This window comes from Ptychodera flava, chromosome 7 (assembly GCF_041260155.1).
Source record: "Ptychodera flava strain L36383 chromosome 7, AS_Pfla_20210202, whole genome shotgun sequence".
NCBI lineage: Eukaryota > Metazoa > Hemichordata > Enteropneusta > Ptychoderidae > Ptychodera > Ptychodera flava.
Genome location: NC_091934.1, coordinates 42,607,486 through 42,895,843, shown reverse-complemented (window position 1 = coordinate 42,895,843; position 288,358 = coordinate 42,607,486). Strand labels below are relative to the sequence as shown.

At 37.8% G+C, this 288,358-nt stretch overlaps 8 protein-coding genes, 4 long non-coding RNA genes and 1 other non-coding gene across 26 annotated transcripts in view; 6 read left to right on the top strand and 7 right to left on the bottom strand.

Moving 5' to 3' along the window:
* LOC139137614 (uncharacterized) overlaps nucleotides 1-32,385 on the top strand; it is a 58,936-nt gene extending 26,551 nt beyond the window's left edge. The window contains exons 2-3 of the long non-coding RNA XR_011553417.1: nucleotides 8,372-8,445; nucleotides 27,004-32,385. This is a non-coding gene — a long non-coding RNA (uncharacterized lncRNA). The remainder of the gene's footprint in view (nucleotides 1-8,371; nucleotides 8,446-27,003) is intronic.
* A 4,801-nt stretch (nucleotides 32,386-37,186) lies between these two features.
* Nucleotides 37,187-56,968, top strand: LOC139137613 (uncharacterized). Its single transcript, XR_011553416.1, has 2 exons — nucleotides 37,187-37,497; nucleotides 55,718-56,968. It is a non-coding gene; the product is annotated as an uncharacterized lncRNA (long non-coding RNA).
* Nucleotides 56,969-68,793: 11,825 nt separating this feature from the next.
* Nucleotides 68,794-81,480, bottom strand: LOC139137611 (DNA damage-binding protein 2-like). 2 transcript variants are annotated; one of them, XM_070705807.1, is made up of 10 exons: nucleotides 81,276-81,480; nucleotides 80,710-80,847; nucleotides 79,959-80,150; nucleotides 76,740-76,885; nucleotides 75,297-75,396; nucleotides 72,974-73,151; nucleotides 72,379-72,521; nucleotides 71,860-72,024; nucleotides 71,365-71,410; nucleotides 68,794-70,760 (listed from the first exon to the last, which is right to left on the bottom strand). In XM_070705807.1, exons 1-10 carry the CDS (start codon nucleotides 81,435-81,437, stop codon nucleotides 70,567-70,569), a joined length of 1,464 nt encoding a protein of 487 aa, XP_070561908.1. In that variant the 5' UTR covers nucleotides 81,438-81,480; the 3' UTR covers nucleotides 68,794-70,566. The 2 variants fall into 2 exon arrangements, with proteins under 2 accessions (XP_070561908.1, XP_070561907.1); XM_070705806.1 differs by lacking the exon at nucleotides 76,740-76,885 and adding an exon at nucleotides 75,973-76,118 and having other exon boundaries at nucleotides 68,930-70,760.
* Nucleotides 81,481-86,114: 4,634 nt separating this feature from the next.
* Nucleotides 86,115-88,215, top strand: LOC139137610 (uncharacterized). Its single transcript, XR_011553415.1, has 2 exons — nucleotides 86,115-86,313; nucleotides 87,800-88,215. It is a non-coding gene; the product is annotated as an uncharacterized lncRNA (long non-coding RNA).
* A 3,301-nt stretch (nucleotides 88,216-91,516) lies between these two features.
* On the bottom strand, nucleotides 91,517-94,547 carry LOC139137609 (uncharacterized). The gene is made up of 3 exons (XR_011553414.1): nucleotides 94,406-94,547; nucleotides 92,901-93,108; nucleotides 91,517-91,935 (listed from the first exon to the last, which is right to left on the bottom strand). It is a non-coding gene; the product is annotated as an uncharacterized lncRNA (long non-coding RNA).
* A 25,304-nt stretch (nucleotides 94,548-119,851) lies between these two features.
* On the bottom strand, nucleotides 119,852-129,491 carry LOC139137607 (DNA damage-binding protein 2-like). 5 transcript variants are annotated; one of them, XM_070705804.1, is made up of 11 exons: nucleotides 129,271-129,491; nucleotides 127,493-127,671; nucleotides 126,926-127,063; nucleotides 126,080-126,271; nucleotides 125,615-125,760; nucleotides 124,246-124,345; nucleotides 123,627-123,804; nucleotides 123,030-123,172; nucleotides 122,508-122,672; nucleotides 122,013-122,058; nucleotides 119,852-121,408 (listed from the first exon to the last, which is right to left on the bottom strand). In XM_070705804.1, the coding sequence occupies exons 2-11, from the start codon at nucleotides 127,652-127,654 to the stop codon at nucleotides 121,215-121,217; spliced, it is 1,464 nt and encodes a 487-aa protein (XP_070561905.1). In that variant the 5' UTR covers nucleotides 127,655-127,671; nucleotides 129,271-129,491; the 3' UTR covers nucleotides 119,852-121,214. The 5 variants fall into 5 exon arrangements, with proteins under 5 accessions (XP_070561905.1, XP_070561903.1, XP_070561904.1 ...); XM_070705802.1 differs by lacking the exon at nucleotides 125,615-125,760 and adding an exon at nucleotides 124,934-125,079 and having other exon boundaries at nucleotides 119,857-121,408; nucleotides 127,493-127,674; nucleotides 129,275-129,474; XM_070705803.1 differs by lacking the exon at nucleotides 125,615-125,760 and adding an exon at nucleotides 124,934-125,079 and having other exon boundaries at nucleotides 119,857-121,408; nucleotides 129,275-129,474.
* A 168-nt stretch (nucleotides 129,492-129,659) lies between these two features.
* LOC139137608 (triosephosphate isomerase-like) lies at nucleotides 129,660-141,247 on the top strand. Its single transcript, XM_070705805.1, has 7 exons — nucleotides 129,660-129,897; nucleotides 135,044-135,167; nucleotides 135,405-135,489; nucleotides 137,267-137,399; nucleotides 137,907-137,992; nucleotides 139,011-139,098; nucleotides 139,289-141,247. The coding sequence occupies exons 1-7, from the start codon at nucleotides 129,783-129,785 to the stop codon at nucleotides 139,405-139,407; spliced, it is 750 nt and encodes a 249-aa protein (XP_070561906.1). The 5' UTR covers nucleotides 129,660-129,782; the 3' UTR covers nucleotides 139,408-141,247.
* A 1,394-nt stretch (nucleotides 141,248-142,641) lies between these two features.
* LOC139136515 (solute carrier family 35 member F6-like) lies at nucleotides 142,642-152,729 on the bottom strand. Its single transcript, XM_070704240.1, is given in 7 exon segments — nucleotides 142,642-147,444; nucleotides 148,312-148,422; nucleotides 149,092-149,304; nucleotides 150,051-150,200; nucleotides 150,203-150,221; nucleotides 150,748-150,829; nucleotides 152,502-152,729. Coding segments are annotated over 7 exon segments (1,164 nt in total). The 5' UTR covers nucleotides 152,579-152,729; the 3' UTR covers nucleotides 142,642-146,932.
* A 275-nt stretch (nucleotides 152,730-153,004) lies between these two features.
* Nucleotides 153,005-153,076, top strand: Trnap-agg (transfer RNA proline (anticodon AGG)). Its single transcript has one exon. It is a non-coding gene; the product is annotated as a tRNA-Pro (tRNA).
* A 3,434-nt stretch (nucleotides 153,077-156,510) lies between these two features.
* On the bottom strand, nucleotides 156,511-171,618 carry LOC139137606 (protein RER1-like). 3 transcript variants are annotated; one of them, XM_070705796.1, is made up of 7 exons: nucleotides 171,524-171,618; nucleotides 169,989-170,079; nucleotides 164,714-164,818; nucleotides 164,152-164,251; nucleotides 163,503-163,584; nucleotides 161,789-161,924; nucleotides 156,511-158,521 (listed from the first exon to the last, which is right to left on the bottom strand). In XM_070705796.1, exons 2-7 carry the CDS (start codon nucleotides 170,049-170,051, stop codon nucleotides 158,432-158,434), a joined length of 576 nt encoding a protein of 191 aa, XP_070561897.1. In that variant the 5' UTR covers nucleotides 170,052-170,079; nucleotides 171,524-171,618; the 3' UTR covers nucleotides 156,511-158,431. The 3 variants fall into 3 exon arrangements, with proteins under 3 accessions (XP_070561897.1, XP_070561898.1, XP_070561899.1); XM_070705797.1 differs by having other exon boundaries at nucleotides 171,450-171,541; XM_070705798.1 differs by lacking the exon at nucleotides 171,524-171,618 and adding an exon at nucleotides 171,198-171,468.
* A 103-nt stretch (nucleotides 171,619-171,721) lies between these two features.
* On the top strand, nucleotides 171,722-196,585 carry LOC139137605 (alpha-enolase-like). Its single transcript, XM_070705795.1, has 14 exons — nucleotides 171,722-171,825; nucleotides 174,041-174,160; nucleotides 177,043-177,138; nucleotides 177,743-177,801; nucleotides 178,495-178,564; nucleotides 179,526-179,659; nucleotides 179,909-179,984; nucleotides 183,195-183,284; nucleotides 184,504-184,560; nucleotides 185,872-186,017; nucleotides 186,925-186,979; nucleotides 187,708-187,909; nucleotides 194,391-194,558; nucleotides 195,491-196,585. Exons 2-14 carry the CDS (start codon nucleotides 174,076-174,078, stop codon nucleotides 195,555-195,557), a joined length of 1,305 nt encoding a protein of 434 aa, XP_070561896.1. The 5' UTR covers nucleotides 171,722-171,825; nucleotides 174,041-174,075; the 3' UTR covers nucleotides 195,558-196,585.
* Nucleotides 196,586-199,746: 3,161 nt separating this feature from the next.
* Nucleotides 199,747-260,378, bottom strand: LOC139137596 (uncharacterized). Its single transcript, XM_070705785.1, has 6 exons — nucleotides 260,178-260,378; nucleotides 226,378-226,483; nucleotides 221,143-222,523; nucleotides 210,650-210,737; nucleotides 208,676-208,745; nucleotides 199,747-204,241 (listed from the first exon to the last, which is right to left on the bottom strand). The coding sequence occupies exons 3-6, from the start codon at nucleotides 222,500-222,502 to the stop codon at nucleotides 202,958-202,960; spliced, it is 2,802 nt and encodes a 933-aa protein (XP_070561886.1). The 5' UTR covers nucleotides 222,503-222,523; nucleotides 226,378-226,483; nucleotides 260,178-260,378; the 3' UTR covers nucleotides 199,747-202,957.
* Nucleotides 260,379-278,245: 17,867 nt separating this feature from the next.
* The window catches only part of LOC139137594 (neuronal acetylcholine receptor subunit alpha-10-like), a 244,689-nt gene continuing 234,576 nt past the window's right edge, over nucleotides 278,246-288,358 (bottom strand). For all 7 annotated transcript variants that reach the window (XM_070705780.1, XM_070705781.1, XM_070705783.1 and 4 more), the window contains 4 exons: nucleotides 285,990-286,034; nucleotides 282,158-282,267; nucleotides 281,054-281,601; nucleotides 278,246-279,880 (listed from right to left, as the gene is read on the bottom strand). In XM_070705780.1, the coding sequence (XP_070561881.1) occupies nucleotides 279,219-279,880; nucleotides 281,054-281,601; nucleotides 282,158-282,267; nucleotides 285,990-286,034 (1,365 nt within the window). In that variant the 3' untranslated portion in view covers nucleotides 278,246-279,218. The remainder of the gene's footprint in view (nucleotides 279,881-281,053; nucleotides 281,602-282,157; nucleotides 282,268-285,989; nucleotides 286,035-288,358) is intronic.

The following is a 288,358-nucleotide window of genomic DNA, read 5'->3' as shown; positions in this document are numbered from 1 at the left end:
TGTTACGTGCAGAGAAAACGAACAAAAGGTGAACTCAGCAGTTAACGTTTAAACAAAATTTATTACGAAATAAAAACTAATTGCTAAGTTAGGGATAGAATACAAGCTTTAAAAGTGTACAGACTACTTATCTCAGCTGGGACGGCAAAGCTCCAGTCTCAGAGTTGTAACAGTCAGTTGGATGAATGAACAGTCCTTTGGCTTGCAGGCTTGAAGTTGCACAAAGTCCACAGTATAAATCCAGCGTTGGCAGAGAAGGTCTTGAAAAGTCTTGAGAATGACTACTGCTGGAGTTTAGTAACACACAAGAGACACGATCCCAAAAGTCTGACTGGAAGCAGTGCACGTCCCTTTTATAAAGGCATATAAGAACAATCTAGAACTTTTATTGACATGCTAATTACTGTTCTAAAATTATCTCCCTTACACAACTAATCAACTTTCCAGAACATTCCAAACATGACTAATTGAATTCAAGGTTGTGAGGTCATCAAGGGCAGTGACCTTGGGAATGTTCTAGACTAATTGAACTCAGGTCATGATGATGTGGGGGAAATGACCTACATAACAGTATGTATGTATTTATCTATGTATCTATGTATGTATCTATGTATGTATCTATGTATCTATTTAATGATATATGTGTGCATGTACGTTTGCATTTTGTGCGCTTTGCTTCATTCTTTAACATTAAGGATAATACGAATGCTACGTTGTGCATTTATATTTATTTCGTGGTACGTTTTGCGCACGGTTGAGTTTTGTGACTGTGTATGATATACGTGTTGACCGAACGCTTGAATTATTTTCTGAGGACAAGTGCATTTGTCCGAAGACGGGTTGGCGGTTCATCTCCCGCCATTATTCAAATACATTCCAATTTCCGGTATGTGATCACCACAGGCTCTCAGTTTACAAACTATATTATAATGCATATACATGAACAAAAATGAACACGCGAATGCGAGAAAATATCATTGTACGGTATTCGTGCATGATTATCAATCGAAGCAATATGAGCCCCAAAATGCACCGACAACGAAAAAGTCCAATTCCAGTCGGTATACGTGGTATTTACTCTTAAGCAGTGTGATTCTGTCACCCTTTCATTGGTATAAAACAACGTTTTATACTATTCGATCATGAATACGCTTGCAATTCGTTCGCTTTTGTTAATTTCTTTGTCCATCAAACCTTGACGGGCGATATGAAGAATAGTTCAGGTCAAGATTCGGTCAGAAATGCATATATATACTACGTCATTAACAATCTTGTATTAAAACAACGGAGTGCGACACTTTTGATAATATAGGCAGGTGAACAATAAAAATACACAGTGAAGTTTGAGAACCGGCAACATGCATTACCTTATTCTTCATACAAAACAAGATACAGGGCAAGTTTGTGTCAGGCATAATATAGAGCAGTTTAAAACGCGCCACATGCGGATTCCGTGTTGCTCTTCGTTACGTCACGTGGAGAGAAATTAGATACGTCTTGTGGCCACAGAATCGACAAACGTGACGTCAGAGGGTATTTTTGAGAAGTCAATTTCCTAGGGAAATAGTTTTTGACCAAATTTGGAAAAGTGTCCGGTCACATTACCGAAGCGTTGTCTGCAGTTTTGAAAGAATGGCGGGTGATGAGGGCCCGGGATGAAAGACGAGCAAGATTTTCCGTTCCGACAGCGTGGGAACTTGAACAGCTCATCGACGAAAAAGATTCAAGCGCAACCACGGATGTTGCTAGGTATGCTTAGAATATTTTTTTAGAAAAAAGAGGTACTATTACCGCCGGGGAGAAATCGCCAAGTAAACTTGTCACGATGGAGTGTTGCGATGTATAATATAAAAACACATGAAAAAACATTTCATAATACAACATTAGCTTGTGGCGTGATATAGAACACCTATAATCAGGTCTTCATTTGGGCTAAAGCGTCCGTTTATTATCCATCGTGGCCGTGTGTTACCAGAAATACATCGCTATACCCTCCTACGGCATCGGGGGATGGCGATGTGTTTCTGGTAACACACGGCCCCTCGGGGTAATAAACGGACGCTTCAGCCTTCATGACCAGATAATAGCTGTTTAATAACGACACTCCGATGTGATATGAAGCTCGGGCAATGCTTGACTGCTTTTCACAGCACCCTGCAAGTACCTCAGTAATCTCCCCACTAACAAAGCTATTTGAATGCAACGACGCACATCTGTAACTAATTATCCTTAATTTCAGTAATCGATTTCGCAAGTCGAGAGGATTAGTCTCTCAACTCCTTCCTTCTTTTATCGCTCACTTTTTGAAAGGAGGAGGAGGCCATCTTCAGTATTATCGTCACCCATGAGATATACATCACTTACAGGTGTATTAAGCAATTTACTATGAATAAGAGGTTTGGCTGACAATGCAGGCGACGTTAAATAGGAAGCATTCAGCCTTCTGCTTTATCTTCATGGTGTTATTTAGCAATTCACTCGTGAATCTAGGTTATACCATGTTCTGTCTTTAAAAAATACAGTCATACTATGGTGAGACATAGATAAGCCATTGCAGTTAGACTTCACGTTTAAGACAGATGTGTTTGTAATGCTACTACACCATACCAAGACCGTCAATTTGATAATGTAACATAACATATGAAGTTCCTTGACGAGGAAGTGCACGTGTCTTTCGAAACACCTGACATTGTGTTTGGGTTCTTCGAGTTTACACCTAACTCTTGTATTGTTGGGACTGATATTTTAATATGTACAGCGATTATTGTTTTACTAACTGGTTTCAATGTGTGGGACAATTGAACATTTAAACGTGTTCACAAAACTAAATTGTAAGGCTATGTCTCGAGAATACAAGGTCTTTTTTCTCATGATTATTCACTCCGTCTTAAGGTGCCTTTACAATCAACTAAGAAAAATGCACCCCTAGGATAAAGTTAGATATTATACCGATGGGTTGTCGTAATGCAAGTATGTTACAGTCATGTCATTTTGAATGATTGCTTCTTCAATCCAAAGAATGGGGAATACAAAGTACTTAATATTCACAATGGTCGTTATTTTTTCAAAACTTTGAACTTGATTAGGTCATCCAATTTCTGATTTAAAAGCAGGAAAATTTGTTTTGAAATCACCATTTCAAATCAGCTTAGTTTTTATCGTCCTGTTATGCACCATAAATCACTGAAATGTAAAAACTCCTTATTATCATAAGCTTTCAAGTATTCCTATGTGTACAATGTAACAGAAAATCTCGCAAGTATTTCTAAGATTCATTTCTCAATAATATTGATGAGCTTATTAAGGTAAAAACTTTTATGTTGATAGGTGTTCAGTTGTAAGGGACAATCTGCGAAATCACCATAAGTTCAAGGTCGTATACCTGATCAGGGATTACGAAGTTCTTCTAGCCCTATATAGGTATAGGACTGGCGTATGGGCTGACGTCATAGGAGTAAAATGGAACAGGCAATTGCTGCTAGTAGCTGGAACAGATGATGATTTTTTCACTCTATGTTTTTAATGTCAAGTATAGCATCTCGCTCTGCTCACGAAGCATACTGAGAAACATTATTTAGCTTGTCAATTTATTTAGCATGTACATGTTTAAACTGAAATGTGATGTATACAGGAACAGTGCATTTTACACGTATACACGCTGTATTGACAAGCTAAATAGTTGGTTTTTCAATATGCTTTGGGAGCAGAACACGAAATTGCAATTGATATACAATACATTAACAGTGAATAAATCATCAAAAGTTACTGCTACTGACTCTCTAAATGAATAACATGAGAGGATCACTAAGTTCTCTTTTGGTGTCTTTTATACAAGACTATTGGTCGCATTCCTTTCTTTACCTATTTTACACTTTCAGCAAAATATTAAGGAAATAGCGTAATCAAAAGCAGTGTTGGTACATACGTTTCGGTTTTACACGCATCGTCTATTATTTAGACATGACTAGACTTCTTTCTCTGAAGGCTGACTTTAATAACTTAATGATATTTCCGGCAATAACCGCAAAATATTTCACGGACAATTGCTTGTTACCTACATTGTGAAGGGACACAACAGACAAACCACTACAACTTTCACGGCCTATTTAGCACAAGAACAAGTTTTGATGGATTCTGGTGTTAGTCAGGGAGGTTCTTTGAGTGTGCTGACATCGAAGTATGATTGAGTAGACTGACATTGTAAGGAATGACTTGAATGGTGCTTGCCTTTGCTGGCTAGCAGGAACTATTGCAGCTTGATGTCTATAGCCTTAGAGAGGGTTAATATCCAGATTCTAATGTAAAGTGCGGATCTTTAGTTTTCTATTTACACTAAATACCACTAGTCCTATGCACTCTTTACACATAACGCCATTTTAGCATCAGTTAAATTGGATCAATACAGCATCAGAGAGATTATTTACAAACGCATATGCATGCTACATAGGACGGTCTTAAATGTCAAAATGTTGCGCACTGTCACGTGACTTACGGGACGGGCATGATAAAAGATAAAGTGAAATATTATTGTGAATTAGACAGTCCATTTCCAGACTGTACTTCAAAGCCCCCTGGTGGTTTTTTTCAGTCATTTTCCGCTGTGTTGTCAACAGGTTGTATCATATTCGACCACTTACATGCATGAATACATTCTAAAGAAACACGAAAATTCAGCCGTAAAACCCTTGTAATCTCCTATTTTATTACTTTCCCGAAATACATTTTCATCCACGGTTCTCTTGAAAAGTATCCTTTACCAAAATATAAACAATTTATGTCACTGTGTTTGTCAAGATAATGGTATTTTTATGTATTCATCTGAAAGGGAAATGGGCTATGAGGCAAACATGATCATGTTAAGACGATTTTTGTAATATCATACAATTGTCTTAGATAAAAGTCGCATATTTAAGCCTGACTTAAAGTTATTTAAGACTTTTTCCACTCTCAAATTACAGACATGGAACCTAACTAGTATAAAAACTTACAGGGATCGTTTTTCTTCGCTTAACAATACCCATGGAATATTCAACTTCAAAGACTTGTGTCCATCTGTCCTGTAATGAAACAGCGATTCCCATGTAAATGATTTCCAGATGTTCAAGAAACATATTTATGTATGATCAGGAAGACCCTGTTTGTGTTACGCCCAGCTTAACAATCATCGGAAAGAGGACGGAAATCTGGTCATAACTCCGAGGCTAGTTTATACCTGATTTTTCACCCTCCCTCCTCTCTTTGAATCATAACGCAGAAAACAAAACCATGTTCCAAGGTTACTGGGCGTCTGCCACTGATCTCAGGATTATGTGTATCTTTCATGCATGTTGTAATATAGGCACAGCCAGTTTTTATCATTTACACCACACTAAGATATAGATATTCTCTCTCTCTCTCTCTCTCTCTCTCTCTCTCTCTCTCTCTCTCTCTCTCTCTCTCTCTCTCTCTCTCTCTCTCTCTCAGCTTTGAAAAACATTGTCTATGACTCACGTAATTCGACACAATAGACCAGTTCAAAATGGGAATCAATGTAATCTAGCATACTTAAGTTATACAAAAGAATATTCAAAATGTCGAGAAAGCCTGCTCTCCATCATGTCAAAATTGCCCACTCATTTTTTTTCTGTATGCTGATCTTGAATACTCAGAACTCAATTTCAATCGATTTTACTATTAATTTCTCGGACAAGAGTGATGGTTATCGATTATCGTCGGATGATTATTTGAATTATAAATTTAGAATGCTTGAAATTTTACAAAACAGAATCACGTCATTACAAATTCGCAACAAACAGGCCATGGAATGATTTTGAATCTGGTTAAAACGAAATACAAGCATATTTCACACATAAATTGAATAGTACTGTGGTCGGATTAACATGCTTAACATACTGCTTGTTGCAATTTTATGTTTGAAAAGCGGACCATCTGTCACTGTTGTCACATGCCAAAGCAATCATATACATCACGATTTTTGTTGGATAGCACCCTTTATTTGACATGTGAACAAGGAGATAAAAGTGTTGATTGACATCCTATACAATCGTAGATAGCATTATGCCCCTGGCTATAGATATAAATATGTACGTGTTAAAAGACCGCAGCTTCCGTGAATGTGTATTCAGGCAAAGAGTGCACCAACACAATATTTTAAGTGCCCATATTTCAATAGTTGGTTTGCTTATTCGAACGGATTCAAAAAATAGATACTTACATGTACCAAAGTGTACCGTCAACCTTATTAGATTACGACCGTAGAGTATACAACTTTGGACTAAATGGTGTTTTTGTTCTGGTAATCGCGTGCCATCTGCATTGAACATGTACAATTTAAAGGCACACATTAGCCAATTTATTCTATCCTTTTCGCATATATTTTTCTCGAGATATTTTGAGAGTCAGTCTTGATAATGTCAAGTTCCACAGTCATATCGTCACATTGGCAAGATAAATAAATAAGGCAAAAAGTCAACAAAGTTGGGTATTTTAAATCTGTTTGATCACATTGAAAAGCTCTACCATTTGACAGAAACGTATAAACCGATAGACCGCAACTTTGCAGAGTCGTGTTCCCCTTCACATCTCATTTGTCTAGTATTGAAAACTAAAAAGTTATGCAAATTTTAATAGATGATTCCGTTTCAAGATGTGAATTAATTATCTATGCTCTTCAGCTTGCGAAATAGTAAACGACGAGTGGTCGCATGTATCGTTAGGCCCAAGTTTTATGATTATTTGACTTAATCAAACCCCCTTTTATGCACGTAAGTGAGGTTCTACGATGTAGATGTAGCAACTCTTGATTTTTTTAATTATATAAGTACATTCACAAGAGTATGACATTTTACAGCATATTAACACTATATGATAATGTTGTCCTAAAATCTCGCTCATTCCAATCAGTGACCTGTCTTCTTTTGTGACGTATAAAGACTCCGTTCAAATCCGGTCAAATCATGCTGCGTTTGTTGATCGACACAGATGTGATATGCTGTATTGCATACACAAAAACTGCACAAATACCAGTCAAGGATTAAAAAGGAAGGTCATAAAAAAACATCCATAACGCATGAGTTCAGTTTATTCAATTCATAATCTAAACATTGTGGCTCACTTCTGAAGGCAGCGGATCATGCACAACGCTGATTTGTATGTACATACAACTATATTTTAGCTTTTAGCTACATTATAAAGTGTTCTATCTATTTCTTTTGACGTTTTCATGTTGGTAAGACTTTCCTTATAATAGTTCGAAAGACGAAAATAATTTCAATTGCCACTACGTTAATCTTGACCAAATGATTTAAATTACCATTTGATTAAAAAATTTTGTTTTTCCGTTTCCTTCTGTCACAATTGAATTCTCGGATATATATATATATATATATATATATATATATATATATATATATATATATATATATATAAATTATATATATGGTATATATATATATATGGTATATATATATATATATATATATATATATATATATATATATATATATATATATATATATATATATATATATATATATATATATTTCCACAGCCTGTCCTCGATTATGATGTTGTCATGTCAGTGATTCGTACGTATAAAATATGCGAGGTTGTATCTTAGCCTTACTTTGAACCATCCTTCAGTGTGCAGCAACGACAAAGCATACCAAGTGATACGTATCAAGCTTGATAAAGCTAACACATTGGACACATAGTGGTTTTTCTAGTTTGGTATCCAGTGTAACAGCACGAGAGTTATAATGATTTCTGGAAGTAAGTCTAATTAAAAGAATTTATTGACATATCACACCTCAGGTAACACAAAATACAGACATTTTTTTATAAGACGTAAATATGCAGGCTTCTGCAAAAACAAGCACCCTGTACTTCTATGTGTGCAATTAACAAAGATCTCTAGTTTGCGTTCTCGGGCAAAATCTGATATTAGGTCTGAACCTAAGGTTTATGTAATATGCCATGTAGGGTAACCCCTGAGTGAGCGCTCTTCATGTTAATATATTTTCTAATAATATACTATTGACTTGGAAGCTCATGTATATAACAGGTATATCTAAGAGCAATATAAATGACAGTGGAATCCATTTGCATTTCAGTGAGCACAATGTTTGGACGCACAATTCACAATGCATATATCGTCATATTATAACAAACATGTGATGACATCCGTGTCCTTCATCAGAGTGACAGAACGACCTGTGTACGCCCTTGAACGTTCTATGTGTAAACTTCGCGGGTCATCGCTAAAAAATGATCACCGACAAACCAAGACGAACAGACAGAATTATCTGTGTACGTTGGTTACTGCAACCTTTCATCAAGCTAACAAATGTATGGTAACATTTTTTGTTTGTAGGAAATGACTGTTTGTCGAGCAGGTCGTAAGACTAAAATCTGCAAGGACTTTGAGTGATGTCGGTGTTCTTTAAGGTAGGTCATTCCTCTATACTTGAAATTCTTGCACTGATGTTAAGCGAATGAAATATTACAGGCAAACTGAGAATATGTGATTTTCCTTCAATGTAATCTTTGAATTGCATCAACCCCATTTGCGTTGCGGATGCTTTCCAATTCCCATGAAAGCTCTTCCACTGGCTTCTCAAATCGATGAATGGCAGAGAAGATTGAAAAGATTCGCAAATATTCCAACAATACATCTAGTTCCGGAATCGTGATCGAACGACAATTTTACTCCACGCGTAGCATGCTATTTAGTATCTTATCACGCGTTGAATCTGCCACTGCATGGTGCCGTACGCATCATACACTCCCTTGTACTGGAGTTAATAAAGATAGCACCGTGCGATGGCTTATATTCTAAAACAACTGAATATTCTGGATCACTAACCCTGTGGACACACTTTGTAGCTATTTATTTCTAAGTCACTACTCTGTGGCAAATGACATGCCACCAAAAGCGGCATCTGATGTGCGGGAGAGAAAGGGCGAAAGGAAGAGAAACGGACAGAAAGACAGACAGAGCTAAACAAATAAACAACAAACAACCATATAGAGCGACAAACAGACAGAGAAAACACAATCAAACGGACAGAGACAAACAGACTGGGATAATTTCTTTGATAGGAAGCGATAATTAGAAAAAAAAACACATTTTGATGCCTCATTAATTAAAAATATGCCTATCCATTGTAAATAAGCAAAAAGGTAAAGATTTAGCCCTACGGCAGTTGGATCCAGCAACAGAGACGGACTCGGCTTAATTGCTACGTTGCTCCCTATACAGCAGCCTTGCTCACACATTGCAAAGAGCATTTTACTGAGATCAGTATACCTACTTTTCAACTGCTTTACAAATGTTGAATTTATAGCGTTCGATTTATACTATTTTGAGAACACTGAATTGAATTAGCGAGAGAAGGACATCAGTAAACACGTGAAAATAAATGCTGTATTTACTGTTCCAGGAGGCAAAGTATCTGCCGGCTTCAATAGAAATCTGTATGTCTGGTTTTAGTCTGTGTACTTTGCATTAGAGCACAAATTTATCAGGATGTTGGAAAGCCTTTTTAAGTCCCCAGGTGTGTATGGTAGAAACACTGTGCGAGATAATTCCCATAGGAAAGGAAGTCTTGTATTATCATATATACAACCGATTTAAGGTAATAAAATTGCGTTAAATAATAATTTTCGGAAACGATTATTTCCACATCATTTCAGAGCTTCTTTCAAAACTGTCTCCTCTTCAGCTGAATGACGTTCTTCCCTCGCCGCATCGTAGACAGGAAGGTCAAAGGTGAAGAGAGCTATTACACGCGATGCGTATACAAACTTCCGATGCTATCTACATAGATTATATTGACATTTTCTCCTATATCAAATACATGCATTCATGTGATCGATCAGTGTCAATACAGTACCTATTTTTGCAGCTGCAAAGGGATTAAAACTGCATATATTAGACACAGTTCACCAATCGTATTACTTTAAATTTATAAATCTATCATAAATTTAATGCATGGTGTGATTGCTCCATACCGAACTCTATACACATATGTACATCATTGAGAAAGACAAGTGATAACGTTAATGTTTATGCAGCAGTTTACCGCTCTGGATTAAAGGAAACTAAAAGATTATAGAAATGAGCAATTTCATGACGATTTTAAAATAACATTTTCTTTACATTCTTGTACCGAATGAAATCCTTTACTGATCAAGCCAAAACACACTGAAAATAATAAATACATTAAATTTAGAATTTGAGAAATTTGTTACGATAGACAATTGTTACAATTGATTGTCTATCGTAATAATTTTTCAAATTTACAGTAAAGCGTGTTGCTCTTGTGGGCGTTAATTAAAACCGAAAACGCCAGCCATTTGTTTAAGTAGAATTCTTTCCGTTCATTTTATTGAAAAAACAATCTTACGTGCGAAGTTGAATCCTACTGATCGCAAACCAAATATTTCCTCATCAAGGTAGAGGGTTGTTCAATGGTAAGACAAATACAGCATAAGACAGAGTGTCGGATCGTGATGTATTTTGTCATGCAAAGCTTTAAGCCTATCCACATCATAGCATTCCCCACATTTTATCATTTTGGTTAAGGTAGAACGCGCCTCGGGGACAGATAGTCGGACTCTCAAACTTCTACAATTCTGATCTACCTCTTGTTGGGGGTTATTTTAAAGCTCTTGGAGAAAGGAAAACTTTAACTGTATCAGTTTTTTGAAAATTCAAAATTTAATTTTCCCCATAGAGTTAACACAGAAATCACGGCCATTTTGAATTTCAAATGTTTAGGTAGTTCCAAACTTTGCGTGTTGACCCCGATTTTTCTTGTTGTATTGTCGATTTGGTAACAGAATGGTTGAAGGTTTTATTGAGGAAAGTTAGAGCAAAAGTTTTGTCTTTCACTTTCGAAGTGCATAACAACTTAAACCTATCTACATCATCAGTTGAGTTTGTTAACTTATTATACAAACTGGGTAAATACTACTGAAGTGACGGCAATGTCGACATGATTCTCGCTTCAGATGGTGAGCTACGGTGCATGTTACGTCGCTAATCCTCTCACTTCTTTTGTGGACTGTAACCACCTTCATTTTTAAACCAGTTAAGGGATACTTAGGTCTGCTAATTCAAGTCATGTTTTATTGAACTCCCCTTAGGAATGGCTGAACCCCTGATTTTGAGCAGCTGGTCATATCGTACTGAGGATTAGCTCAAATTGCCTCATCCAAGAGACAACTATTTAACTATTCACGAAATGATAATGTTACAATAAATTATAACTCTTCTTAACTTTTGCCCCTAAAAGTTTTACTCTTGAGACCAAAGAATCGGCAATGACAATTTATACAATATTGGAAAGACAGTCAGTCATGAAAGCTAAAAGCCAGGGTCTTGCCACTACTTATACGTTGCACATACGATGTAATCTTTATGTCCTTGCTGTTCCACATACTTATTCGAGAGACTAGAAGTCTTAAATGTACAACTGTATTCAATTGCACACGTTTTGATAAATTTGCATGCGTAGCGGAATCTATGGCAACTGCATGAACATAAGTCATTCTTGTCGTTTGATGTTGTCATCTTAGACATCTTCGCGTACGTCACTCTTGATGTGCGAGTGTGTCGCAACAAAGGTTGAAGTCTGCACTTGCGTCATTTACGAATTTAAAATTGATGGACGAGTATACCCAGGAGCTCTTTGTTGTAAATTTTCACACAATCATTTCGGACTATTAGCTCAAGTTTTACAGACGAAATAAATCATCGAAGCTTTACAAAACTGCTGTTCAAAAAGATGGCATTTTCACGAATGGCAGCTTTACTTTCAATGCTGAGAACGGGTAGCGGTATAAGTCGAGAGATCAGTAGGTGAATGCTAAATGTCCGCTGGGTGTAGTAAAGAGTGCAGACTTGCAATCCGTCACCTTCGTGTCGTGTCACTGATCGATTACTTGGTGTTTGGAGTGCCACTGATCGCCCCTCTGACCGAGTTTAACATTTATCAACCTATCACACTATACCTCCTGTCTCTGTACTTTCAAAGAAAATTAGTTCAGTGCAAATGTCCCGTATATTCCTCCTAATTTAAAGGGAAACAGTCGTCAGAACTGCGCCTGTGCGAGTTTCTTGTTTACAAACAATGTATTTCGTGCACGATATATAGATGCACCTCATCATCATAGCTGCAACATTTAAATTATACGATGATAGATTATGACAGACATGTTTTAACTTTCATCAATCACCATCGTACCTTGGATACAGTGTTTATCCCGTACGACCTTTGAGAGCAGTTCCGACGACTGTATCCCTTTAACTATTGGACTTTTCTTATGTATGAAAAGTATCTCACAGCGCAGAGAAGTACCATTTAATTCTTCTGATCAAGATACAGCATACGAATTATTAAAACGATATATACGTTGGAAATGATCTTGATTTAGTATAGAATGATGAACATAGTGCTATTTTAGGGCTGACTATCACATACGCGGTTGGCTTTCAGCAGCGTGAAAAAGCCACGTAATTCTTTTCTTTCATACCACACATAATAGCTTGTCTCGTACTTGATTACGCTATGCCAAAGATCAGGAAATCGTTCACAAAGTATCTAAATTATGTATTTATGATTTATGAAGACCATATATTCAAAAGTTGATGATAAAAACGAAAGCATCGTTTGTGTTTGTGTAGTTTCTATCAATCACTTGAACTCGTGCCACACGAATGCTATTTTTGGAAAAAAGTGGTAAATATTACATTGTGTGTCTTAAGACATACGTCAGCAACTTAACGTCATAAGTGATAGTGCATCCCTAGGGTAATTTTCCATTGTGTGATATTTATGAATTTATTTCAGAATGCTATTGGGCTGGTTAAATATACATGTTGTTAGGCTCTCTGAAAAGGGTCTGTCCTAGAAGATCGAGGGAAACGGGGCCATGTTAGTCATCGACGTGATATTAGTCGTGTTAAATTGCGCTCCTCACGTTAAGTGACGAAAAAAAACCAGAAACTCGATCTTCCCGTATTTTCAATATACGTCACTGCCTGGTAACAGAGAACGCATTACTTTGTCGACTGCGGGGAAAACAAAAAGCTCTAAATTAAATTTAACCTTGATGCTGTGGCTTCCAGTGCACAGGCTTGGGAAATCGTACAGCGGTGGTATTGCGGCGCGCATGCACTTCACGTTTAATGTAACAGGAAATTGACCAAGTACAAGACGAACCTCGCCGCCTTCATGAAGAGAACACAGAATAATAAATAAGAAAGGGTGATACCCTAGGAAATTACCTCAGCAAATATTTACAGAAATGAGTCCTAGGGATTCACATAAGTTGTATTAGTAACCTTTAGAAAACAGAATCTAGCGCTCATTTTCCGTTCTCTTCTTGTTCTTTTTTGCTTACAACACTGAATTTAGCAGCTAATTACCTTTAAACGGCTCCCAACGATTACAAGAAATGTCTTATTTAACACAGGGTTCTTGGATATATTAAGTAACCTTTAAGATCTTCAGAAGAATTAAGGGAGCACTTTTGTTTTGCTGGAGTAAATCACGCTACAAATGGCGTACGATTAAGGCAGTGCAGTGGAAGGAACATATATTTCTAACGGACGGATGCTTCTGGTGTCTTTTTCTGTCATTCTGAGCCAGCCATAGTCATTTTGTGTGATACACTTACACGCCCACGCAGGTGAGATTCCTTGACAATGTTTCTCTCCTCCTAGTGAATATCAACCACGGTATTGAAAGTTTTCCTCGGTAATTGCGAAGTAGAATAATCAGTGCGGGCAAATACGACAAAATCATTTCATTGTTTCTATACAAATCGCCAAACTTTTGTGAAATGGCTTAACAAGATTAAAGGTATTTAATTTCAAAATCTGCACTGGAAACTTTTAAAACCAGGAAAACATGTGTTGATGTTATATCGCTTCGCTAAGAAACTGGGGTTATATGTCTCGCTACGTGTCAAAATCAAGTGTATATGACGCAGGTTATTACATAATTTTTGAGTATCTGATAATCTTTCCTATGCAATACATTTTGTACCTTTAAAGGATACTGTCTCCTGTTCCAATTTTGCCACAGTTACCATGGAAAGAGAAAATCTAACCGATCACAGATTTTAAGCGGATGGCCGCTTTTTAAAAACAGAGCCCTCATATGGGCATTTGAATACCAAGGAACGCCCCTTTGACCATATATGGGCATATTTAGATTACAGGTGACTGTATGCCTTTACATGTAAGTACTGGATGATTAGTTTTTATCGCACATGTACTTTTATGTATAACCGCTGAAAACCATTTGCTCCGTGTTAAAATCGCGATTGTATTTACAAGCACAAGCAATGTGGGAAGTTTTGTAACTCATATGTACAAATGGAAAGGGGCTGACAAATATATTTACATATATTCATGTCTCTACAGATAATGAGACAGACTAAATATCAGCTGTATTTTCGATTAGTCATTTTTTTCAAATGAGTACATGAGAATAAAGATTGTTATTATCAGAATTGTTTTATTTAATAAATTTGTGTTACTCCGTTGAGTCCAGTTGTACAAATATTTAAATATTCACGTTTTCAATCTTGTATGAAAAGGATATAGTGTTTGGCAATTTTACGATCCTAATATTTGATATCTGATGTCACAAATGCACGGTGTAACCATTTGTAAAGCGGGTCAATCATTCGGAAATAATCGTGAAACCACGCAAGGTAAACCACTTTGTACAAAAAGTTCCCACAATCAATCAATCAATCAATTAATCGATAAGATACTTATAATTATCATTGTGTATTCGTACTTTCAGATGTGTGGTTTAATGGAGGTTCTATTCTCCCTTATCTCATAACAACCTACACGTCCCATTTCAAATTCATCCCTTAGGCGTACATTATGATCATGGACATGCCCAGTAGGAGGTTGACCTTGATTTTCCGTTGCCTGCATTTGATAACGTTGGTTTTGATAGTATATGGTGATTTATATCCCAAATGGTGTTTTTATACATTTTCCTTCTCGAAGAATAAAAGCATGCGCACATCCCTTGTCGCAAAAATATCGTCTGTGAAACAGAGCACCTTAAGGAACACAAACATGTAGAGATGCGATATGAACTATAGCCAGGCTTTTTGTTAATTGATTAACTTCCAAAATGATGAGTTTTTTTATCTCTTAAGGCATAAGACGATCTGTACCAGATAGATTAGACGCATGCGCATAATGTAAGCGTATACTCCTGGACCAACAGGAAAAAGTTAGGTGCCTACGGTTTTTGCATTCTTGTCATCAAAACCGAAATGTGATTGAATCAAATCCGTGATCGTGAAGTCGCATCAAGTATGTAACCGATATTTCAATACATTGTGATAGTATAAGATAGTTTTTTTTCTCAAAGGTTTCACTGTCGTATCAGCCAAAGAACGGCAGTTACATTTAGCTTGTTTGCCTTTCATAGGAAGGCAAAGCTATTGGTTGAGTAAACATAACAGGATATGAGTAATGCAACACAGCCAAAATCACAAGCCCAGAAAAGACATGCTCTTCCAGTTGCCCGTTCGATCCAAATTTAAGCAGGAAGACATTGTACACCTCACATGTAACTGTCTTAAGTTTCAAGAGATGAAATTTATAGCTCACGATTTGCACGAGTGTCACTTAAATGGTTCCAGCATGTAAAATATTTGCCTATTATCATTTAGTCGATGACGTAATGTGCACATAATTATGGATAGAGCTTATAATTATTTGATAAGATGGTACATGGTACATGTCAAGATCTTGACGCATCTTAATTTTTAATCAACATGACTTTGAAGAAAAAGCGGGATCATTTTAGATTAAGATGAAGGCATGTATTGTTGAATACAGGCTGTTACTTTAAGAACCCAGTGACGAGTAATGGGAACTATTTTTGACTCATTTTTATCCTGTCGAGAACGCATCAATGAAGTCTTGCAATTGCCCAGTAGCTGTACGGAACATGTCCGTTGTGAACAATGACGGTAAAAGGCCATTTCGTACGACTTCCAGGTCTTTCGATGAATGAATAGCTCTTTACGAATGTTTAATCCAAAAATAGCCTCTTCAGTGGACGTCGTGTGTATATCTGAAATGAGACCTATACGGTGTATTGTTGTAGGAAAGACATCGGAATTAACCTGCAGTGTATGAGTAGCAACGTGAGTTAAAACAATCATGAACGACTTCTTTCATTTTTCAGTTTCTTATCAGATTCAATCAACGTTAGTACTATAAAATATTCACTTTTCCTTCATTTAAGGTAGTATGCGCCACGAAAGTATAAGACTTAACTTTCGCTCAAATTTTCCTCAACGAATCTTTCAATCATTCACTTTCAAAGTCAAGAATAAAAATTGGGGTCGCCGTGCAAATTTTGGTACTAGAGAAACAAATTACCCAAGATTTACCGGTATTTGAAACTCAAAATGGCCGGCATTTTTGTGTTAACTCTATGAAAAAATTTTGAAACATTAAGACTGTAGAAAGTTTTCTTACACCAAGAGCTTTAAAATAAACCCCCACAAGTGGTAGATCAGAAAAGAATTGTAAAAGTTAGAGAGTCGAAATATCTGTCCCGGAGGCGCGTTCTGCTAAACGTAGTAAAAGAAAAATATTCACAACGGAATCAAATTACCATTTATCCTCCATTGTCAAGTTTAACATGTCTAAATCAACAGCTGCACAGCAACCGTTTAGTCCCTTTAGGCTCCATTAATATTCAAATATTTCAGCCAGAGAAACGTCGTTTGTACTGTGCAGGAAATGATACTTGACGTTAGGAATCTATACTCTCTACCAATATCAGAGTCACTTGCAGTTATAAATAGAATACTACAGTTAAGTGATTATGTTTCAGATTAGTCATTCAGTGGTATGGCATTCCAGAATTAATTGTTTATCAAGTCACGATTGGGCTTGGCATTCGGAGTTAATGGACTGACCTTCCTGTCGACGACAACGAAACAATATTTTCTTGCCCTGATCAAATATTTCATTATTTGTAGTACTTTGGCGAGTTATCTTTAAGCAACAGCTGATAGCAAACTGTGTAAAACATGTCAGCGGTGTAAGCTTATTTGTGTTTGGAAATGTATATCTACGAAGTTTTGTCTTTCAACAAAGTAGTGGCAAGAAAATCCTAAGCCTTATCCAACCTTACACTAGCTAGCTAATCCAACCTTACACTAGCTAGCTAATCCAACCTTACACTAGCTAGCTAATCCAACCTTACACTAGCTAGCTAATCCAACCTTACACTAGCTAGCTAATCCAACCTTACACTAGCTAGCTAATCCAACCTTACACTAGCTAGCTAATCCAACCTTACACTAGCTAGCTAATCCAACCTTACACTAGCTAGCTAATCCAACCTTACACTAGCTAGCTAATCCAACCTTACACTAGCTAGCTAATCCAACCTTACACTAGCTAGCTAATCCAACCTTACACTAGCTAGCTAATCCAACCTTACACTAGCTAGCTAATCCAACCTTACACTAGCTAGCTAATCCAACCTTACACTAGCTAGCTAATCCAACCTTACACTAGCTAGCTAATCCACCTCAAATATAATAATAATTGGTTCTTATATAGTGCACGTATCCACAAGTTCATGTCCTCAAGGCCCTTTATAACTATTATTGCCCCTGGTTAGTGGACCTAATTTTGATACAAATGATACCACTCAACTCCCTTGGGAGCAAACAACAGCTCACATGTGCAGCCAATCAGCACAGCAGAGCTAGACGCACACATTACAACCACTGTCCTACCAGGTACCCATCACTCCTGCGTAGGGAGAAAGCAATGAGGAATAAAGTGCCTTGCTCAAGGACACAACACCATGGCCATGCCGGGGCTCGAACTCGCCACTGGCCCATGATGCCTCTTAAAATAAAATATAAGATTATTCATATTCCTATTTAACTGAAAATCTGTTCAAAGTACTCGCTTAATATATTACTCAGCTTATATTTTCTAGTATTTTCTTGCCATTCAATCTCATATTATTCATTTTAAATCCTGTTTCGCTATTTCCATTCTTGCAGGTCCAACTCCACCCAAAAACATCAAAAGTGTTATGCTACGATGTGATTTCAATGGGTTAATTAACATGCACGTACTGCGAGATTTGCCAGTTTTAAGTCGTTCACCACCATCATGTCAAAAATTTTAAAGAACTGTATTATTTTGGTTTGACTTTCATTTGTTAATTTGTTGATGCTGAGTAACTTTGCGGTACGAGTCAGTGTCTTCGATATGAAGATTTTATACGGGCGCCATCACTCTTTATTTGACGAATGAATAATGCATCAAGCGGTCTCAGCAAGGCTCGTGTCATCCGAAAATGAACACCTGTAAAATTTAAAATTACATGATTTCCCCTCATCTACTCCTAAAGAAATGCGTCATTATCAGAAACAACGTAGATACTTACTTGCACGCCACTGATTACTCCAATCTACTCATCAATGTGCAATCTTTTCCTTGTCCCGATAAGTTTACACTCGGCCTAAATCCATGTGTAATTAGAAAGGACAAAAGTCAGCATGAACTTTGACCCATACATCAATCATACTACATACTTCAAACACAGTATGCAATAACGCTCTAAATTTACACGCCAAGGGGCTATAATTCGACACGTACTACATGCAAACAGTAACTGATCAGTGTATGTATTAAAAGGGGTTCAATATGCTAGCACTATTCGCGTACAAGTATTTACATGATACAGTAGATTGTAGTGGTTGACCAACCAGGAAATAGTGGGAAAATGCCAAGGGGGTCCATTTGATGACTGTATTACGGTGGGGTTAAGGTCACAGATTGGTTTTGAGTAGTAACATGGTAATCCCAGGAAATTGACACTGCATTTAATAACTTGAAATCTACTACATACTTAGGCCACTATGCGAGTGTTTTCTCGAATGTAAGTAAATGTGTACTTTACATGTGCAAAGTTAATCAGTTTGATGACGTATGCACGATTTCTACGTCTTAAATGGTTTTATTTAACGTTGACTTCTGCTGTAAATATTCCCACGTGCCTTCCATAGATACAGTCAATGTCAACAAGCACTAATGCCAGACTGTTGCTTGCACTGTCGCTTGAATACATGTTTCTTGCGGTGTGTTTAAGGCAGACTCACTTTTACAGTTACAGTACCAATGATTTTGACGATGAGATACAGCTGGATATTGATACACTACCTAATTAGGTTTGTCAGTTTGCTTTCCAATTTACCCTTTAGTGGTCAACTTTTACAACTTTACGCCAACATCAGACAGACTAAAACAGCAGGTGACGCAGCAAGATGTCTGTAAACTAATTTACTATGTAGTATGTTTATATCTTTACAGCAGCTATCAGTTTCAATGTGGACACACACAGAGAATGGTTGCCTTTTTTTTACAAGCAGTTCCAATTCACGGAGAGGTGGTAAAAGAACGAGGTTACTGCAAATTTAGACTCAGAGGACAGTGTTCTTTGTAGTTGAATATCAATAAAGTTCATGACTTCAAAAATAATAGTGATGTGTAAAATGAACAAACTTTACTTTGGTTATCAACAAATGAATGACACCACATTTCTTTCAGATCGATTTGTGTTGTGAGTTTTAGATTTTGTTTGAAGTCATGAACTTAATGATATTCAACTACAAAGAACACTGTCCTCCGGGTCAAAATTTGCAGTAACCTCGTTCTTTTACCACCTCTCCGTGAATGTGAACTGCTTGTAAAACTTTGCAACCAGTCTCTCTGTGTGTCACCATTGAAACTGATAGCTGCTGTAAAGAATATAAACATACTACATTGTAAATCAGTTTACAGACATCTTGCTGCGTCACCTGCTGTTTTAGTCTGTCTGATGTTGGCGCAAAGTTGTAAAAGTTGACCACTAAAAGGGTAAATTGGAAAGCAAACTGACAACCTAATTAGGTAGTGTATCAATATCCAGCTGTACTCATCGTCAAAATCATTGGTACTGTAACTGTAACAAGTCTTTACTGATACGGGTTACGTTTCCACAGGATAGCGAATATACAAACAACAAAATATTTAAACTGGAATGACCTCTGCGAAGGTCAGACTCAATAGTACCTAACAGATGAACCAGAATTTCCTTATCATCGAAAATTTTAAAAAATTTCAAAAAACCTATGTAAGATTCGTAAATTGATTGCAACATTTTGTTTACGATAGAAATCAATATTTAATGGTCTAGTTGTTCGGTTTTATTTGCTTTACTTGCTGTGGTTCAATAAAACTATCTAACGTACTTGATATCGGTTCATAAATCTATATATACATAACTTCGTTTTCGAGGTTTCGCATTAATTATCATAAATTATCATCTATAGGTAAAATTATCGCAAGGTACAAAAATAGCCTTGTCATTATTATAAAGGGTAGCTTTGACAATCCGATAAAACATGGAAACCGTTCATCTTGAGAACAGCTTCTTTGTAAAACGATGGTTTGCTCGGAGCATGGTTCATAACAAACATTTAATTCTGACAAGCAGTACTTGTGTCTGTTTTTGTGCCATCGTACACCTATCTAAGGCTGTATAACGAAGTTGAGATATGAATGCATGTATTGCAGCGAGTAATGCTTATTGTGTATATGTTAACTTTTTAGGAAACTCTTATGAACATTGTTGTACATTTTGTTTGCCGATGACCAGTTTCTTCCAAATGCATGATTGTCAAGATCTGTCTACCTCTGCGTGCGTAATGATGTGATTCGTCAATGGCGGCAGCAGATCTAATGTAGCGCCAACATTTTGTCTCCTATGACGTTTGCTCTGCAAAGAAAACATTAAACGTGATTCCGTGCCGTCTTAGATATAAACACAGAGCCGTAGTTCATTCTCTAATGCATTGGAAAAGCATGTTTAATGAGGCAAAACAAATACTAATGTATGTGCAATCTGCTCACCAAGTAAAATATAAGGTGACACAAAAACAAATGGTATAATCAATTACTTGATCGGGCAAAGCTGTGTTCCATTAACACTGCAACAACGCTCTTCCTCTAATTTTCTTTTCAGTCTGCCCGACTCACCCTTTCTTGCATCCCCTGCTGTCTCTCTCTCTTATCTTTCTCTCTCTCTCTCTCTCTCTCTCTCTCTCTCTCTCTCTCTCTCTCTCTCTCTCTCTCTCTCATTCTTCTTTGTCTGCGGAACAAGTTACAAGTATGTTTTCAAACACCTAAAAGCCATTGAGCACGGTAAACATTCGTCGAGAAATTTTTCTAGCCTCTCTGACGCGATGTATACATGTCACTAAACGAGCAACAAAGCTGACCTAGATATTCGCTGTGAAAACTGACAGCAGTCAATAAGCCCCTCGATGGAAACGACCATTACGATCATTAAATATCTGTCGACATCAGATACAATGGTTGTGTTGTCGATCAAGCTTCATCTGAATGAAGCATTTTCCCAGAACAGCTACTGACAACTGCGCAACAAAAAGGTATTTTAATGACAGAGCGAAGTCGTTAGAAGTGGCATTCTGCCGCTCAAAATTGAAATTGGTTGGCTTTCTGTTTAGCCCTGAGAGACATCTCCCAAGCCGCTTGTGTGAATAAAACAACAACTTTTTTAAGTGACGCCGAGCAAGATGCACTCCATAGATTTGAAAGACAGAGAAACATGGCGAAATTGTATTTTGTTAACATCATAGGGGTTCCTGAAAATCCTAACACTAGCCTTCAGGTCAACAAATTACTAGCTTCTGCTTTACCCCTTGGCGTTCGTGAGATGTGAATAGTCACTTGAATCATTCAAACTGTCATCCTAGACATCAATTTTCCACAACATTGAGCCTTTCAGTCCGATGATTTGTCCTTATTGTACTCGCAAACTGAAAGGCGTTCTATTTCGTGATGTTGAGGTAATGGGGAAACCCTACATTAGGATACAATGGAAAGTTAAAGTTTTACGTGAGGTGGACCAAATGTTCTGATGCTAATCAACAAATTCATCGTTTGACGACGGTCGAGAAACCGCGCAAACAGTCATATATCTTCACCGTATTTCACGGGGGATTGTGAACATCCACTGTGTATTGCCTAAATTTATGAATACTTTTCGAAATCCTAGGACTCAAATTAGAAACGTCATATAGAATCAGCAATGCCATTGGTGACTTTTAAAGGTATACAGTCACCTGCAATCTAAATATGCCATATATGGTCACAGGAGCGTTCCCTGATATTCAAAAAGCCCATGTGAGGGCGCTGTTTTTAAAAGCGGCCACCCGCTTAAAGTCTGTGATTGGTTAGATTTTCTCTTTCTGTAGTAACTGAGGCAAATTTGGAACAGGTGACAGTATACCTTTAAAGGTACAAAATGTATGGCAAAGGAAAGATTTTCAGATACTCAAAAATTATGTAATAACCTGCGTCATATACACTTGATTTTGACACGTAGCGCGACATATAACCCCAGTTTCTTGGCGAGGCGATATAACATCAACACATGTTTTCCTGGTATTTAAAAGTTCCCTGTGCAGATTTTGAAATTAAGCGACCGTTGGTGTACGGAAATTCAGCTCCGAGTATTTACGAATAGGTAGCGTGCATACACCGCTTTGACAATTGAAATAAAGCAAAAGACAAAAGTTACAACACTGCCTTGGCAAGGCACCAAATATATATTCTAATAATGCCATTTTACAAACAAAATTTCACAAATTTTACACTTCTATTTTTTATGTTCTGATCATTCAATTTTTCCGGCGCCGAATTTTCCTGTTATCTTGTTTCAACATTTATCTATCCGTTTTATCACTGGGATATTAATATTTTTGACGGATACGGATGATAAAGTAGATCCACATGAGTGACGTAGAGGTAATAGGTAGTGATGGTGCACATATATGTGTATGTTTTCACCTATGAATATTGTTTGCTGAATAAGCCATATGCTCATTTCGTGTCGTGATTCGGCAGAACACGTCATTTGGCGAGAAAATAGATACGTCTAGTCCAACTAACTCTAAAATTACGTCAGACAGCATTTTTAAGGACTGTTCCTCAAGGGAAATTGTCTTTGAAAAAGTGCCCCGGTCACATAACCATACTTGGTGTTGTCTACAGCTTTGAAAGACAACGGGCGGTAACCAGTGCGACGTTCGCCCTGGCAACGTTTTCGACTTAAACAGCAAGGTTTTCCATTACAACAGCATAGGAGCTTGAATAACTCATTGGCAACAGAGATTTAAGTGCAGGCGAGGACATTATTCGGCATGGTAAGGAAATTTGTGCATTTTGTTGTGAAGATATTGACAGTTTTATCACCGCTCTGCAGAACTCGCCCAGTAAACTTCTCATATTATTTGCATGGACATCAAAGCACAACTACAACAGTAACGTGAAAAAAATCATACTGCATGTTGAGCATGTGGAGTGTTATAAACATCAATAACTTGGCCTGCATTCAGCATAGTGATGTTGGTAGCGCACGCTCCTCAGGGCATAGACAGTGGTTCGGCTCCTATGTCTGAGTTCGGGATATATATATATATATATATATATATATATATATATATATATATATATATATATATATATATATATAATATATATATATATATATATATATATATGTACCTCATAGCAAAGTAATATGGGTGTTAGACCTATATGTCTGCGCTCAAGCATGCAATGTGTGAATGACAAATATAATTCATTGCATATATATGCATTGCACACATGCATCCTGACGAGTAGGCGACACATGGATAATAGTCTCAAAGGTAAAACATGGAGCCGCGAGTCCAACACATACAGAACTCTACAAACATTCAATGTTCTAATGTACATACTTCAAAGTCATCTTTAATAATTGATGGTGATGGCCGCATCACTTAAAACTACTTAAGTTAAATTGACACTTTCGCCGCTGTTTCAGTTTATTGCCTCTCTTACTAACATTCAAAATACAACTGGAAGCAACCACGGGCCGTTTCCACTTTTCAGGCAACTGTCGATTGCCCAACAGACGTCTCAGGGCTTTCTGATCATTTTTTGTAACTATCAGACGTGATGTCGTTTGATCACAAATTTACTTGCTCGGAGTTAGCGGCACTAATATGACGTGTGATGAGACGCCGTACATAGTTATTGCCAATGTGATGTATTGCTTTAGACAGAGCATTCCAGATTCTAGGCCATACACTCAAAACAATGAATGTTATTTTAAAAGCGTCACTGTACTATATTTCTCTGTACAGCTCACATCACATCGTTTTGCATAAAGATATTGAAAACACTGTGTTAACACATCTGTTCATTTTGACTGCTTCTTCAGATTGCAATGATGAAATATTCTATTGATTATGTTAAAAAAACAAATTGATACCCGTTTTGTGCTTTTTAAGGTTTCCGTAACATCGCGTGCTTTTTTAATCTCAAAAAAGTCAAACAAGATAATTACATTTCAACCAATTTATTTTACAAACTATCCAGAGTAGAGTTAGCACTTGTTTACTTTAGGAACAGCCGCCTTTTCCAGCATTAATGTATTCTTTTGTATCTTATTCTCATAGTTAAAGGACCCACCATTACTATTTGTAAGAGCGAGCTGGTTTATCACATTTTGAAATCGATTTTTAACTAAATTATTGAAATAACAAAAATTGATATTTCCGTTTACGTCAACGTTGACGTCACGCTGCATATCTTAACTATCAGCAACACGAAGCAGAAAGGTTTCGTGCGGACCAGAACGTGTCTGAAATATCACTTTCTTTCCCTTGTACATACATAGATACGTAGATACATACATAGATGCGTAGATACATACGTACACAGACACACAGGCACAGGCACATATATACACCAGCACGCGCACACACACACACACACACACACACACACATATATATATATATAGAGAGAGAGAGAGAGAGAGAGAGAGAGAGAGAGAGAGGAGAGAGAGAGAGGAGAGAGAGAGAGAGAAACACGCAACACACTCGACCTCGACTTTGTCAGGTATCATAGTATGTAAATATATATGTATAAATATGCAAATTTGACTGTTTTGACGGGTACGCTTTGTTTTTATTTCGGGGTATCTTTTGTTTAACTGTGATCTGAGACTGTTCATGAGGTTAAATTTGCCGGCTATGATTTGCAGGGAAAATAATAAACGTGTCAATCTGCTTAATCTGTCAAATAATTAATATCGTAATATCAATTACTTTGAAAAACAATTTCATTGGATGAACACGATTTGATGCAAAGGATGATCGTTTTCACCTGACGTTTGCTGGCTTTGTCAATATGTTGAATTGCAGACAGATGTGTTTCAAACTGCTGCAACAGCGTGTCTGAGTTCAAGGCTAAATGGTCACAAACGAGTTATTGCTGTTATTGATCGGTCTTCGGTCAAATGTCGCGAACAACACCGCGACTGATCGTGCTTATTTGAGTGTATACCTCGTTGTTTGAGGGTGCCGTACACAAAACATGTTTTGTCTTCAAGAGCAATTGGAAAAATAGAATAACATTAATATTCCCTGTGCAACTGTGTAAAAATTCACGTACATAAGAATGCGCACAATGGCTTGTGAACTTTGTTAACATAATGTTATGATTTTTCTCAATTTTTGTGACAATCTGTCACCACAATAAATCGATTAATCGCCGTTGATATGACACAATTTCTGTGCTTTTGTCTTGTGATCGATAGCATCAAACCAGATGTGCTACTTTCCACAGGAACCTTCGCATAGAGAGTGTGAATTGAACCATATATTTCTTTTTAATCCCGATCGCTGAATTCGAGTGGCAGAACTGTTATCTGTCATGCACGCTAATCAGTATTGGGTCATCTCCTTGGCAACGAAAGTTTCAGTCGCTCTATCTGTCAAGATAACAGAATCTGCTGTACTGTTGTTGTTGTTGTTGTTGTTGTTGTTGTTGTTGTTGTTGTCGTTGTTGTAATAGCGCACGAAAGACAATTTGTTATCATTCTTGTGTTCCAGGGTTTTTGTCTCTATGGCTACCACTCATGCCTCTGCTACACAGAAAACGCGCATTTTTATGCGCTTCTATTGAGGGCGCTGTCTGCCGTAGCAAATATGAATTCAATGCTGTAAATCGTAAAATTCTGTAAATTATACTTGTAGCTCGGCCTGTGAAACTATTGTGTATACAAATTGCGATGTAAATATAATCACCACCTGTAGGAGTTTGCCATTTTCAGGTCAAAATGGCCGCCAGTCTGAGGTCAACGTGCTCAGTTCAAATTTACGTAAGAGTTTAGGAAACGCTGTTTATTGCTAACATTATCAAACAGGTATTCTTTCATCGACCGACATGAGTCTCCAATGACCCTCACTGGGTGATTTCTTCGCCTGTTGGAGCCCCTTGGCCTCCACTAAATGAACCAAGAATGCAGAATACCGGCATTTGATTTGATATTCAGAGTACACTAACTTCCTTCATTTGTATACAAACATACATGTGCTACAGGGCCTGTGAAAGATGTGTATACGTGATAAATCGAGTTTTATTTTCCGAAAAATTGGGAGACGTGTGGCTAAATTGTGCATGCACTTCTACAAGAAAGAGAAAACACTAAGTCGAGCAAAATTTATGAAGTTTTTCATAATTTCGTGGTCCATTGAATAATCGTAAAATACATGAAGATGCATAAAAAGTATATGTACATCAACAGATATCGGTATATTTAACCCTTTCACCACCATGGTTTAGCCCAAACACATTGTTATCAATAGTCAATGTGGACCTGTTTACAGGGAATTGGGGGTGAACAGGTTAAATGTGGGACGTTGGCTTGGTCTTTGGTCCTCTGTGCCTTTTTTTCGATGACAGTTAGTGCAAGGCGATTGGATCTATTCTATATTATTGATGTTATATAAAAAAGTCTTTATTCTCTTTTTTCGCTTCCTTGACAAAAATTATCTAAAATCTTATTCGCTTTACAGATTGAATGGTTGCTTTCACAAGATTCCATCGACGTTATGATAGTGCTGTTTGCGCTGCTAGCCTCAATATCGATAACAGCAGTTGACGCGGCCATGAATTGTCCAGACCACTGCACATGCGCTGTTGACGCTCCTTTTCATGCTGTGAACTGTTCGATGGTAAACACGACTGTTGACAACGGAGAGGAGAAAAACATTACTGAACAACTGGAGAGAAGTAACGTCTCTGATGTTAAGTCATTTCCGCCTGTACTAAAAACAACCAACACCTACATTGATCTGTCTTCGACCCGTTGGAACTTTATCGACGGTGAAATAGACGAACAACTGGATAAAAACGTCAGGATCTTTATCAATGTCACCAGGGCAACAGCGTTAACGCTTGACGTCGAGTGGATCGCGCGGAATAGAAAAGACCTCAGTGTAGTTATGCAGGACGTCAAAGCTTTCGAGCTATCATATCATATAGCGGGTAGTGAGAATGTCAAACGGCAGCTGCTTTCACCAGTGCCGATCAAAGACACCAGAACCGGCGACGCAAAGGCCGGAATATTTCCGCAGACGACCAAAACGTACACTATCGAAAACCTTCATCCTCGTTCCAAATTTTATATCTGCCTGACCGCGAGGATGGTGGACGGTAAACACTCAAAACAGTATTGCAAAATCGCGCACACGGACAGAGGTGACATTGAAACCATATCGAACGGTGAGATAGACCTGAAAATACAGATTGGAGTAGCTCTGGGATGTATCTTTGGTGTATTTTTACTGTCCTGCGTCTCTATGTGCGTGTGGATCTCTAAGCAACGATGCAATAGTGCCAATCAACATCCTCACACACAGTATACCAGAACGCCTGTACACCAAGTGTAAGCATCCGGAAAATGCACATTTATAAAGACATTCTCAAATTTGACCAATTTGAGGACTGAACATTAGCAATGTACAACCCCCTGATTTGATCATGATAACGGAGCATAAACGGTTATGGTTATTGTCAGAGACCGTGCATAATAAAACATCCACATAACAAACAAACAAACAAACAAACACTCTCTGCGTTAAGGATACAGAGGGGTTGACTCCGATTTCGATTGTATGCAAATGACTGTATGCCAAGGTGACACTATGGAAAAACCATGTTTATACAGGATCGTCAATCACATTTCGAAGTTTTTTCCAAATATTTATTGCTTAAAACCTGTCGGCAGTTTAAACATCCGACAACCAATTTCAGCATTTATTTACTCTTGGGGTGCTTAAATTTCATTGTTGAATTCGAACATTTCCACGCTTTATTTTAGGGGATTGCTTAAACGCCTTGAATTCCGTTTTCAATATGCACGTTGATAATCTATAGTCCCTTAGAATATATAGGAGGATCTATGTTCAGAACAAGGTGGTGCGGAATGGGTTGTCATGCTGTACCGATGAGGGCGTCATTTTGAGGGCCCGACTCGCACGGTATCTCGAAAAATATACGAACACCGACATCTCAATATGCAGTTATGTTCATAGAAAATTTTATGTTGATCTAAAAAGGCGCTTAATTCACACTACGTATGCAGATTCAGGATATTTTAATTACGCTAAATGTTCATGGTGCATTAAGAAGTCCTTGGAGACTCGTCGCGCTGACGCTTTTAATCAACAACTACAGTTAGTCGTAATTTGTTGCGTGTAGTTATTTAATTTGCAGTTGATTAAATCACTGCACATCGTTCCCTTGAGGGCGTAGATCATCAGTCGTGCATGTCCCAAATTTTCTGACTACAAGTAATTATTTCACCCGCAGGCGCTAGGCCATTTGCAGTTTCTTCTCGTAATCAGAGTGACGCGTGACCGCAAGTTTGATTTTAAAGGAGACGCCGAAGTTGCCAAGTTTACCCAAACCTTTTCACATCCATGGTTCAGTCCAAATCCATTGTTATCAATGGTGATTGTGGACTTGTTTACAAGGAATCAGGGTGATCAGATTATTGAAAATATCCAACAATCATGCAGCAATGAAGGGAGACTATATCTGAATAAACGACAAGAGGAGTTTCTATGTACGTTGCTATTTCTCTCTGACTCGATCAGTTGTTTTCACCGTAGAGAAGCTATCTCAGCTGAAGAAGTTACCCAGATCAAAGTAATTCATTTGCATTGCGAAAGATAAGAAAAGTACCAGAGCTCGAAGGCGAACTGCTGTTGTAGACGCCCTGATGCAGATATTGCGTGGTCTGATACCGCGAACATGCTAAAGTGACGAAAAAATACATTTGACAGACGTCTTCAGAACAGAAGTATAAGAAAGCTTTTTCATCCACTTTTAATTTTCATTTCGCTGTAAATGAATATACATGCTGCTCAATCCACTCACGTTATGTTGTACGTTCGGACTGAACAACACGAATGATAGAGAGGGGGCGCCCTTCAAGGTGTCTACTGTACCTTGCTGCAAATTCATACGAACAGTTTCAGAAAGTAACTTAGGCACAAGGCATGTCACGAATTCCGTTGTAAAGAAGATAGTATAATACAGACACTGGAAAAACTGTCATCACGGGTTGCACAATACAATAACATTTACCAGTAACTCCTGGAAATGACAAATAATTATCAAAATATCTACAATTCTTTCAGTATTATTGTAACTATTAGACACCGTTCACTATCTAATTCTAGGATGGTCAAAAGGTATTAACAATAAGATTTCGATTTGTACATAAGGTTTACTATGCAGTTTTACACTTAGGATTGCTAACGGTTTCACTTTATGATACCAAGATTGTCATATAGTTCTTCCAAGTAATGATATCAAGAGAAATGTGCGCCATCAGGAGGTGGTGGCTTGATAATTTAATAGTTCTATTTGTAGGTTGTGAGATTACATAGTATGTAGCAATTTGAAATTCACAAGAATTTTCTGTACAAATATAAATAGCTATTTACAATCGCAATAGCTGATGCCTGCCGGTATAGGTGGTTTGCCAACTGTTCGAAAAAGACAGGAGCAAAGTTGAAGCTAAAGATAGTGAGGTAACATTACCATGGTGTATGTTTTGACGCCGTTGAGATTGCAATATTGGAGTTTACGACGGTGATGGTGTTGCTAGTGTGAATACAATCCCTGAATTGTCGCCCAGGAAATCGTTTGAAAGGCTTATTTTGTATCGACAATTTTCAGTGTCCACATCTTATTAACTTTAAAGGACACTCCGTAGTGATAGGTTAAATTTAGGTGTTGCTGAAGACTGAGTTGAAACAAAAAGGTTTTCTTTTAGATCATTCAACATAAAAAATGATGGTGATTGCAATTTTTGCCAAACAAGCGCCCTCATACCAAAGCCGCTCGAAACATTTCGAACTTTGAATAATGATTCTTCCAAACTGGGAGTGGTCCGGAAAGCAGAAATTAGCGATTTATCGACAAAAGCCTGGTCTTTTAAGAAGGCAGTCGATCGATTTAGAAATGTACCCCCCCCCCCCCCATCTCGGCGATGTTTTTGCTGCACGGAATAACCGATGACTTCAATTACTTTGTGCGGATTTTAAAAATATGGGGGACAATATCTTTCGTAGTTTGTTTAATATCATGCGACAACAAGTGTCGATGGAACCACTCACCGAAAACCGCACAATTTATGCTGACTGGATTGTTCAAGTTAGATGTCTTCTCCTTAACTTTTGTCAGCATGTTAGATTAATACAGATTGCGGAATTCAAATTTGAAATGTTTCGAGCGCCTGTGTTGAGACTTAGTTGTGTGGAAACATTAGGTGAATATAGAGTTGCAAGAGAACATGCAAATTAAAGTAACGACATGCTTAAATCGAAACTATCTGCAGAGTTTGATAAAGTCGCTCCGTTTAATAGGTGAGATAAGTTGAGAACGGTATTTTTTAAAATTTTGTCAGGTTACTCTTTGTAACCTGACTGTAAAAATGGAAGTCACAGCTATTTTGAAAATTTAAACATATTTAGCGTTGAGGGTATCTATAAAGTCGAAATGGTCGGGTTATCATCGAAAATACCAATGTTTTGTTTCTATTCACTGTCGTATCATGGCAATCTTTCATTGACAAAAATAATAGTTTTCTCCATTAAGAGATTTTTCAGTGAAAGAGATATTGGGAGTATGTAGAAAAATTGTACAATTTATACTAAAAATCAGCAATATGGTCGGCATTCATTGGTATTCAGCCCTCGATTGCATCGTTAGCGTCATTCGGGCGTAAACTTTATATCAATTATAAGCACGGTCCGTGATGGAGGCGCGGGGCCGTCACGGTGGTGTCGGCTAATGGTTCACGCTGCGGTATGACACCTGCGTTGATGCAATCATCGCTGTCGGCCCTCTGGAGATGTTGAATTTTTCTCTGTCAAGAATTTCCTGACAAACTTTAGACCCTTTGTCTTGATCAAATTCTTAACTCTAACAAGACGTGTAAACCAATCGTGTTAGTAAATATTTCATAAATTATTGTAGACATTTACAGCAAAAGATAACAGTAAGTTTTTTTTGCGATAAAAGAGGCAAATCTGGGCGGAACAGGGAATTCTGAAATTGCGTAACTCGGGGAACTGGTAAAAAGCGTACAAGGTCAGTCTTGTACATATAACGTGTACTTTTCTTTTGCGTCAATTTTATCGTTGAAGTCTTTATTGTTAAAATTCATGTACTTCAATCGCTAGATATATCACATTTAAATAAAATCGATGACCTGTACTCTTGTCTCTTCTAACATAGTATAAATACCTCTCTCTACAATAGCATTACACATTCACACATTTGTTTCATTGTACAGTGCTTCAGGTTTAGAAAATTTATTATACTGGACCGCAACAATGAGGTCGTTCTTACGAGGACAAAATTAGACGCGTTACCACGTTTTCTGACTGTATCAACAATGAAACAGTACACACTAAATGCAAAAAATACAGTTATTTTGAGAAGGTAATAATTTTATTCAGCTATCTCAACATTGTGAGCACTTTGAGTGTGTGTGCTTTTCGCTTGACTCAAATCTGACTGTCTGAACGTAATTTTCTACTCTATTTCCCGCCTTGTTTTCTATTTCAATGCACTTTTTATTTGATATAAGTCCATGTTTGATTTCAAATTTAGATAACCGAATTACTGTTTCACGGAACTGAATGTCAGGCACAAAATTAATTGCAAGACACTGTGGCAATTGCATATAGATATTTTCATCAAGTAAAATGGAAACTTTTCTGACTTCTATAAGATGTTATAAGCAATTAATCTATTCAGGGTCATATTTTGATCGTAACCATGGCAATGACCCTTGTTGGGAATGTCTTCCCCGTGTATTACATAAAGTCAACTTATTGCTTGATCAATAAAATTCCTGTCGATTATTACGTTTAATACATATTTGCGTCTGTGTCTTACTTTAATGAATGTGCGAAATGAGTCAGTGTAGCATGGCTCATCAGTTTCACAAATCAACATGAAAGTTGGAATCCAGTTGCTTCAAAAAGCAATGGGAGGGCCCTTGAAAGTATCACACCACAAGTTTTCAGATATCTGACCTACGTGGCAGGCCGTCTGCTTTTCATACACCTCTACCTTGCAGTTGGCCAGTTCATGGGAAGGAAAGACCGTTTACATAAAGTTGAACAATTCTGTTACCTGGATGAATTTTAATTGCGACTTTACATGTAAAAGCTTTTCTGTTTGCTTCTCTGTGTGTGTATATGTGTGTGTGTCGTTTCACTGGTGCAACTCATATTTGCTCAATATGCATTTTGCATCGTACTTCATTTGCATACATCATACTTTCTGTGTTCTTGTTGTTTCAGACTGCAAAACGTCGCCGCCAACTCAGTATTACTCGGTATTACGACTGATCGGGAAAATTAACGTATCAGAACTAATCTGGTAACCGCCAAATATTCAGCTACCATCGTTGAATTATTCTTACCACTTTGTGAGAAAAATCACATTCAAAGTTTGCACTTGTACGTTCGTTGTAAAGATTACTGCATTCGTCCTTCATAATGTTTCAAAAGCACCCGCTAATCCTGTACATAATAACTTTACCCTCGAAAGTCGGGGTCTTTCGAAATTTGCCTTCAATTTAGCCATGAATCGAAATTCATAATCTCTGATACTTCACGATTAGACAGGCCAATAACAATCTTCATCGTTGCACTGTGTAATTTATGAAAGACGTTTTGGATAAGGACGTGGGTTTTTGTGTAACTATCATCATAATCGATTTCATTTCAAATGCGCTTCAGTGGACGATAAAAAAAATTAGAACTCTGTTTAGTTTTCATGGAATGTCGATAAACCTGGTCTGACTAGTGACCACAACAGACATAGTACGGTTATGAGTGACTCCTCGAATTCACAGTCTTACATGGCAGTGACTCGGAAAACAGATCATCAATTTTCGTATTCTCGGGCGCTTACTTAATCTTATCAAAAATTGAAGTCGTGAAAAAAACATGGACGCCAAACATAAAAAACATCCGATGGGAATGGGACTAATTTCTACCTGGATTGTGTGACACAATCTTATCCACTTCACTGGCAGCTTAGTTCAAAAAAACTGACAGTATTGGGATATTGTGCATCACTCATAAAATATTTTCCTTCTCCCGCAGGGTTCTCTACGGCGTCGCATCGTTCTTTCATATCTGATACAGAACTCATTTTTCGCAAGGTTCAGGGTTTCGCTGCTTAGAAAGCATTTATCCTGGAAATCCCCTTGGCCATGACGTGGTGTGTCTGATGATGCCATTCCACACCTATAAATCACTCATTTTTCAAACACTCAGGAATATTTACTATTGTTTCAGATATGAAAGAACGATGCGACGCCGAAAGAACCCCTGCGGAGAGAGGAAAATATGTTATGAAGTGATGCACAATATCCAATACTGTCAGTTTTTTTGAACTCAGAGGCACGTGAAGTGGATTAGATTGTGTCACACAATCCAGGTAGAAATTAGCAATGGGAGGGCCATTGTAGGTATCTCACCACAAGTTTCAGATATCTGACCTACGTGGCAGGCCGTCTGCTTCATATCTGATACAGAACTCATTTTTGCTAGGTTCAGGGTTTCGCTGCTTAGAAAGCATTTATCCTGGAAATCCCTTTGGCCATGACGTGGTGTGTCTGATGATGCCATTCCACACCTATAAATCACTCATTTTTCAAACACTCAGGAAATTGTTACTCCAATGCTGTTAATAAACTTTAAATGTATCAGCGATGAAGGTATAAACTAATGTTTCTGTACAACACGATTGGAACTTATTTGGGATAGTTGGATAGTGAAGTAATGTCTGTTTAATCTGCAAATGTAATCTCATCTGCTTTTCTTTTTACATTACACACTTGTTTTTATGAGTACTTTGTAATATTCAATATTCAACTATAGGGCACCGAACACTTTTGAGAAATTTGAAAAAAACATGAACATTCAGCCATAGGGCACCGAACACTTTTGAGAAATTTGAAAAAATATGAAAATCCAATTATCTCAAATTAGTTCCAATCGTGTTGTTCGTTTTTGTTTCTGTTGGGAAGATTAAATGACATTTGACGCACCGTACAAATATGACAACTCTTGAGCTAACAATCAAAGTAAGCGTAGGGTCTGAAACTGTTTATCATTCAAATTATTCTGCGGAAAAACCTAGAGACTGACAACACTCACATCATATCCTGATACTTGGTAATGTTAAAGTAAGGGGCCAATGGAACAGCGCCTGCGCGACTTTCTTGTATACAAACAATCTATTTCATGCACGAAACGTAGCTTCGACATTTGAATTTCAAGATTCACATATGACAGACATGTTTTAACTTTCACCAATCGCCAGCATACCTTGGATACAGTGTTTCCATTGGACGTATGGGTCCCACACGATTCCCTCCCTTTAACCTTATTACTATTCATCTCAATGGAACGGAGGGACTTTAGAGTGACTTGTCATTCGCCTTTGGGAATACTTGTTTTGTTTGCAAAGACGTACTTTGGAATCTTCTTCAAAGTATTGACTCTATGAACACGCCGAGTTGGTTTCAACTACGTTGTATTTATTTCTTGGTAGACTAGCTTACACTAACCATCGCCCAAGATACACCTTCTCATGTGTCTGTACGTGGTACAGGAAGATAGAGCTAGCGATATTGTCCGAGAATGGATTTTTAAATTATACCTTAAAGGCCTGGCTTCGACCGTAATATAGATCTAAATTGAAAAAAATGTCTAATCATAAAATCTAAAAAAATCTCGGTACAGTTGACACAAAATTGGTAATGGTATCTCTATTAAGTTACCCCATAAAATAAAGTGTTATTTAGCAATAAATATGGCGTTCAAATTTTAAAAGCTTTCATTCAAGTAAACACCATGATATAGCTGCTCTTTGTCGAGCACACATCTGGTGTGTATTGTGAAAGGAATTAAATAGGGACGGCGCGAGCACATGGTTGAATACTGGAAATAAATGCATCATATGGTATTAGCTCATTACTTGGGACGAAACATAAGTCGGTTTCAAAATTGCGCCACGAAAAGAAGTATTATTTATCAAATTTTAACACCACCTACAAATAGAACGGTACGGTCCCAAACATATAATGAGTGTTTCTAAGAATCCTTTCACTTCTGTCTGAAGATTGCAGGATGCATGAAACTTAAGTAACAGATATTATTACTCTGTACTTGAAGTAATCCGTGTTTTTATTATTATTATTATTATTCCAAAAATAAAGTGTTATTTAGCAATACCCTACATGGGTCATTTTTTCAAGCCCCAAAGATTTGTTGTGCGGAGACACTCAGATGTAGTTGCGTGTTTTTCAATTTAGTTTCTACATTAAATTTCCACGTTACACAACACTGGGGAACCTGTCATATTTCAGTTTCTTGATATATATATATATATATATATATATATATATATATATATATATATATATATATATATATATATATATATATTATATATATATAAGCGAATAGATGTGATGTCTTCGCTGGAACTAAAATGATCGAGCAGGCCAGTGTGGATATACCAGCATAAATTATAAAATATGTTTCATGATAAGTAAATTACGTCTCGTGCATATGTTAGTGTCAAAAGAATTAAATATCATCTCGAATGTAAGTATATATTAACACAATTTATGATTTGACATTGATACGAATATTGGCCTTAAGCTTAGTACCGTTGTCGTTAACAGAAACGGTAACAAATTTCTCCGTTTTAGAGCAATGGTTTTACACATGGGAAAGTATCAAAACGGTCCTCATTGTACGCTATAACAATGTTAGCATTCATCACAAAAGACAGCAAGCCTCGGTACTCGAGATTATGAGAAACAAGGGTGGTAGAATTTGACCGGACTATGCTCGGGGCATGGAGGTAACAGAGTAAGAAAAATAAGATCTCAATGCCTGGTTTTTGTTGTTTGGGATTATCTCACGAGGAAGTACAGCCGGTCCAGATTTACTGGCAATGGGCAGCGGCTCGGAAGGCTATATCTTATTGATAGATTATCATTATTGACAGCACCCTAAGGTGTCTGCGACAGTTATCCTCTACCTGATTGGCTATTTGAAAAATAATTCAATAAGAACGAGGATTTCCAGCAAACTCATTGGCTAAAGTGAAAAGCTTCTGAGACGCTGCATATTAATAGCTCAAGCTGGTCAGAGTGTTGGTCGGGCTGCATAATAGTATGATAATGACCCTTTGACTGCAAAAGTTTATGTATGATGCCTGTCAGACCCCAGGGAGGTCACTTGGCATGATGCCAGACGTATTGTGGGACAAAGGACAACGATGAGCACATTAATCACAAAATCCTCACAGCACATGCACTTAATGACTTACATGACACAACACGGTATCGACAAACTGCTACATATGGCAACCCATTTCGATGATCAAATACTGTTCTATTTTTATCACGACACCGTAATTCATTGACAAAGGACACACTAAAAAACCTGTATAATCAAACCACCTTGAGAGCTATACTGGCATGGGAATAACGACGGCTGATGTCAACTGGATCAAGACCCGTCGAGTATGATCTACAGAACAATTTACAGTCCGTACAAGCTGAGGTTATGCCATTGCTAAATCTTGCTGAAATACGAATACTCATTTTAGATATGCGTATATACCGTGTTTACAGTTCAGGGATACATTGCCGCCAGTAGGTTTTTGTTCATTTCTATTTTAAGTTCTCCTTTATTTATTTGTTCACATTACCCTGTTGTGTATTCGTCAGGTTGGTGCACACTCTCCAGCGTATAAGCTGTAACATGCTCAACTATTGACATCCATTAATGTGAACATCTACCTGATGCGTCGACGCATGCGTAAATAGTTCAGTTTTGACTAATAAAGATCGTACGAACGAATTTAGGAATGCACCACTGTGGTCATAACTGTTATCAGCCTTTGTCAGCGGAGGAATTCTCCTGGTGAATCACATCCCTAGCAAACAGGTAAGAATGTCATTAATATCGTTCAAATATCTGCTGTACGCTATTTGGTATCTCAGTGATCTAATACACTGTTTGTACGTACGAAAGAGTTACTGAGGCCAGGTCAGCCGTATGATCTTCATAAAAGGTAGGAATATTCCACAGTAAATGATAGGTTTATCGATACCAGTGAATTTTGCGACGTCATGCCCTCAGATTATTACTACTGATAATGTGTCCGATTGATAATTATTGTGGCCTAAGATGTTTTCTATGTCTACAAATTCACTGGCGTGGCCAAAACTGTCAAATGGTCGCAAAAATGTATCCGACCCACAATGGACTCAAGCAAACTTTGTACAAAATCATGTACTCGGCTTCATCTCGACATTATGTCGTGCAAAGTTTGCTTTCATTCGATGGGCCGGGAGGGTTATGATTGCTTGTATAATTTGAAATTTGCGATAAGTGCAGCGCGTTTTTTTTTCAATTCAAATATAGGAAATGTCTGCTGTGTGGAATTCGTGATGAGCTTTGTGGGCAAGCGACTTGTCGTTGCTAGAAAATTTAAAATGCAAAATACACGCGGTTAACACGGCGTCAACACAGTACAAATATATTGTGTACTTTTGAATCACTGTAGTTTATGTAAGTGTCAAAACCTGTGGAGCCCTCTTCCCCCACGTGGTTATGTAAACAAGATCACGATTAGTAGAAAGAATATTGGTAATAAAACAAATAATGGTCTCAAAATTTCAGCGCCAGTCAATACAAGTCATTGTATTAAGCCATAGATTGAACGTACATCGGAGTACACTGTAATTATAATTCCACACACAGACACAGCATTTGTCGGTAACATAAGATTGTGTCACCCTTGATAATGCTAAAATTTGTGGAAAATAAAATAGATTTAATTACCAGAACTTGTCAACCGTCAGTCGCTTTTATTGCGACTGCTGAACCAACAGTTGTCACGCTAAAACCATATTGTCATACCGTCAAGAATTATTACTGGTAAATGGACAACAGGAAAAAAAATCGCTGTATTTTGTCCTATTTGAGTGCTTTTTGTATGTTGAGCACCTGTATCTGTAAGTGAACACTGAAGATACATTCTCTTTCTTGCTGAAAATAAAAACAAGGGGTCACGGTGCAAAGCTGAGAATGAGAGAAATAATTCCTTAGATTTTACCGATATTTTAATTCAAAATGGCCCCATACCTTTGTTACGAAATGGGGGAAAAATGTGAATTTTGGATTTTCACAAAAGAAAAACGAGATAGCTTAAAATTAATTTACCCTTAGGCTTCAAAGTGAGTCAATACACGCAGCAACTAGGAAAGTATCGTAAAAAATTCGAGTTTCTAAAAATGTGACCCCAATATAGACGATATGGACCCCGATTTGTGACGAAAATATTGACCTTAGGGCATGCGGAATAAATTTATTGTTCCTCGAAATCGACGCTTCTACTTTTAGCAAATTACTGAGGATTCTTTCAATTTAGGCAAATATATACCTCCGCGTTGTCCGTTTAGGCTCAGTCTTGAGTTGAAGCGTCCGTGGGACTTCGAATGAGACTTTTCAATGGATTCAGAGCAGAACTACGTACCTGCAGCAAGTTACATGTGACTCTGTGTTTATAAAAACAGATTGGCATCAGTATGTATACGTTGTGTTATGGTTTGTTTAGCCAAAGTGCTGTCCTAATTAACTTAAGTCTCTACGATCAACTCCATAAGTAATTTAGCAATTCCCTTGTGTGTTCTATCCAGACACTCAAATGAGTCGGTTCTTTTTATCTACAATGTTATCTACAAAACTTGTGTGCAACGTACACAAAGTAAACGTAATGTATATGAGATCGTCCAGTCACCATGTTTTTGTTGTATATAGCGTTAGTATTTGTACAACAGGAGTCGACGTTTAGCAGTAATAGCTCTGTTTTGTGAAGTTTAGTACAACAAGAGTATTAATTGGACTACCAGCATTTGAAGTGACTACCGCCAAGTAGTTCCAAAGACATTGCTCAGCGGTAGTCCGGAAGATAACATTCAGAAGTTGTCCTTCTGCAGCAAATTCAACACGAAGTTTGTCATATTCAATGGGTTTTCTGCTGCGGTTTTCAGGCTTTCATCTATCGGTGAATGAAAAAGGAAAAAGCTGAAATCTTGGACCGCGCCTTGCGGATTTGAGGCTGTTAAGGATACAATACCCAAGCAATTGTTTTAATTTGAGGACCTTTTTAGTTGTGTATATTTTTAGTTTTATTGTTTTCTCCTAGGAGTGTGCGGAAATATTCAGAGTAAGTCCTATCAACACTGCCTGCATATGTAATGCCTCTAATATTGTGGACAGTTTGTAAAATCTGGGCTGAAAGTTATCAGTAACAATGTAACCGGTGGGAGATTTTCCTGGTTGGTAAATAAATTAAAATTAATTTCTCTCTCTACCTCTGTAGCTTTGCCAAAATTATCCTAGGAACAATAATGGTTTTCTTTCTGGCCTAAGTTTGTGACTTTGCTACTTTCAGGTACATACAAAGGGATGTTTGAGACTCACTTTCGTAAAGATATGCCTGGAACTGTTATTCGTATGTATGTCATCAACTTTTCAAATTGAAATATTCGGATAAGAAGATCTCTGAACGCCTATGATGCGATGGGAAAGGAAATCATGATGGTTTATTGTAACCTGATAAACCCAATAAAATTTGTGTTTTTGTTACATGTTAGGGAATGTCGCTGATCAAACCTCGCACACGTATTACCTGCACACAGGCAAGTCGCTTGTTGCCATGTTTACAGGAAAAGACTGCTCCGTTTCAGTAAAGGTGACGTGAAACTGAGACGGTTATTTGTCCGTACCACAAGAACCATTACATACTGTTTCACACGATGTTAATTTTCATATTTTAAGGATGCTTGACAGATGCACCAAATGCTATTGGGAAGAAAATTTTATTAAAAGTTGGAAAATTTGAACGAAAACGTGAATGTAAGCCAGATTAACTAATGCAGTGTCATTGTCACTACGGTTTTGGCGGCTCACTATTTGTATTTTGTCCGGTGAGACAGTGATCGGCTATAAGACAAGAATTACTTTCAGTCATACAATTTCAATAATATGCATAGCGTCTCTTATTTCAATCTTTTACGAGATATATTTTACAATGTTTTTTCAAGAAAGGGAGTCTTAACTGTGATTTAATGAACCGAATCAACGATAACTACGCATCTTTGTGACCTAATGACGTCATTAATATCTAATTTATTTCTCTGATTTGTTCCTGACCAAGGAATTTGAATCACTTACTCGGCTTAGTTTCCATGAACCCCAAAAAAACACTTCTTCGACGAGAAAAGAAAGTTGTGTAATTTTGTCTGCATGTAAATATGGAATTAAAATTATTTCGTCTTTTCCAGTTGGGTCGTTTCAAGTCACTTTGGGGAACGTATGGTTTGGCATCACGTTGTTTTCATGTCTGACTATCATGACGTCATGCACAATAGCATCTCCGCCTATGAGGTAGTACGTGCATCCAAATTGAAAGACTTCAAGTTTTGGTCAAACTTGCTGTGAGGATATTTTAAACCATTCTCTTTCGAAATCAAGAATAAAAATCAGGGGTCACAGTGCAAAATTTGGTACGAGATAAACAAACTATACCCAATGTTTACTGCGCTTCACATTCAAAATGGCCACCATCCCTCTGTTAATCTATGGGGGAAATTTATTAAATTAAAATTAAACTGTTAAAAAAATTATCTTCACTACAAGAGCTTCAAATTAGCCCACAAGTGGTCGGCTAAGACAGAATTGTAATTGTTTAAGAGTTCGAATACGTCCCTGTGGTGCATGCAACCTGAACAGATAAAGTAATCCATAGTAATGTAAGATTTATTCAGTCATATACTGGGGAGGGAGTTCCATACATTTTAATATGATTTGTTTTACCAGAGCACTGTGCCTCAACTTCCTGTGGCCAATATCAGCAAAAATCATGAAGATCAGCTTCGTTTTGTTTCTTTAGAGTATGGATCATTTTGAGATGTATAAAACTACTAGTATAATAAATGTATATAATATAAATGAGTTACTACCTCCAGTTGTAAACAGAATCCTGGCCACTAAAAATTTATTGAATCCCCCGTGGTATGCAATTTGTGATTCATCAACAATGATAAGATGTGATACGGAAGATAACATCAAACCCGTGCTCCATGACAGGGAATTGATCATACCCAGGCTTACAGTATTTCCTATAAAGGGACGGCTGTCAAAATCTTCAGGCGCCACAGCCCGACGTTAACTCTCCCTGCAAGGAATCTGTAGTGACTGTCACAGTGTTTGATATGAGTGAGGGCTTACGGATGTGAATTATGACTTTGATGTCCCGGATATTTGTTGATCTTTAGATGCAACCCAACGTGATGGGGATTTGTTTCTACTAGTAAAACTTGCCCTAACTGTATGGAAATACGAATATTATATCAACACCCCCCCCCCCTCCCCGTACTCCCTATAATCTATACAATCAGGTCAGGACAGATGCAAAATTTAGGGACCCAGCACCTTTAAACGGCCTTGGAAAATGTTAAATAGCACCGAAACTATTGAAAACTCGAGACTGTATCATATTGCTTTATCTGGCACGAATTAAGTGTAATTGATTACAATTTATGAATTTGTAACCAATTTGATATAAAAACATATGCAGGCTGTACAATACATACATGTATTATGCTGTCGTACTGTAGAGTATTTCCATGTGTGACACATGTCATCTATGTACGTTTCTGTGTGTATATTTCAGCTTTTACCAGCACAAAGGTCGCAAAACTACGGGGCTACCTGTCTCATCACTTTAACATTAAAGTGCGTATGTAGATTCCCAAAAGCGTTAAAAGTTGACGCATGTGCAGATTGATTTTCCTGATCATTGAAGCAAAGCTGATGCAAACTCGACATTAATAGGACATGAGCGATCACCAGTCAATTCAAGCAGGTTAGTTCTATGATCAACCTTTGCAGTACGGCCTATACGTGAGATCTGATATCGATTCGATGGCTTGGATGATATCACTGGCTTTAAGAAGGGGACAGTTATAAATCACGATCATTCATGAACGGTGACTCGGTGACTCAGTGTCATGATCAGAGTTCACCACCAAGGTAAGTGACTTTGTAAAAATCAGTGATGCTCTGGGCACTAAAGTCAGAGTAACTATATAATCACCACTGACTGATGCGAACATCTTGAACTCTTTCACCAGCATGATTTTCAGGGAATTTGAATTGGACAGGTTAAATGAAAACGACAACTCTAAAAGAGGGATTTGGTTAGTACATTGAGTAATAGAATATCTCACTTCTGTAGCTTTTGTGGTCTGATAAAGGTACAGTGCAACAAACATGATCATTGACGACGTCGACTGGCAAAATCTGCGAACAGCGCATGCACATTGAGGTCCAAGGTAATAAATCTCGTTTTGATCAAACCACAGTCCCGACTCGGAGGCCCTGGACTGCGATCAAACAATTACTAAGCCAAATCAGAAGTATACATATAAATTCGCGTGAATAACTCAGGATTAGTAGACCCGCTAAAATGATGATTTAATTTTTCCTCAACACAGTTTAAACACAATTAAAAATTTGAAAATGTAATTTATGCGGTCAGTCCGTTCAATGAAGTAATTTAGCTGAGTACGACGGATCTTGAACGGATGGATGTACGTACATCTGTTATCACTGCGCGTAACGTTTGGTTTTTGACAATTGTTTGTCAAATCCCAGTGATTGAACATGATACTCCGCTATGCGCTAGATAAATGTGAGGCGGCTGACAACGGACACGTCAACCCATGAAAAAAATGACTGCCAAGTCATCGCAGAACGCCAAATGTAATAATTATTGAAGAAAATGATATTATTATTGGCTAATGGGAAGGTTGAAATAAATAATGTGAGTGACATGTATTACGGTTAACATTTCAGGTAAATGCATTTATGGATCATGAGAAACAGTGGCACCTAGTTTTTGTCCGATCTGTACTGGATGTACAAAAATTAACATCACTATGCCGGTTTTTGTATAGGGATTATTTATTTCAGGGACAAAACAGCTGGTTAGAGAAGACTCTAATTAAAAAGTTTTAAAATATTTGAATGGTAACATACAATAGATACTTTCACTACACAAATGTTTTATATTGGCTAGGAAAAAGACGACCGGGCATCACAGTTCTTTGCATGTCGAGAAATATGTGGTGCACCATAATTTTTATCTTCACACCACAATGGCAATGTGTAGCTAATATTACACCACGAGACACCTCCTTTAGGCATTGTCCATTACCCACGATGCATTTGGCCTTTTGCTTCTTTGTCCATTCTGCAAGTACATCTGATGAAGGAGACTGTTGTCTCCGAAAGCTAATGTCATACTAAAAAAGTTGATCTACAGTGTGCTACCCTCAACAATATTCACAAGATTTAGTCAAGATCAACACGGCTCTATTGAAACTTTACCACGAGAATAGATAAAGCTACAAATCCGAGCAGAGACATGAGTGAAGGTACGTTGTGCCCAGCAACTTTAAGGGCTTGACACGTCCACATAGCACTTGTAAGAGTGAGACGTATTTAAATTGGGACATCACTCGAGAGGTGAAAAATAAACACGATCACCATAAATATTGAAATGACTTTTCCGTGTTGTAAATCATAGTCCTCCAAATCTCGTTTGTGGATTAGAATCCTGACTCTTCCAGTTCACGTGATCACATCTATGGATTATAAGAGATTCTCTTTCTGATATTCAAGATTCATATCCGTGCACCGCAATGCAACTTGGGTTCGTTTCACACAGATACCTGCCATTTCTAAAGCCAAGAACTCTGATCTTCGGCGATGTGTGTTCCCGCTTTATCAATGCAATGCTGTCACATTGTATGATTTATCCTCGTCATATGATGGAAAAGTTGCAGAGTTCAAAGTTCAACCATAATATGTGACTCGTAATAGAGATTTTTTTTAAAGAAAAAATCAAATGAAAATATGATTTGTCTTATTAAAGATAGAATGCGCCTCGTAAACGAATATCGAGACTTTCAGATGTTGAACTACTTGGCTGGTATGCTGTTTGTATCTTCACTGCTTTGTCATTTGCTAAATTCCAAAATTCAATTTTTCGACATAGAATTAGCTTAAGGATAAAAGCCGTTTTGAATTTCAGATATCTATTTGTAAGTTTAAAGTAATTTGTTTCTCTCGTACTTATATTTGCACCGTGACCCAGTGTTCTCGATTTTTACCATTACTACATTGTCGATCTTTTTGACATCCATCAACTACTCCTCTCTGTTGGATTGTATCTAGAGCCCAGTGAAAAAAGGAAGACGTACAAATTTATTGTTGCTAGTTGTGTCATTAGAAAATGAATGAATAAAACGAATATGTCCTTTCAGAGACTCACATTAAATAACCACAACATCCTCATCATTAACTCGCATTTCACTCTTCATTTTCGCATAGAATGATTAGCCTGGCTTTTCCAAGCCCTGTAAAAATGATGATCCCATAATTAGCATGTATATCAGTCTTCTTTGACGTAGTGCTTTTGAATCATTGGATCTAGTTTCAGCATTACCCTGGACTTACACTTTGACCCCTTACGTCAATCTAATAGGGTTGTTGGTCATTTTAGCTTATCAACTTCACTTCATATTTTTGTACCTTTCGACCCTTCGATAATATTAAGGAAGTTGGGGTCCGACATATACTTAGGGACCGTTCAGTTTTTACGGCCGGGGGGCCCCGGCATAATCCAGGAGGGGTCATCGTAATTTTGGAATCCGCAAAGTGGGGGAATCATCCCTTTTTCACTGGTAGGAAAGGGGGGTCACCACATTTTCAAAAACATAATACCTACAATAAAGTTCACTTTATGCCATGGCCATGATCGACCCTCTTTACCGCGGGCCACCTTCCGCGGCCCACTACAATAAATTGACTTTATGTAATGGCCCGTGACCCTCTTAACGGGCAGACGCCTTTGGTGCCCCACTCCAATTAGGTTTAATTCATGCAATGGCCATGATCGACCCTCTTTACCGGCGGGCCGCCTTCGGCGCCCACTACAATAAATAGGTTTACTTCATGCAATGGCCATGATCGACGTGTGGCCCATGACCCTCTTTTACCGGCAGGCCCAGACTTTGCAAACCCACTACAATAAGCAGCGGGCTGCCTTCGGCGGCCAACTCATATTACAGTAGTATCTGGTTAAGTGCCTATCTCATCTTTGAAAGACCATTTACATGCTCGCGACCCTGAATGGTAGCACTGAGATAAAAAGGGGAATTTGCATAACAGTGTGATGGACATAAGTTGTCTATGGAAATGAAGTTATAAATTGCCTTACAGTTGTCCTAATTAACAGACATTTGCATGGATGTGGCTGAGAAGTTTGTGCACTGGCATCTCTGCTACACGGATAAAGTGCGCCGCGTACCGGAGTTCAAATCCAAACCGTGCGGGTAAATTTGACATATGGGTTTTGGTTATTTTTCAGCCATGGGGGGGGGGGGGGTCATCAAATTTTTTCGTCTGACAAAGGGGGGGTCATCTTTTTTTCACAAAAAATGCAGGGGTCTATATTTTTTTGAAAACCGGCGACAAGATTTTGCCGCCCCCCCCCCAGGCCGTAAAAACTGAACGGTCCCTTACTATTTGAGCGAAAAATATTCGCAGACTTTTGAATAACGTGTATCATCACCATTTCTAGATAAGGAGTATTACAAGATTATTCGCAGTCACTTTTACTTAGCAAAAATGCTGAACTGTACATAAATGTGAAGGGTGTGTATTGTAATATCGAACAAGTGGTTTTGTGAAAATCTATAGCTTAGATACAATTCAATTCTACGATCGTTATGTAAACTGTCCTTATACAATTGACGTATTTGATAGGATATTTCATATACAGCAAACAAACGAATAGAGTTAATTATGCAGACAGATGTAACATATAGAAAAACATAAATGTTAGATAGATTAGAAGAAGACATATAACGATTGTAATTCCCTATTATTACATGACTGGAAGCTTTCAGAAAAAAAGCTGAAAAAATATTATTGTTTTTACAGAATTTTTAAGAACTTCATGAGCACTAATTATTATACCGTGAAGGGCCCCAGTTGAAGTTCAACTGTCAGTCTCGATTCGCTGAGCTATGTAGATATTTTACGTATTTGTCATAGACTCCCCATACTGTCACGGTTAAGTGTAATGATGTTCACTTCTGCACGCCCCGGAAATTAAAAGATTAATTCAGAAAGAATAAGCCAAATACATTAAGCCCCCTTTATTACAAGCGGTTGTTTTCAAGCATAAGTGTCGGTTTTCACTGTCATCGTAGAAAATAGGATTTATTGACACGTCTCGTATTCTTTCATGGTTTTTATTAACTGTCCTATCCCCAAGGTCTGTTTACTCCATTGGCTCGCAAAGATGTCGCTGCGGGCAACGAGATTGTAATTGCTGTCGACAACTGAAAATGATTTGCTCAAGGCTCAATAAATACCTAACCTTGAGTTACCACCGTTTGTATGTGGAATGTTGAACAAGGGACTCTCATATGAGAAACCTTCGGGAAACAATAGAGTGGAATGATGTTATTGAACCACCCTACAAGCATATGGCCTTCTAACGACGCCATCTACGGAAATGATGACAAAAATCTTGTGGGTTGCAAGCTCTTGCCTCTCCGCAACGAATATATTTTGAAAGCGATGATCAGAGAGTTGCCATGCTGGTGTTAATACACCGCCAGGGTCAGTGATTTAGTGTTTTTTACATCTACATAGATAAAAACTGTGAAACCTTGCTCATTAAATAATATCATTTAGCTGCACAAATATAACACAATAATAGGATTGAATGTGTAATGTTGATTTTTTTCCTTTGTCATGTTCCGTCATTTGCCATTTTCGTCGGTGTTTACTTTATATCAAGCTAATGTGAAATGATTTTCCATCAAAACATTAATATTTCGTACCTCAGAATGGGTGCAACATCGGTCAAAAATAAAAATCGGCTGTCCCCTCACTGGAATCGCGATTTATAACTTTAAGGAATATGTAAACCATCGCATTTCGTCGAATATTTTACTACGGGGTGAAATGATTTGATGACAAAATGTTGCAATGTTGCCTGAAAATATTCGTAGATACAGTGGTACCAGCAAAAAGGAATTTGTTTTCCATTTTTCATCATTACGTAACATTCATGGTATTTTATGAACGAATTGTCTGTTGTCCATCTGTATGCTCGGCAACCTGTAAAACCCACTGCTTGTCAAGTACACTATAATGACGTGTAAATCAACGTCACGATGTCAGGAAAGTCGCTGACAGAGTTTCTGAAATCACGCAGACGTCACAACATGCGTGTTTACTGAGAACAGCAAAACATAAACTAGACCCCTCGACATGTGACGTAGATGGCTTGAGGCTGCTTCGTACGTTGGCAAAAGGCAGGCACGTAATAACGCAGCAATATATTTAATCCGAAGCACTTCAAAATGAATACACAATAGTTTTTGCATAGTCCGCTGTCAGACCCATGGGCTCGTTTAGCTTTAATGCAATATTTCAAAATTTTAGTTCTTGAATATTTCACTTGAAAGACATTCAATCTTTCGATAATATAATGTTATTAAATTATCACGCAGGTAGATTGATTTAGTAATACTTAATTATGATTTAGTAATACCCATGGCCACTTTACTGTTGATCTAGCCTACTTGATGAAATCATAAATTCTGCTTGTATAAAGACAAAACAGACCATGCCAAAGGTTGTAAATGAGAGTTTATAATCGACACTTTTAATGTGTTAAAAATGGAGACACAAGATACTACTTCTATTCATTAAAGCTATGTGATAATTAGTTTTTTGAGACAACACACTTTTATGAGATCACTGCTGTAGCATCACCCAAACTTGCGTGTCTCATATGTCTGGGGCAATAGACCTTTTCCCGGTTATCCCACAATGCATTGCGGTGACTTTATCAAACACCGAATATAAGCTCAAAACAGCGAAAACATGCAGATTTGTTTTGTACAACGGATTGTTATAGAAGAATGACACAAATTTGCAATACCAAATAATGCCCCGTGTATAATCTAACCATCAGCGACGAAAATATGAGTCAGGGTGTAATCTGCCATAGAGTTCTATGAGTAACGTACCCTGCGTGTACCCTACGGCTAAAAAGTTCTATGCGTAACGTTCGCTTTGTATACCCTGGCGCGCACTGCATCATGGAACCGGTAAAAGAACTATTGAAATAAACAAGACTTGTACACGGACTAGTGCACGGTAATGTTACATTGTATCTCAATCTAGAACACAGGGTGTCAATCGTAAACTCTCATTTACAACCCCAGATAGAGCTAGTTTTGCTTTTGTACAAACAGAATTTATGACTGCATCAAGAGGGCTTAATCAACAGTAAAGAGGCCACGGGTGTATGTTTTAGTAAAACTCAATTATGATTTAGTAATACTTAATTATGTTAATGAACATGTTACGGTTTTATGACTGCGATAAATGTACAAGTAGTTTACCGTGTATCGCCATACCGATGACTGTGTAACATGTTGCACTTTATATCACGGGCCATATATTATTTGCCATTTGTCTATAATACTTGTTTTTAATTATTTCCATTTCCGTAGCCCCGGTCATCGACATCGCAATGATTGTTCACGTAAAGACAAGGTCACGAAGAAATAAACCATCGAATTTTGATTAATTTTCTATAAGCTACGCGGACAACATCGTACATGTTCAGAAACTGCCGCAACATCAGTAAAATAATTTGATATCATTGTCCTCTAAATTAGTAGACCAACTTGATCACATGACTACACTCATTATAATGGAATGTGTTCACGGATTCCTGCTTTAAGCCACTTGAAGTCAGTAAGAAAGTTAGTATTTCACCAGTTCTAACTTTTGTGGTACATTGCATCACCTTGTTCTGTTTATAACGTGTAGATTCTTGATTTACTCCGAAAATCGTGTCGAAATGCCTGGTTTATATTGCCAACACAGTCTGATATAGTATTTATGTCCGGTTTTATTGTTACAATGGAATTCCAGTCGGGACTGCAATTTTCGGTACCTTAAATGCAATTTTGCTATCTCAATGAATCATGAAGGTGTCAGACGGTCGACCATATTTTCAATATGGTGGATTTCTACAAGTAGAACACACAAGATTACCGTAGAATCAAAAGTGTAGTTTTAGGTTATACGGGAATTTAAAGCCAGAAATACCTAAAAAAGATGAAAAGATGAATGAGGTTTCAAAAAACAAACAGAATATTTTTGCCATGACAGCAATTACATTTGTGTTTGTGTTGAAAGTACTTGTGAGATCACTATCTCAAACTCTTGTTGTGGTGAGAAGTCGATCTTTTACCCACAATGCATTTCAGTACCATCTAGTTTGCCCCTCTCCCCCCCCCCTCCCCTACAAAGACAAAAAGCTATTTAAGGTAGCGATAACTCATTCATCATCAATTTTATTGCATTGTCAGTGTAAGGAAATACATTGTATTTCAACGTGCTTTAGGAAGAAGTCGAGGAATATGAACTTGAGACCAAAAATTGAAAACAACGCCACAAGTTGCAGCTGTTGTTCCAACAGAGAGAAAAAACAGGCCGTAAAGGAATAAACTATTCACCTCCTGTGTTTTGCGGTTATCCTAACACATTTATGCTACAATTTGCGAAAATTTGCAGGCAAAACCCTGAAATTAAGACTAATGGAGACTGATGCATGGCCGTCATAAGACGGGTTTTCACCAGTTATATGATGATTATGCAATTACATAGGACCCTCCGAGGAGCTTGACAGAGGCCTTGAATCCAAATATTGTATTTCGCAGTATACTGAATTCTAGTTTAGTGTATTACAATAAACACTTTATAAGATTCAATTTGTCACCTAATATCTGTATTACAACAGAGTAGACTTATAAATAATATATGGTAACTTGATTCCAGGTTTCTAAAAGGGTATATATAGATCGGAAATTATCTTGTTAAGGAATAAGTCCATATCCGTGACAAACAATCGAGATGACAGATCAGAATTCAGTCACACACAGAGTACAGTGTTACAACGGAATCCACAAAGGTATGGTCAGATTAAGGAAATATGTTCCTTGAAAATTTAAGAATCCAATTCTTTTTCCTCGAGTCATATGTTTAATTTTCGGTTCAACAAAATGATCAGAGAATCATAAAATTGAAAACAATAATAAATGTACTTCTCAAGAAAGTCCATAACTGGGACATCAATTACGTGTGCACGAAGCGCATATCCAAATTTAGCAGCCTTCGATCAGTTATTCGTAATGCAGAGGTTTGGATCAGAATTATAGGCTTTTTAAATTGATCTCATTTACGGTATGCGCGTCAGAATCATCCGCTATAGTGATTAGGTAAAGACAGGAGCCATGAAATTTTAATGGAACGAAAAGCATTACGACGAATTACTGTCAATATCGATAACTATTCTACTAAAGTTATGATTTATTAATATTACTTATTTTCAGGAATCTGACATATTCTTTTCAACAATTCAATAAAACGTGATTGTATATACATGTAACTTTATATATATTTGCCTGAATACATGGGTTTATGTGCCCGAGAGCAGGTGACAATTTGCCCGACGCCAGGAGGGCAAATCGTCTCCTGCTGCGAAGGCAAATAAACTCATGTATTCAGGCAATAATATTATTATTACATTCCTCTTTACAGTTCATGCTACATGACATTTAGTTACATGCAGGGCATTTTCAAACAATGTTACCATTATCGACCACCATCAACAAAATTTTAACGAAAGTTAAAGGCAGAGCCTCCCTTTAAAAGGACGCGAAGTTATGGCGGCGTTCATTGTGTAAGTGGACACCAAACAGGCAACACGCGGGCACACGCTCCAGAAAATGCTACTTTTTAGTTTTCCCCCGCCGCAAAAACGCAGACAGACTGCCAAGCGGTCAGCGCGAAGTTGCTGCCGATCGAACTCTGTGGTTATATTCAAAGTCTAACGCGACTGGAAGACAATTTTTTAGGAAATTCGAGCGTTTGTGGTGGGGAATCAATGACCATTGGCGATTTAAACCGACTGTCAATCAAACGCTTGTATAAACTCTGTTTGCAGGATTAGCAAAAGGTGACAAAAAGATTGAGATCAGTTTGTGTAATTAATGTTATAGAAATCAAACATTTTACTGGCCAGGTATTTGACTGGGAGGAGAACTCCACTAATGCGAGAATCTGGGATTGAAAAGTGCAGCTTTAAAAATAACAGTGCGCGCATGGATATTTTACATTTAGCGTTAAGCGTCTACTTTGACGTCGAAAATGTCAAAGGGCGCCGGCTTCACTGGACTGGGTAACCATGGAAACCGGTCAGTACATCGTTCACCGGCCCGCTAACTCCCCGGATGTTCCTATTCAATCAATGCATTGACTTAAATCGCATCGAGGCATGTAATAAAGTACAAACGTGCAACCAGATAGTGATTTTAAGGTAGAACGCACCTCAGAGACAGAAATTCGGGCTTTCAAATCACATCAATTCTCTTCTCGGATCTACCACTTGTGGTGGTTCATTTTAAAGCTGTTTCAAATATTCTAAAATTAAGGTGGCGAATTTCTTAAGCAAATAGCGATTATTTTGTTGTTTTTGTTTTGTTGTTGTTTTTTGAATAAAGATATGTTTTATTTTTTAATATTTATAGTACAGCGTCTCAGACAGAAGATCGTTTGCAACGCCAGTTGTTATGTTTATGGACTACTGACAGTCTCCCGTTGTGAACCCTTATCTTGAAGCAACTGATTAGGGAACGAGTTATGAAATCTGATATTCCTTACAAACCTAAAGATGCCCAATTTTTTCGGAAATGTAAAAACAAATATTCTCTTGGTTTTGTGGGTTTAGAAGAACCTGAGTCACTTTGTTGATGGTACATACCGTGATGCTTTTCTAACTCAGCTTCATGAAATATTCAGTGCACACTTTAATGTTCCGTGCATAGGCGCATTAAATTCACTCACTGTAAACATTATAATTTCAAGCTTTCCTGGGGAAACAAAAGCTTGCCAAACAGATGAATTAGGCCAACAAGGTTTTACATTTGTTTTTCAAAGTGTTATACGTTTTATTTTGTAGAATTTTGTAAGGCTACATGGTGTTTTTGTAAGTGTTTTAGGGAAACTGAAAGCCTGAACATGAATAGTAATCAATAACTTAATAGAAAAATAGGCTCATGTGTTCTCTAATAAATATTCTTTTCGTATTTCTAAATGTTTCCCGGGTGACGGTATATATCCTTTCTTTCTCAACAATTACGTTCATAAATCTATTCAACATGCTTGATACGGTCAAAGTATTGATTTTGAATTCACAAGGAAAACAAGCTATATCGGACAAGACTATGCATAATGCCAAGCTATTTTGCGACACGGTGTTTTAAAATTCACTGTCATTCAAGCTATTTGATAAACACATTTATTTATCTATTTGTTTGTTTATTTTATTGATACATTTATGTTTGGTCATTGTTTGCTTGTTTATTTATTGGCCTTAAAAAGTCATTTAAAGACAAGTAGGCATTGTTCTCGACAAAGTTCAATATTTTCATAACCGGTGCGTCTTCCCTAACACCGATTTCATCGCCGATAAATCCTGGTTTGGCGATGTACTCCTCTGATTATGTAATGTGCGATTTCCTTTCTGCGAACCGGAGTTTGTTTCTGGTCTATCACCTGAAAATTGCACACCGTGTTTTGTTTTTCCTTCTTGGTGTTTTCGACAGTCTGCACACCAGAGTGCCCCCCCCCAAAAGAACTGCTAACACACCGACAACCTGAATGGTTCATAAAACTGTGTATCATTAAAATTAAGATAGTATGCGCCTCGAAATTGAAAATCTTAAACTTTTCTTCAAACTTTCCTCACGGAAACTTTCAACCATTCTCTTTCAAAACCAAGAATACAAATTGGGGTCACCTTGCAAATGTTGGTAATATGGAAACAAATTACCTCATTTCTTCCGATATTTGAAATTCAAAATGGTCGCCATCCCTGTGTTCACTCTATTGGGAAAAAAACCTAATTTCCATTTTCACAAAAATAAGCCAGTAAAACCTTTAGTTACTCATGGATCTTCAAAACGAGCCCCACAACTGTTAGACCAAGAAAGAATTGCAAACTTTTGAAACTCCCGATGTCTGTCCCCGAAGCGTATTCTATCGTAAGAGACTATGCGTTGAGCTGCCTTCCCTTCATGCCTACAATATGAGAATGATAATTCTCTCGCAATTATTAAAACCCTTCCTGATATATATTGAAGTGGTTGGAGAAAGACTCATATAAGCGCAACATTTTCCAATTGTTAAGGACTAGGAACAAAGCTCTGATTTGTTTTGGTCTTATAGTTTTATGCAAAAATCAATGTTGACAAAAGATAACTGGTGTGATGTAAATTTCTTCTTGCATGGATTCAAATTTACTGGAAATATGTATAATAATTTGATCGTTTATGAACTCTTTGAAGGATAAAGGATCAAAGGTGAGCTGTAAGGCCAAATTTTGAGTCACGCTGTAATTTCACGGAAATGTCATTGACAATGACCATACACAAACTAGAAATCTCCCAATTAAAAGAAATGATGCCCTGGTGAGACTTGAGAGCAATGAATGTTTTATGAGATACTATAGAAATTAAACCATCGGAGAATAGATGTCAAAGTCGTCTATTGTTAACGAACAAATTAGATCAACGTGCTCTCTCTCTCTCTCTCTCTCTCTCTCTCTCTCTCTCTCTCTCTCTCTCTCTTTCTCTCTCTCTCTTTCTCTCTCTCTCTCTCTCTCTCTCTCTCTTCTCTCTCTCTCTCTAAGCCTTAATATTTCATCCTTACGACCATGCAATTAAAACCCTGAACATCAAGCTATCGTCCTATGATTTCGACTGACACTGAGTCGAGGGACGGGAGATAGACAGATTAATTAATGTATACTTAACACCTGCCCAACAAATTTACCGAGTTAACCTCGGGAATTTCAATTCAAAATATCACTCGCTATGCCATGGAAAGCCAATTGGATTTCTCATTTAAGGTTCATCGCACTTATCCGGTCATATTCCCTACATTGTATCCAATCCATTACTCGTTTGATTAGGTAGAATGCGCCTAAACAGATATACAGACCCGCCAACGTTTACACTACATTACTGAGCTATCAATGTTGAGGGTTCGTTTCAACTTACAGATTATCTTGTTTTGTCGCGATACATTAACTGGGAAACCAAGTTAATAATGACAAAACTAGTGCACTCCCAGCAGAAGCCCCATTAGTAATTGTATTGGGTTTCACCTACAGAATACATTGCACTATCACAGTCAAGTAGGAAGGCATTACATAAACCTGTACTAACCAACTGACACTTTTTGGCCATTGTCGAACATACAACAATGGTTTTTATTTTATTGGAGGATGTTCTAAGTTAATTTAGCGTAAGGGCTCGTTTAAGGTTGTAGCCTATCCATTGATAATCGGTTATTGTATCATACCAGTATATTGATGTCGCAAATACAGCGATCTGATCGGTCGAGACGTGAAAAGACAGTGGTATAAGCGCGATATGGTTTGAAGACGAGCGAGCTCTCAGTTCGAGAAATTTCACGCCAGAATATAGATCTATAGCATGAATGCATATAGTAGTAGTAAACGAATTCAGCAATAGGTATAGCATATATTAGCAATAAAACCAACTAAGCAATGGCTAAAGCAATCGGGCTTTACCAGTTCACTCCATGTTTATGCACTTGCTAGAACTCGTGCACTGTACGTCGAGAGTTGGTCAACATCTCGTTTTATTGCTTAAATAAATGGTATTCAAGTTACTTTAGTCGTGTTATATCATTTGTTCTACATCCTACGAAACGCTTATTTTCTTCCCGTTGTAGATTTCAAATGGTCCAGCAACAGAGGCACCGACTATACAATTTACAAAGCTTATATTCCATGTATTTTGAATTTTTGTCATTTTTACATTTTGATAGTTCATTCTGCATGAGTACCAACTATATCGACATATAATCAATTATCTATGAACTTTTTTATAATTTCTTACAGATTCCAGATGAAATGAAAATACCATTCATTCCGGTCGTAACATTCCTTCACTTGTTTTCTGTCTCACTAATTGGAGTTTCAAGTTTACCGTCATGTCCAGAGACGTGTGAATGCAAGACAACTGACAAGGGTAAAATGCTTGTCCACTGCAGATACAATACTGACGCTGCTTATTTGACTGATGAAACTCAAGTGTCACAGACAGGTCGCGATGACATCATGGACGCTATAACACATGTGCACCCTAAAGTTGTGCTTCCAACTACCGACTATGAGGGATATCTCGTGAACTATCTCATTGATTGGGCAAGTACCGAAACGGCGTTGGACGGACCGATTATGACGATCGAAGAAAATGAAGTCACAAGTGAGAGTGCTACTTTGGTGGTTTCAGTTGTTGCAAACAATAAAATACCAGGACACAGTTTTCTATATATACTGTTTAAATATCACGTCGCCGGAAGTACGAATGTGATCAAAGACGCCACCAGACTTGAACTGCCTCATGCGCACTCGATCGGAGATCACGTGACAATTAAACACCCCCTGGGTAACCTACACCCAGACTCCCGCTTCATTGTCTGTGCCACAGTGTTTGTGTCAGGTCCCCCAAAACAAGTGAGCAGGCAACGTTGCATTAACTTCAGCACTCGCCCGGGTCAGGAGGAGACGGTGACATCGGTTCATGATAAACACAACCACGCAATTTCAATGAAGATTGAATCGGCTACCATCGTCGGAATTATTGTCATAGCAACATTATACATGGCATACATGATGTCTGAAAAGATTTTTTGTGAACAGAAAAAACGGAATATAGAAGTTTATTTTGTATAAAGGGCATGCTATAAGTCATATATGTACAGGCACAAACGCACACACACATATATAATGATATTATTACAATAAATGTTCTTGAGCGTTTCTTTTTGGGGAGGGGGTATTTTGGTGCATTGCTCCCCCCTTTACTACATATGTCAAATACACGCACACATATGTACATACACACACTTACAAACCTTTTTATTCATTATGAGTGTATTTTTTTTCCTTCATCTTTGACTGCATGTTGTTGAGTCGGTCATTTATGTAGTGATGGTTCTATTTTTCCAAGATGTTTCCAGGCTCACTTTTTTCTCAGTTTTTAAACAACTTTCACGATCTGTTCCGTTCATTTAAGTTTTTACTCTGATGACGTAGGTCTGAGCCCACGAAATGTCGAATAATAAATTAAGTTGGAAGTGGACAACATTCGGTCCAGTATTAGGTGCTGCTCGATATTCTTATAACTTATACAATATTTGATCTTAGACTACCTTCCTAGTTTTAAGGTCTCACTACTTTGTGTTGGCGTCAGGGTGTTGTTCAGGTGGTCTCAAACTAGTTCCTCAGTTTGAAAACGATAAAGCACATATATTCATCAGTTTTATTTCATGAAAACGTTGCAATCTACAATGACGTTTGAAATTATCAATGTTGATAAATGCGAATTGTTAAATAAACGTTCTGAGTGAATATTTAATTTTCGGAACTAAAGCAGGCATTCTCTGTCAATCTTCTAAACTACGGCGGTACATTCAAGCACACATACGTTGCAGTTAACAGGCTAAGCTAACCAAATAATCCATCCGATGAATGCAAAATTGCACAGGGGACTGTTGGTGTGATATGCATATTGGTAGGGGAAAGTGTTACCAAGGAAATGTTATCTGAAATTACTCCTGAAATTATTTATAGTAGAACATGTTAATGGAGCATTTTCTTTGTCAATTGCTATTCAAACCCAATGTTGACTTTCGAGATTTTCCCGAAGAAACGAGAACTGTTCGTAGTTATCATTGCATGCTTTATATGATCAAGAATGAATGAAGAAAGTTGGTTTGTTTTTTAATAGTCTGGCTTCACACACGGCGAAACAAGGCAACACTTAATGATATCTGCTTATCCCAAAATAGAAAAGGTCTGTTCTTTTTTTACAGAACGTATTAACATATCGTCCATTCTTCCCTTGAAAGCTGCGACAGATTTGGGTTATAATGAAGTCTATCAAAAACCGAGCACAGATGATTTGAAGGACTGAAAAGTTTATCTTGCTGAGCTATATCTTAACAGTGGTGCCATGCTTGGACAAAACTTTGCTATGCAAGTGTTAGGAAATTAGCTTTGAATTTCATTACCGTAAAGTTAGGGTACTCTGATCGATTCTTCTATACACGGTCCCTCCACAACGGACCGTGTTCTATACTTATCAGCAAACACAGAGCTTTATTTTTGTAGAAGTGGTTGCGCCCTCTGTCGGTGCACTACCCAGATTCATCGTTTCCTACTAAGGGTAACGTGTTTCGGTTTTTTCTTGTTATTAAGTATGATTGTCAAGGGTTTTCGAAACTTTAATTTTACTTGCTTTCAGTGACCTTTGATGGTGTCAGCATAATGACCAGGTATAGAAACACGAACACTATACTTTGAATTATAACAGTTTAATAAAGAATGCAATCTGGGACGGTTGCAAGATTACATTTTGACCATAAGGGTAGCTTCACTGATCTACTCTATATAACACGGTTTTTTGCGGATTGTACGTGGTAAGTTTTTGAGCAGCATGGCTGCGTTCCTGAGCATCTCACTGTTGCATTTAGGTAAAATTTCCAAAATGGTGACCTCACATTTCAGGTTTGTCCCTGCTACAAGTAATGCAACTCAAGTAAGACCTTAAATATAATATACTAGTCTAAGAATACTCTATGTAGCGTATAAAGAAAAGTAATAACGTTTTGTTCGATAATTTATCTTGTAACAATATCATTGTGCAAGTTTATTGCTCTACTTAATATGTCGAACAACAAGTGCAGCATTCATTTATTTTCAATTGCACTACTTCCGTAAATTGCCACAATAACTCGCAACAATTCCCCAAAGTTCCATATCACATGCATCTGTATAGATGAAAGAAACCTTCGTTCATCATAGATGAACCGCAAGTTGAAACGAATATCAGAACATATAGAACAACTTTGAGAAGAAAGGAATGCGATTAGCTAAGTGCTAAAGTCTTTTGTCGATGATTTCCACCAATTTAGAAAATCTTCTTATGAAGTGTACAACTGCAGCGTAACGGAACTTCGACATAGTTTCAAGTTCATTGGCGCGACCTGTTTCCCCCGCTGAAGCTATGCTGTTCGTCGTCGTCGGTCCCAGGTCGGAAGTCGTGTGCTGTTTTCGTCGGCGGTGTCGTTCAACTCCCCGGAGACTGTCAAAGACATCGCCGCACTCTCTACAGAAGAACGGCGACATGTGAGTACGCTTGCAGTGGGTCTTCATAATGCATTCAGTGCCCCTTGTAACGAAGCGACACTTTGGGAACGGGCAACAGAATTGGCCCTTGGAGTCACGTCGTTTTATGGTGCAGTACACTTGCAAGCCGGCCACGTCCGCTAAGTCGCTCACTCTGACACAGTAATAAGAAATATAACCATCTTGGCCCACGACTCCTCCGCGGAACAGTGATATCCAACTTGCTGGTGGTGTTCTCATTGTGTACTTAGGATCGAGATCGGTGACCGAGCAGTACACTTGATGTGCGCCTATTTTAGGGATTTCTAACCCCGGAATGGCGACAGTGGAATGGCATTCACAACTCAGCGCGCACTGCGACCTTGTTGTCACAACTGACATCGTAATCAGGCGATTCTTCGTCAACGAATACTGGAAGGATGATGTTGGCGCCGCGCAGGGTGAGTTTGGCAAAGGAATATTCAATATTCTCAATGTGAGCGATATCTTTGAAGTCCACAGAACTTCGGACTTGATGCCAGTTGGCGTGCTGTCAGTGTAACGATGTTCTTGCTTCTCATTGGTCCAGGAATTATCATGCAAATCAGATGAACATTTGTCAATCATGAATTGCAGAGCTCAGGCTTTACAATTTCAAAACGGTAAAGTATAGTATTTCTCACCAGATGGCCTGAAATGTAAATGCAAAAGAAAAAAGCCTGACTATGTCCGACTTCTCTGTAATTTGAACACACATTAAACATTTCAGTTATTGCATAGACAGTAGAGAAACTACTGTCAATGGTTATTGCAAGTGTCGAGCATTACAGTTTGACAGCGAAACTATACCGACTCGAACTATCGTAGCTGTTTGGTGACACTTGAAGTGAAATTATTGCCATGGCAATGACAGCGTCTCTGTTATCACCGATAACCGCCTTTGTCACCATCGAGGATGACAATCTCACCCGCTACATCATAGCAAATGAGTGGTGTGATTCTATAGACAGTCTGTTGCGAACAAAGGATCTAATTGGATGTTTATTGGTGAGTATCACTCGCAGGACAGTAAAGACCCAGATATTGCGGGAATGCTTTCCCGTAACCATAGATTTGGTACAAGAAAGGAGTAATCGGGACAGGTGCATCATTCAGAGCTAATCATATTTCCCCCAACATTTATATTTTATCGTTTTCTACAGTGGTTCAGGATGATCCTACTTAAATTTATAAATCACAAATCTCCCATGGACCTAGTAATGTGTTACCTTGAATGAAAATGAGTATTTGATAAGTTTAACGTCATATTCCTGGCTTTGCGGACAACGGTTTGTCAAATATACAACTTTTGACCTAATGAAAATATACTTGAAATACCCATTATACAGTCAATGATGGCCGAAAGTTTTGGCAACGTACTTCATGACCTAATTTCTGTAATGGTTCTGCTTCGGTTTAAGGGGGTACCTGGTTTATCATGGGGTGGGCATAAGCGACAGCGAACATCAAAATAAATTTTTAACACTTATCAAATTTATTATCGTTTCGAGTAAATGACATCTGCGCAAATACAACGTTTTACTTAAGGTTCTTACAGTTTTACGTAGTTATTGGACTGTAAAATTCGACATCGTGAAAATAATCGGTCTCAAACTTTTCCCATGAATATCAAGTGTAGAGTTCTTGTCCGGTTCTGCATTGGCCTGCGTCCGTTTTAGTTCTTGACCAAAGCTGACTTGGACGTTTGTCTAGGGAACTTCCCATAGCTTTGGTGGAGACGTAGAAGCCATAAACACCACAGCTATGGACCCACAGCTACTATGAATGCAGCTATGACTGATATCAATGCTCCGAAAGCCCCTGCGACCGCTGTTCCACAACCACCTGTTGAGTAGGGCGTTCAGCATGATGGCATGGCTGCCACTGGCACTGCGCGGGATGACCAAACGACCACTGCCACCGCCAATGCACAGCTATGGCTATCTACATGTAGATTCTTTGTGGGCTATGTTGTTGCTTGGATTTATTTGGTACCCAGTGCCGACGTAGAGCAAGCATTTTTTGTGAACTAGTCTTTTGTGGAGGCGGCCCCTAGCACGGCTACGTGTGGTTCGATACATAGCGAGTGGTATGCATTATTCTATGCGGCCGCTATGTAACGAACCACACGTAACTGTGGCCCCGAGTGCTGGTGGTGGGCACATGGTAATAATGATGTCTGTGGAGGGATGCTACGAGTGCCAATATGAGGGTATCCGGGCTTTTGACGTTCGTAGGTAAGTTTTGATGTACGGTAGTGTGCCGATTTGGCACCTGGAAGTCATATTTTGAACAGAAAGTGTCGCTGCGAGTGCAATTTGAGGGCAGTCGGTTTTTGACTTTCTCAGGTAAGTATCGATTCGTAGGTACAGCATTGCCGATTGGGCACCTACCAAGTGATATATTGAATAGAAAGTGTTGCCGCGAGTGCCATTTGAGGGCACCCGGCCGTGGTAATTTGCAGGTAAGTACTGGGGTACGGCTGTGAGCACCTGGCCAGTGAACAATGTTAGAAGAATGTCACGTGTCACCTTGAGTGCTAATTGAGGGCACCTGGCTTGTGAAAGTTAAGTTTGCGAATGTGAGTGCCGGAGAAAGGGGCATCTGTAATGTAGAGCACAACTTGTACCTGTTTTGAGAATTTTCCTGGGGCTTTTGGCAATGCTTAATGTGTGTTGAAAAACCGGTCTTATTTGATGTACGGGGGAAATGGTGCGCTTTTTAGCAGGCACATGGCAACCGATAACGCAGCAACTAACGTATCAAGCCCGATAACGTAGTGAAAATTTACTGATAACGGATCAAATCAACCGCTAAGGTAGTAACGAACCGATAACGTAGTAATTTTTCGTAAGGCCAGAGGAAATAATCTTGTTCATCGGAATTTTTGGACTTACAGTGCGTTTCACCGGATGCGCTATTTTGCGGGTTGCGGGCTGCGGGTTGCGGGCATAAAAAAATGCGTGATTTTCGGTATCATTTTCGCTAGTAGTTAGAATGAATGCTAAAAGAGTATCTAGATGTATTTGTTTATGGAATAAAAGCCGTGAACTTCTTGAATAATGCCGTTATTTCAGCTTACATCTGGTAAAGCGCCACCAACGTCAGAATAGTCCATTTCCCATCCAACATTCGCCGTTGCACAGCGCACTGTAGACTCTCCACAGTCGCTGTGCCTTGTTTTGTGCGCGCCCACGATGGGCCTGCATTCGAAGACTACGCTATGCAGCTGTGAGCACGCGCTGCCAGACACAGCGACTGTCCGTTTTTGCAAGGGTATGAATATTCATAAGGGTAGTGACCTCAAAAGAAACACCTATCTAACTGGGCGGAGAGAATATATACTAGTAGCCGGTAGACCTATATACGTGGTATGTTTTTATTTTTCATTTTTCATTTTATTTGGCTATGCTACTTGTCATTTTGTTTTGATTAACGGGTGTGTAGAGTTCTTATCATATACCTAGATTCACGTACCCATGTAAACCTATGGGAAAAGGCGCTCTTACAGGTGTGTAATAAGTTGCCGTATCACGGACCGGCACACTTTGTCTAAATATGGACATTCACGCGCAGTTCTGAACTACTTTCAGTGTGGTTGCTATGCGCGTTGCTATTTGTACACTTCCCAACTTGTAAACAAATCAGCGCGAGATTCAAAAATTGTCGTCTGCGAAAAAAATATATAATTTTCATGGATATTCAGTAATAATAAGGTATATGATAAAACCTTTACGGCCCTGATACGGATTTTGCGGACCTCGGTCGTACGGCGTACGGGCCTCGCACGCTCGGGCCCTTCCGCCGTACAACCTCGGTCCGCAAAACCCGTATCAGGGCCGTAAAGATTAATAAAGTACCCGGATCAGGCAGAAATCCGACCGGTCGCTTGCAAGAACGTCCAGACCCTGGGATTCGCGTCGCGTCTCTGAAGGGCGCGCGTGTTCCAACAGGGGAGAACGCGAATCGCAGGGTCTCTGCCAGACTAAGCGCACTGCAGATCGAAGCTTTCGAAATGATATGACTGAACACGGATGAGTTATAATATGAACACAAGACAGATTTCACAACAACTCGCTATATTAACTTTTTATGTATGATTAGGATGGATAGTTTAAAAGTAAGTTTCGGATCGTTGACAGCACAGATGAACTGGGCGATGAACTTCAGTTCGTTGAAACTCGACACGCCTAATAATTTGTACTTTTTCATAGAATGCCATGCCCTTCTCACACTTCAGATTAGTTCAACCGCCGATAAAAGCACAATTTTCAGAATCGTTTCAATGCCGTTTAAAATTATTTTATTGTGGTGAACAGGATAATAGTCCTAGGAAACTTTTCATAGTCGTGCACGCTGGATCAAATGCATATGGAGCGACTATCATGCTGCAGTGCAAGTCATAGAATATGTTCATGATATTAAGAGATACACAATTATTGAGAGCTGCAGAACACAAACTCATCCAAAAATATTCCTATTAGATCGATTCCTGAAAATAAGTCAACGCACCGACGTGTTTTTCCCGCTGAAATTCTCGCGTAAAATGTTAGCGGAATGTCGTTCTCTGTGGTCGTGACCTCGGTTGAACCGAAACGGCAAAGTAAGCTAAGTCCATTGTCGTACGTCTTTTTCTTTTTAAAGATTTCATGAAAAATACACGGCATTTAAATACACAACACTTCTACGCTTTTTGAAGTCAAATCTTTCCTTACACATTGCATTTAAGTAGGCATTGTTTAATTTTCTGTATGTGTTGCCCTAGAACCGAATTGTGAATAGATGCATTACAAAGAATTTACTTCCTATGGCCTGATACTAGAAATGTAACAATTTTCATTCCGCGATAAGTGGCGACATTTCCGAGGCGCGAATTTTTTTTTGTCAGTCTGGTATTATTTCTCACTCACATCCATGGCAGAAAGAAAAGTGATTTCAGATCCCAAATTATTTGTAATGGCCAGGCAGCTCGGAACAAATAAATTGGTCCTCGGAATCGCCGCTTTTAGTTAAGCAGATTTTGATTTTTTTTTCAGAAACATGACGTATTTTCACCCACTTGGTTTGGTCTGTTATAGCATCTTTAGTCCAAAAAAATCAATTTTACAGCATATATGTTTTCAACAGCCTTCAAATGTACAGTATTATGTTAAAATACACAATATGGAATATGTTGTGTTTCATTAATTTTAACCATCTTGACCTGATGTTGAAATATGGACTTGGCAGGAAAAGGGATACTGTACGATAGACCTGATCATGATTATTGATAATAGACACCTTCTAAAGGTTTATTTCTTATATACTAAATGCCATATTACATATATTAGAAATCTAGCCATAATTCTAAAAACCCGCAGCCCGCAACCCGCAACCTGCAGCCCGCAACCCGCAGCCCGCACTTAGCAGATACCCGTTTCACCTAGGTACCGCAACTCAGCGTATGAGACGGACACAATCCACGTACAAAACACACGATAAGCTTGGGTATCACGGACACATTTCAAAGCCACCGACTCGTCGATTAATTACAGTAAACCAGCATGGGGCAGCCGCTGTCTAGACTGAGAGATAAACAGTTGACTAGACTTGATCTACAATGTAACTGTTTCTTTTACACTTTTACCTAAAAGTTCAAGAGGAAGGTTTTCTCAACAGAAACTAACTAAAAAGCCACACATTGTAGATCAAGTGTATCTCTCAGTCTAGACAGAGCGGCTGCTCCATGCTGGTTTACTGTAATTAATCAATGAGTCGGTGACTTTCAAATGTGTCGTGATACCCAAGCTTATCGTTTGTGTTGTAGGTGAAATGTGTCCGTCTCATACGCTGAGTTGCGGTACCTAGGTGAAACGCACTTAGTTTGAGGAGCTGAGAGTGATTTTTTTTGCTGGCGATAAAATTAATAGTTATGGTATACTAAACTTGCCAAAACGGGGAAATTTCAGCCAAAAATTGACCAAAATTGCGTCGTGATTTGCAAAATTCAGACGTCCTAACAATGTATTGACAGAGCTCAGTGCAGACCCAAGGGTGCAGACACGTCGAAAGTCTAACTCAGAATCCCACAGAAAACCGACGAAGTGTAGGGCGCCGCCAGCGGAGGTACTAAAGTATTTGCAATATGCAGAAGTATGGATTTGCCGAAATCAAAAAATTTCCAAATCGGGCAAAGTAGAATCGGCGATTCCGACGAACATTTTATTATTTTCTTTCTGGCCTAACCGATAACGTATCAACAAATTTACCAATAAAGCACCATATCAACTGATGACGTATTGGATCAAGTGATTCAAGGGAATAGATTCATGGAGATAGATCTATCCTCGACCGATCAATCGATCGATCCATTGATCAATCGATCGATCGATGCATCGACCGATCAATCGATCGATCGTTCTATCGATTGAATGAATGCATTAATTAATTGATCGATCGATAGAATGATAGAACGATTTATGTATATATATGTGTGTGTGAGTGTGTGTGTGTTGATCGATGGATAGATGGATAGATAGATCTATCGACGGACAGATAGATAGTTCGATGGCGTATCAATCAACCCATAATGTAGCCAAGTGAACAATGACGTATCAAATCAACCAATAACGTAGCCAAGTCAAAGAATAAAGATTCAAATCAACTGATAATGCATCAAGTCAATCAATAAAGTATCAGTAAAATAATTAAGTATTCGTTTTTTTTCATGATCAATCAATTACACCTTACATATACTTGGAGTATACTGTTTTGTGATATTTGCCAGACATCACGAATCGAATTTCATCAAGTTGGGAAATGCGACCTAATTGATAAGTATTCCTGCAAGATGAATTAAGTTAAGATACAACACACATGTGAGTGTCTTTATCGACACACTTTCTAAGCTGGGAGGACTTTAAAAAAAGTTTTCAATATGACCGATTATGAAATTCCGTTACCATTCACCAGAACGATGTCGTTATTGCTGCGTCGTGTTATGTCGCACTCTTGTAATTCCATAAACGAAAGGGCAAAATCCAGTTTGTGTCATGGAGAGGTCACGTCGGCAAGACTGACGAGCAGCCTGCTAGCTTATTACTATAAGAAACTCCAACTAAATAACTATACATTTTCGAAAATTCTTATAGAGACATGTTTGTCATGGCTTCATGGGTATGCTTGATTGGTAACATAGGGTAGGGACATTTTCTAGAACAGGGGCATGGGTTGTGCGATTCAAAAATTAACTGGTTGCGTGGTAAACGGTGACTCTCCCCCAAACTTTTACATAGCGCATAAGAAATCGTGGTCTTCCCCTAAATTCATGAGCCTCCTGTCTCGATTTTAATGCCAGTACATATATAAAAGTGATAATTATTATTTTCTAATGATTATTCAATATTTACGGAAAATGGTCCCCCCCCTCCCGGACCATAATGGACGAATGAAAAAATTGTACAAAATAATGTACGATACGAAGCTGAGTACATTATTATGGAGAGGAAAATTTACTTGAGTCCATTATGGTCAGGGACGGGGGTACCCTAATTTTGGTTTATAGTTTTGGCATTGCCAGAGAATTTATGTAGAAAACACTGAGGCCACAATACGGGACATTTGGATACATCATCAGGGGGGATGACGTCACAAAATTATCTGTGTTGACAAAGATGTGATATAATTTCATCTCAAGATTAAAATTTTACGGCACAGTGAAACAGCAATAAGATTAAACCAGAATAAGAAATTCCAAAATCAACTTTTCAGCGACACTGAAAAAAGGGACAGTTGGTCTTGTGGAGGGTGGTCACGCCGGCCGCCTCCTGTTGTAGAAACGTGTTATTCAATTCAATTCAATTCAATAGAACTTTATTTATCCCAAACACGGGCAATTAAAAAGCGTGGCTCAAATACAACATCAAAAATATATAATACAAATTTACAAAATGGTAGGAGATGCAGGGCTATACAAAAAACAGTTTAAGAATCATTTAAAAGCCGCACAGCGGTTGGAATGAATGACAACTTGCGCCGGTTTGACCTGCAAGCCGGGTATCTAAAACGCCGACCAGAGGGAAGTGTGTCGAACTCTGCTGATAAAATATGATCACTAGACAAAAGAATTGAGCGAGCTTTCCTGAGTACTTGCTGATTATAAAACGTAGAAAGACTTCTTTGGGGTATACCAATTAGTTTTGAGCTAAGTGAAACAATTCTATCAAGTGAAGTTTTTTTTAACAGACAGATTTTGATACCAACAAATGAATGAAAATGAGATAACGCTTTCAATGTAAGATTTATAAAAAAGAGATAAAATTTGTCTATCAACCATGAATGAACGCAGTTTCCTTAAAAAGTACAATCTTTGCTGCCCTTCTTCAGTATAGCATCGGTGTTATGATCCCATTTCAATTTGTTGTCAAATATTGAACCAAGGTATGTATACTTCGAAACAATCTCGACTTCTTGATCGTGAACAATGGACGTAGGTGACGTTAGGTGAATTTCAGACAAGTAAAAGCTATGAATATGAAATTACAGTATTAACTGTTCTGTGCAACACAGAAAAAGATGGAATCTTTGTAACAGATAGTGGTGCAATGCAACCATGCAGTGTTCGAGGGTGTTGTCAAATGCGTTCAATGACAGAAATGTCTGTCGGGCTTGAGGAAAGCTTGAGCAAAAGTTAAAGTCTTTCACTTTGGAGGCGAATACTACCCTAATGCATTTTATGCGCTTGATGAACCTGTTCTGGAAAGAAATCATGGTAGCTTTCAACAGTAGACGTTATTATGCCAGTGATGACGCCATCAGTTTATCTCATTTGTCTGCATCGAAGTCAGCTTGTCTTGTTACACAACAATTTTGAAATTGTCTCTGTACAGTTTCTGATGGTACAAAGTGTTAAAAAGACATGTTCAGAAGTCAGATATGCCAGGCAGGCAAAGCTGTCCACGAAAAAGAAGTGTTCGCAAGTGGTTTGGTGGCAGGGGAGGGGTTTGGCATTTACTTTATTCTGTCAGAAGGTGGGAAGTGAGTATCCTTTTATGTCAGAGGGGAGGACAAAGTATGTTGATGAGAAGGCAGAAGGGAATAGGATGATGGCACTGCGGAGTTATAAAAGGAGTGGGGAGAGGAAAATTGTAGAGAGAGGGAAGCTCTTCCAACCATGATGGTTGGGTATTTGCAAACAGCTTTCACCCTTCCCTCAAAGATTTCATTTCGACCAAATTCTTCTAATACTGTATTTACTTTTGAAGCAATTTATGATTTCTAGAAATAGGCTGGTGCCAGGCTGATCCTAGTATGATATGGCAATCACCTATGACTACTACCAGACAATGATCGGTAAGATAAAGAGCTTTGAAACCAAGTTGTGTGAGAGGACTGAAAGCTGTTGTGACAAACTGCAATTTGGTGTCTCCCCTAAGGGATCATGTATGTCATAACTTCAATGGGTGATCAAGATTATTAAACTGCTGAGGTTGAGTTCTCTCCCAACAACCATGATGAGTATTCACTAGGTTCAAAGTACATTGAAGAGTTCAAGGTTTATGTCAAACACTACACTCTGCCTCTTGGACAGAAAATGGAAACACTTATTTCATGGTGCCAAGCTTTCCTGCTGCCTAATCAGTTTTTGGGCGAAATGTAATTTGTTTATGTCCACTGATGCCTTGGCAATATCCGATCCCAATAGTCTCCATATCATGGTCAGTTTCAGCATCTGATTCTGAAACATTCCCTGAAACATTGATTTCCAACAGAACTTGAGCCTTATACATTTCTATTTGCAGTTTAATTACCATGGACTTGCGGCTTTGAGGTTTCCTGCACTGACAAAAATGTTGCTTACACATGCGGCTACTTGAGAAACTCTCTTGACAAGTAGCCATTTCTCCCACTATTGCAGGTGCTAGAAGACGGTATTTTCCAATTTCATTTTAAACATGTTCTTAGACACTGATACAATACCTGGATGTATCTCTTGCAAAAAAGATTAACACAATCAGACTAGCCCTTTCAAAGGGCTTGGCAACTACAGATATTATACAAATACATCTTGTAGAATTTTGAGTGAACTCTTCACATCATATGTCACTAAAATTCCAAACAAATTGTTTATGATGCGTATAATATCTGTGATGTCATGAAATAAAAAGGTTTAAGAGGCACAGATTTTTGATAAAATGTGATTTATCTTGTAAAATAACTTTATTACATATATTGTTATGTTTCTGGTAAACAGTAAATGTTAAGTATGTTGTACTTTATCATTTTATGTCTACTAAGCTACAAGTAAGAACAATTTACAAATAAGTCATGAATATAAAGTTTACATAAGAATAAGCTTCACAAAACTCCCAAACAAAAAACTCCCAAAACAAAATCAACACTGATAAACAGTAATGACAGAAATTTATACTTGGTTCAGAGGTTTAAGTAAAGGTGGGAAGTTTGTGGCAGAGGGCCACTGCAAACAAAATTGACCTGCACTGACTTTTAAGTAAATCATCTTCCAGTTTGCCACACCTGTGGTCAGTACATTACACAAGTCTCAGATCTGTGGGAACTTCTCCATGTTTTTTAAAATCTTCATTTATAGTAAGTACATGGAAAATGCTGCAGGGAAGAGTAGCACTACCTCTGGTTTTCAAAATATATCTTTACGTCCTCTTGGTGTGCAAATAGGAAAAATTTGCCTCCTCTTTCAAGAGTTAAAGAGTTGGCACCTACTACACATAGAATGAACTTCATGTTTTCAGACTCTAAAATTTTGCAGCACTTTGCTTGTGTGCTGCTTGTGAGGACCTCTTTGAATTGTATGGTGTTTACTCTGTCTTGTTGATTAGTAAATCAAATTCAATGGGGATGGCTGCCATTTTGAATTTCAAGTATACGTAAATGTTTGGTTATTTGTATCTTTCATACCAAACCTGTTTAAGTATTCCCAGGTTTAAACTCTTTATCATGAAAGAGAAAGAGTGAAAGTGTCTTTGAGGAAAGCTTGAGTAGAAGTCTCCATTTCGATGTACATTCTTTGTTTACCTGAAAAGTACTTGTGAATTGGATTTTATAAGAAGACACTGTATCTGTCTGATGGAAAATGAGCTCAAGAAAATGAAATTGAAATGCCAATACTTAAGTATAAACCTGAAACTCCATAGCCTTATGGCATGAAGAATTTCAATAAAACTGAAAGAGTTCTTGCATATTTTATCCTTGGACGGGCAAAACTTTTCAATTGAAGAAAATGCAATCTAACTTGGAATGAAAAGTATGGATATGTTCAGTGTTGCAATCTGACAATATAGAATACTGATGTGCTTGTAAAGATGACATTATTGTAAATTTGTAGACCTTACTGTCTACAGTTTCAAGCCATTTCACAAAAACCTTTTTAAATAGGCAGTGACTATCTTTGCTTATCGCTAAACAAAACACCATTCCATCATGAGTTAGTTCACTTGGAATCTTTCAGTTGGCAGTGTGTGGCTTTCAGTGTTTCTTTACCAAAATGTCACATTTCATTTGATGGTAATTACTGAGACAGATTATCTCTGCTGCAGCTTAGCAGCAATTTTAGCTTTAGTTGCTGCATCCATCTTTGAGTCAGTCTTTCGTTGCCTTCTCCTGGTCTGTGTTTGGTTGCTTTTCGGCGCAATGCCTTGGGCCTTCATCTTTTCCACCAGTTCCTGCTGTCTTTGTTCAATATCTTTGTCTTCAAGCCAGATGAGAATGTTGTAGCCTTCAATGTGAAATAAGATAGACTAGTAAATTACCCCTGAATTGGCACTGACAATATGAATACAATTTGTCATTAAGAGAAAGAATATGGTGATGATTTTGTCATGGTAATCTTTGTCAAAAATGTTTGTTTGTACTTGGCAAGTGAGGAAGGGTGACCATTCAACAGCTTTCTACAAGAATTAGAACTCAACCAAATGCATGAGTCAATTCTTCTGACCGGTCTTATCTGGTTTTGAGATTACTATCTGCTTCCAGACAAAGTATCAATTCTTTAAGGGATCTTATCTGTAAAATTTTTTTGTCAAGCACCAGGCAGTGAACGTCTTCCAATGTTGACACACTGTTACATGTATATAAATTATTTATCCTATCCTATCCTACAACAGGTAAAGTTTAGCTGTTATAATACTCGTCCCTAGTATGTCAGCTGTCAGCCCAAACGTGTTGCAATGAAGTTACACATGTTTGCCACTCAACCTGCACATGCCACAAACCTTTTCCAATGTGAGATGAGAAGAATCTAGTTTTTTGGTATTTCAAATCCATAGTATTAATTATAATTACTTCCTAAGAATGAACTTTCCAATCACATTACAACTTACCCATGGCAGAGGCTAGTGCATCACCACTTTTGTTGAATTTGTTGAGCTATTTTTATTATTTCAAGAAAGAGAAAAAAAAACCATATTACTTTGTTTGTTGACTTTCAGGTATTTGAGTCGCGAGGATTGAGTAAGTTGAGAAACTGTCAAAGAACTCTAATCCTGATAAGATTTCCAGTGAACAATAAGGTACATTTATGCATGATTAGTTAAACTGGGAAAGAAATTATGGAATATAAGTCCATGTCTACCTAAAGAGAGAACAATATTGCAGAACATAAATATATGAAATATAATGTATAGGGGCTGGAAGCCCACAAATGCAAAAAATATTCATTCATTCATAAATAATAAAATGTTAAGTTCTGTATAATTGTAACACGACATACAAATTCAGGAAATTGCAATTTGTTATTGTAACTAACCCTAGATTGACCAATATCTGTTAAGCATATAATTTATGCAAATCAGGATGCAGCCAGAGGTTTTCCTTACCGAAATCAGTCCTGGAGCTTTAGGATCATGAAGCTGACAGACAATTTCTCCTGTATTTGCATCAAATAGGTCAATAGTCCTTGCCTCATTCTTGACATATCCTGGGAAATTCTCATCAGGGTATCGTCCCACAACCACCAAATCACACACTGGATGCCATGTTGCCTGGACAGATTTAAAAAAATGTTCAGACAATTACAAATGTTGCTCTACAGGTATGTTGCAGCACTGTGTATACCTACTGTACACAGAAATTTGACCAGAACTGAAACGCGTTATGATTACTGTACATCAGACCTAACACGAGATCTACAACACATAGAGTTGAAATGTCAAGTACTGAGCAAAAAGACTCCCATAGCATTGCAGAGGTTGGATGACATGTGTTGAGTAATCAACACAAATATACCAGACATCACCGAAAGACTGGAACATCCTAAACATCTTTTACTCGAAAGATCTTGAAGTCATGCCTTGTCTTGGGATTAAGATTTCCCTCCTTTGGCATATTTCACTGACCTTGATTGGCGTGATGTGTTGGAAGAACCTGTGAGGATGTGCGATTGTTTGCTTCACTCTACTCCAATCAGGTGATTGATAGATACGAATCTCATTGTGTTGATCTGTTGTAAGCAACTGGTGACTATCTGGACTGAAGTAAGCTGTAATACAAAGAATACACTACGGTAACTACAAACTGTTGACAACCTAGGGATCATTGGCAGTGTTAACCTGATGTACCTTCATTGTGAAAAGTTTTCGGCGCAAGGTCATGGCATACTGAAGAGCTCATAAATCTAAATAACAAAGTCAAAATTACCTGCCTATCTTCTTGCCCCTGGCAGATCAATTTTTAACCAGGCAGGTGAGCATTGCAGTTACCTTCCTGCTCTATATTTGACTTATTTCGATTTTTTTTTGTACACCAAGATCTGAGGTAGTTATCAGGTTAACACTATGGAGGCCTGATTATCAGCGCAGGTATCTGTAATATTTATGATTAACCTGCTTGTACGTATAGCAGTGATTTCAAATTTATCATGTCAGTAAATAGATATATCTCATCATGAATTGTTTTTGGAAAATTTGTCTAAAGCTGCATAGGCTAGCCTACCTGAATTGACTGGTTTCTGATGCTCCAACACATGGAGGGCACTCTTCCTGTCCTTCACCATCCGTATATCCCATAATTTCACAGTCTTGTCAACTGATGAAGTCACCACCAGCCAATCACATTGCGGATTGAACTCACAGTGGCTGACTTTCTGTTTGTGAAGCCTGTATTTCCACAGCTGCCATGTGCAACAAAAAATAGTAATGAAGCAAATTTCGAAAGCTGACTTTACTTTGTTATAACAACTGTTCTTTGATAAAGTTACTTGAAAAGAAACATAATAAAAGATACGGAATTCCACTATTTTCCAATAATTTATGATTTGCTAAGCTTGTCTTGTGTCATTACCGCAGGCCTGCTCTGTAACATGGTAAGGGGAGAACCATTTGATTTCTGGGGGGGGGGGGGGGTATGGAGGAAAAGGGTATGGAAGCAAATTTTTTTTTCTGTCAGAGTGACAGAAATTTTTTTTTTCTACTGTCAGACCTGCATCAATTTTTTTTTTTCAAATGGAGTAGCAGTGCAAATTTTTTTTTTTATTGGTCATCAAGTTTGTAATGCGTTGTAAAGGGAGCCGTCATTATTTACGGCCTGAAACTCCGAAATTTCGAGTGACCCCCCCCCCCCGCCAACCATGATGAATTTGAGTAACCTCCCTCTCTAACTCTGAAATTTTGACTGATCCCCCACTTAGAAAAGTTTAATACCAATACATGTAATTGTAAAATTTACAAAATACAGCAACAGTAAAGACCTTTCAAATCCTGATGTACCCTGCTAGACTATCATCAGTTATCTCATGATGGTTCAAAAAAGGTGAACACATCAAAATGAAATTCAAATCACAATAAAATAAAGATATAAAAGATCACGCAGTATCTAATTATATAGTATATTGTTTAATTTGGATGGATATTATGACAGGGTTTTCACTAGGATATCTGACCGGGCAGAATTTGAAAGTACAGGGGGAGAACATGAGAGAGGCTTAGGGGGAAAGTGTCACAGGGGCTTTCCCCTATCTTGGATGGAAATTTTTAACATATAGATGTGTGCAATGGTGCAGTCTGGTGCAATCTGAGAGGTGTTTTTGAATTTTTTTTAACTAAGTGAAACTGTCAGAATACCCCAAGGGGGAGAGCACGAGAGGGGGGTTCCCCCTCTCGTATTGGGAATTTTGAGAAATTGATGTGTTTAATGGTGCAATGTGAGAGGAGTTTCAGTTTATTTTGCACTCGGTAAAACTGTTTGAAAATGACATTGAACACTGATATTTTTTACATTTTTTGCGTGATCAGTTTTTGAGTCACAATATTCAACAACCAAACAATGACAATACAATGTGTGAAAAACAGTTCTGTTTGCCAGAGACTGAAGACAAATGAATATACAGGAACGGAAAATCTGTGACCTTCTTGTGTCATTTCTCCAGCTGCCAGCTTCTAATGAAAAGCCTGAATATGGTATGTTTGTGATCCGGTGTTTGTGGTCAGAAAAACAAGGCTCACACATTGTATTTCATTATATTTGTTATTCCTCAATTTTTCATTGTCAAGCTACATCTTTCTAACAAATTTATATTGAGAAAATAATATATTGGTTTAACACTAGTTTATTGACTCCTGTCTTGTGTTTTAAATTTTCACAATTTACAGAAGTCAAATAGTCCCCTTTAGATAGTGCCTATGCCATTGAGATAGTGCAACAGAAATCCTGAAATATGATTCTTGGGTCAGAAAAGGGAAGGAAAACATTGAGTGTACTGAGGTGTAAAGTAGACCTATGTAGTGCATGCTTTTATCATAAGTGCTGGGAAAAGAAACATAAGAATTGCTTGTGGTAAAACATTTGCGCCGCCTATGGCGGCGTGCCGCCAAAGAATACATGAGAATAAGGTTTCCAAATTTTGCTTATTTCTGGTGCATTGTGACAATTTTTTTTTCTCTTCTGTCTGTTATGACAATTTTTTTTTTCTCAGGCCATGACAGGATCATTTTTTTTTTCTTCTCTCTCACCTGGTGACAAATTTTTTTTTCTCAAAATCCTCCATATCCCCCCAGATATCAATGGTTCTCCGCTAAGAATTCTGCCTGCATACTATTTTAGCTACTGCTGTTAACTAAATCAATCTTCGATGATGGAACCTTCATACACAGTAGTTACCCCTCTCTTGATCAGGCACTATTCTTCTACCAAATATATCAAGTAGCTGACCTCACACATGATGGTAATTGACTGTTTCACTGGCTTGCATATTAAATGACCTTAAAACTTGCTTTTAGAAAATCCACATATGCATACACATCGGCTTATTCACACTCACCTCTTTGCCATCTCTACTCAGCAATACAGTGTTACCAACGTTATCACCAGTCACTATGAGATTGGCAGTGTAGGAGACATCTACACTACAGTACCAGTAACTAAAATAAAAATAAGTAAGGTTGGGTAAAATTAGGGGTGCTTTGTTCTGCACCATAGAATGACTAAGCAGTTGCTGACTTGAAATCTCAGAGAATATGTTGGAACTGATAAATTCGGGTGAAAACTTTTGATGAGTGAAAGTTATAAATCTTCAACTCATGCAGACAGATAGGCCTATGAACTACGAACTTAAAATGTACCTGACAACAATTTTATGAGACTCAGTGCATCTTGCATGTTCATTTAAGACTGAAAGAGATGGTTTTATCTTGAAATCTATGCATCCATACCTCAAAAGCAAATACAAAATAGAAAACATTTCCTTGCCTCTTGCCTCAAACTGAATTATAGAAATGGCACATGTTCCCTTACACAAGATTCATGCATACACATTTCAAGTTGACAATATTTTCTTTTCAAACTACATGCCAATATGAAAATATGAAATATGAAAATATTGCATGTTGTGATTGTCTTTCAGGTTAATCTAACAGGTCAAAAGCGGTCATGATGACACAGCATGTCAGTGGACACATGTGTCATTAAACACTGCAAAAGGAAAAAGTGGTGCTCACTTCCAGTCACATGTGTCGAGGAGTATCTGATTATGTTTGCCATTGAAATCTTGTAAGCTGACTGTGCCATTTATGGAAGAAGTGAAGACACTACAAGGATCATCCAGATTAAATTTCATGGCAGTGATGGATCCTCCCTTGCCAATCTAAGCAGGATAAAGTAGGAGTTAAATGAAAGATGTCACATGCAACTTGTAAAGTACAGTAAAATTTGGACCTGTGAACCATGGTCTTGTCAGCTGACAAGTGCAACTCTATGGATCATTCCGTTACACTGATTTCAAAACTACATTCCACCTTTTTCCTTGGAAATAAATATGTATCAAGAGCGGCAGATTTTTCTTAAATAAGATAAAGACACAAAATGTGCACTGCTTATCACTGCATGATATCTCAATTCCTGAATTCAGTCACTGCATATCTACTAGAAATTGTGCTGCCCTCTATGTCATACATGTACTTCACTTGTTTTTTCTTGAATAAAGTTGATTGTGGTACTATACTAACCCTAGCTACATTTTCACATGACACACATCTGACTATTAACTTTATACGAAAAAGTTTGCTACCCTCTATGGCCCTATATGAAGATTTTTTTGGGTTTTTTTTCTGAAAGACAGACTTTCGATTTCCATTAGTACACAAGTACACTTTGAGGACGACACTTGTGTCTCTCAATTCAGGTAAAAATTTACTCTGAAATATCCTAGAAACACCAGTCTAGTGACAAAACCATGTTTCTGATCCTGAAACCCTTTGTTTCTTACCCCCAGTCATTTGTCTGAAGGAATATTTTCTTGTAATTGCCATTAAAATCTTGCAATCTAACTTCCCCATCTAGTGATGAAGTGTAAATCTGAGTTGGGTTATCTTTGTTGAATTTGATGCATGAAATATTGCCACCTGGTCCAATCTGAAAAAGCAAGGGACATCTGTTTTTATATCTTTTTTAAGAATCTATCATCAGTACTCAGACACAAGCTGAAATTCCCTGGAACTTAAATTGAATGATTCCGCAACTTTGCTTGAAATAAATATTCACTCATATCCATTGTCATGACAAAACAAGGGTAAATTATAGGAAGGTTTTACACGTAAGTCTATTTTTTGTGCTGATTTGGCAAATTTAAGGCCTGTTACACGACATTTTTTGCTCACGTGTGAACACGTGAGCATATGTCGCAGCGATGTCTGTCTGTCTGTCTGTCTGTCTGTCTGTCTGTCTGTGGGTCCATTTTCTCAAAAACGGCTGAACGTATTTCAGTCAAATTTGGTAGACATCTTCAGAATTCAAATGGCTAGAACTGAAAAGGTTTTGGTGGGCGTGGCTTGGATATTAATGAAGTTATGAAAGTTTTAATTTACGTACGCAGTGTACGCTGTGCATTCCCTGTGTGCGTTCCTAACACACAGCGTACACTGCGTACGTACGCAGGGCTAGCGAGAGAGTTGCCGACATCGACGGTTATTTACGAAAAAAGAATAAAAGACTGGCATTTTTGGAAGCGATCGAGTAGCTGAGGTAGGCAGGGATACGACTTGGGCCCAAGAACGCTGAACTTCGGCAGTAATTTGGCTTTTTACGTCAAGTCCAAAAATGGATTTGAAGTCACCAACTCTACGTACGGGTCTTTGCAGGGCTGTGGTGAGCGGGGCTATTAGCTGTAGCGGAACACACAGCATCGTACGCAGGGCTAATACGTTCTCTACCTAGCCTCATGGCATGGAAGTGCTGATGAATAATAACTTTGGGTCAAAGGTATTGAAGTGTCCAATCAGGTTCGTGCACAGAGTCCAAGGCCATGACCTACTTCATGTACTTCTGCACTGTTTTGATTTGCTTCGCCAAGAAACGTATTCGTCATTGTCCATAGAAGTATGTTTGCTCTCCTTTGAGGTTGTTTGTGAAACAAATTCCGGGATAGGCCTTGGAATGCATACGATCGGCATCGCGGCAGTGCATGTAGCTAGCCCTACGAGTATGGCGAGAGTGTCCGGCTTTGGCTACGCCGCCTCCCACCTCCGGTAGGCGGCGTAGCCCCCGGCGTAGCCAAAGCCGGACACTGTCGCCATACTCGTAGGGCTATGCATGTAGCGTACCATGCTTGTGTAACTGCCGAGCTCAACGTGCATTCACGGTTGATACTCGTGTACAATCATGATGTGTTCAATTCTGATGAAGATTCATAAGTCTTACTTTTGCAGCTTTTTTCCGTACGATAATCCCGACAATACGTGTTACTGTTAGACGAGGTGGCCATTTTATGATAAGTTTCAATACTGCACAGCTACATAGCGTCACTATCGTGTGATCGAGGTACAGCGTTGTTGTGAACGGGATACAGAAACTCTGCAGAGGGAGAAACGATCGTTGACATGAACAGTCAATGTACTTCAGCACGTAGTCCGCAGATAGCGGATCGAGAAAATAAACGTGTCCCAGTAAATAGCGGAATATTTATGTACATTAACTCGATATTAATCAAATTTCCAGCTCATCGCAAAAAAATGTATTGCAAAGATTAATTTGTCACTGACAAATACTGCACTGTATGGAAAAACAGTCTGTAGAATAGTTCAACTTCAAGTGGTATTACCCGAGACAAACACTTGTGTTGTCAATTTTGATTTCATTTCATAAACTTCATACTTCATCGAGTATCGTGTATTTCAGCCTTTGTGAAGCTATTTTATTGATATTTTCAATTTTTGTCTTGGCTTTGTTGTGGAACATGTTGAATCGTCTCCGTGGACATGTAGGCAAAAGTGTGACGGGGTCGAAGTGACTCGGGTACCTGGGGCCGACCAAAACCAGTGTGAATTACTGGGGTCAAAGCGGACAGCGGCCGGGATGACGTGTTCCCCAAGCGAGCTACCTTCAGAAGTCTGTTTCATCGCAAAAAACGTCAACTTTTAAAACCCGTCATTTATTACTGATGTTATTCTCAGCATCACAAACATATACGCCTCTGCTATGTATCACAGCAAATAGTTATATTTGAGCGCCCCGTAAATGGGATCCTCGTTTTTTTGCGAACCCGGAAGTGTGTCTTGCTCAATGCATTTCCTACCCATAGCGAGGGAAACTGCCCGCGTTCCCATGCTCCCATGCACCCTTTTTCAATGCCAGTGCAACGCCATCTGTGCAAAATTTGTGGTGGTATGCTCCCGTGTGATGGAAAACCTCTCTTATTCTAACAATGACGTAGTTGACTTTGGACTTCGATTTCGTAAATGTGATGTCCATGCAGTGAGTTTGGGTGGCGCGCTTATAATGCAATCTTCGCCCGCCTGCGGTCCGATATCCCGCATTTATTAGCGATATTTATCTGTTTTGACTTGACCAAAGTTGGCAAAACTTGCTATGTACATTAAAGATACTATGATACAAGATTATTGAAAGTCATTTGACATTTTTTTCAGCCAATTCCCAATATGCATATTTAATGAACCTTCCAAATTAGGGATATATACTGGCATTTACTTGATAAAATTTGGCGAAACATGCTGTGTACATTGATCATTATACCAGGTTATAACAGTATTGAAAGTCATTTTGCATTTTCATGTCAGCTAATTCATAATTTGCATAAATAGCTAACAAGCTGTCACGGTTTGGCATATAGAGCTTGAAGGACTTGACCAAAGGTAATTACACATGCTATATTGTGATACAATGACAGTACTCAAAGAAATTAATTATTTTTATTTCAGCTAATTACATATTTGAATACTTAATGACCTTAGAATTGATCTGTGGTGAAATCATTGTGTTGATCATAACACTTAAAATGTAGCAAAGCATGTAGCAAAGGTTCAAACTTGCACATAAATGCAATATATAATGAAACACGTGAGCATTTTCAGTTCATATCTGGTCCACAACTTGCCGCATGCCTTCTTGTAGCACGAATATCATCAAGCTTTAAGCATGTAAATCAATAGAATTGTAGAACTACATGTACAGTATATCTTTTACTGCTTACCCCTGAGATGAATTCCTGTTTGTCAACCCTGGCATGATTCCACAGGATGATGTCACCGCCCTTTGACCCTGCAGCCAATGTGTATGGTTCTGTGGGATGCCATTCCAGGGCAGTCACTCTCCTGTCAAAGGGGCTGGCAGTGCGGAAGAGTCGTGAATTGGACAACATACGGATGAATGGCTGTGCTAAACACTGTAAATGACATACAATGGGGGTTAGGAAACCGCTGCATCTAAATGCAATGAAGATCATTATTATCATCTCCTCTTCTGTCTGATACCTAAGATTTTCAGATATACTGTCAATATTGACATCATCAAAGAAATATTTCTGGATATAACATGTCTGGATCTGCACAATTGTAATATTTCTGTAAACAATCAGAAATGGCCTGTCACCATTGAAAGGACAGGAGTGACCTTTTTAACTAGGTTTGCAGTGATAGTTCTGATAGAGAGTAAATCTAGTCAGTGAAGTTTCCCAGAAATTTACTGAGATTAATCTGCTGGTGGTAGTGCAGTCTCATAAGGTCTTTATATATGTGTTTATCAAAGGATTTCAATATATCAACTTTTTCCTAATTCTATGATAATATCATATTGTCTAATTGAGCACAAAATATGGTACCTCTGACCTTGACTATGGCACTGAGGTTCATATGAAGGTAGTAGAAGTTTAAAACACAGCTGCTACAATCCAAAAATTGACTCACAAGAATGTTTCTGTGTTTGGGCAATGTAACACTCATTACCTTTCTCAAGTTACTTTGAGTTGATCTTCCAAGTACTGTGTTGTACATGTGATGCATTAGATTGTTGCTGTTTTTACCGACAGGGGGAATTATGGGAATGTTTGGCACCCTCCGCTCCTTTCCTCCACAGAATGAGAACTGTTGGCGAGAAAAAGATTTGTATATCACAAAGTGCTTTCATATAATGGGTGAAATCTTTCTATTTGTAAAATTTAGTTTTTGTTGTCTTACCAGTTGAGCAAATAAAATAAATGCATTTAATCTGTCAATAAAGCTTGTACATGTGTGTGTTTGATGCCCCAATTCAAAAAATGAATTTCAGTCCAAATACATAAATCATTTGTCCAAAAGAAATTACATGTTGTATACTAAGCTCTTTTCTGAAGGGCTGATACATGGTTTTTCAACCCATTTTAATGGGAATGAAGAACAAAATACCTGTTTAATCAAACAAAAATAATCAATGATGTCATCGATAGTTTTTGTTATTGTCCCTTTAAATCAAGGAAACGAGTGTCTTAAAAAAGACTGAGAAAAAGTATGTATTTAGCAGATTGGATAAATACCTTTGGTAATAATAAGTCAGTTTCTGAATTTTCTTTATCGGTGTTGCAGTTAACATCATTCTTGACATGTCTCTTTTTACGTTGAATCTCAATCGCTGGCGTGACATCATCAGTGCTTTTGTATTGTTGCCTCTTTCTCTTGGTTTGTCTTGAAGTAGGCATGTTGATGGTGAAATTAGCTGCTGATGGAGAGAAAAAACAGTTTGATCATATGGAGTCTGTGATTTGATTTGCCATGCAGGCCGGTATGTTACCTGCTATGGAAGTGTAGCTTTTATATAGAGGTGCCACCTTTTGTGATATGATAGGGTGATGAATGAGTGTGTGTCAGTATGATGTCCTCTAGCATTTCTCAACTGGTTTTGTTATCTTGCAGTCACATCTTTTCCTGCATGGTTTGCTTTCCATATAAGTACGTCAAGATCATTGAAGATGGTTTTACTAGTAACATGGGAGCCAGCCAAGCAAATTGAGTTTGTCACACTTCATGACTTTCAACTAACTTGAAAAGTCATTGACCATGATTTCAACGACTTGTTTCGCTTGGATAACACAAACGACTGCGTTTACAAATTCGGTTGAAATTGCGAATATCACAACTCAGTCAGGTATGTAAGGGTGCCGGAAATCGACAAGTGCGGGGCCAAAGTGAAGGTGCAAGCGAATGTGAGGGCTTGAAGTGAGGGCTCTCACAATCGAAGTGCGAGCAAATGTGAGGGCTTGAAGTGAGGGCTCTCACAATCGAAGTGCGAGCGTTGAGGGTTGAGACTTGCGAAAATCAGTACTAAATTCACCTTGATCGAATGAAGACTTGTGATCAAAGTCACTTCTAAAAGCGCGATACGATCTCCACTGAAGTGTAAACGGCGCAGCCCTGTGTATGAGCATGCATGGAGCTACAGCATCGATCGAAGCTTCACGACATGAGCGAACGGCTATTAAAGTACATGACGTCCCTGACGGAAAAAATTTGTCAAACACCGTAAAAATATGAATGAGGCATTTTGTAATCTTTACATCCTTGAGTTTCTTTAAGAATATAATGTCTGGCTGATTTTAAAAAATCAGCGACTGACTGATCGGGCAGGATCGCACATTCGAAGTGCTTGTCAAAGTGAAATCGAACGCTTTTTTTTGCGACAGGCAGAAATACTAAAACATCAGTCATCGCCATGATTAGGTTATACACTGTCAGGACTGAAAAACACTTTCTTGTAAAGTTTTTAAACTTGAGACAAGCCCATCGGGCGATTATCGTTATTGAAATTAATGCCATGACAGTGACACACGACTGATCATGTCGTTCAAAATCTCAAGTGTCTCTCGATTCACATGAAGGCGCGACTTTGCACAATTTTTAAATAACGGATATTTACAATCTAGTATCGAAGTTTGACATATCGAGGATTTCGGGACTAGAATCGATACTAGACGATACTAGAATGAACTGCGGTTGTCCCATTCAAGTTGGAAGCCGCGTCTGTGTTACCGCCGATATTCACCGGCGTTTTGGGGACTGTAATATCGATACTACACGATACCAGAATAAATTGCTTGGTGCCTCGGCACGCCGGATCTGTGAAATCTCCGATATTTACCCGATATTTTTCGGCGATTTGAAGACTCTAATATTGTCGGGAAGGAAATCCAACAGAAATAATGCAAATCAGATAGTATATTTCTATTTTTACCTCCCATTTGCCATACATATATGGCAATTGGGAGGTTATATGGTTGAAAAAAGTCTGTATGTGAGATGTCTGTCTGTATGTATGTATGTATGTATGTATGTATGGATGGATGTCTGTCCGTCCAACGCAAAAACTCAAAAACCGCTGCACGTATTGAGCTGATTTTTGGTGTAGTGATGCCATATATGATGTAGATGTGCCGTTGTTAAAATGAACTCTTTAGTCCCATAGATATGCTAATGAGGTAGAAAAAAAAGGGAAAATGGTCAAAAATCAATAACTCAGGAACTACTCATCTGATCATTGTCATATTTGGGTTTTAGGTACCTTGGGCCCAACTCCTTAACCATATAGATTCGATGTCAATATTTGATGCTTTCTATTTTTAATGAATTTTTTTTTCTTTTTTTGCCATTTTAGTAAAAAATCTTTTCCTCTTAAACCAATGGTTGGATCGCTTTAAAATTTGGCGTGCAGGTACCTTGTTAAAACTCAAAATAGAATTCATCAAAATTATGGCACAATTTGCAAATTTGTATTTTTGGGCAATTTTTGCCATTTTTGGTTAAAAAAATCTTCTTTGAAACTGTGTATGCCATTACTTTCTAATTGGGTGTGCAGGTTCCTAGGAGTGACCTGAAGATGACTCTGTGAACTCAAGCTGAAATTTGCAAATTTTGTGGTACTTTTTGTCATGCTTTCAAATTTGGTACATAGGTGAAATGTAGTAGGTCATTCATTCAAAGTCAAGTACTGCCTGTGTGAATGAGCAGATTATAATTGTGATGTTCCAGGCTGAGGTGTTATTTATAGGAATGATGCAATAATAGATGGTAATTGATATTTAACTGAATTACATTGTATGTAAGTCTTGTACTGTATAAACCCTATCAATTCACCCAGAAAAAAATAATTAATATGATTTTAAATAATTGAATTAATTAGGAATCAACAAAGCCAAAATAATTTTAGAGTAGAATTATTAGAATGTTCAACTTTTTTGACAGTTCATGGTGAAATGCTTACCATCTTGGAGGATTAAAACATGTAAAGGCAACTTTCCTGAATCCCAACTTTGACATATTCTAAACCGTCATATATTGTGCTCTGTATGTTATCTAAAAGAAATTGCTCATAATAGTTTGTCATGATAGGTTGGTCAAATAAATAGAGATAGAGAAAGTTCCAATTTCCATTTATGGTTGACTTGGTAAGGATAAAATAAAATTACTTTTTGAGGAAAAAATAGAGTGATCAATTAAAAGAGTGGTCAAAGTGATAGGGTTTTTATGGTAAAGCTGGACTGTAAGATTCCTCATGTGCTATTTATAGCAATTATGCAATCTGTGTAAACAGTGCAATGAAAGTGTTACATGATTCCTTATAATGCTTTTGATAACCTTGAACTTCTTAAGTTGCAAACATTTGTCTCTTCTGTGTGCTTTCTCTGAGTACCTACAGGCTCAACTTATTCAACAGAACTTACTTGCAATGTTAATTTGAAAGTTAAAATGTGCGTGGTTAATAGGATGAAATACTGATAAAGATAACCAGCTGAAGATTCTTTATAACCTGACAGATATGCTGTTTTTTTATGACGTAAATGTTGATAAGCAAGTCTTGTTTACTTTAATTAGAATGTAATTAACTCTCATTTATATTATTATAAGCAGTAGTATCAAGTTGATCAAGCTAATATTGACAAGTTGGTCGGCTGTTGGAGGTTAAAAGCTGTTAAAATAAATGTATGCATGTCTATCTGTTTGTCTGTCTGTCTGTCTGTCCGTAGACCCGCGTTTTTTGGAGGGTCTATGGTCTGTCTGTATGTATGTATGTATGTATGTTAGTTATTATGTGCGGATGTATGTCTGTCAACATTAAAAACTCCTAAATCGCAGCACCTACCATCTTAGTATTTGATGGACAGGTGCATCGAGGGGTGGAGATGTGAATTTGTTAAAATAAACATGTCAAAGTCAAAATATGCAAGGGAAAAAAGGAAAAATCCTGCAAATTGCTAAAACTTTGTAACCACTGGCCAGATTTGGTTGAAACTTGGTATGCAGGCTCTTTATAGTGACTTAAGGTACATTTCTTCAAATTGTGGTAAAATTTTGAAAGTTGTATTTTTCGGGCGATTTTCCGTTTTTTTTGTCAAAAAATCTTTTCTGAAAGCACTCATCCCATTGCCTTGAAAACTTGTATGTATGATCCTAGGGTTGACCTTTGTCAGATTTGTTCAAATTGTGGTGAAATTTTCATATTTGTATTTTTGGGGCAATTTTTCCATTTTTTTGTCAAAAATCATTTTCTCCCAAAGTATTAGTTGGATTGCTGTAAAACATGATAATCTTGATCCTAGGGTTGTTTTCTGTCAGACGTGTAAAAGTCATTATGAGATGGAGCATTCACATTGCTGGGGCATAAGATTAATTTGGAATTGCAATGGAATTTCTTAGTCAACCTGTAAGAATGCAATGTCATGTGTGTACCAGTAGTTAGTATCTCTGTAAAATGGGAGGACAGTGAGTTAGTATCTCTGTAAAATGGAGGACAGTGTCATTGACACTATTTTTCTATTTATTATCCAGGGTTCTGTACACATACTAATGACGATTTCACAGCGTCAGTTTATCTATTAGTTTATTTGTTAGTTAAATGAAGCCATAATATGCAAATCTGACCTTTCCGTTGTTTTTTATTTTATGTCTACTTTGACATTTAACTTTGGTCATAGACCCTCGAGAAAAAACTGTGATATTCATTGTTACCAGAATATTCACCATGACTGGTATAAAAAAACCCTCAAAATTCTCTGTGTCATTACTCGGAACGTACCATGCAAGAGCAAAGTGTACATATTCAGAACGTCAGTTTGATCGTTAATGGATTCAGTGTTAAAGGCACATGAGCTCTAACTTTTTGCATTATTTCCATGATTTTACATTCAAATTAGAATTAGTTCATGTGTATTAACTTACTGAAGGGTGTGCAAAGACGTGTTATTGGCCACGTACTCAAATCGCACGTGTAACTTTGAACGAGTCAAATAATAAACGGTGCCGCACCCGATTATGGCGGCGCCCATGGCTTGAGTTCGCAAGAGTACACATAAAGTGTGAGTGTTGCGCATGCGCATTAGATTCCTCACAAGAAAATGGCGTCTCACAGTGGGAAACGTACGCCCGGTCATATCGGATTCTGACAAGGAATGGAGACAACAGCGCAGTAATGCGTCTAAACGCCTTAGCAAACTAGACATCGAAAACCAGATCGGGAGATGGCTTCAGTTAGAGGAAAAAAACAGGGCTTGCAAATCCCGATTTGGCGGAGGAGTTAATTGATTGGTAAGTATAGGACCGGACAGCGAGTGACTGTACACAATATATATACCGCCGTGTCGAATAGTGCGTGCGAGTACTTGACGCACCATGGGTTGTGCAACGATGCCTTGATAAATTCACTATACATGTATTAATATTCAAAGAAGGTCACGTTTTAGCCTTTGAAAGATCAACTTTGGCTCTCCAAATGCTAGGAAATACCATAGCTTGAATAGAAATCACAACAAAATCTCATACTCGCGTACGGTAAGCTTTTACAACACAGTGAGTTACGTACTGAATCGTTTCACACATCTTGTCGCAGTTACAACAAGAATCGAAGTAAACAGTCACTGTCCTCCCCGGACCAAGCGACTGCTATTGCTACTGTTTTTAATACCGCCAGTTCTAAGCGCATGTTACGAGTTGGCAAACATCGCCTCTCGTAACATGTGGTGACAGGTGCAGCCAACGGAGCTACAGCAATATTTGAGGGCAGGGGAACTATTAATTTTGCTTGGGTAGGGGACATATTTTAGCTGGCAGGGGAGCAAATTTTATTTTATTGTCGGGCAGGGCAGATATCGGTTGGTTGTCCCGGGGACAGGGCTTTGCGAAAACGAGGAGAGGGGGAGCCACTTTTAAAACGGGGACGGGAAGTTGAGCCATTATGTTTTAAGGGGAAATTTTTTCACAGGGCTCGGGAAAATCAACAGGTTTTCATCACAGGGTAGGGTAGCTCCATGTCTGCAGGGGAAATGGAATGACGAAATTTAGGGGTGAATTTTTTGCAGGGCAGGGGAAATAGGCAAACTTTTCCGCCACAGGGCAGGGGAGCTTCAAAAATTGACAGTGGGGAGGGGAAACAGGCAAAAATAAGTGGGGAGAGGGTAAAAATGAAGTTTGAGTGCGGGAGAGCAAGTCGAAAAATTTTCAGTGACAGGGCAAATTATGAACAACTAATTAATTACTCTCATGATGTAAAATAAGTCAGTTCACATTACTTGTAATGCACAATATATCTTGTCATAGTAATGACCCCTTTAAAAGTGCATTGTTAATTGGCTGCACCTGTGTTGAGCCAGTACAGCAAGAAATTTCGTGCACATCATCAGTTTCATCTGGTCATGGGAAATAAATAATTTATCCTGTAATACTTCTTAGTAGTAGCACAGACACTAAAAAAGAGGGTCTATGGTAGTAGGAAGTGACGATTTAAGATTTGTATTCAACATGATTCAATTAAGGGGTAACTATCGATCCTTTCAAGCAAAGTAAAAAATTCCATTTGCTTTACAAGTGTATGTGTCTTGAGCCAAAATATAATGTAAACATATTTGTAAAGTAACCAATTTCTGTTTATCCATGGACACTCAAACCTCATGATTGTAGACTTCAGCCATTCGGTCATGGTGACAAGCAAAATACTGATAATGCCAGATGTTTAGATTGTTCAGCCTTTTTCTTCAATTTTCATCACACAAGTCTGCTAACATTTTATTCCTTTCAGTTTCAGGTTTTGCAAACTACCGTGCAATGTTGTGAATTGAATGGTGTCTTCAGTATGCACATAGCTGCCCAAGTTGTGATGTACAGAAAGTACTCTATATGGATACATTTACCATCTTCCCTTTTAGTAGAGATGTAAACTTTCTTAAAAAGCATGACAATTGTATACATTTTAAAACGTTACCTTTTATTCAACACATCGTCACTGTTTTCAATCTTAAAAAAAGCTTTCACCTTTTTTACAGTAAATGAGACAGTAAGCATGCAAGATAAAACATTCAAAATAAGAAAAAAATTCATGTACAATTAGGGTAAATCCCTTCAGGTCTAACCCCTATTTATAGGCTGAATTCAGGTACTTTACTGGGAACTCAGGCAGGAAATAAATAAAAAAATTAGGACAATGATTGCACTGAATGTCTTGTCACATTGAGGAATGTCTGTCCCCAGGACTGGCAAAATCCTGGTTATTGGACGAGTGTCTCTGTAAATACATGACATATATGCAATAAACGTGTACAACAATAAGTGTACATATAAAACTTTGCGTGAAAAATTCACATCAGTTGCTCCATAGACATGAAGATAGCCATTGATGAATTTGATGGAAGCAGATATTCAAATTTGTACATGAAATGAGAAATGTGGCACACCAATACACATCACCATGAAAGGGTGATACAGTTGTTTGGCCAAAGCCAACTGTACTCCACAACTACTTGACACACAACAGTTAACGGTACAATGGATGGTACGGTAAACATGATATGTTGAGGTCAACAAATTAAAACAGTACAGTTAATGAGACTTCCCCCTGGTATATATACATACACCACACAATAAATTCCCACAATTTGGTTTGATTTCTACACACGACATTAGAATTTTTGTAACTTTTTCAGTTCTGCCTGAAAGCAATAAGGCAAACTCTCTAGACAAATGCCATACTTTTGGTGAGCAATTTATGACAAACTGAAGAGGTCATTCTCTTAGATAGAAAAGTCAGCATGTAAATTTCTTTTGTCTTTCTGGTGGATGGGGAAACAATATCCTTTTGTATCATGAAACAGGTGCAACTAGTCTCCCTACTTTCAATCACATTCTTTATGGCTGAGGACACAATCAGTGGAAATTTATGAAAATACTATCTCCTCTCTCAATCAAGCATAATTTTCTTAGTCATTTAAAATGGCAATTTAGAAGAATGGTGTCCTTAAAAGTACATTTCCAGAATTAAAGAAACCAGTCTGTGAATTTGTGTACACAGGGGAGACTTTGTAGATTTCACTGAAGAGTCTCTGAGTGTATAAATCATGATTAACATGTATAGGAAATATCAAGTACTGTGCCAAATGGGAGGTAACCAAGCTGCTGTGTTTGGGTTAAATGAGCTATATATCTTGTTATCATTTTGTCACAATTAGGCCAAAGTAAGTAAATTCTTTGTTTTGCGTCCGCGCGCGCCTAGGTTTTTGGAAATTTTTCGGAAAAAAAACACAAACATTCCTTTCAAAATTTCGCCGTTGGTGGCGCTATTTTGTCGCAAAAACAAGTCGTGGCGCTCGAAACACTCCTTTACGGCAGTCAGATTTCACTAAAAACAGTACTCTCTACACATTTACACCTGTCGATACTCTCAGCCTCACGCCGGGCCTCACGTTCTCGCTGTCTGTTGTGGCTTTGCCTGTTGTGGCTTTGTCGTCACGATAAAAAATGGATGAAAGCAGGGAAATAATCGAAGTTAAAATACAGGAAACTTTGCACGGCAACTTGAAGGCATGGTCATTGCGAGCAATCGGGACTTGAACAGAGAGAGATTCAGTCGGCCGATTGGACTTGGGTACCACGACTCAGAGAGTTTAGCAGACGGAAAAATCGGAAAGTGTTGAGGCCTATCCTAGTTAATTGGTCTTTTAGATTTGCCAAAATTTGGTTAATTCGTTTTAACTTGAAACAAAAAATAAACCAGTGATCAGTCCTGTAAAGGAAAGGCCTTTATGTACTTTTTTGTTCAGTTTGGGTATGGGAAAGTATATTAGAATCCCTCTGTGAAAGTTCAAACTTGTAGTAGGCGGTCGTAGCTGCTCTTGAAGGAGGTCACACTTTCTGCATTAATGACATCGGCTGGTAATTTATTCCAGGTGTCCACAACTCTTGCTGAAAAAAGTACTTTCTTGTGTTAAGTCGAACGAATAGTTTATGAAGTTTGGGACAGTGTCTTCAAGTTCTCGAGTTGGCTCCTAACTCAAGTGAAAGGTTACAGTGGTCATGGCCTTTGATAAATAATTCTAGCGTTGAATCATGTCGCCGCGAATTCTTCATTAAACCAAGCTGTTTAAGTCTATTTTGATAATTGTAGTGTTGGAGTTTGGGTATTATTTGCCGTGCTAAGATTTTTATGTCCTTTTGTAGCCATGGTGACAAAGCTTGTACTGCATATTCGAGCTGTGGTCTCACAAGTTGCTTGTAAAGACGACGAATGACCTTTTATGATTTGATCGACAATGATCGTTTGATGAGATCAACATTCTGTTTGCCTTTTTGCACACTTATCACATTTGCTTGAAGGTTTTAAGGTAGAATGAAGTAGATCATTTTCTTCAGTTGTACGTCCCAGTGAAATATTGTACATTGAGTATTTATTGAAGGGTTGTTGTAGCCAATATGCGTCCACCAGTGTTCACTCATTTTTTGTAGCTTGTCCAAATCAGCTTGTAGAATTTCAGGATCACTACAATTTCGCAAGGGATGACATGTCTCAGTAATTTTTTGAGTTCAGAACTAATTTCACCGCCAGTATGATTGATGTAGATTAGAAAGAGTATTGGTCCAAGAACTGAACCCTTTGGGACACCACTTGTGACGTATTCTCCATTCAGATGATGCTCCATTTATGACTACTCGCTGTTTTGTAATTTCAATCATGCTTTGACCCACTGTAGAATATTTCCATTTATGCCATGATACTTCATCTTTTCAATCAATCTGGTATGTGGTACTTTGAAAGTGCAAGGAATATAGATGTGAAGCTTCCACCTAAATTTGGGTCTGATGAGTCTGTGTGTACGTGTGGAGACTGACAATTGCGAAATGCTTTCTTTTATTTGATGGAAAGGAAAGGTGCTGGTCCCGAGGAAGCTACAGGGAATACTTTTGTCAATTATATCATCAATTTCTTCTTCTGTCTGATGCCCCATCTTTCTAAAATTGAATGCAGAGGCTACAAGTTACCATTTCTGTTTGGTGTTTTCTTTCACAACAGACACCTTTCAGCAAAACTATGACATTCCATCAGCATAAACATTACAAGAAACTTGAAAGAAACGTACAATAACTTGAGGACAAAAGACTGCTACTGTATAGTGTTATAGTGTACCCATTCCTCAAACTGCCAAGGCTGTAAAGTTGCTGTGCAATAGTATTGACATGTGGACGCTTTGAATGCACAAGAAAGAAATCTAAAACTAATAAGAGAAAAGCAAACGTCAAAGAATGACTGTTTATTTTGATCCATTTGTTATGAAATGCATACAGTGATCATACAGTGTGTCACACTGTGACAGGAGTATTCATGTGGTTTGAGAAAAATTGTCCAATTCAGGCAAACAGATTTTGTGTTAAATTTTCTGTGTGTGTTTTTAAGCCGCTTACCCGCGTACCTTTTAGGATTTTGAGTGGACGCAAAACAAAGAATTTACTTACTTTGGCCTTATTCAATTCAGCACCATTTTACAAGTGGTATAGCCACAAACTGATTACATCAAATCACTGTACACAAGACACAGACGCCCTGAAAGTTATGGCACTGTGTATCATGTATGGCAGTTTTGACGTCATCAGTTAGTGGCTATATCACTTGTAAAATGGTGCCTGCAATTCCCTTTATGCAAAATGTGTTGGAATGAACCCTGTAAATTGACCAAACTGATCAGGATAGTTATCTCTTATTTCCCAAACACAGCAACCTGGTATCACTCTAGTTTCCTGTGTCAGGTTTCCCATGCTCCCACAAAATAAATTGCTGGTATGCAGCATGCCTGTTGCACTTGTGGTAGTCATCAAAGTCATTGGTGGCCATCATATCCACCCGATAGGCTCTAGCAAACTGCAAGGACTCCTTCGTCAAGGCAGATAACTCTGAAATCATGAAAAATATGATATTTGTTTCAATATGTATTGCTTTTGAGTATATTTGCCATTATTGGATAAATTCTCATTGATCTCTACTTCCTTTCCCAAAGTTCTGAGTTTGGTACTAGTTTGCTTGTCTCAAAAATATTTTTAGAAGAACAGTAACACTGTTACAGTATCTATGCTGATCTTCTGAGAGGTGTTCTTCCTTTGAAATACCAAAATGAGGATTTTTATGTACACATGTAACAGTCTCATCTTACATTTTAGAATTCCTCTGTGACCATGCCAGTGCATTCTCAACACTCAAGAGCATTACGTATCCAAAAGTCATTACATAAATAATTTGCCCAGCACACATGGCTTTCCATCTCAGTCAGTTGGTATTCATCACATTTAGAACAATTATTACATATGCATCAAGACTGTTTACCAGATCTGATCTAAACGCAAAGGATGACTTGCAGTTGATTGGATTTATTGCATTAAATTGACAATTCAGCCCATAAATGATCATGGGTAGGGACAATATGGTTAAAGTAGGAATTCCCTAATAACTTGTATGATGATTTTCTTAGAAAAATTTCATGGCAAACTGTCTGCTTGTTTGCATTCAGTTCATAAACATGCTGACTAGCAATCTGGAGATACAGAGCCCAGGCACCTCCCCACAACATTTTCTCTCAGCAAGGGTTGGCATCTGCCGACAGTTTTGACGGACACATCAATCCTGACTGCTTTGTGAAGGTCCAGGATGGGATCCTCCAGCCTGTTCAGATAGGACTGCAAAGTCAAATATTAAACTTATGTCCCTCTCAACCACCTGCAACAGAAGATCATGCTTCTGTTCTGGTGTCATTTTCTGCAGCATCTCCTGAAAAGAAGATGATATTATTGCGATGGCTATATGCTGATGTCAATCTGTATGCCCCATTATCACGGTGTGTATACAAAGCAAAAATTTTACTTACATGAAGAGTATTTTTCCGTTGCTGCACATCTCGCAATGCCTCATCTGCTCTTGTCACAAGCCTTCCCCATCTAGCCCCTCTTCCTCTGCCCCAACCTCTGCATCCCTGTCCTCACCCTCTCCCTGTGCCTCTCCCTCTACCCCTGTCTCCCTCTTCTTGCTTGGGATTCAGTTATTACAGAACTATCAGTAGAATCGGTCGGTGATGTCTGCAAAATGAAAGAATCAGAAAAATTACAAAGGAGATTCAAATGTAGATATACTGCACTCTGCCGGTCACTGATCAGTGTTGAGTTTTTCTTTGTTACCATCTTCTCTTCTAAACAAAGCCAAGTAAGTAGTCGACACCTTACTTTAATTCTTGACCATAACATGGCAAGTAAACTGTGGGTTAACTCTTGGTGGAAATTAAGATGTGTAAAGTCAGACTAAAAATTTGGAAGGAAATATGCTTTTGATGCATAACATATATATTTGACATTTTCAAAGCCACTGCATAAAAGGACCACCTTTGTCATTTATGTTGTATCATAGACCCTGGAGAAATCCACTGAAAATGTGTTGTTTACCCTTCAAATTTCCCAGCAAATTGTACTTCAATCAAAAGCCATGGCGAAAATACAAATCACAATAAAACAGCTGTTTGTCCTTGTTTTTGTATCACCATAGCAACGTTATAGTCACAAGTGCGAACAACGCCGTTTTCTCCATGCTCAAAGTTCACCGCTTTGAAAAGAAAATTTCTAAAACGAGTTGGCATAAGTTTACAGCTGTACTACACATCACACAGCCGCCTTGTACCTTTCTTTCTACCTCCATGGTTGTAATGCTACCGTAATCATCACGGAGCTTGCTAAACTCGTCCTCTCAAACATAGAAGTAGGATCGGGGCCGTATGTCTCAACAGTTCGATTAGAGCTGACTAAAAACACACGAAGGCATTGTTAAACTCAAGGTTATTCACACAATAATTCCGAATCTATGTGAAGTAAGTAATCCGTTTGCAAAATGACTCGGAAATTGACAGTGTTCAGAAATAAGATCGACTGCATTTGGTCAATGCCGCTCATGGTTCACGCATCATGCGCATGGCTCACTCAAGCCAAATATAATCGAATACGTTCGTAATTACAAAACCCGAACGGCGTATCGCTAACTGAAAACCATTCTGGGTAAATCCAGATTCAAAACGAATTCCTAGTTCTGGAAATCCATGCGAAACAACGAACCACAACGAGACTCTAGCGTACGCTAGCCTATGCTATGGGCAGCTACCCGTACGCTTCACCGGACTTCGACCAGCGGCCGCCTGGCCGGGCCAAATTCACAAACAAGCTCTAGTTCTTTGTCATTTCAATCGCATCGTTTATGCCTACAACTGTTGTAACACCCTCTTTGTTCAAATGAAACATCGAACTGGAGAACAATCAGCATGAAATACTAAGTTTGAGGGGGAGAAAACACGTGAGTTTGTTTACAAAATAGACATAAGCTAAGTTACATTACCTCATGTGTAGACTCCATTGTTGTCGAGTTGCGAATGGGGTCACGCTCCCACATCGCGCAGTATCACACAGTAAGATCCCGCTCTCGTCCTCCGTGTGACGTTGCATTTGCTGTGTTCTTTGTCACGTGACTGCTTTTGCGAAATGGCGGTACATTTAAAATGAGGCGATATCGCGAGAATTTCCTTGCGTTCTGTGTCGTTTGTGACTGTCCTAGTATGTTAGTTGAAGGGTATATCGCTTAATTGCAAGAATTCAATCAACATTCGAGACGTTTGGGGGTTATTTTAGGGTAAATAAAATGTTAAAAGTTACAGCTCACGGGCCTTTAAGTACGAAGTATTATTGTCGGGGACCGCTTGGCAAATAAACTTAATATATTCCAAGATAGATCGCACAAAAAATAAACACAGCAGTTGCCTGTCCCGTTTTTCTCGAGGGTCTATGCTTTGGTGTATATATAGAACAGATAGAAGTAAAACCACGGAATAAAATGTGTGTTGTAGCAGAATTACAGAACACATCGTGTGTGCTTGTCTGTCCATCAGTCACACCAAGACGAATTTCCCTTCGCCACAAATCGATACTAAACGATACTAGAATGACTTGCCCTAGTGCCTTACAGTTCTGGCCAAACCCCACTTACAAGGACTGACTCTAGCTTCGATACTAGACGGTACTGGATTCTGTCAAATCGCAAGTAAATATCCGAATGTATCAGAGATTTCACCACCTCACACTTCTTGCCAAACCCGACTTCCAAGGACTGACTCTAGCTTCGATACTAGAGGATCTAGATTTTGTCCAATCGCACGTAAGTAAATATTTGATACATATCTGAGATTTCACCATTTACAGTTCTGGTCAAACCCGACTTCTAAGAAATGACGCTAGCTTTGATACTAGACGAGATACTACATTTTCTCAAATTGCAAGTAAATATCCGATATATATCGGAGATTTCTTCACCTTATTTGGCCAAACCCGACTTCAATGGACTGACTCTGGCTTCGATACTAGACGATACTAGATTCTGTAAAATAGTAAATAATATTTACTTACGATTTGACAGAATCTAGTATCGTCTAGTAAAATATTCGATACATATCGGAGATTTCACCACCTTACAGTTCTGGCCAAACCCGACTTTCAAGGACTGACTCAAATGTAAAGAAATCAATGTGGAAGAGGCTCCCCACCTAACTATCCAAAATGTTTTTGTGTTGAGTTTGTGTTTGATTCGTTTCGAAAATGTGTTCGTACTTTCTTATCCGATTGTTTGTGTTATTGAAATGTTTTGTTTCGCTTCGGATATTTGTAGGAAAGTTTAGATTGGTGTGTACGGTAACGTTTTGTTTGTGTGGGGAAATCTTATGGCGAGACGCAGCCGGACCTATGGTGTTACAAAGTTAATAGAGTGGCCCTTTGTCGCTTGCGTTTCGAAACCCAAGTGTGATTTCTCATCAGTCGCTGGCATAGGGTCAAACAATGCAAACCTAGGCTAACTACAACTAATTAACAGATAACTAACCTATGGACTAAAGTTCCCAAGACCCAAGTTACCTGTAGACATAGGATGTATTAAGAAGTAGGCAGGTTTGGGGCAAAAATACTGATTGCCTCAATTCTTTCCCATCATATAGTATGAAACAAAGGAGACAGTCAAATTTCTAGCTATGACCGGTCAATCGCTGACTACACAGAACTTACTGCTATGATTTCTGTGAAAATATAACTGACCATGAGATTGATTCAGTGAACAATATTCAAGGGCTCGTTGACCAAAATGGCATACTTTATTGAGGTAGAATATCCATCATTGTTATAACAAAATGTAAAGCATTCATGACCCCTGATGTTCTGATGCAATTGATCTTTTGAAATGATTGTCAAAATTTGTGTACTGAGAAAGTAAAAGCATATTGTAAGTACAAATGTAAAAACAGAACTTGTCATTTGCTGTTGTCTGATTTCTCAGTTTTAGTAGCTATTGAATCTTTTTTATCCTCAAAAAATCAATCATAGAGAACCAGACAAGTCTCCAAAAATACATTATCCCATGATCTTACTTTATCTGGTGAACAAGCCACTCTAAAATTTCTTCAAAAAAGTTTCCATTTTCTTCAAAAATTCTCCGGCAAAAACTCCGCATACGACGCCATGTCAGATAAACAGTATCAGAGTTCACGTGCCCAGGTCGTGAACTGGTTTGACTGAAGTCGCATTTATCAGTCGCGCTATAGTCGTACAATGGTACTAGAAGAAGTATCGCTCGCTTGAGTTGCATGTATTAATAATAAAAAGGATATCTGTGATATTTGAAATGCATTGACTAAAAAACACGAAAAGGTTAACGAAAAAGACTGAAGTGATGTAATGGGTCATGATCTGCACGCATGTTATTGTGTACTCGTTCAGCGCTCAGCCGTTCAACTGTTCACAAAGCTATGCCGCCCCGCGACTGTAGTACCGGTAAGTTTTCATTCAACGTTGAAAACGACTTTGACTCTCATTTTTCGTATGCCTGAGCCCGAATTTGATCGGTTCAAGGCGCCCCTCACTTCAAGCCCTCACATTCTCTCCGGGATTCACTCGCACCGTCTTCGATTGTGAGAGCCCTCACTCAAAGCCCTCACATTCGCTTATGGCGCGTAATGCATGCCAAAATTAACATCCGCCACTGCATAAAAAACCCAAATAATGCTTATTGTATTAGCATGGATTATTGCCTGTATTTTATCCGAATAGTGCATATACAGATTAATACAGTCAAGAATCCAATTCTTGTATTCAGCAAGCCTGTATTCATGTGGATTCATGTGAATTCACATGTATTATTCTATAATACATGTAACACATTAATGTGAATTTATCTGAATTATTGCGTTTTCATACAGTGCGCTTTCTTAGGGATGGACCATTAGACCTTGGGAGGGGGGATGGTCACAATGAAATTGTGAAAAAATTTTTTTACTATTGTAAATTTCTGAAATTTTTTTTTCTAATTGAGATTAGCTGTGCAATTTTTTTTTTTCAGAGTAAATTTTCAGATTTATTATTTTTGTTTTAGTTCGTCGCTGTCTGAAGATAAAGAGGGCAAAGTTGTGGTGCCAAGCACCACAAGCGGCCATGCAAGCGGTCACCGGGGAGGGGGGTCAGGAGAGGAGTGTCCCCCTGCTGCTGGTGGAGCTTTTGAAAAATAGAGACTAAAATGGTGTTATTTGGTGGCACTTGGGGAGTATTTTTGCGGGGGGAGGTCAGGAGGCTGTTGGAGCTTTTGAAAAATTGAGATAAAAATGGTGTTATTTGGTGGCACATTTTTTTCGGATTACACATTTTCCTCTGAAACATGGTCTTCTTGCTCCTCAGTAGCTTCCTATAGTTTTGAAAATTGACTATTTTGGTTTCCTGGCTTCCCTTTCTACTGCGTGGTGAAATGCCTACATTCACCCCACCAAATATCATGCATATTCTCATGATTTACAATTGATTTTGACAAGCTGAGAAGCTCAAATAAGCTAAATAATATAGTTAAATTTGCATATTTATGTTTTTAGAGCAATTGTTGCCCTTTTTGGATCAAAACATCTGTTTCTCTGTAGCAGCATGTCCAAATTGATTGGATGTGTATAGATGTGTTGAAATTTCAATATTTGTCTTTTTAGGGCAATTTATGCCATTCATGGTCAAAAAATCTGTATTCTCTGAAAGAGCTTGTCCAATTTCTTTGAAATTTGCTACACAAAAACGATTATTCATGCAGATTTATTCAGTATTTGCTATCGAGAAACTTTCAAAGTTCAACCCTTTTGTGTGTTTTTGTGTTGGGATTTGTTGGATGGATGGCATTCTACGTAGTATATTGTTGAATGTTAAAACATGTGTTGCTGTTGTTTTTTGAGGCTGTTTTTTGAGAAAAAAGAATTGAAAATGCCTTTTTAAAAGCAAAATAATCATAATGACTTGATATGTTGTTTTATCATTATTGACGTGTTTCTACTTGTTCAACCATTCTTGCATTCATCATTGCAATAAAATGCTGTGAAAAAAATGAAACTGATGTGGCCTGCATCTGTTTACCTTGATCTTAAAAGGCAAATACAACTTTCTGTCTTGACAACCATACCATAGTTTCAATGTTTTACCTAGTGTACCTGCTTGGTTTGTACGCAGGAAACAAGTAGAAAACAGGCTCTATAATTTCATAATTTTCAAGTGATCAGAATACAAAAGTCCTGAAAAGATAAGATAATCACAACTTCCAGTATAAGGGATACAGTCTCTCTAAATGTATAAATTAAAATTAAAAATGTGCCTGGAGGATGTACTAAAAAATACAGAAAGTTGCTTTCTGTCGGTAAAATCTAAAAAAAATTCAAAATTTTAAAGACTTTTGCAGATTTTTTTTTTATGCTTTGTCTTCTTATTTATTTTTTTTTTATTTGCAAACTAGTTTGAAGATTTTTTTTTCCTAACTTTCTGCTCTGAAATTTTTTTTTCTGTTTTTAACCACCCCCCTCCAAAGATCTAATGGTCCGTCCTTACACCACTGGCCGAATTTTTCCACTGCACGGTCATCCACATTCTGATTGTCGATTTCTGAACCCACTCACTGATTTCTTCAAGTGGTTAGCGATTTCTGAACCCACTGACCGAATTCTTCATGTGGTCACCGATTTCTGAACCCACTCACTGAATCCTTCAACTAGTTCGCGATTTCTGAACCCACTGACCGAATTCTTCATGTGGTCACCGATTTCTGAACCCACTCACTGACATTCAAGTGGTTAGCGATTTCTGAACCACTCACTGAATCCTTCAACTAGTTAGCGATTTGGTCACCGATTTCTGAACCCCTCACACGATGCTGAAGTTATTTTCGTATTCGTTTTCGTATTCGTTTTCGTATTCGTATTCGTATTCGTATTGGAGTCACTGACAGAAAATGTTATTTTTAGTCCAGGTTTCAGGTATGAAACGTGCAATATACGATATTTACTGAGGTTTAAATATTGTGATAATTTGATTCGTAATTTCATCTGCCCAATTTGGTTAAATTTACATAAATTTGCATTTGTAGATTTTAAAGAATTTTGTTCACCTCATTTTATTTGAAAAAAAATACTTAAAATCGGTTGGGATCTGGTAAGGCAGCATCTTCACTTGCCAATGTCTCTTGACCGGGCAGCTGGATGCACCCCGAATCAGGTGGTCAGTGCCAAGTAATGGGACTCGTGAGAGCGGATGCAAAGGAGCTGCCCTGGACTGTACCATTGTCTTGCGGGGAGGGCAGATGTTTGTGAGGTGCTGCAAAACGGGTGACTGTTGAAAGCTATGATGATCGGGGGACTTGTCCAGGACAACCATCTAAATAAAAAAATGTGAAAATTGTTACATCCGGTCATCCTTTTGGACTCACTTTAGAATGATCCTATCCATTTACAATTTGTATTTCAAGTATTTTACTTGATTTTGATATGACTCTACGTAGACCTGAAATAAATTATAATAACAATACAATACAATACTTTACAAAACTCAGGGAGTGCGGTAAGGCAAAATTACAAAATTGCAAGTTACTACAAAGTTGTACGTGCTGCTACAGGGGAGAAAGTAACAGAAATCAATCACAATAGGTAGTTTTCTTTCAGAGTAAGGATGTGAGCAATAATAACATAAAACCGGACCGACCGATAATTTATGTATTACATTCAATCAGGGCTCAAAGTAGCGACCATTTTCAGTCGCATAGGCGACCAAATTTTATGAGATTGCGACTGAATTTTTTTCAAGACATTTCTCCATACCGTATACGTGATCAAATACAACATGTATTCGCTCAGTGTTCACGGAGCATTGTCCCGAAAGGCCGCGACCCCAAAATACGCATCGAATAAGGGATGGACCATTAGATCTTGGGAGGGGGGTGTCACAATGAAATTGTGAAATTTTTTTTTACTATTGTAAATTTCTAAAAAAAATTTTTTTCCAATTGAGATTAGCTGTGCTTATTTTTTTTCAGAGTAAATTTTCAGATTTATAATTTTTTTAGTTCGTCGCTGTCTGAGGATAAAGAGGGCAAAGATGTGGTGCAAAGCACCACAAGCGGCCGCGCAAGCGGTCACGGGGGGAGGTCAGGAGGGGGGTGTGTCCCCCCTGCCGTTGGAGTTTTTGAAAAATAGAGATGAAAATGGTGTTATTTGGTGGCACTTGGGGAGTATTTTTGCGGGGAGGTCAGGAGGGGGACGCCATTGGAGTTTTTGAAAAATAGAGATTAAAATGGTGTTATTTGGTGGCACTTGGGGAGCATTTTTTTCAAATTACACATCTTCATCTGAAACAGTAGCTTCCTATAGTTTTGAATATTGACTATTTTGGTTTGCTGGCTTCCCTTTCTACTGCATGGTGAAATGCCTACATTCACCCCACCAAACATCATGCATACCTCATGATTTACAATTGATTTTGAGAAGCTGAGAAGCTGTTTGCAAAATATAGTGAAATTTGCATATTTGTGTTTTTACAGCAATTGTTGCCCTTTTTGATCAAAACATCCATTTCTCTGTAGCAGCATGTCCAAACTGATTGGATGTGTATAGATGTGGTGAAATTTCAATAATTGTCTTTTTAGGGCAATTTATGCCATTCATGGTCCAAAAAAAATCTGTATTCTCTGAAAGGGCTTGTCCAATTTCTTTTGAATTCGCTACATAAGTCCCTTAAGATTTGTTTAAATCATGCTCTTTTTTGTGGTGGAAAATTTCTTCAGATAATTGTCATTCAGCATTTACTACACACAAACGATTATTCATGCAGATTTATTCAGTATTTGCTATCGAGAAACTTTCAAAGTTCAACCCTTTTGTGTGTTTTTGTGTTGGGATTTGTTGGATAGATGGCATTCTACGTAGTGTATTGTTGAATGTTAAAAAATGTGTTGCTGTTGTTTTTGAGGCTGTCTTTTGAGAAAAAAGAATTGAAAATGCCTTTTCAAAAGCAAAATAATACATAATGACTTGGTATGTTGTTTTATCATTATTGACGTGTTTCTACTTGTTCACCCATTCTTGCATTCATCATTGCAATAAAATGCTGTGAAAAAAAATGAACCTGATGTGGCCTGCATCTGTTTACCTTGATCTTAAAAGGCAAATATAACTTTCTGTCTTGACAACCATACCATAGTTTCAATGTTTTACCTAGTGTACCTGCTTGGTTTGTACGCAGGAAACAAGTAGAAAACAGGCTCTATAATTTTATAATTTTCAAGTGATCAGAATACAAAAGTCCTGAAAAGATAAGATAATCATAACTTCCAGTATAAGGGATACAGTCACTCTAAATGTATAAATTAAAATTAAAAATGTGCCTGGAGGATCTACTAAATACAGAAAGTTGCTTCCTGTCGGTAAAATCTAAAAAAAATTCAAGATTTTAAAGACTTTCTCAGATTTTTTTTTTACGCATTTGTCTTCTTATTTATTTTTTTTTATTTTGCAAACTAGTTTGAAGATTTTTTTTTCTGACTTTCTGCTCTGAAATTTTTATTTTTTATTTTTGACCACCCCCTCCCAAGGTCTAACGGTCCATTCCTAAGCATAGCCGTTGAGCGGACTTACTCAGAGGTTTGAGCGCGTTCTCTCCACTGCACAGCGCTGCCAATGTGTCTGCTGATGTTATCTTGAATGATCTGTCAAAATATCCCATGAATTTAATGATAAATTTTACTACAATCCAATCAAGTATCAGAAGCAGTTTTAGTGCTGTCACATCATTTCAATTGAACCAATCATAATCCCAGCATAAAATGTCATCAAAATATAGCTGACAAGGGAAAACAAGCAACCAGTAACTGCAACATGTTTTATGCGTTCACGTGCGTAATGAATATTTGCGTTAGTGGCATGTAACCGGCTAGACCATTTCCGGAAATCGTCCTTTGGAAAGCAGATCAAAGCATCGATTTCATCAAGCTTGGACTGGATTAGCCTGTTTCATAAAGGTTTTTGTTTTCAGCTAGATCTAAATAGCAAGCAACTTTGTTGAAATATCATGGCACATCTGCCGTATGGCGCGTGATCCATGCCAAAATTAACACCTTACATTTTGAGCCAAACTTCATTCGGCTCTCGCCCAATGCGACCGAACTCTGGCCGACTTCATTCGGCTCTCGCTCAATGCGACCATAGGCGGCCCATACATATTGATAAGCTTATTATTGAGTTTTTCTCAGTTTTCTCTGTCACTGTCAGTCCCTCTCCTTTTCTTCATGCTCTGACTGATCGTAGTAAATAAAATAAATGACTATATAGCCTAACCTATAGCCACTTGACTCTTTATTCATTTTACACTCCATTACAAGGACGTATATCTCTCATACACACATGCTGTAATAGATTAGTCAACACAACTAATTATGCTAATCCGTGGACTTATCAGAGGGTGGTCAACATCGGAAAGATAGTGATGTTAATGAAAAAGGAGTAACCATTCCTATCTTTCGCGATGTTGACCAACCCGTAAAATCCCTGATAAGTCCACGGATTAGCATAATTAGTTGTGTTGACTAATTAATTACAGCATGTGTGTATGAGAGATATACGTCCTTGTAATGGAGTGTAAAATAAATAAAGAGTCACAGAGGCTAGGTTATGTTATATAAACCATTTATTTTATTTATTCCGATCATTCAGAGCATGAAGAAAGAAGAGAAAATGATAGAGAAAACACTGTGAAAAACTCAGTAGTACTTATTGGGTCGCCTGTGATGCGACCCAACTCTGGCCGACTTCATTCGGCTCTCGCTCAATGCGACCAAACTCTGGCCGACTTCATTCGGCTCTCGCTCAATGCGACCCAACTCTGGCCGACTCCATTCGGCTCTCGCTCAATGCGACCAAACTCTGGCCGACTTCATTCGGCTCTCGCTCAATGCGACTCAACTCTGGCCGACTTCATTCGGCTCTCGCTTAATGCGACCCAACTCTGGCCGACTTCATTCGGCTCTCGCTCAATGCGACCCAACTCTGGCCGACTTCATTCGGCTCTCGTCCAATGCGACCCAACTCTGGCCGACTTCATTCGGCTCTCGCCAAATTCCATCCAATATTGTCGCCAACCTATCCAACTTTCATGACACTCAATGCGACTCGTGAAATGCATTCGCTTTGCGCCGCGACTCGTTTGAATCATGCTCCCTAGATTACCTTTGAAGCTCAACTCATTTGATGACTCTGCATTCGTCTTGCTTTTTGAGCTGAACGCATTCGTGTCGGGGGATATTCCGTGTTTTGGGGGCTTGGTTGGGGCGAACCATTTTTGAAATGGGCCCACAGCATGCAGCATCCGATTCAAATGAAGACATTTTTGAGTTGAAACATACCACACGTGATTTAGAGTCCATTGCATTTACTTTACTTATGTGAAGCTGATTCTATGTTATGTTATCGACTCTGATTTTACTTCCAATTGACCGTGCCAGAATGTGGTTCATGGTAGCCAACCCATCATTAAAGTGACCAACTTTGCCATACAACACGAGACGTCACAGCGCGTCATAGCGACGTCACATGACGTCATTAATATATTCAGGTGTTTTCTGTCATTGTCCTGGGGATCCAAGTATTCAATCCAAAGTCTGTTGCGGAAGTCCAGATTTACAGTTCCAACATAGTTCTTGTTATCACGTCGTCTAGCTATACCGTATTCCTCCGATTCTAAAACCCCCTTTTCAGAACGAAAGGTACGGAAAACATGTGGGGCGTTGTATAAACGGATGTCACCGCGAAATCGAACGTCGTACTTAATTTATGCTAATTGTGCAATGTTATGCAAAACTTATGGCAATGCTTTTGATTCACGTGAGCGCTGCAGACAACTCATACTTCGTGATATCGACTCGTGCACAGTAAGTGAGGCTACCCACAATCCTCTTGATTTGTTCACTCAGACATTTTTTGCTAAAGGCTTTTCAATTTTATCAGTTTCTTAACAATTTTTGACTTACAATTGAAGTTCAGGATTATTTGTTAAAACTGTGTTCCAAAATTAGTAATTATGTTTAAAATTCAAGAGTAAATTGAATGAGAAGTCGATGTTTGGAGGTGCTAAAAATTGCACACTTTTCAAGATAAAGTTATCAGTAACTAAGATGCCACATGTTAGACATGCTAATTTCCTTTGTCACGAACATTAAAAAAAATCAATACCCTTTCTTTTGTCAACACAGATGCAAATTACCTGTAGTTTCCTTGGAAATATTGTGTATGGCTGTCAAAAATCTGTGTCGACAAAATTACAAAATTGCTATCTCCTCCGCGGAAAAGGGGTTGATCTTCTCATTGTTCACAATGAGAAATCAGAAAATTATGATTATCAGAACTATGTTGCCAGAATTTTGAAATATGCCCGAGTTGTTCTGTGTACAGAAGAAATTTGCTTCAGTTCAGTGGGGTACCTCACTTACTGTGTCATGGGTATGCTGTGTCGTACTGACAGCGAATCTGTACCGTATAAATTAATGGAGATCGACAAGTTTTGAAATTTAGCGTATTTGCCATACCCTCTTTTGCTAAAAAATACGATAGCAATAAATCTTCGTATTTTGTATATAGATAATCACCACGATGCTTCGTTGCAACAAGTACGCTCCAGCAGTAGCTAGCTCCCCATAGCATGCATAGCACGGCCGCAAAGGTCAGACAAGGAGTAAAGGGAAAGTCCCTAAAGTTCCGCTGGCTGTGATTGGTCAATTACGCAATAGGTCAAAGGTGTCAGTGCATGAGGTCAGAGTAAAATTCTGTTCAGCACATGCATACAGTGTGGTGCACCACAGTTGCGAGTGTAGTGATACGTACCGGCCGCCGCGTACGTATCACTGCACTCGCAACTGTGGCTCGAACTGATAAAGTGTTGAAGCATCGGCGGGCTGGCCGAGACGAAAGATTGCTACGCCAATATGCTTACAATTTGATGAATTGAATTTTTGGCAATAAAACTTTGAAGTTTTTTTTATTTGTATCGATGAACGAAATGTCTCTTGATGTGGAATTCAGTCATCTATGATCATCTGTTCGGAATGGTATGAACATGCACGTTTTTGAAGTTGGGTATTTTTCCCTCGCAAGACTTTCGAAAGCATGCATAATCTTGAAAATTGTTACACTATCGCTCACTCATTGCCGGGACTAGTTCAGGAAAAGGACACACTCAAGCAAGACATGCCGTTCAAACAATAAATACATTTATAACATGAGAAAAAAATGTACAAAATTGATAAAACATAAAGAGAGATATTCAAAGTGTTTTCAGTTCATGCGCGGAAGAAACTTCGGATGTCGCGTTTGTCAATACAATTGCCCTCTTCATCGAAGTCAAACCCATCGAAGTCTATATCGTCATCTTCCCCCTCGTCATCAAACACGAGTCCCAGGGCTTCATTTGATAAGTCGTCATCGAGTACCGGAATCTCCTCGGAAATCATGTTGTCTTCAGTTCCGTCGAGCGCATTCGCGATACCCGTGGAAAGGAACGATTTTTCACCACGTGAAATGAGCAAATCGTACTTGATCGACACGTTCAAAAACCCGACTATCGTAATGTTCATGTTATGGTAGCCAAATGGCATCGAAATATTCGATTCGTACTTGATCAAGATGTTCAAAAATCTGCATATTTTGACGTTAGAAAAATGACAGTGACGAAAAGACTACATTGTACTAGAATCGAGACGCTCAAAAATCCAACTCTTTTAATGTTCATTTACGTAGCGAAATCCAAGTGGAATTGTATCGCCAGAACGATAGAACCGTTCCCGATTGACATGTTCCAACACCAAACGATAGTGTGCTTGTTTTGAGGTTTGATACTTCACTTTAGCACTTGTTTGTGACTTTGATTAGCGACGTAGGTGTCGCGGATATCCTTTTCTCATTACATGACAAGTTGAGTGACGTGTTCATCACAGAAACAAAATGCATTTTAACTGTGACAACAACCATGGAGGTAGAGAGAAATTGTTGGAATTGTAAATCTGGACTTCCGCAACAGACTTTCGGGTTAATTTTTGGATCCCCCAGGACAATGACAGAAAACACCTGAATATATTAATGACGTCATGTGACGTCGCTATGACGCGCTGTGACGTCTCGTGTTGTATGGCAAAGTTGGTCACTTTAATGATGGGTTGGCTACCATGAACCACATTCTGGCACGGTCAATTGGAAGTAAAATCAGAGTCGATAACATAACATAGAATCACCTTCACATAAGTAAAGTAAATGCAGTGGACTCTAAATCACGTGTGGTATGTTTCAACTCAAAAATGTCTTCATTTGAATCGGATGCTGCATGCTGTGGGCCCATTTCAAAAATGGTTCGCCCCAACCAAGCCCCCCAAAACACGGAATATCCCCCGACACGTTGCGTTCAGCTCAAAAGCAAGACGAATGCAGAGTCATCAAATGAGTTGAGCTTCAAAGGTAATCTAGGGAGCATGATTCAAACGAGTCGCGGCGCAAAGCGAATGCATTTCACGAGTCGCATTGAGTGTCATGAAAGTTGGATAGGTTGGCGACAATATTGGATGGAATTTGGCGAGAGCCGAATGAAGTCGGCCAGAGTTGGGTCGCATTGAGCGAGAGCCGAATGAAGTCGGCCAGAGTTGGGTCGCATTGAGCGAGAGCCGAATGAAGTCGGCCAGAGTTGGGTCGCATTGAGCGAGAGCCGAATGAAGTCGGCCAGAGTTGGGTCGCATTGGGCGAGAGCCGAATGAAGTTTGGCTCAAAATGTAAGGTGTTAATTTTGGCATGGATCACGCGCCATATCTGCCGGGTAGCGACTGCAATTATGTAGAACAGACCATGGATGGGACTGTGGCGATGACCTCAATGACCCGAGCGAGTTCGATACACGCCACAAGTACCGCTGCGATATCACAGCTAGGATTCAATGCGCATATACGTTTGAGTTTTGTTCTCTTGCCTACAAAATATCAATCGAAAGTTGATAGTTGCTGCATTTCTATTCAGAGTTTTGTTGAAAAAAAGTAGCTATCTACGGCTAGCGGCTTGATTGGTCCCCCAAAATAGTACTGCTGAAAGTTTATGGAGTGACCTGCAGAACAGAGTTGTAGAGCGGGGCAAACTGCGAAACACTAAAACTGGATCGCACTGTAACAAATGACGGAAACCGATCGAGCCAGTTGCGACAGCTACTAGACTAGCTGAAGCCTATTTATCATAGAATACAGGTATTTCTCGATATTTCGTGATACAAAGTAATTTCCATGCATTCTGGTGTATCTTATCATAACACAAGTTGATCAACATGTTCTGGCATAGCTGTGATATCGCAGCGGTACTTGTGGGGTAAATATCGAACGCGCTCGGGTCATTGGGTCATCACCACAGTCCCGCTGCGAGCCAAACCATAGGCTTCGTTGGCAGTTTACGACGAGACCGACCGGTGTCGTAGATTAAGCTTGCAAAATAATAAAATAGATATACCTTGCAATAAATAAAATTATACCTACTGTATCAGACTATCTACGACTCATCTTCTACTCCTACTAACGAACCTGACAGTGACAACATGTATTTTCGACCGTTTTTCAGTGAGTTGTCGATGAATTTGAACTTTTGACCTCCAACGTATTCAGTGCGTACAACGCACTGTGTACAACGCACTGAATACGTTGGAGGTCAAAAAATCGTAACAAATTGGCCGCCTGGCGGCCATATTAGATTGTATCACAAACCAAATGACGTGCACGTCTATGACATTGGTCAATGTCCTTGTACCAACTTTGAGTAAAATCGGTTGAAACATGTCTGAGTCACAGTCCCTCTATCCACGTGGATAGAGGGACTGTGTCTGAGTTATGGCTCTGTTCATGAAAAAATCATAACAAAATGACCGCCTGGCGGCCATATTGGATCGTATCACAAAACAGATCAACGTGCATATAATGTATGACATAGGTCAATGTCCGTGTACCAACTTTGAATACAATCAGTTGAGATATATGCTTGAGTTATGGCTCTGTACATGAAAAAAAGTAATAAAATGGCCGCCTGGCGGCCATATTGGATCGTATCACAAAGAAAATCGACGTGCATATTGAACAAAGTGTTCAATAAATTCCCGAAAGCATTTGTTGCTGTGTCAAGTGTTCTACTGAGATTGGTTGAACGCATTACTGATATAAATGCCAAAAGTTATAATGAAGCAGTTCATATGACCTGTTCTAAATCGTGGGGTTGTGTATTTATACTTAAAGTTAGACAAGTAAGGCTCTTTTTCCCCTTCCATTCATTTATGCGACTAACGAAAATTGTAAACATATGTAGTCGACTTGTCGGGACAAAGTTAAAAGATCTTGGAGAACTGTATACTTATGCTCTTCGTAGGAAAGTTTATCCATTCTTGGTGATAAATCTCACCCATTGAATGACAAGTTTCAATATCTGCCTTCGGGACGCCGTCTACTTGTGCCCAGGGCTAGGAAGAATCTGTTTAAGAAGTCATTTATACCGTCAGCAGTTGCTGTTTTAAACATGAATATGTCTGATTCCATCCGGAGAACCAGAGCAAACACCATTTAAGTAGGAACTTTTAATATAGTGTTGTGTTTGTCTGTAACTATTGTATTGTTTTGTATGGTGTTGTCCGTATTTGGTGTTTTTATAGCGGTCCTGATGTTCAAAGACAACTTTCCATGTTTTTATGGACAATAAAGTATATCTATCTATATCCATTCATTGATCAAAAATGGACATTATTTTCAGAGTTTGTAGTGTAGAGTGTACTGATCTTAGTTGCAAAAATCACTGTCTTTCAGACATTTTTTACCATTCCATGTGTAAACTTGCTGGCAAGTATTTTCCAAAGCTTAAAACATGTCAAGATAAAACCTCAGTTTCTTGTCAAAGTAATAACTATCTGTTCTTGGAATGTGCATGGTCTTACCAATAAAAATGTTTTTGCGGACGAGTTTTTAGATTTTATCAAACAGTTTGATGTAGCTTGTTTACAAGAAACCTGGTTGACTTGTAGTAAGGAGTTTTTCCATATCAAGTGCTAAGTGTTTTTCGTTCTGAAAGAAGTTGTAATGTAAAAAAAGAGGTAGAGGTGCTGGAGAGTCAGCAATCATGTTCAGATCATCACTGAAAAAAGGTATTTTAAAGTTAAAATCTAGTGTTTCTGATTTTTTATGGTGTAAACTTGATAAGCAGATCTTTTCTTTGAACAATGATGTGTACATTTGCTGTGTATATTCCACCTGAAAATTCTTCTGTACATGTGAAATATGATTATTTTGATGCATTAGAGAGGGAAATAGCTCAATACTCTTTGAGAGGTGATATTGTTGTAATGGATGATTTTAATAGTAGAGTTGGATTTCTAACAGACTTTATCCAGAACGATGATACAGTATATACTCCGGTTCCCAATTTTTATACATCTGATAATTTTAGAGTAAGAATTCTAAAGATTCCTCGCTACCAAAAGGTAATCGGTTTGGTAAACAGTTGATTGATCTTTGTCTGAATAACAATCTGTTAATTGCTAATGGAAGAACTGTTGGAGACTTATCTGGAAAATATCCCTATCATCATCCAATGGGATCTAGTGCTGTTGATTATTGTATCACATCTAGGTCAAATTATAAGAATTTGCAATACTTAAAGTGCATGATTTTAATGCCATGTCTGATCATTGTGCCATTAGTACTTCATTGAGTTGTAATTACAGAGTAGTTCAAGACTCTCCTCCAAATAAGCTTCCGCCAAATATGTTTGGGAAAGAAGTAGTGCTGATGCTTTCAATAGTGTGATGAGTAATCAAGATTTTACAAATACATTTGATAAGTTTTTGAAATATAATGAAGGTCTGTCTTGTTGATACGAACTCAGCAGCTATCACGTTAACTAAAATTTTTTCTAAAGGAGCCCGAGAAAGTTTAAAAATTAAGTACAGCAATCCTGGAAAAAAGAAGAAAAGAAATCAGTGGTTTGACCAAGATTGTAATAATTTACGCAAAGAACTAAGGATCACTATGAAAGCCTTTGATGAGAATCCCAATGATTATTTTTGAGATGATAAGAATCCAATGATTATTTTTTGAGATGCAATTATTTCAGCTTGAGGAAAAAATATAGAAAACTTCTGAAATTTAATAAAAAACAGTATAGCAGATGTTTAATAGACAGATTAGAATCAACAAATAATAACTCAACTAAGTATTGGAATATTTAATCTTCGTTCCAAATCAGAGGCATCTGTAGATGAGGCTATACATTGTAAGGACTGGGTAAAATATTTTAAGTCACTTTACAATTCATCAACAACTGTCGATGAAAATGTTATTTCACATGAACTAAATGATCTTGAAGAAGTAAAGAGATTGAATACGTATCTTAATATGCCAACAAAACACAATGAGTTATTGCTTGCTATAAAACAATTAAAAGATAAAGCGCCAGGAGAAGACTCATAAATGAAATGATTATAGTCAGTAATTGTCTTTGTATAAGTAGCATTCTTAAGTTATTTAATCACATTTTACAAAGCGGCAATTTCCAGCAGTTTGGAAATCCACTTTATTAGTTCCACTTCACAAGTCGGGGGATAAGTGTGATCCGAATAATTATAGAGCAATTGCTCTTTCAAGTTGTTTTACAAAACTTTTTACATCAGTGATGAATATATATATAGGAGGCTTATTAAGTATCTTGAGGATAATAATCTTTTTTCTAACTTCCAGTTTGGTTTTCGAAAAAACAGACGTACATCAGACTGTGTTTTCTGTTAAAGGACTGCTATTGATAAGATGTTCTCCATGAAAGACTGAGTGATCATAATTTGCGTGTTGAAATTGGTAGGAAATGTAAACCTCATTTACCTTTAAATGAAAGAATTTGCTTGAGATGTGATAGTAATGTAATAGGTGATGAGTTTCACTTTTTTTAGCTCCTCTGTCAGCGATGCGGAGCTTATCAAATAGGTTGATTTTCCGTCGTCGTCCGTCGTCCGTCGTCGTCCGTCGTCCGTCGTCGTCCGTCAACAATTGCCTTCTCCTCTGAAACTGCAAGTCCAATTGCTTTGAAATTTTATATGCAGTTCACTTGGGGTGACCACACTTAAGTTTTTTCAAATCGTGGTGAAATTTGCATATTTGTATTTTTGGGCAATTTTTGGTGTTTTTGGTAAAAAATCTTCTTCTTTTACACCGCTTGTCCGATTGCTTTGAAATTTGACATGCAGTTTACTTAGGGTGACTTCAGTCAGATTTGTTCAAATCGTGGTGAAATTTGCATATTTGTATTTTTAAGGCAATTTTTGTCATTTTTGGTAAAAAAATCTTTAAAAATCTTCTTCTTCAAAACTACCAGTCAGATAGCTTTGATATTTGGTACATATGTCCCTGGGGATGATCTATTTCAGATTTGTTCAAATTGTGCAGAAATATGCAAATTTGCATTTTTAAGGCAATTTTTGCCATTTTGGTCAAATAATGTATTTCTCAAAAAGTCCTGGTCTAATAGTTTGAAATTTGGTATACACGTTTCTATAGATGAACTGAGTAATATATATTGAATTTCTGATGAAATCTGAAATTTTGTATTTTTGGGGCAATTTTTGCCATTTTTGGTCAAAAAATGTGTATTTCCAAAACTATTTATCTGATAGCTTTGAAATTTGGTATACAGGTTCCTACAGATAAACTACATGATATTTATTGAAATTGTGATGAAATCTGCAATTTTGTATTTTTTGGGCAATTTTGCCAATTTTGGTCAAAAAATGTGTATTTCCAAAACTACTCATCTTATAGCTTTGCAATTTGGTATACAGGTTTTACAGATCACCTTAATGATATTTGTTGAAATTATGATGAAATCTGCAATTTTGTAATTTTGGGGCAATTTTTGCCATTTTTGGTCAAAAAATGTGTTTCTCAAAAATTACTGGTCTGATAGCTTTGAAATTTGGTATACAGGTTTCTACAGATGAGTTCAGTAATATATAATGAATTTCTGATGAAATCTGTAATTTTGTATTTTGGGGGCAATTTTTGCCATTTTTGGTCAAAACGTGTATTTCCAAAACTACTCATCCGATAGCTTTGAAATTTGGTATACTGGTTTCTATAGATGAACTAAATGATATTTATTAAAAAATAATGATGAAATCTGCAATTTTGAATTTTTGGGGCAATTTTCCCATTTTGGTCAAAAATGTGTTTCTCAAAAAAAGTACTGGTCTAACAGCTTTGAAATTTGGTATTCAGGTTTCTATAGATTAAGTTATGAACTAAATTTGATCTCTTGAAATTATGATGAAATCTGCAATTTCATTTTTGGGGCAATTGTTGCCATTTTTGGTCAGAAAATTTTATTCTCAAAAAACTACTCATCAGATAACTTTGGTTGACATGTTCTTAGGGATGATCGGATGTCATATATTCAAAGTATGATGAAATCTTCAATTGTGTATTTTTGCAGCTTATTTTAGCCACTTTTTTCTGGCCTCTGCATTGAGCTATCAAAGATTTCCACCTTCTTCATCAACATGTGTAAAAAATAGTTATTCTTTACATAAACACAGCGGAGCTATATCGGCCGCTAGGTCGCTTGTTCACATGCAAGTGTCATATTTCTGAGAGATCAATTTTGTGCCAGAAAAGCGGAACAGATTTTTCTATCACTATGAGTGTCGAAGAAAAAGTAGAAGAGATGAAAAGATTATGGAACAGAATTTTCTAAACCTTGCTATACTTATAAGGAATTCTGGTGTTTGCTGATCCCTCCAGTACCTGCCTACAGTTAGCTGGTTACAGTTAGAGTTATATGTGTACTTCAATTCCATTTACTTGGATTTTAATATCCATTTGATGGTGTTCAGTTTGGACATGTTGTTCTTTCATCTGAAATGTACCATACCACACTCTCTGTCAGTGTGTGTTGAGTAATAAAAGATTGATTGATTGATTGATTGATTGATTGATGTATGACAAAGGTCAATGTCCTTGTACCAAATTTGAATAAAATTGGTTTAGATATGCCTTAGTTATGGCTCTGTACATGAAAAAATCGTAATAAAATGGGCGCCTGGCGGCCATATTGGGTCGTATCAAAAAACAAATCTACGTGCATATGTATGACATATGAAGTAATCCTTGTACCAAGTTTGAATGAAATCGCTCCAGGCATATCTGAGATATTTGCGTGAACGGACGGATGGACGCACGCACGCACGGACATGACCAAACCTATAAGTCCCCCTGCTATAACATTCGTGTTATAAAGCAGGTGAAAACTTGTATGGTTAATTTGCTCCATACCACTTTTTACTGACTTAGCAGATCGGGAAAAGATACTGTCTGACAGGAAACGACATGGTCATCACAATTAAAAAGACAAAACTGCAAAGGATGCTGATGCCTGTAAGGGGAATTCGTAAATATTACCTCATGAAGTTTCCTATCAAGAGAAAAGTTTCAGCTTTTCTTCCTCACATGTGTACTTTGAATGGTCATTGCTTTCTCAAGTCACGTAATGAAACTCTCAGATATTGTTCTCGTCGCAAAAGCTTACTGAGCACTTTTGCTTGTTGATGTACTTTTGATTCTAGCGTCAGTCCTAAGTCAGAAAGGCTACTGGGTAAACTCATTCTAGAATGAGGTTCACAATGGCTACCAAGTCCCACCAAGCATATAGCGATTGAAAAGGCACTTTTTCACGAACTTTGGACTATAGTCTTTTATCTCATTGCCACCTGTCGATCCTCATGAAGGTGGTCAGGTTAGAACATTCCAGAGGTGAACAGCTGTTGTACAAAGATGGATGTTTAGTTATGTTTGTTCTTTGTAAATGTGCTATGACTTGTGCAATCAAGATGTAAAGTAGCCACTTACCCTGCTTTTCTATTGGAAAGCAACACATTGTAAGTTTCATACATCAGGATCACTCAATTGCCACCTCTCTTCATGAGATATATGTTCAGGTTTGATCTGTTAAGAAGTTGATGGTTTTTGTACTAAGATTGATGTTTAGCTATATACATGTATGAACGTTATGTTTAAACTCTGGATATGTTTGCGTTGACTCGTTCAATCAAGATGTAAAAGTGGCCACACCCCTCGTCTTCAACAAAATTCCACACATTCATAGATACATAAAATAAGACCAGTTGCCAATTACACAAAAATACAGCGTTGAACTGTATTTTATTGAACTTTTCGCAGCTACTACATAGCGAAAGCTAAAACACATTAAAAAGTATGGCACATTACTAATCACAGTACAGCATAGCTCAAATGTCATTGAAAATCAGTTTCTTGTTTAAGAGTCAATTCTTACAAAACTATTCAAAACAAAGAGACCACTCACTATGATTTCACACAATTCCCTATCAAAGTTTGTCTGAAAATAAGGTACATATAGGACTGTCACTCTCAGTTCAAATTATCAAGTTGTGTGTCTTGGAATCCAATAAGAGAATTTTGATTTCACTATTTTACATTTCTTTGAATTTTGACTTGCAGCAGTTTTATGATCCTTATTAAAATGGGAAAGCTTGAAGTGCTCTTCTGCTTGTAATGGCTACATGTAAGTTAAAATCTGTATAAGGACAGGCTTAGAGGGGCTTGGTGTTACGGTATGCAAATCACATGTTTTAACACAATGATGACGGTAAGGTCTTCTTGAACCAACTGTAATTGCCCTCTGAGAACATGGTCTTAATGTTTATTCTTTAACCTCCACAGTAGACCAGACCAAATCTATATGCAGTTTCTCTCATGGAAGCTAATAAGACAGTCAATTATCACAGAGTTCAGAATTCCTAATTATTATGATGCTCCTTTAACTGCCAAATTAGCAAAGCTGTAAAAGTGAAAAGCTCTGATTAATTTCACTAAAGTTCCACAAATGGAAAATCCCAAGCTATACGAACTGTAGACGTAAACTACTGGAACTACTGCTGTCTTCCTCCTTCAGGTTGTTGACTGCTCAGTGCTTACTACATTCCTTCTTTGAACATTTGGGACAGACGAAGTGACCATGATAGCGATTTCTGTCATCCTTCCACAGCTTTCCATACTTGCTCAGTACTATAGTTGCATCTTCAGTGATGATCACAGATCTGTCGTTTGGGAGTTCATGAGAGTTGGCAACGAATTTTCCACTCTCAGTCACCACAGATATAACATTGCCAGCTACCTCTATGACGTCCATGGAATTCAGCGCAGCGTAGCCTCTTGGTATCAGTATGTGCTGGAGCTCCACAGAGGCATTCATCCCACCAGCAAATTTGGCATATTCAGCATTGGCTGCAACACTCATTTTGTTTACTAATGCTTTATCTCTGTCAGCTTTTAGGTAGATCTTTCATGGTAAGCATTTGCGACATGGTACTTTGGAGCCATTGGACTATATGGTGTGCATTCACTGGTGTCAAATTGTGAACTGATGTCTCTGTCACTTGTATGTTATAATATAGGTATAAAGGAGCAGGAGTGTGATTGGCTGTTTGACTGATTCTGTTCTAATGTGGCTCTCGGTGTGGAAATTTTTACCATATTTGGTATGCATTTAGCGCTGAACAGTAAGTAAACATTGCAAAATAATTTGTTTTCACCCTCAGTTGGCAATGTGTCAACTTTTGTGATAGTAATCCACATATAACCCTTACGATTGTCAATTTTGTTGCTCAGCAGTGGTCAGAATTCTGTTTTTAGCCTGGTATTCTACTAATGGGCTACCATTTTCTGAAGTTGGTAGCCCAGTGACAATAGCTGGTAATCCATGCATAATTTAGTTCAGGGATAATTTTTTCATTAAACAGACAAGAAAAAGCTATTTTTCAAGATTGCTGCCCATGAAGTGAATTTTCTAGTCATTTGATGTAAATATTTGCTCACCTTTAATGACACATGGAGCTTCAAACTGTGTGAGTGAATTTGTCCAACCTCAAGGTACCGCCAATTTCCTCAGATATTCATCGAAATCTACAAATTGAACGATATTCCATAGTGCCTCAACAACATTGCTTGTGGCAGAATAGGCAAGAAATTGAACTCATTTTTGTTCATTTAAATTTCCTGCCATTTTCAAAATCTTCCCGTATTATGAGGAAAACTGAGGATTTTTTGTCAAAGTGGAGGAAATCTCTTTCCCGTCCTTTCAGTGCATTGCACTGTTGTATTTGTAAAGATTCAAATGTGTACATGCACCATTTACGCTGTTTATCATGTAGTAATATGTAGGCGGCCATATTTGTATGCAGCATCCGTTTAGTATTTGTCTTGCTGAAACCCCTATGCAGTCCCAGTAAATGGATAATTAATATGAAAAAGAAGTGTTTGCGAGTTGTTTGGCGGTGGGGAGGGGGATTTGGCATTTACATTATTCTGTCAGGTGGGAAGTGGGTGTCCTTTTATGTCAGTGGGGAAGAAAGTATAATGTTGATGAGAAGGCAGAAGGGAACTTTTGCTACAGATAGATGGCACTGGGAAGTTTAGGAGCGGGGAGAGGAAAATTGTAGATGGGAGGGGAAGCTCTTCCAACCATGATGGTTCGGGTATTTGCAAACAGCTCTCACCCTTCCCTCAAAGATTTCGTTTTGACCAAATTCTTCTGATACTGTATTTACTTTCGAAACATTTCATGATTTCTAGAAATAGGCTGGTACCTGGCTGCTCCTGATATGCCAAGGCTATCACCTATCACTACTATCAGACAATGATCAGTAAGATAAAGAGCCTTGGGACAAGAGTTGTGTGGGAGGAGGGACTGGAAGCTGTTGTGACAAACTGCAATTTGGTGTCTCCCCTAAGGGATCATGTATGTCAAAACAATGGGCGATCAAGATTATCAAACCGTTACGAGGTCAAGTTCTCTCTCAACAAGTCATTGACTATGACATAGTCCCCACTTGTAATAGGAGTATTAGTCTTGATGGGGCAGGGAAATGTGGTCATTAAGAAGTATCACTGGAGTGTATATGTTGAGATCTATGGGCACATATGTCGTTGTTCCCAATTTGAATCACATGAGGCATGTCTAAGTTATGGTTCTAAATCGGGAAAAAAGATCAGACCTCTAGCTGTATTGGCCAGCCAAGAAATACATATGCACATAATAATGAGGTACAAGATGTGACATCTTAAGGTCTAATATCCTATCAGAATTGGAGGGTATAGAACTTGTGGTTACTGAGTTATGCATATATATGTATAATCAAGGTCAAAGGTCATAAGGTCACGTGACATTTTGAAAAAAAATTGTATTGCTAATTAATCCCTATATGCCAAAAATCAGACCTCTAGCTCTATTCCCTTGCCAAGAATTAGATGTGTGCATAATTAATGAGGTAAAGCGTGTGTTGTCATAAGGTCTCCCACCCTACTAAATATAAAGGACATAGCACTTGTGGTTACGTATTTATCGACATAAACGTATATTTCAGGTCAAAGGTCATCGAGGTCACATGACATTTGGTCAAAAAATTTCTATCCTATAGTTATCCCTATATACCAAAAATCAGACATCCAGCTCTATGGGTTGCTCAGAATTAGATATACGCATAATTAATGAGGTACAGTATGAAGCATCATAAGGTGTCCCATCATACCATATATGAAGGGTGTACCACTTGTGGTTACTGAGTTATGGACAAATATGTATATTTGAGGTCAAAGGTCACCGAGGTCACATGACATTTTGTCAAAAAAATTGTATTGCTAAGTTATCCCTATATACCAAAAATCAGACCTCTAGCTCTATTGGCTCGCTCAAAATTGGATATGCACATAAATAATGAGGTACAATATGTGGCGTCATAAAGTGTCCCATCATACAATCCATGAAGGGTTTAGCACTTGTGGTTACTGAGTTACAGACAAATATGTATATTTGAGGTCAAAGGTCACCGAGGTCACATGACATTTAGTCAAAAAAATTGTAGTGCTAAGTTATCCCTACATACCAAAAATAATACCTCTAGCTCTATTGGCTTGCTCAAAATTAGATATGTGCATAATTAATGAGGTACAATATGTGGCGTCATAAGCTGTCCCATCATACCATATATGAAGGGTGTAGCACTTGTGGTTACGGAGTTATAGACAAATATGTATATTTGAGGTCAAAGGTCACCGAGGTCACATGACATTAGTCAAAAAAAATTGTAGGCTTAGTTATCCCTACATACCAAAAGTCAGACCTCTAGCTCTATTGGCTCGCTCAAAATTAGATATGCACATAATTAATGAGGTACAATATGTGGCGTCATAAGCTGTCCCACTCACGGACGGACATGACCCAATCTATAAGCCCCCTTGGGACTAAAAACTGTGTCACTGCATCCTTTTTGCAATATGAATACAATGAGAAACTAAATTTTTATTTTTCTTGGCCTTATACATGGGAGTCTATGGACTGCCTTATACATGGGAGTCTATGGAGACTGCCTATACATGGGAGTCTATGGAGGTGAAAACTAAAAAGTCCTCTAACACGGCCAAATTTGATCGCATTGTGAAACAAATCGACGTGCATCTGTATGGGGTAGGGTACTATCCTTGTGCAAAGTTTGAAAGAAATTGACCTGGGCATGTCTGAGATATCTGCGTGAACGGACGGACGCACGCACGCACGGACACACACACGCACGGACATGACCAAACCTATAAGTCCCCCCGGACGGTGTCCGTGGGGACTAACAACCATGATAAGTACATGTATTCACTAGGTTCAGAGTACATGGAACACTTCAAGGTTTACGTCAAACACCACACTTTGCATCTTGGACACAAAATGGAAACACGGACTTCATGGTGCCAAGCTTTCCCGCTTCCTAATCAGTTTTGGCGAAATGTAATTTGTTAATGTCCACTGATACCTTGGTAATATCCAATCCCAATAGTTTCCATGTCGTGGTCAGTTTGAGCATCTGATTCTGAAACATTCGCAAACATTGATTTCCAAGAGAACTTGAGTCTTGTACATTTCTATTTGCAGTTTAATTACCATGGACTTATGGCTTTGTTGTTTCCTGCACTGAAAAAAATGTTGCTTACACACGCGGCTACTTGAGAAACTCTCTTGACAAGTAGCCGCTTTCTCCACTATTGAAGACAGTATTTTTAATTTCATTTTAAACATTTCTTAGATACTGATATAATACCTGGATGTATCTCTTGCAAAAAAGATTACCACAATCAGACTAGGCCTTTCAAAGGTCTTGGCAACCACAGATGTTATACAAATATATCTTGTGGAATTTTGAGTGAACTCATCACATCATATGTCACTAAAATTCCAAACAAATTGTTTATGATGCGTATGATATCTGGAAGGTCACAGAATAAAAGGCTTTAGGAGGCACAGCTTTTGATAAAACGTGATTTATCTTGTAAAATAAATTTATTACATATATGTTTCTGGTAAACAGTAAATGTCAAGTATATTGTACTTTTTGTCTACTAAGCTACAAGTAAGAACAATTTACAAATATGAATGAATATAAAGTTAACATAAGAGTAAGCTTAACAAAACTCCCAAACAAAAGACTCCCAAAACCAAATCATCTATGACAAACAGTAATAACAGAAATTTATACTTGGTTCAGAGGTTTAAGTAAAAGTGGGAAATCTGTGACAAACAGTAGTGACAGAAATTTACACTTGATTCAGAGGTTTAAGTGTAGGTGGGAAATCTGTGGCAGAAGGCCACTGCAAACAAAACTGACCTAAACTGACTTTACAATGAATCATCTTCCGGTTCATCACACTTGTGGTCAGTACATTACACAAGTCTCAGATTTGTGGGAATGGATTACCTCTCCATATTTTTTTAAATCTTCATTATCATAAGTACATGGAAATGCTGCAGGGAAGAGTAGCACTACCTCTTCCGCCCTTTGGTTTTCAAAAGGTATCTTTACATCCTCTTGGTGTGTGAACGGAAAAAAATTGCCTCCTGCTTCAAGAGTTAAAGAGTGTGCACCTACTACACACAGAATGCACTTCACAACATTTTCATACTCAAATTTCAGCAGCACTTTGCTTGTGTGCTGCTTATGTGGACGTCTTTGAATCACATAGAATAACATGCGTTTACTCTGTCTTTTTGATTAGTAAATCAAATTCAATGGGGATGGCTACCATTTGAATTTCGAGTATACGTAAATGTTGGGTAATTTGTATCTGTCACACCAAACCTGTTCAGTGTAGACCTTAAACTTTTTTTTGAGGAAAGCTTGAGTGAAAGTCTCAATTTCAATGCACATTCTTCGTTTAGCTGAGAAATACATGTGAATTGGATCATGTTGCCAAGACTTATTATAAGAAGACACTGTATCTGTCTGATGGAAAATGAGCTCAAGAAAATGAAATTGAAATGCCAATACTTAAGTATAAACCTGAAACTCCATAGCCTTATGGCATGAATAATTTCAATAAAACTGAAAGAGTTCTGGCATATTTCATCTTTGGACAGGCAAAACTTTTGAATTAAAGAAATGCAATCTAACTTGGAATGAAAAGTATGGATATGTTCAGTGCTGCAATTTGACAATATAGAATACTGATGTGATGTGCTTGTAAAGATGAAATTATTATAAATTTGTAGACCTTATTGTCTACGGTTTCAAATTTTTTAAACAGGCAGTGACTGGCTTTGCATATTGTTAAACAAAACACCATTCCATCATGAGTTAGTTCACTTGGAATCTTTTAGTTGGCAGTGTGTGGCTTTCCGTGTTTCTTTACCAAAATGTCACTTGATGGCAACAACTGAGACAGATTATCTCTGCTGCAGCTTAGCAGCAATTTTAGCTTTAGTTGCTGCATCAATCTTTGAGTCAGTCTTTCGCTGCCTTCTCCTGCTCTGTGATTGGTTGCTTTTTGGCGCAATGCCTTGAGCCTTCATCTTCTCCACCAGTTCCTGCTGTCTTTGTTCAATATCTTTGTCTTCAAGCCAGATGAGAATGTTGTAGCCTTCAATGTGAAATAAGATAGACTAGTAAATTACCCCTGAATTGGCACTGACAATATGAATACAATTTGTCATTAAGAGAAAGAATATGGTGATGATTTTGTCATGGTAATCTTTGTCAAAAATGTTTGTTTGTACTTGGCAAGTGAGGAAGGGTGACCATTCAACAGCTTTCTACAAGAATTAGAACTCAACCAAATGCATGAGTCAATTCTTCTGACCGGTCTTATCTGGTTTTTGAGATTACTATCTGCTTCCAGACGAAGTATCAATTCTTTAAGGGATCTTATCTGTAAAATTTTTTTGTCAAGCACCAGGCAGTGAACGTCTTCCAATGTTGACACACTGTTACATGTATATAAATTATTTATCCTATCCTATCCTACAACAGGTAAAGTTTAGCTGTTATAATACTCGTCCCTAGTATGTCAGCTGTCAGCCCAAACGTGTTGCAATGAAGTTACACATGTTTGCCACTCAACCTGCACATGCCACAAACCTTTTCCAATGTGAGATGAGAAGAATCTAGTTTTTTGGTATTTCAAATCCGTAGTATAATTATAATTACTTCCTAAGAATGAACTTTACAATCACATTACAACTTACCCATGGCAGAGGCTAGTGCATCACCACTCTTGTTGAATTTGTTGAGCTATTTTTATTATTTCAAAGAAAGAGAAAAAAAACATATTACTTTGTTTGTTGACTGTCAGGTATTTGAGTCGCGAGGATTGAGTAAGTTGAGAAACTGTCAAAGAACTCTAATCCTGATAAGATTTCCAGTGAACAATATGGTACATTTATGCATGATTAGTTAAACTGGGAAAGAAATTATGGAATATAAGTCCATGTCTACCTAAAGAGAGAACAATATTGCAGAACATAAATATATGAAATATAATGTATAGGGGCTGGAAGCCCACACAAATGCAATAAATATTCATTCATTCATAAATAATGAAATGTTAAGTTCTGTATAATTGTAACACGACATACAAATTCAGGAAATTGCAATTTGTTATTGTAACTAACCCTAGATTGACCAATATCTGTTAAGCATATAATTTATGCAAATCAGAATGCAGCTAGAGTTTTCCTTACCGAAATCAGTCCTGGAGCTTTAGGATCATGAAGCTGACAGACAATTTCTCCTGTATTTGCATCAAATAGGTCAATAGTCCTTGCCTCATTCTTGACATATCCTGGGAAATTCTCATCAGGGTATCGTCCCACAACCACCAAATCACACACTGGATGCCATGTTGCCTGTACAGATTTATAAAAAAATGTTGAGACAATTACAAATGTTGCTCTACAGGTATGTTTGCAGCACTGTGTATACCTACTGTACACAGAAATTTGACCAGAACTGAAACGCGTTATGATTACTGTACATCAGACCTAACACGAGATCTACAACACATAGAGTTGAAATGTCAAGTACTGAGCAAAAAGACTCCCATAGCATTGCAGAGGTTGGATGACATGTGTTGAGTAATCAACACAAATATACCAGACATCACCGAAAGACTGGAACATCCTAAACATCTTTTACTCGAAAGATCTTGAAGTCATGCCTTGTCTTGGGATTAAGATTTCCCTCCTTTGGCATATTTCACTGACCTTGATTGGCGTGATGTGTTGGAAGAACCTGTGAGGATGTGCGATTGTTTGCTTCACTCTACTCCAATCAGGTGATTGATAGATACGAATCTCATTGTGTTGATCTGTTGTAAGCAACTGGTGACTATCTGGACTGAAGTAAGCTGTAATACAAAGAATACACTACGGTAACTACAAACAGTGTTGACAACCTAGGGATCATTGGCAGTGTTAACCTGATGTACCTTCATTGTGAAAAGTTTTCGGCGCAAGGTCATGGCATACTGAAGAGCTCATAAATCTAAATAACGAAGTCAAAATTACCTGCCTATCTTCAAGCCCCTGGCAGATCAATTTTCAACCAGGCAGGTGCGCATTGCAGTTACCTTCCTGCTCTATATTTAACTTATTTCGATTTTTTTTTGTACACCAAGATCTGAGGTAGTTATCAGGTTAACACTATGGAGGCCTGATTATCAGTGCAGTTATCTGTAATATTTATGATTAACCTGCTTGTACGTATAGAAGTGATTTCAAATTTATCATGTCAGTAAATAGATTTATCTCTTCATGAATTGTTTTAGGAAAATTTGTCTAAAGCTGCAGAGGCTAGCCTACCTGAATTGACTGGTTTCTGATGCTCCAATACATGGAGGGCGCTCTTCCTGTCCTTCACCATCCGTATATCCCATAATTTCACTGTCTTGTCAACTGATGAAGTCACCACCAGCCAATCACATTGCGGATTGAACTCACAGTGGCTGACTTTCTGTTTGTGAAGCCTGTATTTCCACAGCTGCCATGTGCAACAAAAAATAGTTATGAAGACAAATTTCAAAAGCTGACTTTACTTTGTTGCAACAACTGTTCTTTGTTAAAGTTACTTGAAAAGAAACATAAGAAAAGATACGGAATTCAACTATTTTCCAATAATTTATGATTTGCTAAGCTTGCCTTGTGTCGGTACCGCAGGCCTGCTCTGTAACATGGTAAGAATTCTGCCTGCATATTATTTAAGCTACTGCCATTAACTGTAATCAATTCTTCGATGACAGAACCTTCATAATAAGTAGTTACCCCTCTCTTGATCAGGCACTATTCTTCTACCAAATATATCAAATAGCTGACATCACACATGATGGAAATTGACCGTTTCACTGGCTTGCATATTAAACGACTTTAAAACTTGCTTTTAGAAAATCCACATATCCATACACATCGGCTTATTCACACTCACCTCTTTGCCATCTCTACTCAGCAATACAGTGTTACCAACGTTATCACCAGTCACTATGAGATTGGCAGTGTAGGAGACATCTACACTACAGTACCAGTAACTAAAATGAAAATAAGTAAGGTTGGGTAAAATTGGGGTGCTTTATTCTGCACCATAGAATGACTAAGCAGTTGCTGACTTCAAATCTCAGAGAATATATTGGAACGGATAAATTTGGGTAAAAACGTTTGATAAGTGATAGTTATAAATCTTCAGCTCATGCAAACAGATAGGCCTCTGAACTACGAACTTAAAATGTACCTGACAACAATTTATTGAGTCTCAGTGTATCTTACATGTTCATTTAAGACTGAAAGGAATGGTTTATCTTGAAACTGTGTACATCCATGCACCAAAAGCAAATACAAAATAAAAAACATTTCCTTGCCTCTTGCCTCAAACTGAATTACAGAAATGGCACATGTTCCCTTACACAAGATTCATGCATACACAATTCAAGTTGACAATATTTTCTTTTCAAACTACATGCCAATATGAAAATATGAAATATGAAAATATTGCATGTTGTGCTTGTCTTTCAGGTTAATCTATCAGGTCAAAAGGGGTCATGAAATGGCCTTTTGATGACACAGCATGTCTGTGGACACATGTGTCATTAAACAGTGCAAAAGGAAAAAGTGGTGCTCACTTCCAGTCACACGTGTCGAGGAGTATCTGATTATGTTTGCCATTGAAATCTTGTAAGCTGACTGTGCCATTTATGGAAGAAGTGAAGACACTACAAGGATCATCCAGATTAAATTTCATGGCAGTGATGGATCCTCCCTTGCCAATCTAAGCAGGATAAAGTAGGAGTTAAATGAAAGATGTCACATGCAACTTGTAAAGTACAGTAAAATTTGGACCTGTGAACCATGGTCTTGTCAGCTGACAAGTGCAACTCTATGGATCATTCCGTTACACAAAAATGTGCACTGCTTATCACTGCATGATATCTCAATTCCTGAATTCAGTCACTGCATATCTACCAGAAATTGTGCTGCCCTCTATTGCCATGTATCGAGTTCATTTGTTTTTTCTTGAATAAAGTTGATTGTGGTTCTATACTCACCCTCGCTACATTTTCAGATGACACACATCTGGCTAACTTTAGCTACGAAAAATTTTGCTGCCCTCTATGGCCATATATGAAGATTTTTTTGTTTTTGTTTCTGAACGACAGACTTTCGATTCCCATTAATACACAAGTACACTTTGAGGACGACACTTGTGTCTCTCAATTCAGGTAAAAAGTTACTCTGAAATATCCTAGAAACACCAGTCTTGTGACAAAACCATGTTTCTGATCCTGAAACCCTTTGTTTCTTACCCCCAGTCATTTGTCTGAAGGAATATTTTCTTGTAATTGCCATTAAAATCTTGCAATCTAACTTCCCCATCTAGTGATGAAGTGTAAATCTGAGTTGGGTTATCTTTGTTGAATTTGATGCATGAAATATTGCCACCTGGTCCAATCTGAAAAAGCAAGGGGCATCTGCTTTTATATCTTTTTTTAAGAATCTATCATCAGTACTCAGACACAGCTGAAATTCTCTTCTACTAAAATTGAATGATTCCTTAACTTTGCTTGAAATAAATAATTCACTCATGTCCACTGTCATGGCAAAACAAGGGTAAGATCATAGGAAGGTTTTAGGCATAAGTCTATTTTTTGTGCTGATTTGGCAAATTTAACACCTGTTACATGGTATTTTCCACGAAATCATATCACTAGAGCTTTTAGCATGTAAGTCAATAGAATTGTAAAACTACATGTATATCTTTTACAGCTTACCCCTGAGATGAATTCCTGTTTGTCAACCCTGGCATGATTCCACAGGATGATGTCACCGCCCTTTGACCCTGCAGCCAACGTGTTGGGTTCTGTGGGATGCCATTCCAGGGCAGTCACTCTCCTGTCAAAGGGGCTGGCAGTGCGGAAGAGTCGTGAATTGGACAACATACGGATGAATGGCTGTGCTAAACACTGTAAATGACATACAATGGGGAGTTAGGAAACTGCTGCATCTAAATGCAATGAAGATCATTATTATCATCTCCTCTTCTGTCTGATAAAACTAAGATTTTCAGATATACTGTCAATATTTACATCATCAAAGAAATATTTCTGGATATAACAAGTCTTGATCTGCACAACTGTAATATTTCTGTGAACAATCAGAAATGGATTGTCACTACTACAGAGGTCAGGAGTGATCTTTTTAACTAGGTTTGCAGTGATAGTTCTGATAATAAATCCAGTGAGTATAGTTCCCCCGGGCAATTACTGAGATTAATCTGCTAGTGATAGTGCAGTCTCATGAGGTCTTTATGTGTTTATCAAAGGATTTAATAAATCAAATGTTTCCTAATTCTATGATAATATCATATTGTCTGATTTGAGCAAAACATATGGTACCTCTGACCTTAGATTATGGCACTGGATAAATTTTAATTGCCATGGAAGAAGCATTATTATAGCTTAATCCTAGATTTAAAGTTTCTGTGTGAATGTAAAAGTTGGGTTGAGGTTCATATGAAGGTAGAAGTTTAAAACACAGCTGCTGCAATCCAATCATTGACTCACATTGACTCTGTGTTGAACAAATAATAAAATACATGGGCAATGTAGCAGTCATACCTTTCTCAAGTTACTTTGAGTTGATCTTCCAAGTACTGTGTTGTACATGTGATGCATTAGATTGTTACTGTTCTTACCAACAGGGGGAATTATGGGAATGTTTGGCACCCTCCGTTCCTTTCCTCCACAGAATGAGAACTGTTGGAGAAAAAAAGATTTGTGTATCACAAAGTGCTTTCATAAAATGGCTGAAATCTTTCTATTTGTAAAATTTAGTTTTTGTTGTCTTACCAGTCGAGCAAAATGAAATAAATGCATTTAATCTGTCAATAAAGCTTGTACATGTATGTGTTTGATGACCCATTTCAAAAAATGAATTTCAGTCCAAATACATAAATCATTTGTCTGAAAGAAATTACATGTCGTATACTAAGCTCTTTTCTGAAGGGCTGATACATTGTTTTGCGACCCATTTTAATGGGAATGAAGAACAAAATACCTGTTTAATCAAACAAAAAAAATCAATGATGTCATCGATAGTTTTTGTTATTGTCCCTATAAATCAAGGAAATGAGTGTCTCAAAAAAGACTGAGAAAAAGTATGTATTTAGCAGATTGGATAAATACCTTTGGTAATAATAAGTCAGTTTCTGAATTTTCTTTATCGGTGTTGCAGTTAACATCATTCTTGACATGTCTCTTTTTACGTTGAATCTCAATCGCTGGCGTGACATCATCAGTGCTTTTGTATTGTTGCCTCTTTCTCTTGGTTTGTCTTGAAGTAGGCATGTTGATGGTGAAATTAGCTGCTGATGGAAAGAAAAAACAGTTTGATCATATGGAGTCTGTGATTTGATTTGCCATGCACTGAAGGTCAGTATGTTCCCTGCTATGGAAGTGTAGCTTTTATATAGAGGTGCCACCTTTTTGTGTTGTAACACACCTCATCCGCAGTCTGTGTTCTAATTCGCCAATTGACAGTCACGTGGGATGCATTCTTTTTGTGCTGATCCACGTAAACGACGTCATCAGGCATCATTTGTCGGAACTGTTGCCTGCCAGGCATCAGTTCCGAAAAATGATGCCCGCTGACGTCAAAAAAACATTGGCGCATGCGCGAACTGGAATGTAAACAAAGATGCCGTCTGCGGACAAGCGAAACGATAGTCGAGAAATTTCTCGGTTTATCCTACTTTCTGAAGAAGAACTGAATGCTCTGGTTTCAAACAAGGACTCGAAACGAACGAAGACGATAATCAATGGTGCATTGAACGTTTTGCAGAAGTATTGCGACCCTGTCGGCAAAAACTTTTTCTTGCTGAACCACTCCAACATATTACATCATGTGACAACTTTTGTGTATGGTACGTGCTTATGTATGACTACGGATGAGGTGTGTTACAAAACACATATTGACTGGCCATGAGGGCAACAGCATACGTCTTTAACCCCTCGGGCCTGTGAGTCACCCCAAAAACAGACTGTTTCCCTCGGCCTACGGCCTCGGGAAACAGTCTGTTTTTGGGGTGACTCACAGTCCCTCGGGTACAGACGTATGCTGTTGCCCTCATGGCCAGTCAATATGTGTATAATGATAGTATGATAGGGTGATGAATGAGTGTGTGTCAGTACATGGAGGTAGCAGAGAACATGGTCAGTATGAACATGGAGCTAAAAAAGGATGGTTTTAATATGGGAGCCAGTCAAGCATATTGAGTTCGTCACATTTCATGACTTTAAAGAAGTTATTGACCATGATTTCAACGACTTGTTTCGCTTGGATAAACACAAACAACTGCGTCTACACATAGACCCCACGGATCCGTTATTAGGGTCTATGATTTACAAATTCGGTTGAGATTGTGAATTATCACAGCTCAGTGCAGCCTTGTTGACCACGAGTACTACACACGTCTGTAACATATTCCAAGTAGTGATGCAGGTGGTACGCATTGTCAGCAACAAGCTGCAGTACAGTAGCTGGAGGTTTTGCCTGGGTATGAGTTGGACGGCAAAACCAACGCCAACCGTCCTACCTAAATACCGTAACCCAGGAAAGACCTCGAGCTACTGTCCTGCAGCTAGTCGGGAACACACGTACACAGCTGTTTATCGACAGGGTCATATTTTGCAGGCGTCCTCTTCCCTGTGTTGTGATTATGTGGGTGTAGGTCATCCAATAGCTGGTATAACTACAGACCAACCGCAGCCCGAAAACTGTGCTTGGGGCTGGCATTGAATGATCCGCACTGTCAAAACAGTTGATCGCCGTCGACTGTAATTTGCAAACGCATCCAATCTTGTACACTGAGTTTAAATATCGTGTACATTAAATAGTCTACGCGTGTGAGTGTTTTGCAAGGACCCGCGCACCCCTACTGGAAAGTATTATTATGAATTCTGACCTACTGAATTGTCCGACACGGTGGTACTGGAGAATGCCGTCACTTGTCAGTCGCGTCTCTCATCTGAGTGGTCCTGCGCCTATGCACTTTTGCAGTGTTGCACAATATGTACCTATGTGCACGCGTGTGTTGCTGGCCGTCGTTTCGTAACTCAATTTTAGCGCGAAATTAGCATATGGTACATTTTTGCTCACAGACTATGAGGGCGCCAACGTACACTACTATCGCAGTCTCAAATTCGAATCAGGGATATTTTGTGCTTTTTCCGGTTAATGATGATAAGTAATCATTTTAAAGTAAATTTAAAATATCAATAAAATTTTACGATTTTACTACTTTGAATTTGACCCCTCAGCTTGAAGCTATTTTTTTTCGAATTGCCGATCTGGAAAAGTCGGCCTCTTGTCCCGGGGTCGCCACATCGGAACAACGTGCCACTGCAAGGAATATTCAACATATCGTGAAATCAGCTAATACTCCTCCTGTGTACATCGAAAGAAAATTTCACAAGGATGGCAAACCCAAGAAAATTCTTCGTCGGTGGCAACTGGAAGATGAACGGCGACAAGGCCAGCATTGATGGCATTTTGCAGTGTTTGAATGACGGCGACTTGTCTGCAAATACTGGTAAATGACCTCTCCATTGCAAGGTCACCTCTTCGCACGTCTGTCATTGCATGCATTGCTGCCAATATACATTAACATGTTGGGCTTTTTTTATCGTCTGCACTTCAGACGCCTCTAGTTCCCTATCGACTGAGTTTGGAACAACACTGTACATATCAAACTACCAAACAACAAATTTAGCCAACTCAACTTGTAGCTCCCGGTATCTTCAAACTTGTACGTGATGTTAGTTTATGGAGTGTTCGACTTCGCTGTTGTCAATGTCACAAGTCTCCCCAGCCCTGCGTACGATGCTGTGTTTTTCCGGCGTCATACGGCCTTATAACGCCGGAAACACTCAGCAGGCGTACGCAGGGCTAAAGTCTCCCCACCTCCACTACGTCCATGAATGGTTGGAAGGCTCAATGACCATAGATCGATAGATGACTCTGCAGTGCAGTAAAGTGACAGCGTTTCGATTGGGGGGGGGGGGGGGGGGGGGGCTAGAGGATTTTCGAAAAAAATATTCCCGGCCAAATGCAGGCAAAAGATGTCTCTGTAGAAGGGAACGGGAAAAAAATTGGTTCTAGGAAGGCTGCAAACAAACTACATTTTGTTGTGATTGCACCCATGGGTGGTAGACCAGTATTCATTGATTCAGTGGTCTCTGGAGCTGCTGCCTACGGCGACATTTTTGAATGGTTATCAACAGAAGCAGAAACCTTTTCAGTAGCATGAATGACAGTCACTCTGTGTGGAGTGACCGTGCATACAGAGTGACCGTTTGAATGTGTACTTGTATTCTGCTGCTGCACTCCCCAACTGCAAGGCTTTGTTATAAATGCAATGCTGCCAGTGTTAGAATAAAGGTGAGAATGTTTATCAAGTCTACTAAAGAGATTGAAATCAATAAACAAATAAATCTCATTATAAAACGGTAACACTTTATAAATAGATGTATGTCTATCAAAGTATAACATTTTGTGAGAGATTAATTGCCTTAACTCAAGTCTTCAGTCACATTTGTTGGCATTGCCTTTGTGGTGTACTTTAACAATGACTGGAAATGTAAGGGATAAGATTTGTAAACTTCCTAATAGGATCAAAATCAACAGTATATATTACTGTATTTAAATAAATCTTTTGTACAAAATGTTTCAAAGAAAAAATGAACAATTAAATGTTTTATACTCAAACAATTTTACAAATGTTTTAACTGAAAATGTTTAACTACTTTTAAAAAAGGAAAAGATGAACAAAGCATGTAAATTTCTTTGAAACACATTTCTAACAGTTGACTAATGTCTACCTGTTAGATATTAACTTTAAACTCATTTTCCAGTTAAAACTGTGGTGTCTAAGAATAAAATGTTGACTAAAATGATAAAAATTGCCAAAAAGGTATGATACTGATAATTTTACTCTAATTTTTAAACTTCATATATGCCATGACATTTTGGAACAGAACTCATTATACCTGCAAGATTTTGATACACAGTCTGTGGACCTCCTATGATGGGTTTAAGGAAAGCTCAAGAGAAGGCAGCGGTTTGCAGCAGTGCACAGACCATTCAGCACCTTCTGTTTTTTTTACAAGTCATGTGCTTTATGTCAGACAGTAACATTGGAAAGGGTGCATCAGTTGGATATATGTTCAGTGATGTGCATGTGTGAAGACATGGATATTTCCAAATATTTAAATGTTAAAAACGGCTTTGTTTTACAAGATTGTGATTTAATGATCTTGTATTTTGAAAAAAAAATAGCTTTGAAGCAACCTCTGTGAAAAAAAAATTGTCACCATATCCATTTCCTTCAGCCCCCTCCAAATCAAATGGACCTACCCTTACCAGTTTTTCGTTGGTACAAATGGGTCTGATCTTCTTTTATACCTCCATGGTCTGACAGAAATAATCCTTGCATGGCACTCTCATGCACATGTTTAGCTCTGCATGCGTTCAGGCCAGTCTTTTGGGCAGATTTGAGATACCTTGGACAGAGAAAGCATTTCAGATCAATCACTGGTGACCTAGGGAGTCTTTAAGGTTAGGGCCAGGAACAGCAATACCGTCCGGAGGAACACTCTTGTCAAAAATGTTTGTGTCCACTTATCGTGACTTGGTCCAGAAAAAGAGGAAATTGTGAGGAACAAATCTTCGGTGGCATGGACTGTCACACAGCATAGTAAAATTCAGTCAATAAAGAATGGACAGTGGAGATCTTCCACTACACTCACAGTCAATGAAAAAACTACCAGTAAGCATTGATCATTCAATGTTTTCCATACCATGTCAAAGTTCATACATTTTTTTGAACTTGATAGACTACTTTTTGATTCCAGATCTTGACATACAAAACCAAGCCTGCTGTAACATCCATGCCAATTAGATGAAAACATGTATGGTTTTGGCTCAATACTTTTTACTGGCATAGCAGATGGTGAAATGATATTGTCTGACAGGAAAAGGGATATGGTCATTACAATACATGAAGAAGACAAAAATGCAAAGGATGCTGATGCCTGTAAAGGCAATGACAAATTTCTAAATCATTTACCTCATGCTATATTTAGTAAAGTTTCCCACCAAGCAAAAAGTTTTAGCTTCTCTCGCTCACATGTGCACTCTGAATGGTCTCTGCTTTCTCAAGTCAAGTAATGAAACTGTCGGGGATTGTTTTCATCACAGAAGCTTCTGAAGCTTAATGAGCAGTTTTTCGCTTGTTGATGTACTTTTGATTCTAGCCTTACTCCTTTGCAAAAGGGCTCTTTGGTAAACTCATTTGTGAATATGGTTCACAATTGCTGAGTCCTAAGCATAGAGATTGAAAAGGCACTTTTTCACAAGCTTAGAGCTAACTTTTATCTCATTACAACCTGTCCTTATGAAAGTCTTCAGGTTGGAACAGTCGAAAGGTGGATGGTTGTTGTAAAGAGATGGGTGTTTAGCCATACGGTATACTACTACATGTTTGAAAGTTATGATGCTCAAACTTTGCACATGTGCTTCGACTCATACAATCATGATGTAAAAATAGTCACACCTTTCATCTTCAACACACATCCAACATTCTTAGATTCACACAACAAGATCAGTTGCAATTTACACAAAAATACAGTATCAAACCGTATTTTATTTAACTTTTCTGAGCCACCTCATCGCTAAAGATAAAACACATGTAAAAGTATGGCAGAGCACTAATCATGTTACAGCATAGCTCAACTGTTGTAGAAAATTAGTTCCTTGTTTAAACTAGAGTCAATTCTAACAAAATGAAATTTATTCAAAACAAAGAGAAAGTTTGTCTAAAAGCTAGGTACAGATAGGACTGTCAGTTCAAATTCTCAAGTCGTTTGTCTTTGAACCCAATAAGAGAATTTTGATTTACACAATTCTGTCACTTTTTATTCCAGTTTTGAATTGCAATGATTAGGTATTATATCAAATTTTTGTTCCGTATTGAAATGGGAAAACCGGAATTGCTCTTCTGCTTGTGATATGTGAGCAAATAACGAAAATAGGTAAGGACATACCATGGGGATTGGTAGATTTTGTCTGGCCAGATAGGAAAAATCTGTGTAGTGAAGGGCACAGGTGTGCCATTATGCAAATATTTCACACCTACTAACATGTTGATTATGGTAAGGGTTTCAAGAACCAACTGTTCTGCCCTCTGAGAACAAGTACCTGGCCTGGTGATGTGTATTTGTCAACCTCCACCGTAGACCAGGCGAAATCTACATGCAGTTTCTCTCATGGAACTCAGTAAGAAAGTCAATCATCACAGAGTTCTGAAGGCCTAATGATTATGATGGTTCTTCTTGATTGTCAAATCATCAAAGCTATGTGAGTGAAAAGCACTGATTATAATTCACTAAAGTTCTGCAACAGTCAAAAGCCAAAGCTAAATACCAACGGTAGACATAAACTCCTGAAACTAGTACAGTCTTCCTCCTTCAGGCTGGTGATGGTTCAGTGTTTCTTATCATGACATTCTTTCTTCTTACACGTTGGACAGACGAAGTGACCATGATAGCGATTTCTGTCATCCTTCCAAAGCTTTCCGTACTTGCTCAGTACTATAGTTGCATCTTCAGTGACGATCACAGATCTGTCACGTGGAAGTTCATGAGATTCTGCAACAAGCTTTCCACTCTCTGTCACCACGGATATAATGTTGCCAGCTACCTCTATGACATCCATGGAATTCAGCTTGGCATAGCCTCTCGTTACCAATATATGCTCAAACTTAGCTGATGCATCCACTCCACCAGAAATCTTGGAATATTCAGCTGTGACTCCAGCACTCACTTCTTTCAATAAAGTGCGATCTCTGTCAGCCTTTATGTAGATCTTTTCCCGGTAAGCATTTGCAATATGGTACTTTGGAGCCATTTGACTGTACGGTGTTGTATTCACAGGAGCTTGGGGTGCAGAATGGCAAAGTGATGTATTGTTAGCTTAGATGACGCTAATAACTGGGGAGTACAAAATATGAAGCAGTATGATTGGCTGTTTGACTATTTTCAGTCAGTATCCTTCCGTTTTGAAAATCATTAACATATAAGGTATGAATTGTAGCTTGATAGTGGTGCATTCCACCATAATTGATGATAAACATTCTTTTTATTGAGTTGGTTTATCTTTGCTATTTGCATCCCAATTCAACGTAGTCAGTTGACTTCATACGTCATCCAATCAGATTCAATCCAGCCTTTTTAAACCTATAATGCAACTCATAAAGTCAATTAACCCTTAGAAGAGTAGAGGGGTGAAGACCCTCTATTGTGTAATGGTTACCCATTGTACACAATATAAGTGGCTATAGAAGTGTGCACTCTTGGGTTGTATGGTAGAAAGTCGAGAAAGGTTGTATGGGTCACGTATGAATGAAAAGTATGATACATATTTACATTAAAGAGAATAAAACTAAAAAGTAACAACTTATTTTGCTGTGCTTTACACTTTGCTGCACATTACACATGGACAGACTTGGCAATGATAAACCTCCTAAACACTCCAGATTTTGTATGTTTGAGATTTTGCCATAGAAGACCACTCCTACTGGTTTGATAGTTGCAGAGTACATGCCAAAATCTGTGTGCAGGTTCCTCCATGTAGCTGTGTGTAGTTCTTGCAATGTGATTGATATGTTTTCACTTTGACAGAGGTGGTCGTTTCGCCGCCAGCGATATACCTGGGATATGTGAAACAGAACGCAAAGAACAACATCTCTGTAGCAGCACAGAATTGTTACAAAGTTCCAAAAGGTGCATTCACGGGTGAGATCAGGTGAGGAAGGACAATTTTTGTCCTCAGTTGACCTCTTCAACATTACTCATTGTGAAATAGATGTAGATGAATCACATGTTCTCCATACTATATATATATACATATGCTGCTTTGTTTAAAAACAGATAAAAATCATGATGTACTATGCACTCATATGTGCTGCAGTGCTTGCATATTTCTTGTGCCTATTACTTCCTTCTTCATCGGTAACCATCAGCTTTTTTTTGTCTCAACCAGCCCCGCCATGCTGAAAGATGTGGGCATTGAATGGGTTATCCTTGGTCACTCTGAAAGAAGACATGTATTTGGTGAAACTGATGATGTGAGTTAGTAATGTAAAAATAATCATTTTTGCCTTTTCTGCATGTTAGATCCATTCCTATCAATCAAACACCCACACACAGACAGATTTGGCAAAAAAATAAATGTTTTCATCTGTAACATAATCACAATTAGAGCAATTGCATAGAGAAATACTGGATTCTTTACTGACATGAATTATCACCAAGGAATTGTGTTTTAAATTATCATCAGTTTGCCATCTAACTTTTTTGGACAATTTTACAACGTAATTAGCGTCAGTTGACCGTGATTTTGCATTGTGCCTCATAGCCTGTCAGACAGCTACACATTGTTAGTCCCCACGGACACCGTCCGGGGGGACTTATAGGTTTGGTCATGTCCGTGCGTGCGTGCGTGCGTGCGTGCGTGCGTGCGTCCGTGCGTGCGTGCGTCCGTCCGTTCACGCAGATATCTCTGAGATGCCTGGAGCGATTTCATTCAAACTTGATAGAAGGATTACTTCATATGGCATACAGATGCACGTCAATTTGTTTTGTGATACGATCCAATATGGCCGCCAGGCGGCCATTTTATTACGATTTTTTTATATACAGAGCCATAACTCAGGCATGTTCCAACCGATTTTATTCAAAGTTGGTACAAGGACATTGACCAATGTCATACAGATGCACGTCAATTTGTTTTGTGATACGATCCAATATGGCCGCCAGGCGGCCATTTTATTACGATTTTTTCATGTACAGAGCCATTACTCAGGCATGTTTCGACGGATTTTATTCAGAGTTGGTACAAGGACATTGACCAATGTCATAGATATGCACATCAATTTGTTTTGTGATACGATCCAATATGGCCGCCAGGCGGCCATTTTATTACGATTTTTTTCATGTACAGAGCCATTACTCAGGCATGTTTTGACCGATTTTATTCAGAGTTAGTACAAGGACATTGACCAATGTCATAGATATGCACATCAATTTGTTTTGTGATACGATTCAATATGGCCGCCAGGTGGCCATTTTATTACGATTTTTTCATGTACAGAGCCATAACTCAGGCACGTTTCAACCGATTTTATTCAAAGTTGGTACAAGCTTATTGACAAATGTCATAGCTGTGCATGGCAATTTGTTTTGTGATACGATCCAATATGGCCGCTGTGCGGCCATTTTATTACGATTTTTCATGTACAGAGCCATAACTCAGGCATATCTCAACCGATTTTATTCAAAGTTGGTACAAGGACATTGACCTATGTCATACATATGCACGTCAATCTGTTTTGTGATACGATCCAATATGGCCGCCAGGCGGCCATTTTATTACGACTTTTTCATGTACAGAGCCATTTCTCAGGCATATCCGCATGTTTTGACCAATTTTATTCAAAGTTGGTACAAGGACATCGACCAATGTCATAGCTATGCACATCAATTTGTTTTGTGATGCGATCCAATATGGCCGCTGTGCGACCATTTTGTTACGATTTTTTTCATGTCCTGAACCATAACTCAGACATGTATCAAGCGAATTCATTCAAAAGTATTTTTATCACAGACCTAATGAAGAGGACTCTATCCTCTTTGAGGACTGTAATCAAAGTACCGATTAACAAGTGGGGACTGTGTCATCAACGATGACTTGTTCCTTTAAAATAGTGTTCCACTTTGATCAATGGTTTCCACCGGGCTCTATCAGAAATCATAAATGTATGAGCAGTACAATGTAAAGGGAATTCTTGCTCCTTGGCTTCAATAGTTTGAGACAAATCTAAACAGTAATTTTCTTTGTTTCAGTTAATCGCCCAGAAAGTTGCCCATGCTCTGAGTGTAGGCATTAAAGTCATTGCTTGCATTGGTGAAAAACTTGAAGAGAGGGAGGCTGGTCATACGGAAGAAGTTGTCTTCAGGCAAACAAAAGCAATTGCTGGTGAGTGAACAGTGTCTATGACTCATCACCCATCATCTAATTAGTGATCTGCGAAACCACAGCTTGGCAGAATTTACCAGGAAGTATTACATGTGTAACTGCATGTACAGCATTTAGAGATTTTCAAGAGTGTTAATTGTCTTTCCTATTAGCCCTTTCACCACCATGGTTTGGCCCAAACACATTGTTATCAATGGTGATTGTGGACCTGCTTACAGGAATTTAGGTTGAACAGGTTGAAGTACGGCTGTGGTGTGAAGCTTCGGTCAAAAAAAGAAAAAGTAAAGACTATATCATGATGTGTAGCAGACATTGCCAATGCCTGTATATCACAAATACGCATTGTGCAAACTTAACACTTTAATTTTGCCCTGTATCAAAACCAAGACTGCATTTGAACAATCTTCTGAGAGACTCATGGTTAGAAATGAACCTATAGTTTCTAGCATTATTATGGTCTCTGTATATTTTTTGATACAAAATTTTGTATTGTTTTCAACCTTACAGATGCCATTACTGATTGGACAAATGTTGTAGTTGCCTATGAACCTGTGTGGGCTATTGGCACTGGTAAGACAGCAACACCACAACAGGTGAGACACATGGCAATATTCAAATCACAAGAACTCAATTTTATGAAAAAATCTCTTCTTAATTTCAGTGCATGTAAAGAAAATTGCATGTAAAATGGATTCTACACATCTACTGTTGTGAACGACAGAATTTGACGTGCCCTAAAAAGCCGCACTGAAGGCTTGTTCCATAACAATTACAATTGCAAAGCGTCCCCCCTCCCCCTGTGCTGTGTATTCTGTGGCTGCCTGTGCACATCGATGATCCATTGTTTAACAGTTTCAAGGGATTCATCTCAGAATTGCCAGAATATGTCTCATGCTCTGTAACTGTGGCTCACAGGCTATACAGAAGTGTGTCCAAGATTGTGTTCTATACTTCTGCTATAAATCAGAAAAAAATCGTTTACATTGCACAAAAACAGTCACTTCTCAGTCCATTTGACGCCATGGTATAATAATAAGGTTATTACGAAAGTATCACAAAGGATGCATTCAGACATTGATGCATCGTATTGTCCGCTGCTATGTTGGGTGATAAGCTGTGCGAAAGTGTATCCTTTGCGGTATTTTCATACTAACCTCATATTATATTAAAAAACAAAATTAGAAATACTTTTACGTCATTCAGTGTCACATGCAATGAGGTTCTATCCACAGTCAAAACTATTGGAAATATGAGATATACCTGTAGTGCAATCATAAGTTACATTAATATTTTGCACAAATTAATGTTTGCTTGTGGTGTCCTGATGTGACCTTTTCACGCCCAAAAATTTGTACAACCACATGATTTTCTTTGGCAAAGTTGGAGCCCTAAATATGGAAAGGGGGGTGACTGAGTGAAAGGGTTTCATGGAAAGGATAAAATGCTACAGGACTATGCACTAGGGTATGTGTGGATCTTGAAATCATTCATCTACCGTCAGTAGATGTATGAGTGGGCCACCATAGCAATACCATGTCTAATGTTTTGGATGATGTCTTGATACAGCTATTCAATATACAGTGTAAGGGATAATAATTGTTTTTACTTCAGGCACAAGATGTACATGACAGTTTGCGGAAGTGGATGTCAGAGAATATTTCCCCAGCTGTGGCCACATCAACCAGAATCATCTATGGAGGTAACTTTCAATCATTAGTTATTATCATTCCTATTCAATCATAGATATAAAAATAATATCTTATTTTGGAGAACTGAAGTAGGATGGCCAAGAATTTTTATCAGCAGTTTTTATCAGACTAGGGTTGTTTAGTTACTCTTTTCTGCAGCAAAATTGTCATGTCCTCTTGTATTTTGTCTTCATTCTCCAGGTTCTGTAAATGCTGGTAACTGCCGGGAGCTCGCAGGACAGGCAGATGTTGATGGTTTCTTGGTTGGTGGCGCTTCATTGAAACCTGAATTTGTCCAGATCATCAATGCCAGAAGATAAAAGGTCAAAGAATACAAACCCTGCTTTTTTCGGACATAATTAGAATGACCTACTTATGAAAATTGTAGTTTTGTTAATGATGATTGGAGAAAAACAGAGAGCAAAGGTGAAACAGAAACTGAAATAATTATATCACAGTACAGTAGTTGTAACATGGGTTCCACACTGAGTTTAAAGGTTTCTTGTAAAAAAGAAATTACACTGTCTTGTCATATCAACATCAAAATTCCTTTCTAATTTTTCACAAAAAGCTAGGGAGTCTTGTTTTATATCATGCAGCATTCATTTTACATGTAGCCAATCCATCAATCATGACAAACCACTGGCTATTGAGTTTTCAGAAGCTAGTATGTGCTGTACACTCCCAGGTGTTTCATTCATGATACTTCACCTGCATGGAAATGTCAAGCTAGCGTGCAACTTTATTAATAAAATTAAGTCATCAGAGATTTGTGAAAGGTGCTTGGCACCTTCATTAATGTTATGGAGTGACCAAGGTTAGAGGAAAGTTAATATCGGTAACTTTTCACATCGGCGTAACTGGTTCTTACAAGAAACAATCCATCCTAGTGCAAATGAAGATGCAAATGTGAATTTCACCCTCACAAATGAAAGAAGTGGCAATTAAATAATCTTGGCATGACTCCTCTTATCACAATGTATTTATTCTTCATCTGAAACTACATAAGAGGATTTTATTTGCAATTGGTGACAAAATGTTGATATCAGTTCAGTTGCACAAGACACTCAGTGTGCAACCCATGTCAGACTCTGTTACTTTGCCATTGTGTTTAACATAGTCAGTTTTCAGCCTTCAGGTAACAAGGTAAACCCATTGCTGCTTGTACAAATCTACAGTACAGTTATTTTTACTGCAAGAGTAATGTTGCCCAATGCAGTCACCCCTTTTATCTGGTCTTATAGGGTATTATTAGAGGTTGACTAAAGCTAACCATAGTATGGTGAATTTACTGCAATTTTTTCTCTGTTATTTCTCTACCAATCAGATACATACTAGGTACTCTATTGAGCAATAGTAGAGCAAAATGCACATATACTCTGGCATTGTGATTTTTACTGACACTAAACTGTGATTGGCGGAAAGTTGTTTAAATATAAACTTAATTGTTGCATTGTGCGTGTGTGGGATGCCTATACTTGTATGTTATAAAGTCACTGCATTCGGCTTTACTGTCTGACTTAATGTCAACACTTTGAAACTTTAATGCCAAAGATCCTTACTTCATGAAACTTCCAGATCAGACATTGAACTTTGTACAGTTAGGTACCCATTTTATCATGCTTTTACAGTAAAGTATCCCTTAAAACATCGACCACTTTGTGTGTTAGTGTTTTTAAATTAATTTTGTGCTTTTAACTGCTTGATTGCTGTTTTGTTACTATTTTCAGCTTGATTCAAATTTTGCAATCAGGGTTTGAATAACCCAAATAAACCTGGTACGAGCAACAATGTGCTGGTGGTTCCAGTGTTGAAATACTGGTGTTTTCAGTGAAGTGTATAGCCACAACTCTTGGAATAACAGGCAACAGGATAATAGGACAAATATAAGTTCACTGATGGAGAACTCAGTATTTCAATTGATTAAAATATGATTGATGTCAATTTTGTAGTATGAAGTTTAACATGAAACAAAGAAAATGTTATCGTGAAATAAAAGTACATACTTGACTGGTCTCGAAGTCAAGAAAACGGTGAAATTTTTTTCTGAAAGAAAAGCCAAACTGAAATCAAGATGTTTGTATCAGTTGTGTTGTAGTTACAATTTGCTTGCTAAGCATGTGAATATGTGTACTGAATAAAATAGCATTGTGAAATGTTGTCAAAGTTGTCTTGAAAACTATTTAGAACTGCGAGATTGTACTTTGTCACAAGACACAAGTGACTGTGCTTTTTCTTCTCTTGCCACAGTTGATTTGAATAATCATAACTATACTGTGGCCTGTGGATAACCTTCAAGACATTCCTGATAATATGTGTCCCATTGTGAATGCATTCATTACTGTATGGTCTTGGTCCAAGACTGTTGTTTGTGCTGTATGCAAAAAGATCTTTTTGGTGTACGGTACTTTGCATGATGGCAAAAAAGTTATTGAGTAATTTAAGTTTTCATTCCAAATAGGAGTTTGTTAGTGCATATGCATGTTACATGGCATCGCAAACAATGTTTACACTGATGCCAGGGCTAAAAAAACATTGTTCCACAGGTTTTCATGGCATGGTAAGCAGAATCAAGGAAATTTGTTGACATACTAGTAAACTTGCCCAGTAGCTTTTTGACATTTCATGTAGCGTCAGTGTAAGTACATTTCATGAGATGGAAACAGACACTGGACACTGTTTTCAATAAATGTATTGTAATTTTATAGGATATCAGCGTCACACATAATTGGCTTGGTGCCAGTGACTGTCTTTCTGCACAGTCTCACTTAATAGACAAATACAAGTACATTTCACGTGACCGAAAAAAACACTGGACACTGTTTTAAATGAATGTATTGTAATTTTATAGGATGTCAGCATCACACTAATTGGCTAGGTGTCAGTGACTGTCTTTGTGCACAGTCTCACTTAATAGGCTAATACAAGTACAGTACATGCAATGCAAAGCATAAACCTTAAAGCTTGTTTGGTCAATAGTAAATGTGGGCCTAAATTTCGGTTGTTGAAGTAAAAAGAATGGGGTGAATTTCAGGTCATATTCAGCTTTTCTGTTTTGAAATGGAACTCACACCACATTGGATGTGTTGTTGTAAAAATGTTGCATGATGCTGGATAAAATTTAGATTAACTGTGAGGCAAGTGATTCGTCTAAATGGCTTGAACAGATTGTAGTCTGGAAATGCTGTCTGAAACCTCGATGTAAAAAATTTTGTATCTCAATTGCAGTGATGGAGGTGCTTTGATTCAGTCAATTCCCAAGGTCTATCAATATTTCTGCGAGTTTCAAAATCCTTGACCAGTTCAGTCCAACACAACTTAACAACTTTTTTGGTGGTCCAAAATTAAAATTTATTTTGGTTGTAAAACGTAGATGAATTTCAAACCCAGCATTCAAGCATCTAGCAAGTACAGGGATTCAAAGTGACATTGCCCAAGTAACAGGCAATTTAGTTCATTGATATTTCTTTAATCTTTAAGACAGTGTACCTTGCTGCAAGGATATTCCGGAATATTACTGAGAAATACAAAATTAAACAGTAAAAAGACTGATGAAGACTGAAAAATGATTTTAATTGAATGTATATAACATACAGTAAAACAATTACAAAGTTTATCTTTGAAACATGTCATTTGATAGTACCGGCAATACTAGTAAGTGAAACACTGGAATATTTCAGAATGTACTGCCAGTTTACTGGTGTTAGCTTCTGCATTCAAAAGAGTCATCGTTTTAGGATAAACGGAAGTTCGTATGTTATATATGATACATATAAACCTGAGGAATAACCACTCTTGTTGAAGTGTATACATAACAAATGAAATCAAAAGATTAAACTTTTGATCCAATCTAGTTTATGATATGAAACATATTGCAACTTCTAGTCATTTGCCAAGACATATGATTGCTGGCAATAAATTGACCACCTTTTATGATAACGGGCCATATGACTGATTGTAATAATGCTTACCTGAATAAATATGTACTTCAACATATCTATGAAATCATAGACCTTAAAAAACTTTTAATGTCTATGATGAAATTGACTTAAAAAGCTTACAAAAACTGTATGCTTATCTGAATACATATTATGTGTTTTTATGTAACTAAGAAATTGAAATTGACTGAAAAAACTTACAAAAACTGAAGGGTACATGGTAATTATGATAATGAATTTGTGATTTAAGATCAAAGCTTCAGATGATTGACAATACTGCTTTGGGTTAAAAAAATGCATTGTTGGCTATTTAGCAAAGCTAAATACAATTATGAAAATTGATGAAAAATAGCTGTTTTTGACAAAGTACAAAATGTATGTAATTCATTTCCTCTGTGATTTTAAGTTCCAAACATTTAATGTTCCTCACTGACATGCTTACAACCTGAGTTATTAGGGAGTTTGGATGCATTCAAAAATTACAGAGCATATGGCATGATTGATCAGTGTTGTAGCCACATGTACCTTTCCTGTACATTCCCTTATTCTGTGATGTAGGTTAGAAAGTGTGTTCCCTCACAACCATAAACACAATTTGCGATGTCTACACATAAAATTGTAGTATCAAACCACAGTCTCTCCATCACCAGTCTACAAACACCTATTGTTTAAGGTGTCACAGAGGGACTGTAATAAAACATTGATACTTGATATTAAAATAACTGTTCAATAAATGTTCAACAAAAAGATTCCACTTTTAGTGGAAAATTCCCCTTCCCAATAATCATATATGTACCTCCATTGGAAGACAATCTTATATTCCAGTCTAAAATGCTTACTAATGAATACGTAAACCTATCAGTTACTTGATAATGTGTGGTTTCATGAGTAAAATATTGAACAGCTTTTCCCTGCAGAATGTACTCAATCTCACATTTCTGTATGTCTTATACTAAGATGCGTTTTTCCTCTTTTCATCTAACAGTTACTCAAATTGGCTGGGACAGTTTTGAATGTGGTTAAAAATAACGAGATGGCTGAGTGTTTTCTGCGGCCTTAAGTGAGCCCTGTTTGATACAATTTTGTATTTGTAAATACATAAAATAAACCATACCAATATCCTACTTGGCTGTAAGGCATGTGTAGAACTAGACATTGATGACTTAATTTGAATAGTCAACCCCCCCCCCCCCCCCCCTCAAAAAAGGATTGCTGACACAATTAACTAAATCCTTCCTCCTCTGAAGAGCTAACCTAGCTCTGAGGAACTTTCCAGCTACACGACTGCAGGAATGAATGCTTTGGATACACATAGCCGACATATCTGTATGGCTTCACTATTGAAATTCACTGATATATTTCATTTAAAAAATAAAAATTAAAATCGATTAAAAAAATTATATTGCCTGACTTTAATACATTCAATAGGTAAATCACATTTTGATTTTAATCTCATGTGTATACTTGTAAATTTTCAAAAAACCCAGTTTTTAGCTCCGCTGTCAGCGACGCTGAGCTTATCAAATAGGTTGATTTTCCGTCGTTGTCCGTCGTCGTCGTCGTCCGTCGTCGTCGTCGTCGTCGTCCGTCGTCGTCCGTCAACAATGCCTTCTCCTCGGAAACCGCAAGTCCAATTCTTTGAAAATCTATATGCAGCTCACTTGGGGTGACCTCACTTAAGTTTGTTCAAATGTAGGTGAAATTTGCATATTTGTATTTTTGGGGCATTTTTTGGTGTTTTTGGTAAAAAACTCTTCTTCTCTGAAACCGCTTGTCTGATTGCTTTGAAATTTGATATGCAGTTTACTTAGGGTGACTTCAGACAGATTTGTTCAAATTGTGGGGAAATTTGCATATTTGTATTTTTAAGGCAATTTTTGTCATTTTTGGTAAAAAAATTTTTAAAAATCTTCTCCTTCAAAACTACCAGTCAGATAGCTTTGATATTTGGTACATATGTCCCTAGGGATGATCTATTTCAGATTTGTTCAAATTGTGCAGAAATATGCAAATTTGCATTTTTAAGGCAATTTTTGCCATTTTTGGTCAAAAAATGTATTTCTCAAAAAGTACTGGTCTGATAGTTTTGAAATTTGGCATACAGGTTTCTAGAGATGAACTAAGTAATAAATATTGAATTTCTGATGAAATCTGTAATTTTGTATTTTTGGGGCAATTTTTGCCATTTTGGTCAAAAAATGTGTATTTCCAAAATAGTCATCTGATAGCTTTGAAACTTGGTATACAGGTTCCTACATATGAACTAAATGATATTTATTGCAATTATGATGAAATCTGCAATTTTGTATTTTTGGGGCAATTTTTGCCACTTTTGGTCAAAAAATGTGTATTTCCAAAACTACTCATCTGATAGCTTTGCAATTTGGTATACAGGTTTCTACAGATCACCTTAATGATATTTATTGAAATTATGATGAAATCTGCAATTTTGTAATTTTGGGGCAATTTTTGCCATTTTTGGTCAAAAAATGTGTTTCTCAAAAAGTACTGGTCTGATAGCTTTGAAATTTGGTATACAGGTTTCTACAGATGAGCTTAGTAATATATATTGAATTTCTGATGAAATCTGTAATTTTGTATTTTTGGGGCAATTTTTGCCAATTTTGGTCAAAAAATGTGTACCAGTATTTCCCAAACTACTCATCTGATAGCTTTGAAATTTGGTATAGAGGTTTCTATAGATGAACTAAATAATATTTATCGAAATTATGATGAAATCTGCAATTTTGAATTTTTGGGTCAATTTTTTCCATTTTTGGTTAAAAAATGTGTTTCTCAAAAAGTACTGTTCAACAGCTTTGAAATTTGGTATACAGGTTTCTATAGATGAACTAAATTTGATCTTTTGAAATTATGATGAAATCTGCAAATTTTATTTTTTGGGGCAATTGTTGCCATTTTTGGTCAGAAAATTTTATTCTCCAAAAAAATACTCATCAGATAGTTGACATGTTCTTAGGGATGACCCAATGTGATATATTCGAAGTACAATGAAATCTTCTATTTTGTATTTTTGCAGCTATTTTAGCCACTTTTTTCTGGCCACTGCATTGAGCTATCAAAGATTTCCACCTACTTCATCAACATGTGTCAAAAATAGTTATTCTCTACATAAACACAGCGGAGCTATATCGGCCGCTAGGTCGCTTGTCTTATTAAAGCTGAATAAATAAAATTTCCTTCACCACAGCATGGTATATACAAAATAGGCTCCTTAAGAAAAAGAAGTATATTCAAAAAAAGATGTTTTGCTACAATATTTCAAAGGCTTATACTTTGATTTTAAAAGTGGCAATTAGCAAGACAAATGACTACTTTAGAGGACGACTGCATTAACTTGCATGGTACCTGAAACCCGAGTCCTTGCCTGAGCAACTCGGGTGACAAACAGAAGACTTTTAATCCCCAAGGTGTGAATGTTCCATTGTTATGTTTATCTAATCCAGCTGGTGCCATTGTAGTGCCATTGTAGGAAAGGCAGGTCTGTGAAATTGATCCTCTAGGGAAGTAGGGTATTCCTAAGTTAATGGAGCCTTCCCGTAATGCTCTATTGCTTTTAGCTTGGCATTTTCAGATTTGAGAATGATAACTATACTGACTTCAATATTAGGTAGAGGCTAGGTATTGTAGAATTACATATCAATTTTTGCCAAGATGCAAATTGTAAGTCTTGAAGCTTTCCAGCATGTCTGCTTAGGTTTGGGGAAACATTGATATTTTCAAACATTTTCAAAGATGCATGTCATGTAGCAATGCAATGAAGAAGTCTAGATGCAGACAGATTGAAATAACTTTCAAAAGAACCTATTTCATATTTCCTGCATCTTTGAAAGTAATGTGTGTGACATAATGCTGAATAGTATGGAAAGAAAGATGCCCAGCTTTACTAGGCATTGATTGATTTGAAATCTGGTTCAGGCGGCATTTGATCCACTTCACCATTAATTAGTCTTTCTTTGTCATCTTCATCTTGCTGACTGATGACAAGACATCGCAGGCAGACACCTCTCTTTCGCAAAAAGGGTGTAAAAATGATGTCATTGTAGATGCACTGTCCAAGGATCAAAATGATAAAACCTATGATTTCAAGCCAGAGTAACGTCTCCCATCGCAGAAGACAACTAATAGCCCAGATGATGACAGTTCTCACACTGTCCAAAACCATCCGAGTGGTGGCACTGATCTCCTTGGTGACACTGATACCGGCAAAGTTGAAGAACGCGATGCTGACCATGTTGCCGAGAAACGAGAGGATGAGGAGATGATTATTACCCATCTGATACAATGCATCGATTGCGTCCTCCAGTCGGTGGCCGGGGTTATCCTTTCGTAGCTGACCAGCATTAATGTAGTAAAACGGTATCAGAAGGATACTTAGAAATGTGAAACCAAAGACACCTGCAAAGTTTGTGACACAATGAAAAGAAGAAATTAAAAGTGACTTTTTATGATAAATAGGTTTGACACAATTTCATCTCAAAATTCTCCAAACTGGCCAATTCACAGGTAATCAATTATAAAAAAAAATGCTTAGGCATTTTGATGGTGAGCACAATTTTATTATAAATGTACATTGATATGTTCCAAAAACCAAAGCTATTACACTTGCCATAAGTTTCCCAAAAACTGCATTGTACTTCAAACAAAATTGTTTTCAACGCTGAACTTATCAGGCTGTAAACAAAAATTTTGGCTTGTGTAAATTGTTCCTGTTATGGACAAATAGAATAGAAACAACAGTAATTTGAACAAAATAAAGTTTCAAAATAAACTGATGAGTCCAAAATTTAAATATTCCCACCACACATTCCAGGTAACTTAGAACATTTTAAAATCTGGAGAGTTGTAAACATCTTAGACTTAAATGCCAAAGTCTGTGGGCATACAAATATCAAAACAAGAAACTGAAGCAACAGGTAGACCTTTGCCTAGATCATGGGGTGAAGGCAATGACCCACAGACTTGTGAACTTTGCAGGGTTTGGGTTGCTATGTGAATAATTCATAATGACATTTGGCTTATAAATATGCATGAAAGTACAGGCAGAGTTTCCACAGGACTTTTTCATGGCCATTGAATTACATGCAATTATTGTAACACTAGAGGGCGTTTGCAAGTTCACCAGTCTCTCGGCCAGCCAGCACTTAAACTGCATGCATATGCCAAAGAAGAGCCAAGCGATTAGAGCCGGTCTTTACTCATCTGTAAAAAGGTTACACGCTCTGCAATGACTAAATAGAAAACTATAGTTATGAAACGTCTTACCTTCCCAGCCAACTGCCTGTAGAGGGGGTACATTATATTTGCTTAAAAATCTCTCTTCATAAACCATTTGTATGGCTACAATTACCTGAGCCATTATTATTAAAAGGTTACCTGGGAAACAAAATAAACCATGAAAAGATTATGAAATTTGTGGTGTCATTGGTAATTTTACAAAACATTTGGTGGAAATGATGTAAAAAAAGTATGAAAAATATGGTAAAAATGTCTATGACAGTGAAGGGCTACTTCAGAGAGAACATCCTGTACATTTGTTATTCAATTTACATGCATGTGTAAATGCAGTATTAAATATTAAAAAGCTCAATTGAACCATGATTACATTTGTTTGTGCTAAGATTCGCTTTGCCAAAACCAGACAAAAAAGTAAAACTTTGAAGTAATACAATTACTTTGAAGCAATGACAAAATATCAAGATGGTAAAATTATTTGCTTTAGACCAATTTTCACAGCTTTGTATTATCATATAAAATGTATGTACGATAGTATTGTGGGAAAACTACATTTTCTCACTTATATTTTTGTTCTCTTTATAACTCTCCACTGACAATATATGTGATTGTAAAGAACAAGGCATCTTGAGGTTGTCACCCATTTCTCCCATTTTAAGACACAACGGATCCAACAGCTACACAAAAATGTGGCAAAACATTGCCGTTGCTAAAAGTTGATAAAAAAATTCTGAAAAATTATATATCAAAATTCCTTTCCTAAAGTCTTTCAAACATAAACACAGTAAACAGTAATGCACATAAAATTACCTGCAATGACACCATTGATGTCAGAATGATCGTCAGTGCCAAAAATAATGTCTGCCACTCCAACGACAACTAGTCCCACCACAACAGTAAACATGCCTGTCCAGTTGAAACAGAAAAGTTTTCGACCGAGAAAACCTACTGAGAGAAGTCCAGTGAAGATGATGACAGCGCCTCGTAACATCTGAAAACTTGATGCTGTTGTCAAAGTCAGACCTGTACATCGATCAAAATCAATTATTAGAAGATGTATTTGTATTTCACACTGTTTGTGTATATTAAATGAGCAATAATTAATTTTTAATAACACTTTATTATTTTTCTTGAAAACGGGTACATTTTCTTCCTCTTCTTCTGGACTAAAATTTTACATATCCGCTTTAACATATTGGACATGTTACATACTGAGAGTGTGTTGACAATATGAGCATTTTGTACTTCAATGTGATTTCTTGAATGTAGCTTACTAATCCAAAGAAGAGGGAAAAAAAATGAAAATATACAGAAAGTTACAGTGTATGAGAGTGCAATCATCAAACTCCTCAGCAGGCATTGTGGAAAAACAGAATATGAACCAAGTCTTCAAATATTAAATATCAGTACTACTGAATATGGTAACACTGATTCTAGCAGAGAAGTAAAAGTGTGATCTTGCTTCTTATATCAATATGTATCTTTCTATGAGCAATTTCTTTAATGTGCAAATCAGTTCTAAACATCAACATCGGTGTAGCTGATAAAGGCAAGTTACATGATTTGGCCAAATGGTCCAAGACTACCAAAACTACTCCATCAAGTCTTAATTCATGATTTACTTGACTAAAAACCCACCATATATCAGTGTCCACCACTGGGGTCTGAGCTTTTACAGATTTCGGATCTGGGATTTTTGACTGAAAATATCACTATATATATGGTCACTATAAAATGAGAAATTTTGAGGGAAACTATGTTGAACTCACCAAGGTACATAAGTGATGTACCAGTCATATCACACAATGAAGCTGGTGCCATCACCAATGGTGAAAACTGCTGAGGGCCGATATCTACTGGTATATTTTTGTGTTTCTTATAATACACCATTATCTTGAATGCAAGTAGACAAGACATTTCCCGACAAACATTCCGACAGCCTACGAGGATGAATACCGAAAATAATTTTAATAAAGAAATACAACAAAACGCATAATATAAAACTTGTTCTGAGAAATGTGAAATGTTCAGTTGACAATTCTTGGCACTCAAATGTCATCATGTGTTACAACTGCAGTTTCTGTAATCAAATTTAAAGAGAATGGGAAAAAATAAAGGTTGGGACTTGCGACATCTGACACGTTTACTGACATGAAAAGACTTTCCTGAAGGTGAGTCATGTTTTGACTTGATTTTCCTCACTTTTGAACTTGAACTTTTGAATAATTCATATGAAGTTGAACTTGTCATTACATGAGAGGTGAGATGAGAAAAATTTTAATGGGGAAGGTGGAGTTGGGTGGGGTCAACATGGCAACATTCCAGAAGTGGTATCGCAATGGTTGCAAACTGATGACATCATGGTTACCATAGACAAAGCACAGTAGTCCCGAATGGGGACACTAACTGCAATGCATTGTGGGCACCACTTATGTTATATTGCTGTCAAAGATAAGAGGAACTCACCTGGAAGAATGGATGATCAAAACTTCTCGGCTTTTGATCATGATATTTAGGATCACCAACCGCTGACAGTTCATCAGCCCATCTGAAGAATTTATAAATGTGAGAGGTAAATAATTGGAATCAGAACTTACACACCAATATCAAGCGGCAAATATGAAAATAAAAACAAATACTACAAAGCACTTTTATGTCCACAAAAATTCTAAAAAGGGAAAATAAAATTTCTTAATAAATATCAAAAGAGATGTTTGTAGTAGCATATTTAAGTCTCGGTTAATACTGTTTACCCTCTTAAGTTTTGATTCTTTGACACTGAATATGGGAGGCTTTCATGCAAAAAAAAAATAAAAAAGTGAAAGTTAATTTATGGTTGTGTAAGTAAAATGAGGAAATTTTCAGTTGGAAAGTATATATATTTTACTTCCACTTTTCCTCAAGTATAGTTTCTTTGAACCTCTCTTCTAAATATCAGATGGTGTGTCCCTTAACTTAGCCCATTGTTTGCGATGGTAATTTACATATCAAAGACAGCACATGTGACTTTTGTTGTCACAGAGTATCCCCATTGTTGAACTTTAATTGATACCTAATTGCATTGGTGTAGACAAGGTACATCAAAGCTCACAATACCAGTTCAAAGTCCCCCCCCCCCAATGACAGGTTATTTCATGTCAAACAGGTACAAAGAGCCAGCACATATTACAAGCAGTGCGTGTCAGTACGCTTCTGCATGGATATTTTTACATCCGTGTACCATGTTTGAAGAAGGGTCAAGATTTTCAGATATGTTTGCACTGAGGGCTGGGCGGTCAATTGAAACTTCCCTACACCGTAATCTGATTGAACTTAATACGTTCACGTTAATCACGGTCCAGAGGGGCTGTGTATTAATAAAAGTTTTCGTAACTTTTCCGGGTCGAAATTTAGAGAATCATCTACAAATAATATTTTTGAATTTTAAAGCTTGTATTTGTGCAATGACTAATGGTTTGTGATATTATTTTTTAATATTTTAAATTAGTTTTCTGAGTGGATATTTTTATTGTTCAGGTCATCGACCTGAAATGAAGGATAATAATACTGATTTTGTCGAACTTTCTTGGGCCAGGCATTTCTTCGCAACAGACAGCATGTAAGCCAGCGCCAGCTTAGTGACAGTGAGAAAAGTTCCGACGACGCACTGGGAAAGGTAGTCGGTCATAAATAATTTTACAAGTGAGGGGCGTTTCACATTGTGCGATATCGCGCGATCGACACAAATTACAATGACCGGAAAAGTACACAGGAAAAATTAACTGATATGACAAGGTACACCGGAGAATTAAAGTTTTAGGGTGTTGATGGTTCTCAGGAAGCAATTGTGTTCAAAATTTTAAAGCGGCGATGAGCTTGCCTCTTGTACTATGTCGGATTTTTAGATTTAAACTGCTGAGACTTGGATGGAATTAGAGCTGAAACGTTCCCGGCCCGGGTGAAAGTGCGTCGTGCCAGAGAATTTTAACCCACGCAAGAATCATCCCTAACTCATTTCAGCAAGGAGTTTGTCGTAAATGCCAAACGGAAAATATTTATGTATATCAAAGTCAAACATGGCTATAAATACCCACTTAGCACTGAAGGTAAGAAAGTGTTCCAGATCACTTGAAGCAAGAACTATTTCATGCAGTGCAAGAGCTGGTGGCATCCTCTGAGATCAACAAGTTGTTTTGAAGTGTGTAAACTAAATAAAAGTAAGCGCAATAGACCGTACTTACTTTGCACTAAGTGTGTTGATAGAGCCAGTAACAACCATTAAAACTGCCAGAAATATCTGGTATTTTGTCCAAGCCATGGCAAGATGTCAACGTAAAAAATCTGATACTTAGGGTGGCCACTAGGGCAGGTATCAAGTCATATCTATGCGACCTGCCAGTAGTGCTGGCGTAACGTTACGGCGCGGCGGCGCTCTCAACCGTGTTTGTGTACGGGCCGCGCCAGCTATAGACAGGAGAGTCATGTGATAGCTATTGTTGTCACCGGGCGACTCGCACAAGCAAAAAGGCGAGGGGGAAATTTGTAAGGAGATAACACGGTCAGCTTTGTCATGCAGTACCTCAAGCTAGGTTAATCATGTACAGTGTGACTGTTTATGAAGAAACTATTAAGAATAAACGAATAAAATGTGCAAATGTAACAGTGCAATGTCGGAAAACAAAACCGTCCTGACAAGCAAATCAAAACTACCTATTCTATTGAATGGCCTCTCCCACCACCAAGCGGCTCGTTGGTCTAGTGGCATGATTCTCGCTTAGGGTGCGAGAGGTCCCGGGTTCGACTCCCGGACGAGCCCGCCACCTTTTTTCCCCTTTTTCTCATTTCTGTGCGTCGTCCTATCTAGTAGAGGGACTGTCCTACAAAATGCAAAATTTAAAAACTTTCTACAAAATTGTCCAATCAAAATACATTTTTAGTACTCATAACCCCTCTATTGCTGTGATTTTTCCCACCAAAATTTCAGTGCAACATTTTACCATGTTGACTGTATCTTTTTATAGTATTGGACCAAATGGAAAAAGCTTTGTTCTGAACCAAATTTTAGGAAAAATCTGAAAAAAATTGTCTAGATCTGAAAAAAAAGTTGGCGTACATATTCAATAAAGGTAACAAAAATTGACTTTTGCACTCAAAGGGTGAATAACTATGAGTATGAGCATTTTCATTCCAAAAGTTTTTGAACAACAAACCTTTCGACAGTTTTTTTCCTATATGTATCAAGCAACTTTAGTATACAATAGACATTCAAAACATGACAGGGAGGCATTCTGTAACGCTAGTCACTCAAGTATTACGTCAGAGGATTATGGGTAATTTTGGGTTTTTTCCATTGACTGGCATATATAATACAACAAAAGTTATTATAATATTATCATCTTCTTGAAAGTTTCATGACAGATTTGGTATTTTGAAGAAAATGGATTCAAAAAATGGTGTTACAGTGCCAGATTAAAAGATCATGTTTCTCTTACAAGAGGACTTGTGGAAAATGCTGACTCAGCTTTTTCCTTCTCCTCAGTCCTTTGGATAGTGTCATCATGGATTTTCATTGTATGGTCAATGGCACACTTGTTCCTTCTAACTTCTGAAAGTCATTTACGGAGGGACGTTTTGAATACATATTCACTCACAGGAAATTAGAACACTTCAAGTTTGAAAAACTCCCTAAGAAGGTTAAAATTCATCATAAAGTGCCACAAGGCCATTTAAAGAAAATTCCTTTCTTGTTTTTCTTGGATTTTTGAAAACCTACCTACCAGCCAGGTAAAAGAACAAATACAGATAACCCCATTTTTCCATATTGATTTTTGAAAGAGCATGGTTGAAAGTTTCCTCATGGAAAAATCAGCCAAAGTTAAAGGTATACTGTCACCTGTTCCAATTTTGCCACAGTTACCATGGAAAGAGAAAATCTAACCAATCACAGATTTTAAGCGGGTGGCCGCTCTTTAAAAACAGCGCCCTCACATGGGCATTTTGAATACCAAGGAACGCCCCTTTGACCATATATGGGCATATTTAGATTACAGGTGACTGTATACCTTTAAAGTCCTTAAATTTTGAGGTGCATACTACCTTAAAAGAGTTTGTTGTGGCAAGTTGGAGGGTTCACTGCACTCAACAGATGTTAGAACATCACTACTATCAACACTTGGCATATACCCGAAGAAGTTGTGCTTTTTTGAAAATTTAAAACTTACGCAGCACATGACTGTTGACAATGTCTTCCTTTTCATTTTTACACTTTGCCTATTTGTGATGAATCTGGCTTGTGTGTTTGCGAATGATGGGTAATTTTCACCTCTGTGTGACCTTACTTTCTGGTATTTATTCTTACATAGATATGAATCCACCAGATTCATAAATTGATCACAGCTGACCATGGCTCATGGAATTCTGCAACTACCAGTACGTCACTATTGCTTTTGACTTGGAAAAAAATGTTGAATTTTGAAATCCATCGAACACCAAAAATCAACTGGAGTTTAGATAATGTCAGGCAGAGGGGCAGGGGGGTGTTTTATGAAAATGACCTACTGTAAGTAACACTTTCAAAGCTACTGCACTGGCTCACAGTAAGTGAGGCTACCCACAATTCTCCATGATCACGGAGATCATTCACTGAACTGAAGCAAATTTCTTCTGTACACAGAACAACTCGGTCCATATTTCAAAGTTCTGGCAACATAGTTCTGATAATCATAATTTTCTGATTTCTCACTGTGAATGAGAAGATCAACCCCTTTTCTGCGGAAAAGATAGCAATTTTGTAATTTTGTCGACGTAGATTTTTGACAGCCATACACAATATTTTCAAGGAAACTAAGGGAATAAGTTGCATCTGCGTTGGCAAAAGAAAGGGTATTGATTTTTTTCAATGTTCGTAGCAAAGGAAATTTGCATGTCTGACAGGTGGTATGATGTGACCATCTTAGTTGCTGATAACTTTATCTTGACAAGTGTGCAATTTTTAGCACCTCCAAACATCGACTTCTCATTCAATTTACTCTTGAATTTTAAACATAATCAATAATTTTGGAACATAGTTTCAACAAATAATCCTGAACTTAAATTGTAAGTTAAAAATTGTTAAGAAACTGATAAAATTGAAAAAGCCTTAGTGAAAAATGTCTGGGTAAACAAATCAAGGGGAGTTGTGGGTAGCCTCACTTACTGTGTGGCTGTTTGTATGCTTGTGTGAGATGATTAATACGGCTTGAGGGGCATCTAGCATTCATAGCAATGAAACATCTGGTAAGAGAGCAACAATTGAGTCAGACGCATTGTGCAATTTGTAATGTCGAGCATTTGTGTAGAGATGAGGTAAAATAAGGCTCAGTCATATTGCTTAAATTTCTTCCCTCATGATAGGCTGACAGGGAACCAGTTTCCTTCTGGAAATGAAAAGCAGTGTATACGTAAATCTGTCATCTTATCCATACTTTGGCTGTTTTGATATAATTTAGTCCTTTAAGCGCTGTAATTTTTCCCTCCAAAATTTTGTGCAACCTTTTACCAATTTGTATACATTTTTCTGCAATTTTTTTGATAATCTTGGACCATAAAGAAAATATATTTCATTGAATACAGTTTTTCAATCGAAATTTTTGCAAAATTCTCAAAAAATTGACTAGGGTATATTTTATAAGGGCAACAAAAATACACCGGTGCTCAAAGGGTTAATTAATCACTTTGTAAGATAAAAAACTTTGACTTCGGCAACTAACAAACCAAAGGCTTTGACCCTTTGACCCCACTTTCCAATACAAAAAGAAGTCCAGAGTACAACTTGATTGTGTAAAATCATTGATGTTAAAGGTTGAACACTGTCATGTCAGTGAGTTCCAAATTAAGACAAATGACACCATTGTTTAAATATTACATCAGAGTACATTTACTTATTGAGTAACTAAATTTTAAGACAACCCATTGTAAAATAATTTACATACATTTTCACGGTACCAGTCAAAGATGTAATATAAAAGGACATGATCTGGTTATTGGTTCTCATCAGACAAAAAATGATTTATTCATACATTTTCAACCCCTGCATGTGAGAATCCACTTAAGTGATTTTGATACTTGGACAAGGAGTAAGTCAAAGGCATAAATCAAAGAAAAAAGTAAATGGGTCCATAAAAAAGCAGCATTATTGAATAACTAAAATCACAAAAATATGACAACTATGTTTGAAAGGATCTTGACTTTACACAGAATCAGATTTTGGTATTAGAATGTGTATCATATACAGTCTGAAAGATAGGAAATTTTGTCAGTAGTTTCTTTCTATCTTGTTGTGAAATAACAATGAAAGGAAGGAAAACAGAGAAATTTCTTTTCACAGACATCATCAAAGTCTGACAAGGTCAAAATTTACATAATTCACAGTACAGTTTTCCTTCTGTGTTGTTTTACAGAAGTGTGCGAAGTTGACAAAATGAACACAACGGATGAGATGTGAGATATACAACATAGTACAAAAGTTCATATGTTCTCATGCATGTGTAGGCATATATTAGACATACTGGGCAACAAGTTTTATATGAACTTGAACCGAACACTTATATTTCTTCAGTGACATCATTGATTTGTGAGTCCAATCCAGCGAGTAAATAGCATCTGTTTTAACATAATCTGTACATGTGAGACATTATTCTAATTTTTGGCAAAAAAATATTAAACAGCGAGTGAGTAATGTGTATGATGGTATACTGTAAGCTTGGTCAGGTGCATAATTTTTATGCCAATTCCCATTGAAATACAGAAACCAATCTGCATGGTTGACCTCGGGGCACGGTGATACATAACAAGGTGGGCTAAACTCCACAATAATAGACTGTGTGTGCCATAATGACAAGCAGTCGACGAAACACTGAACGATTTTCACTTGTAACAGCATTTATGATACTGCCAATGTGGATTCTAAACATACAATTTCCTATTAAACTTGCAACCAAACATGTCTGCAATCACTGTAATAAAACTGTATTCATATCGATGGCAAATTGTTATTGCACCACTACCGCTACTTGACAGCTTACTCTTGCAAACCATACATGTATAAATTATTCATACTTCTAAAAACAGGAGTGACACGCTATGCTTTCTTTCATCAGGGTCCATACACTAAAAGGACTTTTTCAGCTTTTTTCAAGGACTTATGGGGTCAAAAGTGCCGCTTAAGAGTCTCATTTTTGCAAAATATAATCCTTACATATCATTTTATGTCATTTTCACAATGTCATCACTAATCATTTCGTAATCTTGGATTGCTTATCAATTTCCAAGACTTTCCGGGAGACTCAAATTCCAGGACCTTCAAGGAGCAAATGGACTCTGTTTTATCCTTAGAGAAGGTGCTAACATGAATAAAATTTGGAATGCTTGATTAAGTTCTGTAAGCAAATATAAAATATGCAATAAATGTTTGAAGGTAAGACCTAATGAGTAATGTTACAAAAATATAACAGTTGACAAAAATCTAACAAACTGCTTGGTTTCTGGGTAAATTTAGTTTTCCGTTGGTAGTAAGGGTTGTGGCACTGATTTTATGTACAATGACAATGAAAGCATTATCGAAAGCAAAAAAGGCAAAAAATTAAAATCCAGTCGTAATTCTATTATTAGTACTTCACATAAAGATGTGTGGGTAATACTCTATGGTTTGACTGCCAAAGTGGATATTGTTTTTCGCAAAAATTATGATGTGAGAAACATTTTCGTTTTTACAAATGCAGTCGAACCAATAGCACCCTGATCATAAGAATTTACATTTCAGTTAAAAATATATGAAGCTGCCCAAGAAATTTGGCCTGCCTTTGTTTGGCTGACGATTCAAACTGTTCTTCCTTTTCACCCCATTTCCTTATATATTGGTCTACTGACCCCATTGATATCAATGGGAATGTACCAATCTATGAGAATGAAGGGGTGGACTCTCTTCTTCTCAGAATTACAAATGGGGAGAAGAATTATCAAACAAATTTGCGCAAGTAATGTCACTGACTTGAACTTCTAAGCAGTAACATAACACCTAAAGTATAAGGTGACGATTTACAAAGACAGATGGTGGTTTGGAGTACGAGACGACCAAAGCCTGGCACATGCATGAGAACAAGAGATATGACACCATACACTGAAGAATTACACCTTAACTGGCTATGACACTTCCACTGTCTTCTTTGCCTTTGTATTTTGTTTTACCGTGCGTGAAGGGAAGGTATCTGTACTTGATCATATGCTGTGAGAACAAGAAAATAGAAACAACAAATCAGTCAGTACGAAGTGTGAAGCATAACTGATACAAAGACAGGCTGGTTTATTTGAAAGTAAAGTGAGAAAAATTGTGATTGCAATGTTCAAATAAAACAACAAACTCAGTAGTTCAGAACATTAGCCTAAAAAATCTAGTCATGAATAATTTCATCATTAATATTTCCAAACTTGTACAGTCCACAAAATTGTAGAGTCTTGGGGACAGACATTTAGACTCAAATTTTTACAATTCTTTCTAGTGTACAGCATGTGGGGCTCATTTTGAAGGTGTTTGAGTAAGTTAAGTTTTCACAGTCTTAGTTTTGTGAAAAACGAAATTTGAATTTTTTCCCATATAGTTAACACAGGAATGGCGGCCATTTTGAATTTCATATTTCAGTAAATTTTAGGGATTTGTTTTCTGTACACCAAAAAATTGTGGTGTTCCCTGATTTTTATTCTTGCTTTGTTCACAGAATAGTTGAAAGTTTCATTGGGGAATTTTTTATTAAAAGTCTTTGAGTTTTGTGGTGTGTACTACCTTAATTAAAACAAGTCATCGTTGATGACACAGTCCCCACTTGTTAATGGGTACTTTGATTACAGGTCCTCAGAGAGGATAGAGTCCTCTTCATTAGGTCTGTGATAAAAATACTTTTGAATAAATTCGCTTGATACATGTCTGAGTTGTAGTTCAGGACATGAAAACATAGGGCCAAAGTCCCTGAAGCTACTATAGACATGGATACAAAATTAAGTATTTCCTGACTGTATGAAATTATCTCACTAAGGTCATCCTAGGGACATGTAAACCAAGCTGTCTGACCAGCGGTTTTGAAAAAACAAGCGACTCAACAGTTGACAGAGCTCTGCTGTGTTATGTAGAGAATAACCTTTTGTGACACATGTATTGATGAAGAAGGTGGATATCTTTGATAGCTCATTTCACGATGGCCTGACCAAAAATGGAAAAAAATTCCGTAAAAATACAGATTTGCATATTTCATCAGACTATATTAGTCTATAATAGCAAATAAACGAGAGTTAATTACATTCTAATTAAAGTAAACAAGACTTGCTTAAATCAAGATTTACGTCATAATAAAAAAGCATATCTGTCAGGTTATAAAGAATCTTGAGCTGGTTATCTTTTTATTTTCATCCTATTAACCAAGCACATTTTAACTTTCAAATTAACATTGTAAGTAAGTTCTGTTGAATAAGCTGAGACTGTACATACTCAGAGAAAGCACACTGAAGAGACAAATGTTTGTAACTTAAGAAGTTCAAGGTCATCAAAAGCATAAGGAATCATGTTACACTTTCATTGCACTGTTTACACAGATTGCATTATTGCTATAAATAGCACAAGGAATCTTACAGCCCAGCTTTACCATAAAAACCCTATCACTTTGACCACTCTTTTAATTGACCACTCTATTTTTTTCCTCAAAAAGTAATCTTATTTTATCCTTACCAAGTCAACCATAAATGGAAATTAGAACTTTCTCTATCTCTATTTACTTGACCACCTTATCATGACAATCTATTATGAGCGATTTCTTTTAGATAACATACAGGGCACAATAAATGACGGTTCAGAATATGTCAAAGTTGGGATTCAGGAAAGTTGCCTTTAAATGTTTTAATCCTCCAAGATGGTAAGCATTTCACTATGAACTGTCAAAAAAAGGTGAACTTTCTGATAATTCCACACTAAAATTATTTTGGCTTTGATGATTTCCTAATTAATTCAATTATTTAAAATCATATTAATTATTTTTTTCTGGGTGAATTGATAGGGTTTATACAGTACAAGAATTACATACAATGTAAGTCAAATTTTTTGATAAAAAATGACAAAAAAATTCCTTAAAAATACACATTTGCATATTTCATTACAATTTGAACAAATCTAAGTTGGGTTATCCCTAGGGACCTGTATACCAAATAACAAAGCTGTCTGACCAGCGGTTATGAAGAAGAAGATTTTTTACCAAAAACACCTTTTTGGCATTAATTGCCTATTTTCAACAATATCAAAAAATTAAAAAAAATAGTTTCTCAAAATCATATTTTTCATCTACACAACAAATATCAAATCAGTAAGTACTGAGGTTCTCAAGATATTTGAGTGGACGGACGCCTCACAAACGGACATACATACATACATACATACATACATACATACATACATACAGACTGACGACGGACGCCGGACGGATACCCATCCCAATAGCTTCTATAGACTATAGTCTATAGTAGCTAAAAATCGTAATAAAATGGCCACATGGTGGCCATAATGGATCGAATCACAAAAACAAATCAATGTGCATATGTATGATATACGGTAGGTCAATGTCCTTGTACCAACTTTGATTAAAATCGGTTGAAATATGCCTGAGTTATGGCTTTGTACATGAAAAAATCATAACAAAATGGCCGCACAGCAGCCATATTGGATCGTATCACAAAACAAATTAACATGCATATGTATGACATTGGTCAATCTCCTTGTACCAACTTTGAATAAATTTGCTTGATACATGTCTGAGTTATGGTTCTGGACATGAAAAAACGTAATAAAATGGCCACACTGCGGCCATATTGGATCGTATCACAAAACAAATCAATGTGCATGTGTATGACATAGGTCGATGTCCTTGTACCAACTTTGAATAAAATTGGTTGAGATATGCCTGAGTTATGGCTCTGTACATGAAAAAATCGTAACAAAATGGCCGCCTGGCGGCCATATTGGATCGTATCACAAAACAAATTGATGTGCATATGTATGACATAGGTCAATGTCCTTGTACCAACTTTGAATATAATCAGTTGAGATATGCCTGAGTTATGGCTCTGTACATGAAAAAATCGTAACAAAATGGCCGCACGGCGGCCATATTGGATCGTATCACAAAAAGAATTGACGTGCATATCTATGACATTGGTCAATGTCCTTGTACCAACTTTGAATAAAATCATTTGAAACATGCCTGAATTATGGCTCTGTACATGAAAAAATCGTAATAAAATGGCCGCCTGGCAGCCATATTGGATCGTATCACAAAACAAATCGACGTGCATCTGTATGACATATGAAGTAATCCTTGTACCAAGTTTGAATGAAATCGCTTCGGGCATCTCTGAGATATCTGCGTGAACGGACGGACGGACGCACGGACACGACCAAACCTATAAGTCCCCCGGACGGTGTCCGTGGGGACTAACTAGCAGCTAATTGTCTTACCTTAATCTGTCTCTTCATGGTTATACAAAACAAAGTGATGAAATAAACTACCAATATCGGCCAGAATACAGGTACATTAAACACTTCAAAAAACGTACACACAAATGCTATTACTATAGCTTTTGTGGCAGAATACCTGTAAGAAAGAAAATGCAAAGTGTTATCACTCTGTAAGCATCAAATGTTGGATAGTACTGTTTGTACAGTTCATGGCATTATGAATAAGATAGATGAACCAGTGAAGTTTTAATTACCAGAGTTTTCTGATATTAGGCCCATCCACATACAGGCCCACAGGCGATTTCGGGGATGGGCGCTTATTTTGGATTTTAGTTTTGCTGATCTCAAGTTGCCTCACACTTACACTAAACATTACCAATGAGCTGTAATAAAATGACTGTTGTGTGTGATGAACAGAACAAAAGTATTGAGGCACATCAGACACCAGTACTGTACTAAACATACATACATACATACACACATACGCTTACAGTACACTGCACTACACTACAGTAGGCCTACACGATGCTTGGCAAAGCCCGATAGAAAGGGTGAACGTTCGCGTCTGACGTAAACACAAAATTGGTCAGTCTTTGCTCTATGGGCAATCACATACACGATCTCTCAGACAGGAGACACTACAAAGTTTTGTGATCAGTTTATTGATTTCCATTTTCACAGATTACGGTTCGAGCGCCTGAATAACTATACCACTCTGGTCGGGAGCCGCCGTATTGATTTAAGAAAGCGTGCGCAAAGGACTGTGGGATCGGCCGAAAATAATTCGAGCAAACACATATAATTAATTTGAGCAAACACATATAATTAATTCGATCGAACACACGTAATTAATTCGCTCAAACACATAATTAATTCGACCGAACACACATAATTACTTTGACCGAACACAAAATTAATTCAAGACACTTGTAGAAAATAATTCTAGCACACATTAAATTAATTGCAGCGCACGAAAACATTTTGAACCCAAAATCAATTGAAGGAATTAATATATTAAATATAAACTACATAAAATTAATTCCGGCACATAAAAAACATACAAATAATTTGAAATGTTAGCAAAGTTATTTCTAGACTACATAAAATTAATTACACCCAAGATAAGCAGAATAATTAATTGGAACACACAAAATTAACTCGGCATGACTACACAATATTAATTAAAGCATATAAAAATTAATTAAAAGAAACATACAATTAATTCGAGGTGCTAGTAAATTAATTCTAGTCTACATAAAATTAATTCTAACATACTAAAATTAAAAAAAAAACATAATTTTGACCAGAACGGGCCCCCATATAGTTTGTGTTATTTACCCTACCAAATTAATGATTTGCTGGGCGTTTTTATTAAGCTCCAGGTGTGCCCGACAATTTGCCCATATTTTGAATTAAAACCCTAGCTACACCTCTCATCAGACAAGTCTGTAGTATTGGGGGGGGGGGGGGGAAGAGAGAGCACATTTTGAAACCTCACATTTTCATAACTGGTGTACAGCATGTGTGCAGCCTCATTTTGAAAAATGCCGACTAAATTAAGATTTCTCCATCTTGTTTTAAGGAAAACAAGACAATTTTTCATCTAAAAATCTACGCCTCTATGACTGATTTTTATTCTTTCTATATATATGCGGAAGACAATGAAGAGGTCCTTCAGTTTTACTACCGAAGGAGTAAAATAAATCATGCTTACCAAAATTTAAATTCGGGTAACCTTCGAATGAAGGGTCTGAACTCCTCATTTGCTTTTGTAGGAAGTGATGGGCCATCATCGTCTGAAATTCAAATTCAAGATCGTTTCATTTATGCTCTGACTATTCTTTTCACAAAATCATGACTGTTCACCAACATTAAAGGTATACTGTCACCTGTTCCAATTTTGCCCCAGTTACCATGGAAAGAGAAAATCCAACCAATCACAGATTTTAAGCGGGTGGCCGCTTTTTAAAAACAGCGCCCTCACATGGGCATTTTGAATACCAAGGAACGCCCCTTTGACCATATACGGGCATAGTTAGATTACAGGTGACTGTATACCTTTAACCCTTTGCGTGCTGTAATTTTTCCCACCATAATTTTAATGCAACATTTTACCAATTTTTATGAATAATTCTTTAATAGTTTTTTGATAATTTTGGACCAAAAGGAGATCATATTTCATTGACTACAGTTTTTAATCAAAAATTTTAGTAAAAATCTGAAAAAATTGACTAGGGCATATTTTATGAATGTGAAAAAATTCACTTTTGCGCTCAAAGGGTTAATCTAGGATCTGGTAACAGTGGATATGTCAAGGTCAAATAGGTCACAATGGTGTCTAAAACATTGAGATTGACTATTACCTGTTTCATCGACTAGTGCTGGGTCTATCTTCGGTGAGAGAAAAGCTATAAAAAGATTTAAGTGGTATATTCCCAATGCATATGTTACTATGTACCAACCCTGCAACAGAAATTACAAAGTGTAAGCCACAGAAATATTGAAATATCGCACAAGAGATCATATTTTGAATATTAAAATTTTGTAACATTTATTATCAGTAAAATCAAATGTATGAAAAAGTGCATTTTGTCATGCATTGAGTTTAAAATCTTCTCTGAGAGCTCAAATCAGACAAAGCAGATTCAACCCCTTCACCACCATGGTTTGGCCCAAATCTTTTGTTATCCATGGCTATTGAGGGACATTTTAAGGAAATCCGGGGTGAACAGGTAAAGTTGCTAGTGAGTTTAATAATGAATAATGTAGTAGTACAAACTCTCTTGCAAGTTCAACCCAGTTTAGTATTTGTCCACACTGACTCAAAACAGTCTACATATCAGTATCCATCTTTGAATTTTTATAATTACACTTACTTCAACATATCCTACATAGACACTGATAATTTGAAAAATACTTACTCACCTGAAGAAAAAATACTCTGACTCCATATGTTAGAAATAATACAAGTGATGCTACCCATCTGGCTACAACATGAGGTGTCCATGAATCTAAACACTTTTGATAAATCTGAAACAAAATAAAAAACAATTTCAAATTCTCATCATGACATTGCAATCCTGTAATTTTTATTTTGGAATTGTAGATAAATGTTGTGGTCCTTCACTGGTATATCTAGAGACTTCCGTTTGTATAGATACGCTGGATTAAGGACAGCCTTTTCATTAAACACCAGTAAGCTAGGGAGTCTATCATTTGCGTTCAGCACAGGCCCTCCAGGAAAACCTTTTTCATTCGTAATCAAAGGTTTGCGTCAAGTAATCTTGACTCATGCCCTTTATGCTACCACAGGAATTGCTGTGCTGTACAGTCTGTTGCAGTTATATCTGATATTTACATGAATTCATTATTTGTACTTTATGCAATCAAATAGCGAAACTCTGGCCTTAGTATTGCATAATTTTGTTATGTTGAGAAACAACAAAAAAAGTTTTGGAGACTCAAACATCATTCAGTTTCCGCAAAAATGTTCCGTTTCTGTAAAGAAGTCATATATTATTGCAATTAAATCCAATGCTTAAACTTACAGATGAAGCTACCTCCACCACAAAGTTCTGTTTGACTGAATATGTCATTGATTAAAGTATATGGCACAAGACCACTAATTAATTTCCCATATGCCACCACAGTAGCGTTGAGCTCGATTTTCCTATTTTAAAACATTCAGTGGCACTAATCCTCTTAACAGGTGTTAGGTCAATGTCAGCTTGACTACTGATTAATTTTTCGTGTGGGGCAAGCCCACGGAAATTTTGAGATAGTGATGAAAATAGCGCCCTCAGTGGTGTTTTTGACAAAATTCAGGCTTATTGTTATGATTTCTATTAGCCCTAGAACTCCTCATAATACCACCAAATGCTTCAGCCATTATTCACAACAGTCTGCATTTTGATTCAGGCAGAAAAATATCTTTACAAAAATTCTTGAAGTTAAAGTTCAAACTAAACAAGCATCCATGCAGATATCAAACTTCAAGGTCTGCACTATTTTTCTTCCGAACTATCTTCGTGCGTAACGAACGCGGAAGTGAATTAGTGATCTTGTGCCATATGTAATCTGATTATCAAGACAACACTAAATATTGTAAATATGAAATATTTTTTTAAGTTATTAGACCAGTAGATAAGCATTTGACACAACTCAGGGATGAAAATTTTATCACTGTCATTCATAACACGCGGACAGATATCTCAGAGTAAACGAGAAACTATTTTAAACCTTACTGGTTTTCATTTCAATGCATCATTTGTTATTTTCCATCATCTTCTATCATTTCACATGTTACATCGGGTCCTCTGTGATATAATTTTTCTCAAGAAAACATGGAATGCTGATAGAATTAGAAATTTCTGCATCGTATACAATTTCAACAGCACATGATCTTTAGGGACATCCTCTATGATAAAAGAGTGGTAGATTATTTTACTCAAGCATAAATGTTAGTAAAGTGAAAGTGAAACTCTCAATGAGATCATGTTTTATGAATGGAGACAGGAAATCAGTAGATGCAATTATTTCCTGTGAGTATAACCAAGTTCATCTCTGACAACATAATTTGAAAACGTAAAAATTCTCTGAAGTATTACATTCAATGTCTCATGAAACTGACACTGTGAAGGACAGAATTAGGATCATGACTCAATTTAGAAGTTAAGAATGATATTAATGTTCTCTAGCATCATAGCTTACATACACCATCTAATGTTAAATTTCCTCAATAAATGTATTCATTTATCCAAAGTTTACTGATGAGCATAGTTAGAATATGCAAATAATGAGTCGTTATCAATGTATCATAAATTCATTGGCCTAAGATTGAGCACTATATAACCCTGCATCTATGCCACCATACATAACGGGAGAGCTCCATTAACTTAGGAATACCCTACTTCCCTAGAGGATCGATTTCACAGACCTGCCTGCACTACAATGGCACTACAATGGCACCAGCTGGATTAGATAAACATAACAATGGAACATTCACACCTTGGGGATTAAAAGTCTTCTGTTTGTCACCCGAGTTGGTCAGTCAAGGACTCGGGTTTCAGGTACCATGCAAGTTAATGCAGTCTTCCCCTAATGACAAAAGTCAAACTTTACCGTTTGATTCGTAAAGATCAGCAATGCCATAATGAAATTACAGACAACTTCATGTCTTTTCAGATTCAGGTCATGTCATCTACAGTTAGTGATGACATCCAGGAAGATCATTTTAACCCTTTGAACCCGGCTCGGTCATAAATGTCCGACGACGTCATAGAGTACCAGGGGGTCAGGGTGCAAAGGGTTAAAACCATCACTTCAACAGACACTGTCATATCAAGTCAAGTCACTAAAATTACCCTGTGTTCGCGCTGCCCATTCGCCACGTTCGCAAATGCGAATTGAAATCAGCAGTGGCGAAGAAAAATCGATCCTAATTCGCCACAGTGGCGAAAGTGATTTTTGTTGAAAAAATTCCGCAAAATAAGCAAAAACGTGGGTTTTTTTGTTTGTTGATCTGCGCTTCTCTTTCGGCGATTCGCGAAAAAACTATATCTACTTCCGTATTGATCTCTCTGACGTACGCAATTGCAATCGAGCCAAGTCTCGCGAGAGATTTGACGTCAAATTGTATAGTGTACAGCATGCACATAAATGACTATCGCGAGAATTGAAAATGCAGGCAGACGCAATCGAGCCCTAGTCTCGCCATAAATTTGACGTCATTTTGTCTAGTGTACAGCAAGCAAAGCGAACACTCGCGAGAATTGAAACTTTTGCTACAGCAGACATACGCATTTTAATCGTGGTCACAACGTTCGGTGTTGAAATTTATTTGCATCGTGGTCTAGACGTTCCGTGTTGCGCATTTTAATCGAGGTCTTATTTTAATGGTGGTCGATTTGCATCGCGGTCCTCATGGTCCCGTATTGATGTTCATAAAAATCGCCTTCCCAGCGACGCATTCCGTGTTGTTGTCGATTTGCATCGCGGTCTCGACGTTCCGTGTTGTTGTTCATTAGAGAGGTTATAATCTAATTACGTGTACGTCTGAAGGCACACAGTGGCGTACGCGTATCCATGCTCAGTTGTGATTTTTTTGGTTGATTTTGTCGTATTGTTTTTTCAGAAACATACGAAATTCGTCTAAGTTTTAAGAAACAATTAATTTCTCTACGCGAGGACTATTCAAGCTCGTTGTATCCTCGCATTAAATTTACCGATTTTCTGTAATACAGTTATTTATGTGGTTTACGAAAATCTTTGTGACAGCTTCAGGTAGAAAGTTGAATTAGACAACATTTCATTTATATCAGGAAATCATAGCACGTACGTCTTGTACAGGTGTACTCTACGGAATTTTCTGATATCAAAGATGTTTGCTAATTTACAATGATACTAGTACTTAACGAGATTTCCTGTCTAAATTCCCGCAAATCACCAAGAAAATCTAAAAATTACTACACATAATTAAGACTACATGTAGAAGTGTCATTTGATGATGTTCCGAACGTCTGTGCCACATTTACGCGACGTCTTGTATGACGTGACAAAGACGCTACGTCACAGAGTAATATCAGACAGAGTGGCAACACTTGCATGCCTTTTGTTCCATGGTCGTCTCTGTAGACTATTGGCTTTTCATATTAAAATGAGCTTAAAAGGTGTTAAACTTTTTGGAGGCTTGGTTTGTGGTTGATAATTACACGAGATTATGCGAAACATACGACGAGATGGCATCGTACTGCCAGTCGCGTAGCAACCATGGTTACTTTGTGAGCTCTCAGGCCAGAAACACTGCCTCACGCCAATCAAAACATAACACGCCAGCAGTTTCATAAACATGTCCTTTCTTGGCGCACGTGTAAAAGACGGTATGACTGACCGTAAACCATTGAGTAAAACCAGACAGTATAGATAAAAGACTTTCAAATTTGGTTCAAACACACTCATTATATATTCATAAAAATATGAGAGGAATTTTTAAAACGGTTAAAACCCACTTTCCTGAAGCTCAAAACACTCCGTTTTCGCCAGCACATCAATTCCGATCAGCACCACACGACAACAACAACACAAGCTTTGTCGAACATACTTTCGCTGAACAATTGGTGAAAATCCGAAAATTACCGAAGGGTGCATGGTTGGCACTCTTCGGAAAAGAGAGCCAAGAGCTTCGTGAGGCGAGGCAAACATGGATTGCTTACGTAACCGCTTCACGCCTTAAACAATAGCTGTTGCCACTCTGTCTATGATATTACTCTGTGGCTACGTGTACTGATGTAACGTAATTACGTGTAACCAAACTTCTATTTTAATCGCAGTCCGAACGTTCAATGTTGCTGTCATGCTGTTGATTTGCCTCGCGGTCCCAACCTTCCGTGTTGCAGTTCATTTTAATCGTGGTCTCAATGTTGCGTGCTGCTGTCGATTTGCATCGGGGTCCAAAATCAAGCAATTTCCAGTGTTAAAATGAAGACAATTGGATATAAGGTTGATGTGTTGATAGTTTATTCTTGTGCATGCAACCAACATTGGAGATTATAGCATTATAGAAAGCTTTGTTTTCGTAAAAATGTGTGGCTAATAAAATTTGTCTGTGGCTAATAAAATTTGAAACTATTCGCCACAGTGGCTAACAGCTTTCCAAACCCAGCGCTAACACAGTTACCATGTATACTTGTATTTTAGTATTAAGTACATGTCAGTGATGAGGCTTGAAATGGTCAAGTCTGTAAAATAACATCACATGGGAAATTTTATAGTATTTGTCAGCCTTGAACTGATAACAAATGGATGAACTTGACAGGAAAAGGGAAAGAAAGAGACTTATTTTCAGTGACCTGTTGTCCAATGAACATGCTCTAAAATCTCAATTTTTCTATTGACTTTGTATCGACTGAAGTGATAGAGGGACTGTCACTGAAGAAATTGAATCGATCCACTTAGGTTCATATCATTAGAAGCACATTGTGTTAACAGATGCATGCTGGTACAAAACAATGATGCTTTTCTATGAAACGGTTATCCCTCAGTCTGGGGTAATGGGATGTGAAAGGGTGACACAATAAAACACAATAATGACTTTGAAGTGTTGGTCATAATATTAAGCATTGAGTTCTGAGTGATAGTTGGATCATAATCCTGAAACATGGCATCTAGCGTACAACTGATAGTCTTGTAAAAACAAACTCACCTGTCCTAATCTGGTAAAGAATCTACTGATTAATGATGGTTGTGCTGGCCCCGAATCATCCATCTTTTGTTCTCAACACTGTTTATAGTACCTGTAGAATTACAATAATAGAGACAATCGAATGAATGTTAATGACAATTTCATTATTTTGAGAGTTGCTGGTATCCAGTTTGTACCATAGTACCTGCCACAAGGTTTCTGTAAGCTTGGAAATCACCCTTTGGCAGATTAAAACCACTGTGAGGGTACAGAAGACTTAATCACTGTAGTTCAAAGTCCATTATCAAGTGTACTCGAGATCTAAAGAAGCAAAAACACTATCTGTCTTTGATACAGTGGTTCCCTGAGTGAACCCAGATTGGAGGGCTAATACTGACCCTGATGCAAGGTTGACAAGCAGGAAGACCAACCCTCATGATGGCATTGTTTAAGAATTGCAATGGAAATATTTCAGCATTCAACATTGTAACTTGTGACTTTACAATATGCTGAAATGTTTGTCCATTCACAGATTCAAAAGCTGTACAACCACTCTTTGCAATGTATGCGTTTACACATGGCCCAAAATCAGATTGGGCCATTGGCGTTCTGAATATGACCAGAAACTGAAAGAGACACAGCAAATGCTATCACCACAACTTGTCAACCGTATCACAATGTACCTTTGTGCCTAGTCTCTCTCCTGGCCAAGTGCTCACAACAAGATTGATCAAAGAGTTGGCATACTACAGGGATGGATGTACCATGGAACCAACTCAAAGGACTATTTTTAAATTCCTGAACCATGGCTCTACAGATAGCAAGTTGATGCCATAAACTAGCAAAGAAAAGAATTTACAACCTAAGACGTTTACTCGATGGTGAAATAAGAAACAACCGTGAAACTGTTCAACCGTTTCGCATCAGTGACCCTGCATCAAGAAAATAGTCCGGTCATTCTGCCATTAGAGAACGTCTTCATGTATGCAAAAACATATGATAAAGTGATGCGCTACCTCTCAAAACATTTTCAAAAGAGTGCACTGTCATGATTTTCACAGACTCAATACAAAACACGGACGATGTACGAGTCTAAAGTTCAGTACTACAACCTTATCTTCGTGACCCACAATGTATGGCTGTATTGGCTGTATACACAATCACGGCTAATATTAATATAAACATATCACTTGCCATGGAACCCAAAGCGTTTGCTTGAGATTCGCTTACCGGCTGAATTAGGAGGGCTGAAGGCAAGACTGCAACTCGCACGATACGCTTTCTAAGAGTATGCAACGTCACTGTTAGGAAAGCCTGAGAGAGAATGACTCACGATCAGATCCGAAGAGCTACATACGTGTAAACTGGATAAGAAATAGCAACTCTTGTACCCGGAAGAGCACAATATCAGTGATTTCATCGAACAGATCGATTGTACCGGTGACACAAACTGGTCCAATAGAGAGCCTATAGCCTACTTACAAATCGACAACGCTTGCCATAACACATCGCCACATATGTTGCTGATACGGATTAAAATTCGCTTCAGTACTTACCGGCGTGTGAGTGCAAAGATGGCGGCCACGTTGCAGCATCCTCGGATCAGTAAAAAATTATTTGTGACCTATGCTGTTTTTCGATATGACCTTAAAATATATCAATTACCACAAAATGATCAAGATTTCCTAAATTTATTACAAATATTGAGACTTTTATGGATTGTATTGCAAATATTTTCATTTGAATTAATTTACAGATTTTTAATGTTGAGCGAGGATAGATATCCCCAACGTCATCGCTGGGGTCGCCGTTCACCATTCTCTGCGCTGCTCGGCACACGATCCTGCAAGTTACAAAGGTAATCTCTTCCTGTACACTTTTTAAAGTCTGATCTAACCTTTGACTATATAAATTTAAAGCGTTCAGAAATTCTGGTAGTATTGTTTTCGTGACCCACTAAACAACATTTGATGGTTAAGTTAGAAGGAAAAGGCTGGATTTTCGACTTGTCAATTTGCACTGCAGCTGAGTCGTCTGCACAATTTACAGACATGTTCCGTGCATGTGGAGGTCACTGACCGCCAGTGTCATATTCCATAGAACGAGCTGATAGTTCATTTTAAATCCAACAATGATATTTTCAGTTTATCCTGTTAATTAACATGTTTAGTCACACTTCTGATAGCGTTATAGAGTTACTGATGCAGAGGCGTTGTGGTTTGCTTGTCTGAGGTCATATTGGTGTGCGTGCAGTCCAGCATGACCCTTTGACCTTGGGTTTAGCCGAAGTGCAAACGAGAGTGTTATGTCGAGCCTAAAATCTTAGTGTTACTTTGTTGTTTTCCATCGTATCAAATTAACAGAAATTTTCCAAACACGGTATTTGGACTGTAATTTATAGCATTACTGAAGTACTCTTATTTAAATTATCAGAGAATACTGTTGAAGATTTTAAATGAGCATTCATCCATGTAGTTCATGTGCATAAGTTGTGAAAAGGAAAAGTGACGAAGTAAATCTTGCACTAACACATGAACATCCTTGTTGATGACATTATCAGTCTAACAACCTGAAAATCTATACAGTCAATGTGCTTAAATTTTCTATTGTATGATGTTAGGTCCCCAGTATTGATTTATATCAGACATGACATGACCTTCAAGGCTTTCCCAAGGTCATATTCTGTGCAATATGAGTGGAAAAATATCTGTTATCATGACATTTTTAGTTGAGTATGTAGCTGAGTGGAAAATGTAGCACCTTTTCTAAGGTTTAGGGAAGTGATTTGCAGTTTTTGGTGACTTTTGGTGACGTTCCTACTCTGTTTTGTTATTCATAGAGGAACTTTGGTATTATCACGTGAGACTGGGAAACACATAAAATTAACATTAACATTAACATTAATTAACATTCATGTACTGCTCATAACAAGAACTTTGACTAAGTGAATCTGTTCTTAAAGATGTTCGTTTTCTTAAAGTAAAATTGGTAGTTATCTGCAATTTTCACTATCCCTAAATGTATTTCTTATGTAACTTTCTCAGGTTTAGGTAAATTATCTCAATTGATTGATCATTTTGTGTACACAGTATGTATCAACGATATGTGTAAAGGTGATGTTTGACAAATTTTTCTTAAGCTCCTGCGAAATGGCTTGATTCAGATTGCATTGCTCTGCATACAGATTTCATATATGGGTACAAAGGTAGGAAATATCTCAATACAAAGAGGTTGCTTGATAGAGACTGGAATTTGTGAAAAACTTTGGTAAATGACAGCTTCCAATATAATAATGCTGGTTCAGAGATAGTATTTATCAAAACCTTTGTCAATTGAGTCAATTTCAAAATTTGTCCTTATGAAAATATCCTAAATGTACAACTTCAAAAATCTGAAAAGTTGAAAACGCTAGTGTGCTTTTGGCCAATGCATACATTGAACTTCACGTTAACTTGAAGATACAAGGTCAGAAATTAAGAAACCAATATTCTCAAATTGACACAATTCTTTACACACAGTAATTTGCAATATTTGCAGAAGTAGGTCTGTGGGTTCTTGTCCTTTGCAGACGGATTGCAAGCAATTTATCATGCATCATTGGCACATGCCTGAAATGCTTCTACACAAAGTTCAAAGGACAAATATCATCATCCATGATATCATAGTTTATATGGTTACAGTGAATTCAACAAGGTTACGTAAAACATTTGGTCTACATGTTGTTTGTTCAATGTTGATTGGCCTATTCTTCCACTTCTGATTTTTGGATAAATCATTTTGATAGATGTACTTTGGTGACAACACAATACATATGTGTGATATGAGAAAATTTATACAGAACACGTACTGATATAGTGATAAGATTGGAGGTAAACAGACCTACTGTAGCTATTACAAATTGTACAAAGTAATGCCAAGGTTCAGCATGTGGGTTACCTTAAATTTGCATAAGAAAGACTAACATTACATCAGGTTTTACCAACGAATTGTACATTTGCTGCTACTTTCTTGAGTGCAGCATATACCAAGTTTTGACAACTCTCCTATACTCGCTCTTCTTTGTATATGTTCAGTTTCTTTCAGTGAAGTCTAGAGGAAATTGTCCAGGATGTCCATTGAAAGCATTCACGCCCGTAGGATTTTTGACAGCCGTGGCAACCCAACTGTTGAGGTTGATCTCCGCACAGCCAAAGGTAAAGATTTTCAAGTTGCATTTTCTTGATAATTGTCACTTGTGCAGTAGTACACAGAAGGTAAAAATAGATTTGTTCCTGGTCATCATGTGCATCCCTCAAAAATTGAAAGACTTCTACTTTTGCTAAAATTTTTACAAAGGACATCACCGTTCAAAATCATGAAAAAAAAAGGATCGAAGAAACAAATTACCCAATATTGATGACATTTGAAATTCAAAATGAACACCATCCCTCTGTTAACGCTTTAGCGAAAAGTAAATTTTTTTTTGTTTTTCACAAAAATAAGCAAGTGATTACTTTATTTTCTCCATGAGCTTCAAAATGAGCCCTCCTAAGTCATAGGCCAGAAAGGTATTGTGAAAGTGTGAAAGTGGATTTGTTGCTGTCACCATGTGCAACTCTTTGAGAGACTGTATCATGCTTTCTTTTCATTCATTGGTGTATTTAATTAAATCCTTGCTATAGTGTTCACAACCTAAATTATTCACAATTTAGTATCATTAAAATTAGTAGACTGAATGCATGGAGAGTCCTTTCCTATATTCCCCTAGAGTCAATCCTAAAAAGGAAGAGAAAGTTCTTTGTCGATGTTGAAAACAATTGTTGTAGTAGTCAAACAGTGGTCAGAAAAGATGTGAAAATGAAAAAAATCACATTATCATATCACTGTATCAAATGTGACATAGATTTACAATAAACTTACCCCTTGCCCTCCCATTTCCCTTCATAGAGGTCCAATGCTACCAAACATCATCATGAATCCAACTTGTACAGCTGTTGCAAAATCTTATTCTGACAAAATTTTTTTTATATCCTATGTAACTTATTCATGCTCTATTGAAATGGCAGGGGGGGAGGGATGTTTGAAAATAACTAGCTCTGCTATGAGACTGATTTCTGTACTATCTATGAGGCGATATATTATCAAAACTGGGAGGTAATAACCAGAAGTTTCTGAAACAGATTTTTATTTATTGCTGTAGATTGGTTTGTTACAGTGAAATCAGATAGGTAACCATACTCTACAACAACCACTGATGAACATAATCAATGTTCAAACCTCTCTCTATGATGATGATGTTAAATTTCAACTGTACATTTCTCTATTTGTGAATCTAGTGTCTAGACAGGTTTGTATCGCATAAATTCAAGCAAGGTTTCGTGACATTTACTGGTGCCGTGGTGTATTTGCTGCAATACTCCAGCTGTAGATGATAAAATATGTCTCAACAGAAGTTGACAGATATTTCCAGTTTTGCATGCAATACTGCTATGTGAAGAGAAGTTGTCACCACAACTTGTATTCCATTTCCAGGGTAAATTTACCATTGCACAGTTAGAGGTATCTTGAAATTTATGTGAACAACAATAGCATATGATAATTCCATTGTCATGGCGTTACAAACTGTCATAGTTGTCCCTTTTGTGACCCATGTGTTGAGTTGGCATCTGTCCAAGTTATTTCAAGTATGTCATTAGTATCCTAAGAGACAGTCTCTTGAAGTCTTATACCACAGAAGTATTTCAAATTCAGACAACATTCTATTCCTTAAAGCTTTGTCCCTTAGTGGTTAGCCAACTTTATTGCAAGTTGTCTCCATACTTCATTGTAAATCCTCCCATTGCACTGTTCAACTACAGCCTGACTTTACCTAGGGATCTGTTTCTAGGGTAGCTAACAGTATTTGCAGTGTATGTGTAGACCTTGAAAGAATTGCTTACAGCGCCCTCACAGTCAAGCTAGTAATTGACACTACTGTAATCTACAATAGGAATATTTAGGATGCATGGGGAGTTTATAGTGTCTGCAAGGACAACTGTAATGAAACATAATCCATGCTTAGTTCTAGGGTTGACAGGCATTTTTCAATCTTCTGATCTCCACATATAAGTCAAACCATGTTTTCTTCATAACAAGTCGTCACTATTAATCCTTATCCTACCAAGTTCATATGTCACCGTCACGTCAAGTTGGTGAAGACTGGTGAAGCATAACATGTCCTTTATGTTGCATTTAAACTAAAAAGTGAACATTTGAAGGCCCCTGAAAGCATAAATACTGTAGAAATGATTTTGTAACACCTAAGCTGCTATAACACAGAGCTTAGTGCATAAAAATATATATGATTTTGAATTTACCCAATACAGCCTTTTACTGACTTGGCAAATGGAGAGGTGATACTGTCAGGCAGGAAAAGTGTTAATGTTTTTCAGGTTTCGAAATGAATTAATGAAGGTACGCATAAAATTTTTTGCAACATTAGTGAAATGTCTATTTGTAGAAAATTTTATGTTATTAATATATAAAGACAATATATATTTATATACAAATACCCAGTGGACTATTAAAGCCCCGTTTGCTGTATTTTTTTGCATTTTTATACGATGGTTTGAAATCAGATGCAACTTCTATAAAAGTGCTTACTGAAGTGTGACCATAGAACATTTTTCAACATTGGCAATTAAAGGTATACAGTCACCTGTAATCTAAATATGCCCACATATGGTCAAAGGCGTTCCTTTGTATTCAAAATACCCATGTGAGGGCGCTGTTTTTAAAAAGCGGCCACCCGCTTAAAATCTGTGATTGGTTAGATTTCCTCTTTCCATGGTAAATATGGCAAAATTAGAACAGGTGACAGTATACCTTTAACCAATAACTTGGATTTTAACAATTAAATAATTTTGAGTTGCAAGCTAAACATTGCTGCCACAAATATACGCATTGTACACACGTGAATTTACTTGAATAAATCCATCACCAAGGAGTGAAATAGTGACAGTTTCATAGACAATATGGTTTAATAATGCTTATCGAAAACCTCTCACTGAAGATTGTCTGATATTTTTTGGTATAAAGCAAATTATTTATTTTCCAGGTCTTTTCCGTGCTGCTGTTCCTAGTGGTGCATCAACTGGAATCTATGAAGCTCTAGAACTGAGAGACAAAGATCCCAAGGTTTTCCTTGGAAAAGGTATGAATGAGTAATACAGAAATGACCTTTCAATTACTTCTTGACTATTAACTAACCATATTTACAATATGGTGTTCAACCCAACTTGAATCCTTGTTCATTGTTTCCAGCTTAAACATAGCTTAAGAAAGAATTAATACAGGACCATTCTGAAATTTATGCTTATATTGGATCTATGGTTACAATAAACAGTCTAAAAGTGAAGGCAACAATCACATACATGTATTTACATGTATGTATGTATGTATGTATGTATGTATGTATGTATGTATGTATGTATGTATGTATGTATGTATGTATGTATGTATGTACATGTATTTACATGTATGTATGTATGTATGTATGTATGTATGTATGTATGTATGTATGTATTGTGATAAATGTTTTTATTATGATAGTACTTTGTATGGCAAGCAGCCAAAGACTTTCATTTCAGTGTCAAATGTTTGTGTAAGTTACAGTTGAAGTATTTAAACATTAAAGATGTCAAACAACTGTTTAGTCTTGTGAAAGACTATTGGGTTAAAAGCTATGCTTATAAGTTACAGGGGCATTGTAACAATAGAAAAAGTAATTTGTACCGTTGTTGTGTTTTTGTTTTCAGGTGTATCCAAGGCTGTGGCCAATGTCAATGACATCATAGCACCTGCACTAGTCAAGAAAGTAAGTGTAACATAGTAATTGTTACCGTAGATAAATTTTCCTCTCCAGTTTAGCAGATCTAAGAGTTATTATGTATTATATCATACCAGTATATTGATGGCGCAAATACAGCGATCTGATTGGTTGAGATACGAATCGAACCGTGGTATATTGGCGATACACCATGGCTGGCATATGCGCGAGCTCTCAGCTTGAGCAAAATCCGTTTTTGACGTTCCACGCCAGAATTTCAATATACTGTTATGCTATAATAGCAATAAATCACACCCAGCAACGGTATACCACTCGATTTTGACCAGTTCACTCCATATATGCACTCGCTATCGCTCATGCATATATGTCGTGAACTGGTCAAAATCTCGTGGTATACCGTCGCTGGGTGTGCTTTATTGCTTAAATATACATTCACTCATTTACCCATTTACCCATTGATATGCTCATTCTTGGCCTTACTTTCTGTGGTAGTAAACATATTTACCATATCGCTGCGAGGCATGGTTTTGGACTCACTGGATTTATTCCAATAAATGGGATGGTAATTACTTCCCTCTACAGAAATTAATGTGTTCATAGCTTTCATAATCTAATCATTACAAGGTAAAGGAAACTGATAGCAGAGATAGAGGCAGATGAATGATAATAGAAAAAATACTTGCAGCATTGTTTTGCTAACTAGTTTTGTCATCTCTCTAGGGTATTCATGTTCAAGAGCAGGGTGACATTGATAAGTTCATGCTAGAGTTGGATGGAACTGAGAATAAATGTAAGTACTAGTACACCATGAAAACTTGAATTTCCAAAACATTCTCTCAAAACATCTGTCACAAAGCTCATACTCTGGTTGAAGCAACATACCAGTAGACCCTAGAAAGCACAGTCCAGGGTCTAAAGCCTCTGATATAGATATGATAAGATCTATTATATGCAGTTCAGCTTGATCATGACTTTATAAAAGTCACAACCATATTGATAAAGTTAAGTGAGATCATCAAACTGATCACTTGTTTATTAACAAAGTTGAGTCAAACATGAAACTGAAACAAGATCAATCTATAACAAAAACATCAAAAATGCTGAGAAGACAATCAAGATACTATCAGTGAAAAGTGTTTTTGATAAATTTGTATTTGTTAATTAGCCCCGCTATATTGATGAAGTGAATAATTTATGTTTGAATTTGCGGGAAACTACGATTTACAATGTAGACATTTTGTTCAAATTCCAGATCTTGTATCACATTTTGTCAACACCACTTGTACATTGCTTGAATGTCAAATTTCCAGCACATTGTAAACAGTATACTAAAGGTGTAATTTTCTACAGTACATCAGTTCCAAAACATGTACATGCGCTATTTATAATATCCAGTGAAGTACGATTGAGAAATAAACCCACACCCAGTGACAGTATACAACAAAAGTTTGACCATTTCAGGACACATATGCACAAGCCATAGTGAGTGGGTACATTTTATGCAGTGAACTTGTCATAGTCAAGTGGTTTAACCATTGCTGAGGTGGTTTATTGCTAGTATATCATAACATTGAAGTGAAATTCTGGTATTCAAGTGCAAAAAGGGCATTTTTCTCTTCTTCAGAATTCATACCTGTTTCAACTATGCTATCGTGAATATAGCACTGTTATTTTCACATCGTGACCAATCAGAATACAGTATTTGCGTCATCAATATACTGGTAATAATATTCCATCTATCATTGTTACAGCTAAACTTGGTGCTAATGCAATCCTTGGAGTGTCCCTTGCCGTGTGTAAAGCTGGTGCTGCAGAGAAAGGTGTACCTCTCTACCGTCACATTGCTGACTTAGCTGGCAACCCAGATGTCATTCTCCCAGTACCAGTATGTATCTTTCTATTTCTTTCCTTTGTATAGATACCAACCATATCAAAATTCAATCACTTTGTTTCATACTTTCCAGATTAATAGAGTCCATATTAAAAGTTTAGAACCACAAACAAATTGCAAGAAATAAGAGGAATAAATTTTTATTTGTCTCCTGAACATGTAAATGATGCTTACTGAATGTTTTATTGTGATTCTGTGTTATTATTCTATATTCTATTATTCTATATTTATTCTGTATTACAGGCATTTAATGTGATCAATGGTGGTAGCCATGCTGGCAACAAATTGGCTATGCAGGAATTCATGATTCTGCCAACCGGTAGGTCCATGCTTTTACATATCAATACTAGAACCTCTTAAAGTCCATATATTACCTCTGAAAAAATATTTTTAATTTTTTTACTATAAACTCTTATTGGAGTGATGTGTCAAATGCTGGTGTCATTTTATTCATTTCTATTGATAAATAAATGCAATCTTGCTATAAATTCACGGCTTGAGAAAAAAATCTCTGTTTGAACCACGCCCTCACCTGTGACGTCACGTGAGGCAATCGTTGTGCAAATCAATCTCTGCCTGCTGCTGTACATACACAAGCAACAATGGCGTCAAATTTAAACTCGGCGAGCGCGAATGAAGAGATAGTTTTTGGACTCGGAGTGTATGATTCAGATGATAATGGGGAGTCTTGGGCTCTACGGTACATGACTATTGTTCAGGAAATTCAGAGCCACGGCCGTATAGGTTTTGAGCCAGCGAGGTGCGAGGTATCTCCCCAACCTGAGCTGCGGATCAATCGGCTTAGCGATGAAATACCTTCAGACCCAGGTTCACCCGAGCCTTCACGAGTGGGAAACACAGATAGGTAGTAATAAAAATCATTTAGGCCTTCGATTTTATGATAAATGTGCCCAATCGAAATATTCTGAAAGCGGCTGTGTGAAACTCGAATTCATAACTCTGTCTGTCATCAGATGCCGATACGAGTCTGACTAAGCTTGGGTAACGAGAAGAGAGCACCGGCACCCGGTATACGCGCCACGTTGAACTCAGCATCGCACTAAAATGTCTTGCGTATGCACATTGTTTTAAAAACACTTAAAAAATCATTTTTGACATTTATGTAATAAACAACGAGATGAAACCACGATTACTTATTTCCCTTGTTGTTGTCCACTGTGTCATGGACGTAAAATAAACCTACACTGCTGTATGCACAGAACATACACGCTATTTGTGTCGGAAGTTCACCGGTACGATTAGTCATCATCACCTTCCCTGCAGCTGTAGTGGCCCGGGGCCGTTTGTCCGTGATGTACCTGAATATAATCATCGTTGCTGGAGTTTTGATCTGCTTCTCCAAATTTACCAGACGGTACTGGCACAGCAAACGACCTTCCCGCGTTCCGGAAATAACTACTGATATTCGCGCTGCGTTAGTTCGTTGAACCTTCATTCCGAATCCTTGTTGAAAGACCAACAAAACGATCTGTGAAAGTTTTTTTCTCTTGACCATATTTGTTTGTATCGCAGGATTACTAATTTTGTAATGGAGTCAGGTTGATTCGTGTATCTCCACCGATCTTAACAGTATAGTTGAGCCTAGCCGGACCAGGTACGCGGGCTCTCCGACTCATTGATACCTACCAGACACTGTACACCGTCGTACGCATTTCGTGACATCGACACAGCCTTGATTTACATGTAATCGTGTCTCGCAGTCATACTGTGTGTTAGTCAATCTGTTTTCAAAGTTGGATCACGTATTTTGACAAGCATACCAAAAGATGTCTTCAGATAGCAAGAAACCAAAAAGTATTGATAAAAGGTTCATGCCCGGTTTATTGAAGTTAAAAAATAGTGTTTTCAATTGGCTTCAAACTCACAAAATACGGTTTCCAGTCACCTTGTGGAGATGCAAGAGACACACGTCAGACGCGACCCAACGTAGAAAATATGTCACGATGTCAACAGTAACAACACATAAATTTGTAAACAAAGTAGGTCACGACTCTCTCGCTACAGGCTGGATAAGGCACGATATCAACAGTTTGCATGAGCTTATCGATTGCAAGTCACTTGAAAATCAACAGAATGCACTTCAGTACAACTAAAATCTTACAAATTTCTTCATCATGCACATTGAAAGAAAAACGGGGACCGGAGCATTCAGCATCATACAATGCAATGCCATGCTGCCATCCAACACTGAGTTTTATCGCAATCAACTTGGCTAGCAAATCGCTCGATTTTTCCATAGAATATTATCAAAAAATCGGTAAAAGCTACCGTTTCTATCACTCAGAGAGCAATAGCTGTACATGATATAATCGTCTTCTGTGTCTGAGTTGTAGAAAAGCTATCATGACAGCGGGGCAGCCGACCTGATTTACATGTAAATAATCACGTAAACCACTGACCCCTTCTCGGAAAGTTCGCATAAATTACTGGATCTCTCTGCTGTTAGGGTGGATGATGTCATTATTTTAGTCCTTCTTTGGTACTAAACTGGCTTCAAAGGGTAAACAAAAAGTTTTATGGCTCGCCGAGTTCGGCAATGCGTACCTAAGCTGGACAGAACGCATAGTACGCAACCATTGTATGGTATCGTAAACTTACGTGGCGCTGAGAGCGAGAGTATTGTCACATTGATTTAATCACCTGATAGTATCGCATCGTCCACCGTGAATTTGACCGAGGTCTTTTAGTTTGAGGCCAGTTCGCCAAACTTTCATGAGCGTGGCGAACCAAGAAGACATTTTATTCGCCACCCAGCACTTTCTGTCGCATTTTGCGAATGTGGCGAGCGCTAGTGCGACCCTGTCACTGCACACTGCACTGATGGCCTCGCATGACGTCATGTCACGTGACCATTTTGCGGCCAATATGAATTCAGATTTTTTCTGAGGACCAGTATTTCGAGTGTTTTATGTATGAAATATAATATTTTAGAAATGAATACCAAAAATAATTTTAATTATTTGAGTATTATGGCTTTTTTACTAAACAATAGTATAAGGTTCAAATTAAACAAAATCAGGTAATATATGGACTTTAAGGAAAATTACCATTTGGAATAACGTTAATTACAGACAGCCAACTTGATTCATTTCTTTAATACATATAATGTCATAATATGTTAATAGTCATAAACCTTCTCTTAGTGATGTTGTAAGAAATATATTGAGAGACATTGGTACTTAATTGTGTTATGTCGATGAACAAGATGATGTATATTCAAAGAATTTTTCTATATTAGGAGTAATATAATTTGACAAATGTTAATTTGTATAAATACAATTCAACAAGTTCCACATATTTGTTTATTAAAGCTAATCTATGAAGTATTGTACAACAAATGAAATAAAATTACCATTTCACAAGACTTCATTTGGATAACTTATATTCTACTGCATAGAAATTGTGTATTTGTAAACAATTGAAAAAATCTCTGAAGTTTGTAGTTAACAACGCATCAGATTCAGCTTGCCTCCCTCTGAAACTCTTCCTTCTGTGTCTAAATTCACAGGTGCAGCCAATTTCACAGAAGCCATGCGTATGGGATGTGAAGTGTATCACAATTTGAAGAAAGTCATCAAGGAAAGATATGGTCTTGATGGTGAGACTTAAACTGATGTATACTTTTAGGTATTCAGTCACCTGTAATCTAAATATGCCCATATATGGTCAAAGGGCGTTCCTTGGTATTCAAAATGCCCATGTAAGGGCGCTGTTTTTAAAAAGTGCCACCCCCTTAAGGTAAAGGGCGACAAATTCGGACGCGCACACGCTTTAGAACGTTTCTGCGCAGATTTAACTCCAGCCTGCCGCAAATGGGTTATTTTGTAGCATGTTTTTAACATCACCTGTCATTGTTGAAATTGCGCTTTTACCTAATTTTTTGACCCAGTGTCTTAGAAATACATGTGACCTATAGCCTTGTCGTATTTTGACCCCCTAGGAAGCTAGTTTTTATTCAATATGAGCGAAAAATTAACATTTCTCTCCATTTATATGGCGCAAATTACCCATTCACCTGAGATATTGTAAAAAGTAGCATGGTGACACCCTTTATTAAAAGTGTAAACTAAATGGTATTATGTCAGGAGTTTATTCGCCAAGTTTGGTCAAAATGACACCATTCAAAGCGACAGGAAGAAAGTTCGAAAATTATGTAGTGATATAATTTCGATATCGTCATTTTGTAATCGATACTTATGTCAAAATTTCTTCACAAACATCATGAACACTATACATTCAATAGATATGGATCTTAAGTCTTGTATTTATTAAAATTAACTCATTTGCTAAGCGTTTATAATTGCTTTCTTTAGTTTAAGTGAATTACCATATCATTTTTATTTATTTCTAACGACGCCATTTTAACGTCCATTTCCATGGAAACGATCATGGTGACCCCCATTTTTTATTTCATTTTTGCACTTGCACAACTTCCAAGAATATTTGTGCAAAGTTTCAAGAAAATGACACCACAACTTAATTTTGACGTTAATTCGTAGTACTTCACCTTAAAATCTGTGATTGGTTATATTTTCGCTTTCCATGGTAACTGTGGCAAAATTGGAACAGGTGACAGTATACCTTTAAGGATGTCACAGAGGGAAAAGCCTTGGATGGATACTTTTATTTGGAAAAGTATTCACTGTCCATAGGTCAAGGTGCTCTGTTTATACAGCGGGGAAACTTCCCAGGTCTGGCCTATAAGAGATTATATTTACCATTCCTTTGACCTAGATTTGGTTCAAGATTTGTCTATGTCAGTGCCCATTTTTTCATCCTTCAAAATGTTCTGAAATCATTCTTTTCATTCTCTATAGCTACTGCTGTTGGTGATGAGGGTGGTTTTGCACCGAACATCCTGGACAACAAAGAAGGTACGACCAGCAAAACTTATTTTATGTCAGAGGGAAGTTATTCATTTCTGGCAGATAAACATTTATATTTTTATATAAGTACTCTATTTTCAACGTGCTTAGCAAATAAATTAATGCCAATATTCAATACGTATTTTCAAATCTGAATGTGATTGTTGTTATTTATCATATACCTATGCCCTGTATTGTGTCTGTACTGAGTTCAGTGACATGATTTATCATGTTGATTTGCATGTCAGTAAAGTGATACGCCTTGTTGATTTGCATATGAAAGGAATGATCAGCGCGTCTTTCTTTCATTCAATTGAATATTTGCATATGAAAAAGTGATACGACCTGTTGATTTACATAACAAAGCCTGATACGGCCTGTTGATTTGCATACCGGACTACTTACATGGTGGCGCCCTAATCAAAACAAACCATGGTGCCCGTCTATGATTTTGACTTTGACTACGATTATCATGTCCGATCTCCAAAAGTGGCAGGGTTTTGAAGCATAGGGAAATGCGGGGTAACTAAATAAAACACGTGTCGATATCGGATTAACCTGCTAGTAGTGCTACCAATTTGAACAAATTAAAGAGCAGAGCATCACACCGTACAGGCACTGACAGATCGATGACAGACCAGCTGTTCTGTCCGTGCATAAGCACAGACGCGCAGACGACAAGTAAAAGTGCTATCGGACACGTCGGAGGACTGGCAAATTCAAAAGCACAACTTTCAAAAATATCATGTATTCATGGTAAATGCGTTCTGGAAAATAATACCAAACACAACACTTGCATGTACCGTACGGATTCGGTAGATATCCTACATGTTTGATGACAGAGTTCAAGCATTTCTCTGCTCAATCGTAAAATAATTGTCAATGAGCCAGCTGATAGATTACGTCAGACGCTAGTATATCAATCCGCCTTAGCAAGATGACGCAAACAAATGTAGTCCATCAAGAAAAACCACAGTGAAACGTATCATATTTTAATATACGAGATTTATTCATTCAATAACGTGGGCCTAGGTATACGAAGACTTGTGTGATGCGGCCCACAACCGCACTCGCAGCAATACGACCCCACCAAGAGGTGATTTCGAGGGATAACCTCATAATATCGCATTCTCAGGTTAATTTTGTGATTTTCAAAAAGTTTGGCATGGCCTGTACAGTGGTGACTGAACATTGGTTTCAACCAAATTTCCCTCTGAGTGAAAATTATTGATTATCACAAAGCACAGAGCAAACGCAGAGTATGGAGACAGTGGTTATATCACAGACTTTATTATTACATTTTCTTTCTTCCCTTCACAGCTCTTGAACTCTTGAAAGTTGCCATTGAGGCTGCAGGCTATACCGGCAAGATTAAGATAGGTATGGATGTCGCTGCATCAGAATTCTTCAAGGATGGCAAGTACGACCTTGACTTCAAGAACAAGAACTCAGATCCATCTACCTATGTAAGTAGAATTATTTTGTGTATATCATTATGTCATATCAATTCAGTTAACCCTTTGACCGGCAAAGTGTATTTTTGTCCTCTTTCATAAAATAAATCACAAGTCAATTTTTCTCAGATTTTTGCCAAAATTTTGAGAAAACACTATAGCCAATGAAATGTCATGTCCATTTGGTCCAAAATTATCAACAAAGTACTGAAAAATTCATAAAAATTGGTAAAATTTTGCACTTAAATTTTGATGGGAGAAAATTACAGCGCTGAAAGGGTTAAAGCCAACATACATATGTGAGTAATTACCTTGAATATCATATACATTGTCTCTTGCTGATATTGTGACCGCTGAAAGTCTGAATTATTTTCTTTCATAATTAAGAGTAAAATGTGTTAGTCTGTGTAAAGAGTTTTGAACCAGAGAAGCCTATTACTTTAAAGCTCCCAACATTTGAAATTGAATTTATTATTTTTGTGAAAAGAAGACAGTGACAATCTACCTTTTTCAATAGGTTTCAAATTCAGGTCCAAACAAGCTGTAGAACAGAGAAAATTTACTTCCAAAATCTGAATATATACAAACTGATAGAACAGACAGAACTACTGATATTTCAGCCGCATATCATTAGAGTTTCGGACTTCCTACATACAAACCTATTGTTATCAGTATCATTCATGTTGACCTGTTCACAAGGCTTTGGGTGAAAATGGGTCAATAGGTGAAGCTGTATAGTTAGTCCTTAATGGAAACTATACAGGAAGATCAACAGGAAGTTATGTACTTTCAAGTGCAAATTTACATAGTTACGTTACACCAGGTATGCTTGTTATGTCATGTGTTTGTCAGTTGGTTTGTGTATGTGCCATGTAATAACTTTCTCAAATCTGATATTTTTTCCATTGGCTGTCTTTAGTTGTCTCCAGATCAGCTGGCTGATCTCTACAAGGAGATGATCGCTGGTTATCCAAGTAAGTTTCCTTTCATATGTGCTCTAACCCTTTGAACCTTGATCTCCCAGTGACCTTTGACATGTAGAGATTGTCCTCTGTAAAGAGCTCAAGAGAAATGTATAAAAATGACTTTTTATGCATCAGGTTTTCAACCATTTTGGCCACACTCATTAACTTTCATCATTATAATGCCCAGTCAGGGAGGCACCGTGGACCAGTGGTTAGGGTAATGGATTCACTATCGGAGGATGGTAGGTTCGAGACCCAGTTCGAGACCCGGTTCAAGTCCTGGTAGATCCAGACTAGCATATTCACGGTCTGAGGAATTTGAGACTAGCTCGGTGTTGTGCCCTTGAACAAGGCACTTTACTCTTCAGTGCTCCATTGGGGTAGTGGGTTATGGGTACCTCATCCTGTAAATGGGCTAGCACCCATTGGATGATGGGCTAAAATAAAAAAAATCAGCTCTAGTGCAAATCAGGGATTTAGAATTTAGCCAAAAAAACCGTCACCTAAAATTTGCCTGCTATGAAAACATCAGTTTTGTGAAAAATAGGAACATTTTGCATAAATTTAATGTGCCCACACACTTCTTGTTATCGCCTATACTGTTATTTTTGCCACCCGTAACCAAATTTTCTACTTCCCTGGAGCTGATGTGAAGAAATTATCCTTGAAAAAAGTTAAGTTTAAAATCAAAAGAGCCAGCATTAGACTTGCAATGTATGGTATTTTTGTTTTGTCAGTTGTATCTATTGAGGATGCATTTGATCAAGATGACTGGGATGCATGGACCAAGTTACAGACAGCCGTCAGTATTCAGATTGTAGGTGATGATTTGACTGTCACCAACCCCAAGCGTATCCAGACAGCTATTGACAAGAAGGCCTGTAACTGCTTGCTTCTCAAAGTCAACCAGATTGGATCAGTCACTGAGTCTATCGAAGCGTAAGTGTGAATTTGATAAATTGTTTCTCTGTACTGGCAAAATCTTCTTTGACAAGGTGTATACAGTATCATGGTCCTTGTCTTTTAACATCATGAAATAATCATCTTGCCATGCTTTAATATTTAGGGGTTATTACACGAAGTTTGGGCGATACCGCTTCGTATTCGAGTGATGTGTCCGTATTTTGACGAGTTGCGCAGCAACGAGTCAAAATGCGGACACATCACGAGAATACGACGCGGTATCGCCCAAACTTCGTGTAATAACCCCTTTATCATACATGCATGCTTTGGTTATAACTGTTTTCCTACGGACGTTCCGAAATTAGCGACGAAATCAACTGAAATCGACCTTGCTTGCTCATCGCTGTACTGATAAAAAGTTGGTTGCTAAGGAGTGATGGCAACCGTATCACTTCTTGATATTATTCCGCTGTTGGGCCATTCCACTTCAAGGGAGGGTTTATGGTACACTTTTAAAGCGAACAATTTAAATATTAAATGTCGACACCAGCGTGCGAAATTAAGAGAAAATAGCTTCAGGTCATAAGGGCCTGCACCGAGCCCAAGCTTCAGGTCCTTACAGAAAACTGCTGGTCCTCATAAATGCAGTTGTTAACGACCATTAAAGTCAACTTCTCCACCAATACTATGCTTTTGAATGTTGTAATATTTAATTCTTATGTCCTTTTATCAATAGAGTCAGTAAGTATTCTCTGAAAAGGACTATTGTTTATATAGATTGCATAATAGTGTAAGAGAATGATCATGAACAGCGTGCGAATTAAGAGAAAATAGCTTCAGGTCAAAAGGGCCTGCACCGAGCCCAAGCTTCAGGTCCTTACAGAAAACTGCCGGTCCTCAATAAATGCAGTTGTTAACGACCATTAAAGTCAACTTCTCCACCAATACTATGCTTTTGAATGTTGTAATATTTAATTCTTATGTCCTTTTATCAATAGAGTCAGTAAGTATTCTCTGAAAAGGACTATTGTTTATATAGATTGCATAATAGTGTAAGAGAATGATCATGAATCATTCATCTACATTATCTGGAATCTGAAAAAAGATCACAGCCCTCATCTTCCTCACTGTCATGCGCACACATTTATCAATGTTTTCCATCGGGGGGGGGGGGGGGGGGGACTATGGGACTAACAGGAGAATTTGACATTGTTTTCTAGCCATGTCAAATCCCCCACTCTCGACTATAAAATGATGTTAAACCACCAGGGGCCGGGGAATACAGGCTCTTGCACTGGCTATATGTGGCTGATGAAAGCGAGAAAGTTTGTCGCTCTTGACTTTCTATTGGGGATGGTGTTCTCTACATTGCTGTGTACAATTGTACACTACACCAGGGCATGTGATATTGTGATTTGAAAATGGTTAGCGAGCTGAAATTCACTTCTGAAATTTGCCAACACGAGTGGTGGAAGAGTGAGTGAATAGCTTAGTACCCTGAAAACAGTCATGAGTAAGGGGAGTGTATGAATAATTTTTTATGCAAACATTGATCACTATGTCTTTTTTGATATGACGTATGGATTACTTTCAAAATTTTTCAAAAAATAAATGTTTAAATGTGGTCTCTGTTGCATTCATGAAGAAAGAGATGATGTTATACTTTTGATTAAAAGGACAAGTATCGTTACTTTTTCTCTATTATAGAAATTGCAGACAACATGAATGGCACACGTCGCCACTCGCGGAAATGAATGCATATTTTCTGATAGAAAAGTTTTGCCTGAGCGACTGCTGGGTCTCATTGCACTTTAAAAGCTTAAAGTTATTAAAATGACTCTGAAAAGTTTGACACTCGATACTGCTGAAAACCACGATCATTTAATCAGTTAATCAATTAATGATACCGTAAAATCCTAAAAGACGTAAAATTTTGCGACATTTAGGCCTACAGCCCAGGATGACGGTGAGTTTTGCATGCCTGTAGTAAAACGATATACATCGAAACAATTTGAAGAGAGTATACACGACGGATCGTGCAACTTGACAAAACTGTTACAAGACAAGACTGTTATGATAAGGCCGCTTTGTTTTATAAAATGTACACTTGTTATCACGTCGATATATCGTGGTATCAGTCGGCCTTGTGAAAGACCAACGAGCAAGCAGGATGTTCTAGCGGTCCACAAACAAATGCAGTGAAACGTGAACTTGACTGTCGACTGCAGGTAGCACAATTGGGCTACTGTGTAACATCTAGTCCTTGTATTGGGTGTAGTTCAAAACCATAGAGGTTAAAAAATACCTCCATCTTCAAAACCGAATATGTTTAGTCAACAGCACTTTTCTCGTAGTAGTTTTTGTCTTGAACTCTTCTATGAACTGTTTATGTTTTTAATACTTCAATGGAAAATCAAAGCAAAGGAAACGGAGTCCGTTTGATAAGTGGAGTGATACTGAGTGTTGTTGTCATATGACACAGATATGCTAACATTACCAGGGTTACACTCACTAGACAAGTATTATTATAATATTGTGTCGCATTGTTGCACCAGAATCAATCCATTCCATTGCTAGAATCTGCATGCACGGACGTAATTCATACTGATTTGAATGTAATTAGCTACACCGTGCTATGCGCTTCGATCGGAGGGATTAGACTCTTCGTAAATGTAAAAAGTCGCAAGACAAAAATTACTATGTTGCGACATTGTCAATCCCCCGGTCTGGCGTACCATAGAGATCGAATTCCCCACTACCAGTACACGAAGTGCGATCAATATCCCCTGTTGCCCCGCACTCCCACGGTGGAAAACATTGATAGGTGCATGACATTCAAGTCTGAATCACATGATCCTGAGTCAGTCATCATCTGCATCTGTTACAGGTCTTGACAGAGAAATTTTCATCATTTATTCCAAATTTCAGTCGGTCATAAGGACCGACATGTTACTAAAAACTTTCGGCCCGACGAGAAATCTGTCGGTCTCGGACCGTCGGACCAACGTTAATTTCGCACACTGGTCGACACAGGTTTCCACACTTTGAAGAAGATTTATTTTTAGCTTCAAATGGCGGTGGAAGTAAAAAATAGGCTGGAGTGTGTAAAATGAGTGTGTTTCGTGTTTTGAAACATACACTCATCCCTTCGCGAAAGTTATGAGGCCGGCCAAAATCGGGTCAAAATACTCGCGCCGCGCCAACGTTCGATTTCAAACTCGATCGAGCAGCTGATCAGCATAAAGCAAGCAGCTCTGCGACATCTATGAATGCACAGTGGATATAATAGCCGTACCAGTCAGTTTATCTCCAAGAATTATACATGTCCTCAGTCGTCAAATATGCCGAATTTACCATCGCTTAGAAAGGAATTTGTGAGCGGATTAGGGGAAACGTGAAGTGAGTACACTGTAAGCTGTAGCGTCGTAACTCGTTCGTGATTATGGTTATGTTGCTGTACGAATAAAACATTTCAAAGGTATTTTCATCGTCTGCTCGTATATTTTCCTTACTGGCTTGCCTAAATAGAACTAATTTTCTTTCACGACAACGTAAACGAAAGTTTTACTTTCCCTAGTATCTTACAATAAGTTACATTGTCTCCGAACACCGGTGCCACCGGGCACAATCATGACCTGTGAATCTCAATGACAGACCTGTAAAAATCGGGAATATAATATGTGCACATCGTCTGCCGCGAGTATTTTCAGTGCGGTTGGATTTTTGTGGCTCATTTATGGCAGTAAACGATGTAATTCACCACTCAGATACTTAAACTCGTCAACAGGAAACTTTTCATATAGCGGTTCTGTCAACCGAGATCGTAATCTTCGGCAGCGCAGAGTAGACGACATGAAAACACCACCGTATGGGACTGGCCGTGAACGATGACAGGTGTCGGGTCGGCAAACATACACATTTGCAATGAGTTCGTTTGTATGTTTTTGGTACGACTGTACTTATACCTAAGTGCAATGCCCATGAACTGACAGCAAACAACAAAATCATGTTTTGACCATCATCACATTCACAATGACGTTCCGGAGTGTCACAAGTATATTCGCTCAGCAGTTTTACTTACGTGTATGTGAACATCCCAGCGAAGTTCACGCATACGCATAGCTGGTAGTTCGGTTACAGTGAAAATATAATTCGTATTTTCACTAGTTAAAATTCGGGTTCATACTAGTACCGTCAAAACAATAGGAGAATGGCAATACAGGCATAGCATGTATGATAAAGATGTATAATTAGGATTTTTACTTTGGAAGTTTTTTAACAAATCACCACAATTTTCTCAGTGGTCTCCCCAAAACATGTTTCATGTAAAGCTCGGTAAAGTCTGGCTGGCATGGTAAATTGTGTGTATTTTTGTTGTTGACAATGTGCATAGAATTTAAAACAAAACTGTCAACAGTGACAACACACCTGACACATATACAGGCTATTCTGATAAGCATTATTATTATACATCTGCCATCGAGAACAATAGAATTTTGCTTGCGCTAAAAAAGCCGTACGGAACGCCCGTTCCGTAACACGAACGTTTCCAGGCGCCCCATCCCCTGAGGCTGTATCTACACGTTCACTGTTGAACGGTTTCAAGGGACCCATTTGACGAGTGCCAGAACATATCTCGCGCGTGCTCTGTACGTACGTGTGTAGTGCACACACACACTCCAAAACTTGCAGAAGCGCCTCCGAGATAGTGTTCCACACTCTTGTGACAAAATCAGAAGAAAAACTGTTGACATTGCACGAAAACAGTTATAATCTGACAATTTGATGCTCCTGTCAGGAATATAAGATGTATAATAATAAGGTTATCACAAAAATACGGCAAAGGATGCACTCGGACATTGGCGCCGTGCATCGCCCTCTGCTTGGCGTCGGTCAATACGCTGCACCAATGTCCTTGTGCATCGTTTGGGGTAATTCGTAATAACCTCCTATACTAATTATTATACATCTACCGTTGAGAACTATAGAATTTGGCATACCCTTCAAAAGTCATACCCAATGCTTGTTTCCCAAACATTTATGATTGCCAAGCGTCCCTCATCCCCATGTACTGTGGATTCAGTGGCTGCCTGTGCACATCCACTGTTCAACAGTTTCAAGGAATTCATTGGAGGATTGTCAGAGTGTGTTTGGCATTCTGTATGTGTAGAACACAGGCTATCCAGAAGCGCATCCAAGATAACATTCTATCCTTGCACTTTAAATCGAGAGTAAAACTGTTGACATCAACATTGGACTCATTTGATCCCCTAGTTTGCAAATCTAAGATGTAATATTATATAGGGCTCAGCCCTTGGTGTCGCGCCAGGGGTTAAGATTGGCAATATTATTTGTATTGATTCATGATAAAATAGAATTAATTGTTACTTGTTCTATACGTTCATATGACAACTATGCCCACTTTCCCTCTGATGAAAGCAGTTCACGTACGTACACGACGTCAAACCCTGCAGCAGTGCAGATATAGATTTTCTATATTGTATAAAAATGTTGGACAAAAATTGGCAATTTTTGCCATGATAACAGCCTATTGTGTTAAACAAGGGACATATTATGCCATCATTATCATTGCAATGGTAACCTCACTGCCCACCTTCCACTTGCAAGCTGAAAACTATAGCGTTCCGTCTAAAAACTGGCAATTTTTGAATCTAGTTATTGACACAGGGGGCGCTTTTCTAAAATTCAATCCCAGCATTCTTTGCGTATGCCCCCCCCGTTCATATGCACGACAGTTTTCTCCCTTTTTTCTATTTTTATGCATGATATTAACGATCTTTTGTACCAGCGACAAGGTGGATAATAACACTAACTGGCTAATAAAAGAGATATATTTTATAAATGGCATGTTATAAAATAATAATTTGCACGTTTCATATTTGTTTATTTATGAGTACTCAAAAAAACATGGCGGTGCCTATGAAAGTAGGGTACACTTCCGGTTACTCGCATAGTATATTATGAATCTGCGCATGCGTAGTCAGTAAGCCGCTGGCGCGACTATAATAATAAGGATATTACAATAATACCGTAAAGGATGCCCCAGTGTGCTTGTGTATCCATTGTAGTATTTTGGTTATAACCTCAGTGTATCCACATGTTGTTCAAGAAACTATGGTTGACAAATAGATCAAAAATATTTTTTTAAAATTGTTTCGAGTTTGATTTACAATACTGGCTTTCACTGCAGTGAGTGATTAAAGGGGGTGGTTGTCGGAACTGTACGTGAGCAACTTTCTTGTTTACAAACAATGTATTTCATGCATGATATCTACGTACATCAATTCAACATAGCTGCAACATATAAAATTTACGATATTCATTATTAACAAACATGTTTCACTTTCATCAATCGCCAAAGTACCCTAGAAACGGTATTTACATCAGTCCTAGGGGCTCCTGGCAACCATTGAGCAGAGTTCCTACGACCACCTCCCTTTAACATTGAATAAAGTGAGACTTTCTATTGACATGTTGGTGGCTTGTTCTGTCTCAGATGTAAGTTATCTCAGAAGAATGGATGGGGTGTGATGGTAAGTCACCGCAGTGGTGAGACAGAAGACACATTCATTGCTGATTTGGTGGTAGGACTGTGTACAGGACAGATCAAGACTGGTGCTCCGTGCAGATCTGAACGTCTTGCTAAATACAACCAAATCCTTAGGTAACAACTTCCCTCATCTCATTCAGTCTCTGCATGAAATATTCAATGTTTTTATATCAGGCATTAAAGGTATACTGTCACCTGTTCTAATTTTGCCACAGTTACCATGGAAAGAGAAAATCTAACCAATCACTGATTTGAGGCGGGTGGCCGCTTTTTAAAAACAGCGCCCTCAGATGGGCATTTTGAATACTAAGGAACGCCCCTTTGACCATATATGGCATATTTAGATTACTGGTGACTGTATACCTTTAACATTCAGGAACAAATTTTTGTGCATTCTCATTCCTTTGCTATCATTGACAAACTGTTTGTACTAAATTTATTTTTTTCATAAAGTTTAACAGCATATTCATTTGTATTCTCAAATATGTCTAACATTGGCTATCGATGTAATTGGTCATTTTTTGACCTGTACAGGCACAATACATCATGATATTTTTTATTGGTGTGGATTCACCAGTGTGATGGTACACTGTGTAGCACCAAAACCTCTTCATTAAATTCTGTACTGCCTCTTCAATTTATTTTCAAGCAGAATTTCAAATTTCACCCAATAGAATGTTTAGGACATGTACACACCACCCAAAGTACGTTGTGATCATTACAATGGCCTAATTGGCAAACTTTAGATGGTTTCGTGGAAATGGTGTCACTTTAAAATCATACCTCACTGTATTTTCCAAAGGACAGAGAGTAGGCTACTCCTGTGAGCCACAGCTCACCAGTCATGTGAACATAATCAAACTGAGAAGTGTAGAGCACCTTGTGAAAATGCTGTCTTGCCAAACTGGTATTGGAAACTCAAGTCACAATTTCAATTTGGATGGCAATAACATGAAAACTTGATCAATGGCTCAATAGCACCAAATTAACAATGCTTCAACATATTGAATAATTTCAGTTATTTCATCTGACTTTGCTCTTCACAGGATTGAAGAAGAGCTTGGTGACAAGGCCAAGTACGCTGGTGAGAAATTCAGACATCCACTGCAGTAACTAGAAGTAAACTGACAAAAAGGCTATGCTTACGCTTGTCCAGATCTGTACAATACAACACATTTACTAGCTGTCATTAGTTTAGAGGAGTTTCAGTATTATTACCCTTGTACCTGAATGTAGCTCATCTAGGACATGGATGTACCCCATACTTCTTGCCAACATGGTATAACCCATATGATATTGTACAGGATCGGTTTAATCCATAAGAATGTAGGGGTGTGTCACAGCCTGTAACTGGAAAGAGCTTGGAGATGAGTTACTACTTTTCATGATTTTGTTTATGATCTTCGTTTAGACTGGAACTTCTGTTTTCGTCAGTTATTATTCATGATTAAGAAATCATAAAATAGTGTCACAAAATATTCACCAAGACTAGCGAGTCAATGTTGCTATGTTCAAAAAAGGATGGACGTTAAGGTAAATATTCAAATTATTAAAACACGGTTAAAATTTTGCGAGATATGTAGTCCACTGTGTGAGATACCCATTATAAGTTTGTTTTGTTAGAGCTACATGTACGGTGCTGAGATGAAAACCCTTTTACCATTCATATGGAGGGAACTGAAATATGCATTTTTTCACTGGAAGATTACTCATACGTTCTGAAATCTTTGTGTTTGGTGACATTGCTAAAGAAAGAGACTGGATCATGATACATCATGTCTATAAAATATAACAGTTACACACTTCTTTTATTTGTTCATTTTGTATCCTTTTGGCACAAACTGCTTGATTTTATGATAATTGGTTGAAAATGATTTGTACTTTTGCTTTAAGAAGAAATTAAGAAGCAGAACATTTCCAAACAATTTTGGAAATATTGTCAACTTATGGAACTACTGACAGGTGATATACAGCAAAAAAACTGAAATTAGGTGTTTGAGATGAGCCCTTGAAGTGTAATTAGGTTGTCTGTAATTTGCATGTGTCTAACACGCTTTATTGTTTTGTAGGTTGTTCAATGATGGATTGTTTCCATGTTCTGAAATTTGTTGTTGCGAAATAAAAAGTCCATCCAAAGAAAAGTGTTTCCTTGTCAAGTCTGTTGCAGCTGATTACAACATAAATTTAATAATATAAAAATAACAGGCGACGCGCTGACCATTAACGTTTATTTATGGGCAAGGGCGAGAGGAAAGCCAAAAATTAACGGGAAAGGCTTGGCGAGCCCGCGCCCATAAATAAACGTTAATGGTCAGAGCGGAGTCTGCTATTTCCATTATATTATCAATGAACTGGAGAAAACCGTCAAAATTTGCCAACATTTTCGGAGCGAACGACAACTGGGCCCCAGAACTGAGCAATACGCACTGTCACGTGCACTGTAAAATATTGGCAAATCCGGAGATATTTTCAGAAAAAAGTATCTCAACTTGGCCCACAAGTGCTCCATTTCATTTTGTGATTGATTATGATTTACGTTTGAGCTGTAAAGTTACGATACTTTGAGTTGTTAATCTTATTATTCATATTCACGGGCATGTAAACAGACCATTACTGTGTATTTGTGGTCAGTCACGTGGTTCAGCTCGACCAATCAAAATGTGACAGGCAGGGCATGGTAATATAATGAAATACATGGGTTCTGTATCCTGTCCTGGTATAATCACTTTCTACTGCCAATGCATCCAGTCAGTGCAATGTCTATTGTAAAGAGGATACATGAGGTAGCTAACTAGCCAATATCGCAGAGTGTAACCTCACACATTTGGAACTAAAATGAAATTTGAAAGGAAAGTGAAATCTGTTGGCAACAGCTTTAACAGTATGATTTGAAAATTTTGCCCTCCCAACATCCGGTTGTCCCTACTCCCCAGTCCTCACCATCGAACCTACCTACTTCCTGGCCCCTCTCCCCATGATACAAAGTCCCTGTCGCCTCCTAACTATTAAAGCTCCGAAGTGCTCTTTCTTTTGAGCAAGCCAAGGGCATGAAATTTCTACTCTTCTTTGTACCCTTACCAGCTCGGATAATCCATCTTGTCCCAGTGAATACTCTTCGTTGCCATAGCTACATGTAGCTATACTCCAAAAAATATTCTGTGCAGGTGAATGTTTTAAAGGGAAACAGTTGTCGGAACTGTGCCTGTGCGAGTTCCTTGTTTACAAACAATGTATTTCGTGGATGATATCTGGAAGCACCTCATCATCATAGCTGCAACATTAAAATCATTCGATGTGGATTATGACAGACATGTTTTAACTTTCATCAATCACCATCGTACCTTGGATACAGTGTTTACATTGGTCGTATGGGTCCCATATGACCTTCAAGTTGAGCGCAGTTCCGATGACTGTATCCCTTAAACGAAGGAATACTCTACATCTTCTTGTGTTTGAGAAGCACTTTCTAAGACTTTGCAAGCCCCTCGGTACTATATGAAAAACATCGTAATTTCCCCACGCGAACCGAAAAGTTTTGCGATCTGGCCTCTATTTCCAGTTGTACAGTATATGACAGTTGGAGATGACAGTCATACTCTCGGATTTGGAGCTGTTGAGGGCGGTACCATATGACGGATTAGTCTTGTTATGGTCCCCTGCCCAAATTCCGCCTCTGGTTGCCTACTTAAATGTAGCTTCAGCAGCGTTAGAGACGGGGATAGGGACCTAACCCGTACGACGCCGGGGCTGCGGATCATGAATATCTAACGCAAGGGGGCGCCATTCATATTTCTCATGTCACCACCATCCAGTTCATCCAGTGTCATTGTTGATGTTCGACGATAACAGTGTCTGGTACTTTACAGACTATGATAGTGTATTTGTGTCTTCTGAGGGCGACAGTTAATCACCCCTGGAGTGTATAACGGTAACGTTGCTAACCAGAATGAAAGTATGCAGATGATTAGCAGGTAAATTTCAGTTCGTAGGCAGATGATGAGTTCCAGTAAATTACATATGCTCTATGCTCAGGATGTAGCGAATCATGGTGACTAAAAAGTGTTTTCAGTTACTGTTTCTACTTTAACTATAATTTGATAAAAGTGTCGAAATTATTTTGGGCTGTTCACACGAACGTAAGCCTTATTAAGTTATTTGCACAGACGCCTGTGGGTTTGGTAGTCTACTAGATCGATCGATTTTCTGCTCGATCTATCGATCCCGTGTTCGATCTGCCCGCAACTGTAACCTAAGGGAGTATTCAGGTTGCAGGGGCGGGGCAGATCGAGCAGAAAATCGATCGATCTAGCAGACTACCCAACCCACGGGCGCCTGTGCTCATTTGCGAAGACAGCACGCAGATATGAAGCTTACGTTATATTAATCGTGTTATGGTGGATATAGCTGTTGTGTTTAACATCACTCTTATAGATTTTAACTGCCATGAAGAAGGAAACTTTTGGCCTGGTTTCTTTTTTTTTTACGTATTTTACCCGTGGAAAATCAGTCTGCAAAATCCCCATCGACTGAATGAATGGCCACCCGGGAAAATATTGACGATAACACAAGTATGGGAGATTTTGTCATAGCAAACTATATATAGACAGAGGTCCTCTCGTCATCTTTCGCACACAAACTGTTACTTTGTAATTATATATTCATATTTTTCGGGTAATAAAATTTTCGATGTATAATTATGAAGAAGTCTTTAAGCTAATTCGATACCATCAAATTTGTGGTGTACCCAATAGAAATTAATGTTACTCGGCGGATTTTTGTCGCACCACTCTTGGCGCACGTCATTTGAATTGATCATGACTGTGCTCCTGTTCATTGTAGTCAATGAAACAATATTAAATTCCGAACCAGTGTAAACCTTAAAGTTCAACGAATTTACCGTATCCAAATTGTCAGCCTAATTATTTTGGCTACTTTGTCGTTGAACTAATGTTTTAATTTTAAGAAATTGCTTTAAAACACGAATCAAAGCGAAACTGTTTTCAGAGCAAGTATTTAAAATACATGTATCTTGCTTGGAGGATACCCTCTTGTGGTACATCTCTCTCCCCTCCCCCTCTGTCTGTAGGTCTCTCTGTCTGTCTGTCTGTCTGTCTGTCTGTCTCTCTCTCTCTCTCTCTCTCTCTCTCTCTCTCTCTCTCTCTCTCTCTCTCTCTCTCTCTCTCTCTCTCTCTCTCTCTCTCTCTCTCTCTCTCTCTCTCTCTCTCTCAATGTTCTCACATACAGTGCACTAATCAACGCCATTGCACATCACAACACAGATGAATGTCTGGACGAGCATAGCTTAATTCAAATCAGATGGAAATGTTTTTATTCAGAACGTAAAACGGTTAAGGCGAATTCAATATTGACTAAAACTTACATCAAATCTTTGAAGACAGCACCAAATGTAAACGTCATAGGATTCAGCCGAATTCAGCAGTAGGTCTACAAGTGTCAGCCGTTTGCAACTATTTCCGTCGATAATGTGTAAACAATGGTCTAGGCACAATCCCTACACACGGTGTGGTGTAAGGTCTATATTCTGCTATTCATTGTGGCAGCCCTTTGCCCGAACATGCGCCCTCATTCGGCCGTGAGCAGTCGTACCCGGGTTGGTAAATATTGGTGACCAAACTAGTCTCGTTCGGCAACGCATAGCTTGCTTTTTTGGATTTTCCCAATTATATCGTTGAAGGAATATCAGCGCAGGGCAGAGAACTGAGTAGCGCATGCGTGGCAGTGAGAAACTCATCCATCTCAAAATTCAATCTGAGTCACTAACACTATCAGAATTTTCGAAGTAAAAACAGTTGCCATGATAGGATATATTTATCTTTAGTATTCCAATGGACCCAAGAAAAACTTTTTTTCTGGGTCTATGATTTACCTTAATGAAAACGCACTCTATATTGGGGTTTTTTTATTGATTAACTTTTCGTTTTTTACAGTAGTAATCGCCTTGGGTGGTAAGTTTTCATGATACAAGAAAACTTTAGTTGTTAGTAAATTCTTCACGTAAATGACACATCTGCTCTTAAACAGTACGACAAGGTGGGATACCTCTTAAAGTTTATTCGGCGTAAAAACGGGCAGTTTTTCAAATATTTACGTTCATTGCTGCACTGTGCAGCGTCCATAAAGTGATTTTGAAACGCTGAAACTTCAATGTCCTTCATTACTGCCTCGTTTATTCCTGGAAAACCTCGAAGAATTAAAATTTCCCACTGGCAGCTTGGCAGCAGTCATGTTGAATGTGAAACTGAAGAAATTGAAAGTCTCCGCATGGAATAAGATTTTGCATTCGTAACGATCGTCAAACGCTCGTTTTCCTAGCTGCATCCCACCTTCACAAAGTGCATTGACCACTTCTCTGATATTGCAAATAGTTTTTGTCTCACTAGCTCTAGGAAACGCTCAACGGATTCTACGTGTTACATGTTCCAAATCCTGTCTGTTTAAGGCTACAAACTAATCCACAATTAGTTCTCGGCGTATTTGCTTAAATACGAATCGGCATTGCAGCTTCAAATGCTACGCCGTACTTTGACCTATCAAATTTTGAACCGCACCGATCTTGCCCTTTCATTTCTGTACAATTACTCATCTAAAACTTTACAGTTCTGACAAAATGACTGGAGAAGCAAAGCAAAACAGAGAGATATGAATCAATATGACTAAAAATCAACAAAATTAATACTTCCCTTTACATTTCAACGATTCAACGAAAGCCATGGAGCGTGCTCACTACATTGTGTGTCCATGAGGGCAGTATTAGAGCATGCGCACATACTTTATGGAACAGTGGTGCGTATTGTTTTGCAAAACAAAATAAGAAAACGGAGCCTCTTTTTAGTATCAAGAATATATATCGTATGATATCCCTCAAGACTAGCGTCTGATTAAAGCAACATACGGAATGTGTAAATTTCGAATTATGGCATTTTTTCATTGAAACCATTTCAAGTGCAAAACGCGAGGAAATGGAATGTCCAAGATATGTAGATACAAATACCGAGCAAATAAATCGAATGTCGACAAAAAGTTACTTAACAATGCTCACAAATCCATGTAAATGGTTAGTATTTGAAAAAATTAAAACCAAACATTTAATTATTCCTTGGAGGTAGACGCGGAGACCGCCGTGACAATCTGGACGGAGTTTCGTAAAAACGATGCGGACTCCGCCGGACGTGATACTTCAAGTTACTGTTTACAAAACAGTTTTTCTAATCATTAATTTGTGACTCAAAGTAAAAGAGCCGATTGCAAATACATGTAACAAATGTCCTGATATTCTGACATTTGAATATTAAGATGACTAGAAATCACTCATTTCAAAATAAGAGTTCGATATAAATACATAATGGTAAGTCTTTGGTTATGATTTTAAACACTCTAGGTCGTGTTTAATGTGAATAGATTTCCTCATAAGCACTAACTTTGAAAATTAAAGGACCGAGAAAAATAGTTTAAGACATACTTTCAGAGAGGTTTTTCTATTGCTTGGAGTTAAACTTCCCTGTTTTAGTTTGTATTTTTGAAACAGTTTCGGTTCCACAGTCAAGAATACTGATCGATTCGTAATAACAGTCTTTGTAGTGAAGGATTACATCTGCTGTAATATTCGGAGTCATCCTTCGCACTGAGGCGGGTGTCTGAAGAAGATCCAGAGTTAATTAAAATGAAGGGGTCGTCGAAACTGCGTGCAAAGGTCGTATGGGACCCATAGAACCAATGTAAACACTGTACACACTGGCGACCGATTGAAAGTGAAAACATGGTTGTAATAAAGTATACCGTAAAATTTCAATGTAACTATGTTGACGTGATGCATTTAGATTTCGTGCATAAAATACAAGAAAGTCACAAAGGCGCAATAGACGATGTTCCGCTGATTGCGAGATCTCGCGAGACTTTAATACATGCCCGTAGAAACAGGTTTCCAGCTTAGTAATACAGGTCAAACTTTATATGGAACTAGAAAAAGTGCAGAACTGAGCAAAGATTGCAACTTCATATATTTTATGCAGTGTTTAACGTAATTAGCGACTTGTCCTGTTTTACGTAGTTTGTCCTGTGTTGCGAGAACACGTCCACTGCGAACCACATATTCTCGCGATATCTCGGAATGTCTCGCGCGGTTCGGAACATGGTCTATTCAGACGACCCCTCCCTTTAACTTTCAACACGATTGGAAGTAATTTGGGATAACTAGATGGTGAATTAATGTCGATTTAATCTACAAATATTACCTCATCTGCTTTTTTTATATTACACACTTGTTTTTATGAGTAATTTGCGATACTACAACTTTCAGCAATATGGCACCTAACACTTTTGAGAAATTTGCAAAATATGACAATCCAATTATCCCAAATTAGTTCCAATCGTGTTCTTCCCTCTTACGGTGTAAGTATGACTAATCATAGGTATTCCTTGTTGCCTAAAATCCTTTCAAACCAATAAGAATTGCTTATGTAAATATGCTATCTTTTCAACTTCGACTGTTACCGTCACATCTCGGCAATGTTCACAATGGTATGTTCGCCTATTATGATCGGTCTCTCACTTTTGCCGTCGTCGTGGCGTGTCGCACTGTCCTCTTTCCAACTCGGCCATGGCGAATCGTTCTCCTCGCTTTGTAAATCAGTCAGGTAAACGGGACCCAAAAAATCAACCTTGATACCTTCCAAAGGTATGAAATTGTGCGAGGGGTAGTTCAACGAATCGCGCCGCCAGTGGTCAGAATCTGCGATGTCGATTGCATGTGCACGACGCAGCGGCGTCGGAGGCCTGTCCTCTATGGAATAACGCTTGATGGCAAGTCGCACACAGTTCATATCGTAATTGAGCGCCGAACTTTCATCCGATGAAATGTCGTCCGATGGGCTTCGCTTTACCGGGGACGGTGGTGGCGTTTCCTCCTCGTCCAATGTCCTGAAATCGTTACAGTTGCAGGTTGGAAGGGCAAAGTCCTCGTCACTTTCGGAGACGGTATCCTCGTCCACGCTCCATTCACACTCTGTAGTCTCGATATCATCTTTGCTATCCGTTTCGACTGTGGCAGTATGAGAATGCGATTGACCTGTCGTCCAGTCACCATTTGCTTCGCTGCATATGTCAATATTAGGCAACGAGTTCGACCTAGATCGTTCAAGTTTTCCCCGCACTGTACTTTCTTGACAGTCACACGGACAGGAGCTGATCTCATTCATGAAATCATCGTCCGCATCATTTTGAGCTGGGGTCATATCACTCGAGCGATTCACACTTTTCCGCCTTTTTCCCTCTGAAGAAATGGCACGAGCTAGTACCTTCATCCGCAAACTATCAGACGAAGCAAAGTTTTCGATGTATCCCGAATCTCGGGAATCTGTTCTTTTTCCCGTACACCTCGGATACTGTGGTTTTACGAAGTGTCGTTTCTTTTTGCTTCGATTCTTTGTCAGTCCGAGAAAGCTGTCATTATCTGAACTTTCTAGTTCCATTTCGGCCTTCCCGCAAATTTCTTCATCGGAGCCGTACCTTAACGCTGGGTTTTCATACGCATTTTCCTCGAATATTGCTTGCTTTTTCACAAGAGGGGCATCTGCAGCCAGCTCCGTCTCGTTTTCAGGCGAACAGGTAACACCGAGGGTGGCATTCGTCAGGGCCCCTATCTCAATTAGCGCCTCCAACGTCAGGTTTCGTGTTTTGGGCCTTCTGTGGTGACCCTGTGGCTCTGGCTTTGGAACACTTCTGCTTGTTTCCTTGGCGAGTAGATTGGTTGTCCTCATCATTGAACCAGTGTTCTTTTTCTGTCACGGAAGAAAACATTTTCATTTAAACGCATGAAATCGTAAAATGAGAAAATTCACGGTCAATTAATCAACAAACCAGTCAGCGTAGAGACAGTAATTTGATTTGTGTCGGACTCGCCCCCTGACTCGACCAAATGTATTGTCAGTGTGATGGTGTGAGTCACACAATGTTTGAGTATATTCATTGCCTGACGGGGCCGAAGTGACTGGTTGTGTGTTGGGGTGTGTGTACGGAGAAAAGATATACGACTCACATCTGTCCGTTTTCTTGTCACCAGTAGCTGTAACTTTTTATGACAATGTTTTGTTTTGCCGTTTCTGTGACATGAACAGTATTCAGCTTGTCAACTCAGCCTATACATATGTAAACTGCATTGATATTGTTGACAAATAAATTCTAGTCCGGACCAGAATTCAAATGTAAACAATAACAGTGCATTTTACATGTACAGATGCTGTGGTGACGACATAAATAGTTGGCGTTCAATATGCTTTGAGTACAAGAAGAGTGGACGTACGAAACTAAAATAACGGAGAAAAAAATCATTAAAAAGTTACAGCTACTGGCCCTCTAAGTTGGTTTTGTCTTTGTATTGACAGCACTGTTAAACATGAAATGTTTTGTTACATATCGGCCGCCCGGCCGCCATATTTGATCACCTGTCACTAAAATTTATGTGCATCTGTACGTAGTTATGAACAATTTAAGCGGAGAATATCAGAGTAATGCGATGGCACTAAAAAGAAGCTCAAACATGAAGGTTAAAAAAAACCTGATAACGGGGAAATTGTGGTTTTATTAATGATGTTTCTGACAATAAGCGCGAACAAAAAGGCACCTAACTACATTCAACGAATATGATCGTCTGCGAGAAGGTCACAGCTGCGCGGCCACTTTCACTGAGCTTGCATGCGCAGATATTCACTGTGCTTGCATGCGCAGATATCCATAAATAGAAGGGAATACGTACGGAGGCAGTGTATGCAAATTCCGGTTACATTGCTCGAGTATGCGACTTATCAAAAACTTGGCTTGGCGAGGCTAAGCTTGTAAATTGTCCACCAGCCCCTGGCCATTGCCAGCTTACATGGCATGATGAACATTCGCCTGCCAGCAACCTAGCTTGTAACCTCTTCTTGTGTTACAGTGTTCTGCATTTCAGATGCGTTCGATGAACCATCTAGACACTTCAAGGCTTGTATATTCTCGAGTGTCGATGGTTGAACACAGTCGAACACGGGGGAATACCACTTTCTTCATCATGTAAACTCTCCTATAGTCGCACTTCCGTCACTGCTATATGCGCATACATATTGTATGTGTTTGAGTTTCCTTTTGCGCCACTGATGTATGTCAAGTTATGAGATTTGATTAGTGAAACCCGAGCATATATCCTGTCTATGATAACCTGATATGATTACTTCTTATTATTGCATGTTTCTTCATTACAGGCACTGCAAAATTAATTTCGACTAGGCTGAAATACATATGGCCGATTTAGAGAAGCCATCGTACTGAAGTGACTGTGTCTTGGCAAAGTAAATTTTTAGACAGAGATTGAATGGCGGACACTCGACGCCGCGAGTGATATTATATCTAGATAAATCGGCTCAGGGCTTAAGGAAGTTCGCCATTTTGTATTCCAGTGGCATGAGTCGCTAATAACGAGATTAGTTTTGCTATGGAGCATTGTAAAATAAACGGATATTTACAATTTTCTCTGTGCTTGTACATATCTTGCTGATGGCCTTCACCGTACGTACCATTGCTCTAATGAGGCAATTTGGAAATTTTGGTCGGTGAACAATTATTATAAATAAACTCCACACTGGGCGTCTGAATCCCAAATTCACTGATCTAATTGGTAATACCTATGGAACAAAGTAAGCTATATCCAATTTCCAGTTTATAAACAAGTTAACGAGATCGCCATTAAAGCTGTTTGTAATGAGAGGACGCCCTTAGACACTAACAACTCACTGGAGAATCTCACAGACAACATTGTAATTTTTGTTAATCTGTGTTTCATTAAAGGAAAGGCGTTAGCTACGTTTCCTGGTCATTTCAAGATCGTTTTTTAAACCGTTACAAAATGAAGTTCAAGAATGTCCCTGAAATTGCACAAGTATGGTTGCATTGTGTCTGACGTTTAGCTGCCACAGAGCTGCGCAAAATTTTGCCTACCACATTGTGCTTTCGATTGTTCTGCCATAGTATATATATTACCGCAAGAAAGTCGTTGCTATCAAAACACTCTAAATATTGTTTAAAGTATGACAAATGCTGTTATGTTTACTGTTTATTATAAACGAGGATATGCTAAAACGTAACTGGCGACGATTGAATCAACAAAAATGGGTGAAGGGGTTTTCATTTACTTAGATCTGTGTCAATTAGGGTCCTCGTACGCCGATGTGCTTTGCCGTTACGTTGGTTCTACTGGCGACAAAGTCAGACTTCTATAAGGCACAACCAATTGGCAGGCGTGTGTGAGCAGATGAAGCTTAGGTATCATGAACAAAACTAGCTACGATCCGAAATAATGCCAGTTCAACATATGTGTATATCCCTTCTTCCAAATAGTACAACTCTAAACCAACCACACCTCCAGGTACCAATGCTCTCGACTCTCGTCTTCTACTTGTACTTGCTACCCTAAAAACCGTGACGGCAGAATCCTACCTCCCGTCACCAACTGAACTTTCCAAAACAAGAATTATCGCTTACAGAAATAAGCCATTTGCCCGTCCGCCCTTCCGTCGTCCGTTAATAGGATAGAAATTGCCCACTATGCCAGCAGAAGCCGCTATTGAATTCTTTTCTCCCACAAACTGTTTTGCCGGATAGCCCTAACTTGTAGGTGCGAAACTAACCCCGATGGTTACGAACGTTCGTGCTAGTGCCTGGTGTTCTGTCGTCTTTACAGCGCGCGAGCAATGATCTATATACGTTCATCATTAGTCGCAGGTAATAATCATCGAATATTTTGCAGAAATAAAAGCCATTGATGTCACACTTCAAGGGTCAAATTATTTGATCAACAAAGCCAGTAATTGGTCCTCTTTTACGCTGATAAACATTGGAAATTCAATACTATGTACACCGTCCATGATGTGCGGGAAGACATACGTTTTTGTCGTGAAGCATTTCCACAGCCCATACTATCATTTTAAGGAAAAATCGAGCAATAAAATTATGTTTTCACGTTAATTTTGACGCCCTTCATATAGCGTTAGTGTAATTTCCTGGAGATCTGTAGATGCAACTCGCTCTGGATACAATTTCAACGAAGGTCAGAATATTTCAGAATACAACAATGCGTTCTGACAACTCGCTGAAACCTTCCGAGCATGACAGAAAGGATGTTTACCCTGAAAGCTTTTACGTTGTTGTCGATGGATTGTTTTTGTAGATTTATGTTTCATTTCGTATAATTTTGCGCTAAATCCATCGGGAAACATTTCTCAAAACATGACTCCCGACCGATGATAATTTAGGTAGCGATGACGTCACTGTTTGTGGCGATAGAGGCAATAAAATTTTCTCTTTCGATAGCTGTATATCCATCGGGAAATCAACTGATGCTGATTATTTTACGCCTAACTTTATTTCCGGATATGAAAGTCGTGAATCGGCACACTTGTAGACAATAGAGACAGACTACTCGTCCATGGAACACCAGAGGAAGTGCTGTCTGCTATATACGATTTGATTCGGCGTATCACAGTATACTACTCTCGTTCAGCTTCTCGTTTGTAAGATATTACGAGATATTACGTGACCGTAAAATAAGGGAAATCTTCAAGAAAACCTAGGCAAAATAAAAATGTGTGTTTCTAATAACACACCTCGGGTAGGTAGGTAGGCAGGTAGGTAGGTAGGTAGGTAGGTTGAAAGGAATTTATTTTACCTTCCTTTTTGTTTTCTGAGACCTATGAGGTACGGTAAATTTTAGGGAATTTCTGAAATTGTTAGAAAATGCGAAAACTTGTCAATGGTCGGCGGGTTTTTTTCAAGCGTCGGTCTGGCTACCTGAAAGACACCCTTTTTTTCACTGGGCCTTATTAAGATTAGCTATTTTTGGTATAAAATTCTGATAAGAATACATGTGAGTCGATGCGTGGACGTTAGTTCAGTGTCACTCTGTCTCATTTTACTCAAATCAACCTTGGTTGTGAGTCAGCTAAGCTGCTGTGTCCTTGTATGTTGCCATGGAAACGGTTCGTCTGAATAACACTTTAAATCATCTTGCATTATCTGCAACTGTACTTTGACTTACTCAAAGTGTGACTCACTCATTTCAAGCGAAAACACACAGGTAAACATATGCAAGCTCAAGCACAGAATCTACCCTTCATCTACGTATGAGAAGTGGAGTTCTCGAACGAGGGTGCCCCTCTTGTAAGTAACGGACGAGGCTTCCTCATTACCTTAGCGGACTCTCTCTGTTGGTTCCGCTTCTCGATGGTTTTTCGTCTTCGATTCTTTTTCACCCTGTTGCTGTGGAAACATGTGAAAAAGCAGAGAAAGAGCGGGAGATGAGTCCATTTGGTTGATTAGACGTCGAGGGGAATGAAAAGAAACCGGGAAAGAGAAGGGAGGAGATGATAATTCTTTAAGGACAACAAAATAAAACTGAAGTAATTTGCAACTCTCGTGATAAATTAAATTTACCTGTCTCTAATAAGATTGACAATCAGTAGTGCTAATGTAATTTCTCAATCAGACATACGTAAGGCATCGCTTATTATGAAAGCTCAAGCCCTTCGAATTTGGAAATATTTTGAAAGCAAACGCCACCAATGCATGCATTTATTTTTACCGAGGTTCAACAATCCAAGTTCAATTTATTTGTTAGACAACGATGCTATCATGAGCAAGACATCGTTTACCTGTTATGCACTTTGTTCAGAAATCTTATACTTTGTTGTTTGTCCCTCTTGTAACTGGTCGTGCGTCATAACCTAAATTGCAGGTCGAAATCGTGACTGCGAGGGGCATCACGGAAACGTGTTCAAGCGCTAGCGATAAAAACAACGAGGGTATTCCTGACCCTGTGGTCGTTGAGGTAGAATGCGCCTTGGAGACGGATTTTCTGACTTTCAAACTTTTACAATCTTTTTTTGGTCTACCATTTGGGGGTCTCAAATTTAATCTCATTGAGTAAACAAAACTTTCACCATCTTAGTTATGAAAATAAAACATTCTATTTTCCGCATTGAGTTTACGCAGAGATAGCGGCCATTTTTAATTTCAAGCGTTGGCGAATTTTGGAAAATTTGTTTCTTTCATACTAAAATTTCCACGGTGACCCCTTAATTATATTCTTTATTTCGAGTGGGAGAGGTTAAGACATGCCTTTCGGAAAGTTGATAAAAAGATTAAACCTTTCAATTTTGAGGCGCATAATATCTAAAGTGCTTTAAAATCACTGTCTAGTTCTCTCCAAATGCTTGCAAATCATGATTATAACATTGCCATACACTATACACTGCACAGACGCCCTTACTTAAAAAAAAAGGCTAGAATGTAGACTAGATGGTATCGCTTAGAGTCAACAGTCAATTTTGCAGCTTTTTCAAAGAGTTAAAATATTTTAAAATATTTTTCTTCTTAAATTCTGTCAACAGACAGAGCAAATATAATTCGAAAGCCTACGAGAAGAAAAGGTATGATGCATTATTAATGTTTAAGAGATTACTCTTCCATTATTTTACAGATTAAACGTGGGAAAGAAGAAATTACGTGATCTTAACCTCAGGCTAAAATTTAACGTAGTTGACACGAAGTCGAGGTAAATAGCATTATCATAGCACATGTATCCTAATAACACGATTACAAAGAAACTCCCAAGGCAGGCAAGTCTGCTTTTGGAAAGGCAACAGACAAATTGTACGGGAACATCACGCTAAGCTGAAGTAAAGGTTGAACAGTGACTGTGCTTCTGGCTGCAAAATTAAAAACACCCACGCACACCTTAACTAGTTACTCGTCCTAGACTTAATCCTCTTGTTATTCCTTTCAGTTTGAAGCCGCCGAAGGGACTAAGCCATAATGTTGAATACTTGGTCCACGCCCTGTGGAATCACGATTCAAAATGAATCTGAGGACAAAAAGTTCACCAATACACGGGGATTCCACCAAATTGTCTGCAGCTGCTCCGAACCAAAGCCTGTGAGTGCAGACACCTTTTCTCATCGTGCGTATATACAAATTTCGACACAGATGGAACCTCACGTCTTCCAAATACGCCATCGACTTGCAACAGGAAGCTTATAGATCTGACAAACATCAACACGAACAAAATCGAAGTGCCTTTCCAGTGATCATACGTATCGTGGTTTCCTTGTGAATACAGAAATATACTTTGTGACTACTGAAATATATTTTTTCTAAATACTCACTAAATTCGGAGCAATAAGGCAACGAAAAAACAGGAGCCGACCATCGCTGAGACGATGTATATCACAACCATGTCTCGAAAATCTAAACCTGAAAGATAAAAATACAGATATGTTAATGTAGAGATGTGAACAAATCGTCGAACACGTGAATTGGTATACTAATGCATACGTACATAAATAGATAAATAGATGTATAGATTTATAGAAATATAGATTATACACAGAATTATAGATGCAAACATACATAGATACATTATACATAGATTCATAGATACATAGATACATACATACATACATACATACATACATACATACATACATACATACATACATACATACATACATACATACATACATACATACATACATACATACATACATACAGCGTGAGTTTCTGCACTTTGCATCTGAACCTTTCGTATTTTATAGATAGCCTCACACATACTTTAAGTTAATCTCGCCAATTCAATTCGAAGATTGTCGCGAGTCAAAGATAGAAATGACGACTGCATCCTTATGAAGAATTTTGAACATGGAAAACGTCGATAAGCATTACGTGCTTTTAAAAATTCAAGCATGAAGTTGTATTAGAATACTAAAGATACACGTACAGTCCTGTAAACTCGGTCACATTAGATAAGAGACTTTTCGTAGGATTGCAATTCAAATGTGCACTGATGAATAAGGGATATACAATAATATTTCGATCTTCAAACAAGGATATGTATGTATGTATGTATGTATGTATGTATGTATGTATGTATGTATGTATGTATGTATGTATGTATGTATGTATGTATGTATGTATGTATGTATGTATGTATGTATGTATGTATGTATGTATGTATGTATGTATGTATGTATGTATGTATGTATGTATGTATGTGTGTGTGTGTGTGTGTGTGTGTGTGTGTGTATGTATGTATGTATGTATGTATGTATGTATGTATGTATGTGTATGTATGTATGTTGGTATGCATGTATGTATGCATGCATGTATCTATCTATCTATCTATCTGTCACTGCTAATAGAGTTAAGACAGAGAGAACAGGTAGTGTATGCAACACGGCAATAAAGAATTCCTACCGACAACTTACAATAATTGCTTTCAATTTATTTTCTTATTACTTTATTTAACTATTATTTATTTATTTACTCATTTATCCATTCATTCGTCCATTCATCTACTTATTATTTATTTATTTATTTGTTTATTTATTTATTCATTTATTATGATTCCAGCAGCTAGATTTATTCTTGTAATTATTGTTTGAAAACGATCCGCAAATCACTGTTTAAGCGACTCGAACGTGATCAAATCATTGATGCACATTGACATATTTTCAATCAGCTGCGGTCACTCACCGGTGAGATATTCAACGTTTTTGAAAACCATTATATTTGTTCCTGTTGATATTTTATTAGTTTTTGCTCCACTGCAATGAATAGACTGTAGCCATGACCTCATGAACTTCGGTCAGATTTAATCGCCCTTTCATTCTGCTTCATGTCGCTTTAAACGTAGAATTCCGTCTGTCCAATTTTGGTCGCCTATCTCTGAATTATTTATTTTTGAGCGTCATTACAAGTAATCACGTTTTGCAGAAATTGATTTTTTCAATAAGAGCGCCTCGATCAATTCAAATGTATCCGGCTTCGGCGACCCGGTGACTTAAATTAATACAGGGCTCTCTGCATTGATGAAATTCGGTATTCAAAAGACGGCACGCTTGATGGCCACTTCCTTGCCCGTTAATTGAGGCGAAGAACAAACGAAGCAGTCGCCATATAAACAGAGAAAGATCTCTCAAATTATGTCTGTATTCGCTAGGATAAGCTATTTTCTTGAGATAAACAGAGCCAGAGCGGTAAATAAACGTGACAAGGACAAAAACAGCTATTTTTGTGTGTGTGTGTTTGTGTGTGTGTGAGAAAGAGAGAGAGAGAGAGAGAGAGAGAGAGAGAGAGAGAGAGAGAGAGAGAGAGAGAGAGAGAGAGAGAGAGAGAGAGAGAGAGAGAGAGAGAGAGAGAGACAGACAGACAGACAGACAGACAGACAGACAGACAGACAGACACACACAGACAGACAGCCAGACAGCCAGACAGACAGACAGACAGACAGACGAACAGGGACGGACAGACATAGACAAACAGAGAGACAGGCAGAGTGACAGAGACAGACAGACAAAGAGAGACAGATAAACATACAGAGAGGCAGACAGATAGACAGACAGACCGACAGACAGACAGACCGACCGACAGACAGTTACAGAAAGAAAATGAGAGGCGAATAAAAGTGCAGAGAGCGACAGAGACAGTTGATAACCAGACAGACAGACAGACAGACAGGCATGAGATAACCAGGTACAGGAGGGTCTTCTTTTGCAACTACTTCATCACACTTCCCACCCACCATCGTGCAGCTGCAAGATTTAGAGCAGTCTGTGAATCCTACCGACAGTTCATTTAAAAGGGATAAATTAATAACAAAAACGATAGCTATAGGCAATCGTTTCTGATGTATTTACAATCGATTTCTGTTCTGACAGGTGTCGAATCCATCTTACTGGTGTAGCACGGCAAACAATAATCAACACACACTCACGCACCCAATCATTTGCTACTGTTGTCGTTGTAAGGTAAAAACCGAGATAAAAAAAACTCTTCGACGAGAGTCTGGATCATCAATTACAGCAGTCACGACGTTTTATGTTTGGCATGATATTTTCCAACAGACAGATCGCAATATCGATAGACCTTCACTTTAGAATTAAAGTTAGATACGCAGCAAGGACGTCGAACCGAATATGTAAACGGAATTTAATCGAAAACCAACTGATCGTCATACATATGGAGAGCCAAGCCCCCAAGTGACTCGAGGCGACTGTGTGTCTAAGACTTCAAAAGCAAATGTTTAAAGATAAGAGATACCGTTATACCCTTCAGAAAATGGAGCCGCATCGCTGCGGCAATTTCATGTTCGAACGGTTTCCATACATAATTACAGGGAACGGAAATGCTAAAAGCGCAAATGGGAATAATAAATGCGCCTCTTTAGGTTTCTACACACCTGGAAATCGAAATGTGCTACCCTTTGCTGATATTATGCATTTGAAAACTTAAAAGTATTGCCTTTGGCATGCAAAAGTGAAAGTCTTGGGTCTCCGATTCACGATTATATTGCCATGGTTACGGAAATATGTTTCTTCAAATTTACTGATCTCTTAGATTAAACTGTGCGCATGTTAATTTCGTTGAAAGAATAACACATATCGGTTCTTACGAGAGACAATTGTGAGTTTAACCCTTTCACCCCCAGTTTCCTGCATAGAGGTCCAACTTTACCATAGAAAACAATGGATTTGGGACAAACCATGGTGGTGAAAGGGTTAAGAGTCCAAAAACTTGACCCTGAGGCGCGTTCTGTCATACGTACGTGTTGAGAAACCATGTTCATACTAAGGCCATGTAAAATGACTTCGCAGCTCTCACAGGTCCCTGGCAGCAGCCCGTGATATTCAGCCAGTAGCATGCTATAGCAACACATGCATTATTAACAAGGCGGTAACTGTCCAGAACATAACGCTCCCAGCATGCTCTGCACGTTCTGTTTGTCCAAACCGTACAGTCACGCACGTAGAGCGACTGGCAGAAATAATTCTTAATAATCTCTTCACATTTTCAAACTAAAAGCGTTTCAATTGGACTTGATGGATTGGTGGTGAGATGTGTTATCGCAGTCAATTCATCCCAAACTCAAGGCATGTGATCAATCAAATACTGACAATTTTTAATTTCCAGACTAAAAGCACGTTTTTTTTGCAAAAATGGGTGACAGACATCATTATAAATAAGGACACAGATGTCCAACCTCTGCCTATAGTCCCCGACGCGTTCTTAAAAATCTTACAACTTTTTGTTAAAATAATTGTAGCAAAGTAGAAAACTTCCTTTGTTGGAGAATAAAGGTGTCATACTCAAACAAGAAGATCGAAAAACAGAACAAAACTTACACAACCGGAGGACGAAAATTGATGAAAAATTCATTTGATTTGACAAAGATTGATCTTAAAAAACGAAAAATATCCTTTGTTAGTGCTTTTACCGACAAGATTAAGTAATATATTAAATTCACTGTTTCCAATGCAGAAATCCCGGAAATGATATATGAACAAATCTCAGATCACGCTGAAATACAATAAAACCAATCACGTCGGCATTCTGGAATTCGGTTGCAACGGAAATGAGCTGCGAAAGAACGCTTTTGATAGTTTTGAAAGTTCATTGCGGAAATACAAAAAAGTTATCGCAAAAACAAACTACCCATTTTTCATTCTATGAGTATCAAATTTCTCTGAAATTGTCCATTTTCTTGATTTCCGCTTCACTTATAACATCCAGACAGTTTCATTTGTTCACTCCCTATTTCAATTGAACTCATAGTAACAGAAAAAATAAAATACCACTGTTGCGATTTTTATTTGAAAAAAAAATGTATTTTTCTCACAAAATGTATTTGGTTTTGATGCTATTTCTGCTAAATGTAAAATTACCAGGATATGAGGTCATGTCGGGGGTCATGAAAATGCTTCCGAAAACTTTACGTAAACGATTATCGTCTGGCAACTTTGCATCACTGAAAGTTTCTGACAGCGTTGACAACTAAGTACTGATTTATATACAGTGCCAATCCACATGAAAATTTTGTGCACATAGGATAAACCGTCAAAAACTTGAGCAGCTGAACGTGAGGATTTTACAATAATGGATTTATATTGAACTACACCTACCGCGAACTATTACATATTGAATATTGCACTACATTTTCAAACTAAAATACTGCAGCCCCAAGCTGTAGAAAATAACGTAAATTGAAGTCAATTGGGATAAATTTTACCTGCAAATGACATACATTTGACGACCATCTAATAGAAAATATAATAAATAAATAAAGCCGAGACAAATTCTGTTGTAATTTCTTCCAAGTTAAAATTTCCCGCCTGCAATGATCTAGCTATATATAAGTGAATTCTCGGTGATCACGTGCCTTGGAGTATTTAGATCACTAAAAGATTTGTGAAAGAAGTTGTTAGTGCTGTTGATCAAAGCGGAAACAAAATAAGAGACGTTGGTAGACGATGTGTTCGGTTGGCTTATTGATTAGATTGCACTCTTAGGTTTAGGATACCGCCATGCGACAGAGTGTCACGTTTGCTATGTTTGCACACTTCTCATCAATGATATCGTGCGTAGTAATACATACCACGTATTCAGTGTAACAAAATGGAACAGTGCTTAATCGTTGAGAAATTTACCAATGACGTAAGAAGGAAAGGGCCAATTAGAGTAATTGATGTCGCTCCTAAACTTCTTTTTTATCAGGTAACAGAGAAAATGAATTCACTTTTGTATACAAAAAGTTAGTTAACGCCAGCTTGTTCACGAGATGCTTTATCATTTTGAACCGAAGACGGCACGTCAAAGTTGTCAAACAAATAGATAGTGCAAAGAAACAAATACTCTTGCTAACATTAGCAGTACATCGGCAAATCTGTTGGGTATTTTGAAGTAGCAGCTTCATGAGAGACTGTTTTATAAATCTTTGACTTTTAGTTTTTTCCTGCAGTTGCTGAACGTATGGCATGTTTCTCGTAAATTTATATATGCATATATGCCCCATTTATAACAAACAATGTTAATATTGTCCTTCATTCACAACGCAAATGTTAACATCGTATATTATTGCCTGAATACATGGGTTTATGTACCCGAGAGCAGGTGACAATTTGCCCGACGCCAGGAGGGCAAATAGTCTGATGTTGCGAGGGCACATCAATCAATGTATTCAGGCAATAATATTTTTATTACGTGTCTCTCCATAGTCAATGCTATATGACATTTAGCTCCATGCAGGGCATTTTCAAGTGCGCGCATGGATATTTTACATCTAGCGTTAAGCGTCTACTACGTCGAAGGGCTTCACTGGACCGGGTAACCATGGAAACCGGTCAGTACATCGTTTACCGGCCCGCTAACTCCCGGATGTTCCTATTCAAATCAATGCACTGATTTGCACTCACATCGAGGCATGTAATAAAGTAGCATGCGTGTTATAAGCTATTGTCTTTCACAACGGCACGTGTTGCCCGTGAAGACTTTTGCTGAACAACATACTTTTCGCTACATTGCTGATATTTAATTCATTAAAATAACTGTTGAACGATGGCGCTGGGAAACTTTGGAACCAGCTTTCCCCTTAAGGAAAGCTATTCACTTATAAAGGAATAAAGGACTTTGTTATTTCTAAAATACCATTTCGTTTTGTATGAGTATGATGCTATATTATTTACATGTGATTCAGAAGGATACGAGATCGTATATTATGTACGAGGACAACTTTCCATGTATTTTGTAATTGTAGAATATAAGCTTACCTGAATAATTTATCAGTCGTGTACACCTTGTCAAATTTAAGTGAAAATAATTTGAAGAAACTAATAACATGAAACAAATATTTGTTTCTAAGAATCACAGGACTCGGTTGTATAAGTCAGCTTATTCTGGGAGCGCATAAAACACCAACTTCGCAAGCCAAGGGTGTTGAGTCTAGCAGAGGGAGATTATACTTCGACCTAATCAAGCCATTCAGACAGGACAATGATATAACACGTTCACAATAAGTAGATCCTTTTCCCTTGTTGTATATAAGACTTTCGCAGTAATTTATCCGCCATTTCAAAAAGTCTCAGACGAAAGACTTTCGGTGGCGGGAAAAGGGTTCCTTGATGAGGAGCCTATCTATATCTATTTATGGATTAACCATTCTAACGCAAGAATGAATTCATGCCATGAGTTCAACGTACTGACAATATCTGTTCACGCGATAGTGGCAATATGGTCAGACTACATATATCATCGACTTTGCAGAACCCGAATTCTAACCGCCTTTTCCGGATTGACCATAAGCATAGACATCCAGGGCATATCTACAACTTACGTAAGTTTACAGAAACGACTACTCCAATTTACTTAGAGCCCCAGTGCTGCTAACTTTTGACGATGATTTCACCATTTTTGTTTTGAATGTGAACCATAATTCCTTGTTCTTCTCCCCAAAGAATGTTGATATACACAGTATCCAGCTTGTCAACTCAGCCCCAATGGTTGTAAAGTGCATTGTTATTGTTGAAAACTGACTTCGGTCCGGACTAGAATTCAAATGTAAACAATATTCATGCATTTTACACATATAGACGGTAAGTTGACAAGCTAAATAGTGGGTGTTTCAACATTCTTTGGGGAGTAGGATAAGAAGTTGCGATTGATTTATAAAATTAAAATAATGCAAAAATCATCGAAATTTAGCAGCACTGGGGCTTTAATGGACGGTAAGTTCTGTTACAATGAAGAAGCCGGCTTGAAATTGTTAGTGTTGCTCATTCACTCACGGAGGCTGCAATCATGTATTTTCTCCACGCTAATATATTGCTTTGACAACTGCGAAGACTGCAAGGAGAACACTTGTCTAGGCTTCATGATTTACAGCTGAAACGTCGACAAAGATGGAAAATAAATCCAAAAGATATATTTCTACAACTATTCCCTCATCACAAAGAGAGCGAAATGTGAAATCCAGTATAATTAATTCATAAATATTTGATGGCACCCGTCTTTCATTATGTCATCTTTTTATGTTGCGAATAGAATTCCGTCCTTGATTTTCCAAAGATGAGGAAGGGTCTTCAGGGATCTAAATAAATGGGTTGTTCTCTTTTGTTTGACTTTTGTTTCTCTCTCAGCGAATAAAAGGGTGAAGTGTACTTTGTGTGCTTTGCTTGGAGATCACAGCATCCAATATAAGGAAAAGAATAACTTTAATGATAGCTGGGCACTCTAATTACAGACAACAATAGTGGACCGCTCGGCTGAGTTGGAATCGACGACAGATCAGTTTAAGTTTATATAATGAGTGGGTTTTTGTTCGAAACCATCAAAACATAAAGCCAAATCTGTTTGCCCCCGCTCTCTCCTGAAAGGTCGTTTCAGTATAAGAAACCAACCCGATAGAAAAACACCAGGTGCCTCTCATTGAAATAAAAACACTAATTAATATTCCCGCAAAGGAAACCCCATGGCGAATGTAATCTTTGATATAAAAAAATGTACTCAGCAATGTTCAATAACACAACATAGGGCGAGTTTGATGAATTGCTGGTTCAGAAAAGTTGAAAAAAGTATGCTGTAGGTGGAAGGTTAGACGAATCGACGGAAAATAGTGAAAGAGACAAACAGCTCTATAGAAAGATAGATAGCTAGATAGCTAGATAGCTAGATATATAGACAGAAGAAAGACAGACAGACAGGCACTTAGATAGATAGAAAGCTCCACCCATCCATATGGATGCTTCAGGAAACCTTGTTAAAGGTTATGCAATAAGTCTTAAGGTGGAGTTGCGCGTTGCCAAAAATAGTTTTTTTAAAACGAATATTTCTCATCTAAGATGACAAGGAAAACCCCTCATATTATATATTTTTATACTATATATTTTCAGAAAGCAGAGAATATAAAGTTTACTATGGTAGCAATAGTTTACTCGAAGGATGAAGTGGGTGTATATTTGGGGTAAAAAACCTCAAATTTGGTATTTATGATAACAATTTATTTATAATAAGTCAAAAACTTGAAACTATTTTTTGAAATGTAATATTTCACTTGAAACAAGAGTATATGTAGAAAAAGACGACTTTTTTATCGTGCATTATCTATCTTCATTCTAAAATGGCATGGGCTGGAAGACTGACACTCAAAAAAGTGATTAAAATCATGATTAACAACATTAAAATGCCTCTTATTCAAAATGTAAGATTTTATTGCCAAAAGAAATAGTCATTTTGTTATATAGCATTTAAAGAATATAATATGAACATTTCAGATAATTTGGCCCCGCCAGATTAGAGTTAAATTCTTTATAAATCTTGATATTGGGAGAAAAGAGAAGCCAGGAAATCGGGTGATTTGCATATATTTGCATACATTAATACTTTTATCACGCAGCTTACGACTGCTGGGCAAGCAAAAAGAAGAAACCAACCAATATTTTAATGTTTGGTTTACAAATTAATTAAAAATTGAATGAATATTTGCAAAAAAGTGATTTTGAGCAAAATTTGCTGTGTTAGGTGCAGCGCCCTCTTATCTAGGCCGAGTACACCCCAAAGCTTGATTCAAGATTTTACTTACTTTATCCGAAAACTGCTTTTATGAGGGCAAATGTAATGCAATAAAATCTAACTGGTTAATATCACCACAGTAAGAACTAACCGTAAGGCACTAGACGTCCCTTTTTTGGTATATACTGAAGTTAAAGAAATCCAGTTTATTTCTTCCTGCCCAGGTATAAACAGTCGCACATATGTTCAAATTGTGGCTATTCAAAGTATTCAATATCCGTGGATTATATCAACACTCATTTATATTTTATGGACCACATAATCATTTTATCGATGCTTTGAGCACGAAAGCGAACAAGCCAGCGGCTCAAGATTTGTTGCCGTCAATAAATATTTCAGTATTCCACTGCAAAGTGCATGTGACACGTCAAATTAATTAATGGAGTTGGAGAATAAAGCTGCATGATAACAGAACATTAATACGCTGCCTGGGCGTACCACTTCGCCATTATCATTGTCATCTCTCAGGAGAACCAGTGGCCATCTTGAAGTTCAAGTCTGATAAATTTTGCAGCGAACGTTTTATCGCTGACATTGTTTATAATAGGCGAATCAGTAAAGAGGCCCATATTACTGATGAGATTTTACAAAACGAATTCTTTACTTCATTTCTATATATCTCTGTCAATGTATATGTCTATGTCTGCCTGTCTATATGTCTGTCCCTGTCCGTCTGTCTGCGTCTGTCTGTCTGTCAGTCTGTCTGTCTGTCTGTCTGTCTGTCTGTCTGTCTGTCTGTCTGTCTCTCTCTCTCTCTCTCTCTCTCTCTCTCTCTCTCTCTCTCTGATAATTTAACATGTTACAAGTTTACAGTTTTCCCCTGAGGCAAAATCCTTGTTCGAAATATATCGGAAAGTTGTGTCGTTTTACATAATTCCGATGGCGTTTCTCACTAGTGGTATTCGATCTGTACTGTAGTGATAAAGTGCAGCGATCTGCACTATGTTTGTGCTGTAACATTACAATTGTAAAGATGTGTTGACGAGCAATAAGAACTAGACTGCTTGGCACACCTTAAGAATGAATTCATATGAAGCTGACACTCCTATTTCAATTTTGACTGCATCAGACTCTTACCGAATACTCTAAAGCTTGAATATGGAAACTGTTGCTGTCCTGGATAGTAACCTTGTATTCATTTGAAATTGCAGAAACGGAAACAGCATCTCCATAAATTTAAGGCAATAAACAATACTGCCTTTGATTGAAACAAGATATATTGCTACTTTGAATATTCAATGGCCACAGAGGTATCACATACCTGAAAAGAACACCGTAGGTGCTACTGTCGTGGCTGTCACGTGATTTATACCTTCCGGTGTGACAGTTTCCATGACGATGGCTTGAGTCGCCCGGGATAACAAAATCGCGTCATTTTGGGGCCATCGGGTATCAGTTGCAACCTCTTCCGTCTGAGATAAATATTTCGATTTCCGTCTGAGAGATTTGATTTGAGTTTCAGTAGACTGAATCATGTATGAGGACGTAGGGTATAACGTGTTCCCTCTGGTTAGCGAAAAAGCTCCGTTTTCCATTGCATTGTTATTTTCGATTCCCGTTGAAAAGTAAGCCGAACGTGAAATTGTTTCCATGGCAACGGCACTGGTGCGTCGTCCTTCAATGCTCGATTTGAACCGGCTCGAATCATCAACCGTGCTCAGAAAGCTTTCCGTCGGTCGGAAAGTCGCCCGGTATGAATTATGAAACGGTTGTCCTGAACTAGCGGGTGGCAGTTTGTAAATGGTGCTTGGCTTTGAAGCCATGCTCGCAGTCCCCAAAGTCGATTGCTTTGTGGGTGAGACACCAAATCGCTCTTCCTTCCTTCCTGCTGTCATTGGAAGTTCAGGCCGATGAGTTTCAAAATCTGCACCTTTTTTGTCAATTCGGTCGAGTAGTCCGCTAGATTTAAACCCTAACAATGACGGTGTTATTTGTAGACCATCACTTCCTCTTGTAGCTGACGGGGCCAAAAGTTCTCCGCTACTGGAACTAAACTCTTTTGAATATGGACCAAACTTTCTAGTCATAGAATTATCAGGTGTCCAATGCGTGGTTGGCATGGAAATATCAGTACTTTTATTATTACTTGTAGAAATACTTGTCGAGATGTCGCGCAGCAAAGATGTTTCTATGGTAACAGACGCTGTTTTAGTTTGATCGGATCGAAATTTCCTTTTGGAATTTACTAGTGTGCGGCGGGGGTGCAATTTTGAATGTGAATACAACGTTAGTGTTGCTTCGAAGAATTCTGTGCTTGAAATCAAAACCTCAGGAAGGGACACAGGAGACGAAGGGGTCACAAATGCTACGTGCGATAGGACCGTACCCGTTGTCAGGTGCGGGGTTCTCATAACATCCTTCATCGATTCGCGGACTGGCGTTGATGGTTCCAGACGATGGAGATGATCATCCACCGACGACGCTGAAACTATCTCAAATGTGGATGGCCCACCAGGCAACTCAACCGCTGACTCGACACGTGCTGCGAACACGGCGGCGGTCGTGGTTGAAGCGGCCAGTGACGACAGAGCACGGTGAATGTCTACATGTTCGGACAGATCGCTCTCTTGAACCAGACATAGCATTAACACGACGCAATGCACCACTTGTCTCATACACATGGTGGAATACACCCTTCAGTCCTGTCGGCAGAAAGAGAGAAAATATAAATGTTAAACAGCAAGATGACATTAAACTTAGCTACCAAGGTTAAAGCTATTTGTCTGATAAGCAGATCAGGGATGCTCCGATAAGAGATTGTTCCGATCCATAATATGCCATATCCCCTTCCGAGATATCAATTTGTGACGTTTCCGCCCATTTGTCCCCATCTAATAAAATGCGTCAGATCACGGTCCCTCTATGGACCGTGGTCAGATCCATTGTAAAGGCTTGTTCAAATCACATTTATATTATCCCTTTGTGGCCCCAAAAACGAACATTCTTTTTTCACATTGCATACACAAACGCTTTCATTTGTAGTTGAATTTTCGGACACCTAAGGAAAATATGTTCACTTGAGTACGACACAGAATTTCGTATCCATAACAGGAACAAGGAATTTTGCCGATGGCATGAATTTGAGCGTAATCTTACATTTCAGCATGTGACAAAACCAAATGGTTTACTTGTCTTGGTTCATCAGTATGTTTCAAATAATTTGATCTGTCTCATTATAAACGTACTGACCCTAGACTTTATTTCGCATTTTCAAAGAGAAGATATCAATTGATAGAGTGTTTACCGTTTTCTTTCGGTCACAGCTGGGGAAAAATAAAAGTGTGAATATAAGTCTTGTCCTTTATTATGGTCTGCATGATACAGAAAACTTTAATGCAAGTATCTTTTAGCCTATGATATATGCAAAATTGACGCATTATAAGCATATAGTTCATCTCTTTTTTCTATTTATTTTGTCAGGTTCACAAAAGACAGTGTCTTGTTAATCACAATACTTAGTGTTCAACTTGACAACATGCCGTGTGTTTATAAAGTCCTATGTTTTTATGTCATTTGTATTCTAGTCCGTTCAAAAATTCAGTTGTCAACAAAAGCATTGCACATTGTCCGCAATTATATTACAGCTTTGTCAATACTAGTAATTTCTGTGACGTCACCACCCTAGCTTATTCAGCTTATTATTGATAAGGTATCCGATTATCCAGAATTGTGGCCTTAGGTGTTTTCTGCATCTACAAATTTGCTGGCATTGCCAAAGCTATATAACAATAGCAATAATTGACGAAAGCAAACTTGGCGCAACATAAGCGAAGCCGAGTACATCGTGGAGTGCAAAGTTTGGCGGAGTGCATTCTGGGCCGGGAGGGCGAACATTATTGCTTAATTATTAGTATTGGCATGGCTAATACAACGTATTTAAAAGTTCCTTGAAGAAAATAACTAGAAAAAGCAATCGTGTTCAATTCGTGCAACCAAAAGAATGAAATATTGCCATCATTTACATATATTGTCACTTCAACTGTGTTAGTTACGCCCAAATACATGAACGTGATACATTACAAAAACTCAACGAAGGGAGGTTCACTTCAACTTTTTCTGAGACTTCCGACCATATTCTTACAAAACAATGAATAAAAATTAGGGGCCACCATTCAAATTTTGGTATTAGGGAAACAATCCATCCAACATTTACCGATATTTGAAATTCAAAATGGCTATACCATTCTTGTGTTAATTCTTGCGGAAAAAAATCAATTTTCTGAAACTGAGACGGCGAAAACTTTATCACACAATCGGTAGATCAGAAAAGTTTTTGTAAGAGTTTGAGATTCTGAATATTTGGTTGTGAGGCACATCTACCTTTAAACATGGATTCAACTCTAATCTTGCTTTCTGATATCAGTGTATCCTAACAGACTATTCGACCAGGAAATAAACCACTTTGGTCGCCTAATCAGAAAGAGTCCAAAGTGTGAATCATCCAGGAACAACGAGAAATTAGACTTTGTATCATGCCACTTATAAGCACATTATCGATCGATCGATTGATCGAGAGACAGACAGACAGATAGAGACAGAGACAGAGACAGACAGAGACTTGCAGAGAGCAATGACGTCACAGGTTTTTGGTCATGTGACATCAACGCCTGACTTTGACCGTAAAAGAGAAATGCCTGTTGCGCATCGTTTTTTGCCATTCAACAGTTTACATCTTTCTTTTGGCCATTCTCGAAACGTTTCTCATATTTAATCAGTTCTAATATTCCTCATCCTCGTATGTTCAGTACAATGCATGTCACAAAACATGCAGTGTTCGGACTATCACGTGACTTCCGCAACTGACTTGTATACGCAATTACTCCTCGAATTTACGACTTATGTCATGATAGTACACCTTACTGAATAGCGGCTGCGTTAAAAATATCGGGAAAAATAAGGACTACTGATCAGCTCAGAATAACGCCAAATAAAAAAGTATATTTGCGGCATTTGTTATCAGGTCATATTTGCACGTTTTCGCTTCATGGTTATTTCAGCGCCTGGAAGCGAAACTTCAACATTGCTGAATTTTTGAGGCTTTATTAGCTTGGTCGTGACAATGGCGCGAACAATTATGACAGAAATCCTCCCTTGGCCCAATAGGAACAGATTTTTAGTGACGTCAACAAAGCTTTACAATGCCGGAGCCAAGATGTTGCAGATAATGATGGGTTTGCAGCTACATTTCAGACACTTCAACTTTCACACGCCTCTGAATTCAAAAGACAGGGCTTCGAGGCTTCTTCAAGCTACACGTCTCTGAATTCAAAAGACTGAGGGCTTCGAGGCTTTTGCAAGCTACACATCAAATCCGTATTCTCAACGCTACATTAGCTCGGTACTCGATCTGAAAACCAAGTCTTTGCAAAACTGTCTCCTTCATGGAAAACGACACACCGATGTAACATTGCTGGAAGGCCAGCAATGTCAACGACGTTGACTTCCAAGGCGTAGAGCTACTTTTAGCGTCCGAAGAATCGATATACTTTTCAATTGCATTGACTCACAAGGAAATACAATACAAAAGGTCCACTAAGCTCTTCAAAATCTGCAAGAAACATCAACGCGAGTCACTTAAAAAATCTGGCAAATTCAATATCGTAGTAACGTTAACTGGAAGATGATGCAAGCATGGGCCAAGGTCTTTGTAACTTGTAAATGTCACTCTATACTGTTTAATGCCACATGGGATTAGAGATAAAAGCATTGCCTGTACGTGAAATGAAGATTTAAATCTACCGTGCCCATCTTAGTACATACATCTTAGTACATATAATTTGTGTGACATATTTCATATTCCATCTCTCATTTCATGTCTGTCTGTCTGCCTCTCTCTCTCTCTCTCTCTCTCTCTCTCTCTCTCTCTCTCTCTCTCTCTCTCTCTCTCTCTCTCTCTCTCTCTCTCTCTCTCTCTCTCTGATATGGGGGAAAGGACTTTTTAGAAAGCTGTTTACATCACTTTATGCCAGAAGTTGTGAAGATCTGACGTCAACGATAGACGACTTTTCATATATATTTCATTAATTGACCATGTGTCAAAGAGGCAAAAAGTAATCTTGAAATGCACTGTTGACTTGTGTCTGTCCTTCAGAGAGAAGCAATTGAAAGAAACTAGCCTGGAGAAGACTTTACTCATGATTCGTCAACAAGAAACCTCCAGAATAAGAAACTAAATTGGGATAATCCGTTATGATAAGACTGCAATATGCTTAATACGAAAAAACAGTCAAACCCTTTTTTCTTTATATATTCTTTTTATCTCGAAGGTGTTTGGTTAAAGTGAAATGATAAATCGCTTGTAAATCAAGATGTTTTCTCGGCCATCTTTGACTTGTACTTGCAGCAGTCATCAACAAAATTAAGGTTTTTTATCATACATTGAATTAAAAATAGTGTTTTTGTCTTGATATGTCTGTTGTCTTTATATAGTCATTTCGTTTTCAGGGCTTCAAAATTGAAAAGTTGCTATAATGTTACTGGTGGTGAATTTACTTACAGTCAAGGCTCGGTGAGTACATGCTGTAAAGCATCATGTCTCGACATCGCACAGAGGATCCATGGCACCTTCAATATCACTGCTTTTAGTTGTTACGGTACATCAACTGCGGAAAGGAAGGAAATATCACCTTGAGAAACTATATATATCCATGGATATCGGTTCATCGACACGTAGCATCAATAAGGACCGCTGCGGTTGTTGGTATTATGACACTTTGACTCTCAGGGAGATTTCATCATCGATATTATGATCCTTTTACGTCGTTAGAAAGGCTAATATGACCTACATTATCTGAATTGCTGACATACCCTCTTTAAGATGGTATTGTCCATCTTCAACTGAGAGCGACATTGTTTTTATCACGTCATGCCGTCCATTATTCGAATGCCTGCCACACATCATACTCTATTGCGCCCAGAATCATAAGGGATATAGTCCTATCATGTCAGTGCGCATGCACATACAAAACAGTCTTCTTCTAATATCTCATTTGATGAGGAAACCTTCGCAGATATTGGTATGCAAAAGAAACAATATGGCTAAGGCTTATAAATGTTTAAAACATCAGCAAACGCAAGTGAAAAAGCGGTAGCTTTTTTCACTTTTGCACGTACAGAACTCTGATTAAATTTTCAAAGGCACGGTCGTCTCTCGCAGACTTTTATAGCAATTATCTGGGAGTATGGTTTTGCTCACAGACTACTCATTACATGTTTACAGCAAAAAACAGGATGGTTGGACAGTATCATATACATTACGTTTACTTTTTTTGTAAGTGGCACACAAGTTTTGTAGATAACATTGTAGATAAGAAGAACCGACTCATTTGAGTGTCTGGATAGAACACACAAGGGAATTGCTAAATTACTAAGCTACTGCAGTGAACTGCAATAAAACTGCTCACACTAATTAGTTTCAGCTGTAGCCAGCTGGCAAAGTAGACAACATTGTATGTCCCAAGCAGACAGTTTGTCTGGGGAAGTTGAAATAAACAAGATTTGTACATGGACCAGTGCATGGTAATGTTACATTGTACACAGGGTGCCAATCGTAACTTATTTAAGCTTACAACCCCAGACAGAGCTAGTTTTGCCTTTGGACAAGCAGAATTTTTTGTCTGTATCAAGTAACCTCGGTCAACTCTAAAGTGGCCACGGGTGAAACAGAAACTGCCCAGTTATAACACACTACACGCTAATCTGCCAGCTGGCTACAGCTGAAACTAATTAGTGTAAGCAGTTTTATTGCAGTTCACTGCAGTAGCTTAGTAATTTAGCAATTCCCTTGTGTGTTCTATCCAGACACTCAAATGAGTCGGTTCTTCTTATCTACAATGTTATCTACAAAACTTGTGTGCCACGTACAAAAAAGTAAACGTAATGTATTGAGACTGTCCAACCATCCTGTTTTTTGCTGTATGTATGTCTCTCCTTCATATGGAGCGATCTATCTTACTTGACAGCTGTCTCTTAAGTGTACATACATACACACATACATACATACATACATACATACATACATACATACATACATACATACATACATACATACATACATACATACATACATTATATATATATATATATATATATATATATATATATATATAGATAGATAGATATATAGATATATACACAAAATGTATACAATGTGCCTTCCCGGTTATCACCATAATGGCTTTATGGCAACCTCTGAACTTGGGCACAGAGAGTACGGTAAAAAAGAGATATGATGCCAAGTGTATTTCAAGCAGTGTGCAGTTTAAGTCACATTTGTTGTGTTGTTCGTCAGTTGTCAAAACTATCCTCGGAATTATTGGATGCTTAATAAGTATGATACTCGATAAGTATAAGTATGAATGCAATTCTTGTTGGTCATCGCCACTTTGGCATGATTTATTTTGAACCAGTCTGATTATTTTTTCAAAAAGGTATAGTTAGATAGAAAGGTAGACTAGCTCTGAAAACAATATTTTTCATGGACAGTTAGTGGAAATTTGGAGGTAAACCTTGGAGGCGAGTAAGGCTAAAGCCGATTATATTGGTCTGAATTTCCTCTCACGTATCCACCATTTTTAGCAATATGCAACAAATCTACTTGCAACTGACTGTTTAAACCTTCAAATCTGGGAGCGAATAAAAATGTTCCATCCTGAGAATACTAAAGAGAAGGCAAAAATACATGGTTTCTTCGACGGCGATCTGCTTTTATAATTTCCAAACAGTGTCAGAATATCACTGCAGTTAAGTTTTTATGTTTGAGACAAAATTTAACGCCTCGATACCGATAATGTATGGATTCGTTCAATCGCAAATAAACAAAACGAAGCCAAACAAATAGCAGATCAGTTTCTATAGTTCACTTTTACCTAGAGGGGTAAAACAAGACGCGTCTTTAATTCAATTACAGACAGTCTATTCCGTCGTGCTCAGAGCTAACAAGGGTTACTGACATCTATGAGACACCGCTTGACGACAGAACATTTCGATATGCCGTCGCCTATATACTGGCTTACATTTTGTGAGCTGAGCCGTAAACCGTATTCAAGACGATATTCCTGATTCATGTGGAAATATTCTGACTCATAGCATAGAGAAAGATAGATAGATCTGTGTTATTCTGACTCAAAGTAAACAGACCGACACTCTGATACTAGATTACGTAATGTAGGACACCGAAAAACTGCTCATCGATTTCAACTCATTTTTATTCCTTAAAAGCAATGTTCAAAACATACATACAAGCTTGATCGTTTTGATAGCAGTAGAGTGCATATATTTGAGAACGTGACTGAAATTTACATGACCATCTACTTTTCTTTGGTCATGCTACCTCTTTCCGATGACTTATTTTTAGTTGATGAAACCCATTTGTGAAAACCTCCAGTAGTTATGATCTCAGCCCATTCGACGACAGAAAACTGCATTTATTGATTTCCGATGACGTGGAAAAGCAATAAATAGAGGATCATTACTGAAGTGTGCACATAAATAAAAAATAAAAATTCACATAATATATTCCTTTAGAATGTCACTTTCATAATACTGCAAGGTTCGTCTACCCACTTTTCCAAGAAATATATTTGCATATTTTGCAGATACATATGTGTATTCTAAATCGACCAGCGCTTGTAACTATAACGGGACGTAGATCTTTAGTTTAACATTCGTCAGGAAATGTACATGTTATGAAATCTGTACACCTCACAGTTGAAGTCTCCGAATGATAAGATTGGAGGAATTGACTTGTTATGTTAGAATGTTCATCATGGATTTGAGCGAGAGTGGACGTGTCGATATATAGCATGAAAGCCATGCAGGCTTATTTCTCCTCTATTCAGGGTTACAGTGAATTATGGAAGTATGCACCCATTCAGACTTGTGGTGACCACTTAATGGTGCCCCTTATGACTTGGTTTAGGGCTAATGTCCCTGTTTTGTCGTCAATATAATGGGAAACTGCTCTAAGCTGCACGTTTGATGTAAAAATCAATAAATATGTCAAGGTTAGTCAACTTGTTAGTATTAAAATACCGTTTGTACTTCAAGGTGGCAGTCCTAATTGATAAGTCTCCATTTGTTGATAATCTCGACATTCGACATTGGCGATGCTATTAAATACTGCTTCGACCTCGCGCTCACGTTTTAACTTTAATTCTTTTATAGAAAACAACGTTTTATTCAAATCTAGTTCCGTCATGTGTGAGATATATGAGATTTCATTTAACAAGTGCTTTGTAAAGTTAATTTTCCTTATGAACCTACCGTCGGGACTAAGTATGTACATATGTGGGTATAGCTACTGACGTAAGATAGATGTTATGGTGCACACCAAGGGGATGAGTTGTTTGTTTGTTTTTATACTTTTGTCGATCAAATAGATCTAAACAGAGTTTCAGCGTTAGCGATCTAACGTTAATACAATAACTGTCTCTGAAGTTAAAGAACGATTTAAAAAAACACTTTGGAAGTACGTTCTGCTGATTTGTAATCATAGCATCTTCTGTGCTTATTGTAACATACCTTAAATCTGCTCCGATGTATACGAATCACTGTCAACGGGTTAGAATTATTCCAGGAATATTCACCAACAGACAGTAATTTGACAGTCTTTATAGAACTCTACATTTGAAAATGCACTTATCATTAATTAAAACCGATCTGTAGCGTAAAGTATTTTGCTCGATGTCGCATCAATTAAGGCAATTTCTCCAACACCATACATCCAAACCACCGAGCTCATGAGCGCAGGTAGCCTAACCGTCGCTTGTCTAGAGTGACGTCATCGAATGAAATGATGCCCACCGGGGATACAAGACAAGTTCTGGCTATGCAAATTGGCAAAGGTCAAAGATCAAGTTTCTCACACGATACAGACTATTCTCTGATGTTATCCTGTACTTCTGGCATCATGTGTGTTCACATGATGATTATCACTTTCAAGGCAAATGCCAACTGGTCAAAGGACACAACATACAACTTATACCAAGAGTACTTGAATAGAGATGGTCAAATTACGTCGTACCCAAGGGCAAGTAGAGTTCAAGTTGTCAGCTCAAGTAGGGATTATCACCACATTCGAAAAAACTGCCGTCTGGTCTTAGAACTAAACATACTTTATCATGTACCTCACGTATCGCGCTCCCTATAGGATGGTGATTTGATGGGCCACATAGTCAATATTTGGCAGACAGTGACCCGGAACTATTTTCAACTTGACAACTTTTTGATTTAAAAATGATCAAAATACTAGTAAATGTTTTACATAGGAAATCAGATTTTTAGAATTTTATGCATAAAAAATCGATGCACCGCATATTGCCTAAATATATCAAATCGCCATTCCATTATGAACTCGTTATATTTTTTAACGGACTTTCGTCAAAACATGAAAATATAGTATATGATTTTCATTCTAAAATAAACCCCAAATTTTGGAGGGGAAACTATGTAAAAGAGGAATATGATAGAAACATTATCGCCAACTTGAAAAGAGGGGACGATGAACCCCTCGAGGCAGGTGATCATTTGCCCGATGTCGGGAGGACTAATGGTCACGTGCACTCGGGCACATAGTCACTTGGTTGAGCCCCAATGCAATAGCACTTACAGCATTGTGCACTTGAATGTAACCTGCCATTGATTACAAGGGTAATGTTTCAATTGGCTGAAGCGCTTTTTGACAGGTAGAGATCAGGAATGTACTATAACGAAAATAATGACAAATGCTAAATTCAAGTAGCGTTGAAATGAAGCAACAGAGAAAGAGAGGCTTGATAAATTTGCGCCTGTTGTGCAAACAAAGTTGAGAGAGAGAGAGAGAGAGAGAGAGAGAGAGAGAGAGAGAGAGAGAGAGAGAGAGAGAGAGAGAGAGAGAGAGAGAGAGAGAGAGATAAGGGGACAGGGAAGGAGGGAGGGAGAGATTGCTGCTGGAGATATATTTAGCTTGTCACCTCATTTGGTATACAGCAAAGACAAACATGAAGAGCCAAATATTGAACTGGTCGTTTCATTTAGAGGAAAGCACGGCAGAGATGACAGAGAAATATCGATATAGGTACAGTATCGGGCACGAGGCACAGATACATGGTTGCACACTGAGACAGAGATTGATGGATGGAAAGAAAATGTGAGCAGTGGTACTAAGACTGATAGCAGGCCAAAGGGTAATCTAAAGATATGGCTATTTTTCTGTTTACTTACAATAAAGTTAAAGTACAGACGTGTAAATGGGAAAGTGAAATCTTTGCAATAAAGCGAGATGTCGTCAAGCCAATCTCCTTGTAGAAAATGCAGACAAAACATATTCGGAATGATCGTCCTAGCGACCAGATCGAAAAATATCATGAACATATAAAAATGCCTGTAAGTGCTAGTAGTTAACAAATATATGCTTTGCTTCACGGCATCTGTCATCTATATACAATTGTCATTCAATGACAAAATCTTCTATTTGCAAAACAAAAAAATTACAATCACTCCCAATTTAAAGGATTTAAGACGTTAGCTTAATTTCGACAAGTAAAACCTTGAAATAAAATTGAATTGAATGTTTCTGAGGATTAATAATACGTCTACCCCTGGGGATAAACATATTGTTATGTGCTTGAAAAGTATGATAGCTTGGCCTTGGTGACTCTGTTTGACTGCCACAGCATAGAATAGGCGTCACTGTGCTAATGGATGTGGAACGCACGGAGACAGCTGTGTTAATCTACACATGAACAGATGGAATTCACAGCTGACAATGCGATACCGTGAACACGCACATAGAATTCCTGTTTTGGCTTTGCTGCTTCGTTTTTTACTTTGACTAATAATTATGAGCTCACGGTACAAGGTCATCCAACCCTGACTCGCGTGTTAATACAACGAGAAGCTGTTAACTGTTCCAGCAAGAAACAAAAAATCTATTCGAATATTCCCTCAACTTTTCAACTGTTGTGTGATCCCTGACCCGACAGTAAGTTTATGTGAGGAAGTAATGGCATTAAAATTCCGAATTACCCTCCTTAAAACGCCCCCTCAGTTTAATGATAGCAAGCTCCACGAAGCTGGAAGATTCAACGTTGGGCTCAATTTTTCCTTGATGAATCTTGAAGCCATTCTCTTTCAAAAATTATGAATAAAATTCAGGGGTCATCATGCAAATTTTGTACTATAAACACAAGTTATCTTACATTTACTGACTTTAATATGAGAAATTGCCTCTATGTGTTCAGTTTGTACATAAAAAGACGGCGTAGGCTTTATTTGCTCCGCAAATTTCAAAATGAGGCCAATACAAACCGTAGTATCAACTTACCAGGAAAGTATTGTCCCGAGGCATATTATTACCTTAACACGTTATCGAGACTTAATATTCCACCATTTGGTTATTGTTTTCAGAACAAGAAAAATAAAATATTGCAACAAATATCCTAAGCATTTGCTCTTGATGTCGGATTAGCCGACCTACTATCACCATTTGACGGATAATAAATGTTAGTTTAGAGAAGATTTTAATGTTTTTGTTATTTAAAACAAGTAGTGCATTTTCGAAATAATCCCGTTAGTATTTTGAAATATAATACATTGTATATAATGTAGCACCCTCCAGGCCCATAGTGGAAGTAGGCAACTTTTGAACGATACAATTCGATGAATATTAAAAACGCAGCGATAATAATGTTACTACGACGTAATGGACAAGACCATGAAAACGCGGGAAAAGCGTACGTGGCGAAGCCGGGTAAACTATGGAGTATACAGTTTGCTTGTGTCTATTGTGGGCCTGAATGGGGTACATTGCTGCTATTATTTGTAGTTTTGACAATGCCAGTTAATTTGTCTATGCAGAAAACACACCGGGCTTCAGTGCTGGATAATCGGATACATTATGAGTAATAATCTGGGGAATAACGTTACAAATTTAACGGGTATTGACAAGGCTGTGATGTAATATACCGTGTAATCATGATTTGAATACTTGTAAGAGTGTCAACGATATCATGTGGTGTAGTAGACATACCTGTGTCGTCAAACTTAACAGTATTCATTTCGACCTGATTTAGGGAACAGTAAAGATATCTACTATATTTAAAAATTCCAGTAAAATTAACCAAAATCACAGATTACTGTAATAAGTGTTAAGTATTTATTTTGAAGAGTTTGTCTGTCTGAGACAAAAATGTTGATAGTGTCGTGCAACTCTGTGTTCTTGTGAACAGACTTCTACTTCCTCTTCCTTATCTGGATTTCTGTAAATTTCTCAGTGCTCACCCACATTTGTTGAGACTAGGTCGGCGAATAATGTCAAAAGTAATAGATTGAACAATTAATTTAGTCATGCCAGTGGCAAATTCACCACGTCTCCTGTGTAACTCATTTAAGAACTGGACAGTTTTTCGACTCAAATCGCGCACCTTGGACCTCAGCACATGACCTCTTCAACACATGCCCTTCAGAAGTCTCCTTTGACACACATTTTCTCAAGATGTCAGCTATCGTTATAAAAATATTTCACGAAATCATTTTAGTACAATGGTCGTTCGACTCGTATGATATTCTCTCTGCCGTCTGTCTGCCGTTCCATTTTCACTCGTTTCATTACATTCATGCCTTAAGGCATTTTATTTTCTCACCATTTGGCCGTTTTAGTTTTCCTTGCCCATTTTACTCCCACTTTAATATTTGTAACGTTACGACAATTGCAAATGTCAACTTGTATCGCCGACTCACTCCCTTGAGTCAAAGTTGAATTGAACGTGTATTTTAAGGTAGAACGCATCTCGGGGACATATAATCGGACTCTCAAATTTCTACAGTTCTTTTCTGATCTACCACTTGTGGGGGCTCATTTTAAAGCCCTTGATGTAAGAAAAACTTTTACCGTCTTAGTTTTTCGAAAATCCAAAACTTAATTTACCCCATAGAGTTAATACAGGAATGGCGGACATTTTGAATTTCAGTTATCCCAAATGATGAGTTTTTGTTTCACTAATTCCAACGTATGCACGGTGGCCCCTTTTTATCGATGATTTGGTAAGAGAATGGTTGAAAGTTCCTTGAGGAAAGTTTGGGCGAAAGTTTAAGCCTTTCACTTTCGAGGCGCAGACTACCTTAAGGTCAGTCATAAAATGTCTTAACTTGAAATTTTCAAAAAAAGCAATCAAAGCCTATTACTGCCTTCCTTATATTTACTCACCTGAGTACGTGATTGAGAATATGAAACATGTGAACAGGTGGACAGGAACAGAAATTCAAATTTTCCGTTTATTTCTATATCAATAGGCGTCTCTTGAAAGTTTATCGGTAGGGTATAATGAACTAAAATATGTATACAACTGTGTACACGCTTACGGTTGAACTGGTTGGGTTGACGACTCAAAGATACATGCACTGTGGTAAGAGCGTATACAAAGCAGACTTCAAGAGTCTTACTGAGGCCAAAATCTACTCCTATAATGGATCACCTAACCGTCAGATGTCCCGTGACAGATGCGCAAATCGTGCGTAGCAGCCAGCTCGCATCACTCTGACAAATGACGCAAGTTGTCCAACCAAAAATGCAACACCCGTTGTGAGCGAGATGCCTGACGAGTTCACGACACGCAATTTCTAGCGATGGTCGAAACAGATTTCAACTCTGGTTTCATTAATTCTATACAGTGATTTTGAGTGACTGGCCTAGACATAACAGTATATAAAGGTCATACGACAGTCAGCAATTTCAAGAAGATGTACGATATGCCATTTCACCGTTTCGGCGCTAAAACTACTTAAATCGAGCAAAAGACACAAAAGACAAAGATCACAGCCAGACTTACGCGTTGCAAAGAAATATGTATGCATTTCTAATCTGTTCAAATAGTTCAACAAATGTCCACCATGGACCACAACATTTTTCTATCATGTTAAAAATAGGAGGACAAGTAGTTCAGTGTTTGGAGGCCATATTGATATGCAATATGCAAATTTCAGCAGCATGTCTCCGGATCTAAAAGTTTGTTGACCCCATGATTCTTCTCTAAGCTTTACCAGATTTCGAGTTTTCTTGAAATTTCCTCAGAGAAGTAGCTTAATTTTCCAAATGCAATTGCATAAATATAAACTTCCTTGAAACGTGATGTTGTCAGTATGTATATATGTATGTAGAAACTTGAACAGGCTAAAGCTGATAATGTTGCATTGAGTTTCTTGAGACATTATGGCGCTCAAAAATGTCGATGACATATAAGATACTGACGTTTGTCCTAGTAATTACTGACATATACTTTCGGCATCAGTGATGAGGGTAGTCAGGTTCCCTATTGATAATATAAGGAGTCGTCATCAACTGATCCAAGCACTACGTTACCAACTGTGGTTGATGACAAATAGCATCGCAAGAAACCCTAAATTGGCGGGTTTTACGTATCCGAAATTTTATCTGCGACCGACATGCGGCGTAAGGCATACAGTCCGATATATAATCACTGTAATGCCTGCAATTACTGTGAGCAAATGCAGGGTTTTTAAGCGTGGTCTGTTTTCAACACACAGGTGAAAGTTATTTACTTGTAATATATAGTCTCAACCACATAATCGGGTACCACTCCTGATGTTTCGTACATGGCAAAGTCACCCCATGCGACGAAAGACGTCGAAGTTTTGTCAATATCTATCTAAATGACACAAAGAGACAAAGAGCATCGTGTATGGAAGATATGTGCACATTAAAGTTATACTGTCACCTGTTCCAATTTTGCCACAGTTATCATGGAGAGAGAAAATAACCAATCACAGATTTTAAGCGGGTGGCCGCTTTTTAAAAACAGCGCCCTCAATGGTCATTTGAATACCAAGGAACGCCCTTTTGACCATATGTGGGCATATTTAGATTACAGGTGACTGTATACCTTTAATAATGTGGTGACACTGTAGTGAACAGGTTGACTTTTAGCTAGGCGCCGAGTAGTGGCCGGTAAAATGTGATGAGACACTTTTGCGCATATTCTTGTGTCAGACTCTCGTAATATCAAGAACATTAAGCAATGATTAAATATGTATAATGTATCAGTCAGAGAATGGGAATCGTGCCTGAACTCTGATATTTGCTTCTGTTGGTTGAATGTGCCTGATCACCAAGCTGACTATCTCGCCAAGTCTCAATATTAAAGTAAAATCGGAAATGAAGTTTGAAAGTATGAAAGGTTAGTTTCTTAGGTACTTCGGCTGTCTTGAATCGCTCACTTATTCACTAGTTCATCTACATATTCATCCACTCCCCAATACATTTCGATCCATCCATCGATCAGAGAACCAATGCATGCATCCACCTATCCGTTCATCTATCCGTCGATCGGGTCACCCGTCCGTCCGCCTGTACGTCGTGGATTTATTTACATTTCCTGCTAAAGATAGTACGTGCCTCAAAATTCAGAGACTAAACTTTTGCTTAACTTTTTCGTAAAGAAACTCTAAACTAAAATAGAAACCAGGGGTCACAAAATATGATACTAGAGAAACGAATTACCAAAATCCAATCCCAACGCACCTATCCAATTAAACACAACTCGAAAGCTGTTATCCAATTGGTTGGCTGAATCTTACCGTTATCATTGAATTATACACAATAGACTCCCTAAGTTGCTGTGAATAGTGACAATGGACCAATCAGATATAACCTTCCGAGCCAGCTACACATCAGCAGCGATCTGTCGATTACATTTGATGCACAATAGAATTCAGGCATTTTGCGGCGACTTAAACTACTCAACACCCTGTGCCGGGTTTTATTGGTTGTTCGTCTCGTTGAATAGATACTTTAGAAGGACAGAGTCTGTGTGACTTCAGCAATTTTTCTGATTGCATGGTCTCCCTGAACCTACTGTCAGGACTGGACCGAACCAAAGACTCAGAGGTCGCAAGTGTGACATCTAGCTCAGAAGATCAGTTGTCTCAAAATATTTCCCTCCTAGAGTGTGCAGTCGACTGTAACCCGTATATTCGTGTCCATCAGTGATTCACATACAATATTTTTGAATCAATACAACAATCTACAGTTGTAGACTATTTGTCCATGGTATAGTGATTGTCTAATTCAACAACCAAACTTATAATAGCGTAATCTTTGTTTATACTTGGCAGAAAGTGTAAGCTTATGGATTACAGGTGACTGAATTTTTCGACACTAATCTTTCAATTTAACATCGTTCAAACTAATTACAAAGTCTAAAACGGATGTAAAAAAGTCAATTTTAGAAACCAAAAGTGAATATCAACTATCATATTTCGCTTTACTGATTGTGCCTGTGAAAAGCACAATGCAAATCGAGAGCAAAGTCTAGTGGACTTTATTTCCTATTTTCATTCAAGAAAAAAAACGCACTTAAATTCGACTGACGATTTAAAAGTGCTGGTATCGTACCTTAATATAATCCTTCATGCGACGATATTCTGAGAATTGTAGGCAAAGGAAATCGATGAATTGTTAGTTTCTGGCCACAGGTGAACGACCTCTTGGTTCCTACGCAGGTAGTGTGGGACCAACTCGTTACGTGTAAATATCTGAGACAATTTTAAAAGTGGATGTGCGAGATAAAGTATGATATAAGCGATATTAGCATCGGATGTCCAAAGCTTCGCAAAGTGGAAGGACAATGTATGGATGAACCAAGACGAAGTCAATATCAACGAAATGAAATGAAAATGATTAAAACCACCAAAACCATCATTTTCGTCATTATGTGGTCCCCTTGATTTTTACCTTTCTAATAAACACGTATCATGTCAAAAGGTTAAAAATGAAAGCCCAACTTATAACAAATAGCACGTAATGGAGTGAAAGAAGTTGCCTAGTTGATCTACGCCTTGGAGAAAATTCCAGAATGTAGCCAGATTGAGAAATGCATATGTGAATTTTAATCACGACGCGGTTAACCAATTTGCATTTGAGAAATCAAATATTTTCATGCAATACATGTCGCTGTGACGTTTTTCAGCGTCGTAGAGAACGGCTCGTCTTTCTAGGTTTGCAGTCGGCTACCTCATTTATATTCTTGCCATATTAATATGAAAGTAATTCCCATTCGTCAGGAGAACACCGATATATCTTATTTCGACAGATATAGCTGTTGAGGGACTTTGCAAAGCCTTTCAGGTCAACAAGCATTGAACCATCCAAACGCCATGCATGACTAATGCGTCTTAAGTGGCGGATAAATTATTTCAAGACGTGTACGTTCTGTGTGTAACACACTGCATTACTGCGCTACTGAGACTTAGCAAGTAAAGCAGCAAGCTGGATAGACGCCAGATATATCTTAATTGGGTCATGACCTTCTACAGTAAGCACTTACTGATTATACACAATGCGAAGCTTACCTTGAACTTTCTGGCACTTTTGTACCATACCGCACTTTATTATCGATTTAGAATTTCCTTAGTGTTAGTTAGTGATGAACTTTTAGGAGTTAGCATTATTTGATACAAAATTTGCCTGTTATCCATATTTCGAGATACATCACCCTGGAATTAAGCTTCATAAATTTGAATTCTGCGGCTCTTAATATTATTTAATGTGGAATTTTATTGTCATTTATGAGCCAAAAAGTCCACAATATTCCCATTAATTCGTCTTTGTTTTGAATAGTCAATATATCAAATTGACTTTATTGAATGCAAAGACATCCCCCTATGTATCATTCAAACGTTTTCAAACACACAAACAACAAAATATTTGTCCTTCGAGAAACGGGGTGACAGTTTCATGTAAGTGAATTTGCGATTGTGTTTACGACTTCAGTGCAAAAATGGAATTTTTTCAAATAGAATTTACACATTTACTGACAAGCAAATTTCCTGATACACGGTCGACTTTTCAGTCTGTCATTGAAAAAAGTAATGGAAAAAAGTAATGTCTATTGAATCATTTGGTTATATCAACAATGGTTCTGAGATTGTCTTCAGAAAACCGTACCATGAGGCGGAGAATCCAATTTACAGTAAAGTATGCCAGTTAAAATGTCACAAAAGCTCACTATGTATACGTGAGGTACACCTTAATCTCCTTAAAGCGACTTTGCCGCCAGATAGATGAACACATGTGTTCTGTATTAAGCCATTCTTTAAGGTTTTAAATTTCAGAATGTCAAAGGTCGATCATTTATGCAACATCTAGAATCTAAGAGTTTTGACTTTTTTTGCAAATTCTCAAGGCTCATGTAACATACAAAAAGACCCACTTATTCACAAAGTAAATGAATAAATAACTAAATAAATATATAAATGTAAATTAATTGAAAAAATAGATGAAATGATGGAATTTCACATTTGATCAGTATGGTATTTTTTCAAAAAATAAATAAATAAAAATGGCTAAAATAAAATACCTGTATATGTACATATATATTATACTATATATATTTATAATGTTTTGTGACATTGATTCCCTTCTATGTGATTGCGAATGGTTATATATTAATATGAATGCTTAGATCTTGCATGCCATTAATGTACATCATATAAAGTATTGATCTTGAAAATGTCCTTCCAGTACATAGGCAGAAGAAACGCGACCGAGGTTTTAAATTACCCGAAGTTTTGAATTTCTCACGTGGTACCAGAACGTGACAGATAATCCATTTCAATATGGTTCAATAACAAGCATTTCAGAATTGCCGTATTTTGCCCCAGGGATGCCAGCGCCAGCATTGTGCCTCCGTGTCGCACTAATCTTAAATTTTCACCTCTTTGATTTCGTGATAATTGCAGATAGTGCCTCTTAATAACCTATAAATTGGTGGTTTGCGGTTTCGATAGCTGTGAAGGAGAATATAACGCAGACGAGATTCTGCAATTCTTGCTTTTTCTACGTTGAAAAGAGAAATTTGTCTGAAAAAATCTTCTGAAATGTCTCTGATAAAAACAGTCGAATGTCGAAACGAAATAAAATATGAATGCTTCTCCTGAAAGGTTGCCCTTTATGTCAAATCGCTATGGTAATAAGCCTATACAAACAGATTCAAAGTTCAACATCCTGGCGAATCTCCCTGCCATCGAAAGGCATTGACGTCATTAATTCTAGAATTACGAAATCTACACTCCACGAGAATGAAATCTACACGAGAACGAATATACTTACAATAAGACAGGTAAATGTAAGACATGGTATTGCGGTAAATTTCAACTTTTCCCTGCATCGCATCTAAATCTTCTTAGTGCATAAATTTTGTGATCGTAAGAAGCTCAAGGTAAGCACTCAGCGTCAGCTGAGAGTGAAATACGAGAATCTGGGCATTGTCTTTCAAAATCATGTTATAATGCAAGGGGTTATCAAGCACCATTTTGAATGACGCAAAAGAGTGATGACGTAGTACATCTGACACTACAAAGGACAAACTCTAAACATGACTGAATAATTATATAAAATTAATGTATTGCTAGCTTATTGATAATTACTAGACCAATGAAATATAGCTCTAGTGTTAAAGTCAACATCAAAAATTTTCTAGTAGTTCGGGAAAGAAAAAGCAAAAGCTTTCTTAAAAATTAAATACGTTTGGCATAAACTATAATTGGCCATTGTGAAAATGTTTTTTTTTCTTCTTATATGAGCATCGTCATAACAACAGCATTTGAAAGACTCAGATAAATTCAATAATCGAATAACTTTGTCATCAATCTGCCTTTTATACTGCTTAATGATTTTCCTCGAAATTGTAGGCATTACTAGCCATGCATTAACAATATCTGACTAATAAAAAACGTCTTAGGGGAATACAAGGTATAGAAATCACATAATGACTTTATATTACTCGTCTTCCTGCTAGCTTTGGAACGTTTTCTGACATTACGAGAAGGGCATTTGCATTCTGTGGTTATAGAAATAAATAGGCTTTTGATATTTTGGCAAATGACACAAAGAACCTTTGAATGCGAATTAATGGACAAGCTATCAATCATAATGCCAATGAAAGCACAGCGACATAAAGGTGAAAGACTAAAACATTTTATTGGAATTTAGGACCGCAAATGTCAATTTTATAGATGTGAACACACCTAGGGCATTAATTCTCTCCGTGTGCGTCCGTTTCTGAGTCTCCGTGTCTCTGTATTCCTGTGTCTCTCTCAGTGACGATTTTAAATTTCAGAACGATTTTATGAAAAGGCGCCCCGCTAGCGCTATTACTCATCGCAATTAATGTTTACGACAAGCCGTATCAAGACCTGTCAGATTTGCGAATTGCGGCTTTGTTTGCAAACGTCAGATGGTTCGAACACAGAGTATCGTTTAGTCCCAAACAGAAAGGTCTATTCGCAGACAATGTTAACATGTTAAAAGTCCTACCCCTCTGAACCAATAGCAAAGGTCAAACGTGTAAATCAAACATTACTCAATGCCCAAATAACCTTCTTGGCACGCACTGCCTTATCTGTATTTCTGTCGGCTTCCTTCATCTTACCTTGTTGTATTCATAACTATTCTAATATGCATTGTGCTTCGATACGGTAAAACCGATTTATGGGCATTTTGGTGTTACATTTTCCGGTGTCAAACTGCTAAGAATACTCTGTGTCGATGAGAAAATCCAAAGTGTTTTACTTCAAAATTCGCAACAATAGCCAAACGTATTACAATCATCATGATGTATCCTTTGTGTGGAAGTGTCTACGATCTAAGTAAACTAATATTGATTTGCTTAGGTCAATTTCCGTTAATTTTTAATTTGCTTTTGATGCTCTACCTTTTGTATATTCGTCAATTATTGATTGATGATCACCTTTGCTCACTGTGATTGGGCTTGTAAACTTACGCCGCAAATGTGAATAAACTAGTTTTCAGAATCATTACAATGTTAACCCTTGTCTTTCTTATCATGAAATACATGTAAACCCCTGTCTGCTGTCCTTAATGCTAGATTTATGAAAGAATAAGGTATAAAGATTTTACAGCTTACAGGAGGAAAGTGCAATGCAGTGCAATGTAGTGCAATGGATAACGTTGAAATTTTGTGATGGTAATTACCATGAAATGCAGATATATTATCGTACACTGATTCTCGTTTTCAATTTGGTAGGCGAGGCTACTGTGTTCGCTTTAATGCAGTAGGTATAATGTATGTATACCAGATGTTTGTAAGGTTTTGGAAAATCATCAGCAAAGGTCAGATTTCCAGCTGTAGATTCGACCTTTCACTGATGCGAATTGTTCATATGATTACTCACTTACCGACTTTAAAATGCCAAGGACATTGAATGTCGAAGTAAAGAGCGTAATGTGTCTTGTTAAAGGATGCTCATTTCTTAAGTAGACTTATGTATATTTCTGCTCTCATAATGCATACATATTTGATGAGTAAATTTCCGGCAGCTTTGTGTTTTAGGGATAGATGTTGCAACGTCCCAAGGCCATAACAAAACACCCAGAGATTAGAGTGCATTTGAAAGAAATGAACGACGCCACAGGTGTTTATATAGCAAGCTACTACTTTTCTTCTACTATTTCTTACAGCAATTTTCACTTCACGTTACCGGTAATGAAAATTTCATATTTAATATGTTTGTTCAACTAAAATTGGAGACGCGGAAAAGGTTCTGGCAAAACGCTTTCAGGATTGTGACAGCAGCGAAAGGTTAATCGAGCAAGGATGGGCTGAAAAAACTAGCCTTTGTGTGGTAAAAGACGCAATTGAACCAATATTCTCAATAGACATCTCTCTGATCATGAATATCATTTCCGTAAAAGATAACAATATGAATATGAGTATTAATAGGGGGATTGATATGAATATTAATAGGGGGTTTCAACGCACAAGATTTGTGATACATGCAGTCGGCACTGGTTCGAATGGTCAGTTTCTTGTTTTTATTTGTTCAAGGTTTCTCTGCAGTGGTACACTTTTTACACCAGGATTGTTATCGGCCCCGAAACTGTTGAAACTTTTACTGAATACAATGCGAAACAGACGATGGGAAATTATAGCTGGATGATTTTAGGAATGACTGTTAATGCCCAGATGAGACCATTGCCAGAGACGGTATTGGAAATACAGTATTGCAAATAAGTAACTCAACAGGGTAAAAAAAAATTGGAGTTTTTGTAAAAATCCATCCCACGCTAATTGAAACGCACTAGCCTTAATGATTTTACATAAAACAATGTCGTGCCGAAATGACCGAAATCCAGTATGTTTAGCACTTTTTGTCAACATTTTAAAAATAATAGCATGTTGACGAGCTCCCTGGCAATTTATCAGGAGCTGTATTATCGAACCCGAGCTCGCCGTTTTCCAAAGGAACCGTATGAATATTGACATTTTCAATGCCAATTCTTCTTGAATAATCTACTCACTAACCTAAAATTTTTTACATGCAATCTAAGTCTTCAACAGACAATGATGGAACGACGTTCAAGCTGGAATGGGTGATGACTCTGTGCATTTCGATGTTAACAGTTTAATCTTAAAAGGTTCAGAAAAAAAGAGTCAAGTCATTTCAGTGATTAATTTATAGGAATTCGTCAGTGTAATTATGACCGGATATTAAATAGATCAGATACAGGCTTTCCCTTGCAATACCTTTACTGTAGATTTCAGTAACGTTTAGTGCATTATTGATTGAAACTTTCAATTTACTTAGGCATTGAAGAGGAGAATTTTAAAACTTTCTCGAACTTTCAATCTAATTGAGCGTTCTCTTTGCTGCTGTGTCGCAATTGTGAAGGAAAGTTGGCCATTGTAATTCCATGAAAGCAATGGCGACATGTCCTACCGAGACTGTCCGCAAAGAAAACGTCGTTTTTATGAACTCACTTACAAGGGAGGATTTGATTGCAGCAATGCGAACAAAGCTGAAGCAGACACTCGAACAGAAAGCCGGAACAGTGCAAATTTAGCAAGACTTGAAAACATAACTAATAAGGATTTGTCAAACTGTCAAATTCTTCATATAAGTCTGGTCTGCTGCTATCGATAAAATAAATTATTAATGTCACGATAGAAAATCATCACACAGGAAATATTTTTGTAACTGATTACCAAAGGTACTTTTCACTAATTAAATTTCTGTCTCTAGCGGCGTTTTGTTTCATTGTCTATTTTTTATCAAGTACTTCAATTTTGTAAACAACGACCGGAAAAAATAACGCTTATTTTACCTAAGAGGAAAACTACCAACTTATTTCAAAAATAACTTTGTGAGAAACCCTGTTAATGAATTGTCAATCTCCTAGAAGTTAGCTATACTATTAAGTTGTTATCATTCGACATATCATTTCTGTTCTCAAAATTACATAAAGAACATTACACAGACAGTCATCAAATCCTTTCAACGGCCGACCATTGTAAGGCTTATTAGTTAAAGTTGCAGATGTCTTGCTTACATTTGTTTGCCAAAGATAAACATCCAAAACCAATTGTCGTATTAAGTGAAAGCAATTCTATTTTTCACAAAGTACATAATTTCATTCAAAAATGGCAGACACGTTTGAAGAATACAACAAAAATCGTTGATGTGTTAGGAAGTATTATAACAACTGCCTTTAATGTATGATACCAGCAATCATACTATTGTCAAAGAAAGTGGGAAAATCGATTTTAGGATTATTGTTATCACCAGATTCTTTATTCGAGAATGATTAGAGACATCAGAGGAATGAAACAAAAATACCGAAACCTTAAAAAGTTTATTTTTTTTCTGATTGAAACTCAGGTGTCAAGACTAAAATTCGAATTTACGAAGAGAAGAAACCCATAAAATCTTCGGTTCGGCGTGTATCTATAAAGTAAAACATGCAGCAAAACATTATAAATAACTCGCTAATGCCACTGAAAGGTCTGTCCATTGTTACTTTTGATATCTTTTCCGATGTTTGCATTGTTTTTGAAGAATATTCTTTCTTATTTTATTGCCCAAAATCCTAGAAATGCCGCGAGTTCAACATACCAAAATAGTCTGTATGTATATGATGTCCAATTTCACTATTGGCCATTGGAGTTCAATCATGAGTTGAAACCATTCAATACTTTAACGAATGGAAGTAGGAAAAATTGTAATTGTGTTTAGTAACACAAGATTATTGAAAATATTGGCAACTTTACAGCTATCTATCTTACAGTGTTCTCCAGTTCTAAAATTCGCTCTTCGTGTGGTTCTAACGAACACATGTACGACAAAACTGATAATTTTGTTACAGCTTATTATAGACTTCACAGCTTATTGGAAACGGAATATGATTTCTAAATTTATAGCCTCATATATTTAAGGCAAGAAAAGCCCGACCAAAATTTTGGCAAATTCACATACAACTGCCAATACATTTCGAAAGAATAGCTATGTTTCCGAATGTATGAAAGATGTAAGCTTTCTTATATAAGTTATGGAAACTTTCAACCAAATAAATATATTTCGAAACCGAGTTGAATATCAGGGATCATCGTGCAAATACTGGTACCAGAAAAAGACATAAGTAAACATGTACAAACGTTTGAAATTCAAAATGACCGCCACGACTGTCACAAAAACAAGACAACGAAAATTTTATTTACTCCATAAGCTTCAAAATGAGCCTCCATGAGTGCTAGACAGAGAAGTATCAAAATTTGAAAGTCAAAATATGTCCCTAGGCGCATAATACCATAAGGTGCCGATCTTGCTGTGTCATTCGTGCTGTTTAAGTTACATCCGCCGAAAATCAGCCGTTACGCTTATCAAATGTTTCTCACTTAACCAAGAGCGACTTGAAACCGTACTTACAACGTAAACTGATGATTAAATCTACCACCAGTCCCATGTAGTGGGCTGTAACTACTCAGTGAGTCGTCGATCGTTGTCTTGAGTCTTCTTGAATCGGCAAATTTTATTTTCAAATAATGGAAATATCCATCTGAATATTTACACGCCAGCAGTTTTTTTTATATTTGTGAATAAATGTTATGCCTTTTCATGCCTTCTCATTTCATAGTTCAACATCAAAAACCGCTTCGGCTGTTTTCTCGTCATTCTACTAGACATTGGAAACAGTTGACTTTGTGCCAAACGTTTTAGTTTTGACTGACGAAAGGTAGACGACGTTGTATGCCTTGTACGGGGCCAATATTAGTAATGAGCTTGCTTAAATACGTAATGGCACTGAAAAACAAACCCTCCTTCAGAGATAAAATATTTGTAATTTCTAAAAGAAAAATGTCTATTAGAGCTTATACGTTTTCTGTTTTTATCAAATGATTGATGTCAATAAACAACTTTACAATGAAATAGCTTTGTGTTTGCGTACAGGTATTAAGGTATTTGACTTTCCTAAATTGCGAGCCCTTCGTCTCTTTAAATTGTATTTTATTTGGCGATATTCTGAAATTTTACGACCGTGTAAGTCTGAAAGTTTGTACTTTGGGCAAATTAAGTTCACAAATCAGGATTCAAAGTTTGCGCTCATTACTACCAGCGTTGACACTGTGATTCTACTGTTTAGAGCAGAGAGGGTGACTGACGACAGTAAATAAAATTACTTGATGTCAAATGCAAATCAGACATTATTGAAATATATTTATTGCCTCTATAATAATGGCAGTCGATTTTTGATAATGTGACATATAAAGGAAGGTAATTTTAAAAATACACACATCACCATAATCTGTCCATCAAAATATAAAACACGTTCAACAAAGCCCTTTGAGTGGACATTTTCATAATGAAAAACTAAGAACTCTTTTATTAACAAGTTAAATGATATAGAACTAATTTCTACACTCTCATTACAGTAAATGACTTTCCCCACACACCAATCGTCTTATAATGATTGTAAAGCCTGCCTGCCTACCTATACCTACATGTATACCTAATGTACCTACCTATCTATCAAATACAATTGTATGTATGTATGTATGTATGTATGTATGTATGTATGTATGTATGTATGTATGTATGTATGTATGTATGTATGTATGTATGTATGTATGTATGTATGTATCTATCTATCTATCTATCTATCTATCTATCTATCTATCTATCTATCTATCTATCTATCTATCTATCTATCTATCTATCTATCTATCTATCTATCTATCTTTAACTTACCTACTTACCTACCTACCTACCTACCTACCTACCTACCTACCTACCTACCTACCTACCTGCCTGCCTACCTACTTACCTAAACATTTGCCCGGTGTTGGGGAGGGTGGGGGTCAAATCGTCTCGTGCTTCGAGAGTACAAGTCCCTTGTTTTAGCTTTAATGTTCTTATTACACGATTCTCATACATAGTTTTCAGTCAAAATGTTTAGCTTTATCGGCAGATAACAATCATATGCTTTATTTCCGTTTTAGACTAAAATCTATTAAAAGATGAAACGATTTTTATCTTTTAATGGAACATTGATATATTTATCACTGTTGTGCGGTTTATAGATTATTCATACATAATTTTCTAACAACAGGATTTCGTATACAAAACATGTAATTTGAACATCTTTAAATCCCAACGTTGTCAAGTTGAAAATAGTTCCGGTTCACTTTCAGCTAAATGATATATGCCCGTCTTCAGCAAGTTACCATTGAATCCTGAGGAGCGAGCGGCGGTCGATATACGAGGCATGTAATAACATACTTTGAGCACTTTCCGGCTTTATTCTAGTTCAAATCGTGAAGCAATTTTAAACCCATCTGGTTCGAAGCCCCATTGTGCCCGACGGCAATAATGACTGCCTCGGTTGACAGTTACCGTCGGTTGACAGAAGCCTTACAAAACGTTGCAGTCAGATGATTCCGATAGCCAACAGAGCTAATCTTCTGACATACCGAAGATTGTACAGACGTTCTCAGCAAAAGAAGTTCCTGTGGTTAAGTGGCGTCCGCCTCCGCATAACCCACTTCCGACATCCCCGCTAACCAACGATTTTCGCAAAGGCACATACATATTCTGTGTATAATGTTTCCCAAGCATGATCGATTTTTATAGACATTGATTTTTAACGACAATAAACTGTGATTATGTACCAATTATTTATGCAGTGATGCATAAGCTTACATGATGTGCTCATATCATACTCGATGCGTTTGGTTCTGTTATTGTCGTCGTCGTCATATTTATTCCTGTCTAACTGGATCGAAAACTCACGGGAACTCACAGGATGTTATCGAGACTGAGGTTTCTTTCTTGGAACTATGGTCCGAATCGAGGCATTTCCGATTCAACGACAGGGTGGATTTGCCAACGTGCTTGTCAAACCTCGCCATGTCTAGTATGTCGTGACCTTGATAATCAACAAAACAAGCCTATGGTTACCTACACCATGTGAAAAAATTGAGACCTTCATAATGTTAAAGTAGTGAAAGATGATCATTAGCTACACATCTTTCCAGAAGAATCTTAAATTCCAAATGACCTTCCTTTTGCCGATGGTCAATGTTCTCTGTGCTCTAAGTCCTTTGTCGAATGTTGATATTTTGTTAATCCGAGATGTCAATGGCCAGGAATGCTCAGTTTTCTCTAAAAGCGTAGTGTTATTTTTATGAAACTCGTCCTTTTCTTCACTTGGCAGTTGCTTTGTTATAGTTTTCATGTTCCCTAAACGGGTTTTAAGACATTTATCTCCCTAATTCTTAGAATGTTGCTTTTATTCTACAAAAGGGGCTTTAAGAACGATCATGCTTCTGCAACTTCCATAGCCTGACTGCGGAATATTGAACTTCCCCATTACATCGTTTGTAATATATATAAAATCTTGCCACAAAGAGAAGAATGGATTACTCTATTTTTTTTATAATGTCAACGGTTTCTTAAGTTGTAAAGCGATACTTCCCGGAGCACTTACGCTTGTGAAGTATGTATGTACACAGATTTGTTACATCTATTTCAGCATCACATATCAGACAGGATATATTGAGGAGATGTATTTTTCTGAAAATTGCAGTGAAAATAAAATCATTTCAAATGTTTACAATTCACCTCTTACACGCAGTAACTTTTAGTGAAGTTCGTTGTGAGCAGCAAATGTGTTCCTTTCGAATCCCTCTTTGCATACCGAACATTCGCCCTGTAGCGTACGTACGGGATATTCGCCATGTAGCGTACATACCGAACATTCGCCCTGTAGCGTACATACGGAATATTCGCCCTGTAGCGTACATACCGAATATTCGCCCTGTAGCGTACATACCGAATATTCGCCCTGTAGCGTACATACCGAACATTGGCCCTGTAGCGTACATACGGAATATTCGCCCTGTAGCGTACATACCGAACATTCGCCCTGTAGAGTACATACAGAATATTCGCCCTGTAGCGTACATACGGAATATTCGCCCTGTAGCGTACATACGGAATATTCGCCCTGTAGCGTACATACGGAATATTCGCCCTGTAGCGTACATACGGATATTCGCCCTGTAGCGTACATACGGAATATTCGCCCTGTAGCGTACATACGGAATATTCGCCCTGTAGCGTACATACGGAATATTCGCCCTGTAGCGTACATACGAATATTCGCCCTGTAGCGTACATACGGAATATTCGCCCTGTAGCGTACATACGGAATATTCGCCCTGTAGCGTACATACGGAATATTCGCCCTGTAGCGTACATACGGAATATTCGCCCTGTAGCGTACATACGGAATATTCGCCCTGTAGCGTACATACGGAATATTCGCCCTGTAGCGTACATACGGAATATTCGCCCTGTAGCGTACATACGGAATATTCGCCCTGTAGCGTACATACGGAATATTCGCCCTGTAGCGTACATACGGAATATTCGCCCTGTAGCGTACATACCGAACATTCGCCCTGTAGAGTACATACAGAATATTCGCCCTGTAGCGTACATACGGAATATTCGCCCTGTAGCGTACATACGGAATATTCGCCCTGTAGCGTACATACGGGATATTCGCCCTGTAGCGTACATACCGAACATTCGCCCGTAGCGTACATACCGAATATTCGCCCTGTAGCGTACATACCGAACATTCGCCCTGTAGCGTACATACGGAATATTCGCCCTGTAGCGTACATACGGAATATTCGCCCTGTAGCGTACATACCGAACATTCGCCCTGTAGCGTACATACGGAATATTCGCCCTGTAGCGTACATACGGAATATTCGCCCTGTAGCGTACATACGGAATATTCGCCCGTAGCGTACATACGGAATATTCGCCCTGTAGCGTACATACGGGATATTCGCCCTGTAGCGTACATACGGAATATTCGCCCTGTAGCGTACATACGGGATATTCGACCTGTAGCGTACATACGGGATATTCGACCTGTAGCGTACATACGGAATATTCGCCCTGTAGCGTACATACAGAACATTCGCCCTGTAGCGTGCATACGGAATATTCGCCCTGTAGCGTACATACGGAATATTCGCCATGTAGCGTACATTCGGAATATTCGCCATTAGCGTACATACGGAATATTCGCCCTGTAGCGTACATACGGAATATTCGCCCTGTAGCGTACATACCGAACATTCGCCCTGTAGCGTACATACGGAATATTCGCCCTGTAGCGTACATACGGGATATTCGCCCTGTAGCGTACATACGGAACATTCGCCATTAGCGTACATACGGAATATTCGCCCTGTAGCGTACATACCGAACATTCGCCCGTAGCGTACATACCGAATATTCGCCCTGTAGCGTACATACGGAATATTCGCCCTGTAGCGTACATACGGGATATTCGCCCTGTAGCGTGCATACGGAATATTCGCGCAATAGCAAAACCATGTTCACGGTATCACGGGCAGGCGTCGTTCCTGCAATATCGGACAGCAAACGTATAGCTAGCAGTTTTAGAATCGTGTGAGACAGTCCTTTGAGGAGTCCGCAGAAAAATGCCCGACAAAATTATTCAACATGCTGATATAATGTGACGACACTTTCAGTACGTGCACTATTTGTATCAAAATTTATAAAACGACGTGATGATAACGAGTAATTGATTTACAACACTTTGAAAGAGAGATAAGACACCATTTTCTTTGTTCCCCGGATGTAAAGCCTAACGCGAGGAATCGTAAAAGACTCATGATATTTATGTATTTTAAAAATTTTGTTTATATTTATTTTATGGCAGTCCATATGTGAACTGATTTTTTTTTCAATTTGGTTGGACTGTTCTAAGACAATTCTGCTAACAATCCCATACAAATTAATGAAATTCGTGTTCCTGACTGAATTTAAGTCTCTGCGGGGGGGGGGGGGGGGTTGTTAGGGGTACTGTTTGAGTGTGATGAAAGAGTTCAATACTCAACAAAATTATTGCAGTGACAAGTACGCCGACGTAATATTGCAATATCGGGTTTATTTACATTTTCGTTGGAATTTTCACATTGCATTGAATGACGGTATCAATCCGCTGATTATTAATTAAGACTAGAAATGTAATCAAAAGAAAGTAGGAATTTGCATCATGCTATTGCCTTTGTTATTGTCCAGCTATATCGATGGCCGGCTTTCCATAAACTCCGCGTCACCAAAGTAGTTTCAAATAAAACCTTTGCCTTTTCTTAGAGCACAGTTCTTACGAAGCATGTCGGTCAGGCGTGCTATTTTTCACACATGCCTGGAATAAATACAACCTATTATTTTATATCTACATCTGACACCTATAGAGTTTTATCGTACACTAAGTTTTGGTATAACTGGATACGGATTACAATAACATTGTCGCGGAGTCAAATAACTTCGGAAGTTATTGGACCCTATATGACCTTTGACAATTTGAAGTTTCAGCTAACAACAGTTTTATGTAAACATTGGAAAAACAATACAAGATTCAATACTTATTTTCCAAAAATAAAATTTAACCATCATTTAGTCATGCACTTAGCAATAGCCTGTCCAAAACAGTTGAATATATGTGAAATAATCCTCACCTCACTGCCATCGTTAAATTTTCGTTCTCCTCCCAGTCTGCATATGATTGCACGATGCAGTCTATGATATGGCATTCTGAAAACGTTATGCTTTCGACGTTTCTCGTGAAATTCGACTACAAAGGCGCATAATAATAAGGATATTAAAAATACCGGCATTTATGTCCCCGTACAATACCTTCACTGTACATAAATCCCGTAATTTTTGTAAATTCCCTTATCATACAACCTATTAGTATTTTATTATTAGACTTTACCCGTCATGTTCTTCTCAAAGCTTACAATTAGTCTAAATAGTATTCCTGCACCAAAAAATATCAAATGAAATAAAATAAAGAGTAAATTAATGTTCTAACTGTGAATATACATAAGAAAACATAGCTAAGATTCATTTGTCAGTGCTCGTTCATCGACACGGTATCGCTCCTTGAGGTAGCATGAGCCTCTAAAGTGAAAAACAGAAACTTTCGCTCAAACTTTCCTCAATGAAAGTTCTAACCATTGTCCTATCAAAGAATCAAAACCAAAAACCAGGCGACAGCGTGCAAAGGTAGGTTTTAGGCGAACGAATTACCTAACATTTCCGATATTTGAAATTCAAAATAGCCGCCATCTTGATGTTAACTCTATGGGGAAAATAAAATTTTCGATCTCGAAAATAGAAGGCAATGACAATTTTTTTTACTCTAAGAGCTTTAAAATGAGCCCACTCACGTTGTAGACTAGAAATATTAAAAAAATTGAGAGTCCAAATATCTGTGCTCGAGGCACAATATACTTCAAGGCGCGTGCAGACGTAAGAAGTACAAGCAAAGGCAATAATTAGCGTCTGATATGACCAACTACTCAATGCCGGCCAGGTTCTTTTCAAGCCAAGGTAAATTAACGGACCCATATCGTTCACTACTTGACAAGCCTGCTGATGCAACTGCTTGAGGGCTAAATATCGACTTTCAAAAGCATATTACGGTATTTTCCCTGCTGTTCAGTAACAACAAGGACAAATCGCCGAACACAGCTTCAGAGAAGAAAGGAAAACTGCTGGGAATTTTACTCGAAGCACACAAAAACGAAATGGTTGTCACGTTGCAGGCAGCGAAATGGAAAATCGGAATCCTTGGTCATCCGAATTAAGAGAAAATTCCAAACGTTTTCCTTCAATCTCAGGATGTTATAGGTTTAACATTTTAAACATTTTCCGAAGCCTATACGGTTGTAAATCACATATTATGTTTGATAACAATACTGAAATTTCAGGGTTCCTTTTCTGAAATATACCTCATTTAAATCCTCTCTCCAAACATAGCGACGCAAGCGTCGTCCGTGACGAACAATAAATGCTTTTTTTCACTCCAGAAACCTTACGGTACCGAAGCTGTATACTTACTGTTGGATTGAACAACTTGTATTTGACTTGTCGTGACCAAGGTAGCATGCCATGTTTTTTGAAGGTCTTAATAATCTCAGTAATCAGAAGAAGGCGCTCCGTTTCACTTCTAAAAGGGGCATAGGACTTTCCACCCTATAGACAGCCATATCCGGAAAATGAGGCTACTCTCATAAATTGTAAGATTAATTTCATATCACGTGAGCATTTTAATAGATAGCTATGTTATCATAAAATTGGGGTTTCTCACGTAAATATCTTGTGTTAATGAAAGTGCTTTCCATACTTCTAAATCACAAGTATGTGTTTTAAACCATTTCGAGCGTGCCAAAATTATTCCCAAAAAATTAAAGTTTTATCACATTAAATGGCGTGTCGATGTAACTCCAGGAAGTTATCACTTTAACTATGTAGAAATTGATTACAGTTCCTAGTGACATCTATTAAATTTCTATCAATATATCCCTTGCCATGGCTATTCGCAATTTCACCAATTTACTCATACGCCGATGTACGGTATTATCGCCGAATTAACCCTTTGAGAGCTGTCATTGTTCCAACCAAAATTTTAGAGCTACATTTTCACCAATTTTTATGAATTTTTCTGTAATGTCTTTTAATAATTTTGGACCAAATAGACATCATATTTCATTGGCTACAGTTGACAAAAATCTGAAAAAAAATGACTGGAGTATAGTTTCTGAAGGTGACAAAAATTTACTTTGGCGCTCAAAGGGTTAATCAACCAAAGGTTACAAGGTTAATCGTGCAAACAGAAACATTCCGACTCATTGACAGTTCCACCATCATTTCGATTTAATAAAAGATAATGGGGCAAATGGGCTCAAATTTTGCCGATAATACAGTATAATAGAAAAACTAACACTTTTCTTAATTGGTCTTTGGTATAAAAGCAACAGTGCAGGTTACCGTGCTAAGAGGATAATTTGGACTTTTCCATGTTCTACACAATGTTCCTGTTTGGCTCTCATGCCTTGTTAGAGTGTTAAGTCGAGCATTTAAAAAGCATTAATTGATGTTTCCTTTCCGATTGCCGGAAAAAATAAGGCAACTTAGTCATCCTCGTGACAAAAAAGTAATATCGCAAATTCATGAAGGAGGTGATAATGGACATTTAATTCACTGAGTACTTATGCAAAGTTATTCATGTTTCGCCGGGCGTTTCCCCTGAGCAAAGCTATTTCTGTAATTCATTTGAAGAACACTATAACGACTCATCAAATCTATGCATTTGACTTAAAATCATATCATGATAATCAATCTCCATAACAATAAACCGAATAATTTAGAAAATGCGGAAAGAAGCTTTGAACTGTGACAAACCAAAAAATTCTTGAGTATGTTTTATCAAGTATTTAAGACATTCTCACCCTAAGTGATGTTACTTCTTTATTAAGATAGCCAAAGGTTACTTGGTATAATCTTTGCTGGACAAAAATTCATGAAATCCACCTCTTGGATGGGCTAGATAATACTGTATAGCTATTGAAGTCTAACGCCTTCTTTACTAAAATGCAAAATCAATAAATTGTATATCGTCACTGTACAGATAAGATGTATATAAGCGCTAATCATCTGTTTGTGGGCAATCTTTTTAAATGATCATACTTTAAGATACAGCTTTATAGCAAGATTGTAAACATTATTCCACCGGTAGTCAATTGTACAAATCCTGATTATATTTTTATACTGTATAATTTCTTATCAGGCAATTAGGTTTTTGTTTGAGATCCACTAAAAGCATGCGCTGTACACAGAAAATGACATTTACAACTCCATAAGCTGTATCGTTTGGCTATTTTTTCAGAACTTTTGTTTTGTGGTTTCCCTACACTTTCTGCATTGAATCCCTAGACTGTAATTTAATGCAGAGTATTTAGCATATCAATACAACCTATATGAGTATAATCTCCATTGTTATTGTTAAAAATTGTATTCAAGTCCGGACTAGAATTTATTTGTAAACAATAAACAATGATCACTACATACATACAAGCTGTGTTGACAAAAAGAATACTCGAAATTTCAGCATTGAAAAACGGATTAGCGTCTGACACTGTAGTTGATATACAGAAGCAGAATACTGAAAAACTTGCCACAAGTTACAACTTATGTCCCTTTAAATCTGGATGCCTTGAACGACAGATCAGACACGCCCTAATTGGAGCAAGATTGCCATATATAACCCGCGGGGAAGTATTAGTTCTGGAACAGGGTTCCGGCTGAAAAAAAACAAACCCTTTTGAAGGAAAAAAAGTAATAAATCCTTTGGTGCAGAATTACTTGCGCTAATGCTGCGTTCGTGTATAGGGAGTTTAAATTTTGCCGATAATATAGTATAATTGAAAAACTAACACTTTTCTTAATTGGTCTTCGGTACAAAAGCAGCAGCGCAGGTTACCATGCTCACAAGATAATCTTGACCTTTCCATGTTCTACACAATGTCCCTCTTTGGCTCTCATGCCTTGTCAAGGTGTTAAGTCGAGCGTTAAAAAGCATTAATTGATGTTTCCTTTCCGATTGCCGGAAAAAATAAGGCAACTTAGTCATCCTCATGACAAAAAAAAGTAATAATCGTAAATTCATGAAGGAGGCAATAATGGACATTTAATTCACTGAGTATTTATGCAAAGTCATTCATGTTTCGCCGGGCGTTTCCCCTGAGCAAAGCTATTTCTTTAATTCATTTGAAGAACACTTTAACGACTCATCAAATCTATGCATTTGACTTAAAATCATATCATGATAATCAATCTCCATAACAATAAACCGAATTATTTAGAAAAAATGAGGAAAGAAGCTTTGAACTGTGACAAACCAAAAACTCTTCAGTATGGTTTATCAAGTACTTAAGACATTCTCACCCTAAAGTGATGTTACTTCTTTATTAAGATAGCCAAAGGTTACTTGGTATAATCTTTGCTGGACACAATTCCATGCAATCCACCGTATGGATGGACTAGATAATAATGCATAGCTATTGAAGTCTAACGCCTTCTTTATTAAAATGCAAAAATCGATGAAATGCATATCGTCACAGCACATAAGATATCTATACGCGCTAATCTTTCTTTTTTGGGCGATTTTTTAAATAATCATACTTTAGATACAGTTTCATGGCAAGACTGTTAACGTTATTCCACCATTAGTCAATTGTACAAATCCTGATCATATTTTATACTGTATAATTTCTTACCAGGCAATTAGGTTTTTGTTTGAGATCCACTAAAAGCATACGCTGTACGCAGAAAATGATATATCGAGCTCCATAAGCTATATCTTTTGTATATTTTTTCAGAACTTTTGTTTTGTGGTTTCCCTACACTTTCTGCATCGAATCCCTAAACTGTAATTTAATGCCAAGTATTTAGCATATAAACACAACCTATTTGAGTATAATCTACATTGTTATTGTTGAAAATTGTATTCAAGTCCGGACTAGAATTCATTTGTAAACAATAAACAATGATCACTACATACATACAAGCTGTGTTGACAAAAAGAATACTCGAAATTTCAGCATGACAAATGGATTAGGGTCAGACACGGTAGTTGATATACAGAAGCAGAATACTGAAAAACTTGCCACAATTTACAGTTTATGTCCCTTTAAACCTGAATGCCTTGGACGACAGATCAGACACGCCCTGATGGGAGAAAGATTGCCATATATAACCCGCGGGGAAGTATTAGTTCTGGAACAGGTTCCGGCTGAAAAAACAAACCCTTTTGAAGGAAAAAAGTAATAAATCCTTTGATGCTGAATTACGTGCGCTAATGCTGTGTTCGTGTATAGGAATCACGCGAAGGTCCATGAGTTCGTTCAACACAGACAAGATTGATAATAACAACGCACACTAATATATCTGTTTACAGATTCTTTGGCAAATGCATGCAATTTTTTAGCTGACAACAAGGCAGTTATCTGTATTGTTCTTAGAGAAAAACAGCACAAATGTGGCAATAAAAGCAGTGTAAACAATATGTGCCATGCAATGGCTTTACAAAAGGCATAAATAGATGGGAGAGACCAACTTGTTCAGAAAAGATCTCGCCCTCCCTCCGTGATCGACGTTTCTTCTTGTCAACGAGGGAAACAAAATCACTTATAATAAAAACTCGACGATTATAGTGTTCAAACGATTGTTACGCTATTACGGAATTATAGTAGTAACATTTGGTGGTTGTTTTGGGGGAATAAAATTTATCAAACGCAAGATTTAGAGAGAATGAAATTTAAGATAACGAGCGGAAGACACCAAATGGATGCGCCGACTCCGAGAAGTGTCCTTTTGCTTGCATTTAGAATTTAGACAAATTAAAGATGTTTTCCATCGCACTGTGGGTGCAAACAGGCGTACGACTGTTTTCCCCAGGAGTGTTGGCTAAAGCGTGCAATTGAAGGGAAGAATTCGCAGATCTCGTCGGAAATAAAAAGCTTAATCGTGTTGTGCACGTTGTTCGAAGCTCACGTCGACACTGTAAGGACAAAGTGAATCAACTCGCGTCTTAAATGACTTATGGAAGACGTGTAATCCGAAGAATGCTAACTGGTTATGCCCGAGGAGCCATTTGGCTAACTACATATGCGTCACTCGCTTGATTAAACGTACAAATGGCTTGAAAAACGGATAACGAATTTTAGTTCTTAAAAGCCCAATCTAAATTCTAGCAGCCGGGGTTTTTTATACTATATCCTGCCTTTTTCTATTGCGTCCACTATTTTAATTCCTCCTCGTGAATTACGTCGTTGTAATAATTAATTAAAGATACTGACACGAGCTTTCAAGATTTTCTTTCTTTACTTTAATTTTTTTTTGTTGAGGGGGAGGGTAATAATCTCCGTATCGACGCATGTAAATAAAGCATATTCTGTAGTTTCACTGGCTACACATGATATTGTCTTAATTTTCTGCAAATCTATCGAGGACTTTGATTCTATTCTCACAAAGAGAAAAGTCATAAACATATTGGCGATGCGTTTAATATGTTCTAGTGAAAAATACTACCAGACTGCAGCAAGTTGTTCCTGTACAATGTCAAACTGCTCTAGAATATCAGACATATTTGCAGGAATTGCATTGGGTCGTTTCTACTGTTGCAATTTTGCAGATCGCTTGCATGCTAATGTGAAAATGTGAGTCATAAAGTCAGTTTATTACTATCTCAGGGTACAGTATGTTGGTGAGCATTAGAAATGCTATTCCATTTCATAGAAATTCTCTTATGTAGTTTGTTTTTTTGTAAGTGACTTTTCGTAGCTGTCAGTGCCTTTGCTTTGTTAATTATTTAATCAGTAAACCTCAACCAGCTATGGATATACCATGATATCTTGACCAGTCTACGGCATATACCACGTGAGAGAGCGAGTGCATATATGGAATCAACTGGTAAAAACCGAGTGGTGTACTCGTTGCTGAGGGGGTTTGTTGTTATTTTATCATAATAGAATACTGAACGTCTGTCATGAAACATTAAAGAAATTAAATTTTCTCCTACTGAGAGCTCACGCGTGTATCGCGTCTACAGCGCTGTTGCTTTCACTTCTCGACCGATCATATTGCCGTTTTAGCGCAATCAATATACTGGTATAACATAATTCCCCTTTTAAGTGTTAACGTAGAAAGTCGAAAGTACCGAGAGAAAGCACTTTTGTTATGAGCCCTACCAAAATATTTGTGACGGTGTTGCTGGATACCAAACTATAGCAATCAAGGTACAAGCAGAGGGGCATTTTGCTAGCAAGTGAAATATCACTATACTTTATCCATACTTATACTTAAATTACCCATACTTATATTTAAAACGACAATTATGACCATATCTAAATCATAAGAAGGCCAGAAATAGGACAAGCCACCGACTGCTCCGTTGACAAAGGATTATTTATATTTCAAGCCACTGTTATTTGTTAATAACAAACGAAACTTCTATTCCATGAGTTTAAGTGTTCTCAAAGAAGCGAAACTGTATTTACATTTCTGGGTGGTGTATTTTTGAGTTCTTGGATATGTATGAGATCTCGCACTTACCCTTGACCGCTGCCTTTCATCCAATCTGTCCACTAATGGTGTCTGGTAATCTCTTTACCATATTCACAATCTTCAGGTTGATCTTTATATCAGCCACACGCTGTATAGTGTCTTACAGTAATGTAGATATGTTCGTGTCGTTTTCTCCGAGATGAATAGTACGCTTATACACACTCTGTCACTCGAGAGATTATTTCTCGCTCGGCACATGCGTACTGCTTACCAGGCACCTACGATGGACGCATGCGCCAACTTTAATATTCCGTTGCTATGCTCTTAACCTAAAGAGGAAATATAATGTTCGAAGCAACGTCAGAGTTTCTCTCTCAAATATTGTACCATTTTATCCCCTTTAAGATCATTATTCTAAAGGCACACATCCACACGTTTTATTATATTTATTTAATAGTGCAGGCCAGTCGTAAATATCCTATTGGAAGGCTCAGCAGCCTTGCCTTAAAAGTCCCCATAATTCAAGGTTATTTAATTGCCTATGTAATAAGAGGATGATGACGTGACAACCGAGTGTGCAGCACATACAGATTGGGCTATAATCTTTGTGGCGGACAATAAACCTTTTTCCAAGGGAGAAAGTTCTGTATTTTAATGGGCGGCGGATACGCAGCCCATATAGAATTTCCTAATTCCTTTTACTCGTATCTATAGACAACTGTACCTAGCAAACATTTACTTGGGTACTTACGAGAATAGTCTATTTCGTTTAATGTTATGTTTTTCATACCTTCCTGATAGGAAAGGTCATTGTCGATATCTAGTAATGTTTTTTGTATTGTTTTAAAGGATCTCTGTATTATGCCCCTGTCTCATTGAAAATAAGTTTTTGTGACCTGTGGAGTTACCGGAATATTTAATGAATTCAGCGGAAATAAATAAATAAATAAATTAATTAAATTATACATAATTAAATACGATAAATAAATAAAAATAATAATAAATAACTTTGGAACATATATGCAACGAGCTTTTGTGTAGATAGAAATAAATGATTTTTCCTGAAAAGTTAAAAACAAGTATAAATCGCTGATTTCATCTCCTTGGTCAAATGCGAGTGCATCATTCATAGGTCGTAAGAGTTAACCTGAGTCTTTCTATTATTCAAGTCAAATCTTCACTTATGTCTCGAGGGATGGTAAGAAGATCTTCTAAACTCAGCAAGGTTTTGGATTCTAAAATGTCCGCTATGAAATAGGATATTTAAGATGGAAGTTCCGAACAGCATTAAATGTTGACTGCAGCGCCACTGAATCTAAAATCCCATCCAGGTGGTAACATTGTGTAATTAGTCACTTCAACGGCTCCTAAACATGAAATTTGCGACTTCTCTTGAACATTAGAGGCAGCAAAAGACAGCTACAACGAGAGGCAATCTGTCACACGCACTGCATATTTATACGCTTGAAAAATCATCAGGTGTCTCAGGCTACGGCAACAAGACACCCTGTTCTTTTATACACGAGACAGGTGTGACTTGCGGGCAAGCATGTCATGTTATGACGTCACTTTAGGCAGAATGGTGTCCTCATACAGTCGAGTTAAATTAGCGGGACAGGTGTCCGACTTTAACGGCCAACCATCATGTCAACGCCACGTGCTTCTTTACGACACCATGTCATAGGTCATATGAGAATGAGAGCCACCGTTGTGAACACGAATAACTACCTTGTGGTGACAATATTTTTGAATAATATTAAAAAGGTGATGTGTTTCGAAGATCGAGAGCAGTAAGGAGTTAAAATTACGATATAAGTACATTTTTTTGTGTTTTCAAAAGTCGACATGGTTTGGTAAGACTGTGGTTTGTGACTTGAAGACTGAGATTTGCATCTTTGTTTCTTTCTACAACTCTCTTTCATCGTACAATCATGCACCTAAACCAAAGAAGAATCTTTTGGTCGTACAAGTTTATTTTATTTCTTATCCTTTCCAATAAATATTATTACGATATAATCCGTGAGGTAAAGGAAAAATGTTTTTGCCGATAGTCAATAGGTTATCTTAAGGGGCAGAGAATAACTGCTTCAGCAATGAACAAAGGTAATAAAGTAAAGTAAAGTAAACTGTTAAGTCTGGTGAGCATCAGGGATGTACTATCATGATATAACTCGACATTGTAACTTGACAGAAAAATATTATGCCCCCTCTTCGTGAAACAATGCCATGAGTTCCAACTGATTACTCTGAATGCTGAATGTTGTGATATAACAAATATTTTGGAAATGATACATTTTATACCAACATTATGTAGACAATTAAGTGATGAAACTTTACTATGATGACATTGATGGGGTCTTCTAGGAATGTAACTTTGAGAAGGCCTCACTATATCAAGAGAAGACACGTGATCCGAGTACATGTGGCGCAATACGCCGTCTTCTGCCAACGAGGTCATCGAACTAGAGGGAAACTTGCCTCTATCGCCGACCGGACGAAATACTCAACTGCGCATGAAAGCAAACATTGTGACATAAATCGGTTTCAAATTAATAATGGGTGTGTTTTGTTGACGTACTGACGTAAGACTGTCAACAATTTCCATCAATTCTCATGAGTTCTGCGCAAGGGATACGATGCAATTATCCCCCTCCCCATTTTTATGAAACATTATCAGGATAATTGCTCGTCCTATGAATTTTCAGAATTCACATGAAACTTCCTCGACGCTAACGTGACGACCTACCCAAGGCATTTAAAGCATGTTAATTAGACAGATTATTATCAAAAATCACCGCTGTTAGTCACGTAAAATGGAATTCTGCGAGATAATTTGGAATTAGGCTGGATGTATTTCCTAAATAATTGCCCGCTTCGTATCCTTTGTATGTGCGCGCGTACCAAAAAATATTAAATTGGTCTTAAGAGCGGATTTAAAGCTTATCGTTATTTTGTTGGTACGTCATAAATCGATGTTTGATTCAAATTGTTGTTCTTCATTTTCCGTTTTACCTTTTTTTCGACATATGACGTATTTACGCGGTGGTGTTGCCATCGGACTTTAAAAATACGAAATATGCATTTCTGTTATTCCTTTTCTTACTCGAATTCGCTTTAACTTACCTGGTATTTGTAGATACAAGGCCCTCTGTACCAAAGAGAGTCGATCAGACGCCAATTACCAAATGATGATCAGTGGCTTTGTCATTTGTAAATTGTAACATATGTAACAGAAAGTGTTAAAATCACGTAATGATCACACAGATATATCGCACTAGTTACACTGCGATCGAAACTGATACAAACATTCTTGTTAAAAATAAGGTGCTACAGTCTGCAACATGGACCATTTAACCGTTTTAGTACTGTAATTTTTACCCCTCAAAATTTGAGTGCTACATTTAACCAATGTTTATGATTTTTTCTGTAATTTTTTTGATAATTTTGGACCAAATGGACTAAAAATTTTATTGGCTACAGTTTCTTATCAAAATTTTGGCAAAAATCTGAAAAAAAAGTTGACTGGGGTACATTTTGTAAAGGCGACAAAATTTTACTCTGGCGCTCTAAGTCTAAAGTTAATGTTAGTTTCCTTCGCGAAAAAAAATCTGATGTCATCGCGCTCACAGTGTCGTTAAGTTTCGAGGGAAAATAAATTTATGTCACTTATTTTGATGAAGTGTTTTTCAGTTTGATCTTTGATGTAATCTGGTATTGTCTTACTACCTTAACTGTCCTGTATTATCAATATTTAACTTAGTTTTCGGATATATCTTGCAGCCAAACCCAATAAATAACTCGTTAACTTGTACTGTTAAAACACACGGTTGTTGGAGTGACCGTGGTTAAACAAAAGACGTAATTATTCCGTTCCCCCACAGGCGATGTGCAATGCTATTGATGATGACCATCACTTTTCAATAGTCTACTGCGTTCTAAGCGAGGCCTTTACTTTGCAGGACTAAAATGTGGAAGTGTATCTATTTTAACTGTCTACTGTGCGGTTGGGATGGCAACTCTTGTCAGAGCGACATTTCAAGCAAGTACTGACAACATCATGTGAAGTGAACTTTAATAGTGCTATTGTGTCGAAGTTTGGTATCAGCGTGTATTCGAAGTAAATCTACTATGAAACAGGGATCGTATTTCATACCACTACCGTCAGCGGAAGATTATCCGGTGTATATTTGCAACTTCTCGATGTCTCTTCGATGTACATCCGACGTCTCTCGAAAGATTGCTAAAACGATCAATACACACGTGTTTCAGCAGCGGACATTGACATGACGAGTCGCACAATCAAAGTACGCAGAATTATTGTTATCTGCTTACTGAAAGTGTACCCAATGAAATTAACGCGAAATCAAAAGCCATACTCTCGTAGAATCATCATAGGGTCGTGATTTCGAACATCACAGAAGGAGACCCATCGGTAATAGGTCCCATACGAAAAAGGTTTTCTTTTATGTAGAACTTCTTTTTCAACTTTCAGTACCATTGGGTATAGAAAAACATACGCCATTCGTTCTCCTCGACATATTTCTTTTTATGATGGCAATCGTAATGTAACTGGGCAATGTTCACTCACCATCACTCGCTTTAACCACAGACTCCTGATAAACCATCGGCGTAATATCGAGACTTTTTATTGGTTAACTTTGCGTATGTGGAATTTCCGTTGCATAAATTCACCATTAATCGGATGTTAGATAGTCTCCTGATATTGTTCGGCTTGTATTAATTTGCAATTACAAATTAGATGATATAAATCACTTTTATTGTGGCAGAATTGTCAATAAATGATCGGGAAAACCTGTGTACTGATTTTATCTGAAACCTATATACTTATATGAAATATGAAACGACTTCTTTGGTGGATACATGATTCTCAGGTATCTAGAGAAATTAGACATAAATTTTAAAACATTTTGTTAATTTTTCTCGATAGTCCGGTACATAACAACAACAACAACAACAACAACAACAACAACAACAACAACAACAACAACAACAACAACAACAACAACAACAACAACAACAACAACAATAATAATAATAATAATAATAATAATAATAATAATAACAAGAAGAAGAAGAAGAAGAAGAAGAATTAATTCTTAATAAGTGCACTCCATAAATATCTCACCGCGTTGTACATAACGGTTTAATATGAGGGGAAACAGCTAAAAATTGAAGCCACTATTACGTGATAGAATGATGGGTCTTCAAACTACATTTAAAAGCAGCAACATTTCTAGCACAGCGAATTTCTGAAGGCAGTGCGTTCCCTGGCAAAGGAGCACATACTGCAGTACTGAACCGTACCTAGAACCGTATCTGACCGTATCTAGAATCTTCATGGAATTTTCTGCACAAGAAAATACTTGTAATACGTCAGACATTACAGATAACAGAACCCTAACAAAATATTCACAAGGCACACACAAATACAAAAACATTTATTCAATTACGATACGTCATGCACACAATTTGAGTATTGTACGATCTGCTAAAAATTGAGAAGGTAAAGTAATGTATGACAGGGCCTTTTTTGACAAATTTAAATATAATATCAGGCAGCTTATTTAGTTTACATACCTTGCTTTGTATACCGGGATTCTCTACCATGTAGACCACCGTATCCTGACGACCTATCGATGGCTATTCCCTGATGGAAGACTTCACTACATATGACGAACTGTCAGCTATTCTTTTTTTGTCTATCTTTTGGCAGTGTTTTTTAAGAAATTTTATCCCATGAGAAATGTATATCAGGCTACTCATTGACATCGCAATATTGTAGACACAGCGAATGAATAAATTTGCAAATTTGGTTGAAGAATCCAGTAAATTTGAAAAAAAAATAATAAAAGCTACACAGCCTGATGAAAAAAGAGGGGCGACCAATTTACATAATAATGCAATAATTTGCATTTTTGGAGTTTTTTAAATTTATTCTTTTATTTGTTATTAACATATCGATGAAAAGCCCAAAGTCACAGGGTGGCCCACTCCTTCAAATTCTGGAGTGAAGAACCCTGTGATTGAAGCTGATTAAAGGCTATTATTAACTATGATATGATATATTAGCAGTTACGATGCACTAATATGCTGTTACATTGTGTTGAATAAGAGCAGCAATATGCGCGTTATATAAGGAAACTTCTTAATCAAGGAAAAGTGATTTGTGTTAAACCTTCCGCATGTATGCGAGGTTTTACCTGCCTTTCAAGGTTTTGATTGAACCTTACAATATAATTTTCTTATTAGTTTTATAGTTTAACTGTGTTTACTGCTTTACTCAACACATGATACGACTATGCAAGTGATCTGGTTTTCTCATATTGACGGCTGTTGTATCAATACTCGCTTCAAAGAAACCCGCCTGGTAATGTGCAGCTGCTCGATATCTGATCAGGATATCGTCATTATTTACTGCGACTTGAGGGGTCTGAAAGTAGAACTATTCACTGCCGTATTAGCCTTTTGCAAAAAGTTACAAAATAACAAAAAGTTTTAGCCAACCGAACGGCTAAAAGCTTCCGAGACGCTACACACTAGCTCCAACCCGTAACAGTCGCAATAAAATGATTGAAATTTTTATATCGTTCTCAAAACTTTGACTCTGAATAACATGACCAGACTTATTGCTATCCCTTGGGGTTGATCAAACTTTTGTATCACGAGTTGAATGTTATCTGAAGTGTCTGGTGAGAAACATGAGAAACAATTTTAGCAGAATTTGTTTTGAGGAAGAACGTCTACATTGACTGGATATAGAACATAAAAGTTTTGGTCTTGTGATCTGATGTGATATCTCAAGCTCATTTTCGATGGAACAATCAATACGACTTCGAAAATCCTTTTCTATTATAAAAAACCCCGAAAATTTACTACAGGGTCACAATGATTATCGTGACTTGCAATTTACAGTGTTTGACATAATAGCTTGCTAAGTATGCACAGTATACTAACACGCGGCATGCAATTTCCCAATGCACAGTAATCGCGAACAGAGTACCTTATTTCTTTTCCACTGTTTTTTCCCATCAAGAACACTTTGCATTACTTTTGATTGTTGTCTCTCTCTGTATCTTCCATATTTGAGATTTTTGGTAAGATGACAACCATGTGACACCCATGTGTACAAAAATAATTGAAGTGCTAAGTTTTTTGCAGTGAACGATAATTTTGATATGTGTCCATGGCTTACTTTTGATTGGTTCAAATTGTATCCAAGGATGTTGTAAATTAACAACAAAACTCCGAATAGTCTAAGACTTGCAACTTGTTGTTGGCAACTTTCCCTCTAAATCTCACCGTTGCATCAAGGTTTGCATTGTCCTTTTGAAAGAGTATCCACCTCCGGACATTGCGTGGGTTTGCGTTGATCGTAAACACAGTTATGTGTAAATTTCTCCATTTTGTTCAAATACAATTGGGGGATGAAATTCCATCCCCGCTAATCAAAACTCTCTTGAAAGGGGCTGATCTTATTCCACCGAGATGACTATTCTATTGAAATGCACAAATACAGATTATAAGTATTGTATTTCAGATCCTTTGCAGTAATCATGTACATGTAACTGTCTGTACTTATCCATTCCAAGGACACTTAATCTTTAGATTTGACCTACTGAACTAAAATTTGATTTCAGTTCACCCTTAAAGTATATCCTGTTTCGTGCGTAACACCCTTCATCTCATGATAACCCATTGAAGCGTTGAAACTTGTAGATTTATCTGAAAGTATAAGCCATTCGTCCTTAGTTGCAATAAATCCCGTCTTGTCAACAGATTGGGATTTCGTTTCCAATGCAGTTGTCCTTCAAAATCTAATCAAAGGCGTTATCATGAGTGAAAGCGCCGAATGCAACGCGAATTAACCACAATGGATCGGGGTTTCTACTTGATTACTGAATTCAATTATTACATCACCTGTGCCCGCACCTCTACAGTTGAGGTCTGTGCCCTTTAGCCTTCCTCAACTTTGTACCCCTGATGGAAACATGAAATCTGTATTAACACCACACAGAATTGTAAATTTTTTAAGCGATAAAAAGAACGTGAATGGGTGTTACTCTCAAAAAACAGGTAAATGAAAGGCTGTGACTCGTTATGGTGAATCGTTATGGTCTAACAGAAGGTGTACAGCAGCTCTAAGGGTTATATCTGATTTGTAGATTGACATTAATTAAAGCAAGTTAAGGAGTCTGAAACTTGGGCTATTGCGTGGCTGATTGGCTTATTCGAAATGATTCAATAAGAACAAATTTATACATCCAACAAATTGGCTGAAAGCTTCCGATACGCTGTAGATTAGCCCAGGCTTTTAAATTAAAGAATAACGCGGCAAACCATACGACACACACGCCATGAAGCTTTATGTGACACAACACTATGTCTAGCTAGATTTTCGTTTGTCAAGTAGGATGTTTAAGGTATTTGATCGCTGTCCTTTTTTGGACTGATATAACACTGCGATTAAACCACAAACGTCCTTGGAAAGGTTCCCAGTATTAATGAACATAACTCTCGTTAACAAACGGTTTTGGGCAAAGCCGTGCATGCGTTGCGTGAGGTCGAGGGGTTGTAGTGGGGATCTGGCCTTTGATCAGTGTGGTCGAGGGGTAACTTGTAGTGGGAATCTGCCCTTGATCAGTATTGACATATGTACTTTAAATATCATTGGCCTTCATTTAACCAACACTTTGGGTGTCAACATCACTCCGAGGTGGTTGGACAGTCGTAATTAGAAGACAAACTTCTGCCATTTTCAACAATTTTGACAGGCCGTATTCCCCAATCGCACCATTAATTTCATCAGAATGGGGTCACAGTTCCACTCAGCGTGATTACATACTGTCATTATAAGACACCTCACGCCTGTTGGCCTCGACGATGTTGGAAAAACAAAGTCGTCATACCTGACTTTGCAATTCTCACAGGGTGTCGGAACTTGGCGACAATTCATCAGTGGGGTAGGTGATTGTTGATGTTATATTATCTCAGAAGACCGAAGCGCTAACTTTGAATGCTATCTCCTAACTCTTCAGATGTTACAGCCCAGAAAACAATTAGTAATTAAAATTTCAAAAGTTTGTTTTTGTAATTTACCATGTAGTTCTAAAAGGCAATTATATGCTAACGCATGAATATAAAATATCGTTTAGATATAACATAGTTAAAGGTATACTGTCACTTGTTCCAGTTTTGCCACAGTTACCATGGAAAGAGAAAATCTAACCAATCACAGATTTTAAGCGGGTGACCGCTTTTTAAAAAGAGCGCCCTCACATGGGCATTTTGAATACCAAGGAACGCCCCTTTGACCATAAATGGGCATATTTAGATTACAAGTCACTGTATACCTTTAACAACACTCACTTTAACAATATATTAACTTTAACAATATATTCACTGTATACCTTTAACTGTATACCTTTATTAATTTATGAGGACAAAATTATTTACAAACGTTTCACTTTTTCGCCAAAAGGGTAGTATAAAGTTAAAAGAGATTATATACTGTACAGCGCACATGCAAGTGAAAACAGTGAAATGTAATACAACATTTTGTACCTAACCCTGTAAGTGCCAGCTCTTTTTGAAAACTAGTCTTTATTAATTAGTCAAAATCGATTTTCGATAAATACTAGTCGTTGATTTCTAGTTACTGTAAAACTGTTACAATGTGAGATAAGGCAAGATTAGATTTGATACCAAAAATGACATGAAATACGATTAAACAAAATGAAATACAAGAAAGATAAAGTTGGCAAAAATTAAATAAAACAAAATAAAATAAACTGTAATTCAGATGACGAGCGCTTTCCAGAGTAACCGTTTCACCAAAAATTTCATACCTTTGATCATTTCAACTTTTGATCATTTTGACTCCTTATAAATAGAACTGTTGACAACCTTGTTCACAGAATCTCATTAGCCAGTGATAACATCCTCCGTTACATTCGGTTCGGTTGTCATGGCGGCCGACTGGTCATCTTTAAATTTCTTGTATGAGTCTTTCACTGTATTCTGCTGTCTTCGAATGATATCTGTTCCTTCAAAATCTTTACTTTTCGTAGGCGTCGTCATAATTTAAGCCAAAACCGTCAAAATTCATGTTCATTTACAACAGCTTAAAACCGTTAAAATCATTCACCAGGGTAAAATAAGTTCTCTGTTAGCTAAAGAAATCGTAATTTGTTTAGCTTAATGCAATATTAAGTCAAAATAAGAATCTATCAGCCTGCTCAACACCAATGCTAGGGATCTTTAATATATCAGTATTATCTAATGCAGGATTTTGTTGACAGAACACCCTTTTGTCAAACATTTGGATTTTTGACCAAGTTTTATACCGGTGAAGCAAGCAAGATAAGTTCGGATTGTCACTATTATGGGGAAAGTGTCCATATTATAGGCGAAGTAAATAGTTTACCAGGGGCGACAGGATGGTTAAAGTGGGAAGTAGGCAAAGAAGGAGACATATCTGTAGGCGAGATCGGCTCGGCTTTGTCAACTAGTAGTCGATTCTGCACTTGAACAGTCAGATGGACGAACTTACCTACTCAGATGGACATAGAGACAGAGTGTGAGCTAGACGGACAGACAGAGTCAGATGGACTAACAAACAGACTGTCATCACTGGGAGGAAGCAAATAAAAATCTTAGTCCTACATAGTGTTATGGACCGTCTTTCTGCTGGGCAAAAACTTGCTTTTTTAAATCCATTGGTATACCATCGAAAGTTTTATGTGATATGATGGGATAAGAAACCAGTGGCCTAGCTTTGCTAGGACACTGAATTTCTTCGTAAGATAGAGCATACATTTATACATTGCAATGTTTAGAACTCGATTCAGAAATAAATAAATAAATAAAATGCTCCAATCATAATACAGTGTAGAGTCAGTAGAAGAATCTCGGCACAGTGGACAGTCTTATGGTACCTAGTTCGTATACTTTCCCCAAATGATATCTTATACATACCGTGTTCGTTAATTTACATCTGTTTAAAACGCGCCTTGAAAGTGAATGCATTAAGCTTTTGACATAAAACACCAATTGATAGCTTCGATTTTAAAATGACTGTTATACCCCATGTTAAACCTTTTTGGAAAAATCAACTTTTCGATTTTCATCGAAAAAAAGATGCTGAAAAGTTCAGAATGAGACTACACAAGCACCACGCCAGAATCGTAACAGTTTGAAACTCCGAAAGTCTTTCTCCGAGAAACATTGTATCCCTTGCTCTAACATATCACTTTTCTACATTCAGGTCCATACACTGCCACACCCGATCTACAATGCGCATGCGTAGCCTTGCAATTATAGTTCTTTTGTAGCATCACAGGATCTTTGCCTAGTTATTAATTATGTAAGGCCTTGTCTAGACGATTCTGCATGCATTTAGTTAGCATGTCATGGAATTCTGGACGTGTGATGTGATCATAAACAAAATGTTGGATTTTATGTCATTGCCAAAGCGAATGAGAAAGTTAACATGATATATACGGTTACCGATTGACTTTTCGAAGGATATGGCTGTACAAACTTTCAAAGTTCCTAATGGTCTTACGCCCGACTCTTTAAACCATTTCCTTTATGTATCCGTCGTGAATGATTGAAATACTCGTGGTTGCAGTGACTGTAATTTATCCCCTCCTTCATTCAAGACAAATACTTGGCAAAGGTCATTTATTTATCGTGCAACTATCATTTGACATAATATTCCTCTTTCAGCATTGGGAGTTAACCGCAGTTTAAACCCAGTTGAGCAGTTTTCTCCTCAACAAATTCATGAATGTTCTTACCTTGATTGACTTTTGGGTTTTTTTTCATGTCTTTGATGCTTTCTGCTCGGCTTTTGAATTGTGTCAATGCGCTCCTAAAAGTTCCCACTGAGTATTTTATTCTTTTGTATCACATTGGTTTCTTCTTTGGTCGTATAACCATAGACAGTAGAGGGGGCTACTGTCTAAGGTATAACGTCCTTCCTGAGGACTCTGATGTAAAATTGCAGTATTTGTTGTAAGTCAGGGTACCCTCTTGATTTAAAATATGTAATAGTATCTCTTGTGAAAAGCAGGATTTCACACAAGACCTTCCTTTCGGTAAAAACTGATACTTTTGAATGACAAATCAAGTACATCTTGTCGCCAATTTTGACCATCATAGTTTTACCCATTTCCAAGGGGAATGAATACACACATCACTGCTGTAACACAAATACGAACGAAGAATGCTATGTAACGCAGATCACTTCTTATCATTTTCTTCTTGTGCGTATTCTAAATACAAATATACGACCTAGGTGATCGGTATGTTAGTATGATGATGATGATGAGAGAGAGAGAGAGAGAGAGAGAGAGAGAGAGAGAGAGAGAGAGAGAGAGAGAGAGAGAGAGAGAGAGAGAGAGAGAGAGAGAGAGAGAGAGAGAGAGAGAGAGAGATGCCTTTAGAAATGACAGACAGCTCTTATTGGCAGTATCCACCCTTGCAATTAATTGTTGTAATTAAGATTTGATAGAAACCTCTTATTATCCAACACAGAGAATGTTTTCCTGTGGCAGTAATCTTTTAGGTACTTCGCAAACGTAAGTTCGCAAAACATGCCAATTTGTTAATCGATTTTCAGGAACAGTGCTTTTGCGCATGACCAGTAAACGATTAGTCATCCAAATCCGCTTTTCGAAGAAATAGTTGAACAAAAAATACAGTTTGGGTTTCTTTGGGTTGGGGTAGGAGGAAATCGAATACATCTTGTAGTCTATGTACACTACCGAAAAAGCTCGTTGCCGCCTCAAAGTTATCTTCTCTATTTACAGAGGCCTGTAGGCTTTCATGATTCTAACTACGGCCCGTTCATATTTTTCGCATCAAATGCAACTGTGTTCACAAAAGCTGTGGCATGCTGGTTATACTTTTCGTGCAAGTATCCAAATGTATGAACGCCTAAATGCATTAGATGATGATGGGAATATCTAGATGATGGGAACATCTACCTCCAGAACCAAGTTTCGACAATTGGCACATGATTTCCTGAGAGACAATTGCTGTTCCGCTGGACAATCGATGAACATAAATCAGGGGCCACCGAGCAAATTTTAGATTGAGAGGCAAATTATGTCAAATTTCCATTCAAAATGGCCGACAGTCTCTGTATTGCTCCAAGGGAATCTATTGTCGAGTGCGTTCAGTGCGTCTGACTCGTTCTCATTCCATCTACTTCTACCGGCTGCGTTTATTTCAGTCTATCCACGGAATCTTATCACCAACTGTATTCACCCTTCAGCTTTTTAAGTCAAGACCATCAGCAAAGAGTCGTTCCCTCTTACGATTCAACGGCTTCTAAGAAGCGAATCGCTACTGCTGCATACTTAAGTAGCATCATTACCTTACTGTGAACCTGCCGTCAAAATGCCCAGGGCTGCGTCATTGGAGACTATGCACAGATGTGTGATCAGACATACGAAGGTTCATAGACCGTAAGAACTAACATTGAGCGAAGCTCAAAGACAGTAACTATATGCGGCCTCGAATATTGATCAACTCAAGGGTGTGACTAAATAAACATACTGTTAAGATATATAATTACACAGGCGAAATTCAGAAATAAAAAGGAAGAAGGCGCTTTTTGGACCAACAGTGGATTTTCATTCAATAAATATTTCCTCAGAGAAAAATCATGGGATCTCAAATTTTCGGAATTCTTTGATTTTCTGCTGCTTTTGTTGATTTATTTTGAAGCCTGTTCACTGTCCTTTATACGAAATGAAAAAGTTAAATTTACCAATAGAGTTAACACAGGGTAGAGCAACTATTTTTACTTTCAAATATCGGTAAACTGTGGATATTCTTATTTTAAAATTTGTTCGGTGATCCCTGTCTTTTTTATTGATGATGGAAAGCTTATATAATTAAGTTTCAGTGAAGAATGTTGGAACAAAAGTTCACAATGTTCTGTTTTGAGGCGCATTACCGTTGTTCGAAAATAAACTAATCCGCGAAGCTCTCATCTCACACTACAAAACCTCAAAGCTGTAGGTACACACGGATTCACCACATTGTAAATTTGTTCCAGTTTCCATAAACCATGATTTTTGATTGGCAAGGTTAAAGAAGCCTGAAATTCCACTTCAATAGTTCTGTAAAGATAATCTTTTAAGAGTCTTTAAGTTTGTAAATCCCATAAGCAGCGAGTACCCAATTGGAACAAGTTGTTGGATTTGATAATACGCTGCATAGACACATTCAAGTACTATGATTTACATGCAATCGTTGATTACTTCAAGAAGATTAGAAAGAAAATGCGGGAATTTACACTAAAAAATCTTGTTGTGTATGATTGCTTTCGACAACAAAGCTCTACGAGTTTAAAAAGAGCACAAAATAGTCAATTTTACGTTAGAGATTCATTCACATAAAATTATATGTTACAATAGACATAAGCGATGTGTTCTGACGACAGAAAACGTATTCGTTTACAACACGATGATAATAAGTATTGATTGTGTCGAAAAAATTGCAACCAAGGCTTTTACACAAATGATTTACTTTGAAATCGTTCAAGTGAAAGTCAAGTCAGACATGTCACGTGTGTACATTGTGATCGTTGTCCACCATAACAAAAAAGTCTTAACCAAATACTTTCCCATGACAATGATTTGCATAAAACCACGACAAAACCTGAGACAACGTTATGGCAAACTTCATACGATAAAACGCCACAAACAGTGGCGCGGTAAGGCGTTGAATTGTACATGTATACACTTGGGTGCATCGTGAGTACTATAATGCGAAATAATGTGTCTTTCATTGGTCAGTCCCGCCTAAATTATATATTCATAGAAGGGCAGCTAACCACAGGTAATTTACATATTAGAATAGCACATGTGTCGTCTGTATGCCAGGATGAAAAGTGTAACAAAAGTTTGCCCAGACACTCCTAAATTCATTTTGCATATTGAGTTGAAATCAGCTTTGGGCAGACAGCCAGCCGGTACGCGATGATAAACGTACTTTTGCGTATCCGCTGTCGTCTGCAAAATTTTCGTCGACAGTAATCGTCACGACCATCAGTTGACATATGACCTAATTTCGTTGTGTGATGATCCATGAATGTCAAAAATGGAAGAACATCATCTCTCCGACCTGAAAAAATATCTATCCCATATGATCCCTGTCACATTAATCGTGTAGATTAATTTTCAGGTAGAATTTAAAAAAATACAAGGAATGTACGTTTATTCCTGTAGGCGATAGTAGCCTCATTCCGGCTAATGTACGGCTATAGCCCGCTAACATGGAGCTTGCATAATAAATATGTCCATTCTGATATTTCTGCCTCTTTGTATTATCATCCCATTAAGTCCAAAGTTCTCAACACAGAACATTCAATTTATGATATGATATTTCACGGCAAAAAATACGCACACAAGTAATATAATAACATAATCATTGAAATAAAATTGTTGACAATTTTCACTTTAAAATAGACTAAATTATTGATTTTTCACTATTGGTAGCATGATGCAAGGACGGAGTGACGTCGTCATAATTAGTTCCCACTTTTTGCATTTTAGCCAACTTTTGCAGTTTGGTTGGAGCTCTCAACAAGAAAATGGCAACATATCGATTATTGATTATTATATCATACAAGTATATTGATGGCGCAAAATACAGCGATCTGATTGGTCGAGACGCAAAAAGAACCGTGGTACAATGGCGATATACCACGGCTGGCATACGAGCGAGTTCTCAGCTTGAGCAAAAATCCGATTTTGATGTTCCACGCCAGAATTTCAATATACTGTCATGATATAATAGCAATAAATCACACCCAACGACGGTATACCACTCATTTTTGACCAGTTCACTTCATATATGCACTGGCTATCGCTCGTACATATGAGCTTATGTCGTGAACTGGTCAAAATCTCATGGTATACCGTCGCTGGGTGTGCTTTATTGCTTAATTAAAGGCTGTTTATGAAACTAGCTGTCAACGCGTATGGAATATTGATAATTGTACACAATAACATACGTCATTAAGTTGTGTTCAATTTAATAAAGCTCAATTAAACATTGATTTGAAAACAGAGGATGAAATTTAAACTGGTTGATTCCGCCTTGTCAAATAATTCCTACCGGGCATGTTTAATGGCGTTATGCAATTAGGTTCTGCATATCAACTTTAAAAAGCACGACGCCTCTTGTCAAGGACCCATTACGTTAGGTTGAGGGGGACGCCCGAACTTCAAGTTCGATGGCCGTGACAAGATGAGTTGATAAAGTAGACTGGTATTATCAATTAATTGTTACGATCTATGTGAATACCACAAAACATCATTGTCTTTTGACACTTGCAACAGATTTAATTTTTTTCAGCTAAGGTAACATTGAAACTCATTGATGAGTGCCCTTACAATGAATTCATAATTTCCATAATAGAGAGCCTATTTAATTAGCTGCAATAGCTTTATAGCTACGCATCCAGAGACGACTGAAAATCAGTGGACGCACCCTCTGTTGCGAACTTAAAGGTGTATTCTTAGGGGGCTAAATAATAAGCGATGGTATGAGTGAACTCTCTAGGTTACTAACAATTCAAGCAAAATCCATTTGAGTCCAATAATCTTCAATCTCGCCTTGATCCTAAAATGGAATATTTTGACCAAGTTTGATATATGGTTAGATATTAGTAAGTGTGACTTCTTTGTAGACTACTTTACATAAGACATCATAAGACAATGTCAACGTGTACCAAATATGGTAAGATGCGTATTCATTTGATCAAACCAGCGACAATTGTTGATTATAATTATAAGAGTGCAGTTGGCTATAATGAAAGGTAATAATCGTTTAAGAAGTTTCATGAATGACAACACATCATTATACTTGCCTTGCATATACCATGTGCTCGAAGTTCGACAACCAACGAAATGCAAAATTTCCGTGACATCTAATGGTAAATAAACCTTTTACTCTGTCGCCTAGACATCAGCATAATTCTAACTCAGCGTAAATTAAACCAAAGCACACTATAAGCTATGACTTGTTATGTAGAGACTTCAAGATTCAACATTATTAAAGGTAGTACGCCCTTCAAAATTGAAAGACTTCAACTTTTAGCCAAACTTCCTGTTAAGGAACTTTAAAGGGATACCGTCGTTGGAACTGCGTCTGTGCGCGTTTCTTGTTTTGACAAACGACGTATTTCGTGCTCGATATTTAGATGCACCTCATCATCATAGCTGCAACACTTAAATTATACGATGATAAATTATGACAGACATGCTTTAACGTTCATCAAACACCATCGTACCTTGGATATAGTGTTTACATTGGTCGTATGGGTGCCATGCAACCTTTGAGCGCAGTTTCGGCGACTATATCCCTTTTAATCAGTCCCTTTTGAAACTCGGAAGTCTAAGTTCAAAATTTGGTCCTAGAGAAAGAGATTACCGAACATTTACAAAAGTTTGAATTTAAAATGGCCACCATCCCTGTATTAACTCTATGATGGGAAAAAATTAAATCATAAATTTTCATAAAAATGATCCGATGAAAAGTTTAGTCCCACAATGAGCATAACAATGACCCCCCCACAATGACCCCCACAATGACCCCCCACAATGACCCCCTCCCCACAATGACCTCCCCTCACAATGACCCCCCCCCCCACAATGGTAGACCAAAACAGTATTGTAAACGTTTGAGAGAGGAATATCTGTCCAAAAGGTGCATTCAAATGCTCCTGTTATGTTGTGGATTGTATTACAGTTATGATATAAGCTAAGACGAATTCATATGAAGAACCTAGGTGCAATGACATGGCGAATTTAGATCAAAACATATAAACAATCTTAGCACGCTACCATGTTTCAATGGTTGTGCAATCATATCAAGCAAGATGGTGGCAAAAGGAACTGCACAGCCCACTAAATCTACACAGAGATGTACAGTCATGATGTTCAGTCTCTCCCGGACGCCAGTTCCGCGATATAGTCATTTTGGTAGTCAGTACAATATCTAAATGAATGATGAATGGAAAACGTCAGGTAATCCATACAAAACTTGTCAATAATGAAGCAGATACGAGAACTGCGTGGTTTGAAAAAAGAGTGTTCACGTTTATTCTTCAAACAGGTACTCCAAAGTGTTTTTATTTTCTAAACAAGTTTTTTTTCTTAATCTAGTCAAGAGTATATTTTTGTATCTACATAGGATTATCCGGTGGTTTTAAATTGCCAACTCCAATTAATCGGCAAATTATTTAATATACATTATGAGACAAGCTTAGTGCTGTGTGGTCAAACCGGAAGTTGCAATCGTTTAACCGGAAGTTGCACACGTGCCATATTCTGTACATATATCCTTTTCTCAGCCAAATGAAATTAGGACAAAAATGACTTCAGGTAGCTTCTCCAGAAAATTGAACGACGTCGGGCATGTTAAATGTTATGACTGAAATTCTCGTACTGAAAACGAGGCTATCAATTCTGCTACAAGGCCACGTTTATTTAAAGAGAAAGACGATTTCTGTGGAGAATCACGGAAGAATTCTGAATATCGATCCACACGATGAAATAGTTCGTGGCCGAGGTGGCTTAATACAAATATATGAAAACACCACCTATTTTGCACAGCGTTTTGAACAAGAAGTTCAGATTTTGAAGTTTCATAAAGTCAGTGAATATAGGAAGGGCCATGCAGGTAACAGGCCTGCCGCCTATACGGATGTGAATTTTTTGAAATATTGCTGTTAAGAAAATGTCATCTTCGAAATATTGCATCGTCTTATGTGTAGGCTTGTATCGCCCTTCTCATTTGCCCTGTCAATTTTTTTCCGTCTCGTCCTGTTCTGAATATTCTGTTGACTATCCTCTCATCTGTCCAGCTTTTTACACGAGATCCACCCACTTTTTCCTGACCACATACAGAACTTGAAATCACGGAACGTAGGGAAGTCTCCACTGCGTCGCTGGGAGAATAACAACGCTTCGAAATATCAAAATAGCAAATTATTGCGAGGTAAACCTTGGAAGAAGATATGTCGGAGGGTATTGCATACGATTCGAACTATGTATCGTAATATGCACCAAAATTAGGTTGGTACTGGTCTAAGTCCGCAGATGAGTAGTTGCCGTACGGGTCAAAAGGTCGCAACTCGCCCTGTTTCTGAAGTAGTAGCGACATTGACGTTGCCGCTGTGCATATTAGGAATAAAGACAGCAAGACACGGTCCAGGACGGTGGCGACTGCCGCCCACTCCTGCCGCACCTGGACAACTTGCTCCTTTTTCTTCTGGGCAGTTTTTAAATGTTTTAAAATCAAGTCGATCGTCTTTTCGAGCCTGCGCAGTCGCGTGTCACTTGTGCCTCCATCCAGCGATCGGTCACCGCGCTCCTCTAGTAAGAACTCCTGCTCAGTGTGATAACTGTTGTTTGTCATACGGCAGTGTCTGCCGCTTGTGTTGTTTTCATTGTCACGCTGGATGTAATATTTTGAATTGTGGTTGCCGTTTTCCCGCGCTCTATCACGTGTCGCTGTCCCTCTCCGGTTTCTGTCTTTTACGCAGTTGTTCATGAAAACCATACAGGCCAAGTATTTCAGGACGACGGTTCGCACCCAGGGAGGTACCGGGTATGTCCCCATTGCACCGCGTTCGTTGACATTCAAAACAGCCACGTTCATTGCCGTGGACAACGATATCAGGAACATTGTAGCAGCGTAGTATTGTCCTGCAAAGTAGAAAAAGAAGAGCATTGGTTTTCTTTTTATAAATTCGAAGGTTTGTCAGTTCACCAACCTATTGAACATATTGGTCAATTTCACGTAAAAAGTGAACTTTGGTGGCGCTCATTCAGTTGCCAGCTCGTCAACACAGCCGGTAACTACCATCAAAACAGGTGTTTATTCACGTTCAAACAGAAGTTCATTTGCCAACGAAAGCAATGCTTGTCACCACATACAAAAGTTGCGTTCTAGGAATCTTAAAGGTATACAGTCACCTGTAATCTAAATATGCCCATATATGGTCAAAGGGGCGTTCCTTGGTATACAAAATGCCCATATGAGGGCCCTGTTTTTAAAAAGCGGCTACCCGCTCAAAATCTGTGATTGGTTAGATTTTGTCTTTTCATAGAAACTGTTGCAAAATTGGAACAGGTGACAGTATACCTTTAATGTGGTCCAAGCAGTTACAAGATGAAACAAGGTTGCATGAAGGAAAGTAATTAATTATTTAAAAGATTACTTTTATGTATGTTTCATATGGAAAACATTTCATCCCTACTTGCCAAATCACATGCAGTCAACTATGCCTAATGTACATAAAGGTAAAACCAAATGTCTGCGTCTTAACAAGGTATGTTAAGTTGTACTATCATTTCAGCAGGGACAGGAAGCTATGCTCATATTTATCACAGCAGACAGTGAGAAAGTTGCGCTGACGAAGTTGTATACGACTGTTTGAATTTGCAAATAAGAAATTGTAGCTGATGAAGACAACTCCAATACTAATCAATCCTTCTTTAATTGTCTATATCTATCTGTCTGTCTATCTGTCTGTCTATCGTTCTTTCCGTCTTTCTGTCTCTGTCTCTCTATCTTCCTGTCTCTGACATCGTGTGTTCTCCCTCCCATCGCTCTCTGACATTATCTGGGTTTCCTTCAAAACAAACTTCACCCAATCTAATCCCTCTTCATTACTGTATCAAGCATTTTAAGTCTCACTTAGTAACTTAGGATTTGCAAACTTGTTGCATGTTTTAAATTAGATTTTCTTATGTCCTAATATGTATCCTGCATGTCATAATATTCTGTCCTATTGAACCAAGCCACAAGGTATTATAAAAGAATTACAAGTGAAATTTCATTTGGTCAGTGTCATTATCTTAGAATTCATAACTTACCTATGAGTGGTATTTCCTTAGAAGACCGCGGCATCATCTCAGCTACCAGAAGTAAAAACACTGTCAGCGATAGAATAAGGGTTACACTGAGCGAAACCTTCACCACGCCCACATCATAGGGCATGAAAAACCCGAGCAATGAGAGCGCCGATAATAACACGCACGGCATGATCAAGTTGTAAATGTAGTACAGGGGTTTCCTCTCTAGTCCGACCAGGAAGGTGACGTCATGATAGGTATCTGGGCAACAGGCATAAGGTATGCTGTGCCGTGTGGTGTGGGCGTACAGCAAATCCCATTGTTCGTTCTCCACAAGGTTCGTCAGATCGGGTTCGTTTTTGTGTCTGTTCAGGTTTATCTGTTCCCCCGTGTACGTCCATGATCCGAATTTCAGCCTGCACTGCTGCTTGTCGAACGGGAAGTACTTAATGTCGATTTTACAGGTGCTTTTGAGGACGGTTGGTCGCGACCAGAGGCTGACCTTACCATCGTATTCCACTAGACAGTTAGAAGCCCTTACGCTGTCTGAATAGTCGTGTGCGTCGGCACTACAAAGTGAAAATAGGAGTCAAAACATAACTACATTGCTAAGATCTAAGAGTGATACTTTTAAATATCGTCCATTTTTCAGTCTCCACGTGATCCCTAGATCGTTTCGTCTCTGTTATGCAAAGCATTTCAAACAACGGAATGTTTAAATCATACGAAAACAAACTACACATAGCAATGTATGTTCATGGGATTGTGTATTGCAGCACAAACGCGATATACTGTAACACAGTCATGTTATAGATGGACTGAACGGCATGAATTCTCGCACAACTACAAACAAGGAGAGAGAGAGAGAGAGAGAGAGAGAGAGAGAGAGAGAGAGAGAGAGAGAGAGAGAGAGAGAGAGAGAGAGAGAGAGAGAGAGAGAGAGAGAGAGACAGACAGACAGACAGACAGACAGACAGACAGAGATAGAGAGAGACAGAGATAGAGACAGACAGATAGACAGACAGAGGCGGAGAGATGGGGTGCAATGGCAAACAGCAGAGGGATGTACATCGAAGATGAGAGATTCAGAGTGAGGGAGGTGTGCTTGACAGGCATCATACTTACTTATCATACAGCGTTATATCGGGTATCCAAAGTTCACTCGCTGGTACTCTAATAACTTTGATACCGTCATGTTCAATAGGGTCCCAGACTACTTTTTCATCCGACCAATGCTGGACAATGAAGATAAGAGTGACACAACGCGTAAGAATTCACTGTAAAACTTATTATCGCTACTGAGATTGAGTGAGCACACATCTGATAAACTCAGTGCAAGACTTTTTTGACCTTGAATTTAAATAACTTCACAGTACAATGCATATTCTAATGACAATAGGTAGTAATACGTAAATTTCTTCGGGCAGGTGGTAGAGCTTTCCAATCTATTTGGATGACCAGGTATTACTGTTCAGATTTTGCTGGAATCCATGTTAGGGACTGGACACAAATTACAGGGGGGGTGGGCCGGTGTTTTTTGGGGGTGGGTCGCTATTTTTTCGCGCAAGCATTTTTGAAGGGTCATAAAATTTTGTGCAAGCCTATGGGGGAGGGTCACCTTTTTTCATGCATCAAAGCTGAAATTGCATGTGCATGTTATGGAATACTGAAAAAAGAAAAAATACCTCCTGGCACTTTCATTTTCTGCCATTACCATTTTCGGCGCGCCCTTCGGGCGCAAATTTCAGGTATAATAAACAATGTATTGATGATCCAAGCAGCCACATTGATTTAAGTTGTCATGATTTCTACTTATTCAACACTATTGTGCATAACTGTCCCCTATAATAACTCTTTCAATAACAATTTGGGAGATTACTTATTTGACATCATTCGCCCATTGACAATACATTGGGTATAGGTCGGTGTGAAACGTTCATGTCGCTGTATGTACATTTTTTAATTTTTTGAGGACATTGACAGAATACAAACTGTTCAGAATAGTGCATAGTGTCATCAATAACAACTGGAAGCTTCAGGTCGAACAACTTTTGAATAACAATTTAGGATCAGATAACCTATGAGTTATTTGTAGTTTCCTCATAGCCTACGATGTATAGTGAATCAACATTTTGGTGAAATTCCAAAATCAAATTTCTTGCACAACCATTGACTTGAAACCACTCTAGTCTAATCATGAATATTAATACTAATAATTAGGTGTACATAAATGCACAGATTTTCCTATTTTTTTATTGGAAAAAAATTATTCATAGTTTCATCATAGACTGCCATGTATAGTGAATGGACATTTCAGTGAAATTCCTAAATCAAATTTCTTGCACACCCATTGACTTGAAACTACTCTAGTCTAATCATGAACATTAATACCAATAATCAAGTGTACATAAATGCACAGATTTTCCTATTTTTTTATTGGAAAAAAATTATTCATAGTTTCATCATAGACTGCCATGTATAGTGAATGGACATTTCAGTGAAATTCCTAAATCAAATTTCTTGCACACCCATTGACTTGGAACCACTCTAGTCTAATCATGAACATTAATACCAATAATCAAGTGTACATAAATGCACAGATTTTCCTATTTTTTTATTGGAAAAAAAATTATTCATAGTTTCATCATAGACTGCCATATATAGTGAATCGACATTTAAGTGATATGCCAAAATCAAATTTCTTGCACAACCATTGACTTGAAACCACTCTAGTCTATCATGAACATTAGTACCAATAATTCAGTGTACATAAATGCACAGATTTACCTATTTTTGTATTGGAAAAAAATTATTCATAGGGTTTCACCATAGACTGCCATGTATAGTGAATCAACATTTCGGTGAAATTCCAAAATCAAATTTCTTACACACACATGGACTTGTAACCACTCTAGTCTAATCAAGAACATAAATATCAATAATCAAGTATACATAAATACACAGATTTGCCAAGTTTTGTATTTATAAAAAATTATTCATAGTTTCTTCATAGACTACAATGTATAATGGATCCACATTTCATGCGAAATTCCAAAAACAAAGTTATTGTACACAGATGCACGTGTTACCACCCTCTTCTAATCAAGCACAATTATGTCATTATTCAGGGTCATATATACACAAATAGTGCATATTTTTAATTCTGAAAATTTTTTTTTACAGTTTTGTCATAGACTCCCATGTATAGTGGATCAACATTTTATGCGAAATTCCAAAAACAAAGTTAATGTACACAGATGCACATTTTACCACCCTCTTCTAATCAAGCACAATTATGTCAATTATTGAGGGTCCATATATGCACAAATAGTGCAAATTTTTAATTCTGAAAATTTTTGACAGTGTTGTCATAGACTCCCATGTATAGTTTTGTCATAGACTCCCATGTATAGTGGATCAACATTTTGACAGAAATTCCAAAATCAAATATCTTGTTCACATGTGCACTTGTAAACACCCATGCTCATCAAGTATATCTATATCAGTTATTAAACATCTGTATATGAACAGATATAGCTAGTTTTATACTGGAAAATACACGTTCGTAGTTTTCTTATAGTCGACTACATGTATAGTGAATCAACATTATCGATAAAATCTAAAATTTCATTTTTTGTACAGGCAGCACTTTTACCTGCCACTTCAAGCAAAGTACATTTACATGAATTATCACACACATATGATTTGATATTTCTTGGACAACGCCTTATATCGGCCACATTTTGCCTTCCTTTCGGGAGGGCGACTTAAAAAGTATAGCAAGTCAGAAGGGGGTCTTTAACACATTGCGGTTTTTTGGGGGGGTATGGAGTAACAGGGGAGGGTCACTTATTTTCATGCACGGATAAGGGGGAGGGTCACTAATTTTTGTGCATGAACTTTTGAAGGGTCACTATTTTTTACGCAGCGGTTTTTCGAAAAACACCGGCCCACCCCCCCCTGTAATTTATGTCCAGTCCCTTATACCTTGAGAAGGCTAAAGAGCGCCCTCTTGCGTCGAGTCGTCAAGCCTGACACAAATTGTACCCAAATTTGTTGAAGTAGTTGCAAAAAGCGACCTGATTAGCTATTAAGTGACCACGCCAATTTCGACTTATCTACAAAAAAATGGTAATACATATAGCGTTGAACAGCCCATATGATGATGCAAGGAGGAAACTTGCAGAACAAACAGGGATTCCGGAGCAAATTAATATCAAGAACCTAACTTTGCGATCAAACATCTAATAATCGAAGGTGCCAACAGGTCACAGCTACTCATATGTCACTGCAGTAAGATAGGCATAACATTCTTGATGGCATGGTCGCTGGCATTGCAATCTAATGATTTTTGTGATTACGTCACCGCACGTCACGGCCCAACTTCAAGAGTTTTTACTTTGAGCAAACTTTACAAGCAATAAACTAATAAAACTACTTAATCTACTGAAAAAATGGAAATGAATTAAAAAACATAGATATATTTTCGTTTGCGACCGTGCGGAAGCATAAAAGCCATGCGTGCGCTGCAAGGTGGCAGCCGTCTCGCGTCAAAGCTCACCACCGTGGCACAAAGTACGCGCCGAGTCATGGAGTTGGTTTCTACGTCCATGGCGTCAGCAAGCTGCGCACCGTAGCCAGCAAGGGTTGAGAGGAAATCAACACCTGTGACGCAGAGGAGTATCTTAAAAGTATCTTTATCAAAAACTCATCTACTACGAACAGTGAATGAACTGCTACTTTATTGAAATTACATAGCTGCGCGAGCTTATGGGTTCAGCCCTGGTGTGATATTATCACAGTGTACTTTTCGCACAACGGTTTAAAACTGGAAAGCTTTGTGTCATAAAAAAGCAGCTACTGTCTATGTATGTACCGGTTCAATAGAGGAGAAGTCAACATTGTAGGACATAATCATCAAATTGCGTTCGTCGGGCGCAACAAGATTGTTACATACCTGTTCAATCCATACATTTGTCGTTAAGATTTGGTTTCTTTCGTCCTGGCAAGAGACAGAGAGAGATATATAAGTATAGAGTTGGACATCCCTTGGTATTGTAGACTTCGTGTTTCGTTTAAATGCTCTTCCTTTTTGTCCTGGAACTCCAGTTCAAGAAATTAAAATTTTTGTCAACGAATGAAATCATGACTTTTTTGAAAAGAGTTTGAGCGTGACTCATGCAAACAGCGGCACAAGACAATGCAGGCCGATAAAATGAGTTGACCTCTTTTTTCGAACCATTTGAAAAAGGCGCAAGTTTAAAAACAATAAACGATTTATTGACATCGCATAGATATAACTTGGTCGTGACATTTCAGTCACCGAGTGCCGTATGTGAAGGCAGAATGACTGACTGACTGACTCACTGACTGACTGACTGACTGATTGACTGAGTGAATTAATAAATGGATGAATTCAACAGTTGATGGAATAAAAATCATAACCACATGTACAGTTTTTCCTAAAATTAATGTGTCACCAACGAAAATTTTAATGTATATTGTTAAGAGAAGCAACTTAGCCAACTATGGTGATGTTTAAAAAAGAAAGTTGGTCATAGCGATCACAAGAGGGCGCTGTAATTGATGCGTTGACAACTCTATATGAGTAATCTACAGCGTCGATGAAGGAATAGAGTGGCGTCTACTTTGCTATGTCTTAAGATTTATTTTTGAATTCTTGTAATCGCGACATTTTCTTCAAAGAGCATCTAAAGTTCAGTGGATTTATGGCATCACAAAAGGCTATGAAGTTGTGACGTACAATGGATCATGATCCGCGAATTTCTATTCTAAAGAATCAGCTAAATTACATTTACGCTCACTTTATTTCAGTGGATCATCATAATGATCAAAGTTATCACTGTAAAAATGTAAAGAAGAAGTTACAAATTACTTTTTAATGCTAGATGTCCACATTTTAGAAAACAGTATCTCCTAAAGGCAAGACTGTAGACTAGTGGAAATAAATGAATTTTGCTAGAATTGTTAGTAACCTAGGGAGTCCACTCCCACCATCACTTTTATTTAGAGTCCCTATGACAATCCCTTTTAATTGGCAATAAAGGTGTGTCCACTAATCTTAAGTCGTTCCCTTCTAAATAGTTGTTTTAAGTTGCAAAAATAAGAACTATTTTTAAAAAGCTCACTCATATAGGGCAATTGTTACTGAAAAGAGAAATTGTAAATAAAATACATTGTGCTTTCCTGTACGGCTACAATAATTTTACTCTTGGAGAAGATCAAACCCCAATTGAATACAACCAGCCTTGAGATATGCAGTAATCGTCACTAAATCATCGTAAAACTTATATATTTCACGTCGCTATTATGTAAATTTCTAATAAATATGCAATTTAACTTTCTCAATACATGTTCACTATTAATTTGCGGTAATTGTGTCGTTCTTCAAATGGGAAGACCTTGTGAGAAATTATAAGCCATCATTCATTGCGATTTGGTTCATGCTTTACACGGTGCCCTTGTGTCACGTACGGGTTGATTTTTATATTAGCAGAGAAGCTTTGGTATCACGTTTAATTACCATTGGTGAGAAAGTTGGCAGGAAGACGCCCTTGGGCGGAACACATTTTGAATCTTGGAAGTTTAGAGTGGAGTTGGCAAGGCAACCCAGTATCTGCCCTTGACGTGACTGTGGCAATATTTCCATGTCGTGCACGATAGCTTATGGCTGATTTAGTTGCCGCTCGAAATATGTGTGCGGCAAAACATTTTTGACAAAGTTCGATGATACATCACGCACGAACGCCTGAATTGATAATTCCGGTTAGAGAAAGATCTTTTTCATTTGCCCTGACCTGTTTCTTTAGGGATGTAATCGTCCAAGGACGCCGTTAGAGATGCAGTGCCCTAAGCGTCTCTTAAAATTTGACCTGACTTTATTGAAACAAACTTAAAAATTTCGAAAATATAGCCAGGGTTTTAATCAATTGGTATTGGCTAGATGAATTAAAGACATTCGAAAAAAAACAAGAGTCTATCAAATAAACGTTAATGGTCAATGCGGCTTCCGTTATTTCTATATTCATGGGCAAGGGTGAAGGAAAGGCTAAAATTGACGGGCGAGGCTTGCCGAGCCAGTTTATTTTGGCTTTCCTCGAGCCCGCGCCCATAAATAAACGTTAATGGTCAGAGCGGAGTCTGTTATTTCCATTATATTATCAACAAACCCAAGACAACCGTCAAAATTTGCGAAAATTTCCCGAGCGAACGACAACTTGGTCCCAGAATGGAGCCATACGCGACGCACTATTACGCGCGCTGTAAAAAATAGGCAAATCCGGAGATGTTTTCAGGAAAAAAGTA

Coding starts and splice junctions, on each gene's coding strand:
- LOC139137608 (XM_070705805.1), top strand. CDS start 129,783: ATGGCAAACCCAAGAAAATTCTTCGTCGGTGGCAACTGGAAGATGAAC. Junction 135,490..137,266: donor TATTTGGTGAAACTGATGAT/GTGAGTTAGTAA, acceptor TCTTTGTTTCAG/TTAATCGCCCAGAAAGTTGC. Junction 137,993..139,010: donor AGACAGCAACACCACAACAG/GTGAGACACATG, acceptor TTTTTACTTCAG/GCACAAGATGTACATGACAG.
- LOC139137611 (XM_070705807.1), bottom strand. CDS start 81,437: ATGCCTACTTCAAGACAAACCAAGAGAAAGAGGCAACAATACAAAAGC. Junction 73,152..75,296: donor TGAGTAGAGATGGCAAAGAG/GTGAGTGTGAAT, acceptor TGCACATGGCAG/CTGTGGAAATACAGGCTTCA. Junction 71,411..71,859: donor AAGCTCCAGGACTGATTTCG/GTAAGGAAAACC, acceptor TAATAAAAATAG/CTCAACAAATTCAACAAAAG.
- LOC139137606 (XM_070705796.1), bottom strand. CDS start 170,051: ATGGATGATTCGGGGCCAGCACAACCATCATTAATCAGTAGATTCTTT. Junction 164,819..169,988: donor TCTTTACCAGATTAGGACAG/GTGAGTTTGTTT, acceptor ATTTTGTTTCAG/ATTTATCAAAAGTGTTTAGA. Junction 163,585..164,151: donor AGCACTAGTCGATGAAACAG/GTAATAGTCAAT, acceptor TTTGAATTTCAG/ACGATGATGGCCCATCACTT.
- LOC139137607 (XM_070705804.1), bottom strand. CDS start 127,654: ATGCCTACTTCAAGACAAACCAAGAGAAAGAGGCAACAATACAAAAGC. Junction 122,673..123,029: donor AACACATCACGCCAATCAAG/GTCAGTGAAATA, acceptor AAATCTGTACAG/GCAACATGGCATCCAGTGTG. Junction 121,409..122,012: donor TGCACTAGCCTCTGCCATGG/GTAAGTTGTAAT, acceptor TTCACATTGAAG/GCTACAACATTCTCATCTGG.
- LOC139137596 (XM_070705785.1), bottom strand. CDS start 222,502: ATGTGTATGAGACAAGTGGTGCATTGCGTCGTGTTAATGCTATGTCTG. Junction 210,738..221,142: donor ACCTACGGTGTTCTTTTCAG/GTATGTGATACC, acceptor TTTATCTTTCAG/GTTTAGATTTTCGAGACATG. Junction 204,242..208,675: donor AACAGAGAGAGTCCGCTAAG/GTAATGAGGAAG, acceptor CTTCCGTGACAG/AAAAAGAACACTGGTTCAAT.
- LOC139137605 (XM_070705795.1), top strand. CDS start 174,076: ATGTCCATTGAAAGCATTCACGCCCGTAGGATTTTTGACAGCCGTGGC. Junction 184,561..185,871: donor CATCCTGGACAACAAAGAAG/GTACGACCAGCA, acceptor TTCCCTTCACAG/CTCTTGAACTCTTGAAAGTT. Junction 186,018..186,924: donor ACTCAGATCCATCTACCTAT/GTAAGTAGAATT, acceptor GGCTGTCTTTAG/TTGTCTCCAGATCAGCTGGC.